Source organism: Martes martes (assembly GCF_963455335.1).
Source record: "Martes martes genome assembly, chromosome: 1".
In the NCBI taxonomy this organism is placed as follows: domain Eukaryota; kingdom Metazoa; phylum Chordata; class Mammalia; order Carnivora; family Mustelidae; genus Martes; species Martes martes.
In genome coordinates, this window is record NC_137888.1 from 6637439 (window position 1) to 6925796 (window position 288358).

Genomic DNA, 288358 nt, shown 5'->3' on the forward strand with positions numbered 1-288358 from the left:
CGACTGGATGGGTTAATGTTGGGTAGATGACCGTGACAGAACACCCGAGTGTCTTCTGGGTTTCGTCATTGGAATTAATTAAAAAAAATGAACCACTGTCTTCTTTGTGTAGACATTTAACAAGGAACCTGAGCCTTGGTACACACACACACAGAGCTTGACAGGTGTAGGTGTTGTGAGCTGTGTGTTATACAGATTGTTATAAAAACATAGCAAGTTACATGTTACTCATAGAACTTTTACATTAAATTTCAACTTCGATTTACTGTAAATGTTCAGAAATCTAGATGAACCAAAGGAGGAGAAGGGAGAACAAACAAGAAAAGGAAGCTTCTCTGCCGTTAGTCTATAGTATGGAGCCTCTTAGTATTTCTGTCTTGCCTTTTTCCTTTTAGAAAATGGGTCTGTGATACAATTCCCCTTTATCACTGGGTTCTTACCTTACCAGGCGTACTCTTATAACAATTTTCCATATCACTGAGTATAGATCTACATACTTTTCCTGCAATATTTTCAATGATAATGAGCATCTCAGTGAATGGATATTTAAGAAAGGGATCAATCATTCATGAGCAAACCTTCTTTTGCATCTCCAGTTAAAATTGGGGTTCGTTATGTCTTTGCTGCGCTCCTTTGAGAACGATATTGCCCTCATCCAAAGTGTCTCAACTCTTGGCCACCCTAGAGAAGGTAGTAACAGAACAAGGGTGAGAATTTGCAGACTCTTTAGAAAATGGGAAGACATGGTTTTAAGGCCCATAAATGACAAGGTTCCTTTTATCGTTACAGTAAATGTAGGGTTCATTTTATAGGATTTCCTTTTTTTCATTTAAACCAAGATAGGAATAGGTTTACAAAGGGTTTTCCTAAAGTTGTGGGTAATAGGTCCATGATAGGTAAGTAAAAAAGGAAACGCAGAGTTTAGTCATGGGCTCCGATGTCCACAGACCCTAGGGAGCCATACTGGTCCAGAGTGGTGTTTACTGCATTCCAGGGAGGGCGGAGAAGGACCCTGTTCTGTAAGCTTCTGATAGGATGGCCCCCAGGCAGTACCCCACTGCTAGACTGCCCTTCACATGGGTCTGCCTGGTTACCTGAAGGGTGGCCTCCTCCCAGGAGAGGGGTGTCTGGCCAGAAGGTCCCAGTCCTTAGGCTGGTGAGTGACCTGGTGCTGAGGCCAGTTGTAGATACAGACTTGGGGTAGGGGGTGAAGGGGAGGATAAACTGGTATTTTTATGTTTGGATGATTCCCCAGGATAATGCTTAGGAAATGGTTTCTGTACTACTCTATTCTAATGAATAAATACGCCTTATACTATGAATAGCCCGTTTAAAAAATAACTTTGCATTAAATATTCAGAGAATACTGGACTTGGATGCTATGCTGTCATTCTAGATATCAGAAATTACTATTTTTAAAGATGCTAAGAATCCGGGTGCCTGGGTGGCTCAGTGGGTTAAAGCCTCTGCCTTCGGCTCGGGTCATGATCCCAGGGTCCTGGGATCGAGCCCCGCATCGGGCTCTCTGCTCAGCAGGGAGCCTGCTTCCTCCTCTCTCTCTGCCTGCCTCTCTGCCTACTTGTGATCTCTGTCTGTCAAATAAATAAATAAAATCTTTAAAAAAAAAAAAAAAAAAAAAAAAAAAAAAAAAAGATGCTAAGAATCCATTGAACATCTTGTTAGAAAGGAGGAAGATGTGAATTTCTAAAAATTTGTGGCGGGAATTATAACTCCTGAATGATCTAATAAATATGACGTTCTAGATTTGTATGGATTTTTCAAAATTCGATGCAATGAAATTTACGAATAGAATCATCAGGAAATAGATCAAATAGCAGTGTCTGGTTTTCTGTTTCTAAGTATCCAAGCAAAGAAATCAGTCTCTGCTAAAACAATATCTTTATTAATTAAAGACTGAAGGGTATTTATGAGTATACACATATAGGCCTTATACATATAAATGTTAGAGAGAAAAAGAGAGAGGAAGCAAAGCCAATTATGTAAATTATCAGCAGTGGGAGTCACTGGGTGAAGGATACTGAGAGTCCTTTGTATTATCTTGTTTCTGTACGTTGGAAATTTATTTCTGCATAAAGAGTTAAGAGATTTCACTGTTTACAGAGCTGAAGTAAGCAGTAACCAAGGAATTAAAAGCTCCGTGAGGAATGAGATCTCTGAGGGTAGATGGGGCGGGAGGGGGGTGGGCCAGGACCCAGGAAACGAGGGGGAGGTAAGACCAGGCAGCATTTTGTCCCGGGCTCTTTTGTTAGCAAAGCGGTCGTCCTGGTTCAGGCTGTTCCTTGGGGAAGCCACAGGAGCAGGGCTCACTGGGCTCCTGCGGTGAACCTTGAAAGCTGGTGCTCCTGGTGACAGCAGACACAAGGAATCCCGGTGGGGCCAAGCGCGTTTTTCTCAGCACTCCTGAGTCCTTGTGGACGCTGCCCAGATGAAACAACTCAGTGCTTTGAAATGTTCAGGGAAACAAAATTTTAATCAGCCTGCCATCTCATTCATTGTTCAGAGATGAAAAGCGGGGAAGTCAACCCCCTCCAAGTGCAGATGCTGAGAACTTGAAGGTTCTGATTTTGACCCAGAACAGGATTTCTTTTATTTTCTCTTTCCCCTTGGTTGTCTTCCTTTGTTTCTTGGTTTGTCTCTGTCTCCCTCCTCCTCCTCCTCGTCCTCCTCCTCCTCCTCCTCCTCCTCCTTCTATCCTAACACACGGGGGTGAGTCAGGGGACCATGGAAGGTACGGGAACCCGGGCTCATTTGCAGGACCCGGGCTGACACGGGCCTGAAATCTGAGTGAAATCCGTTCTCCAGCCTGTCCAACCCCTGGACCCAAGTGTTGCTGAATGACTCAGGCTTTGGTCTCTCCTGTTCTGCGGGGTCTCCTCTGGAGACAACACCTCTTCCCCGGTCCCACTTTCGTGTAGCGAGATTCAAAGCAAAATGTTGTTTCTTCCAGAGAACAAGGAATTTCCTGAAAATGAGTAATTAAAGGCCTGAAGCCCTCTAAGGAATGTTCGGGCCTCCATGAGCCGTATTTCCTTGAGTGGAAAACAGACTTCTGGCCCTGAATTTGCAGCTCGGATTTTCAAACACTTAATGAGGTCTTCATGGGGCATCTGTGCAGAGCCAGGCCCTCTCTCGGGGTCTGTGGTCTGCGGCACTGACTTTTCTCAGAGTAGGACCAGTTCACTCACCTTATAAACAACCTTATGTAAGACCATTGGTCGTATAATTTTAGTTATTTGGGTTTTATTTATCTATTTATTTTTATTTATCTATTATTTATTTATCTATTATTTATCTATTTATAGTTCTTTTTTTATCTATTTATTTTTAGTTCTTTGGATTTTAAATCCATATTTAAACATGAGAATTTGGTGGGGCTCTATCTCCCTTCACTTGACTCGCTTACCTTGTCGGTTCTCAAGTCTTGGTGTTTTCAGCAGGTTTCTTGTGAAACAAATAAAAATCACGTGTGTGTGGAAAGAGAAAATGAAACTCCTCTGGAAGATTCGAGTGAGATGTTGAATAAAAGGAGGCCGTTAAAAGTCCGCAAGCGAATGTATTATTCCATTAATGAGAAACAAGTTCTACCCGCAGAGTTTTCTTTTGGGAGAAAGGGACAGGGAGTGTGTGGGGAGGAGGGGCTCAAGTCCCGTGTCCCAGTCCTGGGGCAGGTCCAAGGCGCTGGGGGCCCCGAAGGCCTGGCACCTGGCTGTAGAGAGCCCTCTGCGCCTCGTTCCGAGGTGCTCGCAGCCTGTGTGAAGCCATGCGGAGTCCCGCCACATCTGCATCCTGCCCGGGGCAGCGTGTCACACGGCGGCGGCGCACCAAGTCACACCTGCTGCGGCAGTCCTTGTCCCAGGCAATTGATGCCTTTTTTTTTTTAATTAAAAAAAAAAAAATCTCCTGGCTGCATATCATCAAGAAAAACAACATTGTTTTCAGGGTCCCTTATCTCTCCACTCCCAAATATCCTGTTTCTTCGGGCTGGGCCGCCAGGACCAATAGAAACCTCTTCCTGCCATTGGCTGACTTCATTTCCCAGACTTAGCACAATCTCATCCGCTCTAAACAACCTCATCAAAACTACTTTCTGGTCAGAGAGAAGCAATAATTATTATTAACATTTATTAACGATCAATAAACGTGATTGCATTATGGCCAGCACTATTAAGGTAAGGAAAGGGTTCCTTTTCGTTTGACAAAATCTTGTGCTTGTTACTCTTTTCTTTGGTTTCCTTTATCAAGGCAGATAAGTCAGGATTGGGCAACACCCCCACTACCACAATAGAGGACAACAAGATTTCCTCTGCACTGCCTAGTAAATTTCCTTTTTCCTACTCCAACCATCCGCAAGGCTTAAAAACTTCAAACTCAGAAAAAAATTGGGGTTTCTAAATTCACTGTTGAGGGCCGTGGATGACTTTTGCAAAGGCTTTTTGGAGCGCGTCTGAATTTTCGTATTCTTTAACTATCCCTAGCGGTGCGCGGATGTGTGATCTGCTGGAAGGCAATGGACTCGGAGAGGTTGGAGGGCAGGGTCGGAGAGAAAGATGGGCTTGTAAATGTTGAACTTCTGGATGCTCTTGAATGACTCCTTAGCCTCAGGGGTGCCAGCCAGCCCCGGTGGAAATGAAGAGATACCTGGCAAGTGGCGGCTGGTCATGGGACACGCCAGTGTTGACTTGGTTTTCGGATCCTTCATGCTGAGAGCGGAGCGGTCTCATAACCCAAATGGTGGTAACTCGGTGTGTTGGGTGACATGTTTATCTTTAATAAAATACTACTCCCCTGTGCGCTGTGAGTACACGTTCTTGCCCGTCTTGGTTGGTTTGTGGGAATAGAAGAGCGGTGGCTGACCGCTGTTCTGGGCTCCGGGGTGTGGTGTCTGATGTGTTTTTCTTGCAAATGTCTCTAGTAGATAGCATAGAGAAATTAATGGGCAGATGAATCCACATGCCTCGGAGCCTAAACGTGGCCTAATTCCTGTAAGTCAAGCCCGTCGGATGGTTCCGACAAGGCTGTGTGGCATGGCGTCTGGGAAGTGTGGGCTGTTGAAATATTTTCAAGGCCATCTTGCCTTGGTGACATTTGTAGAAATGAGAAAAATCAGCAGCGAACACATAACTGAGAGGAAGAGAAAGAAAGCCCTGGTAGTTGTGTGTCTTTCGTTTTGCTGCTTATGTGGGCGGGAGGCATTCGGTTGTATTTTCATCAAGGGTCTTGATTAATTTGAAAGCTCATGTATATGGAAGTTTGGGCCAGAATTGGGCCAAAGCATTTTCAAAAACCCTCCTTGGTTTGACATCTGAAATGTTTGTATTAGAGGGTATGATGAATGCCCACGACATGAACTGTGTCTTAGAAGTTTTGTTCAATTTTTACTTCTCAAGGTGGGTTTTATTTTTCGTGGAATGTTCAGTAATATACATGAAACAATCATGTATCAAAGACTAACCTTACAGAGGTTGCTTTTTCTGTGGCTTCAAGGATTGGAGTCTGCTGACATGTAACTATCACAGGAAAGAATTTTAAAATTGGGGTTTGACGTGCCTCTCCTTCAACTTGATGAGCAGAAATTACTTGTTTTTATAGTGCAAAATGCTACCCTTTTTATTCCTGTTTTCACTCCTAATTGCGTCCATATTTCATAACAATTAAATCAAATATTCTTTGTGAATTTTGAATAGCTTGAGTACAATTGTGTGTTTCCAAAAAAAAAAAAAAATCAGTGTATTGAAGGACACTGAAGTTAACAACCCGTCCTTTAGCCTGTGGGGTCTGGTTTGTGAAACATAGGAATGTGTAATGCTGTTTCATTTGAAGCATACGTTTCTGAAGATATGAAGTTATTTTAAAGCTAGAGTGTTTTGTGATTCTAGAATAAATTTGGGGTCATAGTTGATACTTGTCTAGGATACTATGCTTGCTTTAACATTTGATGGCACTGGTTATGTGTATTCTGTATGTATCTCAGGTGAACTTTAAAGTGACTTCAAGTGGATTCTTTTTAATCCTCTGGGCAAGTAAAATAGCCCCTCTTTATAGGTAACTTCCTTTAAGACATGCTCTGTCGGGCTTCCTGGGTAAAGTAATGAGATGATTTTACAGACTTGTTTATAGAGTGGAAAAAGAGGGCCCAAGTCTGTTGACTGCAGTTTTAATTATGTGAGTGCAAAGCTCAAATTAGCATAAGGAAAATTACAGCTGTCCGTTAGAATTAGGAAACAGTCTGTCATACAGGCAATTTCTAGTCTCAAATGCACTCTGTTGTTGTTTCAGTAAATAAATTAATTAGTCGATTAAGCATCAGAGGCACTGAATTTGGTACTCCCCATTGGATTGGGTTTTTTTTTTTTTTTTTGCATTAATATTTATAAAACCTCGTAAGGCACTATGGAAGTTGGGTGTTTTTATCCCGTCTTAGTGACTCTCGTCATCATTTTCTCTTAGTGTTTGGAACTGGGGACAGAAAGTTTCCATTGGAAGAAGTAAAGGAATTTGGCGGCCTTATCTGGGAGTGCCCATTAATCTCTTAAGAGTCCATGGATTTTAAGAATAGATTATAAGAGTTCTCATAAAAACACCTAAGCATCAAGGGTGATGTCGCCATAGGTAGTTCATGGATCAGATTTGTTATTTCCATCTGCTTTTTGCTTTTTCCATCATCTGACAATACTGAGGGGTGCTTAACACTCCGTCTCCCTCCTTCTGCACGGAACAGCATGGTGTTGCTTCCAGGCTCCAAGGAGCTGGTTATTAGTCTAGGGACTTTAGTTATGCTTCGGTTAGGACTTTCAATCCAATCTCCCAGACACTTCCCTGACCCTTTCATTATGCCCTGGATCACTTGGCAAGTCTAATGAAGCCTATGATCCCATCTCGGGATAAATGGTTTTAAATGCATATAATGTGATACTTATAATGATAAAGCAAGGGAATTCTGTCCAAGTACAATTCGACTCTTGGACTCCTCCAGGTGGCCCGTGAGTCCCATATTACAACTCCTGATCCTAGAGTTTCAAGATCCTTAGTCTTTAAAATGGGAATGTGGGGATTTTCCGTTATCAGGGAGATCTGACATTGAAGGAGAAGGAGAGAGAAGAACCAGGGGGAAGCATCTTAGGAAACAGACAGGATGTGGAAAGTTACAAGGCTGGATGAGGGAGCACAGGATTACTGTTTCAATTAGTTGTTTAAAGAAGCTACTTTGATGTAACAGAGGTTGGAAGGTTTGATGATGATTGAAACATGGTGTTAATTTAAAAATGTATTGCTTATTTTATATGTTTCATGCTTTGCACGTCGCAGGCGCTCTGAATATTTGCCATCATGTGTGAAGGGAAGGTTAGTAAAAAGCTCAGGGTTGTGTGAAAGAAAGGTCATCTCCTAGGGTTTTGGTGGGTGTGATTAATGAGTTGAATAGCTCTAGGCACGAGATTTTGATCAGCCCGTTTGCTTATGTGGAATGAGAATTGTTTCAACCCTTGTAACTTTGGCGGGGGGGGGGGGGGTAGGGGTGCTCAGTGGCAATGGAAGTCATGTCAGATATAAAATGCTACTGTCCTGCTATGTAAATGTCTGTCCCCAGAGCAGGCCCTAATCTCTGTCCTTGCCTGAGAATGGAAGTCCAGGCTATTACCTTAAAGGCTCACTGCTTGCTTTTGTGGGCGGTTCCCCGATACCGTTTGTCCCCCACGGGAGGCAACACATGTCTCCCTAGCTCCCTGAGTGTGTGTACACCTGTCCACTCAGGGCCCTGACTCAGTGACCACAGAAGGGAGAACAGGGAACAGTGAAATTTTTGGATTCTTTTCCCATTAAACACTCTTATGCAGGATTGTACTCCACTCAGAGAATATTCTGAAAGCCTGAATCATTTCTGAATTATCTACATTTTCTTTAAAGTGATTATCTCATTATTATTATCATTATTTTGAAAAATAGTCCTTTATTAAAAAAAAAACAAACCACACATACTTATGCTTATTTAGGTCTCTTGAAAAGCATACCTAAAAATAAAATAAACAACCATTGTCGACACCTTCAGGAAAATATTACTTCTGTGCTTAGAACTTCAGAATAAGATTCCCTCTAGAAGTGTTGACCCAAAGCAGAAAACTCCACCATGACATCCCAGTAACTTGGCAGATCTACTGATTTAATGGCTGATTCAGAAGAGACTTGCTGTACAGGAGGCCGTGGGAAAGCCCGGACTAGGAGTTTCTCTGAAGTCTAAGCTCTTCCGAGAGGAGTGACAGAGGCAGTCTCCAAGCCCTTCTTGTGTTTGGTGGCTTCTCTTTGGGGCTAGGAAACACCTCCGATGCCCCAGGACCCACCTCACTCCTTTTGTCCCAACAAGGCGGAGGACACCTAGTCTCTGCCCTGGGGATTCTGTAGCATGGCCGCTGAGTCGGCATTTCTCACATCTGGTGGCGGCTCCAGACATACCTGCATTTTGATCCTGGCTAGTCACGTGACCCTGTGGGGCTTCACCTGTCTGACCTCAGTTTCCTCCCCTGTGAAATGGGGTTCTAATGGCTATCCTCTTTTGTGTGGGTAGGAGGTGAAGTCTGTCGAGCCTCTGGTATGTTTTCCAGACATGGCAGATGCCATTGGACCATCCCAGGGGATTGAGCCTTTCTTTATCCTGCTTCGGTTTTGAAGCCCCGAGACACACGGTCTCTCTTCAAGGGCTTTTCAAAAAGAACAGGGTCACTTCTGCCTGTCAGTACCATGGTCTCCCACTGAGAGCGGGTCACACCTGTGTCTGGGAGGCACCAGGCTACAGGAGGAGGAGGAGTTTATGGGGGTCCTTGGGTTAGGGTACAGCAAGGCAGGTACCAAACACACAGACAAGTAAAGCATGCTGGGGGTGCGACGGGTAAGAAGATTGATTTAGCTCTGCTGGGAGGGCAGAGGCTGCTGCTTTGCTGAAGGCGGGCAGGCGGCCTGCGGTCTGTCTTGCTCCTGATTAGGGCAAGCATAGGAATCTTGGAATATCGCCACTGTTCTGTTTTCTCATTAATTTTGAAAAATACATCTTGTTGTTTTGCACACATTACAGTAATAAAACGTCCTCATCATAGAGAAAATGAAAAAAAGTCACTACAAAGTTGATATAAGTTGCTCCCGATCCCAAGCAGCCAGGGAAAATTATGAACATTTGGTGTGTGTCTTCCTACTGTATGTTTCTGTCTTTTTATCCACCTGACTATCCATCCAGGTTTTCTCAATTACCGTTGTTTTAGATGAATTTCCGCATGTCACTAGACATTTTCCATAAGCAGAATTTTTTTTAAAGACTTTATTTATTCACTTGACAGACAGAGATCACAAGTAGGCAGAGAGGCAGGCAGAGAGAGAGGGAGAAGCAGGCTCCCTGCTGAGCAGAGAGCTGGATGTGGGGCTTGATCCCAGAACCCTGGGATCATGACCTGAGCCGAAGGCAGAGGCTTTAACCCACTGAGCCACCCAGGTGCCCCATCATAAGCAGAATTTTTAGGCTTCATTATATTCCATCTAAAATAAGTATTATCATTTATGTAACCAATATCCTATTACAGCAAATAATATTGCTTTCAATTTTTCAGTATTTTGCATTGCAATATATTCTCTCTTTTTAAAATTCGTTTTGTTACTATTAGTGCTTATAAAAGACATTGTTTGGTCAATGGACATACTTTTTTTTTTAAAGATTTTATTTATTTATTTGACAGACAGAGATCACAAGTAGGCAGAGAGGCAGGGAGAGAGAGAGGGGGAAGCAGGCTTCCCCCTGAGCAGGGAGCCCAATGTGGGATTCGATCCCAGGATCCTGGGATCATGACCTGAGCCAAACGCAGAGGCTTTAACCCACTGAGCCACCCAGGCACCCCGGCATGCATATTTTTAAAGTCATATTTTTAACTGGCAAATTTAAGTATTTGCCAATTAAAAAAAATTGCCACTTGACTCTTCGGAAGGATTGTACCTGTTCCCACCTCAAGCCACAAAGGAGGTCAGTTGCGTGCACTCAAGACAACTGTGCACATTTTACCCTCTAAATCTTCGCCATTCTGACAAGCAATACTGGCATCTCACTTTTATTTGTGTTTCCTTATTTATAGTCTTTCATCCCCCCCCCTTTTTTTTTCATGAACCTATTTCAACCGGTGGCCACTGTGACCTCCGGATCTATTTCTTATTCATGCCTTCGTTCTGTTTGATCCAACTTATTTCCCACACATTCCTCTTATTGGACTTGGCTGAGGCATGTTTTCTAAGTCTAAGATCATTCTTCATTCTGTCCGTTCTCTCACGCCTCATTGTCTCTTGTCAGCACATACTCCCAGCTCTCCTTGTGTTTGCGAGTGTGGATACGCTGTGAATACTTCTCATATGCAGACCTATGCGAGCCTTGAACTCATTCTTACGGATCGTCTATCCACCTCTTCTGTGTCCTCAACAGCAATGGGCAAAGGATAGGGGTTCAATGGATATATGTTAAAATTTAAAATTTTTTGTTAATCTTTTTAAAATTAAAATTTTTTGAACACATAAAGAGAAAATTAAGCTGTCAGAGTGATTAATCATTATTGTAGATTTTAAATAGAAGTTGTATTTCTTTATAGAGGTACTTCTCCTAGTTAAATAAAAATCAATTATATGGAATTAAATGGATGTTTGAAAGAGTTTAGAGAAACATTTTTAAGAGGTAGCTGTTGTATCTTGAGTTCCGAATGCAGATTAACATCATCCTCGTAACTACATAACGGCCAAGCTCTGGGTTAGGCGCTCACACTATCTCGAGTGATACTCATGCCCCCTAGATACTGTTGCTTTTTGTGCACAGGAGGATAGAGGATTAGAGAGGCTGAGGAACTTGCTTAGGTAACATGAATACATTTGTCTCCCCTCAATTTATCATTGTATGATCTCTTTGTCCTGCTCTTTGCCCTTGCCTCAAATCTTAAATGGGCTGCATAGAAAAAATGATGTATCAAAAGGCATAGTGATGCATTAAGTAACTGAATAATGGCAATTATTATAACTGGCTAATTTTGTTGCTACTCTTGTGTGAAAAACTCCACAGGCAACCATTATTCTACTTTCGGTGACTAATCATGATAAAATGCCAGAAAATTCGAGAGCTAAAACTCCAGCACCCATCTGTATTTGCTCGGTGACACGAATTCTTTCCCATATTTGGCAATATCCAAGGGGCAGTGGTTCCAGATTCCAAATCAGCTGCTGATTTAAATTTCCTCAACCCAAGTATTCACTTCCTTGCTCTCGCCTTGGCTTCAGTCACGAAAACGCGGCCTCGTTTTCCATCAGGGCTTTCAAGTCTTTCAGCAGCACGCTCGTGGGGTTCAACGCTGGAGAGAACGGTAACCTTCTGTTGGGCACAGATATGTGTTGAGACACGTAGAAAAGAAACGCCAAGGGCAGGCAGAATTATTTATTTTTAAAGCCACATCATAATCCAGTCATAACATGGATGTCAGGGCTGCTACTTCCCATGCTTCTGTTCAAGACAATGCATGTCACGTCCTGGAGAACGTAGTCAAGCACGTTTATAACGTATCAGGCAAAGAAGCCGCACTCTTGCATTTCACAGAGCCACCTTTAAATCATCCCACCTTGGTGATTGAACAGCTGGTCTTCCCCTTGTAAAATTACACAAGAGCAGATTGATTTTTTGTTTTGTTTTTCTTCCCTGGACACAGAGTCTGTCCTGGAGAGAAAACTCCCCCCACCCTCACAGGCGTGTTCCTCCAGGGCTGGTAGCAAGTCGAGCATCCCACCCCCTTTGGGTCCCACTGGGCCTTGTACTGAGTGGTACTTTGCGACTTAACCGTAGGCATGGGATGCTCACCTTTAAGGAAGAGGAAACTGTTGAAACAACACTTCAGAATTTGTCAACACAATTAGTTTGTGTCTCAATTTGAGGCAGATTTCCCAAGATCTTGCTCCAAGTTAAAAAAGAAAAAAAAAAAAAGCGTGTGTGGTTTAATATTGCCACGTACTCCTTGGACCCGTGTTGAATGTGGGTATTCCTTGGTGTTCCAAAGAGCCACGGAAGCTGGAGGGGCCAGAGCGCAAGCACAGCCTGTGTTTATCTCACACCCAGGGGGACACTGATACCCTCCGTGTCTTCACAGCATCCTTAAAATAGCCTCTGTGGGGAAAGGATTGGTCTTATCTGGCTTGCAGGGGAAGGGAGGGGAGGGGGAAGGGGCTGGCCTGGGACAAGGTGGCAGGAGCTTGATGATATGGGAGCTGGCAGGTGAATTCGCCTCTGCAAGGTCTTAGCACCTCCTGGGGTTGGGGGGGGCGTGGAAAAGGTCTTCCTGCTTTTCACCCTTGACAGGTACTTAACCTCACAATATCTGGGTTTTTCCATCTGTGAAAGGGGAATAACAATAGTCCCTACCTCCCAGGGAGAGATCAACTGAGAGTTTCTGAGTGCATATGAAGTACTTCATAAGCGTTAGCTAATTCTACTACTCACTCGAGGCCAATAAATTTTTCTCCTAGGACTAGAATCAGAAAATCCACAAAAGCTTTCCCCCCCTCTCTTCTCAATTTCCGCAACAGTTTGTGAATTGAGGGTTTGTTTTTTTTTTTTTCCAACTAGCCAATTTTCCTCTAACATGTTCTTTTTCCTTTATTATGAAGTAAAAACTCTTACAAGACAGTGAGTTCTCTGTTACTCAGGGCTTTATTTGCCCTGAGGGTGACTGGCAGCCGAGTTCCGTGCATAGCTACTCCTGGAGAAGACCCTCGGTGCTTGGTCACTCCCTGCTCCGCTCTGCTTCTCACCTTGGTGTTCCTTCCCTCCTCTGTCTCCCTCTTTGCCATAGCTCACAATCCAGTGGAGGGCTCAAAACCATAAGGACAACAGCCACGGAGAGGAAGGACCCTTCTGACCCTCGCGGGTGCTCTAGGACCTGCCTCCTTTCACATCACACTGGGTCTCCCAGGTTCTCCACGACCTCTCTCCTCCCAGGGATCTGGGATGGGTCAGGCTCGCAGGCCTTCAGTCTGCGATAAAGACGTACTGGGAAGACTGGTCAGGAGGTTCCTCTTTGCCTGGTAAATGTTGTCAAAACCCCTAGCCGCACCTTGACGTTTGAGTTCTATCTTTTACTTCACTGTATGTGAACTGTTAGAATTAGAAGTGCACGTCGAGTCCCTTGTGAAGTAATATTGTCCAAGGTCAAATACGCATGACTCTATGAATTATCTGACTTGGGAATTATCCATCCCACCCATGAGAGTTCATACAGATAGTCTTGTTGACCTTACCTTTGAGCCAGAGATCATGAGCTCCAGTAAGCCTGTGTTAAGCTTAGAGGAGAAATAAAATTTACTTCCCTAGAGAAGCGTCCCTCTGAGGAAAACCACCTTTTGTACCTTCTGTCCTCCTTAAAAAGCCGTTCCCATTGACTCACTTCTATGGGAAGCACAATTGTACCGCAAAGAGTTTTGATAAGAGGCTGCTTATGAAATAAGCACACATATATTTTGGTGAAGGCTTGTTCTTTGGAGATGGAAAACATCTTTTTTTAGATCACATGTTTACTGCTTTGGTAAACAGTAAAATGCTGCTGCAGCAATTGCCTTGAGGATAAAGGGTTTGTAGACAGATACTTCCTGCGCTCACTTCCTACGCAGATAGCCAGGCCAGTCAGAGGCGCACCGCGGCAGGAAAGGCTCCCACTGGAAACGTCCCCCCGCATGTGTGGCCCGCCATTCACTATCTCCTCTCCAAGGGGAACAAACCTGTTGCGACAGATCTTCTGGCGGGATCCTCTATCTCCGGGCAGTGGAAAATCCAGCGTCTCTAAGGTCATGGCTTCGGTCCCTCGTTGCCATCCTTGGTCTTGTCTGCTTGCTGTTGTTGGCACAATGTAACCAGACAGTCGTGTCTGTGAGTAAGAGGGGTGTCCTGGACGCCCCTCAGTCTCCTGTGAATCACCGTGATTGATGCATGAGTCTTCCTTTGTCGTTGGTAGAAAATAAGCCTCTTGGAGATTCAAGTGCAGGTGCCCCCCTCGCTCCCCCCGGGGTTATTTAGAGTGAAGGTCATGTTAGCTTTTGCTTTCTCCAGGCAAGCAGAGATCTCTGGATTTGGGTACAAAAATCTCAGTACACAGATTGTTCTCTATGCTGATTTTACACCGGCTATTAAGTTCCAACGAATGCATTGTTTGGGTCCTTTGAACCAAAGCACATAAAACCACAACACACAAACACTGAACAATGGGGCATCATCAATTATCCATCTACAGGATGTGTCCTTACCGACTGGCCCTTTTGTAAGGGAAAATAATATACCAAGTCAACAAACAGTAACACTTCACAATAAACTAAACAAAATAAACAGCACCTGAAAACCACTCAAGTCAAGCACTGGCAGAACTCCAAAGACTCATGTTTACATACTCCAAACACGGAAACCTCCGCCTCCGCCCGCATCTCCTACGGGTCCTGAAAATAATCAGAAAACCAAGCTGCCTTTAGTTGCTGGGTCACATCATGGCAGAGCGTCTCCTTTGATGATCAGAAGGCGCCTGGGAGCCTTGCTTTGCAAAGTCAAGAGCACAGTGTCTGGTAGGGCTCCTTTTCCCGTACCTAGTCCACAGGTGTTGATGGCTGCCTGTGGGGAGGTGGATTGTACTTGACCCCGAGAAGCTGCCAGACATGGTTAGAGGTAGTTCTGTCTCTTGAAGAGGCTAATGCATGAGTATATCCTGATGATTTTATCTACAGTCACTCAGGACACAGCTTTAGGTTGCATTGACATGGAATTGCCCAAAGAGGTATTTTCATTTGTTGATGTACTTTTGCCCGTGTTTTTGGAAGACACTAAAATCTTAGAATCCCCCTGTTAGAGTGAAGACTGCTTTCCTCCCTTGGACCTTGATTTTGCATGTTTGTTAAGTTTTGCCCAAACTCCCAGAGGCGTCGCCCAACACGCCTCCTTCCAGAGGCTATCTTCTGCTACCTCTGTTTTGTTGCAAACTGACCTCTCTGATCTCCTGAGTCTACGTTGATTCGAGTGCCCTTGGAATCATGGTTCTGGGGTGTTGGTGCAAGGCTGTACAGCAGATAGACTTGACTTTGATGCAGGATAGAGAAACACCCCTAATGGCCTCCTCCCTGAAAATCCCCACCACTCAACTGGGCTTTGCGGTTGACTTTGTTTTGTCTTATTTTCTTCAGTCGGGAGTGGACACACTTTCAATATATCCATTGAATGGCATATTGTTCAAACAACAGCAGCAATAATAAAACCTTTGTTCTTTTTCCCCATTCCAGAAACAATTATTGTAGGATTTAGAAAATAAGCATTAAGAAAAGGAAATTAAAATAATTGATATCATACCATGAAGGGCCTAGGAAGACTTTTCACTTTTTGGATTTTTTTTTTTTTTTGGTCTTTTTTCCATGCACAGAGACATATTCTTTAGAAAGAATAATAACATTTGAGAAATTAAACCCATTTTAAGAGTTCTTTTCTACTCACTTCCCTTTTTCCAGGATGGAGAAGAAAAGAGGAGAAAGGGCTGAATTTCTTGTGATCCCCTTTGGAGATTAAGGCTCCATATTCTGTCCTGTGGAGCAGAACCAGCCTGCCTGGGGCAGGTCCTAGCTCCCCCACATCCTGGCAAGGTGACTTCACTTTCCCGTGCCTCGTCTGCTCATCTGTAGAGCGGATGAGGAATGAGAATAGGGCCTGCATCCTGGCCATTCACACATTGGCCCACATGCCTTCTTGTGCAGTGTTCGCTGTTGGGAACGCTTTGGTGACTCACCCTAGTCTTGTTCCTAGTATTTAATTTACTCTCTTACCTTCATTGCTTTTTCTGAAGTAATCCATCCTGGACTATGTTTATTTCAGTGTTTGACCTTTGAAAGGTATCCTCCAATGTTTTGGATATTTGTCTAAATGGACATTGATCTATTTCATCTAAAGAGATGACGATTATTCCCTATATACCATTTGTATCTTTTTCAGGCTCTTCCTTTGAGGATAGTAGACACACCATTATAGAGTCCCCGCTGGGGGTCCATTCAATGGTTCAAGCAACATGGGACTTACAATTTTAGCTGCTGAACTCAGCTGCATTTTCATGAGCCCAGAAAACCAACAATTTTGAGGATCCATTGAAAAACCAAGGTGGAGGACGGTGAGGTGTTCACTGTCACCTGCTTTGCCTTTTCTGTGAATGAATGAATGCATCCCTGTAATGGGGAGTGACCATTGGTCTCTGGAGGGACCCTAGAGTAGTCAAGTGCTGGTCTGAGCCAGCCACTACAGCTGGCACATTCTGTAGTGGAGAGGAGAGGAATCATCTATCGAATTCTCATATTGCCAAGTAATGGCCATGATTAAGGCTCTGTGGAATTTCCTTGAAGATCAGAAACTCTCCAAACACGATGGTTAGAAGTCAGGATTCTGTGTCTTACGTTACATGGCTGGCAGCATGTCATCTTTTGTTCCTGATGAACATGCCTAGTGAGCAGCAGACCTTCCTTAGATGTCTACTAAGACATCTGGGTGATAAATGTATGACCGAGAGCAGTAATTAGTGCAGTGGCACTTTGCTCACATGCTGTGCAGAATTCATTCATTTAATTCACTGAGCAATTATTGACTTCTTATTATCTGCACAGCCTTGTGTTAGATGCCCCCAGGGGTGATGAGGAAAGTTGTGCTTTTCAGTCAGAAGACAGAATTATTACTATGTCTTGGAACCAATGTCTTGAATGCCCCCATGTCACCTGTGAATGCCTAATGTTAGACATAACCATGTGTGTCCTAAAGAACCTGCCCATGTTAGGGAAGTGGGGATGATCATGGGCTGTCCAGGATCTGTGATTGGAACGTTTATGAGGGTGTACCCAACAAGTGCGTATCTCTCCGCCAGGCCATGTGGGAGATGCTGTCCACTGAAAACTGGAAGCAGAAATACAGCTCTGGGAGCCTATGTTCTGTTCCATGACACCTGTTGGGATGGGGCAAAACCAAGCAATGCTTTCACTTTTGCCAAGTGGCAATACCTACCAGTGTTCGTATGTCCAAGGTTTGCCTTGGGTCATGCCCGTGTTCAGCTGTTACAGTCCATGATGCAGAAATGCAGAGCTGTGTTTAATGCACTATGATGGGCACTGTTTGTTTCTCTTTTTTTGTGACTGTAGCCACTCCTTTGAAATTTCAGGGAAGCTGCAACTTAATTTCTTAAAACATATGCTGATATCCGATGTACTGGTTCACACCGAGGGCTTCCATTATCACTGGTGAATCAGGTGGCCCTTACTCTATGGTAATTAGTATGCAAATGAAATATGCATATGATAATTATTATGTAAATGGCATCTGCCATGGGTATGATGTAGTGGGACATCTTCATAAATAATTAAGTTCTTTGCATTCGATTGTAGGACAATCTGCTTTATAATAAAGATGAACTTTAATAGCAGTTAACAACCAGCTTATCTAAGCCAGATAATAAAACTGGATTTCCTACTGAAATTTTAAGTTTACCAAACATATGATTTAGCTTAGCGAGCTTTGCTGGTTACATATTCTATGTAAGCCAAAGAAAATGTGATCTTTCATAAAACCTAATGTATTCTGTTTTGTTGGTAAGATCTTTTTTTTCTCTGAACTGTTTTTCAATGTAATGATTTACAGAGTTGGTTCATTGCTTGTCCTGCGCCTAGCACAGTGCCTGGCATGTGAAGTGGTTCTCCGTAAATGTTTGCTGAATGAACGAACACATGAACACATGACCAAATCGGTATAGAAATCATTCCCTAAGTGGAACATGTCTTCATCAGCAATATGTGAATAAAAGAAATCTGCCTCGGTTCCTCTGCAATGTAGCTTTTAAGTTTTAAAACCGCAATGCAGTTTTAAACTGCAATCTAGTTTTTAAGGAGTCCAAGAAAAGACAAACAAACGAAAAACCAACCAAACAACAACAACAACAACAAAAACCACAACTTTTATTTGAGAGTCCAAAAGTTAGAGGAAATTTAGATTGACCATGGAGGGTCCAGTGTTTCTCAACCCAATTATACTTCAGATCTTTACATTCCTAATTGTTCTTAGGATAATTGAAAGGAATTCTTTTTTTTTTTTTTAAGATTTTATTCATTTATTTGACAGACAGAGATCACAAGTAAGCAGAGAGGCAGGCAGAGAGAGAGAGGAGGAAGCAGGCTTCCTGCTGAGCAGAGAGCCCGATGCGGGGCTCGATCAGAGGACCCTGAGGTCATGACCAGAGCCGAAGGCCGAGGCTTAACCCACTGAGCCACCCAGGTGCCCCGAAAGGAATTCATAAGAGAACTAAGATTTTGTTGGGGAGAGAATATACATGAAACAATCATAATTTGCCTAATGTGCCCACAAATGTTGGCTGGAAAAAATACTAAAAAAATTAAATTTTAATTTCTATTAGCCTTTTTTTTTAACTTCTAACATTATTTTCAGACACATAAAATTTTGAGACATTTAAAGATCTTTGTGAAGGCAACTTCCCACATGATAATGACTTTCATTAGAATGTGAACCAGACATTTATTCCTCCAGTGGTACAAGCAGGAAAGTTCCTAAACACAAGAACTGGGGCATTGTCAGACAAAGGAGTTAACATGGAAAGTTTGGCAAATTTAGCATTATTCTGAAAACTTCAGGCTTTCTGGTTGCTGCAACCAGAGATTTACCTAATTCTTGGCATAAACTCAAGCACTTTTGGAACGTGTGCTATTTCTCTTAGGCAAACAGTGGGCTCTATTATGCCCCCAAGTGGTAAATATTTTGTTAAAAACAGGGTCCACAGGTAGCAGATTAGATTCCTGGGGCCGTCGTACTAAATAACAGCGAACCGGCTGGCTTACCACAGCAGAAATGTATTCTCTTGCAGTTTAGGAAGCTGGAAGTCCAAAATCAAAGTGCCAGCTGCGTCATGTGCTTCTGCAGACTGTGAGGGAGAGCGGGTCCCACGCCTCTCCCAGCTTCAGATGGCTGCCTGCAGCCCTTGGCTTGTCACCACATCCCCTGAACCCCGCCTCTGTCCTCCCATCGCCCTCTCCACGTATCTGGATGTTCTGTCCTCTCTGGTCCCTGACAGGGGTGCTCTTGTTGGATGTAGAGTCTGCCCTCCTCTAGGATGATCGTCCCCCAGTCCTTGCCATAATTAGTTCTGTAGAGACCCTACTTCCAAATAAGCTCACATCCGGGTAGACATGGATGGTGTCTGTGTATGGGGGAGGGGGGTGCGCAATTCAGGCAGGATGGAGACAGGGCCTCAAGTCGGCAGCTTCTCTCGGGCTTTGGAAGATGATCCTCACAGCCACGTGGGGATGCCGGCAAGCCGGCATGATGCTCGCATGTAAGTACCGTTTGGGAATCTGAGAACGCGGTTGGTTTCCCAGGGAAGCACGTCCAGCTCGGCGGCACGCGTGTGAAATCCACGTGAGGATCAAAATCACAAATCACTGTAAGCAGGCGTTCCCCTGCCGCTGTCTCAGTTTCACAAGATACTGGGTGTGATGTTGTGGTTTTTCCTTATCTCATAGCTTTACTTGGTGGATGTCAAGAAGCACAGTGAGGTTGGGGCCCCCGCAGGGCTTGTCAGTGTCATGTGGGGGCCTGGCTTTGCCGGTAGCCAATCACCTTCCCCATCGACCCAGTGTAGACTCATGGGTGAGTGTGCTGTTTACGTCTTACTAAAAAAAAAAAAAAAAGCGATTCCTGTGACTTTTTTCATGAAAGTCCTCAGGCTAAACCTCCACGGCCCTCAGACTAAACTCATAAGATGGCATCGTGTCCTGTGTTATTGTCAGGCCCCATGGTTTCATTTCTGTCTTCTGGCTTTGATATCTGCCGGTGTCACATCTTGTGACATGGACCAGTCGCTCAACAAAGAGGTGAACTTCATCTCAGCCCTGACCGTGAAGGCTCCGCAAGGTTTTCTTGGGAGAGACATGCAAATTTAAATCGAGGACCGGTTGGGAGCTCTTGTTATGTTGTTTTGTGTGCCCTTGTCGACTTGGAGGGCACACAGTGGTCCCTCCTGGATGAAAGTTCGGCCAGCCCGTCTCCACCTTGCCTGCGGCTGAGACCCGGGAAAGCTCCCGGTGCGACTGTGAGAACCGGGCCCACGGAACGCTCCGTTTGCATCTCACGTGGCTGCAAGCCAGAGGTGGCGTAAAGCCCTGTAAGGCAGGGGTCAGTCCCTCGGGGTGTCCTTCATGACTCCTGCCCAAGAGTGGCAGGAAGGGCAGTGGAGCCCGCAGAGCACGGTCCCCTGGCCTTGTCCCTGGGAGTGTGTCCCCAGGGCAGTAATGCTGCCCACAGAGGGCTTGTGCTTCTCCCATGCTCCTGTCTCATTCTGTCCCTAGAGGCCCGCGTGAGTGAGACAGACAGTGGAAGCCCAGCCCCGCTGTGTACACACCCAGCCCCGAGGCCTCGAATGCCAAGACTTACCCACTGGAAAAAGAAACTGGGTTCAAGGGATAAGATGAAATCGAACGTTAGCCTGGAGTATTGTGAGAGCCATCTCTGGCCATCGTGAAGCCTGGTTTGAAACCTTGGGAGAGAGAAATTTTAGAACACACTAAGGGAATGTTCTCATTTCCCCCCTTTTATTATTTATTTTTTAGAATCTGATGGGAGGCCCATGAGCAGACAGGCTGGTTTTGTAGCATGACTGTCCTCCACATCACTTTGTACGCGTGCTCACGTGTTCGTGCTCACCCATTCCATGGGGTGTATTAGGTACCCGCTCCGGTTTGTGGTCCCGCTAAGGCACAGGGGCCTAGTCCTTTATCCGTCTGTTGTTAAGACCATGTCCACAAACAAGCCAGTGGCCCCATATGAAAGAATGCTCCAGAGGCCCCTGGGTGACCCAATCATTTGAGCATCCGACTCTTGGTTGCAGCTCCGGTCATGATCTCAAGGTCGTGAGATCGAGCCCTGCGTCAGGCTCCGTGCTCAGCAAGGAGTCTGCTTAAGACTCTGTCTGCCTCTCCCTCTGCTCCTCCCCCTGGTTCTCATGCTCTGTCTCTGTGTCAAGCAAATAAAGAAATAAATCTTTAAAGAGTGCTGCAGAAGGCTTTTGCCTGAGTGGTAAGTTAAGTGGTGTCAGAGGTTTCTTCTCAGTGTTGTGAAAGTTATTTTCACAGGAGGGTCCCCTAACCAGGCGGTGTTGTACGTGGCCTCCTTGGTTAGCCCAGTCGGTTACAGCATGTGCTGATAAAGGCAAGATCACAGGTTTGCTCTCCCTGAAAGCTAATAACTTCTCGGAGATTAAAAAAAAAAAAAATCTCCTTTCTGTGACCACAAGATGCATTTACTCCTGTGGTGGCCTGCATGGTTGGAAGAGAGGAACCCAATGCAAGTGAGGGGTCAGCTCTGTGCAGATATCCCTACTGTTGGACAAAAGAGAAAGAAGAGGGGGAAAAAACCCATCAAGCCGTGCTGCTGTCAGCAGACACGTGTTTGTGCCTGAAAGCAACTGAACCCAACTCCCCTAAAACTAGCGATTTTCTTTAAAACTGCCCTGAGTGACTTTTCACGCTAACGACCTCCAGGGACTCCTGCTGAGGTCCGGGTTACCTGAGTCCGGAGCAGAGCCGTGACCCACCTCTCCCCCGGCCTTTGTCATGGGCGCACATCTGCAGCGAGAGGTCGTTTACGTGGAATTCAAATCTGGTTGTTTAGTCTACAAGGAGGAGGGGAGGATTCTGTCTCTTTAATGTTTATAACGGTTGGACAGAGCTTGTCGGGTGAAGGTTAATTGCTCTCCGGTTTAAGCAGTTGTGTGCCCAGATGGGTTATCAGAGCCGAACACTCGTTACAAGATTAATCTCATTTCCGACAAGACTTCCCTTTCCTTCAACTGATTTTCGCCCAGCCATTGGAGCTGTCATCAGCCGTTAAAAGAAGGGCGGATTACTCTGGGATATGAATGTGGTATGCAGGGAAACAATGCCGAGCGCTGTCATATCTCAGGGAACATCTTTAGGAGGACACATCGCAGGGGTGTTATGGAGGCTCGGGCTCATAAACAGCCGGGACAATCGGACCACTTAAACCCACACTCCCGCGACAGAGCCCAAGGCAAAAGCAATTGCCTCCCTCTGGCCAGGACCCTGCTCTTGGAACAGAGACTCACCCCTTAGAGGGTTTGTTCCCTGTTGAAGATTTTTTAAAAATTGTCTTCTGAGCAGATCTTCTTTCTTAGGGCCCTCGACCTAAGCAGTGGGGAGTTTTGGTTGCTGTGTCCACACTGAGTTTCTGGGGCAGCAGGAACCTGCACGGAGGCTGCTTCGTTTAATTCCTGTGCCCATTTCAGGCTTCGGTTTAATTTCGGAGAGCTCGCCCCTTATTTTCCTAAAGATAGTAGAGAGATTTTTCTTTATTTGATGACAGGCGGCTTCGTGTCTATGGTTTGTCTCAAGAAATCCTTCCAGGAGCATGGCAGACGAGCAGTACCACGTTATGCCTCTGGGATTTGGCACGCGGGAATCAACTCATTCATTTATTTACTAATGACGTGTTGGACACCCACGGTGACCACTGGTGCAGGGGCATGTGAAGCAGGACAGATGGACTCAGGCAGTGCTCTTGATCCAGGGAGGTGAGGTGTGACAGGCAAATAGGACACAGTGGGACAGTGATGAGAGAATCTATCGGCAGTAAGAAGTGTGGGAGTTACACAGGGTAGGAGGGGGTACCGGGGCTCCAGTGTAGATAAGGTGACTGGGGAAGGCTGTCAGGCAAAGACAGAAAGGAAATGTGAGAACTGGGGTTGCATATCCCATGGGAGAAAGCCATGCACTGAGCGGAACAGCAAGGGCAAAGGCCCTGAGGCAGGGACAGGCTCGGGAGGCTGAGAACAGCAACTGTACTTGTGTGGTCTGTGGGGAGAGGTGCTGAATAGACAAGAGGCATTGTGGCCTCTTGTTACTTAATTCCTCAGAGGGAACAGTGTGAAGAACCTCCTAGCTAACAAAGAGTTCATCTGTGTCAGGTGGGGTCAGGTGCAACCTTCCATGAGGTGTGACAGGACTGGTGAATGCCTTGGCCATGCAGTACTGGTGAAAGGGAGAAGGATGCTCTTTTCAGGGGCCCAGAGTTAAAAGCATGGAGAAAAACGTCAATTCGTCAGGTGGCCGTCCCTTCTTCTTCCATCTCACGTGCTATATGTTGTCTCTGTCCACGGACGGGGCCAGTTTCCCGTATCCTCCAGTCTCCCATGTCTCAAAACCGCTCTGCAGCCACTTCAGTCCCAGGCCATTTGGTGCAGTGACAGTGGTTGGACACCCCGTTTGGAAGCAGGCAGCTGGGTTAGGATGCTGGGGCTTCCTAACAATATGCTCTAGGCAACTCAGTCAATTTGCGAAGGCTCGGTTTCCCCATCCCTACAATGGGTGTGATAGTATCTCCTCCTTTCTGAGGCCGGTGTGTGGGTCCCATGCATGAGTTCACACAGGCACTTAGGGAGCCTGCGATGCTATGATCATGTTGTTTACAACAGTTATTGTCACGAAGTCCTATGGTGTTCATAATGTTTCCTTTACCTAGACTCATCCATCTCTCTGAGGTTAAATTATCATTAAGCCTAGAGATAATTTTTTTTTTTTGGTTAGAGACTTATTACATGTTCTCCAGATAAAACTGAGGAAGCTAAGTTTTCCATTTCCCTGTTCTTCCGCTCCGTCCTGCTCAGCGTCATTCAGCTGCCCATGTGTCCCCACGCGGTTACAGTCTGGTTATCCCTATTCTCTCTGTTGCACCTCTCTCTGCATGACTTACCCCATAGCTGGAAGCCTGCACCTCCCACCCTGCTTCACCCATTCTGCCCATCCCCCACTCTTGCCCCTTTCACTCTGCTTCCTTACGTGGAAAAAAAGACAGTCACCACCTTCTACACAGACAGGACTCTCTTAGTTTTTCTGTGGCCTTGTAAGAACAGGTGTTTTATCTCATGACTTGATGAGATTTTTTTAAACACTCAAGATGCCCATGGTTTTCAGGGAAAAAAGCTGAAAAGGAGAAGAGAGGCAGGATGAGAGTTGGAATCAGTGGTGTAGAATCTGTCCTGGGCCTTGGATGGATGGTGGCATTGAGTGCAGAGCACAGTTCCCACCTGGGGACCCAGCAAGGCTCTGCGACCCTGGAGTACCCTGGACGAGAAGACCTTATAGCCCAAGACGCTAGACCAATGCGCAGACAATGGGATGTCTGAACACATGTCTGGGAAGATGGCGCCCAATGGCTTCTCCTTTCTTAGCTTTCCCCTTGAGACATTCACTGCTCCCCAGAGGTGTCCTTCTAAGGAATACACAAGGCATGTGTGCTTTGGGGACCATCGGGTTGAGAGAAGTGACAGGAAATTCTCAGGCATGACCATTTTTGTCAGTGGATTCCAGGACCAACAATGGGGCTTGCCTCTCGCAGTGACTCAGTTGGTGACTCACACATGGGCAAGAATTGCCCTCCCACATTTCCCTGCTTATGGGAAGGAAACACTCCTTGAATACAGATTTGCTCGTGAGTAGACGTCTAGCCATTCTTCTGCAGCCTACCCCCACTCTGATGCCATCCAAGGAAGAGTCATTGGGCTCCTTTACCCAACTTCCTTCTTTGAGGTTACATATCTATCTGTCTCTGCCTCATCTATCTGTTTTTAAAATTTATACCTGTGTAGTGCCAACCTCACCCACTTAACATAGGTAGAATTTAAGTGAACTTTAAAATATTGGTGATTTCATGCCTTTAAATACAGCTTCATTTCACAAAATGGCAGCATCCCCAAACTCCATCTTTCCCGTGACCCCCCACCTGGACTGTTTTCTCTGTGGCCCCAGAGTTGAAGGATATTTCCTCCTGGGTATTTGTAAGCTGTTTTTGATTTCTGACACTCCCAAATTTGAGTCAGTTTCTCATACGTCAAGCCAAGATTAAGTTTGAATCAATTCTATTTCATCACTCACTGGTATCTAAAATAAATGTTTCCTTGTTTAAAGCATTTTTCAAAAAAAGAGAGAGAGAGAATGGTTTTATAGAGAGAATTGAATGTAGGATCATGTTAATATAAAAAAGGAGGGGAGCTCAGCTTCCCAAACAATAATGTAAAGCTGAGCAAGTCAAATGAAGGAGTTTATACTAAAGATGAATGATTTCATCGAGCCTTCACCTGCCTGGACTGACTGTGGTTGACAGCAAAGTGGGTTTGGAGGGATTGGAAATCAAATTTAGGAAAATGTTCGCAGGGGCTCGGTTCAGTACAGAGTGTCTGTGCAGTGTCTATGCAATGTTCTCAGTTATGGGATCTGAGTCACAAATGTACTTTCAAGAGGTAATTAGCAGGTCCCTACTCAACTTGAGTAGCCCAGGGAGCACCAAAGGGAGAAGATTCAGCTTCCTGGCTGTCAGGCTTCAGGTTCAGAAATGCCTGCAGAAATGCAGTTAAAGCTTCTAGATCAGGATCTTGGTCCTGCTCCACTCAGAAAGTCCAGGCCCTTCTCTCCTGCTCCGGGCGAGAGAACCAGCTGTATTCTCCAGGCCACACGCCTGCTCCTGGAGCCAGCTCGTGCTCTTGGTTCATGAGCACGTTACCTCCCTTCTGTGGATTTACAACCTTGGTGTGCCGTTCCCCTGCAGGAAAACCTTTTCTGGGTCCCTATCACATGTAACAAATGTCTGACCGCTCAGCGTGCAGGTGGAGTCATCTGAGCCTCAGACCAGAGACACTCTGGGACCCTGGCACCCCACTGGGATTCCCCAGTATGGTGGGCACTTTCTGCTTTGCTCATGTGTGCCCACAAAGCCCTTCTCATCCTCTAAGCCTAGCAGCTGGGTCACTTCTATGTGAGGCTGCTTGCTGTCTACACTGAACTCCTGCCTAAGAATGTGCTTGGAGAAAGGGGTCTGTGACTGTAGGGTAGTTTTAATGGCACTGTTACAGAAGAATGGGCATGCAGAGATAGGAATTGCAGCCCTGGTCGTTCCACCCACTGGCTATGGCGGAGTGGTGCTCATCTTTCCTGGGAAGGGTCTGGAGTAGAAGGTGGGGAGTACATTTGGTTTTGCTACTCTTGTTCTTGAAAATGACACATGACCTAGGTTCTCGTGAGATCTGTCCAGCCATTTTTATGAGCAGAGGCACAGCGAGGCCACCACTGTCCAAAGGCACTCCTCTTAGCCCCCTTTGGGGACCCAGTCTGAGGCTGAGACTTCTTCATACTCAGGAAGCATGTCTTGCAATCTGTTCCCATGTTCGTCTCCTGTAATGAGCCTGATGCCACTCATTCTGTGCAGAGAACACAAAGAAAACATGTAATTGGCCATGATCGTGGGATGTGATCCATGCATAGGACCAAATCTTGAATACAGTTACTGGGGGAAGAAAGTTCAGAGAAGGGGTAACACAGACCACCCAAAAATGGCACACATCTCCCCCAATTATTTCTACTTCAAGACTTTTTTTTTTTTTTGAAATAACTTTAAGTTTACGGAGGAGTTGTAAAGATAGCGTAGAGAGTTCCCACATCCCTTTACCTAGTTTCCCCTTGTGTTATTGTCTTTCATAACAGGGTACCTTTGTCAAAGCTGAGAAATTGACGTTGATACAATTTACTGTCCAGGAGTCAGGAAGCGCGGCTCACGCACCAAATCCAGCTCAGAGCTCTTTCTTTGTATATAAGGTTTTATTGGAATTCAGCCACACCCACTGACTTATGAGTAGTTTTCTTCTTTTAAGATTTTATTTATTTATTTGATAGAGATCACAAGTAGGCAGAGAGGGAGGGGGGGAAGCAGGCTCCCCGCTGAGCAGAGAGCCCGATGTGGGGCTCGATCCCAGGACCCTGGGATCATGACCTGAGCTGAAGGCAGAGGCTTAACCCACTGAGCCACCCAGGCACCCCTTACATGCCGTCTTTTACCACTTTCGCACTGAGGTTTCAAAGGAGACAACATGGCCAACAAAGCCAAAAATATTTACCACTCGTTTTTTATAGAAAACAATGCTACCTCCTCCTTTTAAAGCAACTACACACTTGATCCAAATCCCCTCAGTTTTCCACTGATGTCCTTTTTCTGAAACAGGATGCCACATGGCATTAGCTTCCTCTGCTCTGGGACAGTGTCCTGTTCTTCCTTGTCTTTCATGACCCTGATGGCTGTGAAAAGCACTGCTCAGGCATGTTCTAGAATGTGCCTAACTTGGGGTTTGTCCCAGGTAGGCAGAGCTTGTAGGCACTTTGGAAAACACCTAGGAGTTGATGTGCCCATGTCACCGCGTCCAGTCATGTGGATACGTGATGTCAGTCTGCCTTCCTGCTGGTGATGTTGACCTGAATCACTGGCGGAGGTTGTGCCTGCTGGTTTTCTCCACCAGAACGTCACTGCTTTTCCTCTTGCTATACCTCATTCCTTGTCTGTTCGGTTAACTGAAATTGGTTACTAAGTGTAGCCCGTACTCACCAGGAGAGTAATTAAGCTCCATCTCCAGAAGGGGAAGTATCAAAGATTTTGGGGGCTGCGTATGTGTAGCAACATAACAACAGTGATCAATACGTATGTTGCAGGAGATTCTTGGACGGTGTTCAAATACCCTGTTTCTCCTTAAAGTGCTGGCTGCTAGTTGTCCCTACATCTCACCTCCAGCAGTTTGGACTGTGGGCTTCTGATGCTGATTTTCTTTATCCCTCATTCCCTCTATATTTATTACTTGGGAATTTCCCCTCGAGAAGAGTTGTGTCTTCTCCCCGTTTAGCTACTTGATTCCCTTATTTGCCCACATCAGGAGAGGTACTTGGATCTTTAGTTCGCACTGTGGGTTGTGAGCCAATACTCCTGTGGTTTATTTTGTGATGCAGCCTTTTCCAGCTCTGATGGCTGCATCGGGAACTCTCTCTCAGGTTGGTGTCTGCGTGCTTTTGATGAGTCTCTGCCTTTTTTTTTGTTTTTGTTTTTGTTTTCTTTTCCTCTCTCTCTCGCTCTCTTTTATATTTCTTTAAACACTTCCTCTGTTTGATTTTGAGGTACGTTTTTGGTAGACCATTCTGTATTCTGACAACACCCCATGCTTCAAAGACCCAGCTCAGAAGGAAGTTGACCTCCAGCAGGTCTGCAGGTCCTGGGAAGCCTGCCCTTGGTGGCTGCTGCCTGTCTCACGCCAGCTATGCAAGTTCAAGTGTGGAGATGGGGCTACAAAGCTCATTTCCTTTGGAACTTGCTGGGGCTCCTCAAAATGGGAAAACAGGAGAGGTGATCTCCATGGACACCTAGCCACGGCCGACAAGCTTAGCCTTGCAGGTCTGAGTATAGAGTTGGCCCACGTACGGCTACTTCCTCCTGAGATCGTGAGAGAGGGAAGCTGCATTGGTAGCTGTGACTTCTTTCCTCCCCCGGCATTGCAGTTTAGGACTGTCTTTTTCAAAAGGCTTGCTTTCTTTCCTTTCCCTCCTGACTCTCAGAGCTCCATTTCCCCATCCCGAGTCTCGGGCTCTCTGAGGAATACTGCACTGGGTGCTTAGCTCTGTGGGGGCAGCAGACTCGAACTCCTTATATGGAAGCCTCACCCCAGGTGTCTTAGAAGTTACAAGTAACAGACTCACAGTCAAGCTTTGGGAACACAACCCATATCTTTATAATCGACCATCATAAAATCCCTATTCTAGGTCTATATAGGGGTGTTAAAAGATCACATAAGGCAGTAATCGAAATGTGTTCATGAAACTGTCAAGTGCTCAGCTCACAGTCCAGTAAATGACTTTGCATAATGGCTAATCTAATACCATTTCAGGGAGCACCAGGACATCGTCTATTATATGAGGACTTAAGGGAGCCTGTCAGAGTGTGTCAGCTCAGCCACAGCCCTTACCGCACAGGACTAACATACACTCGTAAGACCGAACTGCGAGCTAGGGAAGGTCAAGTTGCCACGGTGCCATGGCAAACCTGTGGGAAGGGGTGCTGGGTTTCTCCATGCCCCGGGCCCTGTGCCACCTCGGCTCTCTGGTTTATTGATTTATTAGAGCTCATTTTGCCATTGTAGATGCCAGTGAGTGATGCATAAACACTAGAGACTTTTAAAAAATTATGTTAATTTGTAGGAAGACCACAATGAGATTATGGAGTTCAGTGATGAAACCAGGTCCATAGTTCTGTCGCTTGATTTAAATATTAAACTGAGGAAAAACAAGAAAGCTGGGAGGGTAATGACCACAGCGTGGTTCTCAAATAGGGGCAGCTGCCTCTCGCCTGCCACGTGGGAGGATGCTCGGGGAACATGTGGGCATTTGGGTTGCCATGATCCTGGAGGGGGGCTCTGGCCATCCACAGACCAAGCCAGGGGTGCCTTAAATGTGGGAAGGAGACCATCTTCCCAGAGTTCTACCAGTTCCCCCTGCTGAGAATGGCTACATCTGTAGAGCTCATGAGGGAGTGATGAATTGTTAGAATAACTAAAAAGACCGATGTCTCATTCTTCTGAACATATTCAGTGACACTGAACATTTGTGTTCTTCCCTAGCTCGCTTCGCCAAGGAAATCTGCCACACTTCCTAGTGAACATCAAACCTAATTAAAGATTCTAGGCAGATAATCAAATTACTCAGCGACCAAACTATAATTAGCTTTCTGCAAGTGATAAAAATGAGGTTAGCCTCCTTGCTTAATCGATTGAATCCCCCTCTTTCCTGAACTGAACAATAAGATCAAAAGTCCAAGAATTCGCCGGCCAAAAAAAGTGAACATTCTCAAAGCCCCATCTGTTGGTGTTAAATAAACCTGTTGCGGAAAATAAGGATCGGCCCTGGGAAAGGGAACCCCTTTAATATTTTTTCAGGGTCTCAAAAGCCCCTCAGAACTAACAGCCTCCTAACAGATCCTTCCTGGAAACCCAGCCCCTCCCATCTACTGTGGTGGCCTCTTGGGTGTCCTGAACGTGAGCTCACCCAATCCCGTGCTCAACTGATTCTTCTACTAATAGTATGGTAGTGTTAACAGACACTTAGAAACAGATATAAAGAGAATGTAATGGTGCCAATTTTGACCATACTTCTGATATTCCTCTTTCTGGAGCTGGATTATTTTCACTTGGCTCCTGGTACGGGGCTACGTTGATGAAACAGCATGACGGATGGAATTATAAGATGTAAAATGTTGAGGAGAAGAGATGTCACTGCACACGGAGGCCAGGGTTTCCTCCTTCTGTCTCCTCAACTCTGCAGTGTGTAAATGTCCAGTATGTATTTATTAAGGTAGAGGCCGTCATGGCGAGAAAAGATACACAGGAAACCCTTACAAGTAAATGATTTTAAAAATTATATTAATGGAAATAGTTTTGAAAACAAACAAACAAAAACCTATGACTTTGTTTAGTAGATTAGCTCATGCTGCAGACCAGGACACAGAATCCCCGACTTTCCTTCGTTTCTCCCACATCGCTCCGTACAAGTTAGCTTACTTTCACGAACTTCAGTTCAGCATAAATAACAAGGACAGGGGCACCCGGTGAAGCGTCTGCCTTTCGGCTCAGGTCGTGATCCTGGGGTCCTTGGGATCGAGCCCCACGTCAGGCTCTCCCCTCAGCAGGGAGCCTGCTTCTCCCTCTCACCTCTCTCTGCACTCTCTCTCTCGCTCTCTCTCAAATAAATAAGTAAATCTTATCTTTAAAAAAATAACAAGAGCAGCAGGACTAATGGTGAACACTAGAGTACTGACTCTATGCCCAACACTGTAGTAGTTTATAGAGCAGGTAAGACAGATGGGTGCCATTGCTGTCCCCATGCCACAGACACCCTCTCTGTAGCTCTGTGTTGTTAAGTCATGAAGCAAGGCTGCACTAAGTGAATGCGTTTAGTGACTGAAGACCCAGAGGTGAATCAGAGATGTCTCTGCCCTCCAGGAGCTCACAGTTTAATGGCCTGAGACAGGCAGAGAAACCAGGAGATGTAACAAAGTTGTACATATATTGTAAACATCTGTATGCAACATAAATGTTAGTCTTACAAAGACAAATTCCAAGGGAAATCATTGTAACACTGTGGCAGGTGTTAATACTTGTAGTGTGTAAAGATAATTATTATTAGGTCCAAGTGAGTTTGGGTTTGTAAACATACTCTATGAGCAGCACAACAGGGGGGAATATGAGGGGTTATAATTCCTACTCCAACATCACCTCATTAACGTTGACAATAAGCCCGTACATTTATTTCCTTTCTAAAGGAAAAGCAAGTCATGCTTTCGAGCTGCCTGGAAATTTAGTTTCATACGTCTCAGTTTGTTCAAACCTACGTATGAGAAGTCACTTATATCATAAAACGCATTTCTTACCAATTAATATTGCCTAAAAGAAAAGGAAATATTTCACAATATTTCCTAAAAGGGAAGAAAGAAAATTGCTCAAAGCGATAGATACAATGATTCTGGGGGAAAGCAGAATGCAGATAATTATATCCATATGTACTCAGTGACTTTTCTGAGAAGCCTGGATCTTCTTGAAGCCTTAGAGCCCAGCTCCCATGGATCACGTTCATGAGCTTTGGTGGCTGAATTTTTATGAAATGACATCCAGAGAGAGGGGAATGTTTTTACGATAATGACGTACAATTAGCAGATAGATGGAACACTGGGGTCTTCTTGTGAGAGGACCTGAAGTTGTGTCCCAGTGCATGGCCCAGAATCACGAGTCAATAAATGGTAAGTGAATTAATGAGTTCATAGATGGGGAGACTTAATATGAAATGTAAGTGTGGCCAGAGTCTGAAGATGAGGTTGAAGGTTGGCACAGGTTTCTTGGCTTCTGTGACGGAAACCGTTCTTCTTAGAAATGCGTCCGTGGTGGAAACTGGCAGGGGACCCCCCGCCCCCCACCAAGTGATCCCTTCAGTTCCCTGGGGACCTCGGGTTTGCGTTCTGGTTCCAGTCACATTTCCAGAGTGAGCACACTGCTTTTTTGGCGTGTGTTTATTTGGAGTGGCTTCAGGGGGTGTTGGGTGAACTGAAGGCTCCCCACCCCCCGCCCAAACTCCTCTTGGGTGGCAGTTGCCAAAAGGGAATTCAGAATGTTCCATTCTTGCCTTTATCATGACATTCCTTTTTAATGTCTTTAACTGTGCTCATGAGGGCATCTGGAGCTCCAAATTCACTCCAACAGTCCTTGTCGAGGAAAAGATCTTTAGGAACTGAGGCTGGCGCTAAAGGAATTTGGGAAATCTTTGTTTGTCTCAAGTGTGACTTTTGTTGTTAGAGAAGAATTGAGCTCCCAGGGTCTATCCCACATTTACCTCGGTTTCCCACCCCATATTCGAAAAAGCACACATTTTTCCCTTTGTGTCCAGCTTCACCAAAGCTCAGCAGGGCCCTATGGCAGCCCAGCGGGAGAGAGAAAGAAGCCAGGCAGCACCATGCCCGTCGGGAGATAAGAATTATTGATTGGCCGGGTCGTGAGGAAGGTGCAGATCTGCATGGAACACAGATCTCACTTCCCTGGCTCTCCACCGCAGGCCTTTTCCTGGAAGCACTGATAAGTCACCATGTGGACTGAGGGGAGTTTCATATTCCCCCCATTGGCTGACGGCCAGTGAATGCTTTAAGAAGGCAGGAAGCTGGAGGGAGCAAGACAAAGGCTTGAGTGACTCCTGGAGTGGGAAACAGGCCACAGCCTGAGTGACCCTAAGTTGGGTGTGCATGGAGCCCCTGTGCGTGGGTGACACGTGGGTGACAGGCCTGTACAGACACACTGCTACTGTGCTTGTGGATTTTGCTAATTTGGCTCACTTCTCCCTCCTATGCCAGAAAAGTATACATTTTGTTTTGGTGTGCAGCCTTTCCTTGGAATTAACCAACAAACTCTGTGCCTTGAGTCTGTCCTGCTTTTCTGTTGTTTGGGCACTGAGAAGTACGAACCCTTGGAAACCCCAAAGTCAAGGCGCAGATTAGCAGATCCCTCTCTGGCCTCAGATCCAGTACTTTGAAACTGGCAATCTGATGAAAACACATTGGCAATTTCAAGACCCTTTGCAGCAGGTCTGCGAGGTGTCCCACAGACGTCCTCGTGACCTCCCTCCTCGCCTCCTCTTCCATCCCCACCAACGCACCTGCCTCCACTGCTCCTAATATGCTAGCATCATGCACTTGTTGCTTGAAAATGTGTTTCTGATTTCAGATTTCAGTATCTGACTCCTTCTTGGGAAACCATATAATGTATAGAAGTCTTGGGGCCAGGTAGGAGGGAAGAGATTGGTTTAGGGGCAACAGGGCAGGACACCCGCTCATTCCCTCTTCTGAACATACATGGTCCCTTGGAAACATTGACAGCACAGGCTTTGACATTGATGTGCCTCTTGCTTATGGCCTTTGTGGGATGCTGGATCTCTCTCAGAAATTCGAGGAGCCGCATCATCCAGAGAAGGAGCAAGGTCCTTAGCTCAGTGACTAGAACCGCAAGAACCAGATCCTGATTTTCAGCAGCGTGCACACATGTTTCTTGAATTAGTAGAAGAGGAGGATCTTCCTGGAGAGTCAATTGGTGTCAGTCATCCCTTGCCAAGTTAACCTGCCTCTTCCGGTTGATCGGGAAGTACTTCCATTGCTCAGGTCACTGGCCAGGGAAAGCAAGAGTCGTCATTAAGATTAGGGGCTCAAGACCTGTCTTCGCAACAGGAGTTCAGGGTTTCTAGGGGCAGGACACACTGGGGACACATCTGGGGCCGTGGGGAGACACAGTGTGACTATCATTCCTGTAAAGGAGCCCTTGCTTTTCAGTGGACACATGACCTCATCCTTTGTTGTGAGTTGTCCCACCTTCAGAAGAGACCATAGTCTCAAACTAGTGAAATTGACTGTGAAGTTGGCTAATGCAAGTTGTGGCTCAGACATGAGTTGATTCTCCATAGGCCGTGTGCCTGGTTGGGTTGTCAGTGCCATTTTACCATATGGAGAATTGCCTGTCCTTACATGGAATTTGCCAAACTCGGCTTTCTTTAAATTGTTGACCTTTCTCTTTGCTTCCAGCACATATCCCCTCCCCTCAGGGGAGGGCATTCCAGGATTGTGAGTCCATGAGAGGCCACCTTAGGAAATTAAACAGTTCCTGCTAATGGAGAACAAATGAATTGCATTCTAAAATTAATCTAAATCATAACCAAGTCTGTACCTCACCTAGATAGGAGGGATATAATCTCAAACTAGATGAGGTGATAATATCATGGTTGGAAAGGCTCTGAGACAGTGGTGACCAGGATGGAAAGGTCACGGAAACATGGAAGTAAGAAGCCCATGTTTTGTGCAGAATGAAAGACAGACTCTGGATGGGGCATCCAGGGCCCTCTGAAATGAGGACCAGCCTGTGGATCCAATCTGAGCTTCCTGCTCACCCAGCATCTCCCTGGGCCCTCTCCAGCTCACAGACGGTGGTCCTACTTCCGTGCTTTTTGTCACAAGTTCCCCACCTGAAAATGGTCCTCGCCATCGCAACTAGTCCAATCCCTCCATTCTTCAGGGTCAGTGAACCCCAATTCCTTCCTCCCTTTCTCCCTCCCATCTTCCTCCACCATGAAAGCAGTCCATAGAGGAGCACTACACTTAGCGCCCACATACTGCGAATGTGCATGACAGACAATCCCCACAGGAGCTCCGTGTGTGGGCACTTGTCCAGGCACCGGTGAAAAAATCACCAAAAGAAGTAAACCCCTGCTATCACGGAGCCTGCAGTCCCCTGGTCCTGAAAATCTGCTCTTCTTGTCTCTTGGGTGTTTTATCCCCCTACTCAGGTAATTCCAGACTGTCTAGAACAACCAATTTTGAGAACAATCCAGCTTTCTGTCAGCACCACCCATGCCTGCCGGGTTGTTTTGGTGGTAGTGAATGTCCTACTAGTGGTTATTTGAATTAAATGCCATAGAGAACCTGTTTTTATTATTTTATTTTATTTTATTTTTTATTTTATCTTATCTTATTGAGAATCTGTTTTAAAATGAGACATGACATACAATCTTTAGCAAGGAAATAAACAGGGAGGATCTTCCAATGTCCAAGTACTTAAGAGAGGAGTTTAGAACTTAATATATCCTGGTCATTAATGGTCCTTAGCCCTAATTGGAGAGCGCCACTTCCCAATCCACCGATGCTCCAAGGGCACCAAGATGGACATGCTAGAGGACAGGCAGGGAATCTGTGCCTGGGTTCTCCAGGCCTGTGGCCCCGGGGTCACTTTCTCAAGTTGGCTCGGCCCCAGAACCACGGCCAGCTTGGCAGCGGGTAAGGTGGTTTGTAGCCTCTGCTCAGTTCCTGCTGGTCTGTGGTCCCTCAACAGACCTCCACCCATTTTGCCAAAAGACACAGTGCTTTCCAGAAGTCTCAGCTAGAAACAGATGTGGGTAGGTACTTTGCAACTAGGAGGGGAGGGGCAGCCTGTTTCTTAAGTACACTCTGTCCAGCGTTGGAGAGTCTGGGGCCCAGAGCTCCACAGTTGGGGTGCAGGAAAATGCCAGTCTCCCCAACTCTTGGTTTCTCAAGTGCATAAGTTCCAAATGTAACACACCACTAAGTGCTGTCTTCAGAGACTCAAGATTGGCTTCTTCTTTTTTTTTTTTTTTTTTTTAAATAAAAATAAGAACTCCCTTTTGTCAATGTATGGGAATGGCCAATAGGCTGCTTCTTCTTCTTCTTCCTCTTCTTCTTCTTCTTCTTCTTTTTTTTTTTTTTTTGCAGTATTTAGCCACTAAAAATATTTCCTTCATAAAGTGCATTATTGCCATTAAGACTGTGGGTTACTTCTGAGAAGATGGACTGTGTCCCAGCCCGCTCAGATCCCTGCAGCAGTGGTTCCCAAACTTGGGGCTTCAGTACTCCGTTACACCATTAAAAATGACTGACGTTGCTGAGAAGCCATTATTTATAAGGATTCTATCTACTGATATTTACTGAATTAGAAACAAAAACCGAGATGTTTCTGAGACATTTATTTATGAATTTACTTAAAAATCACAGCAACAGACTCATTATGTGTTAATGTAAAGAACACATTCCTGTGAAAAATAACTGTATTTCCCAAAAACGTACTTAGTGAGAAGAGTGGCATTGTTCCGTATTTTCGCAAATCTCTTTAATGTCTGGCTTAGTAGAAGACAGCTGGATGCTGTACCTGCTTGTGTGTTCAGTCTCCTCTGCTATCACAGGGTCCGTAGTCTCTGGAAAACGTCACTGCCCTCCTGTGAGAGGCTCAGCATGGAAACGGCAGATAACATCTTTGCGTATTACGAAAACAGCGTGGGGCAACAGATTCCCTGGAAGGGTGCTGGGACCCCAGGAGGTTCCTGGAACACACTTTGAGAACCACTGACCTATAGTGCTGAGTCTGGTACTTCACACTGTGCTAGGCAGGTGGGGACCACAACCAATCAAATGGACGTATTCTCTGCTCTCCGGGAACTTCTAGCCTGCTGCAGGCTGAACTGTACCCCCACATTCACATGCTAGAGTCCTAATCCCCAGACCTCAGAATGTGACCTCATTCCAACAGCTGGTCTTCACAGGGGCTATCAGGTAAAGATGAAGTCATCAGGTGGCCCCTATCCTATATGGCCACTGTCCTTATAAAGAAGGGAACGGGCAGGTGTCCCCTCCGTGAAGCCACAGGGAGGAGACAGTCATATACAAGCCAAGGGGAGAGGCCGGGAGCAGATCCCTCCCTCACAGCCCTGGGAAGGAACCAACCCTGTCGTTACTTTGATTTTGGACTTCTATTCTCCAGAGCTGTGAGGGAAGAAATTTCTGTTGTTTAAAGAAATCTGGGGTCCTTCGTTTTGAAGCCTTAGGACACGAGTACGCAGACAATGCACTGAATTTTGGCCTGGGACTCAGATTCCTTAGCAAGAGGGGCATCTCCCTTGATCAACGAGGAGGCACATTCCACTGATAAATCTCTGAGAATTCAGGGTTCTTGACAGGCTAGCACAGTAGAAACCATTCTTCTGAATGCCTCCGCCTTAAAGCAAGTTTATCCTTTTGTTTCAAGAGGAAATAGCTGTTCCTCCGAATCCCTTCTTTGGCGTGATGCTTTCGCAGGGGTGTGAGATGAGGAGAACGGAAGTGAGACCTGTGGCCTGCCACTCGCCCTCCAGAGCTGTTAACACCCGCACAGCACACACCGTCTGCCCCCGGGGTTAGCTCTGACTTGAGGACAGGGAAGCACTTTTGTGATGCTGTTCATTTTGACTATCCGTGGTTGGTTTCCCCAGGGGCTGCCTTTTATAGGAGGTGGCCAGAATGGAGGGAAGCCTCAATGAGGTATTTCCTATATGTGCAAAATTACACAAAAGTGGTCATGGCCACATACCGGCTATCTGAATGAAAAGCACACATTCTAAGTTCCCAGAGCTTCTGTACGTCATGATGCTTGAAGTTCCCATTGCATTGGGGGCAAAGGATGTCTATCATGTCTTATTAGTGTGGCTCTTGGTGTCCACACGGCATGTATGACACATGTATTATGACCACATTTAGTTTTAAAAATAATACAACTTAAAAGATAGAAAGAATTTTCTTTGCAGAACACTTACAAGGTGAAAAGTCTTAGTGCATCTCGGGAAAGAAGACATTTTCCTGGTTCCCCTCCACTCCCAGGACGCCAGCCTCAGCCTCCCTGGGACCCCCTCCTCCTCAGCCAGTAGTCACACTCTCCCTCCGCATGACAGCACTTCCTCCCTGGTTGCTCCTGATCCCCGTCCCACCTCAAACCCCGACGCCCTCCTCTGATTTTGGCTTTGCTGCCTCCGTGACCCAGGAGTCTCACTTCCTGGGAATCCACTGGGATCCCTCTCTCATTTCTTAAGTTTGCTCGGGCCTCATCTTCCCCACGAGAACCTCACTGACCACTCTCTATTAAAAACAGTGGTCTGTCCCCTCCTTCTGGCCCTCCTCATTCCGCTCTGTCTTTTTCTTCTTTTCAGACCCCTTGCCACATTTTAACCCAGTTCCCAGAACTTCTTGTGCATGCAGTTCACTTTAGTAATCTTGTCCATTGGGATCTGGGCTCCGTAGCTCAGGGGCAGGGCTTGGTTTCTGTATATTCAACAGGGTCCCAGGGGATGTTGATGTGCTGGTCCCAGCACTGGACTTTGAATAGCATGGTTCTAATTCACTCTACAAATATGTAATCGTTTATTTTGAATTTTATTTTATTTTAAAGATTTTATTTATTTGAGAGAGAGAGCAAGAGAGAGCTTAAGCAGGGAGGTGGGGCAGAGGTAGAGGGAGGAGCAGACTTCCTGGGGAGCAGACAGCCCAATGCAGGGCTTGAACCCAGGACCCTCAGGATCATGACCAGAGCCGAAGGCAGATGCTTAACCAGCTAAGCCACCCAAGCACCCCTTTATTTTGAATTTTAAGGTTTCTCTATTGCCTGCCCTTGAATGGGTAATGAAGGGAAAGCTGGACGTAGAGATTTGATGGCCCTACAGAGACCTCATTGCAGGGCAGCATCTGTCCTGACTGCAGGGTTGGAGGAGAATTCATTAAAGAGTTATCAAATACTTAAGTAGGGATGGTTGTATTTGGTCACCCCCATCTGCCGAGAGGCACATGGACACACATATACTCTTTTGCTTGGAAGCAAAATTGAAGGTTGGTGACATTAATAGGAGTGAAAATCCAGTGAGGTTTAGTTAGTGAGACACCCGTGCAAGGCTGAATTCTGTGGGAGTGCATGATGATTGTGGGGATCAGTGTCAGCTGCATTAAGAATAAGCCAGTCTCAGATGTCAGGGCCCATGGGAGCCTGCCTTGACCGGGACTTGAGAGGGATGCCATGCCAGTCTGCTTGCTTTTACGTCAGGAGCTCTGGGCTTAAGACTCAACAGGGGCAGAAGTGGCTTCGTAACTTCCAGCTACATGGTGCTGCATTTGTCATTTTAATTTTTAAATTAGTTTAAAGTGCCTGTGCTTACAGTAATGACCAGTTCAAGTCTACTGGGTTAGCAGACAGGGAAGGCAGATTTTTTCTAGGTAAGTCCCCCTTTTTAAGTAGAAGGAGCCACGTGTGATAGATGCATAGGCTCGTTCTGTAAAACACGTGGGTGAGTAACAGCAAACCCCACCCCTCTGACAGGAGCCAGCTCTGCACGGGCCACAGGGCGTAGCCCGCAGAGCCCACCCTTCACCCACCAGGCAGGTATCTTTGTGCAGCGTGGGCCTGTACATCTAGAAACGTCTTCTCTCATGTGGAAAAGATGGGTACACATGGCCATGTGTGGTTCTACTTTCTCTGTGAGTGTTCGGTGCAGTAAGTAAAGACGTCCCAAATAAGGAGGCAATCCAAAAGCCGATGTTTAGATCCTTCTGTAGGCCTCATTAAAATTTTTAGGCCACCTGCTGTTCTGCAGTGTTTTAAAGAGTGATTTTGACTTCCTAAGTAGACCAATTCACAGAGGGGCTCAAGCAAGGCTCTAAGAGAGCACTGTTAGTTTTGATATATGTATGTGTCGGTTGAAATTGTTGGATGAGTTTACAATGAAGAATTCAAATGTATCACGTTTTGAGATCAACGCTCTCAGAGTCATAAAAGTCAAGTCTTGTTGGCAACTAGCTTGTTGGTGCATGAAAAGTGTCCCAGTGACAGCGTACTCCCTGGTGCTCGATGCTACATCACGGGAGAAGAATGAGCTCAGCCCAGAGCACGGACAAAGGTTACGATACCCTCGCTACTTGGTCTCCTTCCTGGGCAGCAACATGGGCAGATTTATGTTCTGGAAAATCTTCTGCAAAACACAGGCTTCACCCCTCAGCCCCAGGGAGTACGGCGTCATCACTCACAGGGCCGAGGCAGGAGTTTGGCGGGGAAGGAACCCTCATAGTGGGTGAGCGCTTGGCTCCGTCCACAGCGGGAGTCGGTGTCTAAAAGAGAGAAAGTGTGCGTGTCCGACTCTGCTTTATATGGTATGCGGTCAGTGCCAATGATTATTCGGGGATGGGAATGGAAGGGAAAGCAAGGAGGTCTTTGTACCTTGTGAGTGTTGGGGGCTCCCACGTGTGCTCATACTTGTGTTCCCTCCCTCACCGGATCGTCCCGGCTTCTGCAGACTTTGGTCAGTGGAACCGCACTTTACTATTACTGCTGGGCTTTTTGTGCCATGCCGCCCTGGAGATTAGGTCCTAACCACACCTGAAGACAAGAAATGAGCTCTCAGGGTCTTGTCTACCTTCTCATGGTGAGCAAGGAAGAGGATATGCATAGAACACAGGAAATCACAATCCGGGACAGCATGGACAGAGCCTGGAGTTAACCTCTAAGATGAACTTGTAAAACATTTTGGGCACCCGCAGCACAGGGGGTTAGACTCCTGGCCCTGCCCAAGGCTCCCCCACAGCCACGTCTCCACCTCTGCTCAGAGACAGAGAACGGGGGCTTGCAGTTTGGACCTGGCAGGAAGAGTATGTCACTCATTAAGTAAAATGGATTTCATTTTGGTGCAAGAAAGGACCTTAGGAAACCTCAGGAGAGCAGAATCTGGAGATAAGGAGTTCCCGCGCGGAGGGAGCAGCTGCCTCTGGAACCAGCGACCCCGCGCTCTTGCTGGCGTTTTTACACCCTCCTGACCCGTGCTTGTCGAATCTGCCCTCACACACCCATCTGGGAGGAACTGCCTCCATTTTGTTTTTAAAGTAAAGGCTGCTGCGCTGCTCCCTTTCACAGGGAGTTTGGATTGGGAGTTTGAAAGCACGAGAGAGAAGCCTGATGAAAAGAGCGGAGCCAGCAGTGGTGTGGGCGGAGGCCGGGACATCTGCTGCTCCTAGCTTGCTCTTGCCAGGGTTTTCCATTGTGCCAGAACTTTCTCATGAATAAAATTCTTGGAATTTTATCGAAAACAATGAATCCATGTGTCAGAGATTCATGGATGAGACCAATTCCAGATGTCCAGGGCGCTGTATTTTTAGCAGATGCATGTGTGTTTTGAAAAGGCCAAGCCTAGAGCTGCCTGTTTTTCATGGAGCTCCTTCTGAAGATCAGATGTACGCCCTTTGTGTTCAGAAATGGACTGTTCCAACAGACGAAAAATGTGAAAGACTGTGGGCCTGGGGTGCTGTTCTGAGGATCCCCTGTGCCTCTTGAAACTTGAATCACCTGCATTCCAACCTGGTGAATAAGCTTCAAAAATGAGGACAGCATGGTCCCATGAGTTTCTTAGCCTAGCTGCTGTAGAAACATGTCCTTGTATACGTTTATTAAAAACCTTTGAGGTTTTAGGGAAAGTTAAAATAGAGAGCATCAGGGATCCCACATGTTGGAAGAGAAGACATTTTTGGGAGCTAAAGGAATATCAACTGTGTGCCATGGGCTAGTCCAGGGAAAAAAGAGGAATTATGTTCTAAGAACATGGTATCTCCATCCATCCATCTGTCCATCCATCCATCCATCCATCCATGATCTACCCATCAACCATCCATCTATCCATCCAGCTGTCCATCCATCATCCTTCAGCCATCCATTCATCTGTCCACCCATCCATCTGTCATCCATCCACCCATCCATCCATCCATCCATCCATCCATTTACTCATATAGAGAATACCAACAGCATCAACAGCATGCCAAGGGATGTACCAGTAGTTGAAGCTACAGTTTTGCCCAGAGGATCCAGATCCTTTCTCACATGAAACTTACATTTAATTGATATTGAACAAACTCGTGTAGAACTACAACCTAAACCCTTCAAGCACTGATCTGGAGCTACAATAAAAGCAGAGGTGCTCGTTTATTCTCTGGCCCATGTTAGATAAAGGTACTTGGCTTTTAAATGTAGTACGTACAAAGATAAGTGACTAACTGCACATAAGAGAGTCATACTTTCCTGGCATCTGGCTTCCTCTAACAACATGTCAAGAAATGGATAGTCCAAACCACTGCTTGAACCACGTGGAAAATTCAGGTCAGGTGCACCAACTTCTATCGTAATGTGATAATAACTGAAATACAACATTAAGGTTTAAAAAACCTTTTCATATGCTGGCTTATTTGATCCATTCAACATCCCTGGGTGGGAGCTGGGCAGCTGTTACCAACACTGTCTTTGTTGTTGAAGAAATTGAGACTCCCTCAAGGGTAAGGTAGCTCTCTTTGCACTTGAATAAGCAAGTATGAAGTATCTCCAGTGCACATGGAATGACCTTACAGGGCTGGGGACCAGAATCTGCATCTCCAGCAAGCTCCCAGCAAGCTCCTTTTGGGACCTGGAGCAGAAAGAGGTCCCCAAAGCTCCCGAGGTGGCACAGAGAGCAAGGGCAGAATCCGGCTTCAAACTCGGGCCTTCTGACCCCAGATCCAATGCCCCTATGCTGTACCATGTTGTTTCCTACTTTGTGGTCGCCTCTATGCTCATCCTAAATTTGGTTATAAAAAGTGAAAAGAGGGGCGCCTGGGTGACTCAGTTGGTTAAGTGTCCGACTTTTGATTTCAGCTCAGGTCATAATCTCATGGGTCTTAGGATAGAGCCTCACATCAGGCCTTCATGCTCAGCGGAGAGTCTGCTTCTCTCCTTCTCTCCCTCTGCCCCTCCTCTCTCTCTCTCTCTCTCTCTCTCTCTCAAATAAATAATCTTTAAAAACATATCTAAAAAGTGAAAAGAAAATCTGCTCATTTCAAATGAATGACTTAAAAATAAAAACTGGATAAAAAGAAGATGGAGGCTTCTGACCAATAATCTCCGCGTGTTCTCTGACGGCGGTGATTTGGAAAACAAAACCACACATGGAACACCAGCCAGTCACACATGAGGCCAAGGGCTCCCGAGGGTCTATGGGGGGCAGTAGTTGTATTGTTTGCCTTCCCTCCCACTTAAAACTTACAAACAGGATGCTTCCACACATGTTTTCACACTTTTTGTTTATCTCTAAAGAAGGAAAGAAGCCTGTAGGGGGAGAAAAAATACATTTCTTTGCAGGAGAACAAAGAAGCTATGAACATCACTTATGTGTATGTTTTTTTAGGTTTTTTTTTTTTTAACCTTTTTATTGAGGCCTGATTGAACACAAAGAGCGGTACGTATTGAATGCATACGACTTAATGAGTCTGAGGTGAATATCCACCCATGAAGCGACCACCGCAATCCAGGCCACAAACACATCCATCACCTCAACAAGTTTCCTTCCTCCCTCTTTATTTATCTATTGCTGTGTGCGTGATAAGAACGCTTAACATGGGATGCACCCTCGTAGCCAGTGTTCGAGTCAAGAGCGCGGTGTGCTTAACGCCAGCGCCCAGCTGCACGGTGGGTCTCTGGGACACACGCTCCTCTTGCACATCGGAAGCCGCGCACCCTTTCATTTCATTTGCTTGGAGAAATAGTCTCCTTCACTCTCCTTCCAAAGGCTAGAAAGGGCATCTGCGCCTCACCAAGCCAGTAAACAGAAGTCGTTTTAAAATTGTGTTTGCTAGCTTTCTCATTGCTCAAGGTGCATTGAAATCTCATTTTCATTGGGTGAGATAGAATTGCTCTTTCTTGGAAATGTTTCTGTAAGGCTCTAGGCTTCCACAGTATTTCCAGGATGACTTAATCCCCAATGAATGCTTCTTCCTTGGTTTAGAATTCTTATTTTCCAGGAAGCCTTATTTTATTTGTATGTTCCTCGCTACGTGGAGTCCCCAGTTTAGGCCTACACAGATTTAAGGTAAGACCCTGCTCTGGTCATGTGCTCCATGAGAGTGACTACGGACGTATTACTAGGGACACAGCCCATGAGTTCCTGGTCACTGGCTGCAAAACCCAATGATCTCCTAAGCATGGATCTTTTGTTGTGATGGGATAGACGTTTTTGGACCCCACTTATTGCATTATGTTGGGGCTGTAATAGGATTTCTTGACTTTAAGGGTTACTAGGAACATCCTCAAACATGTGGTGTTGAGAAGCTCTTTTGATGTTAGTAACATAGACACAAAGGATCCTGCCCTCAAAGTGTTTCTATTTTAATAAATCCAGGAGTTGGGGGAGAAGTAGGTGATCAAAGAGAATTCCAGGGGCCACCTCAGCCTGCCCAGAGCCAAGGAGACACCCAGTGAGTTCAGACCAGAGAAACTGGACAGGAAGTCATCAGGGAGTCCGTCTGCATCTTTGTTTTCCAAAGGGATATACTGAATGGAGGGAAAGGACCCTCTAGGATGAGAAAAGAAGACATGAGGAAAGACAGAAAGGAGGGAATTTGAGTTTTCTGCATGATACAGGCAACGTCTGTCCCAGTGAGTGTGCTAGAAGATGGGGAATATGTGAAGGTTCTCTCAAGGGCTCAATGGGTAAAGATGACGATGGTAGATGGATAGATGTGTTGTAGACGGAGAGGTGGGTATCTGTGTGTGTGTGTCAAGGTGTATCCGCACATCTGGATGTGTCTCCTGATCTCTGCTCCAGCCCCGTGTCTCGTTCTCCTAGCACAGAGCTGGCGTTGTGTGTTATCATCTTGTCTGAGACCGCAGCACTACCATATTGGAGAAATACGCTCTTTAAATGGACTTCATTTGCCTACGTGCATTTTTTCCTTTGAGGCTACTCCAAGATTTTTTATATTTTTTGAAGGACTGAAATAGCAACGTGTTAAATGAGAAAAACGTGACACAAAGCTAGATGCTGCATTTAATCTATGATTTTAATGTTTCCTGCATTGAGGAGTTAAAAAGAAAAGAATACCAAGAAAGGGCAACAGTGATTCACACCCAGCTGACAAATCCTGTGTGACTTAACCTTTTTTTTTTCTTTTTCTTTTCTTTTCTTTTTTCTTTCTTTTCTTTTTCTTTCTTTCTTTTTTTTTTTTGTGTGTGTGTTGTAATGAAAAGACACACTGGTCAGATGAAGTTTCTTATTACATGAGATGTTGGCTGTATCTGAATGCAAAAACACACACGTTTAGAATAAAAACTCCTGAGCAGTTGATATGTGGTTGTTGGATGAATGGTGGGGGGTGAGGGGGGTCTTCCCTAGGTTCATGTTCTGTTCTGTTTGTGTTGCTTTTTTCTCTCCCAAATGTGAGTTGGAGGTGACTTTCCAGAAGCATCCATTGCATGGGGTCTGGCTCGAAGACAGCCTATAAACAACTGAACTTCAGACAACCTAATAAATAGTTTCCCAATATTATTAGGTCTGCAGACATCCATTTACGGCCACCAGTGGCATGGGCTCTAACGTATATATAAGTGGTGTTCCCATTTGCCGTATTTTTCCCATGTATTATTCGTGGAGAGAAGTCAGGTGCCCACCCATGATGAACACATCCCCATACATGACCATCAGTTTGAGTCTGAATAATCTGATCTACCAAAGAAAAGAACAGCTTTGTTGCCTATGTAAGAAATACCGAAATGTATCTGGGGCCTAATTTCTGCATAGCTTTTAAGTTCATGGGTGAGTCTGTTGACCTTACAGGGTTCATTTCCATCTTCTGCTGATACATCAATTGCATCCTAAATCCTGAGATTCAGGGCATTTATTGCCTCACCCTTTCCCACCTCTTCCTTCTACAGCCTTTCTTTCTAGATGGTTCTGTCTCTTCTCTACGATAACAGCTCTGCTCTTCCATGGCCCTGAAAAGACCAAGTCAGGAAGCTCTCTGCACGTCACCTCCATTTGTCCATCCTCTCTTTCCTTCTCATAAGGTCCAAGCAGGGGTGAGGGTGAGGCCTTAGGGAGGGATGCCATGCAGAGCCCCAGGCCCAGCTTCTATCTGGTCCACACGATTGACATCACTCTTCTCTTTTCAGTCCCGCTTTCTCACCCAGCAGTGATTACTGACTCTCTTGGACTGTTGTCAGAACCGAATGACCATATTTTGTAGATTTAAGATGCCACTGGTTATAAAAAGAACCATGATTTCATCTGGCACCAACGAGGAAGCCCATAAACAATGGCACACCATCAACCATAAGATGCATTCAGATTTCAGAGCTGGGAAACTGTGAAAAATGGTGTATCATAAAGTCAGTGACATAGGCTTTCAAAAGATATGCATGCAACGTGCCTCATTAACAGGTCAACTTGAGTATTCTGTGAAGGACCAGCTGTTTCTGAGTCCAGAGAAAGTGGGTGAAAGACGTCTTACTCATGGAAGGGTGTGGGGTTATGTGATGCACCAAATTCCCCTTGGCTCTGCATGGAACGAGTTTAAGGAAGAGTTTTGTGTGGGACCATAATGGGCTTCTCAGCCCCGTGGAAGAGGCAGGCTCCTGGTTTCAGATGACACGGACTCGCTGGAGTGGACGCTGTGTCGTGACGACGAGGACTTCTTTAAGAATGTTTTCTAAAGCGTGACCCTCGTCTTACTCAGCGTGCTTGTTCCATTTAGTTTTTCCACTTGTTTTTCCTAACGATTGGAGGCACATGACACTTGAAGCTGGAAATGGATTTGGGAATCCAGTTCCGTGGACACTGAGTTCTGGCTGTCTTCTGAATTTTTGAAAACCGTGGAAGGACCGTGTCTCTCTATGGGCTTCACTTGGCTTCAGCTGGGAAAGAGAGCTGATCATTCTGAAACTCACTTCCACGTCAAGCCAGGATTTCAGGGAAATCTAAGCACGTTGGGTTTTCTGGATTAGCCATATAGTACTTTTAACCACAGGAGATCATGAATTAGAAGCAAATAGGAGCCCAGACCCTATTTCCTAATTCTTTTACTTGAAATATAGGAGGCTTTCACAAATATTCATCTGCTTCAGGAAGGAATTTATCTGCTTTGGGATCCCTGACATCTTTCGCCGAAAATATCAGTGCGCTTACAAAGTGCATTTGACTTTTTATTACTGTCTTTTTAAATCTCCGTGTTTGGATCCTTTGCTGTACCCACATCTAGTTCCTTGAAAATAAATTAAATTTTAGTCTAACACTATGAAATATCATCTAGTTGAGAACTCCCCCACTTTCTGGAACTATCCTTTGACGGTTGTCCCATGACCAAGATCCAAAGGAATGGTCCTTGTATGTTACTGGTGTTTTCAGTATTCATATGAAATAATAAACAAACTAGCACTAACATAGAAGCACCTTTAGTTTGGGGGCAATTTGCTTAGAATTTATGTGTGTCTCATAAATTCATAAAAAATGACCTTGGTAGGCTGCCACTTGCCACATCAGACTATCCCAACTTTCCAGGAGCTACAGAGAAAACACCCCTCACCCCCCCCCCGCCCCCGCCCGCACACACACACTAGCACACACCAATCTAAAGTTCAGGTCTTTTTATAGTAACATAGAGGCAAGCATATTAAATTATGATGCCATGTTTCTGCCAGGTTTTGACTTTTTTTTTTTTTTTTTTAGTTCTTTGCTATAAAGCAACCAAAGCCAGCTGCCCAGTCCTGCACCTGGCCGAAGGTTCTGAGAGCATAACCTATACATGTTAACTAAGGCATCTGCCGACACCTTGGCAGGTAGGCACGTAGGTAGGTGAGGTGGCCACGGACTAGCCAGACAGCAGGCAGGGAAGCAGGGACGGCTTCCGTCGAGGCCAGAGGTCCCCTTGCCGAGCTGGAGTTGAGGGAATTCATGTGTTCCTGGTTACCAGCCTGTGTTCAGAGCTCCGTTCTGGTTTTAATCCTACTGGGCGAGATCCTCTCCCTCTTTGAAGTCCCAGAGCTGCCGAGGCGGGAGAATCCTATGCAATAGCCTTTGTCATTCATATCGAACCAAAGGGATGATGAAGCCCGTGCCTCATAATGTGACTGAGTCTAACGGATGAAAAAAACAGATGCTGCCGGTCTATGGCGTCTGCTGCTTGTGTCCTTCTGACGAGCAGCAGTTAATTCTAGTGATTATCCTGTTGAAGTAGGTCTCAGAAAATGACCCTCGGGCCTCTTTTTACTCCCCGCATTATTAAAATGTGCCACATGGGCGTGTGTGTGTGTGTGTGTGTGTGTGAGAGAGAGAGAGAGAGAGAGAGACTGATTTTGAATGTTCCCTTTTCCTGACCTATACCTTAATTCTAGGTGTTCAGCATTCTTGATTGGTTATAATCACTCTGGAACATGCTTTTTTTTTTTTTTTTTAATTGCTTTATCTTTCCAGAATGTGGGTTTTATTTCACTCTTCTTGAGATGTTTATCCTGAAAATCCCTTGCTTTGTGATCTCTTTCTCCTCTACTGAACGAAAGCAACCTTGGACATTCTGGATCACATCAACTTTCTCATTTTTTTATGCAATGTTAACTTTGAGGAGAATTTTAAGCTGTGAAGAAAAGATGTGTATCTCCCTTATCTTTAGCTTTGCACGTTCCCCACCCCCAAATCGATCTCAATTAACTTTGATTTCTTTCTTTAGAAAACCATGTGCTGAAATAATGTTTTGCCAGATGTGAGAATGGGTTCCTCCCCCCGTCCAGACTCACACTGGAGCCTTGTCTGAGTTCTGCAACTTCGGTCCACTTTTTCAGCCTCATGCTCCATTAATTTGGTCATTGGAAAGGTTTGCAAGAGGACCCTGCTTTACCTAGGAAGTCTGCGAAATATTCTGACATGGTGACTCTTCCCATTGTGAAAATCTTTTTCTTCTTCACTTGTAATTTAAAACTGAGGCTATCCCTTACACCTCACCTGTTTCTGCCAAGTTCTGAGATAAATCGCACATTTATTCATGTTTCTCTTCACGGGCGAGCCGATGCTAACATGACATAGTGTGTTATTCCCCTTGGAGCCGGGCTGGGAGTCTGCGGGACCAGGCGGGAGCGTGCGTGGGGGTGGGGGGGTGGCTGCCAGCCTTGTCTGCCGTTCTGAGCGTGCGAAACCTTTCTGTGCCGCGCCGCTATGGAAAGGGAGATTGCGTTCTGCAAGCATTCTGTAAGAAGCTTTGGTTTATGTCTTTATGAGAGACACTTACCTACAGTAAGTCCCTGCAGTGATACTGATTTCCCTTCTACACCCACGTCTGGAAGATGAAATGCCTCAGATTCCTTCCCTCCCCTTGTGACCAGGGGGAGAGCCACGTCTTCCCGTTGCCCTGACGCCTCCCGTGCCCATTGCTACACACTGAGCCTTGGGCTGCTGCTTCTTATGGTTGTTGTCTGTGGTTTCTGTGTTTGGTTTTGCCCTGTATTCAAAGTTACCTTTTTTTTTTTTAATTTTTTTTTTTTCCTTCCTCGTGTCTGGTTCTGGCTGGCTGGTTGGCACAACCCGTCCTTCTGCATGTTTTGTGTTACTGTTTCAACAGCCAGCGTCCCAAGTGTTCCACACTGTGATTCGAGGGATTTTTAAGAAGTTGGGGGTGATGGGGTGTTACATACCCACAGGCACCTGGCCCCCACTCTGGGGGCCGGAGCAGGGTTTGTGCCTCGTGGTTCTTCTTACTCGCGGATTCCCAGCACAGTGCATCTGGCAATGAAGTTCATGCACTTGTGAAGTTAGTCCTTGGGTGGGTGGGGGACCGAATAGCAGAGGACACACTGGGTTCAGACAGGTGGTCTGTGAAGTGGCATGTGTTTCCTAAGGATCCTGCTATTTCTGGGTAAGGAGGGAGGTCTATATCTTAGAAAGGCCGTTTTGTAAGTCTCTGTGACCAACGGGGAGCGTCCTTATTTATTAAAATATCAACTTGAAGAAGGAGGGAGTGCTAATGTAATGATACCCCAAACCAAGAAACGTAAGAAGGGCATCTCATAGGCTGAGGGGGTGGATGATAAAACACCAGTTCGACGGGTCCCTCATTCCACAGCTCACTTCAAGGTGAGTTCTGGACCTTTCCGGATCTCACATTTCCTCATTTGGAGATGAAGTTCTCCATAGTCTCCCCCGGCATCAAAATTTCCATTTTAATTTTTTAAAGTATGACCTGAGTAGCGCTTGCTTCTTGCCAGTTCGTAGCTATACTGAGGATGCTAGAGGGCTAAAATAAAAATGATCTTTCACACGGAATTTTTTTTTCCTGTGATAGAGACCAAAATTGGGTCATCTTATAGTCCTTCAGCTACACTGGTGGATCATTCAAGTCACTGAAATTTCCGAATCTGATTTGCCTTTGCTGATTTGGTCATGGAATATGTACTTGTAGCCATGGGCTAGTCACTTGTGGGACTTCAAGCCCCAGAAGAATTCATGACCCAACAAGGAGGAATCTCTGTTTTCTTTTCACCCCATCATGCGAAGGACCAAAGATATGAACAGAAAATAAAGGAGAAGGAGAGCTAGTCAGGGATCCAGATATTTTAAACATCCTGGTATTTGGAGGCATCTGGATCATTCACAGCTTTCTTTTCTTTTCTTTCTTTTTTTTTTTTTTTTTTTTTTTTTCTGGTTCATTTACCATCCAGATGTTCGCCATCATGGAAGCACTGCTTGAAACTCTATTTCAGCTAATAACTTGGAAGTGGAAAAAGTCTTATCTTTGTATGTTTGTCCTCTGGGGCTCCACGTCCCCTTACTCTTTTCTGAGTGCGTCTTCTTTTAAAATCTCCTGGGCTTGTGGCAGTTTTGCCAGATGCTTAGGTGTTACCCGTCCCATTTCTTTTTTTTAATCTCCATGACCATTCTGTACCCTGTCTGCTTGAATTATAGATTGCATTTGTCAAATAATGACACATGCAACTGGATGTCTTCTAAGACCTTTGAAATTCAACTTCCTTGAGTTGAGATTAAAGTGGGTATTATCTACGCTGCTGCAGTCAAACTGGGGATGCTCTGAGACCCGCAGGAAAGTTTTCCCGGGCTGGCCGGTTCCAACAGTTAGAGTCTGGAGGGAAGAAAACCAGCTACTTTTTTTCTTCTCAGATGTAGACCTGGATACCATGAAATCTCCCTAAACTGTGGCCCCCGGTTAGAAATGACTCTAAAGTCAGCATCTCTTTGAACCATGACTGTCCTTCGGCGTGTCCTGAATGTGTGTTTCTTTGGGCATTCAGGAAGCGTTATCGGTTGTGAGCGAGGACCAGTCTTTGTTTGAGTGTGCCTACGGGACGCCACACCTGGCTAAGACGGACATGACTGCATCCTCCTCTGGCGACTATGGACAGACTTCCAAGATGAGCCCACGTGTCCCTCAGCAGGACTGGCTGTCTCAACCCCCGGCCAGGGTCACCATCAAGATGGAATGTAACCCTAACCAGGTGAACGGCTCAAGGTAAGGAGACCCCTGACTCCTGTTCTCCCAGACTTCAGTTTTCCCTATCCCTTGAGAAGGCCAAATGGAAATTAGTCACGCTCCTCCAAAGACAGTTTCAGAAAGTGAGGCCATGGAACGGTAACATGGGGCGATGCTGAGAAAATGTGTTCTCCAGTGGTTTGTGTTGCGGATAGAGGTTGTAAAACCGGTAGTATATTTACGGAGAACTCTCTTTGAAGATGTGGTGTTCAATTCTGTTTCCCAGGCACGAGGGCTCTGTGGGAGGGGGGCCGTGACCACATATGGCAGAATTCATCTCTGAGGTTTTTATTGCCTGGAAAATAACGCTGTCTTGTATTTTTATGGAGGGAGAGTGTCCGCTAGTGGCCAGGCAGTGCAGCCTAAGTCCAAGCCATATGACTTGGCTAATGGATCGACTTCATGTGGCTGCCATCCCCTCCATCCCTCCCTCCTCTGTCCCCTTCACTTAACGCACCACGCTGTTCCTTCTCATCTTTTTTTATGCTTAAAACCCTGCTCTGATGGCGTGCGTAAGTATTAACTTCCCTGCGTTTGTCAAGATACTGCCGCTGTCACCCGGAGTGTGTTATCAAATGTGGAATAGTCCTTGACACTCGAAAGCATTTCATCAGCTGTGGGTTTGAAAAGTAAAGTTGATTTCAATTACGATAAAATACCCCAGATATATTCAGAAAGAATATAAAATCTCAGGACAAAAAAAAAAAAAAGTCTGTCTTTTTTTTTTTTTTTTTAAGATGTATTTATTCGTTTTAGAGGGAGAGAGAAAGAAATCCTGAGCAGGAGGCGGGGGGGCGGGGAAGGGAAAGAGAGAATCTCAAGTTAACTCCCCGCTGAGGGCAGAGCCCAAGGTGGAGCTCAATCCCAGGACCCTGAGATCACGACCTGAGTCAAAATCAAGAGTCGGATGCATAATTGTCTGAGCCACCCGGGCACCTCAGGATAATGTCTTTTAGATGTTGCACAGTCTGATGTGGAGTCATAAGAAGAGCTCGCACTTGCTAGTGCCATATTAGGCACAAAGCCCTCTTATATCTAGTGAACTGTCAGTCTTGCAAGCAGCCCTGGGAGGAATGCTCCTCCCCATTTGATGGAAGAGGAAACTGAGGCTCAGGCATTTTCTGGCTAACTCGAGATCACAGCTTAAAGCCACTGGGTTCCAACCGGGGTGTTTGACTCCACCCCCCCAGTGCATTTTCCACTCTGTTTCAACTCTAATCGGTCCCTTTTGCGACATACATATCTAATGCTAAATGTGCTTTCTGTAACTGTCATGTTTTATAAGCGTTGGAAACCATTGCGTCAACTTGTAGTTGATGAAGGTGACAAGCCACAGTCTCTTAGCGGGACTGTTGAGGTGAGGCTGACGTGCCAAACAGGGAGACGGCAGATGTCAGGGCCTTCCCCGGCTCCGAGAAGCCCGTGCCCTCGGTGCATCTGACTGCTTCTGGAAAACGGCAGCGGTAACTCTGGTGTCGAATCTTGCTACGACGCCCGTCCTTTTAAGTGGAATTCAAGCCGAGGCAGGCCCAGAAAGGCAGTACTTCCCAGAGTCCTGAGAGGGTGGAAGGACCTCGGTGGAAAATGCTGTCCAAGGGTCCAGAATAGCCAAGTCCCGGCCAGTTGCTGGTTTCGTGTCTGTATTTCACAGGTAAACCTGTGCATCCCATAGAATGTTTCCACGGCGTGTTAACTGGTCATCACGCTGTGAGCACTGAGTACTTAGTACTTCTTCCAAGGCTAGCTGCAGGGAATACATCTGTGTGTGTGTGTGTGTGTGGGTGTGTGTGTGTGTGTGTGTGTGTTAGGGGGCACCTTGCGTGTAGGAGAGAGCAGGAGAGAACACTTGGGACAAAGGGCACTGAAGTGATTTCCAGTGGGCCAAGAGCAGAGTGAGCCAGGCCCCGGCCCTTGTTTCCAGAGACCCGCCTCCAACCAGCTCGAGGAACTGCTGGCCTGCACTTACCAGCCTCAGAGGGAGACAGAGCAAGGAGAGGAGGATGGTGTCACAGAAACAAAACCATGTAAATAGGAGAAGACTCCTGTCTTATAGGAGAAGTGGATACCATCTCCTTTGAGGTGGGTTTGCGCTTCCCCTCAGGACGGGAACGCTGAGCCTGGCCCACGGGCCGGGTCCCCAAGAAGGACAGGGCTCCCAGGAAGCTTCTCCCACATTCCTCAGCCCGACTGATGGGGACAGGCCCGTTGGTGGTTCCTCTCATGTGCAGAGGTGGGTCTCTCTCCTGGGAAATGTGATCGTTTTTGGAGGAACTGATGAGTTTTCTTGTGAGGGAATGATGGAAACTTTGCTGCTTTTCTCTCTTAGGCCCTCCCCAAATCCTAGGATTGTTCCAAATGTTCCCATCACAGGAGTTTTGTTTTTGTTTTTGATTTTTTTATTTTTAAAGATTTTATTTATTTATTTGACAGACAAGTAGGCAGAGAGGCAGGCAGAGAGGGAAAGAGGAGGAAGCAGTCTCTCTGCTGAGCAGAGAGCCCTATGCGGGGCTCGATCCCAGGTCCCTGGGATCATGACCTGAGCTGAAGGCAGAGGCTTTAACCCACTGAGCCACTCAGGCGCCCCCCATCACAGGAGCTTTAAAGGGAGTCCCAGCTTTTGAATAAAACAGTGATGTGTTTTGGTGGTGGACACTGAGGGAAGTCAGCCTCATAATCCTAGTCTTCCTCCCGGATCCGGGTGGTATGTTTGGCAGGTGCCGTCCATGAAGAGAGCAGGGCTGATTCCATCTACCTTTGATCAAGGGCCATATGTTTCCTTGATGGAAAATGGCAGATCTGGTGTGAAATGGGAAGGGAGGGGCTCCAGGAACTCCTGAGGCTTTGTAGAGTTTAGCTCTGATGCAGAGGTCAGCTGGTCACCAAGTGTCATCGTTACCCATCCCCAAGATACAGGAGGTGACATGCATGGGTCCTCTCTGTAGTAGAGACAAATATCCTGCCCAGCCTTGCCAGAGCTCCATGTGTCTGGTGGAGTTGTGTGGGCCTGGCCTGGTCCATTGAGTTCTCCAGGGAAATAATGGATAGGCTAGACACTTGTTTTAAGGAATTGGCTCTTTCAGTTGTATGGACTGTCACGTCTGAGATCTGCAAGGCAGGCTGGCAGGCTGAAAACTGAGGCAGAAATTGAGGCTACAGTCTTTCTCTTCCTTAGGGAGAGCTCAATGTTTGCTCTTTAGACCTTCAACGGATTAGATGAGGCCCACCCACATTATTAAGGATGATTGCCTTTATTTAATGTCAATGGGTGATAGACGTTAACAGCATCTGTGCAATATCCTCAAAGCAATGCCTCGGTTAGTGTTGGATTAGTCACTGGGTGTGATGTCCTGGCGAGGTGGACACAGGAAACTTGGCCATACCTGGTGCTCCCAGACATTGTGCGGGTCAGTGGTTGGTAGAGCCATTCCTTTCAGACCTCCAAACCAAGTTCCCCCTGGGTTGGTCATTTCCTTGTCACTAAGGGACTCAGCCTGGCTGGATGGGAAGTCGTAGAGGGGGTGGTACATCAGATCCATGGCTCACTGGGATCTAGCAGAATACTGAGATGTGGGTGGCCAGGCAGAGTCCGCTCTTCAGAGCACGGCGGGCTGCCTGAAGGGCATGGAGGAAGGGAATCCTCAAAACCCATCAGTGTAGCTAAGGCTTGTTCCATCTAGAGGCCCAACTAGCAGATAGAAGATGGCTGTGGCTCAGACCTGCAGGGTTTGCTCACTCACTGCGTGATACTTACACACATCAGTTTCAGCTCCAAACAAGAGGCCCCGGACTTGCATTTGCTCTGCTTTCATTCTGGAGACCTTGACTGGGCACCTGACTGCACCAGCCCTACCTGAATTGTCAGGGGGCAGAGGCAGAGTCATGGAGACAGTCCTGCCCTGCAGGCTTTGTGACAGAGACACTGTGGAGGAGGGCGTGAGCCCCAGGGACAAGGGTGTAACGCTCATCTCCCAGCATCTTTGCAGAGGCAGCTGCCACCTTCCCACCAGCTCTCCCGACCTGGAAGCCTCGGGCCAGGTGTACCAGGGAATTAGAGACAGAAGCAAGAAGAGAAGTCTACCTCCTGGCCCCCAGCTCAGCGGCCTCTTCTAACTGTCCTTGCTGAGAGCTTCCATGTGGTGGAATTTTATGCGGCACATACACCTCTTAGAGTCAAGTTCAAGGAGAATTCACCCAAGTAAAAAACTGGACTTTGGCTGCAATACGTGAGCTGTTCCCTTTGTGGCCCCTCATTGCTCTTCCTCACTGCAAAGATCCACCAGGACAGGAGCACTCTGTACCTTGGGTCTTGTCTGAACCTGACCCAGCTCCTTCTGCACAGAATACTATTCTTGGGAATGGTCCTCTCTGCCCCATCCATCCATTACCCGTAGGAGGAAAAGACCAAGTGCTTTGGGAGGAGGGAGGAACTTCATTCCTCTCTGAATGATGGAATTCTGCAAAACCTCAGCCCTTATGTGCTCACAAGCTCCTGAAATGAAATACAAGTGGTGAAATGAGATCTGTTGCCATTATAATAGTGCTCTATAAAAAATAATAAAAGGAAAACAAGAGAGAAAGGAACCACTGCTTTGTGAGCCAACAGGGAAGTAATTGTGGGTTTGGCTTGGCTGCCGCTGTACCAGAGCGCACAATTCTTGCAGACACTAATCTCATTGGATGCTGTGTAGACACAGGACATCATTTCCCAGCCTCAGTAGTCCAAGAACACCCCAACCTTCCCCCTTCCTTCACTCCAGCCTGACGTACGAGAAACCCCCACATGTTCACACAGCAGAGAAGCGTCCGTGCACAGTCAGAGGGCCCTGCGGGTGGGGGGAGGGGGGGTCGCTGCTCACCTGGTCTCTAAGTGAGTCCCCTGCTGACGGCCTTCATTTGCTGTGAGGTTGCTAAGCTGAAGCCACTGTAGAAAGGAAAGACAGGCTAAGAAATCACACACACACACACACACACACACACACACACACACACACACGCACACATGTCCGCAACAAAATTGCCTTTCATGAGGCAAGTAGCACTGTATGCAGAACAGCTGTTTTAGGGGATCTAAGTGTCTCTGACTCAGAGTCAGCCAGATCTCAGGCATGTTGCGTGGAATATCTCCCGCATCCTTCCACAGGCAATGAGAATCCCGTGCAGGCCCACCTGGAATTTCATCACAGCTGGAACATACAGAATTTGTGTGCCGTGCTGTGAATCTTGCCCCGGCCCCATCCCCAGACCATCTGGGGTCATTAACTTCTTGCTTGAGTCAGGTGTGGGTTCCCCGGTGTGGTGACTCTCCAAGTCAAGCCCCAGGATCAGCAGCATCAGCACCAGCTGGGAGCTGTTAGACGGGCAGATCCTTGGGCCTGCCCCGCACCTGCTGAATCAGACAAGACTCTGGGATGGAGCCCAGCACTCTGTGTTTTAATGAGCCCTCTGGGGATTCCCATGCTCACGGGGCTGAGAACCACTGCCCTGTTGCAGGATCCAGGGAGATGAAAACCGAGTGGCCTGCAGAGTGAAGGGTCTGGGAGAAAACAGCGTGTGGAGGATGCTCTGCTCCCTGGCCGAGGAGTGCCTCCCTCACCTCACACCGCAGTGGGGTTTTGCCTGGCTGACCCTGTGATGGGGAAGACTGGGTCTCGCTCCTCTATGTGGTCTGGGAAGAAGTTTTGTTGGATGGATAACTCCAGCCTAGCGTCAGATGGCAAGGGCTTTTGACATAGTATTTAATAAGCGTGCCACCTGTGGTTTAGTAACGATGACAGAAAAGGGAGTCACCTGATTGGTCCATCTTGGCTTCAGACCTGTTGGTTATGCATGCAGCCATTCATTCATCCAACAAGCATTTATTGAGCGCCTACTGTGTACAGTCACTGTTGTAGGTACTTGACACAGAGTCATAAAACTCACAAAAATTCTGCCCTGCTATATTCACTTTCTGGTGGGGAAGATGGCCACCGATTCAGATAACTAATTAAAATATAGCGCTGATTAGATCATGGTAAACATGAAGGAGAAAAATAAAGCCAGAAAGGGGGTAGCTGCTGTAGGCAGGATGGCCTGAGAGCATTACCTCTAAGAAAATGACATTTGAGTAAAGTACCAAAGGTTGTAAGGGAGAATGCCCCCTGGTTAAAAAGCAGAATATTCCAGGAAAAAGTAGTATTAAATGCAAAGGCCCTGAGGTCAGCTGAAGCATTATGGGACAACTGTGACTGACATTTAGTGACCCATGCCGCAAACAGGCAATGAGGTAAAGTGGCTGTGGGCTTCACTCTGAGTGAGAAGTGAACTGTCGGGTGGGGGGGCTGCAGGCGAAGCTGGGGTTTGATGTTATTCGGATTTAGCAGGGTCTCCCTGACTCCTGTGTTGAAGCTGAAACCCGAGAGGAGGCCTCTATAGGAATTAGGGTAAGGGATGCTGGGGCCTGGGTGAGCGTGGTAGGGCTGGCACGCGGGGGAGAGGTGATGGCATTCTGGATGTATTTTGAAGGTAGAACTGATGTGCTCTGCTGATGGGTCGGACTACGTAGTACAAAAGAGGGAAGTGGGGATGAACCCAGGTTTTGGGAGCATACCCCAAATGAGGTGTGGACAACCCACACTGCTAATCCTCCTGAGTTAGAGCCTGGGCCCCTCTAAGTAGCAGCCTACATGTTGGGGCCACGCACTGAGCACCCATAAACACCAGGCCAAAAGGGAGGGGCTCTTACCTCCTTGCCCGAGTTTAGTGGATCTTAATTCATGAAACCGGCAGTTGCCAACCACAGTGATTGGGCCTCAGGAGACATTTGGCAGTGTCTGCAGACATTACTGATTGTCACGACTGGAGGATATTCCTGGGATCTCACAGCTGGAGACCAGAGACACTGCTCAGCATCCTACAGTATACCAGAGAGGACACCCCTCCTTCTACCTCTAAAAGAATGGTCTGGCCCTGAATGTCAGTAGTGTCAAAACTGAGAAAACCTGCCTTAAATTAACATTTAACAGGTGTTTGCATCATACACTGTGTTAGCTGCTATGAAGACAGGTGAAGAGAAGCTCACGGGGGCACCTGCATGGCTAAGTGGGTTAAAGCCTCAAAAGCATCAAAAGCATCAAAGGTGAGGAAGCTCCTGCGGGATCGCATGACAAGTCCAGAACCGAGGGATGTTCAAGGCCCAGCCATAGCAGGCGTGAGGGTGTGGCCCAGTCCTCCTGGGCAGGAAAGAAAGGGTCCAAGATGAGCGACATTCATCAATATCTCCACAGCACACCATGATTTATTCGTAGATTTTTATATATATATATATATTTTTTTTTTATTTTACTTATTTGACAGAGAGAGATTACAAGTAGTCAGAGAGGCAGGCAGAGAGAGAGGAGGAAGCAGGCTCCCCGCTGAGCAGAGAGCTCGATGCGGGGCTCGATCCCAGGTCCCTGGGATCATGACCTGAGCTGAAGGCAGAGGCTTAACCCACTGAGCCACCCAGGTGCCCCTATTCGTAGATTTTAATACACAGTATCACTTCCAATTTCTTCACTAAATCTATGCAATGGCATTATATGATTCTACCCTTTTTTTCCTGATGAAAACCGTTGAGTTTCCAAACGTTTTCGTAACTTGCTCATATCCACCTGTCACAGGCCTTGGACACCAGGCCCGGGCTCCTCTCCACTCCCTCAGGCTGCTCCCTTTAGCCGCCTAGCACAGCTTCCTCCATGGGACAGACGAGCTAACCCTTCTTTGGCTTGTCTCAGAGGCATGACATCCAAACCCTGACCATTTCGATTTCTTACAGATAGTACACATTTAAAAACCATTTACTTGCCCCTCATTTGAATTTATTACAGCAGGTCAGCGTACCTGCACTCGCCTTCACGTTACCTTCAGCAGATGTCTCCAAACAAAACCACATGTTAAAAACTCAGCACGATGAAGAGACTTGCTGTCCAAGCATATCGGTGGCTCTCAGTAAATACGCGCTGGGGTGACATTAAGAATAAAAAAGTTCTCAGGGTTAGGATGGGGACGGTTCCTGGGCCCTGTGTGTCGTCTGTGTTGAGCTGTGCCCAGCAGCCCCCTACAGAATGGACTATCGGCTGAACATCTTTTAATGCCACGTTCCCTCGTTTTATGTGCAACACCCAATATTTCATACTTGAACGTGGTTTGCTTGGACTCTTCTCTCCCATGCCTTTCTACTTTGACTCTGGAGATTTGACTTAATGTGTATTTTCCTACAATTTCTATAAGGCTTCATGTATTATGTCAGGACAGTGAAATCCACAACGACAATCGCATTTGCTCCTTTCTGTCTCAGCGTTCTGAATCAGACTGGCATACAGGATGCTTCCCAATTAAGCTCGGCCATCTTCCAAGGTGTGGGCGGCACAGTGTTGGAACCTTGCAAGCTAGTGAATTTTCCAAACGGTGATAGTGAGGCCAGTTAGTAATAGCTTGTCCTACTTGTAAGGGACCTTGAGTCTTTACAGATGTCAGTTCATTGGGCTGCAAAAATGAGACACAGGCTGAGAGCCTCACTCAGGAAAGAGTCAGGAGGGAGACAGACTCTGCTCCTGCTTCTCTATCTGGGAGAGACCCCTCCTCAGCCCCTCTCCTCTGCAGCCACTCATCACTGTCTCTGCCATCTCTTGGGATGTCAAGTGGATGGGTGCCATTTTGTAAAGCAAGAGAGCCTGAGAGTCCTGATCCCCATTATGACACACAGGAATCCCATCGGCTCACTGTGGGTATTGGTGGAAGGACATGGGGCCTGCTTTGGCATTTTCTATCTTGAACGTGAAATCATTTTGGTCAACCAGAATTTACATAGCCTGTTATGAAAATAAAAAACTGAAGCACCTTGGTGGCTATTGGGGTTAATTCTTTCCTCTCTGAGAAGTGAAAGTGTTTTAAGGGGGAGGGGGGAGACAACTCCCGAGGTGGAAAATATGCCACATTTCATCCTGAGCATGTAACTAGAGATCTTACTCTATAGAATATTTTATTTCCAAATGATGAATCCCAAAAGGATGCAGTTCTCCCCAGATTTGAAGATCTCGCCGATACCCATTTTCAGCTGTAAAAAGAAATTAAAAACTTCAATAATGAAACTCAGGGAAACTTCAGACCTCTTTCAGGGACAAAGAACTAACTGTTGGTGTGTTGGTGGTGACTTTTTAATTAACCGAGTCCTCAGCTGCTCTGGAGAAGGGGAAGGGGACCGGACTGGAGGGAAGAGACTGGGATTCCAGGTGTAAGAGAACGTATTTAGTAAGGGTAAAAATAACACACAGCTGCGAAGACAAACATCTACAGTTTCAGTCTGAGCGGGGAGCCCTCCATGAATCACTGCCGAGCCCCACCCGCTGCTCAGGCCATGGGGTCTGAAGCAGCTTTTCCACTGCTTCTGATTCAGAAATAAAACAGACCCACAAATTACCCCGGCACTCTCCAGACAATCCCCTCCTTGTCTGGGGTCCTGAAAATACCTTTTGTGGTGACTTACCTCAATTCACGCTATGAAACTTGATTAGGAGTTTGTTCGGTCGATTAGGTCTAAGTATGTGCTTTTAGGGTTCTTAGGAAGAAAACCACCTGAGAAGGTGGTTTTTGGTTTGAGACAGGCTGGGAATGCGTGCCCGGGCCAGCCTCCCATGAAGGGCCTTCTCTCGGAACTGACCTCTTTGGGTCAGTTTTAGGGCAGAGCCGCCAGAGAAAACCTTCGTATTTCTCTTAAGGAGCTTCATCACCCAATAAACGAAAAAGAACATTCGGGAAGATGGTGACATTCTAGTAAAAAGTGATGAGCTGAAGACTGCCTGAGAGTAATGTCAGCTTGTTTATCCACATAACAGCTGGGGGGATGGAGAATGTGGTCTTCAAGGGCAAACGTAGGTCGACTCGGGGAGAGAGGCTTCCTTCACTCAAATGCAGACACCCGGGAGAACAGGGATGCCGGGGTATCCCTAGCACCTGGGGCAGGGCCTGCAGACCTGCACCATAAATACTGGTTAAAGGGGTGAATGAATCGAGAAGACCCATGGCCGGGGAGAATCTAGGGAGTGTGGGTTTATCCAAAGGAGCTATGGCCCAACAAAGGGCTTAGGTTGCACATAGCCAGTGAGGATTTGTATTTGGGGAAGATCAATCTGGAAGTAAAGCTTGTGGTGGAGAACAAGACAGTGACAGTCGTCTCCTAAGGGCAAAGGGAATTCAGGGACAAGAAGGAGGATGGGTCGTGGAAAAATACATAGATTCTATTTTATAGAATAGATAAAATAGGTAGATTGTGGGTGTGTCTCTATCCACTTCTAGAAGAAGTATACTGATGTTCCAGATTTGATTTTGACTTGCCTTGGACTTTTTCTAAGGCCCCAGTTAACAGTGAGTGGAGGCTAAGTGTTGTGAAGTAAGGGAGAATCACAGATTTAATGGGGCTAGTGAGCTCAGGGTTGTCGCCTGGGGCTGTGTTTGGTGACATTCTTGGATAAATGAGGTCCACTCACACAGCATAGATGACAGCGCAGGGTTGAGGCTCCATTCTGGTCAAGCTAATGCCCACGTCTGTGCCATTCAGTGTGGGCTCTTTCCATGATGGAATCTCGCCCTCTGTAAGTAGTCTCTGATGGGAGAAAACCAATGTCAGATGCCACGTTTATTTTGTTTTTCAAAAACAAAGACCAGACTTTAATTTCCCAGTACATTTTCACAGGTGCATTACCCTTTTTAAAAATAAGGTATTATGTATAGCAACAGCTAAATGAAGCTTTTGTCTCTGGCTGCATTCCACTTGACCTTAAAACCTTAGACCCACTCTTTTCCCGATGGTCCAGCTTCTGTGCTGGTTGGTCCTCAGTTCTTGGGCCCACATTCTGGATCAGATTCCTTCCTGCTATGCGTCTTAGCATGGGGACCTCTCATTGGATTTCCTGCCACGCTCACCAGTGTAAGCCCATCGTCTCTGCAGAGACCTCAAGGAAGTCTTGTGGGGGGAGCACTTGATATTCAACTGGAAATTGAGATGATCAACATTTTTTTAAAAAACTAGGCTAATCAAAATTCATACGTATGTCCACATCAACACACCATCTTTGGCTTCTCCCCGGAGACCTTGCCTTTGTCTGCATGTGGCCGCTTCTGTTCAGCTCACATCTGTGAATCTCCTCATAACTGCCTTCGGGGCCACTCCCAGGATATCCTTCTGAAAATACTCAACAGTAACGAAACAGAGTTTTCTGAGGGTCTGTTCAGTTATGTCTCCCATCCAGGAGAGTGACTGCTCACGGGGACTTATTATATGAGGTCCTAGAGTGTGGTGGGAAAGTACCCCAATAGCCTAGGTTCAAATCAAGTATGGTCCATAAATATTTGTTTGTCTGCAGTGCCTTAGGCATTCTCAGAGGTCAATATGAGTTTAAAACACAGAAATAGAAGATTGTGGAAACTGGTATCTATAGCCTTCCCTCTCTCAAGATCTTTCTCTTTCCATTATTCTTGATAACCCTTTCCCGATCTCCTGGGCTGGCCAATTCTTTGCAGAGTGTCAAGAAATGGCAAGTTTGGAGGACTAGTTGAGCATGTGTCGTCTCTTGATTTCTGTGGCCAAAGCAGCTGAGATCTGTGTGCTTGGAGCACTGTGTTTTGTCACCAGCCACCCTGCTGCTGTGTGGAATGCTCTGGATCTGTGATCAGATCCTGGGGAGGATATTGCTTGCTATATCACCCAGTTCTCCTCAGGAGAAGCCATGAGAGAAACCTCTGCTCCTGTGGAATAATGGAAACCATGTCAATTAATCCCCTGGATTTAACCATATTAGACACCTCCTGTGAAGTGGAGTATTTGTCTGAAGCATTTGTCCTTCGTGACTGGCTTATGTCACTCAGCGTAATGTCCTCAAGCTTTGTGCGCCCTTAGAGATTGAAGGATTTCCTTCTTTTAGAAGAGACTCGCATTCCACTGTTGTATACACCACATTTTCTTTGTCCATTCACCCACGGTGGACGGGGAAGTTGTTTCTGCACCTTGACCATTGTGAATAGTGCTGTAATGAACGTAGGAGGGCAAATGTCTCTTTGGGATTTGGATTTCCATTCTTTCGGATAAATACATGTCAATGAGATCACTGGGTCGTATGGTTGTCCTTCTAAAGACTTTCGAGGAACCTCCACTCTCTGTCCCATTGCAGTTGTGCCATTGTGCGGCCGCACCAACAGCGTGCAAGGGCTCCCGTTTCTCTACATCCTCGCCAACATTTATTATTTTTTGTTTTTTGTGCTAGCCATCCTGACAGGTGTGGGGTGATCTCTTATTATAATTTTGCCTTGCATAATAATTTCTGTATGCCCCCCAAAGAAAGAGTCATTGAGAGAAATAACTTGAGTGATGCTTATTTGCAAAAAAAGAAATTCACTGCCCCCCCCAAAATAAGATACATTTCGCATTCACCAAATTCATTGCCCATTTAGCAAGCATCTAATGAATGGCCTTAGAACTTTCTCAGAAACTGCTGGAAAACATACACAAGTACTAAGAATACAATATTTAAAGGGATGTACTTTGCTCTGTGCATTTCAAAAGCACTGCACTGAAGGCCCAAATCCTTATCACGGTGGGATACAGATCACATGACCCTCTCTTCCAGGCAGGGTTTGCTGCTGGTGGAATACCCACCAGACTGTTCCTGGGAAGCTTCTCCCTGCTGACTTGCACACCTCAGAATGCCCAGCGTCCGTGCAGCTGCAGGGCTGTAAGCCAGGAGGCGGATTTCCACAGCCTGGGGCTTTCCTTATCATACCTGGGCTATGAGCTGAACATCTTTTTATTGGGAGACTTTTAAATAGACACTTGTTTTCTGAATCATGTTAAGTTTTTTTTTTTTTTCTTAAATAAAGTGGTGTCTAAATAGATGCCTCAGGAAAAAAAAAAAATTTTTTTTCCTACTCCAGGAATTGTCTCTATCTCTTGCTTAGATTTTTTTTAGACATGTCCTGGTGTGTCCTATACCTGTTGTACCTGGTAATGAATGGGGGCTACAACAATGTCCTGGATTAGAAGTGGTGGGTGTGCCTGGGGGGCTCAATCGGTGAAGTGTCTACATTCGGCTTGCGTCATGATCTCAGGGTCCTGGGAAGGAGCCCCGCTTCAGGCTCCCTGTTCAGCAGGGAGTTGCTTCTCCTTCTCTCTGATGCTCCCTCTGTTTGTGCGCACTCTCTCTCTGCCAAACAACATCTTCAAAAAAAAAAAAAAAAAAAAAACAATCGTGCATGTGGGACAATGCATGCCTTAAGCCAGAGTAACACGTGGGCAGGGAAGTCTCGATGCCTTTCTGAAATTAAGCCCTATTTTACCTTGGAAGGACAGCATCTTCCCTTTCCTTGGTGGAGGGGTCTGCGCAGGAGCTAGAAGTGTGGACAAAAGGTGGGGCTGTCCAGCTTCAAGTCTTAGCTCTGACCCCTCCTGGCTCTGGGGTCTGAACAAGCCCCTTCTCTTTTGTGTACTTGGTTTATAGCTCCAAAAAATAGAGATGGTGCCCACTCTTGCTGTCCCAGGCTGTGAGAGGACCGATAATGGTTTGGCTCTCAGGACTGGTCCCACCCGAATATAGGCTCCTCACTGGGCTGTTAAAATTCCCAAGAGAATAAAAAGGGGGAAATGACTGAAAAGCGAGAACAGCACACCTGGGGGCCCTGGGCCTTGATTACTTGCTTGAGTCTAGCTTGTTGGAGGCCTGCGGGGTGACACTCTCCCTTCTCTGAGACTGGAGTTCCCTTAGAATTTTTACAAAAACGATTTGACATGATCAAGAACACAGTTGCATTCTATCTTCTTCCGAAGCTCTGAAGGAGCAGCTTTTTGAAAATTGGCTCTGGGGAGCTCATGTGGCTTTTTTTTTTTTTTTTTTAAACAATGAAAGCTGGATGGGAAGGCTTACGTGTCTTGCTGGAGAAGAGAGGATTTATGGTGCCTGGTATACAGTAGGCACTCAATTAAAGCGGTCTAAACGGATGAGCAGAGGAGGGAACCTGCAGTGCTCACCTCCACTTTTTCGTTATAGCTGGATTCATGTTCATCCGTTGAGCAGCATCTAAAGCATTTTCCTGAAGAACCAAATCTTTTAGACTCTGTCCTCTACTCCCTAGTAACTCCTCTCCTTGAGGCAAATAGAGCAAAACACACACCCTCCACTCAACTGATGGAATTTTCCAAAGGGACAGGAAACGAAGTCTCAAGTGAAGACATTCCAGTTGTGATATTAGGATGGCGCTTCTAGAGATAAGTGTTTGAAGCCAGGAAAAGTAGCATCAGCAGGAAATAATGCATGTGTAGGCCACAGTGGAAATATAGAGAATCCACACCATGGGAACTCAGACTGTTTTTGTTTTTAAATTTCCTTCATGTTAGCACAGCTGTGGGGATGCCATGAAGCAGGACCATGTATTTCCAGGCCTGTGGTAAGGCCCTAGTCCTCTGGCCCTGACCACGATCTTCACCCACAGACATACCTGCTGCTTCCTCAACCTTAGCCCTAAGCTCCCTCCATCAGCACCAGGCGCGTGTGCAAGCGATGCTGGGAAGAAACCTTGATTTTTCAGCGTTCTGAAGATTCTGAGTGAACCCTTCCCAGGGCACTGCCCCTCAGGCTGCCCTTTCTGTCCACGTCTTTGGCTCTTGAATGAACTTCTCCATCCCACCCCAGCCCCGTCCCACCCGAGAGTGCCCTTCTGCCTCCAATGGTTTTGACCTTCTCAAATTTGAAGGTCAGGTCCATGCCAGGCCCATAGTTCCATGATTCCACCAGTTGGCTGCAGAGCTCCAGCTAGTGAGGTGTGGCAAAGTTGAGGAAAAGCTCATTGGAATGGAGCCCACAACCTCAAGGCCTTAGACACTGGGAGGGAAATCCAACATCCAACAATAATTTGGAGATTCCCAAGAACATGAAAATCCTGTGTTGGGTAGAGCCTGAGAGGCAATTGCCAGAAATCCACCTTAGAAGATGTAACCCAACTGTCAAGGCCCCTCAGATACAATGATCTTGAGTTGACGATCTGTGGGTTCACCTTCTAAACAACATCGATGTATTTTCCTGTTTTCTGGTTAAGCTGGATTTTCCTTTTGGGGTTTCCCTATTAGATATTTCATCATATCTTATAACCTTCAAATCTCACTAACTAGATTTATTTCTGGAAAAAAAGGCAGGTTTGTCTTTATGCAGATGACTGTGACTCTCTTAGTAACAGCAGCTCTGTGAACGGTTCCCGGGTGCCATCCTGACCCCTTTCTGCATGCTCAGAGCTGGCTTCATACCACATCTCAGCCTCAGAGCTGCTGAGTCCTCTCTCCCACCTCCTCCCAGGGCACCAGGCCTGCTTCCTTCTCTGCTTTGCCTGCCCGCACCTCAACTGGGGACACGGCAAGCCTTCAAAGCTCCCAAGATTGGCTGTAGGGATTTGAAATTGGACACAAGGATTTCGTTCTGAGGTTTGCAAGAGGGATGTCAGTCTAGGATAAGCCTGGCAGAGTGTCTTCCGAGCTGGGGTCGCCTCCGAGCATCTGTGTACCCAGCCTGTTTTGAGTCGCAGAGAGAGGGCAATGGCGGTTCGCTCTTCCCTGCAAGTGTTTCCAAACAGCTGTCACCAGGGGAGTTTTGACATGACAGTTTCAGAAGGAGCTGGCTTAAGAAACAGAAGCCAGGTGTTAGCTCTACTTCCCCTGTGCCCGCCCTGTCTTTCCACCAAGCATGGGCACCATATTAGCACAGTTCCAGCTGCCGGAACAAAACAACGCAGCCCTGGGGTGGGGGGGGGCTTATCCAACAGGAATTAATTAATTTATTTCTCACAGGTCTGGAGGCTGGAAGTCCAAGACCAAGGTGCTGGCAGGATTGGGGTCTGGGGAGAGCTCTCTCCTGGGGCTGTGGACGGCCACCTTCACAGTATATACTCAGAGGCACAGACAGAGAGGGAGACTCCTCTGGTCTCTTGCTTCTTGTAAGGACACTAATCCCATCACAGGGGCCCTCATCATCATGACCTCAGGGGGACGCTCATTGCCTCCCAAAGGCCTTACCTTCCAATACCGTTTCATTGGGTGTCAGGGCTTGAAAAAAGGAGTTTTGGGGGGACACAGTCATTCAGCCCGGAGCAGACACCATATGTGCCCTCTGACACCTCTCTCCTCCTTCTTCATCAGCCTCTGCACCTTGTCCTTCCTTGGTTCTCTCTGCATATCACAAGAAGGCTGGGAGGCAGGCTTCTTGGTGGCAGCAATAATGGAAGGATTTATCTTCTTCCCCTTCAGGAACTCCCCGGATGAATGCAGCATGGCAAAAGGCGGGAAGATGGTGGGCAGCCCAGACACCGTGGGCATGAATTATGGCAGCTACATGGAGGAGAAACACATGCCGCCCCCAAACATGACTACAAACGAGCGCAGAGTCATCGTCCCAGCAGGTCAGAGGCTCATACTTTGCTCTGCTCAGTCTGTAAACTGCCTCTTTCCAGAGCCCCATTCCGCTTTCTCTTCCTGCCTCTGGCTTCCATCACCCTCACTGGTCTAAAGGAATTATTGTACATGGAAGCCAGCAGGAGTCTGGCCACCTCGGCTGAGCTGTCCACTGATGTGTGTGTGTGTGTGTGTGTGTGTGTGTGTGAGAGAGAGAGAGAGAGAGAGAGAGAGAGATTGAGAATGGAAATCCAGGAAAATTGCCCTTTCTCTGAGATTATTTGGTGTTAGGTATTTTTTTTTTAATGAAGTGTTATTCATACTAGATGGTAAGCTTTTGAAAAGAAAATCTTATCTGGCAAAATAAAAAGCTGGGAGAAGTGTATTGCTTGTTCTCAAAGTCAAAAATTCCAGCTATCCCTGGCCTACAATGCAGATTCCGAGAACGGGAGTAATTCTTTGCCACGGAGGTAATTCTAAACTCAAACCAAAGCAATAGCTCTGAATTTGAGGAAAATGCCAGGAACTTACTTGTTGAGCAAAAACTGAAGAGAAATAGGAGATATAGCTCCTCAGAGGAAACGCGCCACATAAACCCCAAAAACACCAGGACCCCAGTGACAACTTCATGAGTCCTTCGTCGGTGTCGGGATTTTGGTAAGCAGTTTGGAGACACCATCTCAGGAAATCTTGGGAAATGAGAATCCTTATTATGATTTCCCTGATAAAGAAAATGGAGCTCCCAGAGGTCAACTAACTTTTCCCAAGGCCTACAATAAATAAGAGATCCAGTTAGAGTTCAGAAAGGCCTTCCTGGTGACTTTGTTCTCTTCCTGGAGGTGCTGGATTCAGTCTCGACTCCTGATACAGCCCTTGTGGGCTTCTGGTCACCTTCTGGCTCTGCCTCAGAGGCCTGGACTTACCGTCCCTTCCGCCTGAAACCCCTGATTCCAGGTAGTTCCGTCCTTCCTCAGGGCTTGGTGCAAATGTCTCCTCAGAGAGGCCTTTCCTGAGGGCTTCCCCCCCTAGAGCCATTCCTGAAGCCACCCGTGGACCTCAGCCCCCTACCTTATTTGTCTTTACAGTGTTCTCTCTCATCTGTCATAATACTGCACATGCATGTAACCGTTTGCTTCCTCCCTCCATACAACCTCAGCCCCCCAAAGGCCCAACGTCCATGGCCAAGCACAGGGCATGACATGCAGGAGGTACTCAAAGAGCATTAACTGAGGGGGGATTGGATGAAAGGATACCTGTGTGTGCGTGAGGTTTGCACAAACTTGACTAAGCCTTGCTCCAGGGGTCACCTAAATTCATCTGTGTGAAGTGTGATGGCGAACGGGCTCCAATCCCCTCCATGGTGTGATTCCCATCCCACTGCGCCTTAGTCTGTGTAAAATCATGTTCGTGGACTTCTGTCGCCTTCCCCATAGACCACAGTGCACGGAGAATGTGGCTGAATATCTGGCTTGGGCTCATGGCCTGAGTGTTATTGCAGGATTGTCACAGGCAGGGTGGGGGTAGGTGGTGGTCTTCAGTAAACTGCATGGAGCTGATTCGGTGTGGTTGATATGAAGGGCATTGCTCTTGGGTTCTCTCATCTTGAGGCATCTTGTGAGACTTTTACTGAGGACAGCAAAGGTGAAGTCTCCTGTGCACCTGATGACAGGGACAAAACGGGTTTTGATGTTGCCTGAAAGGCAGTTGATTTTCACATGGAAGCCCTGTATTTGGTTTGCTCACCACAGCTGAGCTACTTACCAGAAACCCGTGACTCGCTCCTGGGTCGAAGAACAGAAGGTGGTTCCTGCTGATGGAGAAAAATACAGAGATGCAAGTGTCCGAGGCACGTGCCCTGGCTGTGTGGTACCTAAAAACAGGCTGAGGGAGCAGGGGTGTTCCTGGGGAGGAATGGAGGAGAGGGATGCTGTTACCTCAGACGCTGTATGGATATGAACAGGATGAGGTAGGAACCCAAAGGGTGCCCACCCATACCTGTCTCTCCCTTAACCTTGTTTCTTAAGAGTGTCGTTTCTGCAGTTCAGGCAAAACAATGTTTTTCATTCTTTAAGACAGGAGAACCAGTCTGAGGAGAGTCTTATCTCCGCTCCTCATAGAATCACAGACCCTGGAGGTAATGCGTGGTGACCCTCACCCTGTTTACTGCTGAGGTCGTATATCTCTCCTGTGGTCAACGTGCTTTGAAGTCATCAGTATCATTTCCAACAGGGACAGACTTGAGGCTTTCTACCTTAAGTAAAATGTTGAGAAAACAGGAGAGAGATTTATATCTCAGTTTAATCAAGTCAGAGCTTCCGCCATTCCTGATATTGTATAGTAGGTGCTCATTAAACATCAGTTGGGTGGGTGGAACGATGGTCATGCAGATTGGCTCACCCTTAAGGTTTTGTGTAAAGACTTGTTTCATCCCCTGAAGAAAGTCCTCTTTCAGCTGTTCCCTCCTTTGGTTGCTTCACGCCCATGCAGGCGGTTAGTCAGTTAGTAGTGTTTGTAAGAGAGTTGGCTGTGGCTGGTTTTGCAAGTTGTGAGTCTTTCAGTTATTGGCCAAGCTTCACATGTGTGTGCTCAGACAGAGACACACAGATGAACACACACCACACACCCACCCATCCACCCATACCCATCCACCCACCTGCCCCCCCCCCACACACACACACAGACATGCACACACACACACACACACACACACACACACACACACATGGCCACATTGCACAATCCAGATAATTCCCCAATGGGGCCATGAGATTGCAAGCTCTGGGGGCAGCTCTGTCAGCTGCTGGGTCTGTACCTTTAGCCCTAGCTCCGGGACCCAGGACTCAGATACCTCCTGCAGGCACATCTTGGCCAGAGAGTGCTCTGCACACACAGACGGCATTCTCCAAACCTGGTTCCACCTGGCCCATAGAGTTCCTACTAGTTAAACACATCGATGGACACTCAGAAGTGCTAATCATAAAGATCGTTGAAAAAATTATTTATGTCTAAGCATCTGCTTTTAAAATGCAGGCCTTTAAATCTTGCACAGTTGCAAAAGGTGGGTGTCCTTTGGTTCCGGGGTGTCAGCAGGCAATGAGAAGGGGATGCCTCGTTTCAGTACATGATTAAGAGTGCATAGGATCAAAAGGAAAGTAATATGGGAAAGATGGCCCATCTATTCATTCTGAGTCTGGATGAAAACGTATTCTTCGGTTTGTTGTAGGAGAGGAGCAGGGAAGTCATGAAAAAAATAATCAGTGAGACCAGCGGACATTCCAGAAAGCCCTGGCTTATGCCTATTGATCTGGAAAAATTGTAGAGTGTGCCTCCCCCTCACAAAGTTCACTGGTTGGACAATAAATCACATTTGTACTTTTTTATTTACCTGTCTATTTGGTATACATCTGTATGTCTAAGTCTACATCTCATGGGGTTGGGATTTTCCTGACATGGTTGTAGATCAGAATGTCATTAAGTGGAATCAGTCTTAAAAGGAGCTAAACACATGTGGCCTGGTGAAATGGCATTTTGTTGGTTGGCTCAACTGGATTTGGGCGTCAACTAAAAAATGTTTCTCCATATATGAACAGAACCACTTGCATCAGGGGGAACTTGTGATTTGAAAATGCACACTTCCAATCCATTCCTAATCTGGATGTGGGGAGGGTCGAGGATCCCACATTGTGGACACACTTTCCAGGTCAACCATGCATAATATGGCTTGAGACACTCTAATCTAAATAGAAGGCACCAAATAAATTTTACATGAATACACCTCATCCGTTTTTACTAAACGCAAGCTGGGTTACTTTTAGAAGTGGGAGTGGCCAGGAAGATAGGAAATAACCAACAATTTCACACTGATGTCCCAAATAATTTCAAAAATGAAGAGTCACCCATTTGGTGGGAAGCAATTTTGTCTTCCTAAAGCTTCTCCTTAAGGATGTATTTTTGGGACCTATCATTGGTAGCACACTAATGTAACATGGCATGACAAATATACTCAAATAAAAAAGAAAAATAAAATAAAATCAATAGAATAGAATAGAATAAGGTAAGATAAAATAAAATAAAATAAAATATGCAGAGACCATGCATCAAGGCATCCACAGGAAAACCCAGGACAGTTAAAGGCATAGAAGGCAGTGTGAGAGTGGCTCCCCAGGCTCCATTCTGACAGCCTGGACTAAGCAAAGTATGAGGCCTGTAGGCATTGGGCTGCATTCCTATCAACAGCCAAGATGACTTGGGCACGATGTAAGCATCTGACTTCCAGGTGTTCCCACATCTGCCTCGTCAAGTCTGTGAACACAGATCACTGTTGAGAAACAGATGGTCTCCACTGCACCATGGGGCTGGTATTCTGAAGCACCTTGGTTTCATGACATCTCATGAAGCATCTGCCATCAGGGATGCTGTCCCTCTAGGTATAGCTCTGGCAGTCCCTGTAGCTTTTTTCCATATTGACAATGCTCTTGGTGATGTGCTAACCAACAGGGCTAACAAAGAGGAAGGCATAGTCTTCAACCACTTTTTTAAAAAGTTGCAAAATGCTGGCCAAAATGCAATAGGACATCGGGTTTTAGCAGCTTACATCATTTTGAAAGATTTTTTTTTTCTTTGCTCTGTTTTTATTCCCTAAAATGGGTGCAAAAGTGTTGGACTTTTCAAACATTTCAACTTTTTGCCCTCTTTTTTAAAAATTTAAATTTAGTTAATTAACATGTAGTGTATTTTTAGTTTCAGAGGTAATTGAATGATTCTTCAGTCAAATATTTCTACTTTTATTTTCTAAATATCCATCTTGAGTATGAGGGGTCCTGGCAATCAGAAGTCTCAGAGATAAAGAGTTGCCACATTCGCTTGTTTGCTTCATTCATTCATTCACTCACTCACTTATTCATTCACTCACTCATTCATTCATTCATTTATTCACTGAGTGCTTACTGTATTTCAGTCACCAAGAATAAAAGCTCTTACATGATTTAAGACGCCCTATTCCTACTCCCACAACACCCATAGCTGGAACTCCTGGTATTGCGTCTTCTTCAGACCCTCCTCACAGGGTCCCTTCACAATTCATGGGCAATTCAGTGAAGACTTGCTACTCTTATGCCTGTCACAGAGGAATTGACCAGAGCCGGTCAGAAATAGATTAGACCCATCCACATGAAGTCAGTAGTTCCTAACAGAAGAGTGTGGGATTAAGAGCTCAAATGACTGATTCAGACAAATGTTTCAAAATATCAGAGGAAGTAGATGACAATAAACATGACAGGTCAAGAGATACTTCCTTGGTACCATTTATGATATGATTCCCAAATACCTTTGCACCTGTCACCATTTCTCTCTGCCACATCCTGCCCCCCACCAGCCCTCTTTTCTCTGCCCACAAATCCTTCTTCAGGGCAAACTCCCCTGTCTAGGAAGCCAACCTTGATCTTTTGGCAACATAATTGCTTCACATAAGACATCTTACCAATTCTTTTATCACCATGCTTTATTTCGTTTCACATTATATTCTAGAATACATTCCATTCTTACTTAAATACACATATACTATTTAGTCCCATGGAGGATTTGAGATGCCTTGTGAACTAGACTACTGATAAACATGCGAACCAAACTACTGATCAAAAAGAAATTAGGAATCAGTCCTGAGGAAATTAAAAATATTAATGGAAAACCAAAATCACATGAAAGAAGAATGCAGCCATTTTGACCACATTTGACCCTGAGCTTGGCCAAGATATTGTAGCCATGTTTCCAGTATGGCTGTGAGCTTCCTGGCAGCCAAAATAAAAAGTCATGTGGGACATAATCCTTGTTTTTGCAAAGAAGTTTCACAGGGAAGGTGATGTTTTCCTCAGTTCTGAACCCTACACGTAGGATCCCTGGACTTTACCTTGGGGTCCACCGAGGCTGTAGAGATGCCCATCATTCTGCTGTGATTATAGAGCTCCATTTCACCAGTGTGTTTCTTGTGGATATCCTTTATAAACAGAGTGAATTACATTAGAGAACGGCTTTATGCAGACAGAGGCCATATATCCAATGTGAGTCTTTGCTCGTCTGGCTTACTGTAAAGTCAAGATTTTGAGTTCTTGGAGTGGCACAAGGCTCATATGGCTTTCTCATGATTCTACCTAAATATCTCCAAGCTGGGCTTTGACAGCAGATGAATAACAAGTGATAGTAGAATATACTTACTGCCCAAGCTCAGATGGTAAACCTATTATGTTTGAATCTTTATTAGAGTTAGTTATTTATGAGCCTGTCTATTCTATTAGATTGCAAGTTGAAGAATATGTCTTTTGAATTCTTAATCACCAGTTGAGGCAGCAGAAAGCTTGTGGCCTGTGTGCAGAGGTCAGTCAATGTGCACTTATTGAGTTAATGGTAATCCTGATTTAGTTAGCAAGAATCGTGGAGTCACAGGAGTTGGAGGTACGAGACTCTTGATGATCTTAGTTCAACTCTGTATTAGTCAGGATTCTTCAGAGAAACAGAACCAATCTCTCTTTCTCTCTTTCCCCATTTATTTATATAATATGAGGAATTAGCCCACGTGATTACAGAGGCTGAGAATTCCCACAGCCCACAGTCTGCTGTCTACAAACTGGGAACCCAAGACAACCAATGGTGTAGATTTCAGTCTGAGTCTTAAAGCATGAAAGCCAGAGACCTGAATGCAGGAGATGGATGTCCCAGTTCAAAAGCCAGGCAAAGGGAGAAAATCCTTCCCTCCTTTCTCCACTTTTTTTTTTTTTTCCATTCAGGTCCCTGGTGGGTTAGTTGATGTCACCCACCCACACAGGGGAGGGCACACTGCTCTACTCAGTTGTCCAATTCAAATGCTGATTTCTTTTGGAAACACCCTTACAGACACACACAGAAATAATGTTTAACTAAATGTCTGGACGTCCTATGACCCAGTCAGGCTGACATAGTAAACCATCACAAACGTCTTCTTTTACACATGAGAACATGGAGCCCTGGAAGGAAGGGACGCACCTCTCCCAGGGGTGCTTGCACAGGTAGGTAAGACCAGAGCATGAGCTCATGTCTACCTAAGAACTTGTTGGTAAGACAACATGTCTTCATTTTACTTCATCACACCACTAAACGCTCCCAAGCATCTCTCCCACTATGTCTACATCATGGAGTGTGCTTCTGTAAGCTTCTGTTTAAATTGCTTCTCTGCACCAAATCAAGCAACCAGACAACAAACCAGCTAAAGCTGAAATCCTAAAGTCAAAATGAATTATATTCCTAAGCGATAAGCTGAATAGTGATTGAGGAAACTGCCCTGGGGTTTTATGTGTGACTGAAGCCAAAAACACAGAAAGATCGTAGAGTTTCCCTCTGTTGAGTGCACACTGTTGTCAGGTACTGGGCCATCCACTTTATAGAAAAGGTATTATCTCATTGAAATCCTACAAGCACCTTATGGTGTAGATATTATTTATTATTCTTACTTTACGGATAAAGAAACTAAAACTAGAGAAGCCAAGATCATGGCTCAGGATGTCCCAGCCAATAATTTGGGAAAGCCAGGATTCAAGCCCAGTTCTGTCTGACTCCGAGTTCTTATTCCTGTGCTACCCTATCAAAATTACCCAGGGAGGAATACAAGGACACAGAATGGTGGGAAGCGTTTGTTAAATTGTTCAGAGATTCTGAAATGGGCTTTTCAAAGGAGATGAGAGGAAGAAAGAAAGAAAGACAGACTAGAAGAGATGTTCAAAATAGGGTACTGTGTTGCTCAGCACGTAAGTGTTACATTTCTGGGATGACATTGAAAATAGCTTAGATTTAGCATGAGTGGTTAGATGGATGTTAATGAATATAGAAAAAAAATTTAGATAGATGAATTGGTTCAGTTTATTTCATGTTTAAGTTACCCATGGGACACCCACCCACAAGGCTGTCTGGGGGCCGTGTAGAACTTAGGGTTAAGAGTCATTTATCAGGGGTTACCACACCTGGATCCCAAACTCTGTCATTTTCTAGCTCTGGAATCTGGAAAGTCATTTAATTTTGGTGTTCTTTGGCCTGCAGCTGCACCAAAATAAGGAGGATGGTAATGCCTACTTTGTATGACACTGTACAGATTAAATAAGAAAATACATGTGAAGTGCATGAACAATGCCAAGGATATAGTAAGACCTTCAAAAATTGTAGCTTTTCTTTTCACATTCGGGTCAAGCATTTGGGAGAAATCCCTAGACTCAAAGAGGGAGATCTGCAGACATATGCATATGGTGTGGGTTGAATTGTGGCCCCACAAAAAGGTACATTGAAGCCTTAACTCCTAGTGCTTGAGGACATGACTTCATTTGGAAATAGAGTATTTTTAGAGTGCATCAAGTCAAGATGAGGTCATGAGGGTGCATCTAATAAAATGAGTGGCGTCCTTATAAAAAGGGAAACTTTGGACACAGACACAGACAAAGGGAGAAGGTCTTCTGATAATGGAGGCAGAGATTGAACTGGTGCAGTTGTACGCCAAGGAGTACCAAGGATGGCTGACGGCCACCAAAAGGGAGAGGAGGCAAGGGAAAGATTCTACCCACAGCCCCGGAAGGATCAGGGCTCCGCTGAAGCTTGCTCTCCGATTCCTGGCCTCCACAAGCCTCAGACAACCTATTTCTGTTGTTTTAAGTCATTTAGCTTGTGGTATGCAGTTACGGCCATGCTTGGAAACTAATATGGTATGCATGTTATAACTAGACATGAGTGTAGACAGGAAGTCCAGGGAGATCTATGGAGTGAGGACCATGGACAAAATTCTGAGGACACCAACATCTAAAGAGGTGCAAAGAGAAGCCAAGCAGGGAGAAACTTTAAAGTAGGACAGGTCATTGCATCTAAGACATCATGAGCATAAGCTGTGTTGTCATGGTATAACCAAGGAGATGCACGAGGGGGAAGAAATGAAGGAACACAAAATCCATAACCTAGATAATCCACTCTAGAAGAGTTGAGAATGACTCCATCTAGTGAAATAGTTTGGTATGTCAGAATGTCAAAAGTATGTTTAGAGCCCAGCAAAAATAATTTAATCATGTATTTTTTTTAATAAAATACTTAAAGAAATTGTTGAATCTCAAGCAGGCTGAAGACAGGCATATTTTCTTGCAGTGTCTGGCTCTTTTGTAGGGTATTTCATGACTAATATGTACAATTAATTTTTTGACAGTTGATTAAGTAATAAGTGCATGAAACAGAGCATCACATGAGCTTGGTTGACCACGTGCACTGGAAATGGGGAAGTTTTAAAGTAAATAGGTAAAAAATAAGCTGAGAAGACTCTTGGTCCTAGTAAAATGTTGAGCTTAAAAGGAATTTAAGGCATCCCTCTTGCAGAGCCTCTGGAAATGTAGCATGGAATCTGACACCGTTTCATATGTCTAGCTGTGGGAAGAAAGTGAGTTTCTTAATGACTCGAAACAAGAGAGGAGATGAGAACAGAGTAATTCCCCCTCCTGTTGTCACCTCCTTGTCACAGGTGGCATGGATGGGGGGGGTACCAGTGTCTATAATACACAGATTTGAGTTTTAAAGGGGAAATAGATGAGGTGTTGATCTTGCACAAACCATGGAGTTGGACCTGATCTCTTCCTATGCACACATGCACATAACTGTGTTTCTCACAGCAACGCCAGGCTGAGAAATTAAGCATCGCAAAGTGGTCGTGGGCTGAGGACAACCTCAGACACCTGGTAGAAGGACATAGTAGATCTTCCTGGATAGACTGGTCTTCAGTCTAAACTTTATAGAGTTCCTGCATATAAAGGTTCCCTGAAGATGACTCTGTAACTCCAAATTACAAAAACAGGAAGAAACAATCTACCTAGATCAAGATTCAGCAGAAACAACAGACAACATGATAAAGCCCTCGAGAGTGTTAGATAATTGAAGCATGGGATTGGGAATATAAGGTAAGTAGATTTAAACGTGGTTAAACACACAACAGAAGGAACCAGAAAGAGAGAAGCAAGACATTATGGAAAAGAACAGATAATTTTGAAGAAGAAGCAGGAGAACTCCTAGAACTACAGAAAAGGATTCAAAAGTATCAGAAACTCAATAGATGGGTTAAACAGTTGATTTGAAAAAGCTGAAGAGTGAATTAAGGAAAGTAGACTTGGAATTGTTTTCAGGGTGCAGGACAGTGACAGAGAGATGGAGTATGACTGAAGGTCAAGGATAAGGGCCACGCAGAGCTCATAGAAGTTCCAGAAAGGACTCAATCAGGAGGATGGGCAAGAAGAAACATTCAAAGAGATAAAATCCAACTTTTCAAAATTGATGAACAAGACCATTTTCCAAATACGGGAAGCACCAGACAGAGAAAGAAAAATAAGAATAAGTCCACAGTAATCACGTTCTGGCAAGACCACAGAACACTAAAGACAAAGTACTTAAGAACCAGCAAAGAAAAAAGACTATCTAGAAACAATGACAGTTATAGGGACAGCAAGGTTCTCAACGACAACATGGAACACTGAAGGCAAGAGAAGAAAATCTTCAGTGAGCTTGGAGAAACTGACACAATTCTAGCTCTCTTCTGGGCTCTTAACTTTTTTTTTTTTTCCTTGCCACAGACTCATTCAGTTGCTTGGTGAAACCAATGTGTCCTTTAAAATAAACTTCAGGGGGATATGATGAAAAACTTCATTATGAGTGCATTGTAACCCATTCTGTAAATTGTAGGGGAAGTAGATGCTTTCAAACAAACGGTCAGAGTTTGTTGCTAACAGACCCTCACTTCAGGAAACCATGAAAGATTTAATAAACAAAGAAAATGGATTCTAGAAGAAAGGAGTGAGGTAAGAAGGAAATGGGAGCAATGAAATTGGTTGATAATAAGAATAGATCTCAAGAGAAAAGGCTACAGTAAGAACCACAGCCTCCTAAGTAGGGAACATAACAATAGGGTAAAATTAAAACGTTGGGTAATATCATATAAGATGAAGGATGGGTGATGAGCACTCAAGACATCCAAATTCCTTGCCTTCTTTGGGAAAATGATATATTTGGTGATTAAATTTGGATTTTTTTAAATTTTTTTATTTATTTTCAGCGTAACAGTATTCATTGTTTTTTCACCACACCCAGTGCTCCATGCAATCTGTGCCCTCCCTAATACCCACCACCTGGTTCCCCCAACCTCCCACCCCCCGCCCCTTCAAAACCCTCAGGATTTTGTTTAAAGATTAACAAGTAAGGAAACAGATCTAGAATGTTAAATAGCTAAACGAGTAAAGAAAGGAAAAAAAAAGAAATGAAGAAAAATAGATCGATTTAGTAAGACACTTGAACATACAAAGTGAGGCAAATAAACACAACAAGGTGGCAGAAATCAGATAGATCAGTAACAATACATGTAAGTAGGCCAAAGTTGTGGTTAAAGAAAGAGCGGTAGACTAGATCTAAAAAAAAAAAAAAACAACAACAACAACTCGAAAGACAATTAAGCACTGCTCACAAAAACACTGTAAAGAATGACAGCAAGCAGATGGAATAAGATGTACTTGTCAAATTCTAATCAAAACAAACCTGACAACAGTGGAAAGAGGAATCAGGAGGCACTATTGGAGGTAACTGAGGGCTAATACACAATAAAAAAGGTTCCATTCATGAAAACTATATGACGGTGATGAATTTGTATGTACATAATAACATAGTTTCAAAATACATAAAGGATTGTAAGGCGAAAAAGGCAAATCCACTTCAGGTGAGAGATTTCAATTTCCCTTTCTCAGCAGTTGATAGATCAATGACCTAAAAATCAGGTATATGTCACCAATTTTGATCCAATGGTTATTTGTAGAAACCTGCACCTGACAGTTAGAGAATATGCACTCTTTTGAAACTCTCAAGGGGCATTTGCAGAAACTGACCATACAGTACGCCACCAAAAAAAGAACAACTAGAATAAAAGAAAATCAGTCTTGTGCGGACCTCATTCACTGACTAATTCATCAATTCCAAAAAATTAGAAATCAGTAACTGTCCAAATGATAACTGAACCTCATCTATAAATTAGGAATTAAAAGGTTCAGAAACAGCCTTGAGTATAGGCTTTTTGAGTTCAGATTTCAGTTTGTGGTCAAGGGAAGCCCAAAGTGAAGCCATTTCTCTCTGCTGAACCTGCTTTGTAAATGTAAAGTCTTTCCTTGCAAGGAGACAAAATGTTAAATCTTATTTTTGCAGGCTTTTGAGTGTCTTGGACAGCAGATTGGCAGACTTGCCCAGGGCCTGGTTTTATAAACAAAGACTTCATAGGGTTGTGATATGGCTTAGAGGTACATTTTCTACTGGTATTTTTTTCTTAAACAAGGGTGAATTTTCGATCTGGAAGACAATATTTTACGGGGATACTGTTCAAGAAAAGTGGCACTTGGGCTGATATTCTCACCGGTTTGACTCTTGCTTAACCTGACTTTAATTCATTACTCTGGGGTGGGGTGGGGGGGGGGGAAATCTCTGAAACAGGATGTTTGCCTGCATGAAGTATTCTGTTTCGTGAAGATTCCTTATGTCTTTGGCAATGCAATGACCTTTTGCCTGATTTAAATATCTACTTAATACTTTCCTGGCAGCAGTGGAATGCTACTAGGTCAGAAAACAGTTTCAGGGAAATGTAAAAATAATTCCAACCCTCCACCCACGCGCTCCTTGCCACCCCCACCCCCAATGGTAATTCCAACGGTGCAACTCTTGAACTCTCAGCTTTGCTTTTATTATTTTTCTTTTCATTTCAACTTTATTGAAATAACCTTCATAAAACTTGTGGCTATTAACCATGGAATCAAAGATACAAATAAGAGGCTTCGGAGACAGATGACTTCTTTTTCCCTTTTCCCTTGGACTTCGGGGGTTTACCATTTTGATGTCCATGAAATGTGGACTGATGACACAGCTGTTTTCCAAACAATTGGCCTGCAGGCTGAAAACAAAACAACTTATCTTCAGCGGTTTGTGATTCATCTGACAGAAGCACCTCCAAAAGCTTCTCAAAAATAAAGTGTAAATCAGACTTTTGTGTTTAGAGGAAGAGGCTGGCCCTGCGATAGGAGATTGTTTATTTCAACTCCACGGACTCTGCCGTGTGAGATCCACTGTGTGGACGCATTATTTCTTGGCGATGTTATGGTTGGCAGAGTGCTTTCACATACATTATCTCATTTACTTTTCTATTCCCCTAACATTTTACTTAATTACCCACAGAAAAAGAAAACAAGTTCCAGAAAGGTTAAGGTTTACATCTAGTAAATGGTTGAATCAGAACCCAAATATTGGTATTCTGGCTCCCAATAAAGCCTTTTATTTTACCACCAAGTTTGCTGGGCTTGATGTAATTGTAATTTGATTCCTCAGACATTTTCAGTGACTCTGAAATGCCTGGATCGTAAAGTCCAGGCTTCTTAGCAAGATATTTAAGGCTCCCCTTGATGGGACCCCAACTTTCGTCTCCGTCCGTCTACGTCTGTGTGTTCCCTCTCAAACCCTCTACTCCAGCCACACCTGATTTCTTCCTTCTCCCTCAGCACCACAAGGGTTTCACGCCTCAGCGGGTTGGAAGCTGGGCTCCCGTTGTTTGCCTAAACTAAAGGGCTTCTCCATGCTCCTTTCACCCGAATTCTGTCAAATACTTTTCCTTGATGCAGGCTCGAGCCGAGCCCTTCCGGTGAAAACTTTACCCTTTTTCTTGGCATATCTCTCTTTCCTGGCCACCTCTGAATCTCCCATAGTATTTGTGTATACAGTAAATTCTCAGCAATTCTTACTTGAGTCAAAGGAATCTTAGTCCTTCTCCTATGGGAGTCATTCCTTATGTCCTTGAAAGCAATCCATCATGAGATCTGGTGATGGGTCCTGAGTCGCACTGCTCTCTGGAGGCCAAAGGTGTGGGATGGCATGCCTTTAACATAGCCAAAGGTGATGCTTGGCTGGGATTCATTCTGTGGCCCCCTCTCCTTTCTCCTTCCCATGCATAGTTAGGGGTCGGGGAAGGAGGTGAGCTCTGTTGAATCTTGTGGGGCCTTGTGAGCCCCCTTCTGTGATGGCAGCATGGGGCAGAAGAAGAAAGCTTTGCTGACATACCATGGGCCATGGAGGAGACCGGAGAGACTCTACTGGTCTCTCTGTGGAGTTGAAGGGAGAGCTGGGACTCAGCTGGGACTCAACACTGACCTGAACTCCACAAAACACTACCTATGGCTGTGGCATCTGTGCTGGGCCCAGGTACTGGGGATTGTGGGGCTTACTCTGGGCCTGTCATTGGCGCGGCCCCAGAGGGTCATTAGAAGTGCTTAGCTCTCAAGAGCATTGAGGACAGATGCCCAAAGGAGGTGGTAAGCAAAAGTGAGGGGATAAGAAGGGGCTAATCCCACAAGGAACGGATGGTGTTTGGGCACAGTTATGGGGTGTTGGTTCAGGAGAGAGCAGGCAGTTGTGTGTGGCTGTAGGATGAGGGGATGGGGAGTGTTTGGGAATGACACCTAAGAAGACAGTGGAGTCTGGCAAACTTAGGGTCCTGTACTTCATGTGGGGGAGAATGGGCTTGTCTCTTGAAAAGTATTCTCTGTTATGACACCTCCAGGTCCAGAATAATGGCACCCCATGGACAGGTCAGAAAGGAACATCCTTCTTTACTCTATCATACCTTTTTTACTCTATCATATGGACATCGTTTGTTTTTCATATTCTTTGCTTATAGGGTGGGGATCCCTATAGAGTGGGGGATATAGAGATCCATTCCCAAAAGAGATAATAGGAGTAACACAACTTCAAGTAACTTTATTCTTTTCAAATGAAGCAATACCCATTGATAAACCATATAAGAAAGTGAGATTAAAATTTTGTACCCTTGAACATTTTATAAAAACAGTTTAACATATGTGTGTGTGTGTGTGTGTGTGTGTGTGTATAATTTAAATTTAATTAGCCAACATATAGTACATCATTAGTTTCAGAGGTAGTGTTCAATAATTTGTCAGTTGTGTATAACACCCAGGGCTCATCACACCATATACCCTCTTTATTTATGTGTGTGTGTATGTGTGTGTGTATTTAAACTCTTTGTAAGATCTTGTTTGGATTTTGAAATGGAGCAGAATACATTTTTATAGACAATTTTTAGCCTAAGTACTACATGTTATTGGAGAGAAAAACAGAAAATACAGTTTAGTGAAAAAGTTCAGTGATAAAGAAAAAAATCTAAAAATCTCCATCATCTTCTCTCCAGAGGCGACAGCTGACCTCTTACTGCCGGGCCCTCCAAAATTCTTTCCATGGATATATTTACATTTCTTAGCAAAGTTTAATTATGCTTCAATAATGTTTTCAAACTTTTCAATTTAATCCACTTTGAGCATTTTTTCCTATCAATATATTCAGTGGTATAATTTTAGTTTCCAAGTATCACAGGAACATCCCTAAATGTGCCACAACTTAACTAGTTCTCTTTGGTTGGACATTTAGGGTGTTTCCAATGTTATGCTACTATAAACACCACTACAAAGAACATCCTTGAAAATAAATCATTGCGCACATCCTCTATTATTTCCTTACAATAAATTTCTAGAAGTGGAATTTTTAGTTCAGAAACGATGCACACGTCTTTTTTGGAAAGACGTTTCAAATGTATTGCCGAATTGTTCATTGGAAAGGTGGTAGCAATTTATAGTTATGCCAGCATTACAGGAGAACGGCTGTTTCACCAACCCAAAGCAAGAATGTTTGTAATAAGAACAATGCAGGTTGAGGAATTGGTCCCTGGGGTCTCGCCCATGAGTCCCTAAAAGGAAAATTGAATGAGCCATGACAGCCCTGGGCTTAGCAAAGGAAACAAATTAGTAGCACACCAAGGGACCAAAGAGAGATTAGACTTCTTTTTTTGGCTGTCTTCCTAATATATCATTTTACCATTTCAACATGAAGCCCATGACTTTCGGGAAGATGTTTATATATCATTTTTAGAATATCTATTTAAACCATTAAGAGAAGAAAATGCATTCCCAGAATGAACTGATTTCTAGGAAGTAGATACCAGCTCCCTCTCCCCACCAAAAGAAGAGTTCTTCTACGTTGTTAAAGGCAAAAACAAAACAAAATCATGAAAGGTTTGGCTAATGGTGGTGGGATTTAAGAAAAATGAGCTGGGGAGCATGGCAAACAAGAGGATCTTCTGTCTGAGAGGCCATGACTGTCCTCCCACAGAACCAAGGGGCACGAAGGCTTGAATTGGGGATCATTAAATATGATCTGTGTCTGTATAATGAGGAATTATAACAGGCCATGAGAAAAAGAAGAGAGAAGATCTTCTATAAAAAACGGTCTGGAGTTTTGACCATTTTATCCCCCAAGGTCAAATCCTGACCCAATGGCAAATAGCCATCTGAACTCAATGGTGAACAAGTTAAACTTCCGTATACACACTCCATTTTCACAGACTAACAAAGCGTTCCCGTATGTTTGAATTACACAGGAATGCACACACCTTCCTGTCAACACTGCCATTTCAGGTTTTGCAGATGGCACAGAACCAGCACTCTCCTTGGTTTTCAGATTCTATGCACTGATTGCTTGTTGAGAGTGTGAGTGTCACAAAATTGGTGGACATCCCATCCTAACCAGAAAAATTGAACAGGTACATTCACTATACCCCAACAATTCCACATCTAGGTCCTCTCTTCAGGCCAGCACTGCCCCGTGCTTGCAGGTGGGTCATCTGAGGATCTGATGAAAATGTGGGTCTAGAGTGGCACCTGAGATTCTGCATTTCAAAGTAGGTCCCAGGTGATGTCAATGCTGCAAGATCCCAGGACCACCCTTTGAGCAGTGAGGCCTTGGGGGTGATGGTCTAAACTTGCCTGCACGTAAGAATTACCTGGGGAGTTTTTAATAGTTCCGATCTCCCAGGATGAAACCAGGCTCAGCTCTTCCCTCTCCCCGTGATCCCAGTATAGATAGACTCAGGGCTGTGGACCAATGCAGATGCCTTCACATGTGCATGGGGAGATGGACACTCAGATGTTCACTGGTCAGTAAATTGGGTCTATGCATGTGAGGGTGCCCAAGAGCTTCTTACCTGATTGAATAGTCCTACATGGATGAACTTGGACACATTTTGAAAACTCAGATATCATTCATGTTAAGTTTAAAAACACAGACAGTACACATAGTTGATATGGCAACAGTATTCAAATGTACATAGAGATGATGAGTGTATCAAGTTCAGAATGGTCGTTTCTTCTGAGTGTTCAGGAGGGGAAAGCAAGGGGGTGGACTCCATTGGATTTGAAGTTATTTCTTTCAATTAAAATAGATATGCAGCATTAGGGGAGACAGAAGGAGACGGAAGGAAAAAGGAAGAAAGGGAGGGAAGAGGTGAGAACTCTGGTGGTGCGACTCTCTGGCTGTTTTTCACTATTACTGTGATTTACTTTTGCAAACTTGAAATATCTTCCAATGGCATGCATGTCCCATTCTTGGGTAGCCTGAAATATCAGTAAGATGAGACAAGGTTCTAAAGCTATTAGCTATGAAGTGATTTGAAAGGATGACTTATCCCTACACCAAATTCTCACTCATTATGATCAGAGCATCTTGGCATGCCCGATCTCTAAGGGCCTGCCCAGAGAACTAAGGTCAAGGCTCTCCTTTTCCATGTAAAACAGATATAGAAAGGAGAAGCAGTCTCTGGAGGTTGCAGCAAGTTGAGAGACCCTGGGGTTTAAACTCTGGGCTCCTACTTCCTGCCTGGGTGTCTCCCATCTAACAGCATTTGGGGGCCTTAAATATCCCTCCACCCAGAGTGTACGTGTGGGACAACCCAGCTGTATTTCCATCAAGGATCACCTGCTCTGTCTCCTCAAGACTGTGCCCTCTGGGGGCACAGATACCCCCCAACACATAGCAGTGGAACGTGATGACATTGCCAGCATGTTGTGGGGTGTGAAAGTCCCCCAGCCTGTCCCCTCCCCCTGCAGGTGCCAGGTAGGTGCAAAACCAAATTCTCTGAGGGAAAATCAAGGAACTGACAGCTCTCTCTTAGAAATACTAGCTCATCGGAGGTGCTGGGGTTTTGGTTTACCTCCACTCTATTTCCAATTTTATGGCTATTTTTTTCCAGTATTTTGTACAAATACATTTTTTCGTGTGATAGTAAACATTTTCCTGATTTGTGTCTTGAACTTTTTATTTTCATATAAAGATGCCCATGGTTTAATAAGGAAAGAATGTTGCCATATTTTTTTTCATTTTTAAATCAGTAAATAAGAGTGAAAAAAAGTGGAAAAAAATAAATAATTAAACAAACAAACAAACAAACAAACCTGTCCCCACATTAAACTTTAGATTTTCTGAACAACCAGAAGGGCAATGGTGTGAATAATCCTAGAATTCCAGAACAATTCACTTTAAAGCCAATGATCACTATGTGTGAGTCAGTTGGCATTTTTTTTTTCCTTTCCCCCACATCACCTTCTTTTGACAGATCACTGAGCTGGGCTGGAGGCCTTTCTTCTGGGACAGTGGGAAAAAGGGCCGTTCTGGAAAGCTGCGGCTGCTGGGGATCCCGCCTGGGAGGTAGCTCTGCCCTAGAAATTTGTCTTCGGGAGTTGATCAGTTATGTTCCATCCCCTTCCAGACCCTACGCTGTGGAGTACGGACCATGTCCGGCAGTGGCTGGAGTGGGCAGTGAAAGAATACGGCCTTCCAGACGTCGACATCTTGCTGTTCCAGAACATTGATGGGAAGGAACTGTGCAAGATGACCAAGGACGACTTCCAGAGGCTCACCCCAAGCTACAACGCTGACATCCTTCTCTCGCACCTGCACTACCTCAGAGAGAGTAAGATGGCCCCCGCTTGGGGCCGAGATCACTGGCGTGCTGGTTCTGGCGAGCCTGAGCCGAGAGAGTTCACAACAGTCTGTGGACAGCTTCTTCCTGCCCTCACCCATTCTCATTTAGGGTCTGAGACAACCAACTGCTTACAAGGCGATGATGTAGGTGAACGTGGTGAGAAGCAGCCAGTGCTTTTCCCAGAAGCCAAAAATTCACGTTAGCCTTCTGCTCTCTCCACCACGGTCCCCTCCATTGAGCAGATCACATGGCAAAGGGAACCAAAGCTTTATCTGGTCACACATGGTTGAGCTTTCATGGTGCCCCACACTGAAACAGAAACGGAAAGGCTCCTACCGCGTAGGAATTATGGGGTTTATCCTCCCTAAAGCTAAACCAAGCCCCCTCCCGATCCCACCTGCACACAAAAGGAGGGAAGTTTCCATTTGGGATCATGAGATGTGGCTTCACCTGACAGAACGGGAATGGCATATTGGCGATTGAGGGCATGAATTCACCAAGTTTGCTGCATGCTTTAATTTGTCAGACGTCAAGCATGGTTAGCAGGAGACGGAGGTGGCGCGGTAGTGGGGTGGTGTGAACTCTGGTGTAAATGCTTTGCCTGGCATCCTGATCACTTACTCCCTGAATGGGATATGAACCCACCTAGGGTTTAACACGCTAACCAGCAGCAGGGCCATGGAGAGATTTCCAAACATCCCCGGATATGAGGGCGGGAGTGGGGAGGTGTTTTTCTTCCTTCTTTCTTATTTTTTTAAAGGAAGGTAATTCTCTCTCTCTCCCTCTCTCTCTCTCTCTTTTTTTTTTTTTTCATTTTGATGTTGCTTCTGTTTTGTTTTGTAGCTCCTCTTCCACATTTGACTTCAGATGATGTTGATAAAGCCTTACAAAACTCTCCACGGTTAATGCATGCTAGAAACACAGGTAATGCTGGCCCTGCCCCTTGCCAACAGGACGAACACAGGCTCTTGTCCACAGGCTGCATGCTTTCAAGGTGGCAGGTGGGATGGGCAGCTCATCAGGAAGGCAGAACCCAGAGGATAGTTGAAGGCAGGAGGCTCTTGCGGGAGGTACCAGAGCCTAGAGGCAGGGGGCGCCCTCTGGTTTCTGAGCACTGCCCATTCCCTAGGACGATCAAAGGACTTGAGATGTGCAGAATTAGCCTTTAGCCATAGCCTAAGCTCAAGTTTGCTGGATTATAATCTGCTGCTATTATTCCCCAAATACGTGCTGTGCTGACTATAGAGACTAAAAGCATGTTCGATATGAAGGGGCCCTTAGTACTCTTTTTTTTTTTTTCTTTTTCCTTTTTTTATTCTTCGAGGAATGTGTACTAGGACAAGCAGGAGTTTTATTTTTCCCGTTTAGGAAAAGTTTTAGGACATTTAACTTGTCTTGACTTTAGTCTTCTTGCACAGACTTTGGACATTTGCAAAAGGCAGTAGTAGAAAGGAATGCTCATGTGTTACTTTTGGTGAGCTTTTGTTGAAAGGGAAGCTATAATAATTTTGGAGAATATGAAATTAGTGGCTAACCCAATCCCTGCTATTCTATCTCTAACCACGGATTCTGCATTCTCTTTGCGTATTGCTTGAGCCTGGTAGACTTTAACAGGATGCTTTTTCCCTGCTAACCTTCCCCCCTCCCCACCTCCCCTTATAGTAGAAGCTGGCTTTCTGCAGATGAATGTGCTCCTGGCTGGCCTCCGTTGTCTCCCTCTTGATAGAGACCAGTGTAGAAGCATGGCCACAGGCTGCTCACCCCACTGTACCAGCCTGTGGGGACCCTCCGCCACCACCCAGGCTAGGGGGAAAACCTGCATGTTCTGGCAAGGCGTGGTCACCGGCTTGTAAGCCAAGAAGCCAGTTCATGGCCAGCCTCACGTGGAAGTACAGCCATGTTCCAACCATTTGCCAGTTTACTCTAAAATGTGTCTTGTGTGTGAGTCTAGGTCTGAGTGTTACAATGAAATTGCTGCTTAATCTTGGTCCTCAACATTCAGAACATTGTGCTTTTAATGTGAAATAAGAAAAAAAAAGTGCTTCGAGTCAGTCTTGTGCTTTTTCAGCGGAGGTTACACGCATCAGCCTATTAATGACCTTGTGGCCAGAAATAACAAATAACTTAGACAAAGTAATTTCCTTCTCTTAGGAAACACCTTTGAGCTATACACATTTTCTGATAATTTCGCAGTTGTTTGAAAAAATGCATAACACTGAGGGAAAGTTTCAAAAAGGCTCTGTTTTCCTTACTTTCGTGACTGTGAAACATTGAACAATCGAAGAAAAGGACAACCAAATCCAAATGGACCGGACTGCAGAAAGGACATTTTTTTTCTGCTAACGACAAGGGCATTGATTGAGAGAGAGGTGGGGAAACATGCATTTGAATAGAGATGGGGAATCCGTTTTAATAAGATCCATATAGTCTTTGACAACATATTTATAATCTTTTGGTATGACTTTCCAAGGGCTCTGTCAAATGTTTTGTGGATTTTTTATGCAATTTAAAAATGAAAATAAGCACCACAGAATATTTTTTTTTTTAATAAAATGAGATTGCTGGCGGGGGAGGGGGACACACACAGACAGGCTTCAGCAAGAAGCTTAAGACCAAAACAGGAGACACTTTATCACAAATGGGGCACAGGACAGCTTGCCACCCACTTCCGTAGTCAGAGTCAGTTTCTGCCCCTTGTGCCTGTCCCTTCCTCCCCAAAGTCTGGAACAGCAGGCTCGAGGGGGGCGCCTCCCTTTGGTGTCATAGGGCAAAGTCGATTTGGCACGGTTGCTGAGATCAACAACCACAACAACAGACCTTCACATGTTTTGTCTTTCCTTTTGTCTGCAGGGGGTGCAGCTTTTATATTCCCAAATACTTCAGTATATCCTGAAGCCACGCAAAGAATTACAACTAGGCCAGGTACGAAACCCCCCCTGTGTGATCTGTTCCTTGAGAGACATCCCAGGATGGCCCGTGAGATCCGTGACCTAAGTCACGTGAGTCAGAGGGAGCGGATCCTGGGTCTTGAAGAGAGTCCTGAGCAGTCTCATTCTTCCTCTGTGGATAAGGAGCCTAAATTCGGTCAGACCCTCTCATTCAAAGATCACACCAAAGGTCCTGGACTGCAGAATTCAGAGCAGATCAGCCCCTTCACAAGCTACTTTAAAAGACAGATGGGCAGAGATGGTCGCCGGATGCCAGGCAGCAAGGAATCCCTCTGCTTTCGGGGTCATGGAGTGACTTCCGTCCTTGGGGGAGCACACGAAGCAGGAGGCATCCCCTTAGCACTAGGCGTGGATCCCCTGGATGTCACAGGAGCCCGTCCTTCAGGGCACAAGCATGTAATAGATAAAATTTACATCAGACTCTTACTTTATGTCTTTCCTGAGGATTTCTGTAGATAATTGATTGACATATCGTTCATGAAAAAATAAGTATCATCCAAGGCTTCTTAGTGACAAGCAACCATTCCACGCCGGGAGTCAGGCTTCAGAAAGCATCCTGTCCTCAGAAAGCTGGGCTCTTTATTCCGCAGATGTCTGGGGAGCGCCTCCTGCGTGCCGGCCACAGAGGTAGAAAGGACCCAGCTCACAGGCTCACATACATGTTTTGCCCAAACTTCTCAATGTTTCAGTAGAGCCATCGAGAGCCAGAGATGGCCTCATACACATCACAGAGCCAGAGACAGACACGCACCCATGAGCTGCTTCTAACAGCAGAGACTGTAGGAGCAGCAAGGCTTGCAAATGTACCTCCCGTAGAAGGAAAAGGACGCTCTCCAGGGAAGGACCACATGCCAGTGGAGGACTAGATGTTTGCAGGTGGACAAGTAGAGGGAGCACGTGCATGGCATAGATCTCTGTCCCTTCACTGGGACTTACAACGATAACATGGTGATTCAGGACAGTGGGCTGGTTTTTCCATAGCAGTTCATGGATCTGAGACTCATGTCTTCCTAGACCCAAGCTGTCACCCTTTGACCTCTGGCTCACGTCCAGGCTGCACAGGACTCATTTGGAACTCATCCAGGGTGCTAAGCTTAGCACCACTGTTTCTTTCCAGTGAGAAAGACTGGGGACCAGTGAGCTAAGAAGCATGAGTAAAGAAGCTTCTTGGAGTCTCTCCCACCCCAGCACTGCCCTGGTACCACCTTAGTGCCATCAGGCTGCTGATTATCTTCTTCTCAAACCTCGGAGGAGGGGATTGTTGCTCTGCTCCTGGGGAACATGGTGGAAAGGCTTGGCCAGAGTGCTTGGTTATCTCTGTCCTGGTAGAGACTTCCCAGGCCATTTAAGTGGGGACGAGACCCAGGGTCTAGAGTGAACTAGACCCTGAAGAACCCCACCATGTACCTCTAATAAATGCATCCTTGGGAAAGTGGAAGTGTAGGGAAACAACAATGGTTTTGTGAGCATTTAAAAAACATTTCCATCCAAACTTTAAAAAGTAAAAGCTTTCTAAAATGGGGGTTCAGGGCTTGTTTGCTTGCTTCCTTGTTTGCTTGAAGCTGCCTCGTAGGTGCCCCTGACTGAGGTGTAAAATCCAGAGATTGTGAGCTAGTGTTGGAGATTTGTCAAAAGATCACAGCGTTGGCCAAATCCATTGGTACAGCCCAATGGTCAGACCAGCTAGCTGGTTGCTCATTGCTACAAAGGACAGTGTATCCTTTTTCATATTTTAGGATATAGTAGATTTGGAAGATATGGCCTCCTAGGTATATGGAGAGGGGGAGGCTGGGAGGTGATGGCTGGGACATCCCTCTGTGCTTTGTCACGGGGAGGACAGGCAGCAAAGTCAGATGCACCTTGCATAGCTCTGATAAGCCTCTGCCTTGGGGCCGTGATCTGTGACCTGGAAGAGATCACAGCTCCATATCTCCGTACCAGTGAAGTATGTTTCTGAGACTCAGTTTCTATCAAAAATGTCTGTCTTGATGACTGCTACTGTGAATGTCAGGGAAGATACACACATATTGGGATATGACTATAAAGAGTTTGAATCAGACCCAACGAGCCAGCACTATTTGCTGAAAGGCAGATTCAGGCGTTAAACCTTGGAGAAGAGAGTGACTTCTCTACTAGGTGGAGGCAGGGCTCGACCTTGAATGAATGCACACATGGACGTTTCACTGCTTTGTTCATGCCTCTCCCTTCTCTTCCCGGGCTTGCTCCTATTTGCTTTGTCCAAAGGTTCCTGATTCAAAATGCACCTCCTTCATGATCCCGCTGCTCAGTTAACATGTAGAGCCTTCTCTCCCCTACTCTCATAAAGTGTTAGCACATAGGTGTATCATTTTACGTTCTAGTTTTCATGGTCATGATTTCATGGTGTTTCATGTTTCCTGAGTTGTGTCAGTTACAACTACCAGAAGCCCTTTCTACACCTCTCTTGAAAGCACCCTCCTTCCTTGCTGAACACATGCCTCTTGGAGCCATGGCCCCTTGGGGTCTCAAGTGACATAAACGAGACAGGTCCGACTCATCAAACATTGCATCCTGGTTTTTGACCTCGCGATGTGTCACCCCACCTGGCGTCTTATGGGCAGTTTATAGGAAAGCTCTGGTGTATGCCAACAGGGACATTCTGAAATCCTGTCTCTCCTCTTCCATCAGCACACAGTCCACATATCATGACACGCATCTAGAATGTGCTCAAAAGGGACTGCAGGGCTGAATCAGCAAATGCAGCCTTGACTTCGACTTTTCAGCTGGTGATCTTCAGGGGTTTCTCAGGATGTTAAATGATTCCACGGTTGGAGTTCACAACTTGGTGACGTTTGGTGTCACCAATTGAGTGGAAAAACAATGCAGCTAATGTACATTTTCCTACATCAGGTGCTATGCAAAGCCTATATCCCAGCTCATGGCTAAAAATGTACTCTGCATTCTCCTGGCTAGACCTACCAGAGCAACCTACACAGCTAGGAGGCTAAGGAATACAAGATGTTCCCAGATCTCCATGTCTTTGATAGAGGATTTTAGAAGCCTGGAGGATGGTCTGGAGGAAAACAAGGGAGAGTGACTTAATCACATTAGGGTTGACTCTAAAACTTCCTGCCATTGAATAGGGGTTTATCAGCTGGTCTTGGGCAATAGCTGGCTGTCTTTCTGTCTTCTCATTAGCATCTAGATTCATTGAAAGCAGGCAGATCTCATCCTTCCCTCCCTCCCCCAGCCCAGCTAGGGCCCTTCAGCTCTGCTTTGCAAACATGGCATGGATCCTGCAGAATGCAGACGAGCTCTCCTGTGGTCCAAGTTCTGGCCCATTAAATATAAAGTGGGAGGGTGGATGTCCTGAGGGCTAGAGGATGTTCATCTTTAAGCTTGATGAAAACAGAATACAAAACTTGGTGGACCTAACCCTGCAGGAAGGGGAATAGAATATACATGTTTTCTTGATTCAGTGATGCCCAGGGAAGGGAGTGGGTGCAGAGGAGCAGAAACTGATCCCAGCTCCCAAGAGATAAATCAAGGTGCTGGTATGGAAGGACCCAAAGCCAGTCAAACTCTATATTTTCAGTTTCGTGCTTTTTGATCTGGATCATGGCATAAAACACACTTCTATGGTAACCCTAAGCTGCTCCCAAACACTTTTTATAAATTTTGGTTTCTAAATACACAGCCTGTTACAGAAAAGATAACAGACCCAATGCCAGAAAGCAGCCCTTCTCTGACACGGGCCCTTCTGCCAAGTGTATGAGTTAATTACCTCAAAGATCACACAGTTCAAGAGAGATGGAGAACGTGTTGAACCGAATACCAAAAATTAAATGTAAAATCTGTTTTTAGTAGAAGGTCTGTGTCCTACTGTTAGTAAGGGACACATGGCAAATGCTCGTGGAGTCATAATTTCTCAAGCAGCCCAAGAGGAGAGCAGCCCAGAGGCAGCCATGCTGCAGGGTGGTGTGGCTGGAGGGGTCCCCACTGTGGCCTCCTGTCCCAGTGTGGCTTCATTCAGTCCTGCCCAGTGTCCCCTCCCACAGGAGGGAGGCTCAGTGCCCACAGCGTGTGAGCGGTAGCTGATAAGGAAGCACAGGACCAGAATTTCATGAACGAAAACAAAAGCCTACTTATCTTCCATGGCAATATGTTTATGAACATGTTAATCATCGTTCATATAAACATCACAAATTCTTGGCTAAAAATCAGACTTGGTGTTATTTAGGTCCTGACTTATTTTCAAGGGAGGATGGAACATGGCTATATATCCTAAGAAGGATTTATGAAAAAAGGGTTTCAAAATATTTTTCTCTTAGTAGTTGGGTGTTTAATTTTTTCCAGTCACAATTTTATGAGCAACGCTTTTATGTTCCGAGTGGGAGTGGACCAGCCTGCTGACATTTGCTGTTCATTCTGTTAGCATTCTCTCCAGTAAAAAAGACCCAAAGTAGAGCTCTTTGCCACTTCTATTCACTCGTACTGACACACTCAGATAGTAGTTCTGAGATCCCTATCTGTAGGAACACAGATTCCCGCCTAGAAACAAGTACTGGAAATTGGCTAGAACATGGTTGCTCAAATACGTTCAGTGTGTTCCCAGGTCACCTGGGGTCTTGTCAAAATGCAGATTCTGATTCAGTAGCTCTGGACTGAGATCCTGCCTTTCTCCCAAGCTCCCAGATGTTGCCAACATTGCTGGCTTGCAGACCACACTTTGAGATCTAGGATCTAGAACATGTTTCAGTATTGTCTTGCTTTTTCATTTGGTCAACAGAAGCCCCTTGTCAAGATGTGCCTGTCACCTCCTGAGTTCACCTCGATGCAGTTATAGTAGGCTTGACTATACATAGTAGACTATATATAGACTTGTCTATAGTAGACAAGTAGACTGGTCTCCTTCTGAGACGTTCTGACACTGAAACCCTGGCTGACCAGGTTTTTTTAGACAAAATGCGACTGGATGAGGGTCTGTGTGCAAAGGGCTCCCAGGGACTTAAGTTGAAATTCAGTTGTAAATTGATAGCAGCTGCAGATTTAATTCCCATGTGCAACCCCAGCACCAGAAAAGTGAGACTCTGAGGAGCTGAGTGGGAAAAGGTTCTGGTCCAAACTGCAAAAATGCCAGCAGAGAAGGAGGGGTGAGCAATAGCAGTTTAAAAAGAAAAAAATCATCTTACTCAACCAGCGCCACAGAGGGTAGGGTTTCAGAGACCACACTGGTCGAGGTGCTTGTAGCCAGACAGACCAAATAAATTAAGGCAACTCTGGGTTGAATTTCACGTTGCATTTCAGTGGTATTCTCTTTGGGATCTGAAAATAAGGAGAGACGCATCTTTAGCAACGCAGTCAAACTTTTTGAAGATGGACCCACCAGATTACCAATCTAAAATAGGGTCAACTCATCTGTTTAAAGAGAGGCTTTAAACTCATTGACTTGCCCTGCCCTCCGAGTGAGATTTTGTAGCAATATCCAGGTGTGCTGAAGTATCTGGCTGTGGCTTTCAGTTGGCTCAGAATGACACATGACATTGAACTGAGTCCCCATCAATCCAAGAAGGCATAGTTTTGAAGTGGATCTGTAATGGGATTTTGTGTAGAAATCACTTTTTGTATGCACAGTAAGAATATACATGGTAAGGTTCTGGAGTATATTTTCGAAAGAACCTTGAAATGACTTAAAATCTTCATAATCGTTAATAGAACTTGTGCTGAGGTTGCAGACGTATAGTTAAATTTGCATTGCGAAGTGCAATGATGATTTACGAGACAAATGATAATGCATTAGAAATACAAAGAAATTACTGGCTTATGCTTCAGCTTGTTTTTTTTTTTTTTTTTTTTAAACATTTAGTTATTTAGTTGAAAGTGCGTGAGCGGAGTTCGGGGCAGACAGAGAAGCGGACTCTCCACTGAGCAGGGAGCCCAATGCAGGGCTCCATCCCAGGATCCTGGGATCATGACCTGAGCCAATGATAGGCACTCAACTGACTGAGCCACGCAGACGCCCCTAGGCTTCAGCTCCTATGCTCATTGTTAACATGCAATATTATTTGTCCTGTGATTGATTTCATGCAGTTCTTTTAGAGAAATTCTAATTTCATTTCGAGTAAGAGAAAAAGTAGATATTTACATAGAAAAAGAACAGGGCGCTTAAGACTGATTTAATATAACTGGGTGAGATTATTAAAGAGAAAATGAGGGGTCACTGAGAGAGGCAGCTGGCCAACAAGAGGATAAGTGGGCATGCTCGTTTCCAGGGAAGAAGAAGAGAAAGGAACATGAGTGTGGTTTGCTGGACTTAGGGGCAGGCCTCGAGCAAGAACTGGTGCACTCACAAATCTGTGAACACTGGTCTGGATGAGTCATGAAGATAACAAAGGGGTGAATTTAAGTCAGTCGTAGGTAGAAGCAGGTCCAAGTAGATTGTGAGAAACGCAACATGGTCTTGACCTATGGTGATTGTAGGAAGTTTCCTTGGTAGACTCAGCAAACTGCAAGAATCTGTCAAGAGTTGTCAGATCAGTGGGTGAAAATGTTAGATCAATAGAGTAAACAAAATGATAATTTCTAAGTAAAATCCAAACCTAATGGAATACAGGTTTGGGATTTCTATGGATTACTGGATTTCCATCCACCATATTTATTCTAATAAACACAAAAATTATGATAATCACAAAAAACACAGAATATATCCATTATAAATTACATTATTGATCTTTTAGTTGATTTATTTGTCTTTGCAGATTTACCTTATGACCCACCCAGGAGATCAGCCTGGACTAGTCACGGCCACCCCACCCCCCAGTCGAAAGGTACAGTCTTGGCCCAGCTGCTTGAGTCTGCATGTCACAAGGCAGTAGATAACCATTGATGGAACACATAACAATTTCTGCAACAAATCTGTGCTTTTTCAATGCATAGAGTGTTTGTTCCATTGGCAACAAAGTGCAACTGATCTTTAAATGCAATGATTCTTTCTCTACTGGGGTTATGCCTACTTCCATACTTCCGTAACAAAAAGAAACAAATGATGTAATGTATTTCAACAAGGACAAAGGCAAGTCTCATGAGATGTCTGGGCACAGATTAAATACTGGGTGATTTCCTAATCTTGGCCATGTTTGAAAGTATCTGTAACTTTATTTTCCTGGTGATTTCCCCTTTTCTGTTTCGTTTAGACTATGATTCATTTTAAACTGTTTCTCAAATTCTTTTTTTTTTCTAGTTTTGGAAACAGTGTTGTATAAATAATTTTTAAAAAATAATTTAAAGTGCCTTCTCTCTCTCTCTCTCTCTCTTTTTTTGCTACAATTTCTATATTTGGTTTCATTAGAAAGGAAATTTCTTGCCATTAAATGCGACTTAGTATAAGAGTAAGATGACATGTTAATAACTAAAATAATTGTTGGAATGGTGCTATAACACCATCAAAGACTAATGGTTCAAACAGAAGTTACAGCTACTCTGTCCTTTGTTTTTGGATTTTCAGCTGCTCAGCCGTCTCCCTCCGCAGTGCCCAAAACTGAAGACCAGCGTCCTCAGCTAGGTATGTTTTCAGGGAACGTCTTGCTGGCCATCAAAAAAGTAGATTTAGAGCGCGTACTTCTAAAATGTGTCACTTCCTAAACGAAATTAATGAGATTTTATCTTCTTTATCATGGTTCCGTTTCTAAAATGTGGACCAAATCATTGGTCTATTCAATGGGGATAGCTTGAGATTTTGCTAAAACATTTCCGAAGTCTATGCAGTGAATACGGAGAAAACATTCTGTTGCACACAGGCTGTTTCTTTGTGACGGATGAGTTCTCATTTCACCTTCAGGTCACGTGCTGCATGCCAGCATTTTGCCAGGTCCAATGTGGAGGGCACTGGAGGGTGGATATTGCCAGTATGCCAAGCAATATGGCCAGCATGGCGCCGGGGCCAAGTGGGGACATATCTCGTTTGCCCAATTTCTGTCCAGGGACTTAGAGAGAGCTGGATGTTGGGAACCCTGAGCCAAACCTGCACTTGGCGGCCAGCTAACAGGCCTTTAGCAAGAAATTTCTCTCAGGTTCCATGTGACATTTTACTCAATATAGGAAGTGGTTCTAGGTGCCTTGGTGTATGTGGGGGATGGGGCGGGTACATTCAACTCTGAAATCTGGAAACACAAGTGGGTTAGCATTACGCCTGCAGTGACATGATACCGAGTCATGATGCGGTCTTTGGTCTTGGGGATTTGACTACTACTTCTTCTTTTTTTTTTGTTTTTGTTTTGTTTTGTTTTTTTCTGTAGATCCTTATCAGATTCTTGGACCAACAAGTAGCCGCCTTGCAAACCCAGGTGAGATCATGCTGGTGGTTTTGCTACTAACAAAGTTATCCTTTTTGGCTGTGGCTGTTTTGTAAGATTAACTTGTATTGGTGAGAAATTCCTTCACCCGAACAAAGTTGAGTTTAGATCTCGTTGGATTATTTGCCTAAGTGGGAAAAAATGGATCATATTAGGAATTAAGACATTAGCTTCAGCAAAGAGCAGTATCAGCTAATGTAAGCCGTATCACTTCCCTTGGGTCTCTGACAACAGACATTTATTGCCTCACAGGCTGAAGGCCAGACGTCCAAAGTCCAAATGTCAAGTGTCAAGTGAGGGCCGTGAAGAATGATCTGTTCCAGACCTCTCTCCTGGGCTTGTAGATAGCTGTCTTCTCTGTGTATCTCTTTACCTGTCTTCTCTGAGGGTGTGGGTCTGTCTGTGTCCAAATTTCCCTTTATGAGGACCCCAGTCATATTGGATTAGAACCTACCTTGACGTTACTTCCACTTGGTCACCTCCATAAAGACCCTATTGCCAAATAAGGTCACATTCTGAGATCCTGGAGGTTAGGATTCCAACATAGGCATCTTGGGGGGACACAACTGAACCCATCCCACAAACCAATTAAGTAATATCTTGAAAAGGAGAACCTTATTTCCACTGTAAGTCTTCAGATCTAGGATCATCGTCAATGAACTGATTTTTTAGAGGCTAGAAGAAAGTGCGCATTCTTAACTGGCCCCCTTGTGACCCGTACTTTGCCAAGGATTGTCACCTGTCATCACATTTCAATGCCCACCAAACTGTTTTATTTGTTTGTACTCAGATTAAAGCCAGCTGTGCTGGCCTCAGCTTCAGAAATTCACGGCATATGCTTAGTATTCCCAACAGCACATTCAGATGCCAAGATGACACAGGCATATTGCAAGGACAAGCTGGAATGTATATTTCCTAAACACTGAGGCCAAAATCGGATTGGGAATGGAAAAGTCCAGATTCAATCAGCATGCATCCCCGCAAGGGAATCTATATTTTGAGAACATGAAATATCATCATTATTGAGTGTCTGAAGCTTTGACATTCGGTTTTAGGTAACGTTCACTAGTTCAGCAAATACGTTTAGGCATTTGAACTAAGGGACTGTTTCATTTCCTACTCCACCCTGGGAACTGGACCAGGCACTTGATAATTATTTGTTGAGTAAATGAATGTGGGGAATAAGGAGACACTGTCCTTGACCCTCACGGACCTGACATTCTGGTGGAGAAATGAACACAGGTGGTTACAACCTCTGTCCACAGAGCCATGGGCTCTGTTCCCTTCAGCGAGCATCCAACTGGTGGCCAAGGCTCCTGGGTCTCTGGTCCCCCCTCGTCCCTGTGATCACGTATGACAGCTCCATAACTGTTCAACTAAAAATGATTACCATGTTTTGAGATGACTGTTATCAGTCATGCTTCAGGAAGACTGATCTGGCCGCGGTGTTCAGGATAGATTAGAACGAGGAAAGGAACGGAAGCAGAAGCACTCTGGGGACGTTAATAGAATCGTGTGAAATAACAAATACCCCCCAACCCTGCGTAATGCCCGGGCAGGCTCTCATGTTGGTGGGGCCGCCAAGTGACAGCCCAGACAGGTTATTGTGTACCTTCTGCAGGAGAGGACTCAAAGATCCAGCAACATTAGGTAACTTTCCCAGAGTCACATGGCCAATAAGAAGGGAGGTGAAATTTGAGCCCTGACTGTCACCCAAGTCTGGTTTTATTTTCTCGTCCTACGCCGCCCCTGAGTAAGCACGAGGGAGGAAGAAGGGCTTGGAGAATGGAGGCCAAGAGAATAGAAAGGAAGGATTTCCATTTAGTTCTACGACTGTTCAGACACTGGGGAAACGTCTCGGTGCCTGGCAGGTGGGCAGGTCGGCAAGTCTGCCCTGGGGGCGAAGACCGCGCTCTGTGTCACAAAACCATCCTCCCTGGGCCTGGGGAAGGCACCAACATCCCCACTCAGGGCTGGAGGATAAAGATTTCTTTTACCCCGTTTATAATGAATTAGGGCTTCTCTCCGTCTCTCCTTGGGCCGCACGTCAGCTGTGTTCATGTGGCCTTCTGACCCCAAACCCGGAATGTCTTTTATCTTCCTGTGAATGAGAATGCCTCTTCCTGTTTGATTCTATTTTCCCATTCTCTGGTAAATAAATCCTTCATCACTTAAAATTGCTGCCTTTGCTCTTTGTACAGTGCAGACTCTTCTTAATCATTTTAAATGGAAAGGTGACATCATCGTGCATACGTGGGCAGGATAATGAGAGCATCCCAGTGTCTCTGTCCCAGATACTCATCTGATGTGCATTTGATGGGCTGTATTTCTCCTGCTGAGAGGTGTGTCCCTGCAGAATTATGTGATGGGTCACGGATAAGCCACGCAGCAGCTTTATGTCCCGTTAGAACGGCTGCACATTTAAGATGGCTTCTCTACTGAACTGAAGTTGACTTTTCTGTGAACGTGCTTTCTCGGGTGGCTCCCTTGATGCTAACGGGATACTCTTCAGTGGTGGGCATGAAGCGTATCCAGTGTCACGTGCACCTGGACACTGGTGTTAGGGATGTCTTTGCCATCTGTTTGGAGATGGGAGTGTCCGGTCTTCCACTGGGGACTTCCCAAGCTGTGGGCCCAGGGAAGGGACAACCGGGAGAGGGGTAAGGAGTGTGGAGATGCATGCAGAAAGCGGGGCCCGAAAGCAAGGATTTGTGCCGTGATTTGGCATGTAGGCTTGGAGTCTGGGTTCCAACCCCTGCTGACCTTGGGCGGGATAAGTCACTCTACCTCTCTAGGCTCTAATGTCCTCAGCGCCACAATGGGATCTCACACGATTTTATATAAATATAAAATGTTCAGAACGGTGCCTGGTGCATAGTAGGCTTTCAGTGACCATCAGCCAGCCCTGAAAATACTGTTTGCTGTTCTTCGTGGCCAAAGGGGGCCAGGAGCAGGGGGCGGTGTGCAGGGAAATGTGTGCACAGGTTGGGTGGGGGCACTTGGCTTCCTTTTGTCATCTTATAGCTCTAGGCAAGGTGTGTGCCTCTCTTTAAACTCTTGATTTTCATCTCAAACATTCAGGTACTGAATATATCCTTATTGTGACCCAGCGAGATAGTACCGTTACCATCACCCCCATTTTACAGAGGAGGGCACTGAGGCATGGAGAGCTGGGTGACTTGCCCAAGGTCCTGTATGTGCCAGTGCCAGGAGTCCTCAGAGGCAGTGATGATTCCAAAGTGGTGCTTGCAGCCACCGTACTGCCCTGTCCTCTACCAAGTCCTGCCGGAGCCACACAGAGCCTGGGGCAAAGTTTTCCCCCTGGGACGCACCTGCTGCCTGGAGCCTAACATGGTGGAGGGGCCAGGCTGTGCACAGGGATTTCTTTGCAGCATGGCCTGCTGCGGTAGAAAGTGGCCCCAATGGGCTGCCACCCTGTGCTCATTGGGCCCCCCTCTGCTCTGCCCCTCCATCAGGTGCTGGACATGGTGCCCCGCTCTGGGGACACCTCTCCTACCGGACCCACAGCTGCTGAGTCATTCCCAGGTCTGCTTTTCTCTGTGCTTTGCAAGCCTTTTAGATGTTTTGCCCTTTTCTGCTCAGTCAACCCTCTTTGCTACTGTTATTTTTCTTCTCTCCTTTAATTGCATTAAGAGACCACTTTCCTTCTAGAAATTAAAGGGTTGCCTTTCATTCATTCTATTTCAGTCTGTGCCCCTCCCCCTCTCATCCCACTGGGCTCTCCTGTGGGGGGACAGCTGAGAGGTCTTTGTTTTTCCCACCAGTCCTGGCTATTTGGTTAATTACCCTAGACAAAATCAAGGCTGTTACCAAGACAGGGCAGGAAAACAGATGTGAAGCATTTTCCAGAAGGAAGGTGATGGACCAGGAGAGAGGTGGCAGGGCTTCTGGGGGGCAGATCCCAAATGTAAGAGCTTCTCTTTCACTTTCTGTCTTGGCCAGTGAGCAACCCAGACCCCTCTAAAGCTTCCTAAACCTTAGCTATCCCCGTTTTGGATTCCCTGTTGCATATTCTAAAATGCACCTTTATTGTGCATCAAATGTTACTGTTGCAATTGCTCTGAAATTTGTGGCCACAAGGATCTCAGTTAATCTACCACTGGCTGAGTTCTCAGCAGCCACGTGCATCCTTGACAGTTCTTTCACAGTGAGAAAACCTGCCCTATACTGGGAATACAGCGGATTTTGTTATGAATATTAAATTTAAAAACGAATGAGCTTGACGTTGTGTTGCATTTTGTAACATTTACTTAAACAGGAATTGGTTTTCCATTTTTGCTTTTATGCTCAGGTTTGGAAGCTGATGAATTTTGTTTATAGATCTCTGATTGCCATAGGCCCTTGAAATGCTCAGAGGCCTGAGCCCTGTGTCTTCAAGGCTGCTGGGTAAAATGGTTTAGTAAGAGGTTGCTCATCTTTGAATTTCCAGCCATGAATTTAGGTCCCTGACTTTCTAGTTCTTCAGGAGCAGGAGAGATAGGAAACCACTTTTGTCCACGGGTTCTCTCCTATACACGTTTACAAAGGAAATGGGCAAGGGACAGATTCTTAACAGCAATGCCAAGGTTTGAATAAATACCAAGTATTTTTCTGGCTATTTAGGAAGTTCTGTGTATTTATGCAAGATCCGTGGAATTAATCTCTCTGTGGGAGGAGGCTGACAGTGAATATTTATTTTCAGACAACTCTATGTGTTTATGTTGAAGCATAAGTTGGAATGTTAAATAAAAAAACAAAACAAAAAAAATCCATGTTTTTCCCTATTCCCAGGTCCGATATGGAATTTTTTTCAAGTAGTAATCCTTTGGTTACAATATATATACTAAAACCATATGGTTTTCTCATACCATTCTTGGTATTTTTTTAAAAAATGCATATTAATGAGATGTTGGGGGCAACAGAACTTGATTGGGAACAGTTTGAATATGTGGTTCGGAAAAAGCATAGGCTTCCATTGAGATGAACGACAAGCTGTTAATATATTTCAAATGTGTTGCAAGACTGAAAATGATAATTTTCCAGAACACATTCAGAAAAGGCTGACCTTTCTCACGATGCTATTGTATGGATGAATTCACAAACATATCCATTTCCATGTAGTCAATGTGGAAACAAGGATTTACGAGTTGGACAGCTTATATAGGGAGCTAAGGGGGGGGAGAATTAGGAAAAAGCAAATTTATAATTGATTTTTGCACAACGTCAGTTCCCTGAAGAGTTGCCAGTTAAAGTTACTTTAATCATTTTATCACATATATTGATATTTACTGAACGTGTAATAAAGAGTAATCTTTTTGGTATAAGCCCAAGGCAGTGCTGTAGCTGGAGTTTGGGAGGAAAAGACGTGCCTCTTATTTGCTTGCAAAGCTTCTCAAATCTGTTCAGCATATCTTAGCTTCTCCCCGTGCTCAATACTGCTGTTGATATTTACATGCTTTTCTCCTGTGGGGAACTGTGAATCATCTTATAGTGGTATAACATGGTGACTAGAACGATGTGCCTGGATGTCTCTCGGAATTTATTAAAACCTAAAAGCCACATCCACACGTCTCCAATGAGATAAAAAAAAATTCTGGCCATGCCCCCAAACTACATGAGATCTCAGGTAAAGCTGGAGTCTCATTTGGCCCCTAAAAGGCTCGCAGCCACGCACCCTTCTTCTTCGGGAAACTCTCCTGAACACAACTGGTATCGCAGAGCGGGGGCAACCCGTGGATTTCCATTACGATGCAGTTGCCCAAGTACTGGAAATAGGTGATCTGGTTTGAAAAAGAGCCAACCTTTTTCTAAACTTCCTCATTCTGAGTGGGTTAATTCTGTTCTAGGAAAAGTTTTGACAGAATTGCTTTCTGGGTGCCAGCAAAATGTTATGTTAGAAATAACGGTGTTTACTTCCATTCTCTAGGTTTTTCCATAAACTTTTAGAAGTTCATTTCCTAAATCTGACTTTTATTATTTCGCTTGACCTTGCCAATATAAATGGTATTAAGTCATTATTGCCATCGACATAATGGCACTTTCTGCTTCACAAAATAGGAAAAATAAACCCTTTCACCCCTGAAATGCAAAGTGGACTTGGCTGGTCTTCTAAGGAAGTCAGAAATGGATGGGACCAACCTAAACTTGGCCCCATAGGAATTCTTTGCATTCCAGAAAGGACTTGGATCTGCGGATCCGCCTGATAGTCACCAAGGATCCTGGCCTTGGGTCGGGTTCCCTAGACGCAGGGCTTGGGATAAGGATATACTTATGGAAGTGATCAGTAAAGTGTGTGTTTCTGGGAGAGAAGTGATGATGAAGTGGAGAGGGCAGGGGTCAGGCTGTGGGGGCTAATGGCCTTACCCAGAACCTTGCCATGGTCTGATCCCATGGGGAGATCTGGAATATGAGCAGCTCACACAGTTGGCCTCTCCCTGGGGCAAGGAGATAAGCCTCTCGTCCATGGTGTCAGCCCCTCCGTCCATGGGCTCCCTGGAGTGGGTGAAACAACTCCTGTTCAGCCAAGGGTCGTTTTCTGGAGAAGAGAGAGGAAGGCTGTGGGATGAGAGCTGGGGCCACCGCCAGCAATGGAGGGACGGGTGCCTGGGCGGGTTAAGGGATTTGCGCGGAACACCACTAGCACCCACTTCTGTCACTGAAGAAACAATGCCTTCTGCTCAGAGCCTGTCCTCACGGGTGTCCCGTTTCCTTTTCCCACCTCGCTAGGGAGCGGGCAGATCCAGCTCTGGCAGTTTCTCCTGGAGCTCCTGTCAGACAGCTCAAACTCCAACTGCATCACCTGGGAAGGCACCAATGGGGAATTCAAGATGACCGATCCTGATGAGGTTGCCCGGCGCTGGGGAGAACGGAAAAGCAAACCCAATATGAACTACGATAAACTCAGCCGTGCCCTCCGCTACTACTATGACAAAAATATCATGACCAAAGTCCACGGGAAGCGCTATGCCTACAAGTTTGACTTCCACGGGATCGCCCAGGCCCTACAGCCCCACCCTCCAGAATCATCTCTGTACAAGTACCCCTCGGACCTCCCTTACATGGGCTCCTATCACGCCCACCCTCAGAAGATGAACTTTGTGGCCCCCCACCCTCCGGCCCTCCCTGTGACGTCGTCCAGTTTCTTCGCCACCCCAAACCCTTACTGGAATTCGCCAACTGGAGGTATATACCCCAACACGAGGCTTCCGGCCGGCCATATGCCCTCACATCTGGGCACTTACTACTAGAGCCGGGAGGGAGGCCTTTCCCAACAGCATACGATCACCAAGAAACTGCCACAAACTCTATTGGAGAACGTGAATCAAAAGTGCCTCAAGAGGAGTGAAGTAGCTTGAGTGGCGCTGGGGAAGGAAGCCAGGGAAGAGATCCAAAGACTCTTGGTGGGAGGGAATTACTAAAGTATTTCTACAGGAAGAAAGAGGATGCTACAAATGTAATGTATACAGACATATCATGTGTGGACCAAACCTGTAAAAGACATTGTAAGTAGAAGTATGACGTCACAAGGACAAAGTGCCAAAGAAAGTGTTCTTGAGAAGTGTACAAACTTCTGAGGAGAGTTTGGGGTCTTGCTGGTGCCAAGGGGGGATGAGAGTAAAAGGATAGAGGTAACGCAGCCTTGACCTAACACACCAATGGAATGTCATTGTAAGGAAAACTACCTGTATTTAAAAATAGAAACATATCAAAAATAAAAAAGAGAAAGAAAAGAGACTGTGGTCCATGGACCAACGACCACATGGAACTCAGCAACACGTGCTGTTTTGGTGGGAAATCGGATTCTTTCCATTGGGTAGAGAGCCACCAGCTCTCGCCAACCCCTGAAGACGACCCAAGGCTGCCAGCTTTATCCCGGACAGTATTGTGGGGACTGTGAGCCCGGCGGGGCAGCGGGGCTGAGAACGTGTGTGCGGACAGTGAGCGTGCGGGTGTAGATGGAGGGCTGGAGGAGGTGGAAGAGGAGGGAGCGGAGGAGGAGGAGGCCACGGGGCTGGGAGAGACACTTGTCGGGCAGTAGAGACTGGACTTAGGACAGTACAGAGACTTGGAGAAGCGAGTGGAGGAGACTTGTGGGTTAATCGGTCAGTGTTCTACCAAACGCAGTGTTAAGAGTCCCGCACAGCGGAGGAAGGGGGAGCCGTAGGATTCCCGAAACAAAAATATGCATCTCTCTCTCTCTTTTTTGTTTGTTTGTTTGTTTGTCAAAAGAAAATTTTAACTGGAATTGTCTGATATTTAAAAGAAACATTCGGGACCTCATCGCAAGGTGGGGTTTCCTGTCCCCACAGGGTCAGGTAAGAGGTGGCCTCCTTGGATGTTGCCATCCGAAACCACCGAGGCATTTGGGTTAAGCAGAGGCTCCGGTTTCCCTGTCGAGTCGCGAACGCTGTGCGTTTGTCAGAATGAAGTATACAAGTCAATGTTTTTTTTTTTTCCTTTTTATATAATAATTATATAACTTATGCATTTATACACTACGAGTTGATCTCGGCCAGCCAAAGATACACGACAAAAGAGACAATCAACGATAGAATGTGGCCTTGACTTTTAACTCTGTATGCTTAATGTTTACAATATGAAGTTATTAGTTCTTAGGATGCAGAATGTATGTAATAAAACAAGCTTGGCCTAGCATGGCAAATCAGATTTACACAGGAGTCTGCATTTGCACTTTTTTTTTTTTTTTAAGTGACTAAAGTTGCCTAATAGAGACGTGTGCTGAACTTTTGGGTTTTGCGTTAGAATTTTGTTTTGTCCAGGAACTCATGCAAGTGAGAGCCACGCAAACAGGGCGTTAGGCGCCCAGATGGAGCCGGCCTCTCCAGGCTCTTCGTGCCGACCTTCTCTTATCCCAGCCTCTCCTGGATCAGAAGGACCGAAGGTTTCACATTGGAACCTCCGTATTTGTGCCCAGAACGGAAAGAGGCCTCTGAAGCCGGGGCTCTGACAAATTCCATATAAATGTCTGGTCAGAAAATCTCCCTTAATTCGTTCTGTGATCCTAATACATTTGTTGAAAGGCAAACAAGCCACGGCTCTCAGTACAAACTGTATTCTTGTTGGTAAATAAAGAGTCACAGAGAGCCACAATTTCTTGCTCTAAAGAAAGGAGGGATAGCATCTAAATTTGCCATGTGGTCTCCCTTGCAGAGGACCTTGCCAGGTGTTCCCGCACCGGGAGGACCTGAGAGTCGCCGCTGGGAATTCACGGGCCCTGAGCCTGACATGTCACCAGACACGGTGTCTATGATCTCGTGTCGATTTCCCTTGACATCTTTTCTCTTCTGTGTGTCACAGATGCCTCCAACCTTGGCCAAGGTGAAGGCAGTTTGAGCAGAGGATACGAAGCAAGTGAGAGACAGCAACACTGAACAACTTCTTAGCCTGAGTCAGTTTCTGAATTGGCCCATTTCATAGCTGTTTTGGGGCTTGTTTTGCACTTTGTAATCCTTTTGCTATGATTAAATCGAGTTGCCAAACCTCTGTGCTATGGATATTTTGGCAGTGGTCCTTCAAGTCAGTAGGATCCGATTACCAAAGTTTCAGACACTCCGCATTACTTGGATTAAAAGAAGGCCAACCATCAATCACTTTGCAGCAGCTGGGAAGGGTCCATAAAGTGCCTGTATCTCCTTAGGGAGAGAAAAAAAAAAAGCATAAAAGCTGGCAGCTGGGGTGACCCAAACCTTTCTAATGGAAAAGATCAGTCATCTTTATTTTGGAATGCAAAGTCAAGGACACCTACAGTCTGCATATAAATACCAGTTTACAGGGATAATCACTCAATTCCACTCCTCCAAGATTATATCATGAGCAAAATAATAAAAAGAAGACCTGATTATCATATTCAATCTTAGCAGATGTTTTCAGTTAGGTTCTCCAACACACCCCTCCCCAACCCAGATTATTAGCAAGCTTTATGGCAAGTGTAAGCCACAGGGATAATTTTGGATAACATGATAATGCTGTGTTCCCCCAAATAAATAATACTTACACTACATCTCAAAATAACACTAGCTCTGCTCCTGTCTTAGTCCGACTCCAGAGCACTCTTTAGTTCATATTTGTAAGTGAATATGAAACTTTTCTCCCTCTGCTTCTCCCGTCTCTGGGTTTGCCTTCATGGACGGTCCCTGTCCCTGTGCAGTATCACTTCTCCTGGCTCCTGGCGAGAGATTTGTCCACTCTTGTCTTCTGTGGTCTCTGGGGCTTTGTCATTGGTGGGATCCCTGCAATAGCCTTTTGGGCACCTGGAGGCCTCTCTGCTCTTCCCATATCTCAGGCAAGACTTCAGTTTTGCTCCCACTCGAATGCCTTTGCCAAGTCTCACGAGGTTGATGGTGAAGAAGCCCGTCAGGACTAATGCATTCAGAGGAGTCATTGCCCATCCCAAGCACCTGTCTGTGTCACTGCAGCACCTGTCCCCTGGGAACAAGGGCCCAGAGGGGCCTTGCCTTGGATGGGGGCGTGGCAGAGACCCCTGATGCTCTGGAGCTGGGAGGCAATGGCAAAGAGGGAAAACACCGATGTCCCGTAGGCCCCCGAATGGGCCTTTAACTGTGGACACAACACGGCATTTTAAAAAGCCTTGTTTTATTGGTCTCTCATCACTACACCTGATTACGAGTTCTGGGATGGCTACTCCGAGAAGAAAAAACACTTCGGACGACTCAAAGTTACAGCGATTTCTGTTCCTTCTCTTTATCTTAACCTTGGTTTTAAGAATGTGTTAAAATGTTTTTATATCCAATGAGGAAAAAGTTGGATATAGAAGTCAAATATTAAAGGGAAGTAGGACCTCTTTCTTTATCAGAGAGCTGTGGTTCTCAAAGTGGGGTCCCAGGGCCAGTAGCATCAACTTCACTTGGGAATGTAATAGACATGCAGATTCCCAGGCCCCAGCTCAGACCTCCTGAACCAGAAACTCTGTGGGTAGAGACCTGCCACGCATTCTGACAAGCCCTTTGGGTGATTCTGATGCATGCCGAGGTCAGAAAACCATTGCAGCAGAGGGAAAGAGAATCTATGTCTCCATGTGCAATGTTCAGTGGGAAATATCAGTCCTGTACAGGTTTTCTTGTGGCCACATGAAAACCCACCATCAGGGAAGCCAGTTGACTCTGGACGTGTCCTCCTGAGTTATAGGTCCTCTGAACAGCTCTCCTCCCTACTGTTAATTCGTCCCCATGTGTATTAATTATCTACCACCCAGGAACACATGACCATGAATTCAGCAGTTGGAAGCAATGCACATCTATCATCTCACACTTTCTGTGGGTCAAGGGTCCAGACACAAGGTAACTGGGTCCTTTGCTCAGGGTCTCACCAGGCTGAAATCAAGGAGTCAGACAGGACAGTGATCTCATCTGAGGCTGGGGTCCTTTTCCCAGCTCACTGGATGTGGCAGATCTCAGGTCTTGCACTTATAGGACTGAGGTCTCATTTCCTTACTGGCTGTCACTCTCAACTCTTCGAGGCCACTTAAAGTCCTCGCTGCATGACCCTTTCCACAGCAAGGCAGTTGCTTCTTCAAGGCCAGCAGGAGACTCTCTTTCATCTTGAATCTCTTGGACGTTTTTTAAAAAGCTCCCCCGATTAGACCAGGCCCACCCAGAATAACCTCTTTCTCAAAATTAACACAAAATTATCCATCATATTCACAGGTCCTGCTCACACTTCAGTAGAGAGGTTTGGAAAGGGCATGTACACCGGGGGATGGGAATCTTGGGGACCAAATTAGAATTCTGCTTACACACCATGGATATATGGCCTGTCTTCTAACTTGTTTTAAGTACCTCTGGTCAATCAAAACTCCTTAAAATTGCCCAGTAGACCAGCCACACCTCAGTAGCCTTGTATCTCTGAGACCATGTGCTCCGTGGCTCCCTCTCTCACTGGTAACGTGGGCCTCCTTCAGCTTGTCTGATGGTCTTATTCTGACCAATCTGAAAAACTTTATGTTGAAACCGTAAGGGCTAATGCTAATTGCTCAGCAATATTTACATACTTTTTTAATTCTATCTAAAAAGCAACCCAACTTATTTCTGTATAGAAGGAAACATGCATATTTTCCTAACTTATCCTTTTTATTTTAAACTAATTTTAGAAAGCAGAACAGCTTCATTCATTTTCTCATAAAAGTTTTTCACAAAATATTATTCTGTTGAGGCAAGCCATAATACTATTTGATTCTGATTTGTGCCAGGACATGCTGAATTACAGACTTACGTAGGAAGCAAGTTAAATGAAAGAAGTTTATGAAAAAAAGAAATAGAGGAGTTTTTCATGTTCCATAGACACACAACATTTTTTTCAAAATGGTAGTCAAATTTCAACCTGGGAGGACTTCATAAAATGATTTTGAGATTTTACAAGGTCATGACTGGCTGAATAAGCATGGCCAAAGAATACTCACTAAAAGGTAACACTCACCTGGAAGGAAGTTTCCACAGACAGACTCCAGGTCTCTGCCCTTGACCTTAGTTATCCACACCTTCCCAGGATGAGGACTTCGAAGGTACACTGAAGACAAGCCTGATGGGTTATTTGATGAATCGGTTACACGAGGACATTAGGTTATATGACGAATGCAGGATTCCAAATAGCAGGCTGAAGGAACAGGGCAAATTTAACAAACTTGGTAGAACTCAACGATGTTAGGACCTGCACTATGTCAAAAATACCTGGGATCAGAAGCACAAGTGAAAAGAAATGCATGGTTTTGTGGGTATGTAGAATAACCAGCATTTAATGAGCTAAGGGCTGGACACCATACAAAGCACTTCAAATGCATTATTTCCTGACTCCTTCTAATTGCCCTGGTGATACGAATTAAAAGTAAAGCTGCTGACATCCAGATTTGACAATTTGCTTTGTTTACCCAAGATAAGTGGATGAACTGATACTTGTTCCTGTACTATCTGACTCCTAAACCTCTACCCTTAATCTGTTTTTCCTCATGACTGCCTAAACCTAGGTTGCATTTTTCTAAAATGGAATGTAAAAGAGGAGTTATTTATTCCATTTTTGAACTGATTCCAATATCATTTCTGGACATAACACTTGCCAAGGGACACAGGCCAGTTAGAGCAAGTCCAGTGGAGAGAGACGAGGGGAATGAAGGAATGCACGACCATGCCATGGAGGAATGACGGAGGCACGGTTCGGTGGCTCTCATGGGAGCGGGGCTGTATTTACGGTCCATCAATCCAGGACCCAGCATGGTGCATGGCAACATTAGGCTGTCAGTAAATGTCTTCAGCTGTGCGCCTGAGTGAACATCCAGAAAGGTAATGTGTGGACCAAAAGTGGACTCAGTGGGGTGCCCACTGGCCAGACTCAAGGAAGAAGTCTTTAACCGAGAAGCTGCATCTGGAATGGCCAACCCTGGCCCGGGAGTTCCTGGATGCGGGTGTGCTCGCTAGGGGCCACGTGACTATTTACCGGATGTTTAGCAACACTGGGTAAGTGGACCACTTAGCTGTTTAGGACCTTTTCACTCCTATGCAATTCGGGTTCTGCCAAATGATTAAATGTCATATATGCATGTACAGAGATGCAGGACAGACAGCTCGGCAGCCTCCCTCTTGCACATCCTCCCTTCTAAGGGACGAGTACGTTTGGGAGTTAGATGTCCTGTAGGAGCTAGAATCCCCCCATCCCCTCGCGACGTGGCTCTGTGTCTTCGGGTCGACTGGAGACCACCCTGCTCGGAGGTGAACACGCGTCCTCTCCGTCGGGGACGCAGGGCTGGGTGCAGGGGCGGAGGCGGCCCGCTGGCGGCCCCGCTGAGCTCCCCCCTCCCCGTGTCCTCGCCGGGAAAGAAGACCAGCCTCCCGCAGCACTTTTTCATGAAGTCACGCACCGTGGTGGGGTGTGTTGGTCACAGCCTGCTCAGCATTAGACATGGCACAGCTATAAGCACGTCAGGCTGTCCCCGGAGCCTCAGCCCAGCCGCGGACGAACGCTTTCGCCTCTCAGCAGGCACTGGAGGCCGGCAGCCACGGCTGGTTGCCTCTTAAGAGCCTAAGGAGGGGTAGGGGCAGAAGTTAGACTGTAAGAAAGAATTCGGGGTAGAAGCTATGAAGCTATAAAGTCTCCCGACTAGAAGGTAAGGATCTTCCAATAAGTTGGTGGAAAGTAGCGATGGGAGGAAATGAACGGCTTTCTTTAGAGAAGACAGGCCAAGCAAGAAACACCCACTTCCGGTCAGGGCAGGTCCCGCCTCTTCCTGTGGGAGCCAGCGGAAGAGGCGGGGCAGAGCAAGAGTACCGAGGGTCTCCACTCCCTTGCTCCACCACCAGACTCACGTTTGGTGGAGAGTAATTGTTCCCCGTTAACAGTGGAACCAGTCTCAGCTTGGTCAGTAGGACGGTTTTCCTTAGAAGAAATCCCTGCTCTCCTTTTTCTTTTTTTTTTTAAGGAGACGCCAGGCCCCCAACAAGGGGTTTGAACTCAGAACCCTGAGATCAGGATCTGAGGTGAAATTAAGACTTGGGAAGCTTAACCCACTGAGTCGCCCCCGCCCCCCACCAGGCGCCCCTCCTTCTATTTCGTGACACGACATTGGGTGCGTGTCTGCTAATCCTTTGTGCTCCTCTGGCCATGCGCATCTGGAAGTGGGATTATGCAGCAGTCACTGGTTTTTTTGTTTGTTTGTTTTGTTTTGTTTTATTTTAAGATTTTATTTATTTATTTGACGAGGAGAGAGAGACCACAAGCAGACAGAGAGGCAGGCAGAGAAACAGGGGAGGTCGGCTCCCCGCTGAGCTGAGAGGCCGATCTGGGGCTCGACCCCAGGACCCCGAGAGCACGACCTGAGCCGAAGGCAGAGGCTTTAACCCACTGAGCCACCCAGGCACCCCAGTCACTGGGTTTTAAACCAACGCTCTCTGGTCCATAATTACAGCTAATTGCTTTATTCCAATTAAGTAGAAAACACCGATGCGTTCTATAGCATTCACTCAATTAAAGCTGAGCCCTTAAGATATTTTATTCAATTTCAAATAGCTGTAAAGCAGGAGAAAGGGGACTTGAATGAGAATCTCTGACTCCAGAGCATAGGTGCTGCAGTGTTCTACCTCTCAGAGAAAGCGGAATGAAGGGGAAACCTCATAGGATGGACAGGCATACAAATGTTGGTTCACAGGATGGTAGGAAGGCAGGTGAAGGAGGGAAAAGCTATTAGGAGAGGAAGACAGGTGGAAGGAGGCTGAGCTGTGAATGTGTGACCTTCAGATGTGTGTGTGTTGTCCGGGATGACTCTAGCCAGCAAGAGACTGACCTGGGATTATCAATGGAGGCTTCATGACAAACCCGCATGAAAGGACCCTGTTCTTCCTACGGAATGTCACACAAATCACATCAGTAGGTGATGCAAAATCAAGCCAAATGAGTCCAAGCAACAGAATATTCAGCTTCAGTAGACTGAATATCTTTCCAAGGATTCTTGGAAACTACGTCTTCTGTTAATTGCCTTGAGAAGTCCCTCTCAGGGTGCTCTATCTGTTTACAACTTGGGAGCCCACCAGAATTTTGCCTTTTCTTTGTCTAGTTCTTCAACCCAGTTGCTTCCAACAGTGGACCAGACTTTTTAGGAGTGGTGTGTGGAAAGAACGTTACCATGATTATTAGAGTTCAACATAAACCAATAAAGAGCAAGAATGTCTGCTTTCATTTACTCAACAAGCATGTAACGGTGTCTTTGGTGGCACAGCACTGTGAAAGATACAGAAAGGTATTAGAGTTCTTGGCCCTGGAGAGATTATAATCTAGAAGGAAAGGAAAAGGTACATGTAAGCCTCTAGTATGAAACTAGGCAGTATATGACTGCACATGAACATTTCAAAGAGGGAGAGGTCGTGTTAAGTGGGCTGATCAGGGAAGGCTTCTTAAAGGAGGTGGTATTTCAGGAGGGGGAGGTTTTTCATGGATATGCTGTGTTCTAGGCAAGGAGATTTTCTTTTCTTGAGCAAAGAGCAGGATTAAAAGAAAATTAACCTCCGTGAAAGAAACATGCCAGCCATAGAGAAAATGAAACAGAGAAATCAAGGACATTTTGATTTATAAAATAATGAGATGTCAAATAGGATGTTCATTCTTGTGCATAATGATGACATCTGAGGTGTGAGATGGGACATCTCTTGAATCTGTGAGGACCACATCTGAAGAGACGTGATGCTTATGGGTCTGGCCTACTATGGTCTATTGTATGAAGGAGGGTTGAGGCACTAGAGAATAAAAAATGGACTCTGCACACATCTTAAAATATAAGTATTCAAATGAAAGGCAGTTTGGGAAAACATTTCTAGGACTTTTTTTTTTTTTTTCAAGAGACCTCTATCTTTTCCTTGGGCTGAGTTTATATTAACAATTTCTGAAAAATACACAAATATTGAGAGCTTATCTTAAGACTTGAGGTTGGAATAAGTGAAAAGATATTTGAAGATATCTCAAATTGTTGTGAGATATGAAAGAAATGTGATAATAGCAATGCAGTTTCCTGGAAGGACCCTCTCTACCTTGGAGATAGAAATTCATTAACTCATTCATTTAAAACAAAGGTCTGACCTACAAGAGCAGATATGAACTTACTTCCAGCAGACTCAAAAGTAAGTGGAACACAAGCCCTAGACTTGTGTTCATAGACTTCAGAGTCTTATGGAATTCATGTCCTCATTTGAAGATGAAAGAGACTCTAAGAAACTAATACACTTCTTAATGGAAGGGGTAGGGTGCCTGGGTGGCTCCATTGGTTAGGCATCTGATTTCAGCTGAGGTCTTGATCTCAGGTTCATGATCTCAGGTTCCCAAATCGAGCTCCACGGGGCTCCCCCCTCATCAGGGAGTATGCTTCTCTTTCCCTGTGCCCCTTGCCCCGAGCTCATGTTTGCTCTCTCTGTCGAATAAATTTTTAAAAAAAAATCTTAAAAACAAAAAACAAAAACAAAAAAACATGGGGCAAGAAACAAGTAGAGCCTGACTGAGCTCAGCATTGTGATGCTTGCCAGGTGCACTTTCAACCACTCACTGCTGCAAGAACTCAACTCAGAAACATTATGAAGCCGGGTAGCTGTTTGTTAGTATATTTACACAGGTGCTGACCTTTGGTGGAATGATGCATACCTATTATTATTATTTGCTTAGTACAAGTACCTGATCTTAACTCTCAGCACCTCGTGCTTCCAACACTAGGTCCAGGATGGAGTCGCTGGAGTTGAATTTACGAAGATTCTTGAGGGAAGAACTACTGAGAACAACATGTAAGAGATAGGAGTGCTAAGATGGGAGGGAGGTTGGGAGGAGTTACCCAAAAATGGGAGATTATGCTCTGTGGGATTCACAAACAATGGGGACCTGCACCATCATGAATGTTTAGGCCCTGGAAAGTGATAGGAATTCAGAGATGTGGCTGAATGGAGCCCCTAGAGAGCTAGCTGGAGCCCAGGCCTGGGGATTCCAGCTCCATCATGGACCTTGCTTGCCACTGAACAAGACTCTCTACAGTTTAGGGCAATGAGTGTGCACTGAACACAAGAAAACTTTCAATTCCAGGACCTAGAAATGGAGGTGCCCATGGTGATGATGACACTCAAGGATTCAGAGTTCTCACCAACTCTTGGTGGAGTCAATTTTGTTTTGATTTTAAAAGAATATATATAAGTATATATCAATATATCAATATACTTATTTCAGTTATTGATAACACATGTGGAAAAAGCAAGAAGATTTAAGATCAACATACTTGCTCTAATTAAGTAAAGGAATTGTTCCCAACAACTGAAGAATAGAATTTGTTTTCAAACACATGTGGATCATTTATAAAAATCACCATTTGTAGGCTTATTAAGCAAATCTCAGCACATATAAAGGATTAAAATCATAAAGTACCTTCTCTGACTCAAATATTTTTAAAAAATGAGTCATTAAAACATTTAAGTAGAGAAATTATACTCAAGAAATATAGTAGTATTTTCAAAAAAGATAAAATGGAAGCTGGAAAATATTTATGACATAATAAAATGAAAATATATACCAAAAATTTGTGGAATGTAGTTAAAGCAGCATATAGAAGTTTATAGTCTTTAATATTTACCTTGAAATAGAAAAATGGATAAAAATGTCAACCAGATATCCATTTTTAAAAGTTAGTACAAGAACAGGGGCTCCTGGGTGACTCAGTGGGTTAAAGCCTCTGCCTTTGGCTCAGGTCATGATCCCAGGGTCCTGGGATCGAGTACCACATCAGGCTCTCTGCTCAGCAGAAAGCCTGCTTCCCTTCCTCTCTCTCTGCCTGCCTCTCTGCCTACTTGTGATCTCTGTTAAATAAATAAATAAAATATTTAAAAAAATAAATCAAAGTTAGTACAAGAACAGCAATACAAAAAAACAAAACCAAAAAAAAGTAGAAAGTGGGATATTATAAACATGAGGGCATAGAGTGAAGATCAGAGTTAAAATATAGAGAATTAACAACAAAAGTTGTTTTTGGAGAGGATTAATAAAATTGAAAAGTGTGTGGTAAAATTGCTTAAGGAAGAGAGAAAATGCAAATTTAGTAATAATTTAAAATGACTAAGGGAGGGGTGCCTGGGTGGTTCAGTGGGTTAAGCGTCTGCCTTCAGCTCAGATCATGATGCTAGGGTTCTGGGATACAGCCTCACACTGGGTTCCCTGCTCTGGCGGGGAGTCTGCTTCTCCCTCTTCCTCTGCTCCTCCTCTCAGCTCCTGTTCTCTCCTGCTCTCTCCTGCTCCCTTGTGCTCTTGCTCTCTCTCAAATAAATAAATAAAATCTTTTTAAAAAATGACTAAGGGAATAAAACTAAGGTTGTTATGGACTTTTAAAATATGAGAGGGTATTGCAAACCAATTTATGCCTTTTTATTGGAAAATTAGATGGAGTTGACAAATTCTAATAAACAATAAAATAGACCACACATGGCACAAGAAGAAATAGAAAGCCTGAATAGTCTAACAGCCATTAAAAAAATCTAATTAGTAGTCAAATTCTTCCCACAAAAGAACCTACAAGCCAATGGCTTCATCAGTGAGATCAACCACATATTCAAGGTGCAAACAGTTCAAAAATCACTCCCCAAATTATAAGGAATAAAAAAAGAAGAAACAATCCTCAATATAATTTTTGATGCACAACCTTGGTACCAAAATCAACAGACAGCACGAAAAAGCCAATCACGCTTTTGAATGTAAGGTGCAAAAATATTGAACAAAATATTAGCAACAGAATTCAGCCACATATAACAAATCAATACATTATAACCAAGTTGGGCTTACCAAGTAATGCAAAGTCAAGTGATCATTGGAAAAATCAATTAGTGTAATCCCCACATGAGCACACCATAGGGGCAAAATATTATCATCTGATGGATACAGAAAATTATTTCATATAATAAAACTTATAAAAAAATATAATAAAAGTGCTGGGGCACCTGGGTGGCTTAGTGGGTTAAAGCCTCTACCTTTGGCTCAGGTCATGATCCCAGGGTCCTGGGATCGAGCCCTGCATCGGGCTCTCTGCTCAGGAGGGAACCTGCTTCCCGCCGCCCCCCACCCACCGCCTGCCTCTCTGCCTACTTGTGATCTCTGTCTTTCAAATAAATAAATTAATTAAAAAAATATATAATAAAACTTCCATAAATTATTAACTATTAACAAACTGAGAATACAATGTGACTTCTTTAACCTGATAAAGGGTATCTATAGAAAACATCCAACAGATGTAAAACTTAAAGGTTTGAAATTGAAAACATTTTCTTTGATTTCAAGAACAAGCCAAAGATGCCTACTATTACCATTTCTATTCAAAATAGTTTCAGTGCTTCTCACTGGAATACTAAGGCAAGAAGAGGAAAAATTTAAGTATTAGAAAGAAAGTGATGACTATTTCATTATTCACAGAAAATATGGCTGTGCATATAGAAAATCCAAATTAATCCTTAGGTTAATTTTTTTGAATTTATAAGAGTTTTAGAAAAGCTGTTGGAATAAAAATTCAATTGAGTTTCTACATGCTAACACATACACTAGAAAATTAAGCTTAAAATGTATTATTTAAAATAGCATAAAGTATGTAATGTCTAAGAATAAATAAAGGTATGCAAGATCTTTATGAAAAAATAATAAAACTTCTTTGAGAGACGTCAAAGAAGATTTAAAGAAAAAAAAGGGAAGGATCATGTTCATAGATTTGATGATTCAGTGTTACAAAGATGTCTATTTGCAAAATCACCTAGAAATTCACTGCAATTCCTGTCAAAAACTCCCCAAAGTTCACTGTCTTTAATGATATCTTTGAATGAAAAAAAGTTCATAATTTTAATATAGAGAATTTTATTTTCAATATTATATTTCTTTCATACTTTTAATATATTTCTTTTATACTTTGTAGTTTTTGTCATGAAATTATTTTGCACCTCAAGGTCATGAGCATGTTTTCCTATAATTTCTTTGAAAACCTTTATATTTTGCATTTTAAATTTTAGTTCTTAACCACATGTTATTGATCTTTATGTGTGGTATTACATGGTGCTTCAATCTATTTTTCCCCTGATATATGGTTTCCAATTGTTCTAGCCCCATTTATTTAAAAGCTCGTTCTTTGTGCACTGATCTTCACTAGCATTTCTGATTATATCAGGTATTCATGCATGTTGAATTTTTTATGGATTTTTCATCTATTCTATTGGTGGCAGTGAAGACAAACTACACACTGGGAGAAGATATTTGTGACCCATATAACCTGTGAAGTACTAGTATCCAGAATGTACAGCCATTATAAATCAATAAGAAAAAAAAAAAAGTAGATATGTAAAAGAATTGAAAAGCTTACTTTTCAAGAGTCGAAACATTATGGACAATAAATGTATGGATGGTGTTCAAGCTCATGGTAATCCGGGATATGTAAATTAAAACCAAAATGGTGTCCCTTTACACCCACCATATTGGCAAACATTAAAAAGTCCAATCAAAAGCAATAACGGTGTTGATGGAAAACAAAGGGAGTGCTCATGCACTGCTAGTAGGAGTGGAGACTGATACAATGTCCTTGGAAAACACTTGGCATTTTTTGGCATTCAATATAGAACAGATGAAGTGTATACCCAAAATTCTGCTAGAGAAATTCCATAGAAAACCAGGAATCTCCCACAAGCCCACTAAGATACATGAACCACAATGTCAATTATAAGCAGGCTTGTAATAATCAAAACTGGTTACAACCCAAGAGTCCATCCACATTAGATTAGATAAGACTATTGTGGTATATTTATATAATGGGAATACACATAATGACAAAAACTCACAAACTTAATATTGAGCCAAAGAAGCAAATAACAGGAAAACCTACACAATATGGTTCCATTTATTTAGAGTTCAAAAGCAAGCAAAGACAAACAACATATTATTAAGAGATCATGTAATGGCATTTTAAACATATGAATAAAAGCAAGAGACTGAACATTTCAAAGTCAAGACAGTGATTACCTGTGAGCAGGAAGAAAGGAGATGGGGTTTTTTAAAGACCTGACAGTGTTTCATTTCCCATTGTGGTGATGTTTTCTTTATTTGCTATGTGTAGTTATTTTAAACACTTATCTGAAAAAAAAAATCCATTCATCTGTACCTATGATTATCTTCCAGTATAAATGTCGTTCAAATGCTATGGCAAAAAGAGGATAAACACAGACTCAGTTCAATTTCACACCCATTAAGAGCTGGCTCCTGTCAGAGCAACGTTTAGCAGCCTTGGGGAACATGCCGCATTCTGATTGTTCTCCCAGAGGATGCTGCATTTCCTCTGCGCAGTGGCTCAGAGTTTGCTTTTGCACAATGGGTTTTGGTATTCCCCGGAAGGCTTATTTCCTCTGCCAAATGCTGTCTGTTGGTTAGTTACTGTTGAATGTCTGTGCGGCATTCTGTCTGTCCCTACTATAAGTCCCCTATGATTGTCCTCCCTTCAAGAGACAGAGCTTACTTAATCCCCCACCCTTTGAGTGTAGGACGGACTCACTAGCCTGCTCCTACTAAACAGAGTGTGGCAGAGGTGCCAGGGTGTGACTTCTGAAATGAGGTGATAAAAGGCATTGTGACCTTCTCCTTGCCTTGTCTCTTAGATAACTCATTCTGGGGAAAAGCTGGCTGCCATGCCATGGGGACACCCAAGCACCACTATGAAGAGGTCCCAGGGGTGAGGAGTTCCTGCCAATTGCTAATCCTCCAGTCCCAACAAAGTCTTTAGATGAGCTTGTTCTTGGCCAACACTTTGCCTGAAATCTCTCAAGTAAACATGAACCAGAACCACCCACTAAGCTGCTTCTGAATTCCTGACCCACAGAAGCTGTGAGGTAATAAATGTTCTTTGCCTTACCCCACTATGTGTTGGGGAACTACGTTACACAGCAGTAGATAACTGTTCTCAGGATGGCTTTGGTCCCAGCCTGGTAGTATATTGCTTTGGACTTGAAGAATTGCTTAGGTGCTACAGCCTGGGTTGACCTCAGATCTACAAGGTGATCCCTCTGCTTCTGAAATATCTTTAGCTGACTCTTAACTCATTCCACTGACAAAGTATTGTTGGCTCTCAGGTGTTCTGAGACTAAATAATATTATGTAAAAGAAATATTTTCTCCCTCACCCTCCGACCCAATGATAAAGGGACACTATAACAACCTAGGACTTTGAAATTCTGGGTTTTGCACATTGTAGTTGAAATAGTGTGGGCTTTCAAAACCCACAGGCAAGCACTGAGTTCTACCCTTTGCTGGCTGTTTGACTTTAGGTATAGCATTATACCCTTGGAAGTTCTCCTTCCTCATCTGTTGGTCAAATAATAATCACTCAGTAAATATATGTCACGTAGGATTCAGTTTGGCTATGAATGAAGAAAAACAATGGCTTACTCCAGGTAGAATTTTGCGTCTTCTCCATGTCAAAATCCAGAGGTAGGTGGTTTAGCACTGGTATGACATCCATGATATCAGGATCCCAGGATATTTTTGTCTGTTGTTCCACCAGGTGTAGTTATTCTGGTCAAGGACAGATGCGCTGACTCCAAAATATTCATTGAAAAAACAAAAGTTGAACTTGGCCTAAATATCGGTTAGGGTTCTACCAGAGAAACAGACCAATAGCATATAAATGTGTGTGTGTGTGCGTGTGTGTATTTCAAGGAATCGGTTTCTGTAATTGTGGAATCCAGTTGGGCAGGTCCGAGGTCTGCTGGGCTGACCAGCTGGCTGGAAACTCTTGGGAAGAATTTCTTCAGTTTTGCTCCTAAGATCCTTCAATTGATTAGATGAGACCCACCCAGATATTAAGGATAATCCTCTTTTCCTTAAAGTGACCTGATTATAGATGCTAACCACACCTACAAAATACCTTCAGAGTGACACTTGGATTGGTGTTTGCATAGCTGCCAAGAGTGACAGTTGCAGGCTTCAAGTCTAGTTAAGATGTATTTCCAACTAGCTGGTCTCCTGCAAAGCTCCATGACAAACAGCCACCGCTGAGTGCTCAAGGGGGCAAATCAGGTCCCCTCTGCCGTATCACAGAAACTACCTCTGCAAGGCCTGCACCAGGAGCCCTGGTTCACCAGAGGAGGGGCCAGAGCGCCCCAAGCATGAATCTGAGCTGCCGGGACAGGACCAGAGATGAAGTCCTGCCACCCTCACCGCTGTTGCACCCTAGCTCCTAGTCTTGTTGGGAGAGGCAAGTTTAAAACCCCTCAAGGGTCGGGGTCCCCCTCCTGCAGCCTGATGCCAGGCCCTGATTGTCCTTCAGGTCCTGCCACAGAACAAGTTCCAACAGGTGACCCATGCACCTGCTTCTGCTTCTGATTCTGTGAATTTTCTCCAATTCTTGCTTTCCAAGAGGCCCAGTGTGTGTGATCAGGCCTCTCATCCTCGGTTAACTAGCATCTGCTGTCCAGACAGTGCTATAATGATGAAGGGATAAAGAGGACGAGGGATACCCAGCACATGATGAATGTGCTTGCTTCCCACTGATGGACCTTGCAGCAGGGGCTCTGAGGAATGCAGTCGTCGCTCTATTAATACCGAGAAAGAGCAAGAGAAGAGATCGGCTTTTGCCAGCAGAGCCTCTACCAACACAAAGGGCTCCTTTGTGCAAACTAGAAGGCACTTGCCCGGGGCAGACAACCTCCCTGGGCCAACAATGCACAATAACGTGGCTCTCCTCCCTAGGACATCCCTGGGCCAGAGTGCAAGGCTGGGAGGTGGGAGCACAGGCTCTGAGGTTCCACTTGCCCGTGGGGGTGTGCCTTTCTGCTCTACCCAGGCAGCCCAGTCCTGTGGGACCCTGCCGTCGCCACAGAGCCAGCTGCCCTCCCTGCCGGCCTAAGTGACAATTGCTGAACATAAACACACCATGGTCCTTTCAGAAACTGGGACAGACATGGGAGTACGTGCTGGAAATCCTCTGTCGTGGGTGTATGTCCTGTGCCCCAGCCCAGGGATAGAGCACCGGATGAAGATCCGGCATCTTGCCCGTTTGCAGGCCAGGAATGCTCTCTCCCATCCAGCAGCATGAATGGCAATCCTGGAGGGGTTCTGGACTTGAACTTCATGAAGATATGCAAAGGATTTGATGGCATGATTGCAACCACGCTTTTTAAGGAAAGCCGGATACAGGGCACTGTGTACTTTACATTTTTGTATGGAATGGGCTGTATGGGATATAGATGGAAGACGTTCACTTTTCAGTTCCTTCTCACAAGTGAGCTGTATGGGACTTTTCATCCTGGAAGCTTCTTATCAGGCCAAGAGTAGAACTCACACTTCCCACCGGGTCTGCAAGGCCTTACGTGATTCGCCCTATCTCCTGCCCCAGCTTCGTGGCTCCCCTGCCCCTCCATGCCCTTCTTCCTCCTCCTCATACCCAGGGCCTCTTCCACGACTAGGCTGCCACACCAGCACGCCCCTCTCCTTCCCCTGGGCACTTGTTTCCCAGGTCTTCACAAAGCAGGCTCCCTTGTCCTGTTGCTTTCAGGGAGGCCTCCCAGCACAGGCCCCCAGCCTCAGGGCTGGTTCTCTGGGCCCTTATCACTGGTGGTGTCTCTTACACACTGGTTTTCCATCATCATCATCATCATCATCCCTGTGCAACCTCCGCAAAGGAGAGTCCTGGCACTGGGCAGGTGGACTGATTAAGGATGTGTGTACTTGTAGATGATGCAGATTTGAAAGGTTCAGGCAGAGACTCTACGCCGAGGTCTTTGTGTCTCGGGTCTTTCTGACTTGGTCCTGCCCCATCTCTCCACGGTGGTCGTTCTCTGCCACGGGCAGGCTCATTTTATGTCAGAGCAAGGTAGTTGCCAAAACAAAACTCCAGGCTTCCAGAAGATCCCTCATCTCCAGTACCGTTGATGTATTGGGCCAAAATATCCTTTGTTGTGGGGCCTGTCCTGTGCATTGTAGGATGGTCAGCAACACCCTTGACCTCTACCCACTAGATGCCAGTAGCGCCCTCCTTGGCATGACAGCCAGCACGGTCTCCGGACATATTCCCAAGGAGCCACGAGAAACAGAGTCTACCCCTGGCTGAGACTCCCTGGCTTACATCATGACCTTGTAACCACTCCAAAAGAAAAGGCACTTCTTTTTTTCCAATAGTTACACAAGGAGCAGCCAGAATCGAGGCCCAGTCCCTGACTTTGGTCACATGCCCACCCCTGACCCTGTCACTCCCTGACTTAGGTCACGTGGCCACCCCTGACCCTGTCATCGCAGCTGAACACTGGCGATGCACAGACCAGCTAGTCTGAGTCTGTGCCCTAGAATTAGGGTCAGCTTGGTCACACTCAAACCTTTGATGGGTAGGGAGGGGATGTTACCCAAAGGGGAGTGAGAGAACCGCAACCACCAGGGAAGAGTTATTGCGGGGTCTGGAGGAAGTCTCTTCCAGAGTGCACATCGCTGTTCCCACACACGCAGTGGTCTACACTGGGTTTGCTTCATGCCCAGTGATGGGGGCCATCAGGCTCTAGCAAAGTGCAGATGACTTCAGTACTTCAATCCATAGAGGCCAGATCCTTAGCTGGGGCTGGGTACTTGCCACATTGCGTAGCAAAATCCCTTGCTTTTATTTTTCCTGGTGAGATGATCCCTTTCTTCCATCGAATGCCCAAATATATACCCTCACTCTGAGACATTAAAGGCAATTGTTCTAGAAACCGAACTCCTGGTTTCAAGCCTTTCTTTTTAAAAAGATTATTTTTTCCAAAGTCCTCAAAGTGCTTATTCTAATTTTCCCTGTTTAATCAGATGAGAAAATTAACAGAAATCACCTATATATTTTTGAATAGCTTTATTGATATGAATATTCCAAATGGAAAATTTATTTATTTTTAAAAAATTTTGGTTTCACTTATTTGTGGAGCATAACAAATAATATGGAGGACACGGGTAGATGGAGAGGAGAAGGGAGTTGAGGGAAATTGGAAGGGGAGGTGAACCATGAGAAACTATGGACTCTGAGAAACAACCTGAGGGTTTCGAAGGGGCGGGGGTGGGAGGGTGGGGGAACCAGGTGGTGGGTATTAGGGAGGGCACAGATCGCATGGAGCACTGGGTATGGTGAAAAAACAATGAATACTGTTACACTGAAAAGAAATAAAAAATTAAAAAAAAAAGAAAAGAAGGTGAAAAAAAATTTTGGAACTGAAAGACAGTTAACATGCAGTGTTATGTGAGTTTCAGGCATATGATATACTGATTCTACATTTTATATATACTGATTCTGCATTTCACGGCACTCGTCAAGATGAGTTTCACACCTTCTAATAGCAAACCGAGTATAGACCTAGGAAGAGTCAGTGCGCTTTACCAAATAGTGCTCGAAACAAATACCTGAAATCTGTTGGTTTGGGCCCATAGTTCACTCATGGGAAACTGACTATGATAACAGTTAGTAGAAAATAGAAAGATTAGTTTACATAAACCCAAGTGTTCTCTGTGAGGGAGGTAAGGAGCACCTGCCAGCCTGCCTTCCTGAAAGGCTACAAAAATCCAGGTGATGAGTGGTTCTAGTAGTAGCAGGCACTAAATCAACAGAATTGTTTGTTTGTTTGATGGATTCATACATTTATGTATTTATTTTAAATTTTTTTTTTTTTTTGTATAGAGAAACAGCCCTGTAGCAACTTACATGAAATAGAAGTCATGATGGGGTCAGATGCAAACGTGCCACCTGTTTGCATTATGATGCTGAGCTCATGTGGCCCCTTGGTCCTGCTCGGTGATGTCTTTGGCTCCTCTTGGTGAGTGTTTTACACATGGACACCGTTGACTTCACGGGGTACGAGGGAGACAGTGTGAGTGGACGGGCATAAAGCCAACGTCTGCCCTTTATGCAGGTAGGACCTGTTCTGTGCCTCCTCCTCTGAGGAATGGCTCTGGCTATCTCTTTGCTGGGAAGAGCAGCTTTGCTGTGATTTTCACCATAATCCCTGTGTATACTCAAGGACTTACACTAAAGAGAGTATAAGTAGTTTTCTCAAGACCTCTGTGACTTTGGTAATTTTGTCCCTGGATCACACAGTTCATACGGTTTTGTTCCTTCTTTCTTAGCCTCCCAACATAGCCCCTTGTCCCTTCTCTTTTCTCTTCAATCCCCCACTGCGTCCATTTCCTGGCTCCTCTCCCATCCCCCCACAATTTGCCGGGAAACAGGAGATACGTGGGTATATAGAATTCCTCTCCTACCCAATAATGGCAAGAACAACCAGACATACTTTTCCTAATATTTCTAGAGTGTTCCAGACACCCTAAGAGTGATGGGGCGTCAAGGAACTTGAGGTCTCAGTGAGGTTGAAAGCAGCTCCGAGGGAGTTAATGGATGGAAATGCAGAAGGGCTGCATGCGAGCGGCAACTCTTGTGTCTTAGCAGGATTTCTCTGACTTGGGGGGAGAAGGATCTGGGTTAGGGGAGAAGTGGGCGGAGAGACCGGAGCAGCACAGGGTCCACAGGCTGATCAACTCCCTGGAGTGCTGGACACAAGTGGAGAGAATAGCCCTTGGACCAGGACGTGCAGATGGATGCTCTTGCCAGAACATTGGCAGGTAATGATGACCTTGAAGACAGGGAAGGTTGACACAGCGGGGGAGCAGTCTTGGGCAAATCTCATGCCTTTCACAATCAGGTGGAAACTCCAGGGACAAAAAGCAGTCTCCCTCCTGGAGAAGCAGGGGTGAGGCTAGGCCACACTGATCAAACTGAGGGTGGACAAGACGAACCCTCATAAGAGGGTCATAAGAGGGGAAGTGATAAAGCCTGTGTTTGAATCAAGATGGGGAAAGGCTGCCAGTCACTGTGGGGAGAGACTTAAGTCTTGGGGTGCATGAGAACTAGCCCACCAAGAGTGAACCCATCGAGATGCTTCCAAGCAGCGCAGAGTGACGAAGAAATAAGTGATGGGAGGGTCAGCTTTCTGGAGAGTGAAGGGCCAGAATGAAGGGACGAACCCTTCCACCACCCACCTCGCTGTCTCTTCCAGCTGATCTTTGTGCGCATGCACATCCCGAATGCCCCGCCCATACAGCCACCTGCTCAGGGCTCCTCCCTCGCTCCAGGACCCTCTCAGACCTCTCTGTCTTACATGTTTTAGAGCGCCCAGGTCGAAGCTTCAGAACGCTTCTCTTCCTACCCCGGTCTGGTTGAGCTCGTGTAATCTCATGGCTTGAGGTACTATCTGAGTCTGCTGAGGGTGTAAATTCAAATACATGGCTCCCAAGGGGTACCTCCAGTTGACCCCTTCCGTGGGCTCCACTCTCTGCTTGGGTGCGCAAGGACCACCTCACACTTAGCATGCCCCCAACCAAGCAAAACCAGGCTCCCTATTCTGCCATGCATCAAAGTCAAGTCCGATGGGTTCTATCTTCAGAACGTGTGGAGAATCAGTTCAGGTCACATGGCCTTCAGCAACACCTCCGTAGTGCGAGGCCTCAACAGGCCGAGCCCCGGACAGCTCTGCTGGCGGACAAACACACCCAAACCGGACAGGCTTTTGACAGCCCCTATTTCTCTCTCACACTTCGTGTCAGCAGCGGTGTTCGGCGCCTGGCCTGGCCCCTGTGCTTGCTGGTTCTAGATCCTGGATTGAAGAAGGGCGGCTCTCCCCCAGTTTGGGACTTCCATTCTTGTAGAAGAAAAAAGAACCAATCAGGCAATGGCCTTTAAGACACTTGTTGAGATGTGGCTTCTGCTCATGTCCCTGGAGCCAAAGCAGCTCACATGGTTAAGCGCATCGTCAGCAGGGTTACGTTAATTATTGAATAACATGTTCTCATGATTCAAGCACTGGGAAATAAAAAAAAAATAAATAACTGGCAATATAAAATAGCATACAGTGAAAAGCTTCCTTCTCACCCTGTCCTCCACCCTCCCAGACCACCCTCACATTTAATGACTATTCTTCAATTCTTATGTATTTTTATATAGTTTTTAAAATGAATATACAAAAAAATGAATTTAAACCTCTATGTTCCTTCACCTTTTTCTGTGAAATTTAGCAGACTATGTCCCCTGTATTCTGTTGTATGTTTTGCTGTTTCCACTTACAAATGTACCCCAGAGACATTGTACAATACTTCCATGGACGTTGCCTGGTTTGTTTTCATAGCTGCATGATATTCCAGTGCTTGGACATGCGATATTTTGTTTGACTTCTCTCCTATTAAAGGAATTTCTGATTGTTTCCAGCTTCTTCATTATACAAACAACACTGTGATGACTGGTCTTGGATACGTGGAAGAGAATGAGCAGAAGCCAGAGTGGTAAATGGACTCATGTTTCAAAGGGGTACTTTAAAAATATTTAGAGTAATGATTTCAACCCTGGAGGCATATGACATCACCTCGGAGCATCTAAAAACTAGTGATGCCCTGACCCAGCTTCCAGAAATTCCAATTTCACCCGTCAGAGGTGGGACCCAAGGGTTGGTCCTTTTAGGAGTTTTTTTAGGTGCATTGAATGGACAGCCAAGGCTGAGAACCATGAGTGTGAGGAAGATGGAGAATGCGTGGAAAGGAAAGCATTTGTGGGGGGAACACTGGAGAGGAAGGAGGGGTTGAGGACAACCGCCTGCTGTGTAAACTTCAGCAAGAAACATGGCTAAAGGGTTTTTACAATGTTTAGGTCATACATTTAGTTGAATTGTGTATTTCGTAGTTCTACCTCCCCCCACGCTGCCCCCCCCCCATTCAAGTGACAAGAAAGGCCCACATTCCTTGTCAAGGGCTGTGGATTCCACTCCTGATCTGTTCCACATGTTGCTAAGGAAAGCCTGCCCTCTCCTCAGGTAAACACACAGCTGGCTCATCCGGTCACCATTAGGAGGCAGACCCTATCAAAATCCTCATTTTGTGGACAAAGAAGCTGAGACTCAGAGAGGTTAAGAGGCACATCCAAGGTCGCACAGCTCAGAAGTGCGAGAGATTCACATCCAGGCCTGGGGGCTGAGGTTTCCTGTCAGATGGGACCAATTTCCTCCCCTGCAGCTGTCAGGATGTCTGTTTTCCTTTATCATTTCTAAATCCTGTCCTTCCTTGGCCTCTCGCAACTTAGTAACTTCCTTCACCTCAGCTCCCTGCAGGGTCCGCCCGTCTCTGAAGGGTGGGCTGTCATCGCTCGCCTGCAAAGGGACTTACCAGCCCCCTATCTCACCGGCTTCAGCAGGAAACACGGCAGCTTGGGGGGCCAGCAGCCTCCCGATAGGAATGTGGGGATTGACTTGCCCCGGGACCTCCTGCCATGACCTGGGTAAGGGCCCGGCAGGCAGAGAACGTGAATGCAAACCATCAGCCACCCTCCCTGGCTCAGAGCTGGAGAAGCCCAGGCTGTTCCATCACTCCCCCCCCCCCCAGGACTGACCACCCTCCTCCGTAACTGAGGTTGGCAGAGGAGGAGACTCAGTTTTAAACCAGGGAAAGATCATGATCGGGCAGCTTGGCCATTAGGGCTCCTCAGTGTAATGTTTCTCCCCCACTCTAGAATAGAGCAAGATCTTGGGGGTTGGGGTGGGGAGTGGGCTGTGGCGATTTGGGATTCAGCCTGTGGGCACACACTTTTCTCTTTTTGAATGTCTGTGTGTGTGCGTGTGTGCGTTTTGTTTCTGTGTCTTCATTTGTCCCTGTGTGCGTGTCTGTGTGTTAGTGTGTGTGTCTGTGTTTCTGTGTGTATCCCTGTGTAGGTATGTGTGTGTGTCTGTGTGTGTGTCCCCGTGTCTCTGTGCGTGTCCGCATGTATCTGCGTGCATCCCTACGCCTGTGTGTCTGTGTCCGTGTGTGTTTTGAGGGCTACAGTGTCAGAGTTCTAATTCCTTGGAAACATGTTTTCAGTTCACATCGATGGGGAGAATTTGGAATCGTTCCCCCTCTTTCCTGGAGAAGGCCCCAGGGTAGACCCCGCTAGAGGTATTTAAGCGCAGGGAGGGCACCTGCCCGAGGGGCGCTCAGCCGCGGGGCTCCCGAGGGCCGGACCAACCTCGTCCTGCCACCAGGGGGCGCTGGAGCCGCGTGCACCGCGGCTTCTGTCGGGGACCCAAGACCGGAGTCTTGCCTGGTTTGCCTTCCTAGCCTGGAACGCTTTATTTTTACGGCATCGCTCATCTTCCTGGAATATAGAGGCCACCTGTTAGGTCATCTTCCGGCACTCCCAAGGCACCCAAACTCCGTTTTATGGCCCTTTAAACAGAGGCCCAGCGGCACCGTGTCTGGGGACAGCAGGAGCCTCAGTTCACTGCTTCAGATTATAAATGTAAATCGAATTTTGATCGCCTTGATGAAAGCACATTCTGCAGGGTTTTAGAAAAAAATTGTAATATTGGCCCTGATTTCCAAAGGTTGGATATTATGTGCCACTGGAGATGGCGGGTGCAAGGTGGGGGGGGGGTACCTGTGCACCTGTCGTGTGGCGGGGGTAGACAGGAATTAGAGCTTTAAGTGGGCGCCAGTCACGCAAACCCGTCTTAAAGCAGAGCCACGGGAGTGTGACTGGGCACTCACATTACTGCCGCCATTCCCTTCCCCCAAGGCCTCCCTCTTGCAGGACCTGAGACCCATATCTGGGCAGAACCACTGCCTTGCTCTAGCTGTCCCCCTGGTCCAGCCCCCAGGACAGGTGCAGCTCCCACAGCGCGCGGCCCAGCTCTGCAGGCGGAGTCAGTGCTGGCCTGGTTCAGGCACCCTTCTCAGCAGCCTACATTGCAGGACCCAGCCCAATGGACACTTTCTCCACCTAAGCCCTCCTTGACGGCCTTCTGCCTCAAACAATCCCCATCCTTTCCCTGGCCTCCAGTATACAGCAGCTCCACTCACCGGGCATGGCCCACGTTCATTGTCAGGGTGCCTGTACCTGCCTGCTCACAGCTTCCTTGCCCAGAGGGAGACACCTGAGAACCCTTGAATTCTCTCTTGTCCCCAGTGGTCCTGTGACAAACCCTGGGCTTCACAAGGATGTAGGAAATATTTATAAAAGAATTCATATCCAAGCTCTTCCCTTGTTTACAGAGACTGTCTCTCTCCTTCTCCCCTCCCCACACCCTCTCTGTGTTCATCCATCCTTAGGTGAGGCTGGCAAAAGAGGAGGGCAGAACCGTGATCAGGGAGCTTGACCATCAGGGCTCAGGGGTGTGCTGTTTGGAATATGCAAAATCTGGAGGGGCCATGTGCTGAGTGCAGCCCCCCACTATGAACCTGGGAAGGCCTGGAGAGAGACTTGGGATTAAGCCTATGGGCACACACTTCTCTTTTTGAATGTCCCTGTGTGTGTGTGTGTGTGTGTGTGTGTGTGCTGTGTCTGTGTGTGCCCAGGTATGTGTTGTGAGTCTTCGTGGGTCTATTGTGAGTCTTTGTGTGTTTATTGTGTGTTGTGAGTCTCTGTGTGTGCCTATGTGTGTTGAGAGTCTCTGTGTGTGCCTATGTGTGTTGAGAGTCTCTGTGTGGCTGTGTGTGTGTGTTGTGAGTCTGTGTAGGTGTGTGTGTAGTGAGTCTCTATGTGTGTGTTGTGAGTCTGTGTGTGCCTGTGTGTGGTGCAGAGTCTCTGTGTGTGTCCACATGTGTGTGTGTGTGCGTGTATGTGTGTGTCTGTGTGTGTTGTGGGCTGCAGTCCCAGAGCTCTGACGCCCTGGAACTATCCTCTCAGTTCAGATTGATGGGGAGAATTTGGAGCAGGTCCCGCCGAGAAGAGCCAGCGCGGGGAGCTTTGGGTCAGCCGGCTCCCGATGGCCCCTGGGGTTTGGGAATATCAGGCATGGGAACCAGGAGCCTCCCGGGGACGTTGCTCTGGCTGTGACTTCAGGACACAGGCGTGGTCCCTTGTGGGTCTGCGCGTGGGCTCTGTGTTCTCCTGCATCACGGGGTGGAGGTGTTCGCTGCCAAGAAGAGCCCTGGGTTATCGGCTGAGGGCTGCAGTCATGCTCACGTTTCCCAAGAAAGAACAGAGAAGGGTCTTCCGAAGTGGGTCTTGGGTGAGAGCAGGCAGGTGTGGTCCCCTGCTGTAACTGCCCCAGCCGCCCCTTAGGCGTGCATTAGGAGTCTGGCACCGGCACGCTCTGTGAAGGGTAGTTTTCTTCCCCTGTTCCTCGGTCAGACGGCCTTCAGTTTAAAGAACAAGTCCACGTGTGGTGGTTGATGCAACAGGGAGACATTCCTTTGTTGTAAAACATCATGACCTTCCGAGCCAGAATCCCCGTCACCCCTGCCAATAACCCGTCCATAGATTCGTGTTGTGAAAGACCCATTTATTATTTCATCTCCTTTTCAGACAGAGCTCGTGAAAACGGCTCAGCTCTAACAGGGAAAATGTATGCACACGTGTTCTTAATGGAGTAAAAAGGAGCGGGGAGTGCGCAGTTGCCCCGCTGCCCTGAAATGTCCTGTTATTTTAACATAATGGCCAGTCCATCTGGCATTTGTTCATTCAGAAACCGTTTCTTTAAGGAGATGGAGGAGGAAACCAACGTGAACCAAGCACTTCCTTCCAGGGGACCTGGTGCTCTCTCTGTGCAGGTGTTGGGGGGCTGGAACGATAGGGCAGCCCCTGCCCCAGGGGGCTTCCAGGGGGAACAGCCATTCTGCAAATGAGGCTGTGGACCTCCGGTATCGAAATCACCATGTGTTAACAATGTCCGTGTGTTAGCAATAAAATTCCCGAGTGTGGCCCTAATCTAATGTTATGGCATGCTCCACAGAAACACTGGGCTGGTGGGTGACCCAATAAATCGAGTGAAATCATGTCCCCGCGTGCCAAGTGCTGCATGAGAGGACAGCCACTGAAAACCGTTGATGGTGTGTACACGCAGCTCTCCATCCACCACGGACCTCCTCTAAGTGGTTTACATATTTAACTCCCCTAATGCTACAACAAGCTTTTGAGGGGCTTTCTGCCAGCAGCTTGTTTTCCAGGTCAGGAAACAGAGGCACAGAGAGGTTAAGTAACTTGCCCAAGGTCACACAGCAGGAGAGGGACCATGACGTAGGCAGCCCGGCCACCAAGTCCAGGATCTTAACTGCTATGCTCCGTGCCCCTGCTAAGATGCATGAAGGAGAACGCTTTGGGTTATAACTGTAATCCTCTTAGAGAGCTAGTCTATGAAACTTTGGACTGAGTTACAACTTTAGAAATCAGGACGGAAACTTGGAGATACTGATTGAAGACCCAGTGAACCTAGAGGGAAGGAAAAGTCTGGCTGGAAGGGAGGGGAACAAAGGTATCTGAGACCCTTGTATAGTTAAGAATGTTTCTCTGGGAAGGAGCCCTGGGGTTCTCGGGGGTAAGCACAGGTGAGAGGCTCAGAGAAAGCAGCCGAACTAAGTCAGTGCGACTCTCCTCCAAGAGATGGCGCTGTGTTTCCTAAAAGGGAGGTGCCCGAGGGCTGCCTGGCTTCCAGGCCCCCTGAAGTGCTTAGTCTCCTGTTTACTGTGTGTTGTTGCTTTAGAACAGGAAAACCTTTCCTGGGATTCCCCTCAGCCCCCCAGAGGGAAACACCCTCCTGCAGGTGTCAGCTGGACGGGGGCGGGGGGAGGGCCATCACCAAAACTCTCTTAGCAGAGCCAAGGTCTCAGGCCTTGGGGCCAGCCCAGGGTGCCCTTCACCTCCTGCAAAGACAGTGATGTGGGAAACAAAGGCAAAAGAAAAATTAAATTTCCCTACTCCCTATAGCCCACTGACAAGTCCTTGGAACAGGCAGAGTGACCTTCGTCTAGGAACTCTGCTGCCTTGGCGTTAATACATTGCTAAGGGCAAAAGGCAGTCTTAGCCCGACTCCCAGGATCCTGTAAGTCTACTTTAACATATAAAAATTCCTTTGGAGGGGCACCTGCATGGCTCAGTCAGTTAAGTGCCTCCTTCGGCTGGGGTTATGATACCAGGGTCCTGGAATGGAGGCCCCCCACCCCCAGGTCAGTCTCCTTGCTCAGCGGGGAGTCTGATTCTCCTTCTCCCCCCACCCCCTCCACCCCCCCACCACTTGTGCTCGCTCTCTCTCTCTCTTTCTCAAATAAATAAATAAAATCTTTAAGAAAATATAATTTGTTGAAACAAAACAAAACAAAAGAAATCCTTTGGAAACATTCTTTGTCTCTACCCTCCAAGATTCACGTTGGCAATCATCCTCCAAGCATATGACCCACTGATATACATCTGAAGGTTCCCATAGCTCAGGTTTTCTTAGACAGCAGTAAATGACCTTTTCCCAGCAACAGCCAACCCTCAGGATCCTGGAAACCTTGCTTCCAAACTTCCTTAGACACTCACGCTCTCCTGGCCCCCTCTCAACTTGAAAGTATATCATCAGTCACTCCTCATGACCCCAGTGCCGCTCTTTCTGCCCACGGGTCCTGTCCCGGTGCTTTATGAAAACCACCCACGTGCACCAAAGACATCTCAAGAATTCTTTCTTGGCCATGGGCTCTGAACCCTGACATCTTCGCTACCTCAACGAGCGTACTCAGGAGTTGAGAAGGGTGCTCATTCCCATGGAGTGTCTACCAGGTAGCAGCCCCATAAAGCCTTCATCTCCCCAACAATGGCTCTACTGAATAGGTTATTATGTTTTTAATCCCCAGTGCATGGGCCAAGAAATCAAGACTGGGAGGTAAGCAGCTGCCAAGCTGACAGGGCCCGTGTGTGGCCGCTCAGGATGGAAACCCGGACCCTGATGCCAAGTCCCTTCCCACCACCCCACCCTGCCTCAGAGCACTGGGGCGTAGATGTCTGTGCCCCTGCGCCCAACCCCCAGGGCACTCTGCATGTTACAAAAAGAGGATAAATCCCAGGTGCTAATTTGTTTTCTCAGTGTTTGCTTTTCCCTGAAAGGTGGACGCCAATCCGATTAATTGAGGGTTTCAGTTAGCTGCGTGCAGACTCACTCTAGGGCCTGATGTACTTCCTGCTCCGAATGGCTGGGTGACGAGTCACCCTAATCCCCACAGCTTCATATCTCTTACAGGAACGGTGAATAAGGCCTTCCTTTTTAGGAAGTGGAAGGCAAACAGAAGAGGTCACTTGCTTCAAATTTCTTTAAATTCCCCACCCTCTGGTCCTAGTTTGCATCATCAAAGCTTATGTGGGGAAAAAAGAGAAAGAAGAAGAAACGGTGTGTCATGCGATTTGCACATAAGCCAGTAGGTCTGGACATTGGCATCCCTCTCTCTCCTCCCTGCTTCCATTCCCCCCCCCCCCAGCCTACCAACTTCCTCCCTCACTTCCTTCCTCTTTCCTTCTCTTCCCTCCCCCACCCTTCCCTTCCTCCTTTACCCCGGGATAGGGGAGGGGTGGGAGAGCGCCATCTACAGCCAGCCTAGGAGGCAGAGACCAGAGCTGCTCAAGTTTTAATGTGCTCTTAAATAAATCCCTTCAGGTCCTTGTTCAAGTCTGGGGTGAGCCTGAGGTTCTCATCTCCAGCAAGCCCCTAGCCCCTGCTGCTGCTGTGTGACGTTTTGGGCAAAAAGGCAGGAGGAGGCATCAGGGATCAAGTGATGCACATGGCCAGCCATCTTGCTCTGGTGAGGGCCTGGCAGGGGCTGCTGAGTGACTCTGGTGAGGCCTGGCCAGCTAGGGCTGCTGGTGGCACCAGGACAGCCGGCTCTGTGCCCCTCAGACCAGCTACTCTGAAAGCTACAGCTTTGCATCTTGGCTCTTGGGGATCTTTTGAGCTCAACAGGCTCTCATCAGGTTCTGGAAGAAGGGCTGAGACAAGTGGAAAGGGGGCCAAGGAAGCTGATGTCCATCCTGCTGGGAGACCCTCATTAGATGGCGGGTGTGGGAAGGCGGGAGGTGCCCCTCTCAGGCCGGACACCAACTCAGACCTGCCGGGCTTCAAACTCCTCAGATCTGAGGAGGATGAACAACACTCAGGATGGGCGATGAGGGTTCCACCAAGTGTGGTGCAGGGAGAAAGGAAGCCCCAGGCTGCACCTGAACCTCCAGGGGTGGGTCCCGGCTGCCCCTTCCCTTGTCATTCTGCCCAGGTGATTCGGACCTATGCCTGCCTCTGAGAGCCTCCTTCACTGAGGTCATGTCCAGCTCTGCAAGTGTCTCTTTCCAAACTAGTCAAGCTGTCTTCTGTACGGTGTCTCAGGAAGCTTGCCGAAGGAGCTGCTGCTCCTCCCCTGACTTCCCATGGTGCTATAGATCCTGCCCTGTGGCTGGAAAGCTCTCTGAATCCAGGGCAGGGGTCGGACACACCTTGCCAGGCCCAAAGCCTAGCCCAGCACCAGGCGTCCTGCAAGCACAGAACGCACGTGAGAGGCTGGCGAACGACCGTGTTATTGAGCAAGTACGGTGTCGTGAGTGACCCATCCTGACCACTGGAGCTTCAAGACCTCCAGGGATTTAGGATTTTCCTCTGATTAGGGAGGAGAGGTAAAACTTTTGAGGTTTTAACCCAAAATATAAAAGCAAATGTACCATGCCGTCTGTTTTTCTTTCTCCAAATTGATAGAGGGTTAGAGACACAGGACATCACACAAGTAACCACAACAATCCACCAGAGGGAGGAAAAAAAAAAAAACAAAACAAAAAGCTAATTCTAATGGTCAAACAATTAACATTATCCACATGTCCCAGTCATTTTGATTACTCTGTGGGTTGATCCAGGGCGACAGAAACTGTTCATGCCTTTATGCTACACACTGTAGCTACCTAGAACCATCTTCAAGTCTAACAGTCTGGTTGACGTGTGATAGGTTGACCGTATTAAAAGAGCAGGAAGTTAGGTCCTCTGAGGTTCATGGTGGGTAGACATCAGAGACCTGAGCTACGTTCTTCTCTAGGGAGTGCGGGCAACGAGTCAGAAGACGTCGACTCTCTCCTTTCATTTCAAAGTCTAGCCAGGCTCCAGAATCCAGAACCTTCCCACCTCCCACTGAAGAGTAACTAACCACATGCTCCGGCTGCGGAATTACCCTGATCTCTGACACAGAACGCTGTTTCCTTGGCTCTGGTCTTCTCACTCGGTTGTTCCCCTGCCCGCGTTCCCCAGGTAATTTGAAAACACTGTTCCACGTTGCTTCCTGTAACTCTAGCCAGAGACATGCGGGGCAGTGAAGAGAGTCATTATTTCCATAACTGTCCATGAGCAATTTTCTTACTTAAACCACATCTCCGACCCTCCCCTCAGAAAACAACCCAAACGGAGAATATGTTTTCTTAGCAAACCTCAGTCAAATAGCTTGGCCGGTTTGCCGTTCTCTTTTAGCAGATTCCAGGAAACAGGGACGCAGGGGTGCCTTGTGAAGCCCTAGCTTGCGAGGTTCCAGACGTGAACGTCCCGTGCTGAGGAAGGGCAGCGAGGGGCCGGGCGCGCGGTTGCTGTTGTCGCTTCCCTGCTTTTCCTCTAGTGTGCAGAAAAGTCTAAGTTCAGTCTCCCTGCCCCTTCTCTCTTGAGAAAAATGTTGTTTAAAAAAAAAAAAAGAAAGAAAACTATGAAAAACTGCACTCCCATGAGTTCTTACTCCCTTTTTGGTGCAGATGGTGAGAATTACTGGAAAACTTAGCTACTTACTTCTAATGCAAACAGTGGTAGAATCTTGAGGCATCTCAACGGACGAGACAGGCTTCCCTGTGAGCTGCTGGTGCCGTGGACTGCAGGGAAGGGGAGGGCCTGCCTGTCTTCCCTTCCCTATGAATCCTTGTCCCCAAATCATGCATGGTTGCGCTCCCCATGGTTTCCTAAGCAGGGACATTTGCTCTCCCAGGATCTGGGGTATCTAGGAATCCCTCTTTCATTCAGACCATTGGACTGTGAAACCAGGGTCTAAGGGACTGAGCTGTTTCATTTCCTATCCTACCATCCAAGTGAGAGATCTCCTGTGTCCTGGGTGACAAGAAAATGGGTGACTCACTTGCCTGTTTTGTCCTCACCCCCCATGAGGGGCCACCGTCCATGGGACCCACCACCTTCTCAGAGCAGATGTATTTTGGGGACCTCAGCAAAGGAAACTCTGAACAGAAACAAGACAGCACTGCTGCCTCTTTCCCAAGGAAAGACTCATCCTGGGTCACAGACAGTACGGCCATCTTCCCCTGGGAGCCTGCTGTGAGGAAAGAGGGAGTCCCTACACAGGGGATTGCTCTACGCATAATTCACGTCAGTTTTGGGGATGCTCTTCAAGTAAATTCCGTCCCCCTCTGCCCTAAACTCTCACTGAGCAAATGTCATAGGTGGAGCTTGTGTTCATGCAAGGCAGCAAATGCCACACAGGGCTGTGCCTAAAAAGGGACAAACCATCTTTGCGGTGATGAGCAGTCCTGGCAGGGAAGGTACCTCAGGACTGTCCTCACAGCACATGATCACTATTTTTGCAAGTCAGACCACAGGATTAAAAGAATAAGGACAAGAGGTCATTGAAGGGGATTGCTGTGGTCCAGGGATCTAAGCTCTGAAACGCAGAACAATCAGAGAGTGACATCCACTAGAGAAAATAATTTCTATCAGTGATTGACTGCTGCCTGTCAGGCTCTGGGCTACCTATGTCTTATGTGTATTATCTCAATGTATCTTCTCAGTAGCTACATTGATAGATAGAAAAAACTGAGATTTAGAAAGATAAATACATTGTACAAGGATGCAATTTCACAAGTCATAAGTGAGGGGCTTAGAATCTGTTATGGACTGAACTGTGTCCCTTCCCCCAAATTTATATGTTGAAGTCCAAACCCCCATTGTGATCATACCCAGACACAGAGACTTAAAGGAGGTAATTAAAGTTAAATGAAGCCATAGGGTGGGAATTATCCTAATCCAATAGGACTGGTATCCTTTTTTACTTAAGAATTTATTTAATTATTTGAGAGAGAGAGAACGTGCGAGTGCACTAGTGAGTGGGAGGGCAGAGAGACAAGCAGGCTCCCCACTGAGCTGAGCAGGGAATCTCCATCCCAGGACCCCCCCCCCCCAGGACCCCGAGATCATGACCTGTCCAAAGGCAAATACTTAGCTAACTAAGCCGTCCAGGCACCCAAGCACTGGTATCCTTTGATGAGGAAGAGACACCAGGGGACCTTCTCTCTTCCAAACACATGGGGGGAGTTTGTGTGAGGACATATTTTGAAGGCGGCCATCTACAAGCCCCAAAGAGACAGTTACCAGAAATAAACCATGAAGACACCTTGGTCTTGGACTTCCAGCCTTCAGAGAAAACAAAATGAGAAAACAAAGCCCTCATGTTTAAGCCATCCTGTCTGTGGTATTTGTTACGGCAGCCTGAGCTGACTAACACAGAGCCTGACTCTCTACTCTTAACCATTCCTGTGTTCAGCTGCCCCCTCATCGCATCGTAGGGACTTTTGTGCTTGATGGGATAACTTAGCTCTGATATCCGATGCCTACAGGAGTTCTCTTGCCCCAAGAATGAAACTTGAAGGCTGATGGTGGCCTCTTCCCCTGTGACCACACTAGTTATATTATATTAACAAATGAACATGCCAGGTCAAATGGATCATAAGCCAGCAGAAAGGGCTGGAATCTTGGGAGAGGACAGGACCATGTCACCTTTGAGAATTCAGTTCTATCAGATATGTCCCTAAGGCACCTCAGTGCTCTGCAGGTCCAAGGGGACTCTTGCTGTCCCCTACCTCCTTCCCCTGTGCCAAAACAGCACAACCCTGGTTCTCTACCTATGCTCCACATCTCAGTGAGTGGCACCATCCAATTCCACCCTAGCCCTAACCTTGAGACCATCTCCTTCACATCTCTCTGACCCATCTGTAACTGAATTTTGATCTCTTTCTTTTTTCTCTCTCTTCTTTAAAGTTTTTGTTAAAGTATAATTAACAGACAGTGTTATATTCATTTCAGGTGTATAATATAGTGATTTGACAATTCTTATTTTTTAAAATATTTTATTTATTTATTTGACAGAGAAAGAGAGCGAGCACAAGCAGGCAGAGCAGCAGGCAGAGGGAGAGGGAGACGCAGGCTCCCCTCTGAGCAGGGAGCCTGATGTGGGACTTGATCCCAGGACTCTGGGATCATCACCTGAGCTGAAGGCAGGCACTTAACTGACTGAGCCACCCAGGCATTCCTTTTTTTTTTTTTTTTAATTTAAAAAAAATGTATTTATTTATTCATGAGAGAGAGAGAGAGAGGCAGAGGGAGAAGCAAGCTCCCAGCTGAGCAGGGAGCAGGGAGCAGGGAGCCTGATGCAGGACTTGATCCCAGGACACTGGAATCATGACCTGAGCTGACGGCTGAAGCCACCCAGGCACCCCTGATTTGATAATTCTATACATTGCTCTGTGCTCATCACAAGTATACTCAAGTATACTCTTAATCCCTCTGTTTTTTTTTCTTTTAATGTCCTACGTATCTTCAGAAAATATCTACTTCTCCCCAGCTCCAATGCTCCACCCAGTGTAGATGACTGAAAGCCATCCATCTGGTCTACCCATAGCATAGTGCTATGTAGATATTAAGTGTGTGACTTTGCAGCCAGATAACCTGGATGGAATACTGGCTATTTATTCTCTGTGTTTTAATTTCTTCACAGCTAAAATAAGGATAATAATAGTATCTGCTTCATCAGGCACCTCATTTAAACACTTATGAGTGTGCCAGATGCAAACTAAATCAACTAGTACTAGTTGTCATTAATACTACCCACTCTGGCCTCTCATCTGTCCTTCCCTGTGTACCCAGAATACTTACTCGAATGCTCTATGTAAATCCATTGCATGGCTTCTCCTTGCACTTAGGATACAGATAAAAGTCTTCAACCCACCTACCAGGGGTTGCTCCATGTGGTTCTCACCTACCTCTCGGGTCCTGCCCCACAACTCACTCCCTTACTTCTTCTCCAGGCTTCACCTTCCTGCTTCCAGATCTTGGGCTCACTGCTCTCTTGGTCATGGAAATTTCTTTGCACTTGCATTTTCTCAGATTGGGAATCACCTTCCCTCCCTTCTTTATCAGTGCAACTCCTGCCCATCATTTTTTTTTCTTAGTTCAAGTGCCACTTCTTCAGGGAGGTCTTCTGTGACTTCTGGTACTTGGCTCATTTCCATGCGGGAGGTTTTTATTTGTGTGTTAGATTCTTAATGTCCATGACCACCCATATGCAGAGTATGAGGGACTGGCCTGATGCCTGGTGGGTAGCAGGGACTCAAGCTTACCTTATTGCATGAGAGTTTAATGAGACAACAATGCCCCCCACTTCCCATCACTTCCAGCCTCCAAGTGTTCCTTGTAATCACCTTGCCAGCTTAGGAATTGAAGGGCAGAGTAAAAACACTTCCTTTTAGGTGATTGTTTTCAAGTTCCTACTGAATTTCCAAGCTTTGTTTGGAGGGGAGAGAAATGATCACTAGTCGGTGGAACGTGGTGGTTCCCTTTACTCATTCTCATCATTACCCTGCCAGACCAGGCAAAGACTCAACTGGCAGGTGGGATCATGAGTGTCCCAACTTGCCAGTGGGTAAACAGAGGCCCCAAGAGGTTGATCTGTCCAGGATTATACAGCTAGTGAGTGACAGAGCTAGGGTGATATAGACACCCTAGGAGCCCAGACAAGGACTGGTGACAACGGTACAACGGAAGGAGGTCTGCCCCTTGTCCTCCTCATTCTCCTCTTTGTCTTGGAGAAGTCTATCCTTTTTATTTCCTAGTTGTCACAAGTTGGGTTATCTGGGAGCACACTCTGAGATGGCGTTTAGGGTAGAAGATGTTTAAAAAGCTTGAACTTGGGATGGACACCTGAGGAAGGGAAAGGAAGAAAATCATGGGTGGGCTGGAGGAGAAGCTGAGTGGTGGTGCAGGACAGGCAGCTCCAGCTGACCCTGTGGAGAGCTTGGGAGCTAAAACAGCCAAATGCTGGGCCTTTATACCCCCTCCTCCATCTGTCATTGGTTGTGGACCATCGCTCTATGATTGAGGCCATGCAGGGAGGGCTTGTAACCATCCTGGCAGCTGGGGCACTATATCTTCCATTAAAGAGGAACCTGGGCAGGACATCATCATGTCTGCTCAGCTAGCCCCTACCTCCTGTTTTGTTTTTGTTTTTTTTTTCTGCCTGATTTATGGTTGTGCCTGTTCTCCTACTCTTTCCCTGCGTTCAGCCAGTCATCAGTCTTGGAGGAATTTTCCTGCATGAGTCTTTAGTGATACGAGCCTACGATCCTGGGGTGGCTATGTGTCTGAGTGTGTGGGATTTTTGATCTATGGTACCTGACACTAGAATTATTGCTGAGCTTAAGGAATTAAAACCAAAGAAAGAACAAAAGCAAAAGGAACTTACTTGTCCTTTTCCATTTGAGGCTTTATATTCCAGCCATAATTCATACTCTTACGAGGGTAATTTCCACAAAGCTGAATAATTCTATAACGCGTATCCTTGCAAAAAGCCCAGCTGTGAGAGGACCCAGGCCCCTTGACCTTGCTACTCTTTAGTCTCTTGCCCTTCTCAGAGGGCTTCCGTGTGTGCTTGATTTCTCATATCAAGGCAAGCGCAGGAAATATCAAACCCTCCCTGAACCTGAGAGGACATACAGAAGCCGGTACCATGCTCAGGACCATGGCGCCAACTCACAACAGAGACAGGAGGAAAACAGTGGGTTTCTCAACACTGAGAGCTTTTCGCTCTTCTGCTTTTTAGGGAGAGCGAGGTCAGTCACAGGGGGAATATCCTTTTGTTGATAGTTTACTTTTTGTGCAAATATCTAGATTTCTTTTATTGTCCAATTAGATTACTCAGGCTTTAAATTTCCAAGAATTTTTTTTTTTTTCTTTTGGTGTTCAGAAGGGCCCAGGTTTTGCCACATTGCACCAGTGAATCTCAAGGAAGCCAGAAAGTGTAGACACCAACAGAAGTGAGCAAACAGCTCAGTGGATGTTTATTAATGTATGATCATTAAATCATTATAATAATAACAATAATTATAGTAACACTAGTAATCATGATTTTTTTTTCTTTTTGCCTTTCTGGAAAGACGGGCTCTAGTTTCCACTGAGTGAAGCGTTAAGTTGGCTCTCATTTCCTTATTTTGTCTCACTTACTCTCTACTCTTCTACACTCGCAATCTGAAAAGATATGTATAAATCCATTCCCTGGTCTATGTTTTCAGACAGTCTGAAGATTACTTCAGCCGGACTAAAGACTGATTTTAATTTTCCACAAGTACATACAAGCTCACGACAGCTTAGCAAGCTGGCAACTCCTGTGCCTTGGGACTGCTCTTTTTGTCCCTCCCTGTTCTTTTCTGCCAGCAGGCTCCTAATCTCTCTTGGCATTAGGACTCGGTCTCTGGCTAGGGGACCTGCACCCGTGGACACTCAGCTGGAGTGACCCTGAGACAGACTCAGCATAAACACAGCCCCTCATGAGACAAGTTTCTGGGGTAAGTGAACAAACACAGGCTGGAAACCCGGAACCGGGCATTGTTTAAGGACTATCACCTGCTCCGTGGCTCTCTTTGTACCCTGGGGCTGGCTGGGTTGTGGAGTGCATGCGTCGTCCAGAACCACACAAAGGCCAACATTTTATCAACACTCAACAGCCAAGTAAACACTTGATTCACTTACTTTTTCCTGGCTTTGCTCTACTTGATAACAGAGGAAGTGTCCTGGGGAGAGAGAGTGATGGCAGCGTCAGCAGAAATATCTGTTCTGGGCTCACTTATGGCAGGCATAGGGCTCACCAGAGCTTACATGCACTGTGGGGCCATTTTCACAGGTGGGAAAGGGCATTTCTCACCCTGGTCAACTGTGGCCTCTTTCACTGTATACAGCTGCTGCGTTTGAATTCATTGAGGTTGAGGAAGGAACTATTTGATTAGTATGAAGGGGGAAAGACTGAACAGGAGGATTGTTTCACAGTCTAAGTTACCAAGACTGTCCGATTAAAGGGGCTGATTCTTGAATCTTCATACAATTCCCACCATTCTTGAAAAACCTTCTTAACTCTAGTCTGCTATAATGGTTTGGGGGGATTTATGAGGTCAGCATCTCTCCAGAAAATGCAAGGCCAGTACTCTATAGTTAGTATGACTATAAATATGCTGATGACAATGTATTATGGTAGACGGCCTGGTGCTTCACAGAGACCTTTTAATCCTAAATTCTATTTCATGATCATTTTGGGGAAATGAGGATTCTGAGGTGGGAGAATGAAAATGAACTTGAGAAGATGGATGTGGAGGGACTGCTCCCTCCCTGACAGCTCAGGAACTCCTGAGATGAACCTCTTTATATATTCCTGATGGCATTTGGAGACCAACTGGGTGAGCGAGGTAATGGAAGAGTTTTAACCCATGTCACACCAGTGGGTAAGAGTTAATGAGGTGGTCGTTGAGTAGCATATTTGGAGACACAACCCTGGTAATAAGGACCTGAAATTTTCTCCCAGGTCCAAGGGCTAATATCTACTTTGAGAGAAGTTCTGAGGCTGGCCTTTCAGAAAGCGGAGAGCAAATCAGGGTGAAAAACAGGGTGAATACTATTTCATACTTTCATGATCCTATAGAAACAAGCTCACCTAAAGAATCTGGAATCTTTTTTTTCTTTTAAAGACTTTATTTATTTATTTATTTGTCAGAGAGGGAGACACACAGAGAGAGGGAGAGAGGGAACACAGCAGGGGGAGTGGGAGCGGGAGAAGCAGGCTTCCTGCCGAGCAGGGAGCCCGATGCGGACCTCCTTCCCAGGACCCTGGGATCCTGACCCCAGCTGAAGGCAGATGCTTAACAACTGAGCCACTCAGGCACCCAAGAATCTGGAAATTTCTGATCCTTCTGGTCTACCTGGTTCTGATTAGAAGAGGGTCTTTTGAAGATGCACTGACGAGCCCGGGTGCTCAGGATCAAAGGTAACGTAGGTGAGTGATCCCTGTATCTTGTTGGGGGTAGTGATCAAGATTTGCCAAGAAATCTTTGCAAACTCTGAAGCAATAATCAATGGTATCCTGCGTTTGTTGGGGTTAAGAGCTTGAAAAATGCCTTTTCAAATCACAGTGGTTGTTCGTTCTGTCAATATTTGTTTAGCACTTATTGGTGCCGGGCATGATCTAGGTACTAGGGATAAAACAGTGATGAGAGGGATGTCCATGCCCTACCAGGCTTCAAACCTTTTGGTGGAGAATGTAAGAGATCTGAGTGTAAGACTTCTCATGCTTAACTACTTGTACAACACCAAGTGTCAAGATGCAACAATAGAGACTCAACATCAGCTGTGTCCATTTAAGCCTACTGACCTCTCCAAGGCTAAGATTCTTGACTCAAGGGAACAGGAACTCTTGGTCACTCCAGGGACTCCTTAGGCACTACCATGGTTGTGTTTGGAGCAGCAGTGACTGTTGGTGACTTCATGTCTCTGTTCTTGGCTGGGGCTTGTTGCCTTTGGCCCTTAGTCTAGGCTCTGCCCACATGCATCCTCTGGCTAAAGTTCTGATGATCACATGAGGCACCTTTCCTCAGAGGCAAAAACAGAGATGTTGGTTAGTTAGCAGAGTGGACTGGTGGACCACTAGCAAAGATGCTGGCTGTGACTTAAAACACCAGGAGTGGGCAAGGAAAACCCTCCCTTACGAAAACCGATGAGGATCCTTGGGGAAAAAGAACGGAGACATATGGTAAGGAATCTGCAGCTCCGGGCAAAGGTATACCTGGAAGCAAAACATGGGCTTAGCTGCCAGCAACCAGGTCTGCTGGGAACTGCCGGAGAAAGGGCCAGCCAGGAGCACCTGGTCAGGAAGCCAAGGACAGGAAGCCTCTGTGTGTCAAGGTTCTGTAAGCTGGAAAGGAAGGAGCATGGCTCCTATGAGGACTGTATGTTCCATACCCCTTTCCCAAAAAGGACAATTTATCCGACTGCTCTAGATGCTCTTCTAAGGGTAATTGATCAAAAGAGTAGAATTGGGGTGCCTGGGTGGCTCAGTGGGTTAAGCCACTGCCTTTGGCTCAGGTCATGATCTCGGGGTCCTGGGATCGAGCCCCGCATCGGGCTTTCTGCTCAGCAGGGAACCTGCTTCCCCACCCTCTCTCTGCCTGCCTCTCTGTCTACTTGTGGTTTCTCTCTCTCTGTCAAATAAATAAATAAAACCTTTAAAAAAAAAGAGTAGAATTTGGGGTCTGCCCAGAAAATCTAAGACGTGGCTGTCATGTTGTGGGTGAGGTGGTGCTTCTTCCCCACACCATGTGGAAGGATGTCTGTTATGTACTTTGGCCCCTCGTTTGTCTTCCTCTCTTTTCTTATTTACCAATTGTTTGAAAACATGGCAGGTATGAATGGTATTATTTTTCCTATTTGTAGTTATACTTCATATTATTCACATACAACTTAAAAGAAAGATGAAAAATCTATCCACTCCTGTGTATATTTGTAAGTTAGAACCTAAATGTTTTTATCATAAGTTTGAAAAAATCTATTTCTTGGCAATAAATAAGACAAATACACAATATTCTATAAGGTGAAATAAGGTGATGATCGATTATGATTAGAATATATGTTATGTGACTTGATGAAATAAGCTTTCAGCTATTTTACTGAAGAAAGTCCACTAACTATAAGAGAAATCTCATAGATTTTTTTCTCTGCCCAGTTTATATGATGTATCTTGAAGAATTTCCTCATTCCATAAAGTATTCTGCTTACATACAAGAACAAATGACAATGACCTGAATTGCTTTGGCTGTTCTACATTCAGAGTATCACAACACAGGTCAATATGCCATTTCTAATACCAAGCTTTACCATTAACAGAAATATCTATCTATTAGACAGGGAAAGACTGGAGGCCCTAAAGCTCAATGGTCTAATGTTTAATCATCAAAATAGTCTTTTTGTATGAGCCATAGCTGTATTGCAGCCAAGGGAAATGAACCACAGTAATATTTGAAGGGGGTGAGGGACACCAATTTTTATAGTGGAAAAGGACTATCTTGAATGAAGGTTCACTCTCAGACGGATACATCTTAGGTAAGGGTACCATCTTAGCATAGGTCCTCTGAGAACAGACGCAGAGAGCTGGATGGGGAAGTTTACTGGGGAGTGTTCTGAGGAGATCTACATCTGGACACGAGAGTGAACAGCAGGAGGGGCTGATACTCAACAGCTACAATTGAACTGATGCTTATTGTCCTTCTTATCCACTTCCCAGTCTTGATTCCCTCCTGCTCAGCTATACCTCTGCTGCTGTAGACAGATCACCTGGTAAGATGATCCAGACTCTCTGATGAACCTAAGTCCCTGGGAACCATACCCATTTGGTCCGTGGCTGCTGTAATTTTAGCTTTGAAACTGAACATAAGAGCATCAAGAGAAGTCCTAGTTTGTTACCTAAGTGCCCAACACATTTTTTTTTTCCTGTGCCCACTGTGTAGCAGCAGCACTGTCATCTCCTGAAGACCAGGACTTACCACTGTCAGTGCGGCACCTCCCTTCTTCACCTGCTGTCCCCTTGGCATAAGGAAGTCCCTGGATGGCAGCCGTAGCCTAAGTTTCAGTGAGGTTCTTCATATCTCCTGGAGGAAGCATTTCAGTGGTTGGAAATAGGTCCTCTAGACACAGAAATCCTCAAACTGTAGGGACATCAAAGCACAAATTCCTTACATTGGTCATTAGTAGTGATGGTGAGAGCAGGTCCGTTCTACTCCCAACCTCTGGGTCCCAGACTCGGATACTGGACCTGTTCTGGACAGAGGACAATGTGATGGTCATTAGTTAGGGTGTACCATATCCTGCATGATGGCACCCTAGCTCTGAAGCATATCTTCTGTAAGTCTGTGCCTCAACCTCAGGAGACCATTCCATTGTCTTTCAGGCCGGTAGCTTCTGGGTGGGTGCTGTATAGGATAGATAGCACTATCTTTGTTTGAAATCCCTGCTCTATGGATCAAGCATTCTATAAATCCTCAGATAGTGGGGCTGCTGGGGCTGTGTGGGCAAGAAAGGTGAACCCATACTTACAACATATGTGTATGCCTGAAAATGAAATGATTGCTTATGTGCAAATATCTCCTGAAAAAATTTGCCCTCAAGTTGGTTTTACCTTCTGTACACCTTGTTTAAGTTCATGCCTCTGGCTGCCTGGGGTTTTCCTAAGCATGTGCCAGAGAAGGTTCTGGAATAATCAGTGAGTTAATGTCTTATATTAACTTGCTTTCAAACTGGGGCATTTTTACTCCCAGGGCACATAGGCCTCAGTGAAACAGCATGAAACCACAGGGCACAGCTTCATGGAGCATCAATTTTTGGGGGGTTTTTGGCAATCACTAATATTATATTTAATATAGAACAGACATTAGTATATGGAGTGGGACATAAAATTTTCAATGATTATTAAGGTAAATATAAGACTTCAGTGACATCCCATGCTCATTATGGGAAACTCCAAGCTATCCTTCCAGACCCTGGGTGTCTATCCACCTCCTTTACAGTGGGAGGTACTCAGTAGACAATTCTAAGAAATGCTGTCCCATATACACCAAAGCCCTTGCATAACTTGGCCTACTATCAGTGATCCCTTGTTTACCTAAGTCACAGGAAGCTAAACTTACGATAAAGCAGGCACTTGGGGTACTGTGGAGATTCAGTTCAAAGTGGGCTGCAGAGTCATAGATTCCAGAAGTCCTGGGGCTTCCTGGGGGGACTTGGTCTCCAGAACCGTCTATGTTATGTGGGAGAGCACCCCAGTCAAGCTCCTGGTTGGAATTGCCTCTGAGGGTGATCTGGGGGATGAGCCTCCTGTCTGCCTGGCATCTGCCTGCGGCCATCCACATAGTATGGGCACATGAGTTGGGCCTTCACTTTGGGCACTTGTTATTCTAGCCAAGTCCTGAGCTCAAGCATTTTCTACGCTAAACACATCACCTAAAATACATTCTCAATTGCAAACCTAAAATACAGGCGTAGGAGAATACACCGCATGAGATTTACATATGTAGATATCTTGAAGTATTAGAAAGTGCTCCCTGACTGACTGAGTGTTCCCTGGTAGGGGTATTTGAGATCCTGGGCCCATGGAAGGCTGGCATTGGCTCATGGATCCTGCAGTGCAAACCCACAGTTTGACAGAGGGAAGGGAGAGGGAGACTGAGCTCAGACATTTCAGTAATCCACTCTCTTTTAATCAGGAACCCTCACTTTCACACAACCTGTCTGCCAGTGAAATTGAGGAGGCAGCAAAGAATCACGTTTGGGCTGGCATTTCCTGGAGCTCTCTTTCTGGGCTGCTGGCTTCACAGTTTCCTGGCTGTGCGATCTTGGGCAATATTCCCACATTCCCTTCACCCACCCTGAGACTTCTTTCCTGCATCTGTAAGGTGGGAAATCATGCGTGCAAATAGTAATAATAGCTCCACCAGAATTAATAAAATGGGTGCATGTAAATCCTTAGCAGCATGCTCAGCACTTTGAAGTGATCAATAAATCTGAGATTTCACTTTTTACTTGATCACATCACAGCTTCTGGCCGCCAGGATCGGAAGGTTGGCCGAAACAAAGAGACGAGTAAGAACAAGTATATCACTTAGGTGTGTGCCTGTGCCTGCTGGCCTCTGAGGTCCTTTGGGTGCCTGGAGAGGCTGTTGGACAGGGTGGGGCCCCAGAAAAGGTTGGGTGGGAGCAAGGATTCAAAGATGAACAGGGTTCCTGCCCTCAAGGAGCTCAAGTACTGAGAAGAGAGAAACATGTTCTAAAGGAGGAAAGACTGTGGCACTGGGCATATTCTAGATTGGAGGCTTGTAGAAGGCATTAAGAGAGGCAGGGGGGTGGGAAAGAGGCAGGGAGAGGAATTCACTGCACAGCCTGGGAGGCGGAAGGTGAACTTGAGTGCGAGGAGGAGAGCAAAAGCTCAGGTTTGAGGAGCAGGTTGGGAGAAGGGCAGGGAAGGGAGGAGGGGAGGAGAGTCGCAAGAGGTACCTGAAAGGTGAGGCTGATATTTCAAGGGAATAGAGCTCTCAGCAGGCACAAGCCTTCTCCATGGGTGGGAGGGATGGGATTGGAGTGGCTGGCCCAGGCAGGAGACAGATGTGCAGGCAGCCTAGTGAGCTGGGTCAGGCGGGCTTTGAACGGGTGACAGGGCTCGGGCACAGTGCTGGATTGAGTCTGCCTGAGGGGTTGACATAACATAACAGAGGTGATCCTAGGACCAAGGTCCTTCTAAAAGGTCCCCAGTGGCTCCAGAAATCCTGGAGTGCATGAACCCCGGTACCCTACTTTGAACTAATCTCCATAGAGTCCACATTGCCTTCAAATACTTCTCTTTTTGTAAGTCAAGCTCCCTGGGACTTGACTAAAGCATGAAAGATTGAAGGCGATATTGTGATTGATAATGATAATTCCTGGACCTGGAGAAGCAGAGTATAAGGCATGGGCTTGGTGCAGGAGTTGAGGTTTGGTGGTAATGCTGCTGGGATGTCAGGACAGTCTGACTCCTGAAATGATAACTCGTGAGTACAATGATGTCTGGGCATGACATTAGAGCAGATCCACCAGCTAGAAGGCTTAACAAGCAGGCAACAGACCAAGGGGGCCTTAGAGCCTCACTCCCCAAAGTGTAGTCTGAGCACCAGTAGTATGGGCATGCCCTGGGAGTTTCCAGAGATGCGGTCTCAGGCCAAGTTGCTGCGTAGCATCTCTGAGATTCTCCTCATGGTTGAAAGACACCTTCTCTGGCTTCAAGCATCATGTCTGTTACAGAAACCAGGGAATAGGGGCTGGGGTATAGAGCTGCCATGACAAAGTACCACAGACTGGGGGGCTTCAGCAAAAGAAACTTATTGACTCACAGCTCTGGAGGCTGGAGGTTCGAAGTCAAGGGATCAGCAGGCAGGGTTGGTTTCTGCTGAGGCTTCTCTCCTTGGCTCATAGATGTTCCCTTTTCCATGTGTCCTCATGTCATCTTCTCTCTGTGTGTATCTGTGACCTAATCTCCTCTTATTAGGATAGCAGCCCTATTAGACTAGGGCCACTCTAATGACCTCATTTTAACTTAATTACCTCTTTAAAGACTGTGCCTCCAGATGCTGTCACATTCCAAATACTAGGGGTTAGGATTTCAGCATCAGAATTTGGGGGTGGCAGAGTTCAGTCCCAGACAGGTGGCCAGGGAACAAAGAGTTCTCTTTGCTTGGCTTTTTTCTTCTATCAGGGAGGAAAAGTCTCTCCCAGATTCTCTCCAGCAGATTTCTTCATGGCATGTCTGGAACTGGGTCATGTGGTCACTTGAACTGTGAAGGCCTGTGAAAAAGAGGGCAACTACCTCCTTTGACCTTTCTGGTGAGAGGGCTCCCTGAGGGAGTGAGTTGGTGAAAGGTCTAAGAATGGGGCTTAAGCAGGTTCTGCCCTAATTAGCTTTGTGACCTTGAGGATATGACTTCAGCTTAGTTTTGTTTGTTTGTTTGTTTTGTTCTGTTTTTGTGGTAAAATGAAGGGATTGGATTGGATGAGATTTAAGATTTCTTTTAGTGCAGAGGAATTTATTCTAGAAACCCAAACCCATTGGCCTGCCCAGCATGCCTGTGCAGAAGGGCAACTAATTCAGGGCGGCCCCTAGCTTGGGAGTTTGAAGTACTTGGGAGCTGGTTGGTCTGCTTGGGTGATTTCTCTTCCCTGGGACTGTGTAATCAGAGCTGTGTCTGGAGCAGTTGGGCTTATAGGCATTTCAGGGGCCACTGATTAAAGGACCAGTTGGACATGCGAAGTAGAGCCTGGCTGTTAATGGTCATTGGAGCTGTGTTATTAACCCAGCTGCCTTTGGGAAGGTGGTGTGGGACTGAAAAAGTCAAACGGTGGTGAGCAGAGGAAGAGGCTGTGTTTAAATGGAGGTTCATAGGTCCTGGGGGAAGAGGGTGTGTGGTGTATTTGCTGATCTCCTTCCTTTCTTTCTCTTCCCCTGTCTCAGTCCACTTCTAGGGTGACTGTTACTACCATTCTAGGGTGAACCCTGGAAGCAATGGTTTATGTGGCCAGGCTCCAGTGTTAACAATCAGATTTGAGTATCACCTCAGCCACTTACCAGCCGGCCAAAGTCGGACAGTTTGCTAAGCACCAGATTTAAGCTTCAGATCCCACATCTGTAAAACGGTGCAATGATATTTCATAGGAGTGTTCGTTGATGAAGTTACTTGATGTGTGTGTGTGTGTGTGTGTGTGTGTGTGTGTGTGTGTGTGTGTGTGACATCAGGCCTAAAACTGAGGCTTAGTATTATGTACTGACTTAAATCTGTTCAAATCAGGGGACCCTCAAATGACCTAACCTCTAGTCCCTCCCATTCTGTTCCCGCAGTTAAGGTCCTCCTGAGAAGCAACACTTCTTATCAAGTGGACCAGGTGCACTTCTTGCCTCTCCCTGAGTAGCGGGTTTCATCCAGTTCTCTGCCCCTCACAGGATTCTCTGCCCCAAGCAGTCACGTCCTGATGCCTATCCACCGGTGTCAGTGGGGTATTAAAGTCCCCCACTATTACTGGATTGCTGTCAATTCCTTCCTTTAGGTCTGTTAATACTTGCTTACATGTAAGCCTCATGGTAACCACAAAGCCAAAATCTATAGTAAATATAAAAAGATAGAGAAAAAGGAACATAATTATACCACAAATGTATGTCATCAAACCACGAAGGAAGAGAGCAAGAGAAGAAAGGAACAGAGAGGAACTATTAAAAAAAGATCAGAATCTTCTTTTTTGTCTCTTTAGTTTCTATTTAATTTTTTTTCTGCTTTTATCTTTGTTCTTTATTTCCTTCTACTAAACTTGAGCTTCATTTGTTCTTTTTCTAGTTCCTTGAGGTATAAAACTAGGTTACTTGGGGCGCCCGGGTGGCTCAGTGGGTTAAAGCCTCTGCCTTCGGCTCAGGTCATGATCTCAGGGTCCTGGGATCGAGCCCCGCATCGGGCTCTCTGCTCGGCAAGGAGCCTGCTTCTGCCCCTCCCCCGCCTGCCTCTCTGCCTACTTGTGATCTCTGTCTGCCAAATAAATAAATAAAATCTTAAAAAAAAAGTTCTCCTGGGATCATCAGTGAGTTCCATGAGAGTGAAGTCAATGGAAACTTTCTGGTCTTCATTTTCTTGGCTTTTCAGTGGCATTTGAGACTGTTAACAGTGACCTTGGCTTCTGTGACATCATGCTCTGTTTTTTTCTTCTCTTGATATTCAAACAAACAAACAAAGTCCTTTTAAAGCTAAAATAAAACTGTAACTCAAACTATGACGTTTTAGTTCATCAGTCTGTTGTCTCAAACTTTAGCAGTGAGGACTGCATATGCCCAGATGAGAAGGATGCCCATTTTTTCCCTGGCCTCTTATCTGTCTGTTTCTAGACAGAGGAGATCAAACTCAGCTATGCTCCCTTGAGGCTGGAGGACTTCCCAACCTGGCTATTGATGACTCAGAATGAGGGCTGCTGTACTGTTGATACGTCCCCAGAGTTTGATGTTGATGCCGCATCTGGTGTGGGGGCAGAGGAGGCAGATCTAAAGCAATATCCCCTTTTCATGACCACCAGTAGTTCCTAGGGCCTGGCAGGCTAGTGGAACATAGCCAGCTTGACCACACTCAACAGCTGTCTCCAGGGGCTGCTTTCCATGGGTGCTGGGGCAAAGTATGGTACCTGGCTTGCAGAGACCCCACCAGCGTGAGAACGTGTGGCTTGACTGAACTTTCATCTCTGGCTTCTGCCCTGCCTTTCAGAGCAGATCCCAGAGTGAGCTTAGCCCAGGATGAGCCATCACAGAATTAGATTAAATCCCAGTGTAATTCCTATATAGGCATACACACAACAATTTCCCCCATCACCAATATGTCCAGGGTGATGACGTTTCTGACATCAACAACCTGACATAGAACTTGAATCTCACTACTTTCTCCATGAGGAATGCTGTCTTTCAATGAATTAAAAAAAAATCAACAAAGTGCTTATTATGTAGGGTATACTGTCATAGACACCACGGATATAGGAGGAAAAAAGGAAAATCCCAATCCTATGGAGCTAGTATATCCAGTGTTAGTGCTGTTTCCTGCCATTGAGCTGAAGTCAAGACCAGCTTCATCTGCCTGCCATGTTTTGTACAAAAGGAAGCATTTCTTTCTATCTATCCTATCCTATTCTATTCTATTTTATCCTATCCTCCTATGCAAACTTCCAGAATTTGTACCAGTAAGCAGCATGTTATATCACACTGGGGAAACTGGGAATTTGGGACGTTGTGGTTATGTCAGCGAGAAACTGCATCGCCACTTGACTACACAACCAGGGTCCCTGTTTCATGAGAATCCATTTCCTCCACATCATGTCAAAGGTAGCTTGTTTCACAGGGGTAAATGACCAGCAAGCCTTCTATGCTCACCATGGCATCTTGGTATGCAGCTTCATGTTAGGGGTTCAGTCTATCTAGTCTCAGTAGAATGGCTTGAACTTCTTTCTTAGCTCATGAGACCAGGGAATGTAGTAAGAAAGGAGTAGTCATGTAATTAAACTCCATTAGCCTGATCTATGGTGGATCACTGAACACCCCCCTCCCCCGCAACCTTAGGTACAGCCCGTTGTTCCATTCTCCTCAGCTAACCTGTTCTGAAGTGATGGGATGTGTGTTGTCTAAAATATGGCCACAAATTCTTTGACACTTTCTTGAAAAGGTGGAGCCTATTCTCCTCTTGAGCGTGGGCTGGACTTAGTGGCTCACTGCTAGTAAACAGGGAAAGAAAGCACAAGTGACAGAGGACAACATCAGGGGCAGGGCAGTTGAAGGCACGGTGTCTTTGTATTTGCTTTCTCTCTTGGATCACTCTCCCTGGAAGATGTTAGCTTTCATGTCATGGGAATCACTGTGCAGAGGCCCATCTGGTGAAGTAGTGAGAACTCTAGCCAATAGCCAGTGAAAACTTGAGTTCTCCCATCAATGACATCTTCTTCAACCCTCAGATGACTGTAGCTCCTGCCTAAAAACTCACGAGGTACTTGGAGTCAGAACCATCTAAGTCACTCCTACATTCTTGACCATCAAAAACATTGAGGTAACAAATGCTTGTTGCTATAAAGCACCGCCTTTCAAAGTAATTTGCTATCTAACACAAGGCCCCGTTGCATTTTCAAAAACTTTGAAGAATCTAGCATAAAATCATTAGTTTTATTAATGTCAGGGCATCATAATGATGTCTTACATCAGAAACTCAAAGTTTACAGCTTGTGTTAGTTAGGCTAGTTGTTACCAGCTACTATAACAAACAAGCATCCCCTACCCACAAATCCCAGTGACTTACCAGAATAAAGGCTTCGTTCTCCTTTGCAAGAAGTCCAACATAGCTAAACCATCTGCACGACCATCTGCAGTCCTAGATCACAGAGTGAAGGGGGAAAGCAATGGAAGAATTAACTGCCTTGGTCAGAAAAAAACACACATCATTCATACTGGTACTCTGTTGGCTAGAACCAATCACATGTCCTCAACCCAGCTACAAAGAAGACTATGAAATGTTGGGAAGTCTAAGAATATTGATGGCTGCTATTGCCACTGCCACATGGCCCCGTTAGGGTCTTCTAATTTCAAAGCTGGAGTAAACATGGTTTTAAAGAGGTATGTAATCTGAGGTATGTTCTTTCTACACAGCCTGAGGATTAAAATGGGGGATATATTAACCATAATACACCTTGTTATCTTATCCTTTGGATTTTGTCAGTAAATTTTATTGTTTCCTGCATAAAGTCCCCACCACAAATTGTTTTTCTGAGACTCCCTGGGCACTTGAGACAAATTTTATCAGATAACCAAGGAGTCTGCCATTTCTTTCCTTTCTCCTGCTGGGCAGCATCCAGCACTCCATGATCTGCCCATGCCACTTTGAACATAAATAGATCCATTAGGGCTTAGTGAGTATTGTGTTTCCAACAGAAGGGAAACAGACTACTCCATGAAAGGGGAGACAACTGCCTCTCTCCCCTTTGTGTCTTACTTGGTCTCTTGGTACCTCAAGTTGAGCTTTAGATGAAAACAGCTCTTTAGGACTAGTGAGTCTTTGGTTGGAGCCACATCTCTGAAACAAAGATGTTGCTGGCATTCCCCCCACCTCCTCCCCCTCTACACCCACCACCTATAACACATTTCTCCCACCATCTCTGGTCATGCATCCACTCCTAAGCAGCCCATAAGCAACTCTTTATTACATGTCATAAAACAAAGAGATTCCCAGAGAATGGTGGAGATCCATGCTGGTGGGTGATGTTAAGAAGCCATAGTTCTGCTCCATCCAATTATGGCTGCTCGGGATACACAGCCTGGCAGATAGAGATGAGGGAACCTGGAGTGATCTGACACCACACTTTCCAGTCTCTTTCAAGCTTGTCCTTATCAAACTTACCCGTGTTTCCCTGCACTTTCCAAGAGGTTTTTGAATATTTTCCTTTAGCACATTATGACTGTGCACCTAATGGGTATGTAGTTCTGGGTCCCAGAACTACTCGAAAGTGTGAACTTTAACCCCAACCCACACTTTCTGGTATACAATTTTCCCCAAACTTCTCCCATTATTTCCTTTTCCTAAGCTGGGTGTTTGAAAAAAAGAAGTTATAAAGTATTTCTCAGACTTCCAAGAAATTTTATTAAACATCTTGATAAGTAGAGTATAAAGAAGTTGAAATATGCAGATCAAATTCTCTTTAAAATACGTGAAGGCTCATATAAATGAAGAGATACATGCTTTACAGATCCGTGGTGTTGGTTTTTCTGAACCAAAAGCACTTGAACAAAATAGTTTGAGACATTCAATAATTCCACACTGTGGCTGGGCTCACCCCTCCCTAATTTTAAGGGAAATTAAATCCATGTGTTTCTCATTCATTTACACTCAACTCACCAAAATACTGTTCTGTAAGAGCAACGGGACTACCAGGAAGCTGCCCAGGCTGTTTTCAAGCCATGTCCTCAGCTGGGAAGTAGACCTGGCCAACGTCCCCTTGGATCAGCTTCTCTGTCGGCTGATATTCCGCTTTGTGGAACCCACAAAGTCCTAACAGACTCAAAACTCTCCGAGGTAGACTCATAGAAATGTGAGGGCTTGGAGAGGTCAAGAGACCAGGCCCCTGCCTCGGGAAAGATCTACGGTTAGAGCCCTCGTTACTCCAGTTCGGTTCTGTCTTCCTTGCTGATGCATTCTTACCAGCAACAACCTGGCCCTTCAGGAAATTCCTCCTTCCAGCTGCCCTGAGAGGTCCCTGTGCTGAACTGGACACTGTCAGTGCTTCCCTCAGATGTCCCTGGACACCGTTCCCAGTTCCCAACTTCTGTAAGCTTTGCTGCTAGAGGCTCACCCAGGGAACTTGGAGCTCTCTTACCCTCAGTCCAGGCAGGAGAAGAACCATGTATTCTAACGAATAACTATATTACTTAAAATGGGTTTCTTTGGTGACTGTTCTGGGGGGACGCAGAATCACACAGCAGAGAGGCACATGAAAGTAAAAAGGATTGATTATACTTGCAGGTCCTGGAGGAGAGGGGCATGGCATGGCACAGCTTACAGGGGCCACATGGGAAAACACCCAGGGAGTGAGCTCAACCAGGCAGGTGGGGACCCCAGAGGGAATGACGCCTGTGGACAAGTGCCTTTAGTGCCGTCAGGTGGGGCACCCCAGCAAAAGCTGTGAGGGGGTTTTACTGCTGCATCTGAATGTCACGGGGTCACAGTCAGGGAGGCAAAGAAGGGAACTTGGGGCAGAGGCCAGCGTTATCACCCTGGTGCACCTGGTTTCTTGGGTGCGGTTCTCATAGCCTATTTGTGGCCATATTGAGACAATAGGAAAAGAGGAAATTTTAATAATTTGTAATCAGGAGACTTCTTGTAGGATGGGTGATGAGCCCAGGGTGTGAGCTCTGCCCCTGGATACTGTCTGGATGGAAATGTTTGATGGGCCTTTAGGAAGAAACGCCAGAGTTTTCCCTGACTTCTCTCAGGAGACCCAGCAGTCTCCTCCTGATATCTGATCCACAAACACTCCGTTCCGTGGATAGCAGGGATCAAAAGGGCAGCCCGAGTTCCCAGAAGCTCATATCATGGCTCTCCCACAGCCTGGGCTCTGGTCTGAGGAGACACTAGGGAAAAGCGTGCTGCTGATTCTGCTCTGACACAGCACCAAAACTAGGAGAATGGGAAAGGGGCGAGGAATGCCGGTGGGAATTCTCAGCAACTGCTCAAAAAGCAAACTGCCAATGGATGCCATACTTTCAGGGGACCACGCCAGGACCACCACCATCTTGCGCCTAAAGCCTGACACACGGTAAGTGCTCAAGAAATATTTGATGTTTATATAGCAAACTCTCCATAAAGAATGGCGAAGTGGGAAGACTCTTGGCACAAATCAGCAGCTCTGACTTTGAGGCCAGAACCTGCCGCACTTGGAAGATGATAATTCTTTTGAGGAGAAGGCATAAAACACAATGATTATGTGAGCAGTGCCGGGGGCTGAGTCTGCCTCCTCTGGGTATGAGCTGGGTGATCTTGAACAAGTACTTTAAACTCTGTGTGCTTTGGTCTTGACATTGGTTGTTACGGGATAATAATAGCACCTGCCTTTGCACTGAGGATTAAATGAGTAAATTCCTGTGCAGCTGTGAGAACAGTATCTAACACTTAGTATGTGCTTAGTTAATGCCAGATATGATTGTTATTTCTATTAGAGTCTCACAGATTGATTCGACTCTATAGGAGAAGTTGTGGGACATGTCACAGCTCTATAAGAACGGAACAGGTGATGCTAATCGCATGGGGAAAGGATTTATAAAATAATCCTTGGTGGTATCTTATGTAGGTTTAGTCATGTAGTCTCAGGGTCCCTTAAGTGTAGAATTGGGCTACCAGTGTCCGTATCACTGGGAGGCTTGTTACAAATGAAAAATCTCAGGACCCATCCCAAGTCCGGTGAATCAGAATCTTCATTTCAACTAGCTCGCTAGTGGTTAACATGCACACTAATTCTTTAATCCTATTTATTGTGGAAAATTAAGATATAATAACTTCATTCATTTAAATTGTCCTGGTTGGGGTATGTGTGTGTGTCTATGTGTGTGTATTTAGTTTACTGAGGTATAACTGACATACAAAACAGCACACATTTAATGCATCATCTTCATGAGTTTGGACATGTGCACACACATTATACCATCACCAGAGCCCAAGTTCTAACGAATCCATTATTTCAAAAAATTTCCTTATGTCCTATTTTATAGAGATTTTTTGTAAGACCACTTAACATGAGATCTATCCTCTTAACATATTATAAATTTCAGAGTAGTGTATTGTTAATTACAGGTACTATGTCATAGCAGACCTCCAAGACTTAGTTTTGAGGTAAAGACTATGAACCATCATCACAACAAAAATCCTTTTTTTTTTTTAAAGATTTTAATATTTATTTATTTGTCAGAGGGAGAGAGCACAAGCAGGGGGAGCCGCAGGAAGAAAAGGCAGAGCAGGCGAGGGAGAAGCAGGAACCTGACATGGGATTTGAGCCCAGGACCCCGGGATCACGACCTGAGCCGAAGGCAGACACTGAACTGACTGAGCCACCCAGGAGTCCCATACAACAAAAATTCTGAATATTTCCATTGCCCCCAAGAGTTTTCTCATGCCCTTTTGCTTTATGTCTCTTTCTCCACTTTTGACCCCAGGCAGCATCTGATTATCTTTCTGTTTCTATATTATTTGGGATATTTTAGAATTTTATTGGAACAAAACAGTATGTATTCTCTTTATCTGGCTTCTTTTGCTCATCATAACGACTTTGAGATCCATCTGCATTGTTGTCTTCATCAGTAGAGCACTAATTTTTTATTGTATTCTGTTGTACAGGTGGATCACATTTTGTTAACACACTCACCTATTGATGAACATTTAAGCTGTTCACAGATTTTGTGGCTATGATAAATGAAGATTCTATGAACAATGATGTATACATCTTCGAGTGGATGTAGGTTTTCATTTCACTTGGGTAATGCCTAAAAATGGAATGACTGGGTCTCTGCTTGCCTCTACAGTAGGCATTTAACATTACCCCACAGGTCCCTGGGCTCTGTTACTTTTTAAAAAGTCTGTTGTCTCTCTTTTCTTTAGTTTGGATAATTGTGAAATATTCAAGTTTACCTATCCTTTTCGTTTTCACTTCCATTCTGCTATTCAGGTCATTATAAATCTGTTATTTCAGATATTTTATTTTTCTAGTTCCAAAATTTCAGCTTGGTTCTTATTTATATATTCTATGTCACTAGTGAGGTTCCTTATTTTTTCATTCATCACCATTGTATTTTCTCTACCTCATTGAGCAGTTTTAACATTTTGAGTCATCTCAGGGTTAACCTCTGTTAATTATCTTTTCTCTTGAGTCCAGGTCACATTTTTCTGGTTCTTCATATGTCATTTAATTTTGGACTGTATCCTGAACATTGTCAAGGACATGTAGTAAAGACTCTGATTTCTGTTCTTATAAAGTGTGCTGATGCTCTTCTTTTAACAGGCAACAACTTGTCTAAGATTACACTTCAAACTTGATCTCACCTGTAGTTATGCGGTGCCTATGTTCTCTGTCTGGACTTTGCTGTCTGCCCCATGTGTGAATGGTTCAGTGGTCTCCCACAGACTTTTCTAGATTTTATGCACACAGTTAAGGATTCCCATTCCATGCTCCCTCCTTTCTTAGATTTTTGCCACCCTCCAGTAACCCTGGTTCCCCTGGGCAACTTCTCTTTTCTCCTGAGCCAGAATAATGGTTACTTTTTGTAGAAATTTTAGTTGACCTATGACACACCACAACTGCAATTGCCTTAGGGCAATGCAGAAAAGATGGGAACTTCCCCCATGTTTGTTGCTTCCTGTGAATTTCAACTCTCTTCAAGGGTTCACGTGCTTCCGTTCACTCTGTAGACTCCTTGGATAATTGATTTTATGTATTTTTTTCCCAGCACATATAGCTGTTATCTGTGGGAGGTTGAATTTGTTACCTCAAATAGAACTATTGTTTGTGTATTTTTTTATTTCATTGATTTCTGTCTTGTTTTTGATATTTCCTTCCTTCCATTTATTTTGGGTTCAATTTACTATTCTTTTTCTAACTTCTTGAGGCTAGAGTTTAAATAATTGATTTTAGGTCTTTCTTCTCTAAAATAAAGACCTAAAGCTACAGAATTTTCTTTGAGCACTCTTATTGATGCTATCTTTATTTAAATTTTTGATAGTTTGTCCATCATAGATTTTTTGCATTAATTTTAATTTTGAAAAACATTGCTTCAAAATATTTGTCTGGATTACTTAGCTTTTCAGCACCCCTTACATTTAGCACGCAAGGCAAATGTCTCATTATCTTACCTCACCCCACCCGAGTTTTATCAGAAGAACCCATGTTGAGTCACTTATCTAGTGACCCAAGGACTGGGAACAGCCCAGTTGCAAGGCCTGGCTCTGGAGATATAGCTGGGCAGTTGTGGACTATTATCTAGAGCATGGTAAGTTCAGTCACTTGTCACGGAAGACTTCTGAGAGGTAGGAGCTATGCATTATGGGGAGTCAGTAGAGTGGCCTGGAGCCCTTATCAATATCATAGACATTGTCAAGAAAGTTGTTCATGCAAGGCAGTGAGCCGACCTAGCAGGACTTGGCCAAGGACTTCCCAAACAGAGGGAGAAGCATAACCAAAAGCCTAGAGGCTGGAAAGAGGAGGAAGCATTCAGGGAACTGAGCATGGTTCAGGAAGTTTGAAGACAGAGTGCAAAGCAAAGGAATGACAATGGGGGAGGTTATGAAGAGCCAGACCTCAGAAAGCCATCAATCCCATTTTAGGACACATGACCTTTATTTTGAAGAGTCAGGTTTGGTGTAGCGATGTAATATGATCAGAGTTTACTGCCATCCATTCTAGAACAACCACCCTGAGTACTGCTGCTGGGTGGATTATAGAAAGGAAAAAGGCTAGAGACAGTACAGCCACTGCAAAACTTTTCAGAAAAATCAGATGAGAGAAGATGGTGGCCTGAGTGAAGGGTGGAATGATAGAATGAGAGCCATGTCAGGGGTGCCGTGGGCAGAGACTGGCAATGGATTAGATGCTGGTGGAGAGAGATGGGAGAAGCAAGGTGGGTCTCAGGTTTCCAGCACTGGAGGAGGAGATGGTTTGGGAATGAAAACATGTGTAAGATCATCATTCTCAGAACATGTGATGTCACTTGATTCAGCAAAATGATGCCAAGTGCAAGAACCTATCAGATGTCCTTTAGCTTCTATACTGTTGGTCCCTGTAGAGCTGCCTCCATGAAGTATGCCTTAATTGAAAGGAGGGTTTTTCCTAACCTTTGTAGTAGGATACACAAAATGCCAAAAAATTGCAGACACAGAATTTTGAAATGCATCTAAAAATCAAGTACTTTCAAGTCTTGGGAAACCAGCAAGCTCTTTGTGATAGTGCTTGGTGTGGTGGAGAGCCCAGTGTATGAGGAACTGGTAGAGGCTATAGCTAGTCTCTGACTATTTGAAAACCAGTGTCAAAAAGTCTTCCTGTGTATGAAGCAGTGGAAAGGATTCCCGGGAGGAAGACTTCTTGTTGTCGACACTGAGAGCCAGAAACCCTCCTGGAAGGAGAGTCTTAAGAGTGTCTCCTGCCATAGCTTGCACACAGCTATGATCAAATCACCACAGAACATCTGCTAGAGGTCTGCTTGGTCTGTCTGTTACGCAGCACCATGAGAGTCAGGACAGTCAGTATAACTGAGGGGAGCCTTTATCTCATCCAAAGAGGAGAATAAGAGGAAGGTTGAGTATAGACAAGCTGGTGATGAAATCGATAGGAAAGAAGAATGTTATAGGTTGAATTTTCCCTTCAAAACGATATGTGGAAATGACAGTCTAAATTAACCCAAGGCTTACATTCCAGGATGCATGATTCCCATGAGCTTTCTCCAAATAAGTAAAGTACTTTTGAAAAAAAAAAAAAGATATGTGGAAGTCTTAATTCCTGGTACCTCAGAATGTGACCTTATTTGGAAATAAGGTCTTTACAAACGTAATCAAATCAAAATGAGTTCACTAAGTGGTCCCTAATTCAATATAACTTGTGCCATTAAAGAAAAGGGAAAGACACACATTGAGAAGATATGAAGACACAGGGAGGGGCCATGTGAAGACAGGACAGAGGTTGGAGAGGTGCAAACACAAACCAAGGAATTTCTGGGGTTTCCCGAAGCTGGAAGAGGTCGGGAAGAAAACTGTCCTACAGGTTACAGAGTGAGCACAGCTCTGACGACTGATTTCAGACTCATGCCTCCAGAACCAAGACAACAAATTTCTGTTGCTCTAAACCACCAAATCTGTGGCAGTTTGTTGCTGCAGCCCTAGGAAAAGAATATGAAAAGCGTGGCTCTTTCAGCTATCTGCTTTTAACTCCTTAGTGCAAGGAATGTTGTCAAATCAATACTAATGTGGAGGTCATAACACTCCAAGGACGTGGCTTTGTTATCAGGTGATTATTAAAGTGTTTGGCTTGGCTGAGCAAATATTTAGTGAAGCAAGGAACCACTTTTTCTATCAGTAAATTACACAGCGTATCTGGAATGGTGTGGCTTGCCTCCCGGCCTCCCAGCGTTGCCTTAGGGAGCTCTGAAGCATGAACTCTGGTTTCCAGCTCTGACTTTTACTCAGGGGAAGTGAAGATATGATGGGCTATTGGGTCCTCACCAAGTCTACCTTGACCCAGGTTCTGCTCGCTTTGAACCCTTCTTTCTAGGGAGGAAGCCACAATATTTTACCAGCTTCATTCCCAGCTCGGGCATACTCTTTGTTCTGGAGTTCCAGCCTCAGTTTTTTTGTTCCAGAAATAAGATTTGTCTTGCTTTTCTTCTTCATTGCCTCCTTGCTAGGACAGGGTTCTGCTCCTGATTTGGAGACCCTGGGACTGGGGGCCTGCTTCTAAAACCTCACTCCCTTGATCTCATCCTCTGTTGTGGATTCATACCACCCTTTACCCCCATTTGCCCATGAAATGGGGAGATTTGTCCACCTGTCTTCCCTGGTGTCAGGACCCATCCATCGGAACTTCTTCCACAGTCCACTCCTAGGGACTCCCCTGTGATCTTGTGTTTCTAACTTTTCTTGGTGTCTGGGTCTGGCTCACTCCCACCCCAACCCTGGTCATTTTTACAGTGGTGATGGCGTGTGCTGGGGCCGCTCACTTGTCCCCGACAAGCCCCATTTACTCAGTATCAGGTTCCAGAGTGTTCCGCTGATTCTGTAGTATTTGCTGATACCTACAAAGCTGTCTTTGTCTCTTGCTCCATCAGCCAAGATCTTGAAGTGATTATACACCTTAGAGTTTCAGGGGCATATGAAGTTACTGAAGACCCCAGTATCAATTCTTACACCTCAGGTCTTTAGAACTCAGCAAAAAACCCGGTTGGCTATTTACCGCCCCACCCACGGTAGTCAACTCTTGAGAAAAACCCCTGATGATTTGAGTTGCTGTTCTTCAGCATCAATTTGGCACTCATAGGCCAGGGCTGTGGTGACACAGCAGCTCAACCATGCGTTTGATTTCACTTGGCAAGAACACTAGAGGGCCAAGCAAATGCTGCTTTGCTCCAAAAACATCAACGACTAAATCCCCCAGGCTCCTTCAGATGTCTAGTGAAAGGACCCACCCAGGATGCAGGATAGGGCCTGGGGAAGAAGACAGGCTTTCACTTTGGTCAGTTCTGGATTTTATTCCTGGTTCTATCACTTACTAGCTATGTAACTTTGGGCAAGTTACTTCATTTCTCAGAACCTCAGTTTTATCTTCTGTAAAATGGAGATCCTAACAATGCTTACCTATGTTAAGGAGAGATGATGAAATTATTCATTATGACAATGAATATAAAGAACTTTGAATCAAACGAGGTACATTTGCTTGGTCACCATGACCTTCCTTCAGGATTTTTTAATCCTGGCCACCCCCACAACGATTCTTCAGCTGTTTGTCCCTACTTGGATGAGCAGCAGGACTGTGGCTTCTGTTTCAGTCTTGGTGAGTGGCACTCATACCCCTCTGTCCCTTCCTTCCAGCATGATTGCGGGATGTCCTTTCTGTCTTCCAGATCCTTATCCTGTGTGCTCAGCTCCTGAATAATAGGCCCCTTGCAGCATGCTAGGAGTTCAACCAGAGTTCAACCAGACTCCCAGCCTTATGCTTCCCCTGAGTGATCCATTCTGCCCAATTTTGACCTACGCCATATGAAAACCAGCTCCATAATGACACTCTATGTTGTAAATTTAGGTGAATGTACATGAGAGCGGGAAGCAAAGCTATAGATAGCTGAACTGACTTCCTAGGTCACACTGGGTGAGCCGTGGGGTCCTTCTCCGGTAAATCAGAGGTGACCAGACATATCCTTCACTGGGTATATAGTGGACTAGTCAATGTTCAACGTTGTTGAAGTGTTCAGAACCCTACAAGCATAGTATGGTTTATCCTCTGCAAATTCAAGGAGTGGCCAGAAGTCATGAAGCGTGTGTGTGTGTGTGTGCGCGCGCGCGCACGCCATGTGTGTATTGTGTGAGCCAAAGAAACATACTGACGATAGAACATGCTACAACATGCTTCACATGTAGCAGGTCAGCCAGATGCACTGGGTGGAGGGTAAGGAAAAGCCCACAGTGTTCTGTGTTGGTGTAAAATTTGAGTCTGTTGTTTGTAGCAGACTTGTGGTAGATCTTTAAATCACATGTCAAGGGAGTTTATAGGAATGTGTGCTGTCAGGAGCAAGAGTTTCTGACAGACTCAGAAAGGCCAACTAAGAAATACAGAAAGTGGTCTTCAGGTGAAAATAACATTTGGGACACTTAGATATACTACAGGCTAAGCACTATAAGGAATATGTTAAATTCAAGTAAAGATAGAGAAAACATGGCAAAACAACTCAAAAGAATAAGAATTTCCAGGAAGAATATGGACTTTTACATGAAACACTAAACCGTTAAATTTGTTTGTCTGACATTTTTGAAGGCAGGTTACCATAACCCAGGATTTCTGAGAAGAGAAATGAGAGCTGCCAGGATGCCTTGTTTCCAGCCCAGAAGCAAAGTTTCCCATGTTGCTGTGACAAATGCCTGTATTCACTGCCCCAGGGATATGGTGTGGTAAAGGCAAAGCTATCTTATGCCTTGGACAAGGAGAGCTCAATTCTTTGACCCCACAAGGGCAAGAAGATTCTTGAGATAATGGGATAGAAAAAATATGGGTCTGAGAAATTCAGCGCAAATTGAAATTAATAAAACATTTCCTGCTTCTGAATCTCATTACTGTGTTCCAAATTACTGTGCACTTTCTGGAAAACATTTGGTTTTCTTGCCCAGACAGCACCCTCAAATTTGACTTCTTACTATTATACACCAGTCTTCTTTATTTCCAACCATCATGTTCTTGCCCAAAGAACAGTCTTGCCACCACTGAGAACACTGAAGTGGATGGGCCAAGATTCCAAAAGAGAAAGTTCCCAAGAGACACCTGTTGCGGGTTTGGAGCCATGGATGCTACTCTGCTGTTTGCGCGTCTATGTTTTCCCCGCAAGGTGCTTCCAGGACAATAGCTGTCCCCAGTGCCTATCTGTGCTGTGTGGCTTTTAAATCGTTGTGTTGTTCCACAGTTACACCCAGACTGATGTCTCTAGTTACATAACCATGCGTTTTCTTTCTTTTAATCCATCAAAATAAAAGAGCAATGGGACATGAGGGACTTTGTTAAGGGATGAGGTGCTGAAAGGATGTTGTTCAATAGTTACTTGATCTTTAATCAGTGACAAAAGTGAAATGATTACTAGAGCATTTAGGCAAAAGAAAGAAAGGAGACAGGGTTAGAATTAGGATTATTTCCTTTTCTTTAAAAAGGAAGGATAATGCATCCTTTCAGGCCCTGACAGATAACCCCATCTTCACAAGGTTTTAGGACCTACTCAGTCCCAAAGTATTGTAGTTGCTGTCATTGGAAACAGTCTCTGAGCTGTCCAGGGAAACACTAGGTCTCTCCCCACCAGAATGCGACTGTGACACCATTACCATTCCAATGAAAGGAAAAGAAACTCCAGACTGTAAAATGAGCTTTGTTGACCTTGCTATTGTTTCACAGACTAGTGAGATTCCATACGTAAACAGGAAAGGGAGGAGATACCTATGAAAATAAGAAATGCCTTGACGAATAGAGGTGTGGGTTCGGAGAATATGAAAGTGCATATTTCAGGCTGATGGGTCGTTCTCCGATTGGGCTTGGTGGTGACATAGCGTACATATCCGTTCGTGTGAGATTTCCAACATCCACCCGCAGTAACCCAATCCTGAGAAATGTAAGTCATGATTCTGCTTAAGCAAATCCGAGTGTAAGACTGGTTCAAAAGTCAGAGGGAAGCAAGGACACTCATCCTGTGGCATGGTATAGTAATCAGACGTTATGCTGTATGTAGCAAAAGACTGAGGCGTGACCAAGATTTTGCGATGCACATACTGCCAGGGTTTATAAGTGGTGGGACTGTTTGCTTGTAAAATCTGCGTGTCGTTTGGAATTTTGACCTCCATAACATTCTCGTGAATTTAATTGAGTGGTATTTTGGAGTGGGTCCTTTTGGAATGGAGATGTCTGTTTACCAAAGCATACTTTTTGTAACTTACAATTCCATGACACCCTACAGAAATAATTCTTCCAAAATAGATCCAAGTTGGCTGTTATCCTGCCTTCCTGTCCTGCCTGCTATTTAATACTCTGTCAGCACACAAACACAGCTTCCTCTGGTGATCTGGAAGTTTGTTTTTGTAAAAAGTCCCTGATATAGTCATGCTTCCTGTAATGATTTGATTTAATACAACATCCTTAATCTTAAGATTTGATTGCAGATGAAAGTATAGAGTTTAATTATGGTGAACGAAAAAGAAATCACTCTTTTGAATTCCCCTCCAATCACCTTCTTGGAAGCTTTTTACTTTTTCCATAATATTAAGGACATTTGTAATAATAGTAATATAATTTGCAATAATAGTAATGATAAGCTAAGAGGTCATATTTCTTAGCTCAGAGTCAACAACTTCTGTTATTTTATTATTATTATTATTATTGTTATTGTTATTATTATTTTAGGGAAACGTACTCTATAATCAATTGTGGTAGCTCCCTTGGAGTCTAATTTTGAGTGGATTCTACCTTTACTTGAATATTTTTGAAATATATATTTTTGAAATATATTTGAAACTGGGCATCTTCTGGGGGTAGGAAGGCCTGGATTCTAGATATGGTTTGGCCTTGAATGAAGCAGAGCCCTTGTGAAGTGAAGTGAACCATCATGAAGCGGGAGCTGCTAAGTAAACCTTGGAGATGGACTTTTCAGCTGACTTCCCCAATTTTGGCTTTGCCTACCCAGCGGTCATTGGGAATCCACCCTAACCATCGGCCTGGTTCTCCAGCGGGGGTTGGGAGCCAGGACTCCTGTACACCCTGTGGCCGAGGACTTTGAACCCATCATCGAGGCCCTTCTTTGATAGATGGCCTTGAAGCACATTCTGTTTCACACCGCACAGAATGTATCGGGGCCCTCCGTGTTCTGCTGAAATTTACCTTTATGAAGGGGGCAAACCAGGAGAGTATCTTTCTAGAATACTCCCCTTCTTTATTGCCACTTGTGTGAAAACTGTTGCTTCCAAAGGACGGGGCATCTGTTTGTTGCTCTTCTAGAGATGGGCATAGCTTGGGACTATGTAGTACTCTTGTGCAGGGCTGTCAGATTTAGCAAATAAAAATACAAGACATTTGGTTAAATTTAAAGTATTTTACTAATCGGCTGTGCAATTTTGTCATTTTGGGGGGGGGGATGAATACAGAACATTTACGGCTTCTTAATAAAGTCCATACAGGATGCAGGACAAAAATCATTAAATACAAGACATATCCTGTAGACACAGCATGCCTGGCGTTCTTCACTCTGGTATTATCATCACTATGCAGAGTTACATGGCTTTCCCTACACACACGACGTCTTTGGCTTTTGTACTCCTCTATCAGTCTGTCCTTTGACTTCCACAATCAATTATTGCAATTTAATCAGGAATTAACTGTCAACTGCAATTACTAGCTGTTTCTTGGTTTTCTATTTCTTCTACACCAGCAACATACCCACTGAAACATAAAAACCCTGTCCCCAAATTTTGGCTATCTGAATGTTCCCAAATGACTAATTTGACTTAATTCTTTTTAACCCACAAGATAATTTGACTTGATAGGGCAGATAACAAAGACGAAGAAAAACCAGGGAAGCACACGTTAAATGGAAAGGAAATTGAGCTCGGCAGAACCAACAGAGGATGAAGGTGAAGTGAACTGGCTGAAGCCTTGTTTCTGACTCCAGTTTCTTCCTCAGTAGGTATTCAGAGGAAAACTTTGGGGGAAAAAATTGGACTTAAGCCATCAGTGTTTCTTAAAGGCTAAGAAAATTGCTGTCCAGAAGCCCAAGGCGAGGTGGGCAGCCCATTCTGATTAAAGATGAACTGAAATTCACAGAGGGTTAAATGTAGGCAGTTAATCAGTTACAAGTGAAATGTTAAACTTTAGACTTTCAAGTATATCTTCCCGGAGGAAGAAAACTAGGTGCATCTTGGATTTATCCAGAGTCAAATGCTGGGATTCAAGTGCCCACCACAGAACATGGAAATCAGGACTTGAAATGCTAACATTTCATTTTAAAAAATACCATCCCAGAAAGCTTTGATAAAATAGCCTACATTCAAAGGGACTCGCTTCAAACGTTTATCAGGTAAAGAGATGTCAAGAAAGATTGAAAAACCAAGATTGAGAGATTAGCAGTCTTCATGAAGCCCACGGTCAAATGCCTGACCCTTTGACTGTAGTGACAAAATACAGAATCAAGCCCGAAAGGTAGGATGATAGTTTACTGAGGTCCCAGTGCAGAGGCCTCGTGCCTTCCTTGCTTTTTGCGTTTCTTTCCTTCTTTCTCCAGATGATACGAGTGCTGAGGATCCAAGGAAGAGAGAGAGCATCATACAGGAGTAGAAGTGTCACTTCTTCAGATCTTAATGTACTTTTAATGGTATCAAAATCACCATCAATTTAAAAAGAAAATTCAATTTAAAGAAAAATCTAATGAATCGTTGTTTAAAGTCATCTCAAAATCTGGTCCACTTGTTCAAGGCATTTTTCATTTTTAACCAGTTATTTTACATTTCTGGAGTCTTGTCTGGTACTGTAATTCCCCCCTGCGTGAGAAAGAGAACCAATATATGACTCCACCCAGACTCCAAAGGTGGCTTCTTGCGAGGATCAGTGAGTGAATCTTGACTATGCTGTCTGGGACCATTGACTACCAGGTACCATGCACGTATAATACATTTTCTTATTGAAATAAGACACAGCTTGCAGATTACACTGATGTGCTGCTATTTACTTTGTGGTTTTTCGAATGGAACATGACATTTTTGAATGGTCTCCCTGAGAAGGCCTGATGCATTGGAGATGTTTCAAAATGCAAAAGCCTTTTTGGGTCAACAATATTCCATTAGTTTGATTATTTCTTAGTTAGGTGTTGAGCAAGCATCTGTTTCAGTCAAAAGACTTCCAGATATAATCAAATGTTTGCCATCCAATATCTTTTGTTAGTACGTTAACACAAGAGTACTGTGTATAAAGAAATAATAAGTAAGGAAATGTTAAGTTTCAAACCAGATGTAAGTTTAGGACTATTTACAGAATATTATATTACAATATGATTTATAGACTTGTACAAGTATTGGCTTTTAAGATACTGCATATTTGTTTTGTGTATAGTGCAAAAGATCAAATGATCAAGTCCTCCAGATTTGGCTGAAGTAGATATGCTAAATGAGTAAACAAAAGCTTTCTCCATCTCACACTACATCCGTGTGCCAAATACAATGTAAGTATGCAAGATTCCTAATCTTGATCACATTCAAATTAGCACTGATGTAAATCCTGTGTAAGGAATTTCATAGCGCAACAGAAGGCCTGTAAACATGCCTGTGGCATTATTTTCCCGTCGATTATAGCACAAGAAACAATAAAAAGCCACATATGATAACTAAAAGAGCTAATGTCTAACTAAACTAACATAATTTTTTTTAAGAAATTAAAACAATCTGCCATTAAATTATCAACAGAAAGAGAGAAAAAATTCCTGAATAATAAACGAAAAAGCTTCTCGTGCTTTGAAATTGCCCCTTAAGCCCCTAGAACTAGTTCTACCCCTGTTGTTCTGACATTTGTGTTGGACATTCGGCTCCAGGTCAGAGGTTTCAGCCACACCTTCTCTTCCAAGGAAGGACGTTTGAAACTGTGGTAGCCTAAAGATAGGACCACGTTAGCTATAATCCATAGTATCCTTTCACTGAGAACCTGCAGTCAAATGCTCTACCACTGAGCTAAACCCTCTTTCACTGATAACCTGAACCCAGATTAATTTCCCCTTTTTCTCAGAGCCCCAGCATCCCCATTTTTATAGAATAAAACATATGTGAGTATATTTGTTGAGGACTTGCTCTCTTAATTGCAAACATCTTTCAACTTCCACAATTATGCTTGAAAAGCCAGGATGTGCCTGCATGTGTGTGTGCGTGCCTGTGTGTACATGTATGTGGGCTCCCGAGTACGCCTATGCAGTGCCTACCCACCTACAGACACATTCTTCGTGAGTGAATACACAAGTCTGTCCTGGTCTGAATGAAATGAGAATTCGCCCTTTACACATTCAGCCAATCCCCACCCATGCATATTCTTTGCCCTAAGAAATGTGGCTCCTGGCCCCTAAGTTCTGCCAAGAGCAAAATGTTACCCTGTTCCAATCGGTTGCATGAGATTTATTTAGATACTGAGGGCGTTCTTTATATATCATCAGATTACCAAACTTCGTTCATGCTTCAAGGAGTCATCAGTATATGAATTCCTCAGCTCTTCTTGGCCCTTATGGCCCTGTTCAACCTTGTGGATTTCAACATCTGAGCAAATTTCCAATTGTAATGCAGCTTCATTTTTCTTTTGTGCTCACTATAGTCCACAAACATGTGCTTAGCATGAGTGAGACTACCATGACTCTCAAGCAATTGTTTTCAATCTTGGGGTACCAGGGGCAGTTCTTTGGCAAACAAGGTATTTTAACAGACAAAGAATGAGGTGGCTGACAACAATATTGGCCCATAATAATAAGCTGAAGAAAGAAGGACAGGTCTGGAGGCCATGTGGGTTTGGGACCCAGAGCGTGCTGTGGCTTCAGAAAGTTCCCTTGAAAACCTTCCAGAGTGGACACTTTCCAGACTTTCATTTGTGTACAAATGATGGAGGTCTCGTGAAGAGGCAGACTCTGGTTCTCTAAGTCTGGGTGGGGCCTGAGAGTCGATACTGCTAATTAGCTCCCGGATGGTGCTGATGCTGCTGGGTTGTACACTACGTTTTGAAAAGAAAACAGAAAATTACTGTGAACAAAAAAGTCCACTCCATTCGTATATATTTTCAGAACTATTAACTCCTGATTTGTCCAATTTCACTCTGTACAATTAAATCTGATGAAAAACAGGTAAGAATGGACATTTTTTTGTGTGAGTACAGAGTCCTCTTGACTCTGTTACCAGATAGCCTCCATTAAAGATAGCATTTCCCTGCTTGAAAAGAGGGTGTTGTAAAGAAACGGCATAAAAGGATATGAACTTTCAACATTTCAGATTTCACAACATTTCAACTTTCAGCCATAACGTCTTTGATAATTGTTTTGAATAAATACCTTAAGTTATAGCTGATACACTGCATAGAAATGCATATCCTTTCAACACAAGCATGGCTAAATGTCTGTCCACTGGACACGACATGATTTTAATTGCCCTACACCAAGTTTTTGAAAATATGGCCCCATTTTAGAAAGTAGCAATTTTGAGAGTTTGCTTCAGACAAAGCATTTTAAAAAGGAACCTTCTCAAACATGGAAATGCTTGCTTAAGTGCCAGATCAAAGGGAAAAAAAATGGATTTTGTGTGTCTGTATGATTTTTTAGAAAGGATCCACACATTCTCATTTGCACAGTGACATTTGCCTTCAAAGGGAGCTCCGACATGGAAAGAGCTCAGAGAGTTAAAGCCGGGGCGACCACTACCATCAGACATTGCTCTGTTGTAACAGAAGAGTTCTTAGTTCCCTTTCCCTCTGATCCTCCTGCCTGTACTTCTCCTCGAGTTTCTGCTTCTCAGAATCCGCACAGTAGAAGGTGCAATCTGGGCTCTTTCGGATCTGTTCAAACTGACTGAAATCAGCCACATACTTTCCATTTTTTGAGAGAGAAACCACAGGCACAAACTCAAAGCCCCAGTAGATCTCCTCTGGAATGTAAGATGTGCGGCTCTGGCAGACCGCGCTGGTGGATTCCACAGTGGCATTGAGGAGGACCACGAGTTCAAACTCCTTCTCCTTTAGGTTTTGGGGTGTGAGATCTCTCAGGGGGCTTGTCTCATCCAGTACGTGGTAGAATGTCATGGGCAAAATGAGGAAGGGGCTCTCTGAAGAGGAGTCCACGTGAAATTTGACAGTGGCTTGGTTGAGAAGAATCCGTTCCCCCTCCTTAGTGACATGGGTCTGGAGGAGCTTGCCGGAGAGCTGGCACTGAATCAGGAGGCTCTTCCTCATGTTGGCCACCTGAATCACCAAGCAGAGCTTCCCATTCTGCTTGGTGATGACTGCACAGTGGCTGAACTTGATGGTCTCTGCCCGCTTTTTGGGTCTGGCAATCTTGGCCAGAAAGGTGCCCGTGATGAAGATCTCAATCAAGGTTGTGATGACCAGCTGAGCAACCAACAGGAAAATGGCATGAGGGCATTCCTCCGTGATGGAACGGACTCCATAGCCAATGGTTGTCTGGGATTCCAGGGAGAAAAGAAACGCTCCGGTGAGAGAGTCCACTTTCATGATGCAGGGAGTATGATTTGAAACATCCTCCCTTGGTTCTAAATCGCCATGAATAAATGCAATGGCATAGTAGATCACTCCAAAAAGGAACCAGGTCATCACAAACGTGGCGGCAAACAGGGTGAGCTTGTATCTCCACTTCATGTCAATGACGGTTGTCCACAAGTCTTGAAGATAGAGTAAGTATATGCCATCCACTTTGTCAATTCTCACGTTGCTGTGCCCACTCTTGGACATGACTCGGGGTCTGTTGGTCTTGAGTCCAGCTCCTGCCGTGTGCTTCACCAGGGGAGCACTGGACATACTGATGTGAATGGCGTCCATTGTCAGGCTATTGGGACCACCTAAGGAAATGGCAAAGAAAGATGTTCCTTACTGTCACATGTAGTAGAACATCCAGAAAACAGAAATAGGATAATCACGTGAAATATGTAGGAAAGTATATAGACATATATAAGATAGGAGAATTTGGAAGGCAAGACTAGTCTACTAGTACATGAGGAAGACAGTAGGAGTTAGGAGCACAGACTCCAATTTATTTGCTGTGTGCCCTGGGGAAGCTATTTAACTTCTCTGGATCTCAGGCCCCTAATCTGTAAAATGGGAATACAACATACTCCTCAGGTTTCTGTGATGGTTGAACGAGATAATAGCTAGAAAGTGCCAAAACAAAGCGTTATGATCAAAAAATGATGCCAATCTTCTCGTTGCAAGATCACACTCACACGCATCTACCCCAGTGAGGATTATGAATATTTATGTATAGCTGGATAGCACAGATTTCCAATTTCAGAAAATTTAAAAATAAGTTGACTGAGCATAGGGTCGGTACTGTTATAACTAAAATGTACCATCTATAAGACAGTTTTGATATCGCAGTAGAGAATATTAATACATATTTCTAGAAGATTTTATTTATTTATTTGACAGAGAGAGAGAGATCACAAGTAGGCAGAACAGCAGGCAGAGGGGGAGGGAGAAGCAGGCTCCCCTCCGAGTAGAGAGCCTGATGTGGGCCTCGATCCCAGGACCCTGAGATCATGACCTGAGCTGAAGGCAGTTGCTCAACCAATTGAGCCACCCAGGTGCCCTGAATATTAATACATATTTTTAAAACTTTGGTAATATTATAAAATTTTTTAAAACTTACCCTTTTGTGTGGCATTCTCTGTAACAGAAATTCATTTCCTCCCCAATCCCATGAATAATTTAGAATCCATGACCTCCCTTAGTTCTTGATGACATTGGAAAAGACTAAGTTATCAACCAACCAATACAACAAACACATAGTAAATAATTACACATTATTAATACCTTGGCTGATACGTTGGCTATCAAAATGTCATATTAGGTATGACATTTAGGTGTGTCACAAAGTTTCTGCCTCACTGCTTTAGAACTGACTAGAACCAACATAGGAATCTCTTGTAAAAAGCTAAAGAACAGGCACCCGACATTGTGGCAGAACAGACCCACCTAGAAGCTGGGCTTGCAGGCTGAGTCCCAGGGAATGTTCCCTCCTGCATCAACAGACAAGAACAAGCTGGGTGTGAGGCTGTACATCCCCTTATACGACCTGCCTGGTGACTGAAATCAGTCACCCTACATTCTTTGAAAAGGATAATGTGAGTGATTACAGGGTAACTCTACCTGGTTGGCATTTTTTTTGTCTCTTTGGTATTTTAAGGATAAAGGAAAAATCCCCCATTTAAAAAGGAACTGGATACAGTGGTCTGTGATTCATGCAATAATCTTTGCTGTTAGAGCAGCATTACCTCAATAGGAGTTTTGGAAGTAATCTTCTGGGCAAACCCTTTCAAGGAAACTGAAACCATCCATCAGAGGCTAACACTTCTTGGGGATGCAGGAGTTGTTGCACTTTTTAATTTTCCTGTTATATTAAGAGTGTGTCATTTACTGGATGGCCCTCGAAATGTTTTTTTTTTTTTTTCTTGGAAAGGAAAGTTACTTTCTCGTTTTCATTGCAAAGAAGGACCTTAAGCTCTTCACAATTTGTTTTTCTTGTTGAAGCCTAACCACTTATTTGGAGGTCAATTTAGAAGAACAGTCCAGGATCTACCTGATGAGCTCAGGCTTCATCAGCCCCTCAGCAGCGATTCTCAGTGACTCAGAGGAAAGCACCCACCACGAAAGCTTGGGAACAAAACGCCATGCCGTCGTGCCCCAACGCCAGGTCAAGCACAGAACGGGAGCAACGCCAAAAACAAATGCAGCTTATGTACAAGTAAACACATGCACTTTACAAAGAGAGAGAGAAACTGCTAGGGGAAAGCGCATGCCATTCAATCCATGGAAATAAAAACAGAGGCTTAACTTTTCAAGTGTGAGTGACACACGAGTGTCCTGCGGGCATGAGAGCAAAGCTCCAAGCTCAGCTGTCTGCCAGATTCTGGAAAACTTGGCCCTGTTTACATGAAAGCAATGCCATGAAGCTTCTGTTCTAACCTCTCTTTAAAAGGGACAATGTGCCAGGCTTGGGATGAGCTGGATCTTTTCCCTCTTTCTGCTGAAAGCTCTTTTGTTGCATTTCTGCATGTCTGGTGTTAGAGGTAAGGACACCAGTAGCTACCCAAGATTGGTGGTCTTAAAGGGGGAACAAGACCTAGAGCCTCTGGAGCGGAGGTCTCGGTTTTAGTATCCGTCTGCGGAAAAGAGTGGCTGGTGGACCACTTTAAAGGGTAAACACCTCTTCCCTCCCTCTCAACACCCTGTGCCCTCGGACTCTTTACTACCTTGTCACTCCCTCAGCAGGTCCGAAGGCGTCTTCTTCAAGGCAGGTGAGATGTCCTTGCTCCCCTTCACCCACCTGGCTACCATGGGATTCTGCTTCTGCCTGAAAGAAAGAGGGACGCGTGGAGTTCACAGGTGTTTACAAAGAGACCGACCCAGTGAAACTGACCCTTAACCGTCCCCCCGCACCCCCAGTGCTAGGGCCCTAGCATTCACCTTCCAATCCCTGATCATCTGGCATGGTGCCCAGAATAGACTAAAGGCTCAAGAATTGTTTTAAGAATTAAATTGAAGTCCCAGCCAGAGCCCTCCCTACAGAATTCCCACCCTCTGGAGGGAGCTCGATAGTAAAACACCCTGGAAAGTGTGGGTTAACTCACCCCCATTGAGGCCCACTATCAACTGACCGGCAAACAGGGAGGCAGGAAGGGGAAGTGCAGAGGAAGTAAACAGTGAGCATTGGAAGGGAAGAGTCTAGAATATTTTTACCGCCTGTGGAAATGCATTATTACTGTTGAGTCACAGAACATCAGAGCTGAAAAGATTGTCAAACCCGAGGCATCTGACACACAGTTTTCAAACAAAGAGGTAGACCTGGAGGTTGGAGTGACTGGTCCGCATCACAGAGATGGCTCAAGGCAGGGAGAACAGGGTCCGGTCCTTAAAAGCTAGACCAGCGTGGGGCACCTGGGTGGCTCAGTGGGTTAAAGCCTCTGCCTTCAGCTCAGGTCATGATCCCAGGGTCCTGGGATCGAGCCCCGCATCGGGCTCCCTGCTCAGCACGGAGCCTGCTTCCCTTCCTCTCTCTCTCTGCCTGCCTCTCTGCCTACTTGTGATCTCTGTCTGTCAAATAAGTAAATAAAATCTTAAAAAAAAAAAAAAAAAAGCTAGACCAGCGCACCAGAGTGCGCTCATCAGTACACCACCAGGGCCTCTTCAGCCTCCAGGGTTTAATGTAATCTGGTCTAAATTCAAAAGGTTCTTTCGGCTCCTGCTTTTCTGGAGTACTTCTTCCTAAGACAGATATCTGCAGATCTCCGCACATTTTTGTCTGTCTTACACCCGGGGGTATACATACCTTCCACACTTCCTTTCGGATCCACCAGGTATTGTATAGTTTACAATAAGTGCTCTCTGATCGTGCCAAGAGTGCCTGTTACCAACCTGGGTAGCCTCTCACACCCTCGATTCCCATAGTGTGTTCACGGCGTTTGGCCCATGATCTCTTACGCATTTGCATCTGCACCTATTATCACGGTAACCACCATCTGTGAAGACCCAGCATGGCCTTCTCTGTACCCATCAATCTTACCTGTGTGTGTTATCATTTACATTTCATCATACGCTCTGAAGGTACAGTACTGTGTTCTGCAGCAGACTTCATGAAGTCTATTTCATTGTTCACACCCACACTCATTTCATATAATTTTATGTCGCTGCCTTGGATTGTTTTCCTTAGTGATTCTGCAATCTACCTGGGTTCACTTCTAACATGTTAAGAAATAAGAGCAGCTTTCAAAAGTGAAGAATGGAAAGAACACTGAAAGATGCGCTCCTCTAAATTCCCCTGTCCCACCAATAAACACTATTCCATACAAGCCAGTGTACTTTTCTTTAGCCTCTGAGACTGTATTTATTTCTCCAGTTTTCACTGTATTGTTCCAACCTGTGGGTGGAATTGTGATCTTAGAATGGTGATATCTATATTATAGTGAAGTCCTTGAAACTGCTGAATGGAGAGGTCAACATTCCTCTCCTATGTCAAGCCAATAACACACACACACACACACACACGGAATGAAGTCATTTATTGCCTGTGCTGTGGAACATTTGTTTTCTGGAGATAAAGGAAAAAAAAAAACATAGTTTTGAAACAGATCTAAAGAGTAGGTACATTGAAAAGGGTATTTAGCTATATGAAGAACTACACTTCCAGTCTTGGGGACAAAAAAGTGAGAATAGAAAAATGAAAGGGAGTTCCCATCATTTCCTCAGAGAGGAAAAATTCAATCAAAGAAAGAGGGTCCTATGAGAATGGATGATCAAAGAAATCAGCCACACTGACCTGGGACATTCTGTCCTATCAGGCAGAAATCAATCTACAAATGACCCAGAAAGCCACTGACCAGTTAGAAGAAATATGCATTCAAGTAATAAGCATCAATACAGTCAGAATAGAGTTGAAAGTGGCCCAATGGGGGAAAGATGCTGATGAATAATAACAATGACAATAACAAAATAAAGATTGAGATATTATAATTATCATCCTCATCATCAATAGATAACCCTACAACACTGTGTGCGGCCATTGTACACAGTGCCCTCCACGCATGGACTTAATTAACCCTCATGCCAACTCCAAGAGGCAAATGCCATCACTAAGCCCATGAGGAAAACACAGGCACCAAGAGGTTAAGTGACTCACTCAGGCTCTTAACAGCTGGCATGGGGTAGCAGTGCCCCTGTGAAGCTCCCATGCCTGAAATCTCTGCCCCCTTGAGAAAGTGTTGAAGCTTCAGCTGCATCAGAATCACTGGGAAGGGTCAGTTTCTGATTTCAGTAGGTTTGGGACGGATCCCAAGAACCTGCACATCTAACAGCTTGCAAGTGATGCTGCTGCTCCAGGAACACACACATTGAAAACTACCACACTGTGATATACAATTCAAATAATATCAAGAGATTTTCCCCTCTTGAGAAGAACCCTTGTCCCCTCTTTGTCCCTAAGTATTCTAAAATAACACTGTTGCACATAGGTACTGAAAACATCTGGTTGTTCATTTTCAGAAATGTCCTGTCTCTACCATCCTCATAGGTGAATGCCAACTACCTAGTGGGCCAGTGGTAAGTATTGATTTTTTAAAGCTTTAAAGAACGATTCCCCCCCTCCCCCAGTTAGTACAACCCACTGATTCCTTCTAAAAACTTAGTGCTCTGTTGAGTCAAATTTTGGGAGTTTTTAATTTGCCCATCATGATAAAAAAAATCATTCTGTGTTCCCTGGTAGTCAGAAAAATAACTAACTTCCATCTACAGAAAAATTGCTAATAACAAAATAGGGAGGCAGCGGAGCTTGTCAGCGAAAGCTCAAGTGACTTTATCTCACCTCCCTGCAAAGGGGTAGGGAGGCATGAAGTAATGAAATCCAAATCAAACTGTAACTTTGGATTTCCAGAATTGCAATTTGAGGGGATCTGACTTTAAAGCTCTATCAAAACAGCTTCTTGTTTGTAAGAAAAGTTGCTTCAAAAGTTTTCTTGGACATCAAGTATTTCTAACAAAACAGTTTTTGCATGATCTGTCTCTTGGCTATGAATCTAAAATACCTGGATTAAATTTCACTTTAAGGAACCATGGGTTTAACTAGTAAGTAGAAAAAAGAAATGCTCGACAAGAATGTACTTGGGGTTCACTGAACTCAAAAGGTTTAAAAATAATTGAAAATAAAATCCATGAGGCTTGGCTCTCCTTTCTTTGGATCCTGTGACTGTGACCACACAAATACATGTGCTGGGACCTTTGGCTCTGGCCTCATGCCATCCTCTTCCCTGCCCTTCAAAGCAGTCGACAACTCTCTTTAGTGGCTGGTCTGACTGTTCTTAAAGCAGTCATCAACTCCATCCTTGTCAGCTGAGGACACAGTTGACTTTGCCCAGGTGGCCTCAGAAATGGGCATGTCTACCGAAAAACAAGAATGTGGACAAAGTTGGCTCTCAGCAGATTCCGAAGGGTGGCTCTTTGGTTCTTCTCTGTTGAGGAAATGACTCTTTTCTTCTGCAAACCCATTTTTCCCACCAGGCCATTGAGGACTGAGATGGCTGAGAGGAATGACAGCTTCTGGGAAGCTGTGGAATTGGTCCTTCTTGTCCACAAGAATCTTAATGATCTGAAGGGAAACACCAGCTGAGATGATGGGAGATTTGCTACTGAGTTTCTTCTGTCTCACTCTGTGTTTTGAGGCTAAGAACATGGATCCTAACTGACAAAGCTAGGGTCATTGTCGGTTGTTGTAGCTGATTGTGGCTTCCAGGTGTTTGCGCTTTTCTCTGCTGGGTCCATCTACAAGGAACCCTTCCCTGGGCCTGTTCCTGGGGGTCAAGGGGTGGAGAATCTGTTTTCATCCTTTTTTGTCAGATGTAGTCATGTGACTGTGTTGGCTAATAGGGTGTAAGCTGAAGTGGCTGACGCCATGCCTGAACAGAGGTGTCAGACTTGTGGCAGGGTCTCAGGTGGTTTCAGAAGGGCTGTTCCTTTTTCTGGGGAATGGGGAGAGGGAGGCACCTGCAGGTGAGCTGTAGCTGAGCCAAAGCTGACTTGCAACACAAATGACAAAAAAACTGGTTGTCACTGGATTCTTGGAAGTGATTGTTACTGAGGAAAAATCTATTGAAAACCTGACCACAGGGACACCCTTACTACATGTTTTTGTGTCTTAGGGTTATATGCCTGATCTAAAAGTTACTGTATTTTAAAGGAACTATGGAAAATCTTGAAATACCCTAATGTAAACTTTGAATATTGGCCTATGGCTAAGCATTAAATAGAAAAAGAAACCCAAATCTAACAAGATTCAACTAGGGAGAAAGATCTGCCTGACCTCTAAGACAACACAGGAAAGGCAAATAAATTATCCTTAAATTGCTTCTAAATCAACATTTGTGTTTATATTGACAAGACAACTTTTCAGGGCGAGATAGAAGGGCCTTAGATGTCATCACTCTAATATTCTGTTGAACAAGAGGCCTTTAGTTAAGGTGATGAGAGACACACATTATATGAGTGACAGCTTTCATTCGGGAAGGGGATACTTAAAAGGAACTTCCCAAAGCAACTACAGACAATATGGTATTTCGTTCTTTCTGCCTTGTGAAGAAAGTATTTTCTCAATTTTCTAAATGAGGAAATGAAGCCTAGAGAGATGAGATAATTTACACATGTTCATAGAGTTAGTGCATGAAAGACCTTGTTGGCAAGACAGATCTGTCTGTCTCTATAGCTGTGTTCCTGTCTAGCCACTGTGCCCCTCGGTCATCAAATTCAACTAACAAAAAGCATCTCTACTCATGATGAACTTTGATGCAGGATGAGGTAAATTCCTGCTCACTCCATGTGAGTACCCATTACAGAATAAATAGTTATATTTGCTTTATTGTTGATACTATGCCAGACCTTATAGAGGTATCATACATTAATTCTCACATCGATTCTGAAAGAGATACTGTTAATTTTTGAGTATTCCAGGTTAGGAAACTATGATACAGCACAAGGACTGTTTGAGCCTGTACCCCATGTCTCTAATCTCTAAACCATGACTTCTCTAACTTCAAAGGGCATCAGAATCTCCCAGAGGTCTTGGACATGAGTGGGCCCCACCCAGAGTTTCTGATTCGGTAGGTCTGGAGTGGAGTCCGAGAATCTGCATTTCTAATGCGTTTCCAAGGGATGCTGACCCTGCTGCTCTCGGGAACACTCTTTGAGAGCATGATCTATCTGTACTATGCACCACTTAATGAATTATAAAAATACATAGAAATTCACAAGCACATAAATTGGGTTGTCTCCAAGTTCAGTCTCATTTCTTTCAAAGAAATGGGCCCTTTGGTGTAAGTAAAAAAAGAGAAAGTCAATGGGGTTAAATATACAAGTAGGATAGATGCCTGGTAGGGTTTTTGATGGCCAGAAGTGTCCTAGGGGATAGAAGTTCAGGCACATTATGAGAAAATGAGAAATTTGGGGGAAAAGGGAAAGTGTCTTCCCTGGATGGTGGGTATCCTCCTAGAGTGGATTTTAGGGTTCACTGGCCAAGAACGTCAGAGGCCTAAGGAGTGAACCTGGACTCTCTCGCCGAGGGAGCTGGAGCTGGAGGGTCTTAGCTCTCCTTCTCCTTTATTAAGTCTCCACCCAGCTGTGTGGTACAGGCATTCCACAAATAACGGGATTTGTACTCTGGTGATTTGGGGACACTTTTCCTATGAAACATCCTAACAGCTCACAGTCCGCACCCGCTGGAGATGGAGGCCTCCTGGTTGTATATTGCAGGGTCTGAGAAGTCCTGCACAGCTATAGCTGGCACTTACATAACATTGGAGAACACTCTGGGGAGTGCTGATCCAGTCTAAACTCTGCACTTTGTACCTGGAAGACAAGAGGACCAAAAAGTTGTGTGACTTGTTCAAGGTCACTGTAATAGTGGCAGGATTGGGGGAGGAAGCAAGTCTCTGTGCTTCTCAGTCCGTTTGACAGGCAGGTATCTGTGGTTGTTGTCATGAAATATCTTGAGATGAGCTCTCCATCTCACTGGATACTAATGACACGGTATCATAGAGAGGGTGAATCTTTCCCCCCAACAACTGCAACATGGGCATCACTTAGAAGCTCATTTAAAATGCCAATTCTTAAGTTTCACACTTCAGCTACTGAATTAGAAGCTTTGCAGATGCTGCCCAAAACCTGTCTTAAAAAGAACCCAACTGCCCAAAGGATTATGTGGCCAGAGTTTGTCCGTGATGCCTTGGTGGCGAGGTCTTCCTTTTGGAAACCAAGGAGTATTCCTTTAAAGACAAATCCCACATTTTGCATTGCATGTGAGTGTCTGATGATCCAATTTGCCTCTGCGGTCAAATATTTAGCCTTTTCTCTATGTTTCCATTCCATTATTATTGTTTCAAATTCCATAAGTACTTAAAAAAATCCGTTTCCATCTCTAAATGTGGTTTTCATCGTTATACCCTTTCTTCCTCAATGCAGATTCTTTTTTTAATTTTTTTTTTTTAAAATTCTGTAGAACATCAACCTTTCTCTACTCGGCAAAAACAAGTTTAAACAGACACAGGGTTCAACAGGAGACTCATTTTCCATTTTCCATGGCAAAGAATCTGAGCCCTGGAATAAGGCAGAGGTATCATTTGCAGAATATTTTTGTAAAGACAGTTTAATTTCAAGCCCTTTATTTGTGAAAGAGCTGGCTAACCTAAATGAAACATTGTACATCTGTCTGTTGTTACAAGTGACCAACTTCAGCTGAACGTTATTACTTAATAACAGCTAACTTTCCTATAGAGTAAGAATGTGCAGCAGCTAAACAGCAAATGGAAATTTCCTTTGGTTTACCACCCTTGATCTCTCCGTGCTCCAACATGTGAAGAACTTGGGTAATAAGCATACTCTCCCCTCTAATCACAGCATGGCTTGGACATGCATTGTTGTGGAATGACTGGTAAAACAGGAAAATTTATGTCTGAGGGGGAAAAAAAAAAAAACCCAAAGCGAATTGTGTTGCATTAGCTTCTCTAACAACATTACCCCCGATTTTCTCATCAGGGAAGACATTTCTTTAACTAGCTCATGGACACTCACTATTCTTGTCTGGATTAGTTCAAATGTAACACAGAGAAGGTGACTCAACATTGTCCCCTTCAGATTTTAGATAAGAAGAAGAAAAGGCAGAGCATTTGGGTTTGTTTGAACGTAACCTGGAATGAATCAGAACGGAAGGCATCTGTTTTTGCAGACAGTGCTTGTAGAGAAACAAGTATTTTGTTTGGTGTATTCTGTTTAATAAAACTCAAATTGAGCATAGTTGGAGCATTAAAAGAGGAAGAGAAAAACGGGAAGCAAGCCAGGATGTTCGTTTTCCCGAACCTTCATCTCCCTGCTTGAAAAGTCGCTTGAGACTAGAGCACTGTGCTGTTAAATGTATCATTATGTAATTTGCAAAATTTCAAGTTGATCTTCCCCTTAATAAGTCTCTCAGTCACCAAGATATTGGATCGACCACCTTTAACCTCTCACGTCTTGCTTTGCCTCGCATTTATATTTTTACTCTAATAAAGGCATAGAAATATAGAAAGAGTATCACATTATAAATATACATACCGATTTCAGGCTGGCTTGTCTTTCCGGCTGTAAGCTGACTACTTTTTCTTCTGCTTAGAATTAATTTGGAATTGTTGGTCTCTATCAATCGATGATTAATGGCCTTTGTTGTGATTCACCTGGACACAAGAGTGGAATTCTTGTCCTTGGTGATTTCCATGCTTATTATTATCATGATTGGAACCTCGTCTCAGAAAAAGGAAATTTGGACTTTTGCTTGATTTGGAACCAGGTTATTTAACAGTGGGACGAGTGTCAAAAGGTTTTGAAATTCAGTTTCACTGTCGATCTAAACTTGGACCACATTCTCTGATAGAGAAACTGGATATTGCAGTATCGCAAGGGGACACAGTTTATACCCAGATTCTTGGATTTGTGGTCAGTTACTTAAAGAGCTGGTCATATTTCTGAGTTGTCTGCTGGCCCCAAAGTTGAAAACATAGTTGCTTATCATCACTGAATGATAATAAGAAAATCTCAAGCTTCAAAATCCAGCCCAATTTTCCTATTTTTAGGGTTGCTAGGTAAAATACGAGATGCCCAGTCAAAACTGAATTTCATATGGACAACCAGTAATTTTCTGGCATAACTATGCCCCATGCAATATTTGATATATACTTATACTAAAAATTATTCATTTTTGTCTGAAGTTCATTTATATGTACTATATAGATATAGTATAAAGGAGACCTACATATTTTTAAAGAGTTTATTTATTTATTTATCCATTAGAGAGAGAGAAAGAGAGAGAGAGAGAGAACCAGTGCAGAAGTAGGGGGAGCAGTAGGCAGAGTGAGAAGCAGGCTCCCTGCAGAGTAGGGAACCTGATGCGAAACTTGATCCCAGGACTCTGGGATAGAGACCTGAGCCAAAGGCAGACACTTACCCCACTGAGCCACCCAGGGGTCCCAAGGAGAATCATGTTTTTATTTACTGAATCTGGCATCCCTAGGGAGGAGCAAATGATGCTCTCAAGAGGAGCTCAGGAGGTCAAAAAATTTAAGGACAATGTTTCATATACTGATAATGTTCTCAGTCGAACAACCACCCAGACTCTCCCAGTACCAGGAACACTGAAGACAAACGTAATCATTGTGGGATGAGAGTATGGCCATTTCATGCATGGTTCTCCAGAGCAGTCAGAAAGTCTAGCTAACTAGTCTCATTTTTAATCTTTCAGCTCTGAGGTCCTTGACCGTTTTTGTGTTGTGGTCCTTTGGGTCAGACTGCCTTCTCCAAATGGGTTTAAATACATAAAAATAAGCTAAAGAGGATTACAGAAGACACCAGGAATGTTAAAACACACTCATTAAAACATTAAAAAAAACTGAACTTCTTTTTTAAGCATTAATTAATAAGCACTGACATTTTGAAGGTGTACTGAAGTGAAACCTTATTTCAACATATGTGAAACAAATGCATTGTGAAGTGGAAAACCATGATTCCTGCTCTGACCAGGTCACAATTGGGACTGGTAGGATTACAGTGTGTTCCCCATTCATATACACACACACACACACACACACACACACACACATATATATATATATACACACACATACACATATATATATGTGTGTGTGTATATATATATATATATAAAATTTTATTTGTAGGTGATTGACAACAAACTGCTCCTCCCCCTGCCCCAGCCTAGGTCATGGATACCCATGAATTCTGCCCCTAACCTCTCCAGGCTCCATGCACCTGGGTTTAAACCCTGCTGTGAATGAGGTTCTGAAAAACAGTGCTTTTGATTCTGTCACAGAACTAAGGCCAACATCTTGAATCCCTCTTGCCTGATTTCCCCATAGATACTCTTAACATTTTTAGCAATCCTTGTCTCTTTTAGAAGAATAGTTGGGATCCCTAGCAAGTAGAACCACAGTTCCTTCTTTTCCAGCATGCTGTCACTGCACAGTTAGTGTTGGCAGTGACCATGCATGGGTGCACGGGGACTGGAACGACAGTACCCCTGGGGAGACATCCCAACACCCCCTACTTGGAAGCGATGGTACAGTTTCTTCTTACACTGGAAACAAAGGAGGAAAAGACAGCTCAGATGCACACACAGCCCTCTGTCTTCAGAGCCTGACACATTGCACTTCTCAGAATTGTGAAGCTGGATTTTGACAACGAGTATGCTGTTCAGACGCACCCGGCTTTATCTTACCGTGATTTCCTCCTCATTCTTACCAGGAAGAAAGAAAACTACTCATCTACGGAGTAGTCACCCCGTGAACACTCCCCTTTGTACATCCGCCAGCAACCCTCACTGCTGACAGGACGAGTCCTGCACACCTCTGCAAAGCTAAGGGCTCGATTAAGCCTGGGCTTTTATTCCCTCTTTATCTTTGTTCCCTTCAGGACGTCGTCTGGGTGCGTACTTGCCTATTCCCTGTGTGCTTAATGCCCTCTGAGCTCCTTGTCTTGGACAAGCCATTCCTTCCTAAAGGTTCTCCTTCCCCCTTCTCCATTAACTCCCACCTCTACTTTAAAAGTGAGGTTGAATATTACTTCCTCTGTACTTGGGGGAAAAAAAAAAAAAAAGCCTTTCTTCAGAAGCACCATAAAGTCTAAGAGAACAGAGTCCTGCTCCTGTTAGTGGTAGCCGTGGGACATTCGACAACTTACTTAACCCTGCGGCGCCTCAGTTTCTCACCTGCAGAAACTGACAAGAACTCTTACTCATGAAAGGGTAGTGTGAGTTATAATACATACAGCATCACAGTGCTCTGCCTGCTCACACTAATTATTGTATAAAAGCTATTATCATTATGTGTTTGCAGGGAACAAAACATAAAGAGAACATACTGTTTCATAGAACACTGGATCTAACTCTGGAAAGTAAAAATCATTATGTCTTCAGATCCCCAAGCTGTTCCAACACTTTGATATTATATGTGTGTGGAGCTCACTCTGGCACAGAATCTCAAGAAAGAAGGAAGATCCAGAAGCTCCAGGGGTGAGGTCTGAGGGAGAGCTCTGGGGGAAGCAAAGGGCAGGTCTAAGCAGAGATAAGACCTGGGGTCTGGGCTGATGTTCAAAAGATAGGGCTGGGCAGGAGGGCTGCCTTTATTTGAAGGTGGCAAATGAAATTTGAAACATGTACGTGGGTGAGATTCACCCAGAGAAGGTTTGTGGGAGAAGCAGTCCCATCCTGAGCCTTGGGCAGCCCTGGTGCCTGGCAAAATAGGCCACCAGGGAGCCACGGGTCCAAGAAACACAGCTTTTCACTGGTCAGGTCATCAAGGATTTTTAAAGATGTGTCAAGGGTCTATACTGACAAACATGCAGAGATGAATGGCTTCATATGCAGCTTCTGAGGCAGTCATTTGCCAGAGAGTCTTCTGGTGCCAAGTGACAAAATGTTCAAAGTTTAAAACTATTTCTTTAGGCTGTTTGACCCAGCGACTTTACTTCTAAGAGTTAATAAGAAGCATGCATTGGGATTATGTACAAGCACGCCTTCCATACTAGTTGTAATATTGAAACATTCAAATCAACCTGCATCGCCAATAAGATAGAAATGATTTTAAATTTATAAAATATTTAAAAGCCAGAATATTGCACAGTCTTTAAAAACCCTGTCAAAATGCTTAATGTGTTCCGTTAAAAACAGGTATTTGATAAAGCTGGACACACAGTGTTCTTACTCCATGTTTCCCTCTCCAGGGAAGAGTAAGATGAAACGCCTTTAAAATGTTAATAGCAGTTATCTCTTGAAGGGGAAACAAAATTAGGAAGGTTTTTCAACCACACTTTCCATTTTTATGGAGTTAATCTGAAAATTCAATTTCCCTAGTACAGACCATTCCCAAACATTCCAGATTTTACTGTAATGGAGAAGTGCTTACTGTGCCCTACTGAGAAACTTTCCACACACTGCTGGGGCCAAACCGTATGAAATAATTTACTTTCAGAGACATTTAGAATGTACCACTCCAAGAACCTAGTGTTCATGAAGTGTTCAGGGTTATTATCTCACGTCAACTTAAGGCTTCCTTTAATTGAGTGGATTAGAAGGGTTTGCATTTCACTCAAAAGGTGTGTTGATAAAGCAGGTTTCCTCCCCAGTGCCTTTGTTCAGGCAGGTCCCTTTACCCCAAATTCCTTTGTTTGTGCCCTGTGCCTGGCAACCTCGTATTCATCCCTCAAGGCCCAGCTCAAACATCACCTCCTTTAGCTTCCAGGCAGAGTTTCTCTTGCTCCAGAAGAAACTGCTTTTTGCCATTGTTCCTACCTCACGATAACATTTAAGTGTTGCTATAGTGATGTGTTTGTGACCTCTGTTTCTCCTTAAACCAGGCTCAGTGTTAACTCATCTCATATATATATATACACACACACACACACACACACACACACACACATATGTGTGTATATATATATATACACATATATATGTATATAGGTTTGAGAGAGAGTGAGAGCTAGAGAGAGAGAGCACACACAGAGGGAGAGGGAGAGAGATAAGCAGGCTCCCCACTAAGCAAGGAACCCGATGTGGGATTCGATCCCAGCCCCCGGGATCATGACCTGAGCCAAAGGCAGACACCTAACCAGCTGAGCCACCCAGGCATCCTGTTAACTCATCTTTTAACCCTAATGCCAACACAAGTTTTGCCACACGGTTAGGGACTTCATGTCTGAGGGGAGAATGGGACGGACAAAGATGTCAAGCAATGAACTCCCAGCTGTCCAGGTTTAGTACCTGATGACTCATTTAGAGATACGTGAACCGACTTTGTAGGTCGGAGGGGAGGCCAGTCCAAAGTGAGATGCCCCAGAAAGGGGACGGGCACAAATACGCCTCTGACTTGAATCACAACTAGAAATGAAGGTTGAGGCTTTCTATTTTGAGTCCTAGCTCAAAGACTATCCTACACGATCCCGCCTTGAAGAGAAAATGCATTTTATGTTTCTGCCGTGGATGAAATTGACAAGCATGAGAGGCATCAATATATTTGATTAAGCCTAACGAATTACTGTCCATGGTTCCATGTTCCATGATGTTCCAAGCACACTGGCTTTCACACACAGAAGACTCTAAGTTCCCTTTCAGCAATAGCTCCCTGTTTGCTTCCTTAGAATGGGAGTCTCTGGTGTTTTGCGTCTCAGGAAATCAAGGGCAAGGAAGAAACAGAAGGATTCAAATTGAGTTTCCACTTTGGCTTTTCAGTGGTTATATGTTGTGTGTATTTTTAAATGTACGTTATATATTACTACAGGACAAAAAGTGCATATATCATGCCTGTAGGTCCCAAAATGTCCGTGTGTGTGTGTGTGTGTGTGTGTGTGTGTGTGTGTGTGTGTGTGGAGGGGCACTGTACATTTTTCAATCCTTTGCTTTAGGCCAGTGCTTATTAAACCTTGATGTGCAGACAGGTTCCCTGGGGCTCCTGTTAAAATGCGGATTCTGATTTAGAAGTTCTGGGTGGAAGTCCGAGCATTTGCATTTCTAACAAACTCCCCAGGCACGAGGCAGCTGCTGCACTTGGGGTTGCAATCAGCATTTTGCAACCACAGTTCCTCGTCTGAATGACACAACACAGAACACAGAAAATGATTTCAGGGACTCTGTTCTCTCTCATGGATGGCCATCACCAGCTGTGGGGGCCCGGAAGGCTGATTTCTCTCACACAACTGTGTTGCGAAAGGAGCTTTACCTACGGGAAAGTTCAAGGTCACTAGCTGACTCCGTTTTTAAAAAAGAGAACATTAAAAAGCATCGTAAGCCAGTCTTGTAGTCAGCAATTCTTTTCCCGTGTTGACTTATAACTGGGAACCTCCTTTACAAGAAGCATAGCTAGAAACCAACATCTTGACCACTTCTAACATCAAAGATACAGTGGTGCTAACGGTCAGCCAAAGAAAGCTAAGTCATATACCTGCACCCTGATGAGACCCTTGTGTTGAGAGTCAGTGGGTTACAAATACTATCTGTCCAGAAGAAGAGAAGAAAAATACGTAGAGTGCTCAAAGGATATTTGTGAGTGAAAACACATAGACTCGTTATTGACAAACAAAATGATTTTCCTAATTCACAGAATGTACCTGGCCATTCTCGTTGGTGAGTCCCAGTACAACTTTCAAAAGACTACTTTGTCCTAATTTGAACCACATGATTTAGCTTAATTTCTGAGCCCCCTTGTCCTCTGCAGGAGCAGTTGTGAACCCATTTTCAAATATCTGCATCTTCTATACTGTGCAGTTGGTGTCAGGGAAAAGTGGCATGTCATTGAGTTAGGATGATGCTTCCTCTGAACCTATGCCCACATCCCACAAACATAATGTAGCCCGATAGGACTCAGATTCGATCTCCCTCATGCCTGGGAGCACATGTTTCAGATTAATAAAGACTGTGGAAAGGATGAAAGAGGACGTTCTAAGAGGCAATGACATTGGCCACTTGACATGAGTTGACCGCTGAATTACACCTAGTTGGCCAGTTCTTTATGTTCTACCTTGGACACGCCTTCAGCCCGCTTTCCAAGAGAGATCCTATTCTCAGAAGGTGGAACTGGGAATGGGACTCTGGTTGCAAAGCCCGGGCAATGCGTCCTTGTGTTCTCTGTGCGCCATCTCTTGTTTCCTCGTGATCACTGGTAAACGACCCTCATGGAAGGAGAAGGGCCAAAGTGCTGTCTTTGGGTTGTGGGAGGGACAAAAAGTTCAGCTAGGGAGAATGACTTGTATCATGCAGCCAAGCTTGGAATACCCTAGTTTGTCTCAGTGTCCTTAAAGCTGCCCCTCTCCCTTCTCACCACCACCACCTTGGTTTGGAGGCACATTCTTTCTTTGGTGACCACAGCAGGCTCATAATCAGGTCCCTGTCTCCAGCGGCCATCCCTCTAAGGCATTCCCCGTGGTGCAGCCTTGGTGAGCTCCCAAAAGCGCTCCTCCACTGCCCAGCTCAGGGCCCTGTGTTATCTACAAACCAAGGCCTGAGCTCCTGACCTTCTGCATGTGGCATGCCTGCCCAGCTGGGCCACTGACCTCCTGCCTTGACACCAGCTGCTCTGCAGCCTGCTCAAGCAGGCTGAATGACTCACAGTTGCCCCAGTGGGTTGGTCCTCTATTGACTGATTTGATGCTCCCAAACATGCCAGGCCATCTGCTAGAAAGATCTCTCCCCGCTTTCTCTTATCTACCTTTGAGAAACTGTTCATTCTAGGCAGGTGCTTGCCCTGTTCACAGTTTGGTGATTTCCCTACATGTTCCCCAGTCAGTCCCTGTGCTTCTGTCTCTAGGAATATTTACCTCAGTGTGGGGGATCCGTGTGCTTCCTTATGTATACCTCATTGCAGTAACACTTATCAAATTACCAGTAACCATGAGCTAAGAACATACAGGTGACCAGCACTGTGTTGGTAGTTTGTGTGTATGTGTGTGTGTGTGTGTGTGTGTGTGTGTGTGTGTGTATTGGTAGTTCTTATTCCTTAACTCTAAATGGTGGAGTAACTCTGGAAGAACTCTAGTAAAAATAAGGGGCTCCACTGGGGAGGGTATGTGCTGTGGTGAGTGCTGTGAATTGTATAAGACTAATGATTCACAGACCCATACCCCTGAAGCAAATAATACATTATATGTTAATAAAATTAAAAAAAAAAAAAAGGGAGGGAACTCACACTCCAGAAAACAGTATGGAAGTTCCTCAAAAAGTTGAAAATTGAGCTACCCTAAGACCCAGCAATTGGACTATTGGGTATTTACCCCAAAGATACAAACAGTACTGACCGGAAGGGGCACATGCACCCCAATACCAGCGATGTCCACAATAGCCAACTATGGAAAGAACCCAGATGCCCATTGACAGACGGATGGATAAAGAAGATCTACAATGGAATATTATGCAGCCATCAAAAAATGAAATCCTGCCATTTGCAGCAACGTGTACAGAACTAGAGGGTATTATGCTAAGTGAAATAAGTCAATCAGCGAAAGACAATTATGATATGATCTCCCTGATATGCAGAACTTGAGAAACAAGGCAGAGGATCATAGGGGAAGGGAGGAAAAAATGAAACAAGATGAAACCAGAGAGGGAGACGAACCATAAGAGACTCTTAACTCTAGGAAACAAACTGAGGGTTGCTGGAGTGGAGGGACGTGGGAGGGATAGGGTGGCTGGGTGATGGACACTGAGGAGGGTATGTGCTATGGTGAGTGCTGTGAATTGCGTAAAACTGATGAATCACAGACCTGTACACCTGAAACAAATAATGCATTACATGTTAATAAAAAATAAATAAATTTTTAAAAAATGGTCAAAAAAATTAGGGGCTCAGGTGAGTTAGAAAGTTCACCTAAGTTCACATGACTAGTGAGTATTGGTGACAGTATTTAAATCCTGGTCTATTTGACTCAAAATCTGGCTCATTATGCATCAGACTTCATCGTCCCTCATTGGAATATAAGCCGTGGTACCTTATATGGCTTGTTCTTATGCCAAGGTTCCAGCAGGGGCTTAACGTTGATGGATGGATGGATGGATGGATGGATGGATGGATGGATGATCGAAGCAAAGGCAGCTTAGAGTCTGGCAGTGCTAGAAAAAGCAGCCATGGGTCTCAAAATGAAGGCTCTTATGTATTGGTGTATTGATGAATTGAGTGGAGAAGTTACTTTGCCTCAGTCCGCTGTAACACATACCCCTGCTTACTGGCGGAAGACTCAGGAGGGATCCTGCGTATGAAGTCAGCCTTCCCTGGAAGGGCACCGTTCTGAGGGCAGCACCCCTACTTGGAAGCTGCTGCTGCCCCTGTGTCTTTTCTGTGAGTGGCTCCACAGTCCCCGACGCCTGATGCCAGTCTGCCTCCCTTCCTCCATTCCTCTGTAACCACAACCCAATTGTCTTCAGCTCTACCTCCAGAATAATCCGTTTCCATCCCTGGCTCCTCTGCCCTTTCAAGCCTTCACCGTCCTCACTGCGTCCCTGCCTCTTTTTGGCCCCCCTTCACTCTGGCTCCCTCTTAGAGCAGATCTCCCTTTCAAAGATGAGAACATGTCTGTATCACTTTCCTGTGTTGGCTTTCAAACTGTTTTTCATTTCTTACATGATAAAGTCTAAGCTTTTTACCCAATGTCTGAGTTTTCCAAGTGAGAATGCCTGGCTACCATTTTGGTGACATCTCTGGATGTTCTCGCCTTTGTCCGTGCTTCAGGGATGATGAACTGCTGTCACTTCTCTGCATGCTGCATGCTGTCCCAGGCCTTTCTACCTGCCTTGTCTTCCCAGTGTCTCAGCTGCCTGAGAAGCCCAACCTAGTGAGAGATTCCTCAGCTGAACCCCCATGGTTCACCCGACTAACTCCTTCCACTGAGGGTTCATTTAAGACCCTGCCTCTCCTTCACCCCTGTAACACGTGCTAGCAGTACCTCACCCCAGCATCATGACTTTCTCTTAATGTGTCCATCTCCCCTTCTGGATGGTGAGTTCTCCCAGAGCAGGGATTGAGCCATGTTCATCTTTGTACCCACGGTAACACAGTCCCTGACATATAGGAGAAGCTCAAAAAAATTGTTTTTGATGACTTATACTCATGACTCTATAAATGTCAACAAATGAATAAAAAATGGATTAATAACCAACCTATAAATTAAAGAATGAACAAAGGCCAAATATATGACCCAAAACACGTGAGCAGTTTCAACCCATTTATCAGTACATGTGATGTTTTCTGAATTCCTTCTTTGAAGTGACTTGTAGTTACATATTGTTCCCCTTCTGTGGGAAGTGAGTTCCCACCATGCTACAATTCCCTGGGTTAAGAAACACTTCCTTTTGTCTGTCCTGACTCAGATGCTCCCGGAAGCTGGTCTGACCATTTCAGCTTCCTCCGCCAATGACCCTTATGCTGTGATTCACGGGTGTCCTCAAAGAGTACCTGATATGCCTTTTCTCCCCAAGGATGTCCTCTTTTTAGGGAATGATTAATCATTCCTGTAGTTACTCAAGGGACGAGAGGTTTCCACTAAAAAAATGTCACTATTTCCACATGTGCTTTGGTTCCTCCCTTATTTACCCTGCCCACCCCTACACACATGCACACACATGCACACCACATACACACACATTCATACATACACACACATACACACACATATACAACGTTAGCCTGGAAATTGCTGCAGAACCCTTTTTGTCTTCATTAACTTGGCGGCCATCGTAGCAGATTTCTCAGCCATATCTTTAAGAGGCTTAACTTGAAGACTATCGTAAGGACAGAAGGAAAGGAAGGAACGCTCATGGATCCACGGGGTAGGCAGCTGTTTCTTCTAATCTCCTCCAGTTCTTCCCTTTATCCATCAAACCATCACATCTGATCTCTAGGATTTACTTATTAAAACCAAAGGAGCTAAGTATTATTTTGGGCAGACCATTACCCCCTCCTCAGTCATGAGAAATGGGACCTAGTTTCTAATGTAATTCTTTTTTTTTTTTTAATAATTTGTAAACACCCGATATTTAGTACTCAGATTTGCCAAACACCTTGTCAGATGAAAACCAGAATACTTCGCGAGGCTGCGAAAGCCACCTGCCACACCCCTCCTCTTCTCTATTTTTTTTTTAAGATTTTATTTATTTACCTGACAGAGATCACAAGTAGGCAGAGAGGCAGGCAGAGAGAGGAGGAAGCAGGCTCCCCGCCGAGCAGAGAGCCCGATGTGGGGCTCGATCCCAGAACCCCAGGATCATGACCTGAGCCGAAGGCAGAGGCTTTAACCCACTGAGCCACCCAGGCGCCCCTCTAATGTAATTCTTATCACTATTTCGAATAAACCATGGAAGGCATGATTGAGGAAAACTATAAAACTCAAACATAGCCTAGGATTAAAAATGATGACAAGGGTTTTAAACTCTAGTGAGACAACCCCTCCATCCCAGCTACTATTTCCTGGAAGCTGTTGGGCTTAATCACCAGCATGTCATTCACTCACTCACTCACGTACTCACTCACTCACTCAGTCACCCAGTCACTTATTCAGCAAACATTTAACACTATTATAAGAAAATGCAGTCTTACGTCTTGTCCTTGTTCTCAAATCATACCATCTAATGGAGGAGATGACGTAAACATGAATTATTATAACACCAAGCAGAATAGAATCCTTTGTGGCTAAATGCTATCTTGTGGACATTATAGACTTCCATCATAAAACTTACGTTACTTGCTGGCTCACGTGTTTCTCCTATCCTACAAGACTGTGAGTTGCATGAAGACAGGGACTTTGTCTTACTCCAATACTGTATGTTGTCCTTATCTAACTCAGTCTCTTCCCAGTTGACATGAATGAATGTAACATGTAGAAACATACAAAAACATCCAGGAAAGGATTGATTCTTTCCAACTGAAAGAATCACAGAAGCGTTCATGCATTTTCTATAGGAAGAGGAAATAAAAGAAAGAGAATTGTCTTTGAGGGAAATTGCCCAGTCAAAAGCATTATGTGGTGGCAAAGTACTTTACTGAGTACATTCATTTGATTGGATCATTGGTTATATCAATAATTCTCAACCATGGCTGCATCTAAGAAACTTCTGGGGAAACCTTTAAGTGCCCTGATACCTTGGCTTCCCCACATACCAGTTGAATCAGACTCTCTTACTAGGAGGAGGGAAAGGAGGAACATATTACTTGGAGCCTGAGTTTTGGTACTTTTTCCAAAATTCTCCCTTTGCTTCTAATGGGTATTGATGGTTGAGAATCACTGTGGTACCTCAAGAAAGTTAGTATGAGGATAGATTAAAAGCTATCCTGGCAGTAGATTTTAAAAGGCCTTGAAGATCAAACTGAAGAGTTGCAACAAGTAAAAAGAAGCCAGGTTCATGTAGCAAGACATGGGGAGATGGGGAAAGTAACTGTAGATAGATTATTTAGGATGCTGTTAAATCCACCAAGCAATGCATGAACTCAAGGGCATCGCCACTTTGGCTTACTAACAGGTGAAACCAACATAACTATTAGATGTGGAGTGGTGGCAGGGAACTGGAGCGGGTGGGTCTCTGGGGTTTGGTCTCTGGAGGAAGAGGAAGACTTACATGAAAAGCAGAGAGCATTGAAAACAACATCGTGAGGTTGGTTCTCATCATGTTTGCACTGAGGTGCTCCTCTCTAGGAAATAAATTTGGGGCTGGTGATGAAGACTTGGAAATCACTGCACAAGGAGCAGAAGTTAACCACATGGGTCAATGAGATCTATATAAAAGAAAAATACCAAGAGCAGAAGGCAGATGGGGACAGAATCTTGGAGACTGACTGCATTGAGGAGAAGGAGAGGGGACTTCCCAGCAAAGCAGCTGGAGAAAGGGCAGCCAGATGGTTGGACAGACATGTATGTTCTTCAGAATGGACAACTAAGAAAACAAGATTTCAGGAAAGAGAACATGACTAGAGGTCAAGGATTGGAGGGTGGACAGGAGACACTGACCCTCCGAGAGGCTAAGTCCTAGAAAGGAGGGGAACGCCTGTTTCCCAAAGACAGGAGAGAAAGAGGAAATGTCATACCCACTACACATGTATTTACTGAGCACCTACTATTTTCCAAACTACTCCAGACACAAGGGATACCGGTGTACCGACAAAATGCTTATTCTCATGAAGCTTCTGTTCCAGTTGAGGGGAAGGGGAAGAGAAATAGGAAAAGCTGTAGGAAAATATTAAGCAATAGAGGATGAAACTTGATGAACTCTGCTCTTAGTTCAGGGAATGATTGTACGGTCCTTTGGAGTAAGATGGGCAGGGACGAAGATGTGGAAGGATCTGGGCTGCTTCGCGAGAAGCCAGGAGAAGAGAGAAGAGATGAAGAAGGATGTTCAACCAGCCGCAGGGTCCAGGAACCCCTCATGCAGGACCCGGTCTCTCAGCTGCACCTGCTGTGACTTTGCAGACGCTGTGCAGCCTGGGAGCCCTGGCTGAGTATGGAAGAGGGGAGGTGCCCAGAACAGGGAACTGGCAAGGCCTCCATGGTAAAAGGTTACCGGGCCTTGGGATTACAAATACCACGTTAGAAACATAAACATCTGAAAACCACAGAATGTAAATGCTCAAGGTCAGAGCACACTCATCAGCTCTTGGGATCCATACGGTAATTGAGCACATTAAGAAGCCTACTAGCTCTGCTATTGAGTTTTAGAAGGGCTATAATTTAGTATCGCCAGCTATCAATTAGGCCTGTTTTCCTCATCTGTAAAATGAGAGGGTTGGATGAAATGGCCTCCAAGCTCTCTTCAGCATGGGCAGCGGTGAGTATCAGAGCACATGCGAAATTCTGAAACTCACTTACTTCTTTAGCATGTACACTGGACGTGTGACTGTTGGTGCTCAACAGTGCAACTGCAGGGCTAACCCAGACATGGGCTAACTGAGCCCTTGGTCTTACGGGCCATCCTGGTTTTACAAACAAATTGCCCCATGAAAATACACAACCTAAATTCTGGTGGGAGAGATCTCATGTATTATGGGTAATTGACAGGCTATTGATAGGACATTGGAACAGACTGACAAGAAAACTATTAGAGATGAATAGGTTCTCATATTTGCAAGCTGGGAAAATCATTTTGTTAATGTTGGGGGAAAGGGGAGACACTGTTTAAAGGATACCAAGAAAGAAAGGAAGAGAGGAGGGAAGAAAGAAAGGAGAGGGATGAAGGGAGGTGGAAGGAAGGAAGAAAGGAAAAGAAAGAAAAGAAAAGGTGCTTTTCAAGTATTAGAATGAATAGCTAAGGATATTAAATAAAGTTATACACATGTGAGAACATGTGTTATCTCAGAGATAAGATGAATTTATAGTAATGTATGTTGGCTCTTTCTCATTTCCAAAAATTGTGAATAAGAGCTATTCAGGCCTTAAGTAGGTCCTAAAAACCCAACGTAAAATGTAATCACCTGTACAATCAGTAAGACTAACTAGGCCACTAGCTAGCCACTGTCATTTAATATTTTGAATATCTTATCACTTTTCACATGCAATGCAGTTGGTGGATAATATGATACCTGATATTGAAAGAAATAAACCTAAGGGTGTATGCCTGTTCACACAGTTGCATTCTTCGTATACTGTGTTACTGAGATCAAGAACTTTAGGGCTCAAAACCCAGCACTGATTCTGCAAATTATTTATTTGTGACTTTAATCTGAATTAAGAGCTAATTGTTATTTTTAGTAGCATGCTTGATGCATTACTAACAGTTTTAAACCCAAAGCTTTTGTTTAAGCAAATACATTGGGATTTCAGTCTTTACAGTATAGGGTACAAGTATTATTCACTCTTTTTCCTAACAAATTAAATGCTGTATTTTATATGCAATGTCATAGAGTCGTGCTAATATATAGTCAAGCACCAGACATTTCAAAAGTGGAAGTTTTCTTCAAATCAGTAAGATTCAGGGGCGCCTGGGTGGCTCAGTGGGTTAAGGCCGCTGCCTTCGGCTCAGGTCATGATCCCAGCGTCCTGGGATCGAGCCCCGCGTCAGGCTCTCTGCTCAGCAGGGAGCCTGCTTCCTCCCTTCTCTCTCTGCCTGCCTCTCTTCCTACTTGTGATCTGTCTGTCAAATAAATAAATAAAATCTTTAAAAAAAAAAAAAAAAAAAAATCAGTAAGATTCATACTAGTGGAAATGAAATAGAATAGAGAGTCGGGAAAAAGTCATGCCTGAGATCAAGCTGAATCATTTTGGTTGGACCTTCCAGAAATTCCCTGGTCTTTTGAGGTTTGGGTGTTTTATTTTTCCCTTCCTCTGTACCACCCTGGGTGAGCAGCAGGAAGCACTCTGGGGGTCTTACCTCGAGTCCAGGTGCTGGAGCCCAGCTCAGCTGAAGGTCCCAGGAATCCAGGGTGGTCATGACGGGACCTGGCTCTGCAGGAAATAATGCTGGGCTTCCGGGAGAGTGTGTACAGTCCAAACTTGGGCTCCATGTTCATGTGATAGCTGAGAGAATGAATGGGTGGGAACCTGCCCTCTACCCCAGGGGGCAGGAGTTGGGCGTTCGAGCAGTTCTCACCCACTTCCATGGTGGATGACCAGCAGGGCTCTTGGGCCACCAGGACTCCCAGCACAGGACTTTGGTTCTTATGACTAAATGACAGTCCCTTTGTCAAAAAAGGTATCTGTGTCTGATTTTTTTTTAAGTTATTTGGCAACAGAACTGCCAAATAGAACTGCGATGTGGAAGGTAGTATGGCATTTTCTCATTCTTCATCGATGCTGGGCCAGGGGACACTAGAAATCCCTTCTCTCTCTTGAATTCTCTTCAGAGTGCTATGGAACCTTGGAAAATCATCTGATCAAGTGTCACACTTTAGGGGACACCTGGGTGGCTCAGTCATTTAAGGGTCTGCCTTTGGCCAGGTCATGATCTCAGGGTCCTGGATCAAGCACCATGTCGGGCTCTCTGCTCATCCGGGAGACTGCTTCCCCCCGCCTGCCCCTACTCCCCCCACTTATGCTCTCTCTCTCTCTCTTTCTCTCAAAAAATAAATACAATTTAAAACAAAACAAAAAAAGAATCATATTTTAGTGGCTCTCATAGCTGTCATGGGCCTCACACTCTGTCAGGAGCCTGATCCTGGGGCTCGGTCACAGGTTTTGTGGCTTGTTTTTAAAACACCAGGCTAAGACTTTTCTCCAAAATATGTTTTTGTTTATCTTATTATAAATGGTATTGCTTTTTCAATTTTGATTTCTGATTGTTGCTGGAATATAGAAATAAAATGATTTTTAAAAAATATTTTATTTATTTGAGAGAGAAAGAGTATGTGCAGACTCCCCACTGAGAGGGGAGCCTGATGCAGGGGCTCGATCCCAGGATCCTGGGATCATCACCTGAGCCAGAGGCAAACACTTAACGGACTGTGCCACTCAGGTGCCCCTAAAAGTGATTTTTTCTATGTCCATCTTATATCCACAACCTTGCCAAACTCACTTATTAATTTTAATAGCTTTTCTTGTTCCATAGGATTTCCTACATAAATGATTGACATTTCTGAATAAAGATTTTTTTTCCAGTAAAAAACAAAGACAAACAAACAAAAAGAACAGCAGGCTAGCACGCGGACCCTTGTGGTGGATAATTATGATAAGCAAATGGTAACACACTCCCCGACATTGGATGGACCTCATGCGCCTTCGTTTTCCATGACCCCCACATGCGTTTCCATTCAGGTTTCTTCCCTGCCAATCTGCTCCCATAGTGACCTCCGGACAGGATATGGACTGTCTTCACGGAATAATAACGACCAGGCCTGCAGCCAGGGTGTGGATGACTATATAGTGGGAGAAGCGCAGCACACGGGCTCCCTGCTTTCTGACTAGAATGCTGCGAGGGTGTTCGGCTCAGTCCTCAGGGGTTTTCCTTATAGGACCACCCTTAGGAATGACAGTTCAGGGAAGGGGCTGCTGACAGACATCAACAGTTGAGGGACAGTAGGAATGGTTCACCTGTGTTAAACCTGTCCTCTCTCTCTGTACACACACATACACACACACTCACACACATACACACACGCTCTGGTCCAATTTATAGATTTTTGTCATATTCCCTTGATTTTGACAAAACTGGATGAATCACCACGTATTCATTGAATGTCCGTCCATCTTCAGCTTTGTCATGAGCACTTTGGTGATAGGGAACAACGTGATTTCGTGGAAAGGCACAGGGTTGGAGCCAGACAGACTTGGGTTCACATCTCAGGTCTTCCGGCATGACAGTGGGGGGCAAGTCCGTAAACTCTGAAAGCTTGTGCTGAGGCCACCCGCCGGGTGCATCCTGAGGACAAGGGACAATGCTCTGTGGAAGGTACTTGGGCTGGTGACTTCGGACAAGGATCCAGTCTCCCTGATTCCCAGCATCCTTCTTTCAGAAAAAGGAGATGAAAAAGCTGGCCTGTAATAGACTAGGCTCACCCAAACGCAAGGTGCAAAGCAGGACGCTGAGGAGGGTAGCTGGTTGTCACTTGGTCAAATGTGACAGCCGCCCTGCGTAAGGGGCTTGCCATCTGATTGGGGTGAGGGGTGACACCTGCACTAAACCAATACACACTCAGGGACCCAATTTGTGAAGAGGTCTTGGTGGCACAGACATATTCTAGGTCTGGTTCTGCCCAGGGTAAAGGAAATTCGGAGAGTCTGGGTGTGGGGACCCTCCGTGGAAGGAAAAGCCGAGCTGAATGGGCCTTGAAGGAAGGGTGTCGGAGGTGGATAACAAGACTGGGAGAATAAGGAAAGATGAGCACCTTTGAGGAAAGAGACCACGCAGGCAAAGGCAATAAGGTGAGGACAAACCCAGAGCAACTGGACAGGGGAACTTGGTGAGGAGAGGGGAGAGGAGTGTGCGAACCTGAGCTCAGTGACAGAGAATGCTGGCTCACAGGTACCCGTTCAACGATTATGACAGTCAGGTTCCACCGGACTGCAAGCAAGACTGCTCCTAGCTGCAAATGTCCCCGACTCTCAGGGACACCTGGTGTTTTGGTGCCAAACTTCCCCTCTGTCTCCTTTTCCCTGATTTTAGAGAGCACTGTGGTTTCTTTCCATACCAGCCTGTGCAGTATGTACTCAATTTATAGTTTACAGGGATTTCTCACACACCCATGTATGTTTTCCACTGAAGTCTGTACTTTTTCCTAGACCCACCCAAATTCCAGAGCATGGTTCATTTGTATGCCAAGTTTATAGTATTTCTCTTTGTCACTCTCCTCTCCTCCTAAAACCTAGCAGAAAGTTACCTTTTTAATGTTTCTATGTGTTTTTGATATAAAAAAAGAAGGATGTCAAAAAATAATTACAAGGATAATTTCTGATTGAATTTGCATTGAGAACATCCCAGTAAATCAGCTTCTGCCAAGTCTAAATCTTGTTCATCCAAGTTTGAGTAGCTATAGGGGTACAATCCCTTTTATAAGTAAAAGAATAATAAAAAACTCTGTTTGAAGATTTTGTAAGGGTGGTGACCTAGACTCTGAATTCTGAGTCTGGAATCCAGTCTTCTGGATTCTGAGTTCCTTTATAAAGTCAGTTTTTAAAAAAAAAAACAGGACTGTATAAACAGGGAAGTAAGTCCCTGGGGAGGAAGGTAAGCTTGTTCTGGTCATTTGGAGAATGCTTGTTATCTATTGATTCATAGAAGACAGAAGAGGCTTCCCAACATTTTCACAAAAAGCATCTCATTTAACTCCCCCAAGAATTGCCCCAAGTCTACAGATGAGAGATTGAGAAGTTAGATAACTGGTGGAGGATCACGCAGCTCTCCAATCTAGGACTTCTGCCTCCAAATCTACACTTTTCCTCTCTAGCCACCTTAAGGAAAAGCCTGTGTTCACCTTAGGCTGGGGCGGGGGGTGGTAGGGATGCTAAGGGGTCCACATGGGGGATGGGAACCTTGAATGGAAGCAGAAGGAAACAGCATGCTTGATTGATGTCTTCCCATGTGCCCCCAACTGTGAAAAGACACGAAGGCTCCGAACATCAGTGTGCCTTACCCAAGGGCTCCGTGGCTGGGAGTCTGCATGCCCAGAATTCACATCTAGGAATGTCGGCTTCCAAAGTCCAAAGTCTCTTGTCATGAGATCAGCCTGCCTCTCTTAACAACTACCTGCCAGGGGCTTGTTCTCACTCTTCTTCTGTTTCTGTTAGGGCTTTCAGAATTCTTGTTGCATATGTATGTTCTCCTATCCAGAAGTTTCCGAAGCATTACCCACCTGACTTTTGCTAAGAAAACGAAAGCTTCCATTCTTTTAATTCTCCTATATATTCTTTTTAAATGACTCTCATAAGCTCTTTATGTTTTGCTGAACTTTTGTTTAATCACAGCACAGCACCAAGAAACCAGAAGGTAGTCCCAGCAAAACAAACTTTAAGCTACAGGTCCAATGCCAACAGCAGCTAATTGTTCTGAGGGAACTGGCATTGCTTACTCATTCTTTTTCCCTCGTTAGGACTGTCTTTGTCAGATCCTGCTTGTATTCAAAAGGTCACTGATCTTATGAAAGAACAAACTTGAAAAGTCTTGCTTTAATCACTGCAGTAATTAGCAAATTTGGACACTGCATTATCTTTCCCTTTTTACTGGAAACACAGTCAAGAATGGGCTTGTCATTTATCCAGAGTGTCTCAGGGGAACTGAAGCTTGTAACTTGCAAAAAGCAGGTATCCATCCAGGTGTGAAAGGGCCTGAGTTTCTAGAATCTTCCTTCAGGAGCACATGTAAGCTCCTTCTGCACTGAATCTATACTTTTAAAATCGCGATAGAGGTGAATCTATTGACTCATTTGGTTGAGTTTCGGAGGAAAGGGAATGCGCTAGTCACCCTTAGAATGGGGCATGGAGGGAAAGAAACTCACTATCAATGGGCTCGGAAGGAGCCATCATTCAGGCCTCGGAGGACTCTGATTTGCCAGACAAATGAAATCTCTCGGTCCTCTAATTTTTTATCTGTGGTGTGCTTTGGGAAGAAGCCATCAAGCCCTCTCCACCATCTTTTCTTTTTGGCACCATCAGACCACTGGCAGCTTCCTTCCCTCAACTTCCAAACCTGCTTCTCACCTGCTATGATAAATGAATCAAGAGGGTGTCAGCAAGAGCGTCTCCAGAATGTTCCTGCTGTCCGTCGCTCCTTCAGTCCTCCATATGCTTCTCTGATGATTCATTCTCTTTGTGCACGGTAGACTTTCCCTCTTCTCTACCCCAGGCCCCCACCAGTTTTGTTCCCCAAGGTCCTATGCTCATCCACCTTTATTTCTCTTTATACTGTCTCTTGTGTCCTCCACCTAGTCCTCTGGACCATGCCTGGTTCCATCACGTTAACTGTTGCTGACCAACAGCATTTCTTCTGAGATACACTCTGTGTTTCCAACATCCCCTGGGATACCTTTCCTAGAGAACTGCCCAGAGCTGACTTGTCCCAGACAGAAATCATATTTTTCATTCTCCTTGAATTAGGTTACTTCTCCTGATTTTTGGTTCCAAACAATGCCATCCTCATTCCACCACCTGTCTGTAAAATCCTTCTCTCCTGCCTAATCTTGTGCAAGCCTAGAGATTCTGCCTTCTAATGTAACTTACAAGCACCTTCCTTTCCCTTTCTGCTGTCGCTCTGGGCTCCAGGGCTTCATGTCTTTTACTGGCCTCTCAAAACCCCTTCCTGACAAGTCACGTGGCCTTCACTGCCAGACTGGTGTTCCTAAAGTGTAGCTCAGAGCCCTAAAACCAAAGCTTTCATTGACTCCTCACTTCTTACCAAACTGAGCCCCAAACAGTCCTTGGCAGCCAGCCTGCCCTTGAGTCTCATCTCCGGAGGCTCAGCCTTGAAGAGCATGGTCTCTTGAGGCCAATGACCTTGCTTCAAAGATGGCTTCACCTCTTCTGAAGCAAGTTACATAACCTCTGAGCCCTGCTTTCCTCTTGAAAACAATGTTCATAATAAAGTCTACTGGATAGGATGGACAGTTGTTGTTAAAATTAAAGCAGTTCTATAATAAAGTAGCCTTCCGTGAGCACTCAGCATCATCACCTTGACTACTGCCAACACTGAGCCTCCTTCTCTCCCTGGTGCACCTGCCATTCTCTGACTGATGGCTTCTCCTCCCATCCTGATTCTCAAAGTCCTGTTCATTCTCCAGTGTTCTCTGGAATGTCCCAGGGCTTTCCTGACTGTCCCAAACTATCTGGTCTTATCTCTTGACTATCTCCAGCTGTTTGGAATGGCTCCTCCCGCAGTTCTCGTGTTCTGCCTGGTACCGCAGATGTTCTGCTCTTAGAGTGGTTTTTATTATTCCTCCACCTCTTTCCCACCCACACATCCTCACAGAAGCAGACTGGGGCTCCTTGAGACCAAGGGCTGAGTCTTCTCCCTTGGCCATCCAGCCTCCTGCTGAGCAAGCTGCCCGCACACACAGGGTGGGTGAAGGAGACTGGGGCTAGAGCCTAACTATGCAAAATCCTGGTCAGATTTGATTAAAAAGTCATTAAATATGCATTTCCACCCACTTTAGGGCTAGTATGTCACAGACCGTTTCTTTAGCTATTGAAAACTAAATGAAATGTTCTATAAAAAGCGTAGTTTATAGATCATCCCCGGGAGACTGGACTAGACAAGCTAATATATCCATCGTTAAAAAATTTATTTTTGGATATAGATATACTCACACAGCCTTCGACTCTGAAACACTGTGTGTTGGCGTAGACTGCTCCCAGTCAGAGTGAGATGCATTTGATGATGATCCCAGAAAGGTGGTTCTTGTAAATTTTAGTCCTAGAATATTTCATCCTTAAAATGGGAAATCTTAGGAAACTCTCTTCAGCTTAAATTTAAAACACATTCGGAGCCAAATACCTGTACTGCCCTAGGTAGGCTAACACAGGCCCCAGATCAAAACAGCCTTTGAGGGCAACTTGAGTGATGTGACGTTAGGGCCTGGTCCTCTGGATTGGCCAAACTGGGGATAAAAATCACCCTCTTCTTCCCCCCCAAATTCCTTCTCTTCTTTCTTTCCCTTGTTTTCATCCTTCAGATCAGACTTTCAGTCCTCACTCCCATGCCAAAACTATGGAGTTTTATTTCAATTTCCTCCTTTCCTAAATATTTTGCATGGCGCCTATTTTCCATGTGTGGGTTTACTCGACTACTTTGTTGTAGGCTCAGTTTGCCCTGTAGAAACTCCTAAATATATGTCTCCCTTCCATAATATCCTCACTTAAGCAAACTCTAGCAGTCAATCTATCACTGTGTAATGTTCACCACGGGAAAAAAAAAAAAAAATGTACCAGTTCGTAGTTTTCAGATATATGTATCTTTAAAACACTTGGGATAAAAAGTTCTCTGTTGGCATAAATGCAGGTCACGGTTCAACTGAAGATGTAATTATAGCGAAACCCCATCTGCATGTCAATGCGCGTTGATTCAACAACGTCACCTGAGGGACTGTTTGGGCCAAGCTCTGGGAGTGCCGTGGAAGAATCACCTCGCCGTGGACTCCCACTTCAGTCGGCGAAAGAGACAAATTGATGGGCTCTTGTAATGTGGGGCCAAGTGGGATGAACCAGCTAGTGCGGGGAGAGGAGGGACACCTACACAGGGCTCCTAGCCCAGGTGTGGAGGGTCATAGATGGCTTCCTGGTGCTCGCGCCGGACCTGCGTCTAAGCCAGTGGAGGACATTCTTCCCCTTGTTTACAGACAATTAATTTATAGACATAGTGAGGAAAACAAAATTCCAAGAGGGAGAATAGACATGATCTTTCAAAGGAATTATAAAATGTGGTGCATGATAAGACTAGACAGAGCAAGGGCCTCACTGATTCCCAGGTTCAAAGAGGAAGTGTATTTACAACTCACGTTGAATTCTGAGTCACAAACAAGATTCTGCGGCTGTGGGCTGCACACATGTAGTTTTTTGTTTTTTGTTTTTTGTTTTTTTTTGTTTGTTTGCTTGTTTTAATACATCAAACCCATAAAAAGCAAGCAGATGATTTAATCAAATTACCTCTTCGAGGCTTACCTGTATTTTTCATTCTCATCTACTTTTACGTCACTTTGTATTTGTGTGAGAGTATGTGGATGTGCCTTTGAAAAGCCATGTAAATCCCAAGGGAGTCAGATGGAGGTAGAGAAACAAAGAAGAGAAGAGTGAGTTCATTCTTAGGGGCTGACTACCTGTGGTCATGTTGCAGTCCCGAGAGCAGGCCAGTCATCCGTGGGGACAGCTCAGGTCCCAAAGGTACAACTCGTAGCCAAGGAGCACGTGAACATCACACATGTTCTTTCTTAGACCACATGACACCTTGCCACCCCATACCAATCATAGCCCGGGAAGGTGTCCCCCATGGGGGTCCACGAGATATTAGTCAGAGGAGTGAATAGTGGTGGTAAGGAAGTAGGAGGCGGTGGGAGGAGTTCTATAGCCCAACATGGTTGTATGACTTGGGACTCAAAGTTAAAGGATGCCTCTGCCGCGACTTTGGCAGAGTTTTCACATACTGATGAGGACCGCAAAGGCCAAGTGGGAGCTACAGACTATGACAGATCCCTATCTAAGTGCAAGCTGCTGTGTTTGGGGCAGGGCGGGAGGGACACGGAGCCCCTTTCAGGTCTCTTTGCTTGCCGGTGGAACCTCCCAGGGTAGACGATGCTTCAGGAGACCTCCTCCGGCTTTTCGGGTAGGGAACCACTCCTGCCCCCAGACCCCTGAGCCAGGAGAAGAGGACCAGCACCTAACAGGTCTCTCCCAGTTCCCAGAGATGGAATCATGGTGGTGCTGGAGTGGCGTCCTCACCTCCCCTTACCTCCCAAGGCAGCTTTGGCCGCCTTTGAGAAGCCACTTATTCTGCTCATACAGGCCAGGTGGGTTGTGGTGTCAGAAACTGGACCCTGAGTATTTCTTGATCGGATTATCCCAGTGTTCTCATTGACAAAATCGAGCCACATGATGTAATACCCAGCTCCTTTCCTAAGGAATGTTGTTAAGAGTCCATAGTCTCTCATGGAATGTTGTTAAGACCAACATCATGGGCACCTGGGTGGCTCAGTCAGTTAAGCCTCTGTCTTCCACTCGGGTTCATGATCCCGGGGTCCTGGCACCCCGTGTCAGACTCTCTGCTCAGTGGGGAGCCTACATCTCCCATTGCCTCCCCTCCTGCCACTTGTGTTCTCTCTCTCTCAAATGAACAGATAAAATTAAAAAAACAAACAAACAAACAAAACATATGACCATGACAGCATTTTTTTTTTTGGACACTGTTTAGATAGCAAAGTGGGGTAAGTTTCATCTTTAATATGGACCTCAGGTGGAAATTACGGATTTGAAATTCATTAAAAAAGACAATATGTTGGAAATAAGGCACCACAGTATTGTGATGTTGTGAACACTGGTCTATACACAAATAGTCTCATGATCAGTGTCGGGGCTAAAGGCACAGCCTTGCTGCATTTGTCACTTGCATATATTTTTCTGTCTGTGGTGTGGCTCACTATCTGTTTATGTATAAATTCTTTCCGTGGACTGTTGCAAACATAAAGACAGGGCGGGGTCCCATTCCTTAGTATTTGAAGAATTCTAGACAAAGGAACCAAGTGCTCTAGGGTCACATATTTCTCTTCAGTCTGTAGCAGGTATGTGGGGCTGGAGTTTTTAGGAAGAGTACAGATGACATCAAATTTTGTGATGTTTCAAAGCAAAGGATAAACTTCTCCAATGTGTTCTCAAAAGGCAAGAGGAAAGGGTAACTCAGGAAGTAAGAAAGCCAGACTCGGGGAGCTGACCTTGTGTTCTTTGACAGAGTGGCATTGCATAGAGCAAGATATTCATCCTACCATATTTGAAGACATAAACATCGCTAAGTGAGAGCGATATCTGGCCTGGTGGGCATGGATTTTGCAAACATTCATATGAAGAAATGGTGCAGTTACCCTGCTGCCTGACCTGGAAACACCGTTAACAGAAATGGAGGAAAGAGGCTGTCCCTTGCCAGACACATGGATGTTTCACGGACATTTGATGGGGGCAAACCCTCCCGTCTCTTAGAAGAGAAGCACATTCTCGATGCCTTTAATATCATGCTCGGTTCCAGGCTCACGACTAGCAGGAGGTTCTCCTGGCTTTAACTTGAGTTGGGGCTTTTCAAATGGAAAATGTGCACCATTAATTCCCATGCCCACATAGTCCGCCGAAGGAAAAACAGAACTTTGATAGCATCTTGCCCTTGGGCCCAATTATGGCCTAAAGGTTTGGCCACAGCACAAGGATCTACATTTCACGGCAACCTTCCAGTGAAATGAGAAACATTCTACATATCGCCCAGATCAGTTTTCCATATATCACCGATCATTAGATATGTATAAGCACGATGGTATTTCGCTTATCACTTTCCAGTTACTCGGAGGGCAGCCAGCAGTTAAAATTTGCATAAGTGAATACAACCATTCCTTCAAAAGGCAAGGACTGGGCCTTTATTATGTATGACACAGAGTGGATTTATCATGAAGGCAATGAAACCAAGCTTCAGGGAGCCCTCTCATACCAGCCCTCTCCAAAACCTTGTACCTAATTTTCTAGTCATGATTTTGCATTCATTTTCCTTAAAGAGCCCCTCCCCCCAGCTGTATATTTTTCAAGCCCCATATGATCTTGATCAGACTTTGGTGAGGTCCTGGAGAAAACACAAGAATCTCAGTTATCAGCCTGAGACTAGGGCAACTCCAATCGAAATAGGATGTAGATTAAAACCCAAACCTGACTACCGGGTCCTCAAATCAGCTGAGAATCTGATCCATGCCGCTGGCGTCACTTTGGAGTCCCTGGTGTATTCTCACGGCCCCACAATGATCTGTAACCCAGGGACGTGGTCAGGGGGAGAAGCCGGAAACGCGGATGGGAGCATGAGTGGCCAATGGAGCCTGGTGGCTCTTAACCAGCCGATTCCCCAGTGAGCAGCGAGCCCGATGCGGGGCCCCATCCCAAGACCCTGGGATCGTGACCTGAGCCGAAGGCAGCGGCTTCACCAACTGAGCCCCCCGAGCGCCCTGAGGACTTGCTTATTTTCCCCCTTTCATCTCAACCAAGTGACACTTACAAAATTAAACTTTTAGATTTTACGTTATTTTCTCTCATTCTGTGCCCTCATTTCTCCCTTTAAAGGAAGGGAAGGAGGCTACCCTTTTTTCCTTTGGTTGAGGGAAGGTTTGGCATTCCTAGGGCTGGTCGTTTCTGGCCACACAGTTCCCTTTCCCCATCTGTGAAACGAGCACAGGGAAGCTGCCGGAATGACAGCAAGGAGCCAGGGGGCTGGGTCAGACCTGTCCCCTGCCCGGCACTGCATCCTTGAGGGGCGCAGAGCAAGGCCAAGTCTGGTTTGCTCTGCTCCTCTGCTACGCACTTCCCAGCTCTGCCACACTCCATTCTCCAGCTGGACCCACAACCCCACAGCCCAGGGCTCTATGAGACAGAAGTAAAGGACAGGGGAGAGGGAAGGATGGATGATAACCGCTACCTGATGCGTCTCCTGCATTTTCCCACTAATATGCAACAACCTTTTATCTGCAAGCCTATAAGCTAACATTAACTCTGGCCAGAGCTCCTGGACTAGTTTTGGAATAAAGTTACTCTGACTTGAAAGATGAATTAAAACACATTTGGAGACACCCCCATTTCCTCCAGCGTGAGGTGCTTAAATTGTTGCTGGCGGAGAGACGGTCGCTGAAGTACTTATTTATTAATGACTGCGGGAAATGATTAGGGAGGTTGATATGTCCTGAGCAGGGGCTCGCCATCTGTGCCCGTCACGCTTACGGCTCCTTCTGTGGACTGCTGTGTTGGCTGTAAGATTCCGATGTGGCCAACGGGCAAAAAGAGTCCACAAACGACTCTGGACTCTGATGTGGGGCATGCGAGGAAGTCAAGAGGATTGCTCAGTCTCTAAGGCAGGAAAGGGTATTTCAAGTGCTTGACATTCACCGATTATGTCTGAAAATATTCGCCTCTACACAGTCAGTACCACACATCGGTGTTTTTTCTTGTACCGACCAGGTTGCTGTCTTTCAGGTATATAATTACACACACGCACACACACACACCTCAAAAAAAGAAAGCACAGCCCTTCCCAGATTTCCTCCACACAAGGGCAGAGCAGGAGTGCACTGAGCCCTGTGTCAAGGAGCCAACAGACCTGCTTTTGTTGGCTCTCACGACGGCTGGCGTGGGAAGCCTAGGGTCTCTCTCTCTTTCCCCCCCAAAAAACAAGCTGTCTGCACTGGGTTTAAGCGTGAGGAGAGGAAATTGGGGAAATAGCGTTTTCCGTAAAATGACCACAACTGTTGGTGGAGGAAGGAGTGGTAAGAGGGTGGGAGGGCTTTTTAAAAATGTGTTTTCCTTAAGCGACCAGAATCACAACATTCAACCACATCTATTCTTAACAAACCCCCAAAGTACGTAGGCGTCTCCTTAGCTCAGTGAAGATGTGTCAGCTCCGTTATTTGATTAGCGTTTCTGAGATGTGATTACCTGATCTGGTTAAACTCTTCTACTTTCTAGCCTTTTCTGAAGACTTTTCATGTGACCTCTGGGTGGCTCCCCGCATGGTCATTGATTCTATTCTCAGCTAGAAAAGTAGGAAAACCGCTAAAAAATCAAAACCAAACCAAACAAAAAAATAACAATCCCCTAAAACCCAGGGAAGGAACAGTGGAGGGAGCGGAGCCCGAGGTGAAGTGCTCACTCCGTTCCCCTGCGAGCCTCCCGACCCGGTCCACAGAGGGATGGCGTTTCAACTCGCGGTGGTGGATGCAGTTGACTCTTTTCTTGGGATTCTTGGGACAACTTTAAATTGAGAGAATTTTTCACCTAAGGCTGTTGTTGATCATTACATGGTTGTTTAAACATTTACGAGAGAGGACAAAATGGGGTAAGATCTGGGATAACAGTCGATTGTGCATGTGTGCGTGTGTGTGTTTGTGTGTGTGTGTGTGTGTGAGATTTGGAGGTTTCAGAGAAAGGACTTTACAAATCAGTTGTCATTTTTGTTTTCAAAATTATTCCTTCAGGTAAAAAAAAAAAAGAATGAAAATATTTTCCATTCAGAAGACATAAACCTACATGTGTGAATGGAGTGGGACGAATCATTTTGCTCTTTAATTTTCCTGGGTGGAACATTGCATTTGTTGTCAGTGTCCTAACCTGTGACTGTCAGAAGTTGGGAGATCAAGAAACACCTCATTGAAAGACAAATTCTTGTTTCCTTCAGGCGACTAAATGCGGAAGTGCAGACAGGAGATTAAAAAAAAAAAAAAAAAAAAGCTAGCTTCACAGAGGCAGCGTGGAAATTCCACCCAGAGGAACACTTCTTAGCTGAGAGCAGTCTAAACTCACAGGAAATCATACACAGGTTCCAAGACACATTATCCACAGGTTGTGAACAAAGGTTCACAATGTTGCCAAAGTCAGAATTGTTTACCTTGCTTCCACCTACCGTGGAAAACTTACGTAACTTTTTTTTTTTTTTTTCTCCTAAGGATAGGTAACAGATTTTAAAATATTCCGGTGAGGTTTCATCTTAAGGCAACCCACACTGACTTCTCCCCGGACAAAGGAAACTGACTGCCAGAAAAAGACCCCAGAACTCTATAATCACTGAAAATCAGTAACAAACTTGCTCTGACAGACACTGTGAGAGAAAAACACTTGCAAGGAGAAGTCGGAGTCATTCCTTCCCTCCACCTAGATCACTTACACCCACAGCAAACAAGACAACATCTGGATATTGTTTCACAGGCAAGAATAAAGCACTTTCCCCCCCATCATTAAGTAAAAAACCCGTTTTCCACATGCAAACAGCACTTGTAAATTTCCCCCAGATAAGCTTGGACGTTTTGAATGATTTAAGTGAGTTTTAAGAGAATCACCACTCGCTCATTGCCTGGGAGTAAAGTTTTTCAGAAATCTCTCCAGCCGGCTGAGTGCTACGGTGTTGACCGAGGCGCATACCTCCTACCTGCAGGGACAGATGCACTGGACTCCTGCCTCGATGGGAAGCTATGACCCGGCGAGGAAATGATCGGTCGATGCAGGTTGTCTTGGGGAAGATAGGTGCTCAGGTTCTCTCAAAGTGAAGAAAAGTCTCTCGCTGCTCGCTGTCAGTCAAAAACAAGTTGGTACAAGTTTGAGTAGGATTTACCTGAAGGAACTGAAGAGAGGAGGAAAGAGATTGGAAGAGATTGAGCAGAGGGAGGAGGGACAAGGAGGGAAGAGGGAGGGGGAGAAGCAGAGGGAGAAAGGGAGAGGGAGAGAGGGTTCCATGATGTCAGCAGTGTGCCTTAAGGAAATCTACAGACCAGCAGAAAGTTCTAGTGGACACCCAGTCCCGAGCCCTCTGAACACCTGTAGGAAAGAAAACTAATGTCCTTTTAAAGAAAAGAGCCAGTTAATCTTTGAAGAAACTTTGGCCACTCTTATCAAGCCCTTTTTAAAGGCCCTTTTGCCTAAACACACCGTAAATAAATAACCAGATGATCTCTTCTAACCAGCTCTCTTATACCCCATGTTCCCTCCTCCTCTTCCCTCTCCCCACTGCAAATGAATGTTGACAAAAATCCCTGCTTCTTGAGAATAGCGAAGCGAACTCATACAGATGACACACATATGAAATATATAGGAGCAAAATGTCACAGAGAAAAACTCTGTGTTTTTAGCTCAATCTCCCTATAACCTCTGTTTTCCCTGACCAAAAAAGCATAAAGAAGTTGGATAGATATGGGTAAAATTGGGTTCTTTTGAATCGTGGAAGTTGGGATTGAAGCCAGTTTCCAGCATTTGCACCCAGTGTCCACGCTTTTATGAGAAATGGTCGGATTTTCATCCTTGAAGCAGAAGTCTAAGGGGAGGTCTCCGTCTCTGGAAATGGAGGCAGAGTTTCTTTCTGGAATACAGCTGTATGTCCTCCCTACACCAAGCCATTGCTTGTGGCCATCACGCCAAGGCCCAGGTAGGTTGCCAGCCTTCCTGTGGCCAGATTGCACGCGGACCCTGGCAAGCCCCCGAAGGAAGGACGGCTCTCCCACAGGCACCTTCTGCAGTGAGATCCCCTGCACTGGTCCAAAGGCAGCACCAGGGGAAACCAAGGGTCTCTGTCACAAGGATGATGACACATTCATGTGTCCCCTGCACAGGCTCCCAGGCAGGGTCAGGGCTCTGCAGCCACTTTAGGCTGGAGAGGACAGGGGGTCACTCAATCTGTTTGTTGGAAGCAAATGATAGTTCCCCTCCCCTGAGTGCTGGGTTCTACACTCCTATGCATTCTCTCCACTTCACCCCTGGGCACAGCTGTTGCTTTCCAGGGGCTTGAACTAAATGGGTACAGGGAGGGGTGAAGGGTTATTATTTTTTTTTTTAAGGGGAAAGTGTGAAATTGCCTACTTTATCCTACCCCCTCCTTTGACTCCAAGTCCTGGCATGAATCATGCCCTTTTTTCTGATTCCCAGTGGGAACAGTGTGAACGGTGCATCAGCCTTTGTCCTTCTCTTTCCCAGGGAGCAGGGGCCTCCTCTTCATCCTGTGAGAGTGGGGCAACCCCTCGGAGAAGACGTGGGGCTCCCTGGGGACTCAGGGCCGGAGAGAAGGAAGAAGACGTGTGGGGTCCAGAGGTCTTCAAGCTGGAGCTCTTACTCCAGATCATGGAATCGGATGTACATCAGAGGAGGACGTGATGAAAGCCCCATATAAAACAGGGAAACACAGGGGTCCAAAATAACAGGAAGGGGAAAACCCAGCTTCAAGGCCTGACCATATCCTAGCCCAGGTGGTTTGCACAGGCTGTCGCATCGCCTGGAACATTCTCCCTCAGATCTTCACTCCCCCAGAAAATCCCAGTCAGGACTTTGCTCAGTGGCCCCTCTTCAGGGGGTCCAAGTGCCCATCTCATATGGCCCCAACCCAACTGGTTACCTGGTTCCCCCTCTTACTCCGTATGCCACTTAGCACTGTATAAATTATCGTGACCCTTTATCGTTTGCTGTCGGTTTCATTTAGCATGTGACTGCAACTGTCCTTTCACTACGTGTCCCTTGAGGGACACAGGGCACATCACAGTTCCTAAAACAGTTAATTTTCAAATAGATTGATAAAAGATTACTAAAGGACAGTATGACTTGTTCTAATTGAAATTTAATTCTTATTTTCTTACTTTTAATGAGTACTTCCCATCTCAGCTGTAATTAGCCAACTAACATTTGAATACTTTTTCTCAATTTATAAAGTTTGTTCAGAAATGTTATTCATCTGATGCTCAGACCAAAAAGGCACGATTAGTTTAAGGGCGAGGAAGTGGAAGCCAGAGAGGTTAAGTGATGTGCTCAGAGTCGCAGAGCTGGAAGGGGGTGAGGGGTGAGACTCAAAACAGTTCTCCTCTCTCTCAGTCCATGCATTTTTCATTAGGCTACATTTTTCTCAAATTAGTCTATTGTGGGCATACATATGCATGTGTCAGTTCCTTTGAATATCAAGCCACACACTACATGAATGATAATCACAGGCTAATACTTTGGCGAGGTTTAGTTCCTACAGGACCGTACACAGCAGAGCTCACAATCCTCCATAAAACACTCTTAAAAATGATGAAGGAAGAAAATGAGTTCAAAATCGTGTGGATGTGGGAAAATCATTTATAGGTTAAGACACTATGCTTCATGTTGTTGATGTTTACCTGTTTTCATTTTTCGTCTGGGGCTACATCAACAATCAGACGTTGAGATTGTAGATATGACAGAATTCATGAAAGGAGGCGAGGCATTATATATGCATGAGAAAGTGTTGAGTCGTGAGCGAGAAAGCTCTAGAAAAATATCTATGAGATTTTTTTGTCACAGGGGACAGATTTTCCTTGGCATGTTTTAATAACTGAATGATTTAAGTATTTCCAATGCTACATGAGAGAGGGAAACAGGACAAGTTATTAATGTTGACGAAAATCACTTTGTGTCACTGAATCTCCCTCCTATCCAGTGAGTGAAACCTACTTTACAACCCACTTCTGAGGAGAAGGGTCCAGAATCTACAATCAGGTTACTTAAAAAAACAACTAATCATCTTATAACTGAAGATGATCAATGTTATTGATCTCTTAGCCTAAAATAAAAAATAAGGATGAATGAATATACGGTAAATATTCCTTCCTTCTCTACCCCCCCCTTCCTTCCTTCCTGTGTCAAATTTTAAGCATACAACTAAAGTCTGAATTTTTATCCAAAGTTCTGAAGTGATGTCTGAAAACTGGACAGAAAAGATCACAAGAACTAGCTCTTTCAAGAGAGCCATTTCCCAAGAATAATTTCCAAAAAAGAAAAAAAAAAATGCTGCAGTGCCTCCAATTCTCATCTTGGCTTAAATGGAGACATAAGCAAATAATACATTGTATGTTAATAAAAATAAAAAAAAAGAAAAAAGTTGAGACATAAAAAATAAGAGGAAAATTGTTCATTTTTACTTTTTTTAAAAAAGATTTTATTTATTTATTTGACAGAGAGAGAGATCGAGATCGAGATCACAAGTAGGCAGAGAGGCAGACAGCGAGAGAGGGGGAAGAAGGCTCCCTGCTGAGCAGAAGGCCCAATTCGGGTCTCGATTCCAGGACCCTGAGATCATGACCTGAGCCAAAGGCAGAGGCTTAACCCACTGAGCCACCCAGGCACCCCACATTTTTACCTTTGACTAGATTTATTTAAGTTGCATTAGATGTGGGACTACTTACAGAGGATTCTGCCAGTTTTTAAAACTTCTTAGAAGCTGTGAATGGCCCCACTGGCTTCAAGTGTCCCCCACGGGCCAGGCAGGACATGGTTGGGGTGGGGGGTGGGGGGTGGTCGTGCCTTATTTGCTCCCATAGCCCCTGGCCCAGAGATACTTAAAATATCCTATTAGAATGCAGATGAGCCTTGGAGAATGAAGAATGACCATCTCGGTCATTTCAAGACTCTGCAGACCAGAGCTAGAGGCCTGCTTGCCTTTGACCTTGCCAGTGGGAGGCTTGTCTCAGGAAGCCCCAAAGTTGAAGTCTTGTCTTGGAGTGGCTCTCTAGAAGCAGTTAACCCAACAAGGATGCATGTGCAATTTATTAAAGTGCTCCTGGGAAAAATCTGAGGAGAGGATGGAGGCCAGCCGGGGAGGGGGGAAGCTAAGTAAGGGGGCAGTTTTGGGCTCAGGCCATTTCCCTGCCTAAATCTGGTGAGGGTTTTGGAGTGAAAGGGGCACCTTTGATGAGGGAGCTGGACTTCTCTGCTCTTGCCCAGCCAGCTTTGCTAGGAGGAGAAGGGCTAACGGGGTATCCCCCTGCCTCTGGCTTTCTGTCTCTGCAAGGAAGTGGGACTGGTCGCCCAAGGACAGCCTTACGAAGAGGGTTGGGGGGCAGCTGCAGGCCATCAGCAGCAGTACGCATGGAAGCCTGCGAGTGTGCACCCAGAAGCAGGGGAGGAGGTCCGAGGGGCTCCGGGCAGACCCCCAGCAGCACAGGCTCTTCCTGTGAATGCGGCAAGTGCTCCCTCCCTCTAGTGTAGGTCCTCCCTCCTCTGTGAACTCTCACTCCCTCAGCAACCCCTACTCTCCTCCTCCACTACGTCAGTTTCCTGCTCAAAATGGAATTGGGTAGGGGCGACAGGGTGGCACAGTCAGGTCAGTGTCAGACTCTTGGTTTCAGCTCATGTCATGATCTTGTTTCGGTTCATTTTCATCTGTTTCACCCCCATTGGGCTCCACACTCAGCATGGCGTCTGCTTGCCATTTTCTCCCTCTCTCTCTCTTTCTCCTCCCCAACTCATGTGCCTGTGCATGCACACACACTGTCTCCCAAATAAATAAATAAATCTGTAAAAAGATAAAAAATTTAAAAATAGTAAAATTGGGGATCTCAGCACTAAAATTTAGACTTTGACTTGAGATGCCTACGGTCTTTTTATGCACATGGGCAGTTCCTCAGAGTGCCAGGACGATCCCAGCAGGGTGTTCCAGCACCAACAGAGGACTCTGCTCTTGGTATCACGTCAATCTAATTGGATTCATAACTAAACTGGGTGTCTCCTCTTGGCTGGGTTATTAAGACCCCACAGTCACAAGACTGGAGTGAAGGGCAGTTCAGCGGAAAGATTGGGAAAGAGCGGACCATAAACAGTGTGATAAGTGCTCTGTGATGGAAATATTCTAGAAGCCCACAGGAAGGGCAGTAGACTCGGCCCTGGAGTTGGAAGGTAAGCTTCCAGAGGAGGGAACAATGGAGTTCAGCTAACAAGGTTTTCATAGGCAGGGACAAAGATAGGCTGTAGGCATTACAGAAAGAAGGAACAGAACAAATAATGCTGCAGATGAAACAAGCCATGTGAGCTCGCCCCGGGGCCACTCAGCAATGTAGCTCTAACCTTAGCCTCACAGAATTTTGTCCAGACAGCAAGAACCACAAAAACAATAATGGATTCCGTTATTGAGTCATTAGGGTGTTTCATTGAGTGTGAAAGTATATAGGTCAAGTTGGCCTTAGTATGACCTCATGAGCCTGAAATATACCCTTCTTTTAATAACATCGATAGAATAAAGGCCACATTTTTATTTATTATTAATATTTGGTTAATATTAATTTTTTTTTAGCTTAAGTGATCTGAGCTCACATTTGTCCTCTACCATTTCTACTTTCCATTCAGACATTTCAGTCACCAAGCAAAAATGAGCTTGCCCAGAGCTAACCCCATAAATCCCATTTTATCTGGGCAACTTACCAGCTCTCCAAGCCATCCTGTACTTAAATACCTCCTCTCCCCACTTTGTAGTCCTGCCTCTCTCACTGAACATCTCCTCACGGTGTGGCTTTAAGGGAGAGGGAAGATTTTATTAGCAGTTATGTTCTAAAAAGCAAGTAAGCAGAAGAATCAGAGAGAGGCTTAATTATAGCTCGAAGGAACTTATAGGCCATCCCAACCAGTCTTTTAATATTTCAAGTTTGACTCAGAAGACCAGAGAGTGACCTTCACAGGGTCCACAGATCCTGAAACCCAGGATCTACACCAACATCTCATTGAAGTTTCTCATACACTGTGCTATACTATATTGGTCCCTACTTCAACACATGTTTGTACACATATAATTTATTCAAGTGGCAGAAACCCACATCAAAGATTGTATTGGTGTAAAAAGAGAGCAGGTATCGGTTTGACGCGGTCAGGATGTGAGAACGTGCCCTTTGACTCATTCCCTCCCCGGATTTCACTGATGGGCTCGGAGGCTCAAGCTGATTGAATGTTAGTAGAACAGTAAGAATAATTACTCTGAAGTTGCGGGCATGAGAAGCTCTACACCAGGTCAGGCTAGAAACAAAATAGTGTCCCCAGGCATTTAGTGCAAAATGGAAGCAGGTGGCAGCCCTTATCCCAAAGCTCGCCCTTTGCTTTTGGTGCTTCAGTGGCTGATGACTGATGACACATACAACATCTCTGAAGAATACAAAGATTCAGAATAGTTTTGTTTTCCTTTCAAGGATCGTTCCCAGTTCTAGCATTCTCTCTCTTTGTTCCTTCTTCCCATAATAGCCATATGGCCCAGACAAGGTCCCTGTGGCATTAACTTCCTGCTTCCTGCTTGCTTCAATCTAGAACTCAGAGTCACTCCTTTTTTTTTTTTTTTTTCTCTTAGTTGAGGCTGAGACAGATAGGGAAGTAGATAAACACACGTTTGACCCTCTTCTGTTGAATGCAATCATGACCAAACATGCCAAGTGTTAGGGCATCATTTAGAGATTTTGAAATTATCAACAATAACAACAAATTCTGAAAAGGAGCTTAACAAGCCAACTACTCAAGTCGTAGGGGCTTCCAACCGAAAGAGTAAAACAAAGAAACTGTCTTTCTGTAAACTTAATGGAAAAGCTCACCTCATAGGTACGCTGGCTTTTAAAGTTTTCCCAGAGCCCGTGACAAGGCCACTTACCCCTGTCTGATGGAAGAAAGACCTCTTGCATAGAACAGGTGAATTGCCCTTGCCAAATTACTTATAAGGTCATATGTTTTTGAACTTGATATCATGTACTGGTTTTTAAATGAGGTTCCATAGGACACAGCCCCTCCAACTAATACATCATTTGCCCTATTCACTCTTCTAGCAGATTTCCAAAGTCACCTGTCTCTCTTTGTCCTTCAGGTTCCTAGTGGAGAAGCAGAAGGGACTGAGAACAACATCCGGTGACCAAGAAGGTCTCTCCATCTTCCCACCACCATTCTCAACAAAAAAGAATTCCTCTTCAGGAAAACACAGAGACTTTCTCACATGCTTCTTTAATGGGACAGCACAAAAAGTGTCCCAAAACGCAAAAGTTACTTAACAAAAATATAATCTCCATGTTATTCCTCTGGAGGGTGAGCAAACACCCTGCTTTTCCCATGATTCACTGAGTTTTAGGTTTGAAAGTCTCATACCCTGGAAAATCCCTCAGTCCCAGAAAAACTGCTGTGGCTGGTTACCCTATTCCCATGTGTGTCCTTAGCTCTTTTGTAGTTAAATTTTTAAAACTTGATTTGAAAATGAAAGTGTTATATAGGCATGATCCTAATTTATTAGCACCAATCTGACCGTTGCTGGGGCATGTATAAAATCCAATTTTGTCAAACAGGAATATGTGTACATAAAAAGTCAGACACAAGAAATGCTCACCATTCTGTATAGAGGCTGAACACTTTCCTTTAAACCTCCACCGGAGTGAGCTGGTGATTTAGGACCCCACCTGTCTCATGGCTTGAGAGTTGGCAAGTTACAGAGCACCGCTGGCATGAACCCAACCGTGACCCAGTTTCCCCCTGCCTCATTCAAGTTGGGCGCCGTGGCTTTTGCTGTTGCTGATGCAGACATATACCTCATTTTAGATATGCACAATTTGTTTCTGGTTCGCCTCAGACCCACTTTTACTAAATGAACCCTGACAATTCCCATCAGTGAAAGGTATATTGTAGGGTCTGGTTTTCAGTGTTGACAGTATGGGCAGGTAAACAGAAATGCAACATCTAGAGGGTAGATTCACCCTTCCAGGTCATTGCAACTGATATGATGCCACCTTCCTTTCAAAGCCTAACCGTATCACTGATCTGGCAATGTGTTACACGTATTATTTCACTTCTTCTGTTGCTCTCTTATTGTTGCTTAATCCCAAACCAACTATACAGGTAATCTGCTACGCCAGACAGTGAGACATGCGTGGCCATGGACCCTTTCTCCATCAGATGGCCAAAGACAGTATTTTACACATCGTAGGTTGAATCTGTGTCGGAGACCCCCTGAGCTACATTTAGAATATTTAAAATAGAATGATACAGAAAATGTTAGTATCATCCTGAATAATTTTAACAATCAAGTGGGGAAGGCAAAAGCAGTGAATTATTCTACTTTACCCGTTTTCATATTTCAGTGATTGCTCCTAGGTTAGTGCTGAACTATATACTTCAGCTTTAAAAAAAAAAAAAAATCACCAGGTTGATTGATGGTGCCTCTTTCTTTGGGGGATGGAGACATCAAAGGACAAGCAAGGTGTGCAACTTCGTCTGCTGCCGTGGATGCTACCCTTCCTCACCACACTGCACGAGACTATCCCCTCTCTACAGGCTTCATTGTACTGACACTTCTTGCCCTGAGTTTTGGGTTCCTGAACACACACAGAGCTTTTTCCACTTCTCCCACGTTCAGTCCCTGGCTTCTGGCTCAGCCCATGGGTGCTCGTTGCATGTTCTCCCGCCCTTTATTTGGGTTAGCAGCTAGTGATGTCATTATGCTATAACTGTTCGATTTATAACGCCTGGAATCACTTCCCTATGAGCCCGTATAACTCCTATCTCTTATAACAACACAAAAGAATGTCATAAAATGTTCTGTTTCTGCCTCAATACCTCTATTTCTACATGACATAAATGCAGGAGGGCCTAGGAGAATTCTCAGGACTCATTTTAGGTTTTTACTCTTAGCAGAGCTGGGTAAACAACTCAGGTTTTTACTTTGGGATCTTTCCCATTGTAGAATTATACCTTTTGACAAATATTCTAGTTTTGGTGGAAAAAGTGAGTGATGTAAATTGGCTAAATTATACAATGTGCCAGATCCCAGCTGAGTTGTCACAAACTCCTAAGGACTTCACACCAGAGATGTAATACGAGTGTAGCAAGAGGGCATTGGGCACTCAGAATACCAGCTGTACAGCCCATCTGTTCCCTGTCAACCTCAAGAGGGGGTCCATGCTGCTCCGGGAAACGCTGCCTAGAGAAGGCGCAGCTCTACTCCAAGCATACACATGTGTTAGACAAAAAAATGGACTCAAAGGGCAGGCTGTCCATGGTCACTCGTGTCCTTGCACGGCACCTCATCTTATCCAGCGCCTTTGTAGACACAGCTGAGTCACCAGCAGAACAAAGAGATGATAAAGAAGGCCAATAAAGGAAGCTTTTTTTTTTTTTCCACCTTCTGTTCTCCTCCTTGATGGTCCAGCTTGAATCAGAGAGTCTGGAGAATTCTGAGGCAAGCCTGGGCTCCTGGAGACCACGTTGTGCCACCATCAACTTCCTTGGCGGCTGCTAGCACCTATCCAGGCTGGAAATGACATGACTAGATTTGCTTTATCCCCCCATTAAGAAATATTCCTTGGGTTATTTGTCCTTCATACATTTATTTTTGGCCACGGGATGGCTGGAGGATATTTCTGTCTCCGTTATCTGTTCTGTCCCACGAGCTTGGGTTCATCACTGCGGTCCCCCTGGTCCAAAGTCAGCGTTGACTGATAACTCACTCCTCATCACACTATTCCTGTGGTTGACTTCCTGCTAATCGCTGAAAACTTGCCTGAGCTCACTTCCCTCCTGAAATCTGTGTGTGCTTACGAGGCAGCGGTGATGCCAAAGGCACAGCGTTCTGGTGTATCAGTCAGTAAAGAGCACGTATCGCTCAGCGAAGCCTGCACACCAGTGGGAGTGCTTGGATTATCAGCTCAGACTCACGCTGATCTCTTGGACAAACACCGTCATGTATTGTTTTTCAAATTGCCTAATGGTATATCTTATCGGACTCGTCAGCTCTCACTCTACAGTGAAAGATTTAACAGAAGAATTGAAGGCAAAATGTCATCCTTGCCTTAGAATGCTGACGTGTTTCATTATTTCTTTCCAGCGAGCAGCACAACAATATAATAGGGGAAAGTGTAGATTTAGTCTCAGACAGGTGTGGGTTTGATTCTAGAACAGCTACGTACTGACAGCATGACCAGGGGTAAGTTAACTCACTTCTCTGAGCTGGTTTTTCACTAGGGAACAGAGGGAAGCAAATTTACCTCCTGGGCTCCTGTGCATTTAGGTGGGAGAGGGGTCGGTAAGGGTCTGACTCCATGAGCACTCTGTCAGGGGACACTGGGAAGGCGGCTGGTATCAAGACACTCTTCCTGCCCCTTGCACTTGGCCACTATGACAGGATACTCGTTTGTTTTGCCGGAACTCACACCCACTAATGGTCCTGTGCATATTCCTGTTCTAATACCTAGATTATCCTTTCTTCTTCTGTGTCTGAACTGTGGGACAGTTAAACGGGATACTCCAATTCCTTTAGAATCTCCTGTGTTTTCACCAGTCCTTCTGCAGAGACCCTGAGCTGGCTTAAAATCCCTTCCATGATTTGCATTCCCTCAAGTCCTGCTGCTTCTTCCAAGGGCAGCAGTGTAGGTCTGAGAGTTTTCTGAGTATTAGCTTTATTTTTCTTTTATCGAAAACCACTTGAGTAGTCAAATAGTTAGATTACTTGAATAAATAGAACTTAATTAGCTCATTCCTAGGAACCTTGTGTCTTATCAACTAATTTTCCTGATGTGACTTGCATTGTAATGATAAGCTATAAGGTTTATGCTACTTAGTTAAACATTGGTTTTTGACTTTTATGGGACATCAGTGTTCCCAGGAATCAAGCCCGGGAATCTATCTCCTATCTTGGTTACAGAACCTAGGATAATATTTGATGTTGCCCAAACACCCCTTCTGTTCCTTGTTTGCTGCTGAAGCGCTTACTCCACCTGATGCTGAATCAAATAGGCCTAACTTGCTGATGCGTGTAAGCAAGGAGGGGCGGAGGTTAAGAGGTGGGGGGTGTATGGATGGTGTTCTTTCTTATGATGCAAGGTGCTCTTACCAGCAATGTACACGGGGGAAAGTTGGATTGTAGAAATCGCGTGGGCAGGGTCAGCCGAGGCCACATTTGGGAACAGTGATGCTTGTCAGTTCACTGAGTCCTGCAGATGGAATTTCGGCTAAGAGGGAAGCCCGCATGGGCAAGGTCCTCTCCGGTGTTTGTTAGGTGTTGGGTTCCCTCTTCAGAGCGCAGGGAGAGGGTGGCAGGCAATGGAAAGCTTCTTTTATGGTTGTGCATGCAAAACCATGTGTGTGTGCTCCTGATGCACCTGGGGAAACAGCACAGGGTAGGACAATAATGACAGCAGTGACGTTGTCCTTCCACTGAGAGGCTACGTGTACCGGCGGCCTTAAGAGCGTGGTGTACACAGTAACAGGGATTTCTTTTAACTCCAATGCTTATTAAGTCTATCATCTGTCTATCTATCCAGCCAACCATCCACCCAGCTGTCTGGCGTTCTCAGGTTTTATGATGGAATTTTCTCTTTTTCTTTAAACTGAAGCTCGGGATAACGTCCCACCTTAAATGTCTCCTGTCAAAAGGACTAAGTTCAAGTTTGGTTCTCAAACATGCATTTACACTCTTGTGAATAGCAAATCCCAGATGTGAGATCTGTGGAGTGGGACTGGTTCTACTAGTCTAGTAGAGAAGTAGGTAAATACGTGCCCCTTCCACACACACACACACACACGCACCATACTGGCCAGGTAGTAAGTGTTGTGGTCATAAGGTAGGGCTACATGAAACACAATTTTTTTTCTAAAGATTACGTTGGAACTCTACTTGCTTTGTAATATATTTCTGCTTTATTTTTTTTAATAATTGAAAACACAGGGTTCATACTTTGCCTTAAGTGAGTAACACTTATTTTAACCAAGATTTTAGAAACATGCCATTCTGGTTACTGTCACTCATCTCTTAACCCCTAGCAGATAGTAGGGAATATGGAAATATCCTCATCTTTCATATGAGTTTCTGTGAATTCAAAGAAAATCAAAAGGCAGCCCTGGAGTTTTTATTTTTGGCTAGCATTCTGCAGAAAGATCCCTCCAAATGTTTGTCTTCATTGTATGGCGTCAGTAACCAATACTCCTGGATCTGATTGAAGTTGGCAGCACAAGAAAACTCCAGTGAGCTCACTGCTCAAGAAAAATCAAGACTTTATTCCTGGGCATGATTCTGATTCTGGAGCCATTACCCCATATGACAAGAAATTGTGTGTCTGGTCCAGACACACAATTCATATTAGTTTTAATCGTAAGAACTACCATTTGTGGAACTCTTACCATGAATTAGGAATTCAATTTAGGTGTCTTACAGCCACTCTCTTGTTTAATGATTATTAACTATTAAGTTATTTATCCTATAGTACATCTATTACCATATTTAGCAAATCAGTGTCTGTAAGATAAAGATTATTCTTTCTACTTTATAGATGAGAAAACTAAGCCTTAGATTAAGTCACTTGCCCAAGACCAAATAGCTAGTAATGTGAGGCACAGAGATTCAGATCTTGGCCTCACTTCAAAGCTCATTCTCTGAATCACTGTATTTTACAGTCACCCATGAATTCACAACCCATGTGGGTCATAACAGGGTTGACTGAGCTCAGTAATGGGTCATACCATGAAAAAGTCAGAAATGCCTAAAAATGAACACATGACATCAGGCACAAGTCCTGTTTGATTTCTAGCTATATACATCCTTCATCTTTTTAAAAGAGTATATAAGTGGACTCATTCACAGTTTAGTTTCAGAAGAGAGGGTTCTCAAGCGAAGCGACCATGGGGCAAATTGTAGCCTTTGGTAACTTCCTTCCAGTACTGTTTTTAGCATCGTGATGGTCATGAACTAGAACAGTGGTCCCCAATCCCAACTACACATTAGAATCACCAAATGAGACTTTGTAAATGGCCAAAGGATTCTGATTTAATTGGCCTGGGGTGAGGCTTCAATATTGTGCTTATGATTCTGGGATGAGGAGAATAAAACCAGGGTTGAGAAACAGGGAGGCAAACGGAGAAAAGATGCTGAACACAGACCCAGCATAAGGTAAATTCAGATTTCCAGTCCAGGTTTTCAGGCTTCTCTCTCTTCCCACTGAGCTTCCCTCTGCGACTTCCTTCTGTTTTCAGACCTTCCTTGTGATCGTGTTGCCTGTAGAGCCTTCCATGGCCACTGAGAGGCTTTCCCTGAACCTTTCCATGTACCGTTCCCAACCTTGAAAAGAGCATCTTAGACCCACAATGCCCATGGGGTCATCTGCCTCCAGATGTGTCCAAGTCCCTTAGTTGGCCCGTTGGTCTGCTCCCAGTCCACTACTCTGGTGACTTTGATGACCTCTTCTTAAGAATGGAGGTTGTTTTTAGTCTGGAGTCCCTACTGGTTCCCATTAGTTCTGCAGAATAATTACCTTAAAAGTTACAAGACAGGGGCACCTGGGTGGCTCAGTTGGTTGAGTGTCCAAGGTTTGGTTTCAGCTCAGGTCATGATCTCAGGGTTATGAGAGTGAGTCCTGCCTCTGGCTCCATCCACAGCAGTCTGCTTAAAGATTATCTCCCTCTGCCCCTCCCCCATCTCTAAAAATAAATAAATCTTAAAAAAAAAAAAAAAGCTACAAGACAAATGACCACTGTCTCATTAGCTACCTGTGCCATTGTCCCTAAGGCCTGGATGAGACATAGCTTTTCCAGGGGTCAAAGGAAAATAAATGTTCCTCTTTCCCCACTTCCCTAAGTCATTTTGAACTCTGAGTTGTGCAGCAATGGGTGGAGACAAAGGTGAAGACCTTATTGGTTGGTCTTAGATCCATTTACAGGAGGCAGTTGGAGACCAGGGAGCTCTGGGTTTCCCCCACCCAGGGGAATCAGAAGTTCTACAGACAAACTCCAAGCCACTCCAGGTGGAACAGATGCGGCGTTTGGACGAAGTGGAAGACGCAGCTATGCAGAGGGTGGTCTGGTAACCACCAGATGAGAAAGGTCCGTGGCCTATGGCCAGGTCCTAAGACTCAGTTTAGGTTGAGTTTCTGTGCCACGCCCAGAAAGTGGGTTCTTCTCTGCTTTCCTGGTATTTTTAGGGTCTCAACTAAGGGACCAAAGTCCATCCATTTGTCCTTGCTTGTGTACAAGGTGCATATGAGAACTAGTTGTTGCTAGGCTCAGGGAGAATTAGGAGGTGCAGTCTGGTTTATATTACATATCGATCCCTCCTCAGAATACATCTAATCTGGTACAGTCCTTTCTTTCTCCCTCCCAGACTCTGATGGGTGAGAAACCAGTTTAACCACAAAGAGCTTAGCGAGCCAGCGCCAGGAGCTTTGTCTCAGGTTCGGTTTGTGTAAACAAGGTAGTCACAGAGATGGGGTATTATTTAAGAGAAAAAGGAGGAAAAAAGAAAAGGCATTGCCTTGGTGCATTTCTTAAGTGGGTCAAACTCCATACCATCTAAAAATGAAATAAATAAGGATTCAGGCTTGGGAGTCACTGAGCAAGTCTTCATTCAAGTAACAAATGGGCAACAATAGGAATGCAACGGAAATGACCTCACGTAGTTTAAGTCCAATTCAACACAGTAGCTCCAAACAGTCTGCTTTACTAATGGTTATTTTATGGTAAGAATCGTCTAGCACAGGGACTAGCAAGCCACCACCCGGAGGTCAAACAGGGCCCACCACCTGTTTTTATAAATAAAGATGTAGAGCAGTGCAGCCATGCCCATTTGCCGACAGATTGTTTATGGCTGCTTTCATGCTGAAGTGGCAGTGTCACAGAATTGTGACCAGGAAGTGTGGCCCACAGAACAGAAGATATTTACTATCTGGTCTTTTTGGAAAAAAAAAAATTGCCAACCCTTGATCTGGCAGATCAAACAGTATAAAATGAATCATTGGAAACAAGCTTCCTGGTCACAGTATGTACAGAAAGTCTCCAGAAAAAAAAAGGGGGGGGTTCTTTCCAGTAAGTAATTATTGAGCACCAAGAGCATGGTCTGTGATGGGAATATAAGAGAATAAAAAGATGCTCACTTTATAACCCTGCCCTGCAGCCCCGTAGAAAATGTCTGAAAGAAGATAAATGGTCCTAAAATGTTGTAGTATGAAAAACACCCCAAATGGTAACTTTCTAAAAATTCAGCCCAAATCTCGCAAATGGTGCAGACCAGGGCAAGAGACTTTCAATGTTTCTGAATTACACTTAATTTACGTCGGATGGTTTTAGCTGCATTTCCATTGCTGGCCGTTCATTCCTTGAATGAAGACTTGCTAAGTGACTCTGAAGCTTGAGTCCTTCTGTATTTCATTTTTAGGCTGTGTTGAGGTCACAGAGCCAGGGGGAGAGGCAGGGAATCGAATCTCAACTATTTGTTTCCTCCTCATACGCTGCACCATTTGGCTTCACGATTTGGTTTGTTCAACATTCACCAAGTTTAATGAAGCCTGGTATGGACCAGGCTCTCTCCTACCAGCTATGAAGACAGCAATAAATAGAACAGACCCTTCGAGCAGTTGAATTTTCTTTCCTCTTTCCCTGGAGCTTCTAAGTGAGCACACAGATGCCTCATTCGTCAGGAGGGAAAGAAGGCAAAGGAAGGTCATGGGGATCGATGAGGTGGCTGGGAGGTTGGGAACGGGACCCTGAAGAGGCTGGGTTTAGACGGAGGGCTGCGGGGATGTAGGAGTCGGCCAAACAGATAGAGAGAGTGCTAGAGGGGGAGGCAGGGGAAGGGGAGGTTTGGGTGTGTGCAGGGGAGCAAGGCTGCCAGTGTGGTAGGAGAGACGTGGGGGTGAGGGCCGAGCAAGAAACCTTGTAGGGGCTCCAGGCATGGTAAGAATTTGAAACGAAGCTGCTTGGGCGCTCAAAACGGTAACAAATGTTGGATGGGGCCCTTTCTCTTTAAACTCCTTGCCCTGGGTGTTTGTTTTGGACTCAAGGGGTGCATGTTTGCATGTGTGTGCCTGTGTGTGTGGGGGGGAGGGGTCCTTGTCCACACACAGCCTCATGTATCCCCAGGTCGCTGCCCATGTGGCAGAAACAAGCACCAGACGGGCAGCAGTGGGACAACATGTATTTTGGAGCAACTATGGGTGGATCTGGGAGCACGTGAGCACGAAAGTGCTGGCGCCCTGATTACGTTTTCTGTTTGGGTAAAGAACCAAGAAAGAGCATAGAAAATGAACCGTTTGGGTGTTGCCTGAACAAAGCAAAATGGCCCGTGCACATGGGGGGAGGGTGGAGGCGACCACAGGTCCAGGTACGTGTGTGCCTATTGAGGATGATCCCTCCCCGGACAGTAGAAAGTGGTTTACACCCAACTCTAGGACCAAGGAAGAAAAGAGAGTAAATTTTTCTTGAAAAGTTTAGACTAAAAAGATGGGATAATCCATGGAAGTTGAAAGTCCCATATTGCTCTGCCCAAATTTATCCAGGCAGTTGCCTCCACTGTACACATTGTCACAAATTTGTTGTTTGTAACAGAGAGTCTGGATCTGGAGAGCGAGTTCATTTGTACAAGATGAAAATTCCATTGGGCTACTCCTGTCCTCGCCATCCAGAGAGACGGGAGGTATCCAGCAGGCCCCATTGCAAAGGGCGCAGGCTCATGCTGCCCACTGGGGAGCTGTGCTCCAACACTGGCCTTTGATGAGACACCGGGAACTAAAGCCATGCCCCACTGCATAGGAAGGTGACCTGGCCGCCTTGCATTTGGGGAAATTGCAAACCTGAAAATTTTCAGCAAGAAAAACATGTCTTCCCAAAGCGCAAACCAGACACTTGGCACTCACTCTCTGTGACGCAGGGCTCCCCGGCTGGCAGGAAAACCACAGTAAAGAACTGATTAGGCTGCTAGAACACATTCCATGGGCTGTCCAAGGCTATTTTTATTTTACAATAAGGTACAATATGTTCCATGATGCTGTCTATCCTGGACTTTTCTTTTCATTGCATTTGCCATACTCATCAATCCCGGCAAATCATAGAGAATCTGCCAATCATTTGAACAAATTAACTAGTTTGGGTGTGTTTGTTTAATTCAATAGCAACAATAATACACACGTGTAACCTTTGCTGTGAGCAATACACAGATGGCTGGTACCACCTGCTGACCATGGAAATCTTTGTGGGAGATGGGCCTTTATAGAAACTGAGCCCCGGGAAAACTCTTTTGAGTTTACAGACCAAATGCTTGCATTTTTAATTTTTTTTTTTCTTTCTTCTTTTAAGAGAAGTCAATTGTGAAAGCAATGTTTGGTCAAGTGTTATTTGGTCAAGAAATGTACTAACTCCTTGTAATGGAGCATTCCAAGAACTTTACCCATAAGAAAACAAATGTGCCTGTTTTCACTTAGACTCCATAAAAATTACAGTTGTTTTGGAAGAAGGAATAGCTCCCCTGTAACATAATGGATATTCAACAACTCAGATGCATTTGGGGAATGACTTCCCACCCACCTCTGAAAGGAAAACAGACAACCGGTGTAAGATTACTGGTAAAGCCCAGACCATGCATTAAGACTCATGCTCAAGAAAAACTTCCTTGCTAATGCTTAACTTGTTATTGTAACCACTTCTGATTTTTCAGAACTTCCTAGCTACTTTTTAACAATTTTCAATCAGGAACACTGGACAGACTGCATCCAATCCAGTCCTCAGGCCCTCTGAAGGAGGTCTAGCTTCTATGACCTTTGAGAAATCCCCATTATTTTAACTTTTTGTGACCTTGAAAAATCCAGAGGTCACGAGTTTAGCCATCTGCCATGCCATGGTGGGAGTCTACATTTCTTAATGGCTGTTTATAAAGAGTGTGAGACACAACAATCCCTGTGATAAAACACATTTTAAGACAGTAGTCCTTGGAGATACAAGAGTGAGGGGAAGTGAAATGACTAGAGAGTTTATTCATAACAGGGAGAAAAAATAGGGAATATACCCCAGAACTAGAAGCTCTGCAAGGGGCTGCAGTAAAAATAATGTTCCTATGAGCAAATTTACACCTCATAAGGAAACATACATAAACCAAGAATCTTATTCTAATGTCTTAGCATCAGTTTTGCTGACAAGATCAGAACACAGAAGCCAAACATCTGCATGGAATGATAAAGTCACAGCAAAAATGTCCTTTTTCCATTCTCAGGCCATCACAGTGAAGCAGACACACAGAATGTTTGCTGCTTTCACCTCAAGTTGAGAGGAGAGCCCAAGGGAAGCTCCTGTGCTATGAGCACTGGTGCTGGTGCTTCCTTTGTAGCTCTAATTTGTATTTTGAGATAAGGTTGGAGGAGCGGACTTCTTTTGTGCCCTTGGTTTGCTCATTAGTCTGCAAAGATCTTGCACATCTATGCAGTACCTTGTGCATTGTTTAACTATTATTTTTATTTGGCTTTTATAGGGTACCAAAAATGTGGTTGGAGTTAGTACCTTTTCTGCTTTTCCAGCTACAGTGGAAATTATTTTTGTGTGAAGCTCTTAAAATTAAAAAAAAAAAGTGGCAGGAGGGAGGAAAAACATAAAAATAAATCAGGACCCAGAAGAGGTTTTTCAGAACTCATATGTTCATATTCCCTGCCAAGGGAGTCCTGTGGGTTGCCCATGGGTTCGCTGGGAAAGTGGGATGTCTTCACTGAGTGCCCTAGGTGGTTATTACATTTGGTGTACTTTCTAGCTTGGTGGCTTTGTGACCTTTGGTTGGTCAGATAGCAATCTCATGGGAGCTGAGCAATGGCTACAAATATCAAAGTTGTAAAGTAAATGTCAAATCAAAGATATGTCTAGTTGAATGCTTAGTAGTAAGTGTGAACATACCTCCAGGAACATCTGGCTCCCTGAAATATTGAAAACAAAAACAAAAAGAAAACTAGTTCTGAATTCTTCTCCATCCATGCCATGTGGAAAGGTCTTTTCTTCCTCCTGTAACATCAAGCCAGGAACCGCAGCTTCTATGGTTCAGTGGGAAGTGGCTCATTACCTTCATTCAGCAACACTCTAGATGTTCATGGTCACAGTCGTGAACCTACTGTTAAGGTCTGAACTTACAGAACTTCCCAAGGGACTTGTTTTCCAGTTTCAGGGTTGTCTTTAACCAGCGTGTGACCTCTGAGTACAAAAATGCTTTGTAAGGGAAAGACAGGTAAAGAGATTTAGAAAGCCAAAGGGAGAAATGTTTTTCTCCTACACTCTTGTTTTTCCATACCAAACCCCAGACAATATAGTATTGGAAAACACTTTGAACTAATTATGCTATTACTTTCCTCTTTTCTTTCCACTGGGGAAACTGTTTTCCTTCTACGAATAATCTTTCAGAGGATTTCTTCCTCGGGTTTAAAGCATTACAACCTTCAACCCAGAAATTATAATTAGGCTGGTTTTTAAATAACATGTGTTGATTTTGTCTTTGCAATTAGAAAAATGAGGTATCTCTGTGATCAAGCCTTAAGATGCCTGTATTCATATGCTTGTATTTGTAACAGAGCACACAGTGTGGGTCTGGCTATGGCCCGAAGGGTAGCTATCAGCCCCCTTCTCAGAGTTGCCCTGTTGCTCCTCTGAGCCTTGGGAAAGCCCAAATTGCTATAGTTCACTGGACCTGGTCATCTACCAAAAATGGTGTTCAAGCACACCGTTGATATTGATGGACAACCAAGATCACTTTTCATGTCCAAATGAAGAACAGCAGGAAGAACCATTTCAATAGTTGTTGAACGAAGACCATAGGCAGGAAGAGACTGCTGCTTGCCTAGGTTACCAGCATCTTCAAATCTTTATGTGAAGAATCAGGCTTCCATTATAGAAGCTAAAATACTACACTTCTCAGTAACCTATGAGAAACAAGCAGAAGGTTCCTAGGTGGTAGAATAAAGAGTCTGACTCCATTTCTGATATCTGACTGCTTTCGAGTCTCACCTCCCTTCCTCTTCTGCCTCACATCTAGGAAGTTGATAAGAAAGCCTGGGTGCTCCCTCCTGTGATGTGGTGGAAAGTTTCAATCCCACAACCTCCTACCCACACGCAGGAACTTCACTCTGGCTTCATCTCCTACCCTAAATAAAAGGTAAGGCAGTCTCCTTTCTCTGTTGTCTTAAGCTGTTTGGGATCACCTTGGGAGCCTGCTTTGCTCAGCCCATAAAGCCTCATTATGTTAGTAGTAGACATTTCCGTCCCCTCCTGGTGGACACGTGTATGGTTTCATCTGTTCCAACACCTGAGTCAAATTTCAGGTACGGTGTCCATTCACCTCTGGAAGACCTCTTTACAAGAATTTACTTAACTGGGTATATCACTTTTACCTTTTGTCCTTTCCCTATTCCTGCTGGTGATATAACAGCCAGCTCCCTTTCAATGTGGAGAAGCAGACCTGTGCTAAGTATAGCTGAGTGGAAAGAAAGAGGGAACCTAGATCCCTGGTGACATTATGAGTTACTCTCCTATCCCTACACTGCTTGCTTCTGAGTCTCTCAAGTCATGAAAGCAAGACAAATTTGTTCAGCTGCTTGTAGCTGAAGACAGTTACAAGTATAGGACTATGACTGAGTTGTGTCTTGACCTCATAAGCGGAAATTAGTACTTTTGCCAGGATGTGAGCATGTGAATATCAAGATACTTGAAACGGCTAGGACTAAGTCATTCTCAGTGGAGCGTCCCTGTAAACAATGACATTCACTGGATATTTTCTGGGCTGGATTTCTTTGGAGAGAAACAAGCCTATCTAGGCTTACAGAGAGAAACTATTTTCATAGCTGGGAAATGGTCTGGAAATTGGTCTACAGTAGAATTTGGAGAGAAGTTAAAAACCAAACATTTTGATTGGGAGGCCACCCATATCTCCAACTCTTACTGTGAATGTAGCTAAGAGAACCAAAGTGTCAGGAAGAAAAAGGACTGCTTATTGAGTGTCAATTCTTTCTCTGGTAATGTGTTAGATGTGCAAAGAGAAGAGAATGTAGGCTTCCTATAGAGGAAGTTAGTGCAAGCATGCTAAAAGGTCATGAAGGGAATGACAACAGTCTTCTTCAAATATAATCAGAATGTGATTTGGATAAATTGACATAAGAGGCCGGTGCAAGTGATGATGAAGAAAACCACGTGAGCCAGATACAGGAAACTGACAAAAGCTAGATCCCCATCACCACCCTCAGTAAGCTATACAGTAGGTCCCATCCTGTCCTGGAAGGTAATGCAGAAAGGGAGAGAGCTGGAAGCATGCCTCCTGATGGTGTGGCTTTTCCATATAAGCACTGTGATGAAACAACACAGCATTTATTTTTTGAGGAAATGAGTAAATACTAAGTTTATAGGCAAAAGGAAGTAACAACAGAATTGCAAAATAGAAATGTTAACAGAGTCTAAATCACTTATCTTTACAAAAATGACATAGTTATTCTAGAGATAATCATCTCTGACTGGAGCTCATCAAAGTTCCAAGTATTTTATCTTCACATTTCTCTTTGTTGTTGGTCAAAGATAATAGACAACTTCCAGAATGCATCACAGACCAATAGCTGCTGACGTGAAGCACTTTTTAAAAATAGATTTAAGTACTCACTGTCTCAGTGTGTTTGATAGTCCATATGTCGAAGACAAAATGCTAAACATTCGTGTTGTTGCTAGAGTGAACACACAATCAAAGAAAACAAGAAGGAAAAATTCCCCTTGCAAAGCTCCCATCACAGCCCTGCTTGGGGTAGCAGTGGGAGTGTCTATACCTTCTTTTCCAGGACTAACAAATAAGCTCAAATTCCAGCTCAACTCTTTGGGCAAAAGAAGAGAGAGTTTAGTCAAAACTTGAAGCAGTTTGTTGACAGATTTTCTAACAAACAAAGGCAAAAGGAAAAGGGAGGAAACTTCCTGAACTACTTCAAGAAAGGCCCCAAACTAGAGTCTCTGGGTCCAAAAACCTGTTAAATCTACTGAAACCACTTGCTGACCATAATGTTTCTTTCTGGAAAGTAAAGTTCTCAGTTAAACCCCCAGCATTTCTTGATTTTAGCAGGAAACTACCTCACGTGGGTGTCTGGACATCACCCTCTGCTGAAGCATGGAGAAAGTGATCTAGCAACACACCCAACCTGCCTGACAGGTACTGCCTCTACCTGGATGGCTTATTCATGAGTCAGAAAACACCTCTGTTGCCAGTCTTGTATTTCATTTCATTCTTAAACCTGTCAGACTTGGGATGCTGAACAAATTTAAAAATCCAGAAATATGAAATATGAACCATTGTAAAAACCAGTCACTCAGTCCTCAGCTTTCCAAAATAGCAGATGTCTTTATGCATAAACCCCTATTTATTGATTATTTGCCTATTTATATAGGCAAGAAGGAACTCTATGATGATACTAATGACAGCACTCAAGCTGGGTCTCTATAACCACAGGGATATCAGACATTGAAGCATCGGTTGTGATGATTTCAGGCCATTGTTCACCCGTTCGAGAAAAGTTCCCAGCTGTGAAGCACTCTTCCATGAATTGGAGATCTTTAGACCCAAACTTAGTCTGTCCTTCAAAGAGATCACAAAGTCACGAAGTTCCTTAATGGCCATCCCTATATCTTGCTGGAAAGAAGTTCCATTTTGGTGTTTCTTTTTTGTCTACATGGATCCCAGGACAGCAGTAACTAATCACTTTGCCATATTGTGTAGAACTTTTATTCAAAATATGATTCAGGATTTATTACCTATATTAATGTAATATATCTGACTATGACAGCATAAAGGAAATAGAAAGGAGCAAAGCTGTGTTGCAGTGAGGAGATGACACAGATGGTAACTTGAGTCTACAGGAACAAATGAAAGGAATGAGAAAGGAAAAATACAAGGATCGATATAACAGTCTTTAGATACATATTTTCCCTTCTTATCTTAGCTTCCTTAAAAGATATAAAATTATATAAAGTAATAATTACAGCAATTTATTGTTGGGCTTTTAACATATAGAGATATAATATGTATAACCGTAATATTACCAAAAAAGGGGGGAAGAAGAATTGTGTAAGAGAAAAGTTTCTATGTCTCACTAGTATTAAGTTAGCACAAGTCTAAAGTCAATATCATAAGTTAAGACATAAACCATAAACCCTAGAAAATAACTTACTCTAAGTCACTAAGAAAATAACTAAAAAAAATTAGTTGAAAAGTCACTGGGGGAATTAAAACATTACACTAAAATATGCATTTAATACAAAAGAGAGTATTAAAGGAAGAATAGAGAACAAAATGTGACAAGAGCCTTAACAGAAAGCAAAAAGTAAAATCGAAGATGCAAATCCAACCCTATGAATAATGACATTAAATGGTAATGGATTAAACAGTCTAATCAAAGGCAGAAATTGTTAGATTGGGTAAGAAAACCTGATTCAACTATATGCTATATTCAACTATATTCAACTATATTCAACTATATGCTATCCACAAGATGCAAACCTTAGATTCAATAATACAAGTAGGTTGAAAATAAAAAGGATGGAACAATATATACTATGCAAACAGCAACCATGGAAGAACTAATAATACCAGAGAAAGCAGATTTGAAGACCAAAAAATATATACAGATTACTAGAGATAAATAGGATATTTTATAATGATGAAAGTGTCAATTGATCAGAAAAATAAAATAATTGAAAACATACATGCAACTAGCAATAGTGCCTCAAAACACATGAAGCAAAAAGTGACAGAATCAAAGAATAAATAGACAATTCAACAATAATCGTTGATGGCTCCTCTACCCGACTTTCAATAATGTATAGTACAACTAGGAAGTGGGTCTAAAGGATATGGACTTGAATGGCACCAAAACCAAACAAGAATTAACAAACATTTATAGACCATTTTACTTGACAATATAATATATATTTTTCTCAAGTGCACAGGGAAGATTTTCCCAGATAGACCATATGTTAGGTTCAGTAAATTTCAAAGGTTGGAAATCATGTAAATATGTTCTCTGAACCACAGTGGAGTGAGACGAGAAATCTACAATAAAAAGTAGTTTGAGAAAATAACACTTGTAGAAATCAAGTGCACACCCCTAAATAACCAATCAAAGAATAAATTACAAAGGAAATTAGGAAATACTTTGAGACGAATAAAAACTAAACACAACATATCAAAACTTATAGGATGCACACAAAGCAATGCTTATAAAGAAATGTATTGCCATAAACATCTACATTAAAAATGAAGAAACATGTCAAGTCAGTAACCCAAACTTCACCTTAAGACACTGGAAAAATAAGATAAAACTGAAGCTGAGTAAACATAGGGAATACATAGTAAAAATTAGAGTGGAAATTAGTGAAATAGAGATTAGAAAAAAACATGTAAAAAATAATTAAGCCAAAAGTTGGTTCCCTGAAAAGACCAACAAAATTACTTTGACTATACTGACTAAGAAAAAGAATTAAAAACTCAAATATTAAAATCAAGAATGAGAAAGCAGACTTGTTATCATTACCAATCTTATAGAAATAAAAATGATTTTAAGGGACTAATATGAACTTCTCTGTGCCATGGACATACATATATGATATGGATAAGTTCTTAGAAAGACACAAACTACTGCAATGGACTCAAAAAGAAAGAAAATCAAAATACATATATAACAAGTAAAAAGATTAAATTTCTAACTTAAAATCTTCTTGCAAAGAAATACCCGGGCCCAGATGACTTAACCAGTTCATTTTACCAAACATTTAAACAAAAATTAAAAATTAATAATAAAAAAAAAAGCAGCTATTCAAGGGGCACCTAGGTGGCTCAGTTGGTTAAGCGTCCGGACTCTTGATCTCAGCTCAGGTCATGTTCTGAAGGTCATGTGATCAGCCTTACGTCATCATGCTCTGCACTCGGTGTGGGGCCTGCTTAAGTTTCTCTCTCTCCCTCTACCCCTCCAACTCATCCAAATAAAAAAGAATAAATAGCAACTATTCAAAAATTTGAGCAAATAGAAGAGGAGGAAATAATTTTCAACTCATTCTATGAGACCAAGTATTACACAGATACAAACATCAAACAAATACATCATAAGAAAACTCTTAAAGCTACAGGCCAATGTCTTTTATGAATACAGACCAAAAAAATCCTCAGCAAAATACTAGGAAACTGAATCCAGCAATATATAAAAAGGATTACCCGCTACAACCGAGTGGAATAGATCTCCAAAATGTAAGACTGGTTTAACATCCAACAATCAATCAATGTAATACACCGTATCAATAAAATAAAGGACAAAAGCACATGATCATTTCAAAAGAATAGAAAAAGCATTTGACAAAATGTAACACCCATTCGTGATGAAAAAAAAAAAAAAAACACTCAAAAGACTAGGAAGAGAACAAACTCTTCAACACAATAAAAAACATCTACAGAAAATGCACAGATATCATTACACTTAATGATGAAAGATTGAATACTTCTTCCCCAAAACTGAGAATAATATCAACATGTCCATTCTCATCACGTGTATTTGACAGTATAGTAGAGGGTCTAGCTTGGGAAATTACGCAAACAAAAGGAAGAAAACCCCCCTAGATTGTAAAGGAGGAAGGAAAATTATCTCTATTTGCATATGGCATCATCTTGTATGTATAAAATTCCAAGGAATCCAGTAAAAAGTCATGAGCTCAGCAAGATTGCAGGACACAAGAACAATTTACATACATCAGTTGTATTGCTATATGTTAGCAATGAACAATCTGAAAATGACATTAAGAAAACAATTCCATTTTAATAGTGTCAAAAAATATTTAGGAATAAACTTAACAAAATAGTATAAGATTTATACAGTAAAAACTACAAAAAATTGTTGAAAGTAATTAAAGAAAAGCAAATAAATGAGAAAGTATTTCATGTTCATGGACTGGAAGATTTCATATTGTTAAAATGGCCGCAGTTTTCCTCAAACCAATCTACGGATTCAAGGTAATGCATATCAAAATCACAGCTGGATTTGTTTCAGAAATTGACAATTTACATGAAAATTCAAAGGACACAGAATAGCTAAAATGATACTGAAAAAGACCAAAGTTGTAAATGGCAAGATGTCATTCTTTTGATGGCTGAGTCAGTCAGAGAAAGACAAATAACATATGATTTCACTCATATGTGGAATTTCAGGAACAAAACAGATGAACGTAGGGAAAGGAAGAGAAGGAAAAATAAAATAAGATAAAAACAGAGAGGGAGGCAAACCATAAGAGACTCTGGACTACAGAGAACAAACTGAGGCTTACTGGAGGAAAGGTGGGTGAGGGGATGGGATAACTGGGTGATGGGCATTAAGGAGGGCATTTGTGATGAGCACTAGTATAATATGTAAGTGATAAATCACTAAATTCTACTCTTGAAACTAATACTACAATATACATTAACAAACTTGAATTTAAATGAAATCTTCAAAGAAAGAAAAGTTAAAAAAAAAAACAAACAAAACACCAAAGTTGAGGAATTCATACTTCCTGACTTCAAAACTTGTTGCAAAATTACAATATGACAATCTAGGCAAAAGGACAGACAGGTCAACAAATAGAATAGAGGTTCCAAATAAAGTCTCACATTTTGGAGCAATTAGTTTCAATAAGGGGTCAATATAGTTCATTGCGGCCAAGAAAGTCTTTTTGACAAATGGCGCTGACAGTCCCGGAGGCCCGCTTCCAAAAGAACGAAGTTGGATGCCCTCGTTACATTACACACAAAGAAGTGAACTCAAAATAAACTATAGTGTTAACTGCAAAAGCTAACATTATATGATTCTTGAGAGGAAACATGAAAGTAAGCCCCTAAATATGATGTTAAAAACCCATAAGTAACAAAAGGAAAAAGTAGATAAATTGGAATTTAGCAAAATGGGAAGCTTGTATGATGCAAATCACACCAAAAAAAGTGAAAAGACAACCTACAGAGTGAAAGAAAATATTTGCAAACCACATATCTGATAAGGGACTTGTGTCTATATCTTTAGCCACTCAATAATAAAAAACAAATAACGGAATTAAAAAATGGGTGATTGATCTGAACCACATTTCTTCAGAGAAGATAAGCAGCTGGTCATTAAGCACATGAAAAACGTTCAGCATCATTAGTTATTAGGGAAATGCACATCAAAACCACAGTGAGATACCACTTGGCACCCACTAGGATAATGATCATGAAAAAGACATGGAATGTGAAGAAATTGGAACCTCCTATGTTCCTGGTGGGGATGCAGAGTGGCTGCACTAGTTTGTAGAACAGTTTGGCGTTGCTCAAAATGGGAAACATGGACTTCTGTGATCTAGTAATTCTATTCCTGGGTACAGGCCCAAGAGAAATGAAAACACATATTCACCCAAGAACTTTTGCATCAATGTTCTAGTAGCAGTATTCAAAATCACCGAAGAGTAGAAATAACCCAAACGCCATCAATGGATGAGGCATAATTAAGATATAGTTTATTTATATACCATGTTATTCATCAGTAAAAAGGGATAAATTACTGTCAACTGCCATCATACGGATGAACCTTGAAAACACGATGCTAAGTGAAAGAAAGCAGACACAAAAGGTCACATATTGATGTGTGAATATACATTGATATGAAATATACAGAGTAGGCAAATTGTAGAGCTAGCAAGCAGATGGGTAGCTGTTGAGGGCTTGGGGAGGGGGGGATGGCACATGACATAACATGATGTGACATGATGACAAAAGTGGATGAAAATGTAACTTTTGAGCCGTGATCAAAATGTGAAATTGATTATAGTGATTGCATAAGTCTGTGAGCAAACTGAACAACATTGAATGACATACTTCGAATGCCTGCATTTTGGGGTATGTGAATGATTTCTCAATAAAGGTGTTATAAGCTCTAATCCTTATAGATCAGTCATGTAGTATGAGTTTTGGTTTCTTTAGAAAAATCATTATGGGAGCAGTTTTCAATGTATTGTCACTGTTGACATTTTGGGCTAAATCATTATTTGTTATTGGGGAGCATCCCTTTGGTCTGTGCATTGTAGGATGCTTGGCTGTATCCTTGGCCTCACCCGCTGGGAGCCAGCAGCCCCCATCCCCCAGGTATGGCAACCAAAACTGTCTGTGACATTGACAAATGTCCCTGGGGTGGGGGGATGGTGCAATGATTGTGTGGCATGCTTAACAGCAGTAATTGTACAAAATCCACATGTCAGCTCTTACTAATGCTTTCGGCTGCTAGAAACTTAAACATTTGCACCTTATTTCTCACAACAAAACTAAAGAATAGATTGTTTTCATTACTTTCAGCTTTGGTCCTGGAGTTCAAGGGGAAGGCAGTGAGGAAAATTGTCCAGGTGCGATTGCAACTTTCCACAGATTGATGCCTGCGCCGTCTCTCTGTTTAACTGCTGTACTCAGAGTTGTAATTTAGCCTGTGCCTAATGAAATGTTAAATTTGCTTGCCACACGTTTAGTAGACGGTCCTTCTAAATACGAAACTATTTAAAGAAGTAAAAATGCATTTATCTTTTATTCTATTATTGGTTATAGAGTAAATATCATGAATATCTATGCAAAGTAAGAAAGAAAATAAGCAGGATTCCATGGAGATTTAAATAAAAATGTTTCACTTGAATTTAATTGTTTTTGGCAACTTAGCCAAGTGAACTTCTCAGTCTGTATTCAAGGAGTCCCACAAAAACTGCAGTGATTGGAAAACACGACAGTTGATTTCCAAGCAAAGCAAGAAGGCATGTGATTGATTCTACCACTGCTTAACACAAAGCTGAAAAGGAACGAATGAGAAAGATTAATCATCTTGAAACCCCGGGAGAGGCCAGAATCAGAACTGTGAGTCCCAGGGAGGAAAAAAAAAATGGGAAAAATGTGACAAATGTGACAAGAGGGTGTTGAATCAGTCACTGATAAAAAGGAACGGGTGGCTCCCTCACCGAGTTGCAGCAGTAGGAACAAACAAGGAGAGCCAAGGCCGATGCAATGGGAAAACATGTCGGGTTTATGCACACGTCCTCACAAACACATTACTCACCACGGAGCAGTAATGCTCATCATCATGTACTCATTTCATGCTATGAACATTGGATGTCTCACATTGACTGACTTTTCCCCCATAGCAAAACCAGGCAGTCCTCGCATTACTGACCTCCCTGCGATACCCCACCGTGTCCTCCTGGACATCTAGAAAAGACATCAGGACGGCGATGGATGGGTGGGAAGTGGTCTGACGCATGCACTCTGGCTTTCCACATTGCCCCGGGTCGGCCAGGGATCAAAGCCAGTGTTTTACAGCTCATTTGTGTTAGCGATTTCTTGCCTTACCCTGCACTTACTTCTTTTTCCAGTCTATCTGATCCAAAGAAAAGGATAGCATCAAAGTCATGCTCCCATCCTGCCTTTTACACTCGCACCCCGAACTGAATACCTGGCATCACCTTGTTTCTTCTTCTTGGGACTAAATCTTATCTTGGGCTTTTTCATCTTAAAGTTCTGCCCACTCCCTCGTGCTGAGCTTCTAGTTCCAAAAGCCTGAATGACTGTGGCTACAAGCTAGGAGAACGGGGGGGGGGGGGGGGGGGGGCTCTAGCCATCGAGCTCTCTGTTGTGCAAAGTCATTTTGCACCCCTCTTGGCTTTAACACTTACCACTCGGACTGGTCCTGTCTTGTTCCTCTGGAAAGTTCCGGACTCCAGTGTTGAGAGCAGGAGAGGACGAGGAAGCCCTCCGCGTAGAGTGTGTGCTAACGCTGGGTGTGTGCGCCCTCACCTGCGTGTGTCTCTCTGTGGCTCCGTGCAGAGTGCGAGGTAGAATGAGAACTTGAAGTCCTCTAAAGGAAGGCATCAGGGCCGTGATTGTTACAGCTCTTCTCCGCAGACTTTCTAGTCTCACAAGGAATTTCTTCCACGTCTTGGAGTTGACAGGAATTGGACAAGCTTTGGTCTTACCACAACCCAGCGCATTGGGCAATCTAAGGGCGGGACTCTCCCTCAACGTTGGGGTTGCCAGTTCAGTAGGGCCTGAAGTTCCTTTTCAGAAAAGGAAAGTCCATGCTGTGGCAAAATCGACTAAACTTGGTTTTTTGTTTGTTTGTTTTGTATTTGTGTGTGTGTGAGGGAGAGTTCCACTTTTAATCAACCCGAGTAAGCCGAAAATAAATAAATGAATAAATAAAAAAATAAATAAATAAAAATAAAGTTGTGTTACCATCAAAGGAAGAATCACCTGGTGAAAATGTTCCATTAAATTCAGACTTTCTCCCACTTTGGCTATTTTCCGCTCCTTGTCCTCCTGCTCTGCTGTTGGGACAACCACTTTTTTTTTTTTTCTTGAGAAAGTTGAACAAAATTTAGAGTTGCGCTGGCAGAAGTTATTTTCCTATGTTGTTTGGGAGAGATTAAAATACATCAACTTCCCCAACTGCCTCAAGCTTCCTGCAACTCCAGCCCTTCACCAAAACTCTCCTTTTCATGATAAATGGTGCTCTTAGGATTCTGAACCTCCTGGAGGCCTTTCCCTAGAAGCTGGTTATATTTATGCCATCTACTGGGTGTGGGTGGAACTGCATCTGTTGCTGCAAGCCACAATATCCTTATTCTGTGCCCAAGGCTTTCAAGAAAATTGAGGTCTCAGAAATGATAAAAAAAATTTGGGAAACACAAGTATATATCACTTAGAACATAAATAGGGACACCTGAGATGTTAATTTTATTTTTATAAGTATTTTTTTTTTCAGAGGAGGCTATTTTAACCCTTCAGTTCTTTGTGTTGAATCTAAGGAAACATCCCTGAGATCGGGTTGGAGAATAATGTAGGTCAGGTTGTAAGCCTTGTGCTCCAAATATTTAAAAATACTACATAGTATTTTTTTAAAAAGCTCAAAAGAGGTGCCTGAATGGATCTTGGGTTGGGAAATGCAGGAGCCAAAATCTTCAATACCCATGCAGGGACAAAAGTTGAGGTCTTAGAATCAGACAATCAAGAGCAGGAATTGAGATTACCCCATTAGGACTGGACTGTGACAGCTGGACTGGAAAATCAGCTACTGTTAGCACGGGGTTACAACAAGGATGACTACCTCTTTCTGTCTGGATTTAGGTGCAAAGATTTTTAAGGATATTCCTACCTTTGCACCTAAATCCAGACAGAAAGAGATAGTCGTCCTTGTTGTAAGTGTGTTTAAAATGATTGAAGATAAAAGTTTAAAAACATGCTAGTAAAAAGGAATAAACAGATTATGAAAAACCAAGCTATATCTTTGTGAAATAAAGCATAGTTGCTGAAATTAAAATCTCAATTGGCAGGCTAAGTTAACAGAAGAGATATGGCTGGAGAGACTATTAGTGAACTGGAAGACAGATATGAGAAAATTACTAACAATGCAGCAGAAAGAGAGAAAGAAATGAGAAATATGAGAGGATAAATAACTCTAACATATGTTTTATAGATGTTCCAGAAAGAAAATGGAAAAAGTAAGGAAGATGCAAAATTCAAGGAAATAATTGCTGAGAATTTTCTAAAGCAGACAGAGGAAGACAAAGACCATATGATTTAACTTATACGTGGTATCCAAGAAACCAACCAACCAACCACACAAGCGCAAATTCAAAGATAAACAGAGTGCTGGTTACCAGAGGGGAGGTCAGTGGGGGGGGGGGGGGTGGGCAAAATGGGTAAAGAGAAGTAAGAGGTACACAGTTTCAGTTACAAAATATGGAGATGAAAAGTACAGTATTGGAAATAAAGTCAATAATATTGTAATAAAGTATGGTGACAGACATCAGGGCAAGCACTGAATAATGTACAGAATCGTCAGATTACTATGTTGTACACGAACTAATACTACATTGCATGTCAATTATACCTCAGTAACTTAAAATACCAGTTAAAGTCTTTTAAAAAAGAAAAATGAGAGAGGACAGTCAGACTCAAGAAACACACTGAGTTTGGAGCAGGAAGATATGAATTTAAATCCACCCCAGGACACATTGTAACAAAGATCAAATATTAAAAAGTACCAGAGAGAAAAGCAGACCAACTACAAGGGAACAAAACTAGTGTAGTGTGAATCAGAGTTCTCCAAAGCAGTAAGAGAGATCAGAAGATAGTGACGTAATAGAGTTAAGAGATAAGCAGAGAATTTTATATACAACTAAGCTATTCTTGAGGAGTAAGGATGGAATAACATTTCCATTTATTTATTTTTTAAGATTTTATTTATTTATTTATTTATTGGAGAGAGAGCAAAAACATGAGTAGGGGGAGGGGCAGAGACAAGAATAGAATCTCAAGCAGACTATGTGCTCAGGGTGGAGCCCCATGCGAGGCTGGATCTCGAGACCCTGAGACCATGACCTGAGCTGAAGTCAAGAGTCAGGGCACTCAACTGACTGAGCCACCCAGGTGCCCCAATAATATTTTTATTTTTAACTTTTTTATTTATATAAATATATACATATAATATATATATTTTTATTTGTATAAAACCTGAGTAGGAACCACAAACATAATTGAATATGCAAATAACTATAAGTGATTTAGAGACCATTAAAAGATTTGCAGCTAAACACAAGCATAATGAAGAGGCTCAACTACACCAGGCGACAAACACAGCATACAATGTGGGAGGGGGAGCTCTGGACTGAGGTTGAATCCCTGTGGTTCTACAGTTCATGAGAACAGCTGAGACAATCATTAACATTAGAACCCAGTTAAGCATGCATACTGAACATTTAAGTGTTACCAGTGAAAGTCCAGAAGTACAATATATAACTTTTAAGACTAGACAAGAGGGAATTTTAGAAAAAATAAAACAGAACTTAATTTTTAAAAGAAAGGGAAGCAGGACAAGAGAAGCAAAAAATCATGGCATGTATAAAACTTAAAAGGGCATGGTAAAAATTAATTTTTTAAATGACTAAAATGGTCTGGGTTTATGAATTAAAAGATACGGGTTTTCGGTTTTGATTTAAAAAATCCAACTATGCTGTTTAAACTAAACAAAAAGTAAAGATATAAAGAAGATGGAAGAAAACTAATGTAGCTATTCATGGCAGACAAAATAGGCTTTAAGGTAAAACACACACACACACACACACACAAGAAACATGATTTGAAATCAAGAGGGTTACCGCATCATGAAAAAGGAATAATTCAAGAAAAAATATGTAAAAATTCTGATATTATGTTTATTACACTAGGTAGCCTGAAAATAAAATGTTAAGGTGAGGAAATTATCAGGTTAAAACTGAAACATCAGCAAGAAGAACGGAAAATTTTAACGCATCCATCTCAGAAAAATAAGTGAGATAAAATAAATTATTAGGTATAAAAAGAGTTTTTAAGTGAGCGAATTAACAACTTACGTAGTTAGCATCCATGGAACCCCTATATCATAATGAGAGAACATAATGCTTTTATGCATCTGTGAACACGTGAAAGTTGACCTCATAATAAATCACAAAGCAGATCTTTAAAATACCAAAGAACTTCTATAATGGAACCATGGTCTTTAGGCACAATATTTCTTAAAATAGGAAATAATTATTGGTATTAACTTAAAACATATGTTTTAAACATTTGGAAGTTTAAAAACACACTTCTAAATAAACCTGGCTCATAGAACGTGTCAAAGTGGATGACGGTTAAAAATGCACGAACCGGGTGTCATACTGACCTAATGAATCATTGAACATCATATCAGAAACTACTGATGTACTGTACCTTGGCTAATCAAATTTAAATTAAAAAATTAAATTAAATTACAAAAAATAAATGCATGAAAATACAACCGTACACCCCCAAAACGGAGCAGTATTTTGAAGGAAATATATTGACTTCAGTAGGAATATGTATCACAGTCATTACAGAAAAAAGGAGCAAATCTTAAAATTAACGAGCTATGTGGTCAGTGTGAGAAGTTAGAAAGAGGACAGATGTAACCATAAGGGAAATAGCTCAAGAAAACAAAATTAAAAGCCCCAAGTAATGCAATGACAGATGAAGCAAAATAGGTAACATCAACTATGTTAAAAGAATATTTTTAACACCAAAAAATATATATTTTTAACACCAGAAAGTACCTCTCATAGAGACAAAGAGGACATGAAGTCGGAATAAAAGATAAGTTACATAAATTGAAGAAATGTCTTTATGAAAAATGATTACATTTTTCTTACCTCTTACAATTTGCCCTCGACCCTTGAACATTTCTTTATAGACTGGTCTGAAGTTTTGAGCTGCTTTTTGGAAATGATTGCATCACACCCTGAAGTTTCCTATTTTGATAGCATATGCTCAATATACTTCTACAAGCCAAGAGATTTTTATATAAAATAACATTTTTAGGACATGCACATAAACAAGTTAGAAGTTGTGTTTCATTTATCTTTGAAATATCCATGAGTTTAAAAATTAACAGGAGAAACTGCTTAGCTCAACACACCGAGTGTTTGGAATTCTCTGATGTGTTTAGTGACCGCTCACGTGGGGCCCATCGAGAACTAAATCCTCCTTTCTCTTCTCTGACCACCTTCTGACATATGCTCCCAGCGGCATGTTAAAGAACTGCTCTTACTCTACGATTTTTGTGGCACAGTTGAGGTGACCACAATAGGCAAACTGAAGTTTATTCTTACACCAACAAGGCACTTTCATGGTCAATCTTTTCTCTTGCTACTGGTCCAGATTCCCTTTGCAATATTATCAATAGTTTCATTTGAAAGTAAACTCACAAACCCTAGTATGGCCAGAAAAGCATTTATGACACCACATATTTTGAGTTAGTAAATGAAAGGCATGGACAAACTCCTCAACTCAAATTATGCTCATGTGGAATCTTCTGGACACACATAGTTGGAAGAGATGTCAAAATGACCTGTGTTCATAGTTCTATTTCTTACCAGTTAATGAGTTACTCTACAAGTCAGTTTTCTCATCTGTGAAAGCAAAATAATAATGATATTTCCCCTGAGGATTGCTGTGGGTGAAATTATGGGACGCAATATTCTTAGTTCGCTGTTGGTGCTTTTTACATATTATATGCACTCCCTTACTTCCATGAGGATTGCTGTGGGTGAAATTATGGGACATAATATTCTTAGTTCGCTGTTGGTGCTTTTTACATATTATATGCACTCCCTTACTTCCATGAGGATTGCTGTGGGTGAAATTATGGGACACAATATTCTTAGTTCACTGTTGGTGCTTTTTACATATTATATGCACTCCCTTACTTCCATAGATGTTGTAGCAGCATCGGTAAAAGTAACAAAGATTTATAATAAAATAACAAATATTGTTATCAAAAGTTATTAGAAGTTAAAAATAGAAATAATAATAGAAACAATAGTAGTCATTATTATATTTATGGAATATTATGTGGCAGGCACTTTGCTCAACAGTGCTTATGTATTAACTCAGCCTTCAAACAGCTCTTTGGGGTAGATACTGTTGTCATCATGCCCATTTTACAGATGAAGAAACCGGGGACTCCAGAGGTTAAGTCAAAGTTGGGTGAACCGCAGCCTGCAGGCAGATCAGGCCACACCCATTTGCTTATGTTTGGTGGCTTTTGTGCTATGCTGGCAGAGCTGAGTACTTGCCACAGGGGTGCACATGGCTCACAAAGCCTAAATAACCTACTTTCTGGTTGATCCTTTACAGAAAAATCATGTGGGCTCCTGAGTTAGATAATTGTCCAAGTTCACACTATGATGCCAGTCTTTAGAGCTAAATAGTACCTTCAGATTGTGAGGCTTTTTCCTGGCCATGGTTTTATGACATAACAAGTGTATTGCCTTTCTCCGTTTACTAACTGTTACATTCCCACTACTGACAGCCTCTGTCACAAGTGAACTTCGGAATCTTGTGACTTACAGTGACTGAAGTGTATCTCACAGATAGTCCTCAGATGGTCAGTAGGGGGTAGCTGGCTGGGGATGGGAAGGGCGGACTCTACTCCTTGCAGTCATTCTAGGGTTGCAAGGCCCCCTTGAAGATCGACATCCAAGGCAAAGAGAGAGTGGGGGGTTGCGTGGGAGGTGTTTTGGAGCCAGACCCAGCAGCTGCGTGCATCACTTCCCTCCCCATCTCCTTGGCTATAATTCAGAAATATGGCCTTATTTAGGCAAAGGATGTTAAGAAATACAGCCTCTCAGGAAGGGAAAATGGGATTAGCATATGATGGGCCAGGTCCTGCTAAAGGATGATTTTACAACTTCTTTTTTCACTGACTGTGTATTACACCTTCCACATTTTATCCATGCTGACGGGTGTAGATGGAGTTTGCTCATTTTCCCTTCTATGTAATATTCTGTTGTGTGGCTTTCCTACAATTTATGGGTGCATTCTACGGTCGACAGGCCTCTGGATGGCTTCCAGTTTGGGGTTATTGCTAAGAATGCTGCAAAGAACGCATCTGAACTGGTCTCCTTGGACATATAGAAAGGTCCCCTATTGTATACACAAACAAGGAGAATGGCTGGGCCCATGGTCCATTGACTTAGAGGTTTACCAGATATCACAAAACTACTCTGCAATGTAGTGAAACACTTTACACGCCCAGTAGGAATCAGGACTAGTTTCTCACTTATTCTCATGTGTTTTAAATCTTGTCCACTGGATGGGTATAAATAGCTCATTATTATTTCAATTTTTTCAAGAAACTTTGAATAGGTTGACTTGTATCCAGCCTTTATAAAGAATTTTTCCAATTCAACACTGAAAAGATAAATAATTCGATTGAGAAATGGAGAAAGGATGTCAATAGACATTTCTCCCAAGAAGGCATGGAAATGGCCCAAAAGCACATGGAGATAGGCACATCTTTCTTAGTTACTGGGGAAATCAAGAGAAACCTTGACAAAATGTCACTTGTCCTCTAGGATACTTCATTGTCCAAAGGCAGGCAATGACCTAGGCTGGTGGGGTTTTGGAGAAGTTGGACCCCTCATGCATTGCTGGTGTGATTGCAAAACAGTGAAGCTGCTTTGGGAAATACTCTGGCGGTTTTTGAAGTTATTAACGTGGACTTACCATATGACCCAGCAATTCGAGTTCTAGGTAGACACCCTTGAGAAACAAGAATACATGTTCACCCAAAAATGTGTACATGAATGTTCACAGCAGCATTATTCATAAGAGTCAAAAAGTAGAAACAACCCCAATGTCTATCAACAGATACATGGGTCCATAAAACAGGGTCTATCCATGCAATGGAATATTATTCAGGCTTAGAAATGAATGAAGTACCAATAACATGGCACGGCATGGGTGAAATTTGAAAACACGACCCTAAATGGGAGAAGCCAGTCACAAAAAGCTCTGTACCGTATGATTCCAGTTACTTGAAATGTCCAGAATAGGCAAATCCATAGGGACAGAAAGCAGGTTCATATTTTTTTAGGGGGTGAGGGCAGGGAGGAAGAGGGGGTGACTGCTAGTGGGGACAGAGTTTTGGGGGGGAGAGATGAAAATATCCTAAAATTATAAAATCTTTTTTTTTTATTTTTAAAGATTTTTATTTATTTACTTGAGAGAGGAGAGAGAGAGTGAGAGAGCATGAGAGGGGAAAGGGTCAGAGGGAGAAGCAGACTCCCTGCCGAGCAGGGAGCCCGATGCGGGACTTGATCCCAGGACTCCAGGATCATGACCTGAGCGAAAGGCAGTCGCTTAACCAACTGAGCCACCCAGGTGCCCCGAAAATATCCTAAAATTAAATAGTGCAACAGATGAATGTAACAAAATCCACTGAACTGTATGCTTTAAAAGGGTGGATTTGATGCTCTGTGAATAAATTTCAATAAAGTTATCATTTTAAATAACCTAGAAAGGTAGACAGTGTTTCCTGTGTCACTCGGCCTTTCCAGCTGCTCACCTGTGATTCACCTACAAGTACCGGCCAGGTTTTATCAGCTATGTGTCCACTTTTACTTGATTTTAGGTGTTTACTTAACATCTGGTGGCGTGAATATCAACTTCCCTTCTTTTTTGACCTCCTTCCTTTTCGAAACTGTCTTGATAATTCCCAAACTCACCCACAGAAACACAGAGATCGGCTTGTCATTTTCCACAAAAAAACTACTGGTTGGATTTTGTCTGAAATTAGATTAAATTCAGAGATCAACAGGGAATTCTCAGCTTTGAGAAATGAAGTTTTCTCATTAGTGAACGTGGCATGTTTCTCCGCCTTGAATTCCTCAATTCCTGGTTGGTTTTTGTTTTGTTTTTACTTTTTCCACAAGCACCTCTGTGTTCCAGTGTCTTCTATTACACATAGTTATTATTTCTGTGTATATTATAAATATGATGTGTGTATACATATGTGTGTGTGTATACACATAATTGATCCTCATTGTTCACAGATTCCATATTTGTAAATTTGCCAACCTTCTAAACTGTATCTCTAACTCCCAGATCTAGACTCATGTTGCCCTCCCTGTCATTTACAGACATGCATGCACAAGTCAGTGACAATTCAGAGATGTCTAGTTTTGATCTTCTCAGCAGAAGTTAAGTGAGGCAACGCCCTGCCTTTCGGCTTCAGACTTGTCCTGTAAGCAAGTGTCCTTCTTGAAGTCTATTTAGTGTGACATTTTTGTGCGTTCTGTGAGGGATTTCACTGTTTAAAATGCCTCCCACCCCCAGCATGGTGCTGAAATGGCTGGCTGGTTGGCGTTCCTACGTGCAAGCAGGCTATAAGGTGCCTTATAGAGAGAATGTGTGAATTAGATAAACTTCACTCAGATAAGAGTTACAGAGCCATTGGTCATGAGCTCAAAATTTTTTGTTGTTTTTTGTTTGTTTTGTTTTGTTTGTTTGTTTTAAGATTTATTTATTTGAGAGAGAGAGCATGAGTGGGTAGAGGGGCAGAGAGAAAGTATGTCCAAGCAGACTCCTGCAGTGTGGAGTCCAGTGTGAAGCTAGATCCCATGACCTACAAGATCAGGACCTGAGCCGAAACCAAGAGTCAGACGCTTTACCGACTGAGCCATCCAGGTGCCCCCCATGAGTTCAATGTTAATGAAATATCTATTAAATACGTATCAAATTATGTATTTTTAAACAGAAACACACACAAAATAAATTTACGCATCTATCTATTGATAAGGACATTGTGACCAGAGGCTTGAGGGGACCTAACTTGTATTATAGGAGCAATGGCTCAGGACAGACTAATTCAGTGTTCATGGTGACTTCATAGAATGCAAGTACCGTGAATAACCAACGTGAACTGTGTGTGAAAATATGTTTAAATACATATATGTGTATAATTCTAAATGTATGTAATAAAACATTTATGGAATCTTATAGTTTTGTAAAAGGAATATTTTGATAAAATTAAATGAAATATTTTAAATATTTCATATGATGTTGGTTTCCTATGTAAAGGAATACAATTTACTTTTTTGTACTATTCTTCTCCCTGGCAAGGTTGCTAAAATGTGTTTTCTCTAAAATCGTCCATACAATATTGAACAGAAAAGAGTGGGCACTCTTTCTGGTTTTATAGGAAATGTTTATAAACCGAAACCAAGAGTCAGACACAACCGATTGAGCCATCCAGGTGTCCCCCATGAGTTCAATGTTAATGAAATCATATCCAGTAAATATCATATTTGCTTATGATCAATATCAGATTTCTGTTAAAGACATTCTATCATTTTAAATTCATTAATAGATTTTTTTTAGTAATGAATCCTAGATTGTTTGTTGAATTAATTTTCTACGTATATTAAGATGACCGTGTTTACCTCCCTTAAATCTGATAATATGGTGAATCAGAAAATAGATTATTGAAGTTAAACCATTAATAAACTCCTGTGATAAATCCCATTCCATTATAATGTATTTATATATAAGTTCTATTTGATTTGCTGTTATCTTTTTTTCTGATTTTTTTTCCAATTTTTTCTTCTTTTTTTCCCCACTTGATTTTATTTTATTTCTTTTCAGTGTACCAGAATTCATTGTTTATGCACCACACCCAGAGCTCCATGCAATACGTGTCCTCCTTAATACCTACCGCCAGGCTCACCCAACTCTCTACCCAACTCCTCTCCAAAACCCTCAGTTTGTTTCTCAGAGTCCACAGTCTCTCATGGTTCATCTCCCCCTCTGATTTCCCCTGCTAATACCTTTTTAAAAGATTTTATTTATCTGACAGAGAAAGACACAGTGAGAGAGGGAACACAAGCAGGGGGAGTGGGAGAGGGAGAAGCAGACTCCCCACTGAGCAGAGAGCCGGATGCTAGCTCAATCCTAGGACCCTGAGATCATGACCTGAGCCCAAGTTAAGCCCAGATGCTTAACAACTGAGCCATCCAGGCACCCTGGTTTGCTAATATCTTATTTAGATTTTCATACGTAATGCTGTTTGTTTCTATTAGTGATATGGGTCTTATAATTTCCTTCCATGTATTATGCGTGTCTGGCTTTGTTATCCAGGTGTTCTGTTTTGTTTTTGGTGTCATACAGTATGTTGTCAAACTTCCTCTGTCCATTACTCGTCCGAAAATGTGATGTGGAATAAGAATATCTATTTCCTGAAAAGTTGATTCAGGTTGAACCACGTGATAATGCCTTTTTTGTGTGGAGACAATCTCACTATTGATTTTATTTCTTTGATTGTTCTAGATCTACTGACATTTTCTTTTCAGTCAGTTTTGGTAATTTATTTACAAAACTATTACCATGTGACTTCCTTATGATCGATCATAAAAAAACACCATTGTGGCTTCCCTCTTACTTACCCTTGGGTCCCTCGTTCTGGGTGAAGCCACCTTGAGTATCATGAGGACACGCAAGCAAACTTATGTCTGAAGAGGTCTACATGGTGAACTGAGACCTCCTGCCAACCGCCGATCCAGGGAGCCTCCAGCCCCCGTCAAGCCTCAGCTCCCTGCCACGCACCCTGACGGCAGCGCTGCGGAGATCCAATCTAGAACCCAACAGCCAAGCTGCTCTGGAATTTCTGACCCACAGACCTTGTGAAATAATAAATGTTTCTTGTTCTATGTCCTGATGTTTGGGGGTAATTTGTTATGAAACAATAGATAACTAGTATAATCATATAATTTTTAAAGGCCGGGGTACTTATATTGCACATGACAAACACAGTTATAATATCATCGAGAGCTTATATAAACACTAAGAAAAGCCCTAAAACGTGAATAGAAAAATAAGAACCGTACATGAAAAAATAATTTAGGAAAAAATGTGTCAATGACCAAAATGCATATCCATTCAACTTTCCTAAAAACTCAAAAAAGTATAAATAAGAAAAACTATGTTACAATTTTTACCTATCAAATTAGCAAAGATTTAAATAATGTATTTAATGAGTAGGAAATATGATGAGACTTGAACTCTCCCTCAGTGATCATAGGTTTATGAATCGGCACAATATTTCTAAAGAGAAAGTGGACTATAGCCCAAAGACTTAAAATCACTCTTTAATATCTACAGGAAACCCTCTTAGTATATTATTAAATCACTCAATCAATCGATTAATTTATTAACAATAAATTAAATACACATTGAAAGGAAATACATCTCAACATAAATAGTGATTTTCACAAGCTGATTTGGGGGATGTTTCTTTAGAAATTTCTGTATTTTCCCACAGTTTTTCTCTAATATTATTTTATAAACAGAAAAATAAGCAAGTATTGATTTTCAGACAAACAGAAAATTGTCTGTATATTAGTATGAAATATGAAGTTGTTGGGGTGTTACGAAGTCAAGAAACAGTCAAGACACGCACAAATGCAGTGTCCCTTCTCAAAGGGACATCTTTCTAGGTCACCTCAAGTCTCCACAAATAAAAGTTAAATTCACTAAAGGGAAGATGAATTATGTGCTTCACATGTGCCAGCCACACACTTCCAATGGGGGAGTTTTCACTTTCCCAAGTTTCAGATTAGGAAACAGTCATGTGATTATCTCACGATCAGGTAGACTGAGAGCAGCAGAGCTGGGGCTGACATTGGAATCACTAAATACAAGGGTAGAGCACTTTCCAAGACCCACAGACCCACCCAGGCCCTACATCCTGCAGGAATGACCTCCATTCACAACCACTGGGGGCCATGGGCTAGACATTTTGCTGCAGGACAAGGGGAAAGCTTGAACTAACCAGGCATGAGGCCTGTTCTTGGCAACTGCCAGGTGCCTCCTGCTTTACCATTGCTCAACTTCATGTTCCAACATCATGGGCTTCTAATTCTGTTTAGTGCAGATTCCCATTCCTGACCCCAGACTTGTTGCCCAGATTTGTGGAACATATATATAATTTTTTGTTTAAATTCAACTTAAATTCAATTTTATTTAAATTCAGTTTAAATTCATATACTGTATTATTAGTTCCAGAGGTAGAATTCAGTGACTCATCAGTTGTACATAACACCCAGAGCTCATTCCATCATGTGCCCTCCTTTATGCCCATCCCCCAGTTACTCCACACCCCCTCCACCTCCCTTCCAGCAACCTTTGGTTTTTCTCCTAGAGTTAAGAGTCTCTTATGGTTTGCCTCCTTCTCTGTTTCCGTCCTATTTTATTTTCCCTTCCCTTCCCCTATGCTCATCTGTTTTGTTTCTTAAACCCCACATATGACTAAAATCATATGGTATTTTTCATTCTCTGATTGACTTATTTCGCTTAGCCTAATACCCTCTAGTTTCATCCATGTTGTTGCAAATGGCAGGATCTCATTCTTTTGGATGGCTGAGTAAGACATGAACCGACATTTCTCCAAAGAAGACATAGAAATGGCCAACAGACACATGAAAAAATCCTGAACATGTATTTTTTAATTTAAAATTTTTTTTTTTTGAGAGAGAGAGAGAGAGAGAGAGCATGCACAGGTGGAAAGGGATAAGAGGAGAGGGCAAGCAAGTCTCAAGCAGACTCCACAGTGAGTGCAGATACAGGGCTCAATCCCACAACCCTGAGATCATGACCTGAGCCCAAATCAAGAGTTGAAAGCTTAACTAATTGAGCTACCCGGGTGCCGCTAGAACGTATTTTGCCTCCCTGTCTTGATTCTGAGCATGTCATTGGGCAGAGCCAGCACACACAGTGACTCTTCACACCCTGGTCCCTTTGGGCTGCCTGCCCAGCTCAGGTCCCTCTCCCTGAGCCATCACACAAGGGGGCTCAGGGCTTACTTTCTAATTTTCCCTAAGGTTTGGATTGTTTCCAAAACTTGGGTGGTCTGGAGGAATAATAACTAAGCTTTGTCTCCAGATATATTCTGGTTGTATGCAGGGCTGTCTCCTCCCATCAGTGTACCTGCATATCCTCACACGTGCACACACGCACACGCACGCGCACACGCGCGTACACACAGCCTGGATAAGAAGCCTCACGTTACTGGGCAAGTGAAATAAGTGGATGTGACTTCTTGGAAGTGAGTCTTTCCAGTAAACTGAGGGTTTCAGGTGAAGAGAGCTCACCTAGAGTGGAGACCATCACGTTTCAGTTTGTGCCCTGGAGAACCTATCGAATGCCTCTGATTCTGAGCCATGTTTTCTAATGTTCAGGCAATAGTAAGCACATGTCCCATATTAGAATCCTAAGCCTAAGTCCTTTTGCTTTAATGCCTTGCTGCCAAATCTGTTCCAGCACTGCCCAGCAGTGAGAACACCCACCCTTCCTCACGCTACCAGGAGTTGAGCTGTGGCCGTGCAGTGCCAGAGGAGGTCTGTCACGGCGCCAGTGCTGACCTGATGCTGAAGGAGCTGACTTCAAAGGAAGGATGCTCAGTATTCCTGGACATGAAGAGTATTACTCACGAGAGGTAGAGCAAATACCTTATGATAAGTGGGAAATTTCACCTCCCAGTGAGGGCTGAGAATCATATTCCTTTTGATTTCCTCTGAGGCGATGAATGGATAATTCTTTTTTTTTTTCTGGTGTAAACAAAATTTTTAAAAATTAAATCATGGCCTCTTAAGGATGATTGCTGCTGTCACTATTATCATCTTAGGTAAAGATGGTTCTATGGGGAAAGTGAATTTTGCTGCTGTCACTATTATCATCTTAGGTAAAGATGGTTCTATGGGGAAAGTGAATTCTTCTATCCCTGGGCATTTGAATTTTAACCTTTTATTGAGCAAGACCTGGAGGCAAGATCTAAATATCCCTCCAGAGCTAGGAGTATAATTTGTTTCTAAGATCAGACATAATAATAATAATAGTAATAGTTATTATTATTATTATTATTATTAAATAAAAGTCACATTAAGGAGAAATCTAGTGAAATTAGAATCTGAAAGACCATTTGGGGCTTACTTGGCAATTTCCTAGCTTGTTGCAAACATCGAGGTTGAGCTCTAATTTTTTTGTGTCCCTGCTGCAATTAGCTGCCTTTACTGGATCCCCATAAGTCACTGAGGAGTTACCGGGATCCTTCGCGGGGCTGTGGGAGTACTGGCGAGAGGTGTTTGCTCAGCTGCTCAGAACAAAGTAGAGAACCAGGTGCAGGACCAGCTGTTATTGGCAGCCAGCAAGGACACAGAGAAGCATGGCTGAGACAGACCCAGGGAAGAAAAGGATTATAGGCTGAATTGTGCCCCCAAAAGATGCTGAAGTTCCCAGTACCTGTGAACATGACCTGATTTGGATGTAGAGTCATTTGGTCACAGTTGATCAAGTTAAGATGAGGTCATTAGGGTGTCCCTAATCCAACAGGACTGATGTCCTTATAAAAAGGGGAAATTTGGACACAGAGAGAGGGACACACAGAGGGAAGGTAGTGTGAAGACGCCAGGAGAAGGCGAAGCTGGCCATCAAGCCGAGGAATGCCCAAGGCGACCAGACGCTGGGGAGAGGCCCGGAACAATCACTCCTCAGGGCCTTCAGAAGCAACCGACCCCACTGGCCCCCTTCATCACTGACTAACTTCCAGAACTTGTTGATCAGGCCAACCAGTTTGTGGGTATTTTGTTATGGCAGCACCACAAAATTAACACAGGAGACAAGTAGCTCCTCCATCATGGGTCTCTGAAGATGGAAGTCCAGGGCGGGCGGGAAGGCTTAACTTGTGCCATGTAAACCCCTTCCTAGGTGAACGGATGGGGACACAAAGCCCCAAATGTTGGTTTTTGTCTTTCACAGTGCTTTTATTCAAAGTACACAATCATTATACCCTCTCTGAGAAAGCATTTAATAGATGACCACTCCAGGAAAAATCGGGCTTGTTCAGTGCCCTGTCCAGACTCCTCTTTGTCCCTTAGTGGTGATCACTGAATCAGCCCCAGAGATCAATACTCTGAAAAAGGATTCATATTGCAGTCATAATTATCGGTCCTCAAATGCTAATGCTTATAGAAATCTGGGGGCTAGAGTTCAGATTCCAAGCATCCTCCACAGAGCTACAGAATCACAATCTCTGGAGGTGGGCTTAGAAATCTCTAATTAACCATGCTCCCTTCCCCCACTCCCGTCCCCTAGGTTGCTGGTACAGGCAATTTGATCATCCCTCCTTGAGAAACACTGTGGCAAATGACTGATATATGTATGTGGCTTTCACTCTGTGACATCTGCATTTTTGTAAGTAACAACCCCAGCGGTCTAACGGCAAAGGTATGAAGATCTAACTGTGGAATGTCAGGCTTGGGTGAGTTGGATGGTGGGGAAATCTCCTCCAATAGCTTCTCAGCTGGGCTGGGCTCATTTGTAAATCACTGGATAGGGAGTTGTTTCTCCATACATTTTTTTTTGTCCCCCAAATAAATGGGTGGTCCCTACAATGGTGACTATCAGTCTAGATCAGGTGACACAATGGGGAGTTATGACCTTCTGTGAAATGAGTCATGAAACATTGACACGTTTAATTCCATCTTTGAAGCGCCATGGCTGTGTCTGTTGAGGATGTGACTTTATCATGTGCAATATAGTGTAACAGCCTGAGGAACATGAGGATAGCAGGCAAGCTTCATATAAGGACATGTCAAGCACGAGTGACACGCTCATGGCTTATCTTTTGCCATATGGTGACTCATTTCTTTGTAGGCCAGCAGGTAACCAAAGAAGCCCATAATGCATAACATTTAGTGGAGAAAATTGTTAAGTAAAAAGTTGTGACCCATTGGTTTCAGTTTTTTTTTTTTTTCTGTAAATCGATACATTTATGTGTAGTGAAGGGACACCTCAGACCAACTTAAGAGTTGGGTTAGAGATTCATTTTTCTTGAGGAAATCCACTTCTGCCAAGCCTTGAAGTTATAGGCAAGGAGTCCTTAAGTGGATATCAGGTCTCCCATGTGTATATGTTGGCAGGGTGGGCAGAGTTACGTATAAAAATTACCAATGGGTTTTTTCCAGGGACCAATGGGTATTTTAAAGATGCTATCTAAAATTAAGCAAAAAAAAAATTCTTAGGTGTGTGGTAAGTATAAGTGTTTGTTTGCTTATTAACTTATTATTTTAGTGTTAAAATGGCATAACTGAAATGTCAAAGAGGACAGGGAAATAGCAGCTTTCATTTACATAGAGAGAACAATATTTTATTTTTATATTTTTTATATATTATATATTTTACAAAATATTTTATGTTGTATTATGTATATTGTGTTTTTATTTCCCTATTAATAAATTTTACATTTCATATTTATATACTGCATACTTTATATTAAAACAAATACAGGTAAGTTTTAGAGTAGACTATAAAGTTCAAGTAAGTGTTTTAGAAAAAACTCTAAAACGCTAGATTTCAAAGAGATATTACATTTGCAAAGGGCATCCTAGGGATTCAGCCTCTCAGATACCAACACATAAAAATATAATTAAGTGAAAAGGCACAAGACAGATATGTATAGTGCATGAACACAATGTTGTAGAAAAAGGGAAAAAAAGTGTGTATCTCAGAAAATGGTTATCTTTCATGGTAGAATTTGGTAATTTGGGTGATTTTTATTTTCTTCTATATGCCATATTTTTGTTTTGCATATTTTCCACTAAGAACATGTATACTACTTACATAATCAGAAAAATACATAATTCCCTGCCAAATTTCCCATGCAGTTTTGTATTTCCTTAATCATATTTGTAGGTTTCTTTTCTACCTGGTGTTGCAAGCTCCCAGTAAAACATGAGGCAAGTTCTTCAACAACACTTCACAGCAACACTGCCTCCTAGGGAGCACCACTACCCACCTTCAGAACTGCTATTATGCTCCCACTTATGATCTGGCTCTCAAGTTCTGTTTCCACGATTCTCAGCAAACACTCCTCTAGCTAAAAGAACATTCACGCACGCATGGCTTTTTCATCATATAGTAAGTAATTGATGTTAATTCCAAGGAACCTTCTGAGGCAGTCTTGGAAATATTTGCTCTAGCGTTTCAAAATGACAGGGTTGGATCTCTTTTAAGCTTTCCACTCTGTGGGATAGACTGCAGAGTTCAAGGGTATGTCTCTCTTTGGCAAGGTGTAAAATGTGAGCTCACTCAAAGAGTGAAGAAAAGTGAGTTAGTTTGAACCCCCAAAATTCTGGTACCTGTTCGTCATGCCAGCTGCCATGTCCTGATTCTCTGCACTGAGGGAATTTGTTAGAAGTAGTGGCAGTGGCCATATTTGACTGAAGCATTACAAAGGAAAGTAATACCACAGACAGTCTCCTGTTTTGGAAAAGATGGTTAAAACTGGCTGGAAAAGCAAATTCCTTTTTACCTCCTGTTAAGACATTCATTAAGAGTGTTTATTCTTGCATGATGGAGATTAAGGGAAAATGTATTTCAGATGTTGGTGTGGGACTCGATGCAGATATGCTGGCTTTCAGCTTGTGACAAAATTATATAATGCACACACTTGTAAGAGCTGTTTAATCCCTCCTAGTTAGGGGACTTGCTAACTAAAAACAGACTTCCTTATTGATATTTACGACTAATGTTTTAGTAGTCACTACTTAACTTTTTTTTGTTTTGATTTTTTTTTAAGCACTACTGTTTTCAACAATTCTTTACAGTGGTATGATGAGAGAGATGATTTCCTTCCATTTAGAAGGCATGAATCCAAGCACAAAAAGAGGGGGCAGTTTCTGGGAGGCAGGGCATGGTCAGGCTTGACAGCTTAGAGAACAGCCCACCCGATCTCTCCCCAGGCACTCATTTGTACTGCTGCACACCTACCCCGCCCCAGCACAGCCGAGCAGAGTGCGTGTACACTGGCCTGAAGTTTACTATAATCTCACCAGAGCTGGTGCCAACCCTGTTTCCAGATCAGAGCCTCCCAAGAGGGGAGAGAAAACCTGCTAGCTCTGCGGACATCTGTTCTGTGAGAAGCTTCAAGCCTGCTGCATGATGTGCATCATTTCTTCAATCCCCACCTCGACTTTGAGGTTGACATTACAGGTGAGTAAACTGAGGCTCAAGAAGCTAAGGGAAGAGCCTGACATCCTGTTTATAGATGACAGAAGTGGATTCAAAGAGGTTTTTTTCTGGAGCCTGAGATACTCTTTACATATCATGCTTGTTGTTGTTTTTAATTTGCCTTTAAATAGAAATAAAAGGAAAACAGAAAAGGACCAAGGCAAGAGAGGAGTTAACTGGGCAAGACAGTTGGTTTTCTTTCACAGAAAGATTAAATTCTGAGGATTCTTCTTTGTCCTTTGGAGAGCCTTAAAGCAAGGGTATGAGCAAATTGTTCACACCTGTGCCCAGATTATGCATATATAGGACCTGTGCAAGAAACAAAGGAGCAGGGCTGTTTCCTCATCTGTACACAAAGCTGGACCCTCCATATCTCATGGTGCAAAGTTTCCCCGAGACCAAGTCCGGAACAGATTTTTGATTACCAAGCACCAGAGTTACTACCGTCACTATTGTTTTGACAGACTCTGGCCTTTGCAGAGGTACAACGAGAAAGGCAGCCGGAATTTCTTCTACACAACTTGAACGTGATAACCATTAATTTGGTTCCTCTGGGCAAATAGTTCTCATTCATCAAGACTCAAAATAAATAGTCTGGAATTTTTTTTTCAGTTAATCTAATATGCAAGTAATTAATGTTTCTTTAACGTAGAGCCGAAACAGCTAGAAAGAGGTTAAACAGAAAAATGCAGTGATTCTGAATAACTCAGCAAGCCCTAGTCCTCTGTGAGGAACAGAGGTCTGGGAACGAGCACCCCGACATGCCACCATGGCCATATTGTCACCTCCACAAACAGGGCCACACAAATCTTTCATTTTACAGGATCCTGTGTAGAAGCAACACATGTAACATATGTTATGTTTAATAGGCCCAGGCTGCAGGAGCCAGTGTGGGGTAGGGGAGGGGAGGGGCATATCTGTCACTGGGAGTTGTGGGATATGGAAAGGAGAAGCTGAAAGAGGAATGGGGAGTTTCCTGGGGTAGGGGAGACTCTGAGAGGTAGGCGGAGGGAAGGAGCCCTATGCTTGCTTCTTGAGCAAGGCCGATATTGCTCTATACTCCCCTCTTTGGACTGTCTTTGCTGTGTCCCAGAGGTGTTGGGCTGTCATGTTTTCATTTTCATTTGTTTCCATGTATTTTTTTAATCCTTCTTGAATTTCCTGGCTGACCCATTCCTCCCTTAGCAGGATGCTCTTTAACGTCCGTGTGTGCGGTCTTTCCAAATCTTTTCTTGTGAATCACTTCAAGTTTCATCGCATTGTGGTCTGAAGCTATGAATGGTATGCTCTCAGTCTGTATTGGTTGAGGCCTGATTTGTGGTCAAAGTGGCAGCTGCACTCCAATGTTTATAGCAGCAATGTCCATGATAGGCAAACTGCGGAAAGAGCCCAGATGTCCATGGACTGATGAATGGATAAAGAAGACGCCATATGTGTGTGTGTGTGTGTGTGTACACATATATACACATATGCACGTGCATGTATGTATATGTACATATATGTATGTGTATGTACATATATGTATATGTATGTATACATGTATATATGCGTGTATGTATATATGCATGTATATATACATGTATACGTACATATACATATATACATGCATATATATACACAAACACACTACAATATTATATACTATATACTGGAATATAATATATACTGGAATGTTACTCAGCCATCAAAAACCTTGCCATTTGCAATAACATGGATGGAACCAGAAGGTATAATTGTACATGAAGTAAGTCCGACAAAGACAAATACCATATGATTTTAGTCATAGGTGGAATTTAAGAAACAAAACATATAAACATAGAGGAAGGGAAGGAAAAATAAAATAAGACAAAAAAAAAAGAGATGAAGACAGACCACAAGAGAATTCAACTCTAGGAAACAAGCTGAGGGTGACTGGAGGGGAGGTGGGTGGGGGGATGGGGTAACTGGGGGATGGACATTAAGGAGGGCACGTGATGTGATGACCACTGGGTGTTATAAGCAAGTGATGAATCACTAAATTCGATTCCTGAAACTAATAATAAAATATATGTTAACTAACTTGAATCAAAATAAACTAAAATAAATAAATAAATAAATAAATAAATAAATAAATAAAAAGAAAGAAAGGCAGGCAGCACTCTACAAGGAGGTGAGGGACGCTGTGAGTTTCTGAGCAAGGGAGACCCAAGAGGACATAGAGCCTGTATGCCGAGTGCTGCGAGCAGAGGTTTGAGGTGAGGGAAGGGCTGCTTCTGTCTGGGGTCCCAGAGAGCTGTTCACATGCAATGGACAATGGGGATAGACTGCAGGGGACACTGTATGATCAGGATGATCAAACCCACACCCCGAAATGTGTAAACTGTGAAGAGGTTAGAGATTATACACTTCTATACGTAGAAAATAAAACTTTAGTAAATACATTTTAAAAACCACACACACAAAAAAGAAAGGAAACAATAGGACAGAACACCAGGAAAGGAGACAGGACAGGAGGGAGACAGGACAGGAGAGGCACAGAACACAACACGGAGGGGAGAAGAGAGGAGAGAAAGGTTCCTCCTAGCTTCCTAAAATTCCACTTCACAGAAGGCTATTGGGGAAGCAGTCCTGGTCCAGAATATTCTCTGAGTCCTCTCTCTCTATATTTTCATGCACCTGGTTACGTAAGTCCAGAAAATCCCCTGGACTTCCTCATGGATCAAAAGTTTAACGTTATTTCAGCTTTCCAGGGCTGCTACTTAGAAGATTACTGTCATTTTTTAACCCATTTCCATTCTTTTTAAAAGACCAACCACTTCTGGTTACAGATGTGGCTCCTACGGCACTGAAAGGGACTTCAGTGAGAGGTATCACTTCCCCCGAACTACGACCACGGACCTACTTCGGTGCTGACACCTACAGGACCCTCCCACTAGACTGCTATGACCAATGCATTCTTCCGCCTCCACTATTGGTGTCACAGAGAACTTCAATACCTCGGTCCCAGGAGATGGTCCAAAGGCTAAGAGAGAAAAGCTGAACACAGACACTCACATAGACACCCGCACCTCAACGAGATAGAAGGTGGCAAGCTACGCTTAAAAACAACAGTCCACGACCGGGAGGCAGACAAATGAGGATGACTGAGAGGACTGGGAACGATCCTGCAGGAAAAGTTGGGAGAAACAGGCAATAAATGGGGGGCCTCACAGGAAAAACAGCCTGGTTCACCGGGAGACCCTGGGGCAGAGTCAGCCCCTGCCAGGCACGCCTGGATTGAACGAGGACAGGCTGGCTCCCCAGAGCCCAGGAAACTCCGAGACCACGCCCGTTCCTGCTGATTTCTCCCCAGCTATGAGCACGGCAATCCTGGTTTCATAGTTCACACCTTGGAGCACACGACGGGCCTCAGACCCACAGTCACCGGCCCGCCCACAGTGACCACGCACACAAGGAAGGGAGCCTCCGAAGAAGGGACAACCTGGCACCTTTGCAGACAGGACCCGAGTCCCTAGAGCAGAGGCAAGTTTCCGATCAGGAGAACGGGCCTCGGCCCGGGACGAGGCCTTCCCACTCTGTCTGCCCTGACTTGTGGGGTGGGCACGAGCCAAGGGACCCCGCCCTGCCTCGCGCCCCTAGGTTGGCTGGAGGGCCAGGTGGGCCTGGAGGGGCTGAGCTCGAGGAGGCCAGGAGCCCTTGCCACCTCCCCTGGGCTCGGGTGATTGACACAACTTGGTCCTGGACAGCCAAGTCAGGAGGAACTCCTTCCTAGAACCTGGCTGGCCTCCCCTCCCCCATGCCAACCGCTCTGCCCCGGTTGCCACGCACGGCTTGACCTGAGACACGGAACTCGCCACCGGGCTCGGAGTGCTCGGTTGCGGCCCCAGGACGCTGGCCCTCGCAGACGTAGCTGTGGAGCCCGACGCAGCCATGGAGGGCCCTCCTTCGGCCAGCGGAGCCACTTGCCAAGCGGTCCTGGAGCACATGCGGGATGCGCTGCTGCTGATGTCCAGGAGCTGGACACGTCTCCCTGGGTGGGCCTGGGCGGTGCTGCTCGGGACCGCGCTGCTCCTTTGCCTGCTGAGGAGACGCCTCCCTCCAAGAAGCGCGAAGGCGCTGGGACAAAGGTGCTCTGCCCGCCCCCAAGTCTGCGCCGGAGCGGGCCGCCAGGCGACGGCGGGCGCCACCACACAAGCCCCGGACGCCCGCGGGCCACCCGGGGTGCTGGCCAGTCCTCCCTCCTTACAGACCTTGGGCTTGGCAGCCATCAATCAACAGCTGAGCAGGCTGGTCCTTGGGGACCCTGCTGACGGCCTGAAGCAAGACCAAAGGAGCCAGCCCCCCGACGTCCCCAGGTCCCTGGAGAAGCTGCCGGTGTCGTTTGAGGGCTTATTTGAAGACCTGGTTAGCCCCAGGAACATTCTTCCAAACCCTGGATATAGGGGTGGGCCAGGCCGGATTGAGACATCCAATCAGTGGGGCCCACATATATTTACTGTGGTGAGTTGAATCTCATTGGCCTCCTGTGTGTGGGCGGTATTCAACCACCTTTATAAATGTTAATCAGTGAGGCAGGGGTTTGGGGGGTGCGGAGTAGTAGGAGGAGTTAGAATAGCCGTTGGAATAGCCGTTAAAATAGCTGTTGGGAAAGTCGTTAGGGTAGTTGTCCGGAGCTTCGAAGTGTCATGGTCTTCAGGGTCGTTGGGAGCATCATAGTCCTCGGCAGCAGTACCATGGTGAACCGGGTCCCCGGCAGCAACCTTCCCACCCCAAGTCATGGAGCAGCTGCAAGCGACCTCGCTGGAGAAACCTCGCCAGAGCAGCGTCATTCCAGGGAGCGGCCCTGTCCGGGGAGCAGCCTCATCCGGACTGCCCTTCTTGGGAGCGGCCTTGTCGTCCTCGTGTCCTCATAAGAGACGGCTCCTACCAGTCGGTTTGATTTTCGATGCTTGGCGCGAAATAAAACTTTGCTTGACTTTCGCTTTGCATCTGTCTTGTTCCTTTGATCATGGACCTTAACAGTAGGAGCAGCGGGAGAGGATGGAGAACCACCTGGGAGGACCAGAGCGCCGGATGGCAGTGACCACACTCCTTCTCTGCAGCCACCGGGACCGCTCGGCGGACAGGGTTCCAGAGGGAGGCCGAGAGGGCGGGAAGAGGACGGGGAAGAAAGGCCGGAGCCGTCGAGGGCACGCACGGAGCCGCACGCGAAACATCGGACCCGCCGCTCACCGTCCAGGGCAGGCCCCGGGCTGCAGGCTGGCCCCCCGCCTGACCTCCCCGCAGGGGACGCCAGTGCCAGGACCCGCGGAGTCCCGCCAAAGAGCGGAACCAGGACCGGCGACCACCCCGCCCGTCGGGCGGCCCTTGAGCCGCAGGCTGTCACCGAGGACGCTGGCTTCCCCGGGTCCCCTCCAAGGCCCGAAGCCGACGCGCAAGCCAGAGCCACACGCCTGCGGCAGGAGAGGCGAGAGATGGCCGAGCTGGCCGGACATATCCACCGTCTGCACACCCGGGAGGCAGCTCTGCAGCGGGGCAATGCCCAGCTGGACCGGGACATCCAGCAGCTGAGGCGGAGCCTGCAGGAGCCCCTGGACGAGCAGGACGCACACGCCCTGCGACTGCACGGAAGCCTCCTTCGGGGGGCAGCTCGGCGCGAGGCCCTGCAGAAGCAACTGGCCGGTCTGCGTGGAGCCCTGGAGCTCACGGGCCACTTGCGCAACCTCCACCAGGACAGGGCCCGAGACGTGCGCCGAGAGCCGCAGAGACACAGCGCCCACTGCCGCGAGCTGGTCCTCTTCCAGCACAGCCGAGCCGCGAGAGGCTGGGAGGCCGCTGTGTCCCGCCAGAGGCACTTCTGGGAGCTGAGGAGAGAACAGGACCGCCTGAGGCAGACGCTGGCCGGCCGGGAGTCCCACCGCCTGCCTTTCCCGAGGGACCCCCTTGTACCCGCGGCTCCGCCCGCAGCCCGCACAGCTGGGGAAGTGTCAGGGGGTCCCTGGGGTCACCGGGCCCCCGGGGAGTGGGGAGGTCCCCCTGTGAGGGCCCCGGGACCTGCGGTCGCCTGCGGGCGGGACCGGCCTCAGGGCCGCTGGGCGCTCAGCAGCCACAGCCCGGCTCAGCCTCTGCGTGGGAGGGTGGGGGGGTGGGCCGGGAAGGACGTCTGCCGGCTCTCTCTCTAGGCAAGCGCCCGCGTCTCCGCTGGGGCCCCAGGCACGCTCCGCCCTGTAGCCCGTTCACCCGGCCGCCGCACATCCAGACAGACCTCCGTGCATGTTGTCCTCGGGACGGACTTTCCCCATTGGACCCTCTACGACTGTGTACGGTAGCACTGTGTTTGCATTGAAATTCCTGTCACGAGGATGGAAGACATCCTCTCTTGTGGTCTTGGACAAAGACTCCAAACACGACCATTTCTGTGGGCCAAGACTAGCCTTAGGTTTGTGTAGAAGGAACTCCGTATTTATGGGAATAACGTGGAATTGCTTGAAAGAAAAAGAGAAGAAAATTTCAACTAGACAACATCCCACACAACTGTAAAAAGTCGTTAGTGTACTTTTAGGTTCAATTGTATTCTGAACTCATTGTTTAGTCCTAAATCCAAATTTTAGTCCTTAATTCAAACCTTTGTCCTCCACTCGAATGTGCGTCCTCCATTCCTGGGTTAGTCCTAAATTCATAGTAGTAGTGTAGTCTTCCATTAATTGCTAGGAAATCTTAAGAATTGGCAGCCATGTCCTCCCTGTTGTGTAATACATTCCCTTCATCCTTGTTAGTTTGTTTCAGATCCTGTTTGGTGTTTACCACGGATGAATTTTCAGCGGTCCAAATAGCACGTGTTCCCTGGATGACAGACACACCGGCCCATGCACGAGGGCGAGGGTACTCGCTCTCATCCCATGACACCGAATCCAGATGATGGTCGTCGTGTTGTGCGGACCTGAGAACTGTAAAACTAGAGTTGGAAATTTTAAAATAGACTCATTTTAAATTTTAAATAAGTACAGAAAGGTATCTATAGATCAATAAAAGACTGAGAAGAAGCTACGTGTGTGTGCTGTGTGTATGGAGAGGAAGGCCTCCATGGTCGTCTTCCCAGAGAGCAGAGTGCCCCGAGGGAGCAGGGAAGGTGGCAGCAGGGAGCACTGTCCCTCAGGGTCCCCAAGAGGAGAACAGAGGACAGTCCCCAGCTGCAGCAGAGAGGAGGGCAGGACCCAGGAGGGGGCTCCCAGGCTCCAGCCACAGGAGGGAGGTCGGCTGTCCCATCCCGGGGCCTGGAGGGAGGACAGGGAAGGGGTATCTGCTGAGTCCAGTGGGGGGCTGTCCCAGCAATGGGGCCAAGGGCCCCCCTCGGCCATCCGGGCCTCCGAGGACTGCTGGTGCAGGGCAGCCCCCCAGAGGGCCTGGGAGTGCGAGCAGGGGAGGCGGCCTCGGGCCCAGAGCCGGCAGGAAAGGGTCCAGAAGGAGTCTGGGGGAGGACCCAACCCCGTGAGTCTCTTTGACCCCAAGTGGGCCTGGCGGGGACTACCTGCCTTCGTACCCACACATGGAGTATCTCTGCAGCTTCCCAACGTCTTGGGCGCTGTTCGGGCGCGTGCGGGACAGTGATGGAGAAAACAGGCCCGTGAGGCCCGCGGACCCCCAGTGCTTCTGTCCTAGGGAGGGGCAAAGCCAGGGAATCGAGCCAAATGGGGCAGGGAGTAGCAGTCACTGCTCTGCAGAGAATTCCAAGAGTGGGACAGCAATGGGCTCAGGGGCCACCACCACAGGGAACATTCAGGCTGAGACAAGGGGAAGAGAAGGTAGGCTGGGAGGACAGCAGGGAGACTCTTCCAGGCAGAGAGTACAGGAGGACACACGCTGAAGGCTGTGCTCCTAAGGGAGCTGGGGAACCAGAGCAAAGGTGACAGGTCAGGGGGCAGGGAGCAGGGAGTAGGGCCACTGCACCACCTTTCCCTAGTGCAGGGTAGAGGCACCAGCAGAGGGTGCAGACCTGGAGACACAGGGCGCTGGTGGGCACGGGAATGATGTGGGTTCTGCACAGATCTGCGTCATGGTGGGGGCAGGAGAACGAGGGTGGGGGAGACGGGGATGGATTCTTGTGGGGGGGCTCACAGGGTCAGCATGGAACACTGGGACGTGGCCCTGGGGTGGTCATCGCAGAGTTGGAGGAGGAGGACAGACTGGGGCTGAGTTTGAGCAGTTGTGGGGTCGGAGGAGAGGCGGCAGGGAAGACTGGCACCTTTGGTAAGAAGGCTGTGTGTTGTCTGGGGTCCTCAAGGAACCCTCAGAAAATCTCTGCGTGGCACCGTGAGGAAGGTCAGCGAGGCGTGGACCCATTACACCCAGCGGGCAGCTGCTGTCTGAGGAGTGGGGCGTGGAGGAGGCCTGTGCGTTGGGGCTGCCACCAGGTTTCCGCTATCCCTGAAGGCCCTGGTGAGCAGGTGGTCTCACCTCCCAGCTGCTCCCACCACAGAGACCTCAAGAACACCTTCGGGAACGAATGGAGTACTGGGTGAGGATTCCCAAGGGGACTCACATCCTCCCTGATCAAGTCGACACCACTACCCATGGGAACCAGAGCAGAACCGGGGGGCTCCCTGCAGGAGGCGGCCTCGGAGCTGAATCCTGACGGATGAGCAGCAGGGACCAGTGGTTTCACACTCATAAGCACAGGGGAGTCTCATTGGACACCTTTTCTCAAAAAATTGGGATCCCTCAGTTCGTGGAGCTGAGACCCTGCGCAGCCCACATGTGCTGTGTCTGCCGGGACCAGAGGAGGAGGAACACGGATCCTTAGATGAGGATGGGATGGGAGCGGGGGCAGCTGGAGGGGCAAAGGCAGTTCTGGCAGAAAGCACCACACAGGCAAAACCACGGGACACCAAACAGCCTAGACAGCTGAGCAAGGCACGCTGGTGCAGGTAGCTCTCTGGAGGCCAGCAGCTCAGCGCTGGGAGGGTGGGAGCAGGAGGCAGAGTGGACGCATACCCCGTGCACAGCTACTCTTCCCTGTGACCCTGTGCAGGGCTCCTGTCCTCATGGGCAATCTGATCTCCCTCAGGAACCTGTCTCTTGGAATCTCAAGCACCTAGAATCCTCCCATCCTGGAGTCCCAGGGGTTTTGTCCTCCAGTGGCTTTGTAAATCCTTTGAGAACTAACCTATCACACAGAAAGCAGTTGAGCCAAAAGACAACAAGACACCAATTTCTGATCCCTGAACCCAGGGATCTGGCTCTTGCAGAAGCCTCTGTCCTGGTCTCAGAAAGGACCTCACCCGAGTCCCCTTGGAGGCTGAAGCAGGTGGAGATGAGTTTCGACCACCTGCACGTGGAAGAGACTTATTGGTTCCCTTGGATCCCAGGTCTGCTGGTGAGGCATCAGTGTGCTCCGGAGAAGACTCTGTCCACAGTCCCAGAGCCCGTCCAAACGGACGAGAAGAGACAGCTCTCAGGGTCGGGTGGCCACACTCGGCCTCCTGCCTTCCAAGTATAAGGACAGTGACAAGCTTCCCTGTGACTGAGACGGCCGGGCATCTCCCTCTGGGGTCCATCACTGCCCATGACAGTTGTCCTCTTCCTGGGAGGGCCTGGGGACATTGTTGTGCTCTGCTCCCAGGCGTGGTTCTCAAAGCCAAACCCCATCCTCGGGTTCATGACGTCAGAGGGAGGACGCGAGATCCCCAGGCTCTGCTGTTCCCTCCCATCCAACCCCACCGGAGCTCTTGCCAAACTAGCAGTGACAAACCTGGGAACCTGTGTGAGGGACTGTGTCCCGAGTTAGGCTTCGGAGGGTCCTCCATCCATTGCTAGGGTGACAAACCGAGGGTGCTCCCTCACCCAGGACTCCCAGGCCGCGCACCCTCCTGGAAGGGCAGGCCTTCCCACCCCTCCCAGAGCGACCAGCCTGCTCCTGGGCTCCGTGATGGACCCCAGACTATCAGATGAAGGGGAAAGCCTGCTGGCCACCCACAGGCCCATTTTGTAGGACGCATTGACAGTGAATAACCCAGACCCATGGAGGGAGGGACAGGACCCCGTGGGAGCTGGGGGACCCTGATGGCAACGTGTACCCTAGCCCTGGCCTCTTACCTTTGCTACTTCCAGACCCCTGTCCTTCCTGATATGTGTGCTAAGGCTCTCCAGGATGGAGTCGCAGGAGGTGTTTCTGCGACTCGCAGAGGTAGGTGACAGACACACCCATTTTGTGCTTCGGGCCCTGAGGGGCTTGAATCTGGGCTTCCCCCCAGATTCGTGTCTGCCTGGAACCTCAGAAGGGGAGCTTCTTTGGAAATGGGGTCTCTGCCAATGTAATTGGTTGAGACGGGGTCACACCGGGCTACGGCGCAGCCCCAATCCCACCTGCCTGGTGTCCTTACAGGCGGAGAGAGCAGACTCCGACGGGCGGCGGGGAATCGGGGTAACCCGGGGCAGGGACTTCCGTGACGCAGCTTCTGGCCCAGGAACGCCACATGTGACAGCAGCGCCGGAAGCTGGGAGAGAAGGACGGAAAGGATCTCCCTCCGGGCCTCCAGAAGGGACTGACTCTATGGACCCTGATTTCAGACTGGTGGTCTCCAGATCCGCGAGAGAATACGGTTCTGAGGGTTTAAGCCTCCCGGCTTGCGGTGTCCTGTTTCAGCAGCCAGAGCAATCTCTTGCCCTGCCCCAGAGCCCTTCCAAATGCAGGCCCTGCAAACCCTCAGAGCCAGAAGCCACAAGCCCAGTGCAGGGACGGGATAGACGTCCATCTGTCGGCTGGGCAGCCTCGTGCTTCTGTGGGATAGACGTCACCCGACACAGCACAGAACCATGTAGTCCCTCCTCTCAGATACTGATTGTAAAAGTCACCTCCTAGGGAACATTCTGGGCCTGAGGGAGCCCATGATGAACTGGTCCCATGACCCTGAGTGCACAGTGAGCCTCCGGGAGTGACCCCGGAGCGGCAGGAGTGACACTCTCGTGGTGTGCTCTGCTGGCTGAGCAAGGGGGAGGGGCCAGAAGGGATGCGGGAATGCAGACTTGCAACCCTACCTCTGTCTTATTCTTTCAGAGGTTTCTTTGAAGCAGCTTCCCATGCAGTGATGGGGAGGGGCAGGAACATTCCTGATGGGACCCCAGCCCTCCAGGACCACATGAACCATAATCCTGGCACGTGTGAGATCATCAGACCGTAACTGAGTGTTGCGGGGACAGAAAGTGGCCGACAACCTGAATCCTCTGCTAGGAATCTCTCGGGGCGCTTTCACTGTCCTTCCTTCACATGAGGTCCCAAATCCACCAGCACCCTGTGCATCACAGGGTAGCAGTCCATTTCTGTCTGGGGCATGTCGGGGTTCCTGGTATTTGCTCTGCACGGTCAGGCTTGGGTTTAGCCAGAAAGGCCTTGTTCCTGTGTCTTTGTCTGCCTGGATGCTCCCAGAATAAGCTGACTCAATGGAGACATGTCCCCTGCCACATCCACCTTCTAATGAACAGGAAAGACTCATAGTCCCATTATGTGACCCTACCACAATCAGTTTCATTTCCTCTGCAGTTGGTGACCCCTTGGGTTGCTTTATGTTTGGGGCTATTAGAAGCAAAGATGCTATGACCATTGGCATGCATGTCTCCTGGTGGCCAGAGCCCTCACTTCCCCTGGCTACACACCCAGGGATGTTGGCCGTGGACATCTGCACGCTCAGCTGTACTAGACACGGCCACGCTGTTTCCCAGTGTTGTGCCACTTCCCCCATCGGCTGTCAGCATACAGGAACTGCAGCCATCCCCTGTCATTGTGACACTTGGTGCCAATATTTTTTTCATTTGAGCCACTCTGATGGGTGTGCAAGCGTATCTTACTATAGGCTTAATTGGCATTTTCCTGTTGGCTGATAATGTTGGCACCTTTCTCTATGCTTATTGGCATCTCAGTTCCCTCTGTTACAGGGGCCTGCATGTTTTTCTGTAGGAGTCTGAGAGTAAACATCTTTGGCTTACAGGTCAGACGGTCTCCGCTCTAGCTACCCAGCCTTGCTGTTATATGCAAAAGCAGCTATTGACGATATATGAATGAATGGGCATGTCTGTGTTCCAATAAAACTTTATTTATAAAATAGCTTGAGGGATAAGATTTGGCCTCCGGAGCCTTCATTTCTCCACCCCTGCTCTAGGGTAAAGCATCTGCTCAGGACGCTTGCCCATTGCTAAATGGCTTTTTTTTTTTTTTTAAGATTTTATTTATTTATCTGACACAGAGAGAGAGATCAGAGGCAGGCAGAGAGAGGGGGAAGCAGGCTCCCCGCCTAGCAGAGAGCCCAACGTAGGGCTTGATCCCAGGACTCTGTGACCACGACCGGAGCCGAAGGCAGAGGCTCAACCCACTGAGCCACCCAGGTGCCCTGATAAATGGCTTTGTTTGAGTTCTCTTATTGATCTGTACAAGGTAAGTTCTGGATCCCAGTCTTGTGCTACGAATCATTTATCATGTTCTGGAAATGAGAAGAAATCATGGTATTATATCAGACCATTTCTATAGCTTCGTCCTCAACGTTTCCACCACGAGGGCCCTAGGGTAGGAGATGACGGTTGTCGCAGGGTGGTTTCTTCCTGACACGGGGACCCAGGAGACCTGTCCACTGCCCTATCATCCGAGTGGCAACACAGCAGCCCAGAGCCCTGTGTCCCTCTGCACCTCTTACCACAGATCACCGTGCCATGATGAGCTACAGTAAAAATGGCCTTGACTTGTTAAAAGGCACACATTTCCCAGAAGGAACAGAAACTTAGTGTGGATCATGAATGTATGTGCCACGGGACTTTTTTTGTCTGAAGGAAATTTTCCAGTCTTTCAGATCAAAGACGGTCCAAGTCAGGGAGCTGGTAGGGACCCTCTTTCCATTGCTACCCAGAACTTTACAGGCTGGGCGTTGGCTGACAGAGGGCTGGAGGGGAAATGGGTCCCATTCAAAGATGGGGCTGGAAGGGCTGCTCCTGGAAATCTGGTCAGGTTCTGCATACCAGGATGAGGTCCTGAGATCTTGTTGGGGGGAGAGGGTTTGGTCAGAGGACTCATCACTCAGGCCCCAACAAGCCAGCTGCACAGCTGGGATAAGAGCCCAGATTTCCCAAGTCCAAAGTCTTCCTCACACCTTCCCTTTATCTAAGTAACTGACTTTTCCAGATGAACCATAATGTGAGCTGCATAAAAAATACCACATATTTTGTCTTTTTCTCTACCACACCCATATCATCAAACAGCTGAGAAGCCCTATTTGCAGAACAAACAGATCATAAGGAAATGAGTAGTAACTGGTTTGATTGCATCTTGCAGAGATGTTTTGGTGCTCATCCCTCCATCCTTCCCTCTCAAGATGGACAGGGTGGCTCGATGCCTGGCATCAGTCAGGACCCAAGGCGAAGAAGAGACTCGTGGTATCCGACCTCTTTCCCTTGTACATTACTAACGTCGTGGAGGCACCACACTTTGTGTCCTTCACGGGTGTCCTAATCACAAAGAGATACATCACAATTTGGGAACTTGTCTCATCCAACCTGGCCTCAGACGGCCAACTACTCTTACTTTCAGTTTTTCCTGATTCCAAATGCACAGCACCTTAACAGCATAGAAAAGCAGTTCCCAGCCCCTAAATGTGGGATTTAACAGTCATGCTTTGTTTATTCTTGCACAATTAGGGACATCATTTCTGGAAAAGGAGTTTCAGGACTGAACAAGTCTCCGTCATTTTCCTAGCAGCAATTCTGCTTCTTTGGACATGCCCTCCTTTCATACCAAAGTGGGGTTATGGGAAGTTTGGGTCAACAAAGCTCTTATGAGAAATTAGTATCCAGTTAGAGCAAGGTTTCTTGTCTGTGGGAGTCAAGGCCTCTTTCTCCAACCTCTGGGAAGTAGTAAGTAGGTCAGGCCTCTGTTTACAAAGCAAGGCTCATGCTGACTGCCCTGCCACTTTACTAGTTGCTGTTAGTGGCTGGACATCTACAGAAAGCTACTCGGTATTTTTGTTGCCCTTATTGCCAGTGGAAGGTCAAGACTGACCCCCAGTGACCTAGGTCCTTCCTCTCTGTGTCCATCTTGTGGGAGGTTCCAGCATCACCAAGAAGCTTCATCCTGACCCAGAGAGAAGGTCATGACTGGCTCTCTGTGTGAAAGACTTTGTTCTTCCCATCATCAGCCTGTTTCAAATAATGAACCTGGAATGAGCCTCTCTATTGACAGGAGTTTGTGCCCGGTTTATCTTTGCCAACTTTGTATTATGCAAATGTTCAAATATACAGAAAAAGCAAAAGAAGAACACACTAAATATTGGTATAACTGCTCTTAAATTCACCAATTGTCCAAATTTTGCTGCACCATTAGAAAGTGAGTTACACTTTAAATGTTTCTGCATGAACTCCTAAGAATGAGTACATTCTTTAATACAACTAAAGTAATATTATCACAAAGAATTTATCTATTTCTTCTAAGTTATTGAATTAATTAGAGTAAATTGCTCATAATGTTTCCTTCTTATCCTTTTAAAGTCTATTGGATCTGTAGCGATGCTTCTATTTCATTCCTGAGGTGGAATTCTCTTTGTGTTTCTGAGTAAGTCTAGTTAGATCAATCAATTTCGTTAGATTTTTTTTTTCTCAAAGAAACTGCAGTGGGATTATTTTTTTCTTTTTAAAATTTTGCATTTCATTGATTTATCATTTTGTGTTTATTATTCCATCTCTTTTGGGAGGCTTAGTGGTTTTTTTCTTTTTTTTCTTTTTCTTTTTTTTGGTCTATTCTAACATCCTAAGGTAGAAGTTCAGATTTTTTAAGACTGTATCATAATTTCATTTTTTAACTTAGTTATAAATATTCTTATTCCCCTTGTGATTTCTTCTCTGACCCAGGGTTCTCTAGAAGTATGCTGTTTAACTAAAATATTCAGAAGTTTTTGAACTATTTCACCTTATCCTTGTTCAGCACTTGCCATTGTCTGTCTTTCCTCCTTTTGTGTTAGCCATTCTAGCACAGGAGAAGGAGAAGTGCTACGCTGTGATGGTTTTGATTTGCATCTCCTGAAAGACTAATGAGGTTTAGCATGTTTTCATGTGCTTATTCCCTATTTGTGTATCTTTTTATAGAAAAGTCTACTCATTGGGGTGCCTGGGTGGCTCAGTCAGTTGAGTGTCTGCTTTCAGCTCAGGTCGTGATCTCAGGGTCTTGGCATCAAGACCCGAGTTGGGCTTTCTGCTCAGAGGGGATTCTGTTTCTCCCTTTCACTCTCCCTCTGTGCTCTCTCTCTCAAATAAATAAATGTTTATTCATATCTCTTTTTTTAATTGACGTATGTGTTGCACTACTGTTGATTTGCAAGTGTTCTTTGTATATTCCGGATGTAAGTCTTTCATCAGATATATGTCATGAAAATATTTCCTTCCATTCTGTGGGTTCCTTCCACTTTCTTAATTTTGTTCTTTGAAGCACAAATTTTTTTAATTAAATTTTTTATTTCTTTTCAGCGTAACAGTATTCATTGTTTTTTCACCACACCCAGTGCTCCATACAATCCGTGCCCTCCCTAATACCCACCACCTGGTTCCCCCAACCTCCCACCCCCTGCCCCTTCAAAACCCTCAGGTTGTTTTTCAGAGTCCATAGTCTCTCATGGTTCACCTCCCCTTCCAATTTCCCTCAACTCCCTTCTCTCCATCTACCCTTGTCCTCTATATTATTTGTTATGCTCCACAAATAAGTGAAACCATATGATACTTGACTCTCTCTGCTTGACTTATTTCACTCAGCATAATCTCTTCCAGTCCCGTCCATGTTGCTACAAAAGTTGGGTATCCGTCCTTTCTGATGGAGGCATAATACTCCATAGTGTATATGGACCACATCTTCCTTATCCATTTTTTGGTTTTAATGAAGTCTACTTTATCTTATTCTTTTGTCCCTTGTGTTTTTTGGTATTCTATCTAAAAAACTATTGTCTAATTCAAAGTTACAAAACTGTTTTATGTTTCTTTCTAAGAGTTTTGTAATTTTAACTTACATTTAGTTCTAATTTTGAGCTAGTTTTGGTGTGTAATATAACAAAGAAGTCTACCTTTATTATTTCGCAAGTTGTGCCTTGATCATTCATCATTATGCCAAGAAAGAAATTTCTTCTAATATATAAATGAAAAAATTTCTAATTTTTTAAAGTCATAGCACATTACTTCTAGAATTCCGCTTACAGGCACTCAGTCCAAATGCCTTCAGACAAGTCAACTGATTTATCCAAGGCCATCCATGCACCAATTCTGGTCTCAGCTTATGTACCCAGGATTTGCATCAGCCCTGATCCTCACTGTGGTGGTATTTGGAGATGGGATCTTTGGGAGGCAATAAGGTGGAGAGATTAGAACCCTTGTGGTGGAATTAATGCTCTTGTAAGAAAAAGCAGGAAGCAGGAGAGATCTTGCTTCCTCTCTCTCTCTCTACTATGTGAGTACCCACCAAGGAGGCCACCATCTATAAATCAGGAAGAGAGTTATCCCCCAGAACCCTACTATCCTGGCACCCTGCCTGATCTCAGACTTTCAACCTCCAGAATAATGACACATAAATGTCTGTTGTTTGCACCACCAATTCTATGGTCATTTGTTAGGGCACCTTAAACTAAGAGCTGGCTACATAAAAATGTCTTTGCTTGTCTTGAAGCCTTTTTCCTTATCTTTAAAATGGAGTAACCACATTTACCCAAGGCTTGGGGAAGATTAATCGAAATGAAATATATCTAGCCCTGAGTACACTGATATGCTTGGTCAATGGAGCATAACCCTGGCATGACCTAAAGGTGAGAGGTGCTGCTCGTGAGCTGGATGACAGACCGTCACTGACTACTTAGCTCAAGGGGGCCTCCTTCTTGAAGCATCCCTCTCCCCCAGGAGCTCTCTAAAATTGGCAAGATCCCAGTCTTAGCTGATAAAGCCTGAAGCTTCCTAAGTCACACTCCCTGCCTCCTGGGGACACAGGCAAATAACCCTGAGACCTGTCATTTGAACCTTTCTTATGCTCTTCCTGCTGGAGGGGCAGCTCCGTCAGTCCTGTTAGGAGCCATCATTCACTCTGTGTAAGCTCCGTTCTGCTGCTCCACTTGGGCCACCAACCAGCTCTGCAAGTACTCTCTCTCCTGTCCAGACTCCCTTACTTGCCTGGCTGAGACCAGGTCCAAATCATCATCCACTCGGCCTATTGCAGTCACCTCTTAGCTGGTGGTCTCACCCCCACGTCCTCCCCAGTTTCTAAACCCGTGTTACACTGCCACTTGAGCGATCTTCCAAAAGTCTGTGCAAGGTGTGATCCTGGTAGCTTCTGCTCTCAGATGATACAATTCTCCGTTTCTACCATTGGAAGTCATTATGGGGTCATTATTCTGAGAGAGAACACTTGACAAGTTTTCGAGGGGCTCCCTTTTCCTTTCAGCCCCAAATCTAAGCTTTGTGGTATGTCTTTCGGCCCTTGGTCCCCTGCCCTTGCTGATGTTCCAGCCCCACCCCTTGTCACCCCTCCAGGAATTTCAAGCTTTTCCCGAACTATGTTAAATGGTTCCTCCTCACGCACTTAGCTATGTCCTGCCTCTTGGCCTTCCCTCGTCACTTTCCCTGCACCTAGTTTATCCTTGTGTCTCATCCTCACCCACATAACACATATGCTATTGTCTCAACTCAGGGTCTCCTGCTTTCAGAAGGTGCTTCTTGGGGCCCCAACATGCTTAAGTGCCCCTTTCATGGTCCCACATTCTAAGCCCCTGACAGGTCCTTACTAGCTGGCCAACTGCCTTATCAGAGGGCAAACTTCTTGTCCATTGTTGCTCACTGCAGTCCTAGACTTGGCATCCCACCGTCAGTGAGTGCAACTCTTCTTAAGTGTATGTCAGTAGGTGGGGGAACCTTGGTTGGGGAAGCTGGGTAGAATGAAGACATGCTCTCCTTGTCAGAAGAACTGTTGAGTGGGTGGGAAGGCAGCCGGGAGGACAGATCAAAGAGTCTCCTGGGAGAAAACTCAAACTGTGGGAAAGTTTCCAGCTACAAGCTGTTTCATGCTATTATTTGTTGAACTGGTCACCTTCACTTTCCAGAAATCTCAGATGAGAGGCTGGGGGATGGTGGTGGTGGAGGATAGCACTGGAAGGAAAGCCATGGGATGGAAAAAAATAGCATGGCTCCCAAGTTCTCTGAGAATAAAGGTTTTCCTGCTGGGTCATTGTGGTCCACACCACACACACTGCATGCCCACACACACAAGCACACACCTTTGGTTCCAGCACATTCGTAGCCAAGTTGCACAACATCTCCAAGATCCATTTTCTTGACTAGCATGGAGTGATCAGCATAGAGCCTGGAACATAGTAAGGCCTCATTAAACAGCATTACTGTTCTTTTTATTACTAGTATCTTACTTTGAGGAGCCAGAGGCATTCATGCTCACATGATGAGACTCATAATTTGTTATGCAACAGTGGAAGCAGGTGGTTAATGTATGTGCACAGATATGCCCGGACACTTGGTGTAACTGTGGAGAAAGGAGTGCCAAGACCACACCAAGGAAATATCCTTTGCAGTCATCTGCAGCAGTGATAGCAAGATGTTTTCTCTTTCCAGGAAGCTGGTACTGTGATAAAGTGTCCTTCCATCCAGGTCAGTACAAAATCCAGTCTCCATTGATCTCTTCATGACAGCCCTTGGGGGAAGGCAGTGGGTGCTGCTGTTTCTGCTGTCAGAAGACACAACTCTCCATCTCTACTATTTAGGGATTATACAAGGAGGTATCAGTCTGAGAATGAACACTTAGTAAGCTCTGAGAACAAGAAACAGTGCCAGAGAAATGACAAAAATGGCATTTCCACTTCCGCATCAACACTCCTGCCATTGTATTAGTCAATTAAAAGCCAAATCCTGGCTTAAAATGTGATTCTTGTCATTGTTTTTCAAATTTTAATCTATTTCACAGAAAGTCTTCCTTAAAGTAACTTGAGGAATTTCATTATAAGAAAATTCTTAAATAAAGTTATACTGTAGAGGGAGAAATAACACTATATACCCTCCAGAAAATGGAAAGAAAATTATTACCCACATTTTCATTTTCTAATGGCACTTTGCTTTACTATTTCATTGTTGTTTGAAAGCAGGAAAAAAAAAATTGTCTTTAATTAAAACTTAAAATAACTTCTTCTATACAGAAATCCAGGGTCAGATTCAAAACAATTTAGATAGTTTCCTAATGGTTTGCCTGATTCAGCCATCTGTCAAAGGAGATTATAATTTTTAATTACGGGGCCACGCAGTCCTTGTGTTAAAGTTTAAGTTTGGTCATAACTGATCATTTTATTTGGTCATATTAACTTAATAAATATAAATATTGATTAGTATTTCCTGGTTTATATAATAATTACATCATAAATGGTTACTTTTTAGGGTGCCTAGGTGACTCAGTGGGTTAAAGCCTCTGCCTTCGGCTCAGGTCATGAGATCAGGGTCCTGGGATCGAGCCCCACATCGGGCTCTCTGCTCAGCTGGGAGCCTGCTTCCTCCTCTCTCTCTGCCTGCCTCTCTGCTTACTTGTGATCTCTGTCTGTCAAATAAATAAATAAATAAAATCTTTTTTAAAAACAGTCACTTTTTAAAAAGAAAACATAACATTATTTGAATGAATTCCTGCCATTAATCTGTAAATTCTAATTGGATGAAAACACAGAAGTCCTTGCCAGATTATGTCATGTGAGGGTAATAACAGTGTTAGTAGTTAATATTTATGAGCATCTCTCATACTTTGATACAATGCTATATACTTTGTATTTATTTGTTTGCTTTTTATTTATTCCACATAGTAACCCTATTAGAGGGTGGTATACTTGTTAGCATCTTATAGATAAGAGAAGTGAGAGGTAAAACATTTAAAAAACTTAACAAAACTTACAGATAAAATGGCTCTAGCGATTTCTATTTCTACGCAATTTCTTGAAGCAGAGCCGTTGGCATGCTTCTCCACTCTAGGGTGAGGAGAGATTTCTTTCCAATGTAACTGAGGCATCAACTGCTTTCTGGCACTGTCCCTTACTCTGGTCATTAACTTTGTTAGTAAGTTTATGATCTGGGTTTGTAAATTGCACTTGTTTGTTGCATCGATGTTAACACGTAGTGATTTTTGGTTTGGTTGTAAAAATATTAACCCTGGGCAGAAATTAGCATAGAAGTTTTTTTTTTTTTTCCAAACTACTTCCAGGTTTTAAAACTTGTAATAAAACTGAAACTCATTGGTTTTTCTATGCCTTTTTGAACTCCTGTAATTGAGCTTTGATCACATTTTATATCCAAGTGGCCAATACATGGTTTAAAAAAAAAACTTACAGGTAAAATAAATGAAGTGTACTGAGTGTATGGACTATAATGTAATAAGTGTACTGACTATATAATGTGCTAGTCATTGTGTTGGGCATTTAAACTTCCTCCTGCCTCCCTCGCGCCATGCTTTCCTACCTCATACCTTGTACTTCCTTCCTTCTCACAAATATGTATTGTGTAACTGTTACGTACTGGGCATGTTTTCATGCACTCAGTGTTACAGTGATGCACAATACAGACAAGGCTCTTGCTCTCATGGCATTTATTCACTTTATAGATGGCGTCAGATGCATATTTAATTAAATTAATATGAACAAAGAAGACAGTAACAAATGCTGTAAATCAAGCAATATACCATTCATTAGTGGCTACTTTATGCTAATTCGTCAAGGTTAGGCTTTCTAAAATAGTGACAGTTGAAAGATAGAAAGAAACCACTGCAAGACAGGCAGGAGGCAAAAGAATTTCAGACAGGGAAAGCCATCTTTAAACTCTTTAGTAACCTTATGAGATAAGAATTATTATTTCCACCAAAAAGAAAAATGGATACTCAAATATATTAAGATATCCAAAATTAACTCTTGAACATTCTTTACCTTGCATATATTTAAGTGTTTGACTGACTATTAGAGAAAATATCATGCATAGATAAAGCAAAAGATGCCAACGTGACTGGCACTATTAATAAAAGGAAGAGGACTTGTACAGGAACAAGTTAGCAATAAAAGAATTTATCTATAGGGATACCTGGGTAGCTCAGTTGGTAAAGTGTCTGCCTTTAGCTCAGGTCATGATTTCCAGGTCCTGGGTTTGAGCCCCACATCAGGCTTCCTGCTCAGCAGTGAGTCTGCTTCTGTCTCTCTCCCTCTGCTCATTCTCTCTCTCAAATAAATAAACAAAATCTTAAAAAATGAAAAGAAAGTAATTTATTTACAAATACCTATCTTGACCTTCTTTATAACTCTTTTATATTACCAGCAAAAAAGAGTATAGTGCTCAATCATTTGCTGGAATATTTGTTTCTAGAGAGGAAATGGCTAAATCATTAGTGAGAGAAGGAAGATTTCACTTTTCTTTGAGAAAAACAAAGCAACAGACCAAGGGTATGTTCCTGCAGTTCAGGAATGTAAGGAAGGTTGGTCTGAAAGTATATGGTATAAAATTAAGCAATCAAGAGCACGGTGCATGTCCATTCCAGGACTCAATCATTGCAAAGGCTTTGACAAACATTGTACGAAGCAAAACTTATTTCTGGTTTTTCACAAGTGGATATTGGCTGCCTGCAACGACCAGGCGTTTGACATGGAACTCTGCCCATTGTTCTATTTGGTCTGGAAAAATCTTCCCCACCCTTCTATTCTTCTCTCAGCTTATACTGAACATCTGTAAGAAGGGAAAAAGCCAAGGTGTGCTGGTTGTTCTTTGTGAAGGATGTTTTAGTTCTCTATTTTTTTTTTTTTTTTCAAAATCCAGTCTGGCTCAAGATATACCATCTGGGGCAACTAGGGGGCTCAGTCGGGTAAGTGTCTGCCTTAGGCTCAAGTCATGATCCCAGTGTCTCAGGATCGAGCCCCATATGGGCTCCCTGCTCAGCGGGGAGTTTGCTTCTCCCTCCTCCCCCTCTGCCCCCCACCCCAGTCATTCTCTCGCTCTGCCTCTCTCTCTCACTCAAATGAGTAAAATCTTTAAAATAAAAGATACATCATCTTCATTTACCATTTATACTTCTAAAGTTTAGGGGGAATCAGAGTAGTGCATATTTAAAAGAAATTACAGCCAAATGACCCTACCAGTTTGTTGTTCCTATTGCTATTTTTATTTATTTATTTATTTACTTACTTACTTACTTACTTATGTTAGACACCACAAATAAAAAATTATTTATTTATTTATTCATTTATTTATGATGTAGACAGTACATCATTAGATTTTGACGCAGTGTTCTATGGTTCATTGTTTGCATATAACACCCACTGCTCCGTGCAGTCCATGCTCTCCTTAATACCCACCACCAGGCTCACCCATCCCCACATCCACCCTGCAAAACCCTCAGTTTGTTTCCCAGAGTCCACAGTCTCTCATGGTTTGTCTCCCCCTCTGATTTCTCCCCCTTCATTTTTCCCTTCCTTCTCCTAATGTCCTCTATCTTATACTTAAGTTCCAGAAATAAGTGAAACCACATGATACCTGGCTTTCTCTGCTTGACTTATTTCACTCAGCATAATCTCCTCCAGTTCCAACCGTGTTGATGCAGAAGTTGCGTAACCATCCTTTCTGATGGCTGAGTGATATTCCATTGTATATATGGACCATATCCTCTTTAGCCCCTCATTCTTTGATGGACATCTCAGCTCTTTTCACAGTTTGGCTATTGTGGCCATTGCTGCTATGAACATTGGGGTACATATGGCCCTTCATTACATCTGTATCTTTGGGGTAAATACCCAGTAGTACAATTGCTGGGTCATAGAGCAGCTCTATATTTAACTTTTTGAGGAATCTCCACACTGTTTTCCGAAGTGGCTGTACCACCTTGTACTCTCACCAACAGTGTGAGATGATTCCCCTTTCTCCACAGCCTCTCTAACATTTGTTGTTTCTTGCCTTTTCAATTTTTGTCATTCTAACTGCTGTAAGGTGGTATCTCAATGTGGTTTTGATTTTAATTTCCCCGATGGCTAATGATGGTGAACACTTTTTCATGTGTCTGTTAGCCTTTTGTATGTCTTCTTTGGAGAAGTGTCTGTTCATGTCTTCTCATTTTTTGACCTGATTATTTGTTTTTTCGGTGTTGAGAAGTTCTTTACAGATCCCGGATACCAGCCCTTTGTCTGTAGTGTTATTTGCAAATATCTTCTCCCTTCCATGTGTTGCCCCTTTGTTTTGTTGACTGTTTTCATTGCCATGCAGAAGCTTTTTAATCGTGAAGTCCCAAAAGTTCTTTTTCTCTTTGTTTCCCTTGCCTTTTGAGAAGTGTCTTGAAAGAAGATGCTGTGGCCGATGTCGAAATGGTTATTGCCTATGTTCTTCTCTAGGATTTTGATGGATTCCTGTCTCATATTGAGGTCTTTCCTCCATTTTGAGTTTGTCTTTTTGTATGGTATAAGAAAATGGTCCAGTTTCATTCTTCTGTATATTGCTGTCCAATTTTCCCAGCACAACTTATTGAAGAGCCTGTCTTTTTTCCATTGGATAATTTTTCCTGCTTTGTCAAAGATTATTTGACCATAGATTTGAGGGTCTGTATCTGGGTTCTCTATTCTGTTCCATTGTGCCAGTACCATACTGTCTTGGTGACCACAGCTTTGTAATGTAGCTTGAAATCAGGCAACGTAATGCCCCCAGTTTTGTTTTTCTTTTTCAACATTTCCTTGGCAATTTGGGGTCTTTTCACACAAATTTTAGAACTGTTTATTCCAGCACTTTAAAAAATGCTGTTGGTATTTTGAATGGGATGGGCAGCATAGACATTTTAACAATGTTTATTCTTCTGATCCATGAGACTGGAATGTTTTTCAATCTTTTTGTGTCTACTTCAATTTCCTTTATAAGTGTTCTGTAGTTTCCAGAGTATAGATCCTTTACCTCTTTGGTTAGGTTTATTCCAAGGTATCTTAAGAGCTATGGTACTATTGTAAATGGAATTGATTCCCTAGTTTCTCTTTCTACAGTTACATGGTTAATGTATAGGAAAGCAACCGATTTTTGTGCATTGATTTTGTATCCTGCCACATTACTGAATTGCTGTATGAGTTCTAGTAATTTGGGGGTGGAGTCTTTTGGGTTCCACATAAAGCATCATGTCATCTGCAAAGAGAGAGAGTTGACTTCTTCTTTGTCAATTTGAATACATTTTATTTCTCTTTATTGTCTGATTGTTGTTGCTAGGACTTCTAGTACTATGTTGAACAAGAGTGGTGAGAGTGGGCATCCTTGTCATGTTCCTGATATTACGGGAAAGGCTCTTAGCTTTTTTTCATTGAGAATGATATTCACTGTGGGTTTTTCATAGATGGATTTTATGAAATTGAGAAATGTTCCCTGTATCCCTGTACTCCAAAGAGTTTTAATCAGGAAAGGATGCTGTATTTTGTCAAATGCTTTTTCTTCATCAATTGAGAGGACCATATGGTTCTCTTTTGTCCTCTTATTAATGTGTTCTATCGCATTGATTGATTTGAGAAAGTTGAACCATACTTGCATCCCAGGGATAAATCCCACCTGGTCGTGGTGGATAATCCTTTTAATGTACTGTTGGATCCTATTAGCTAGGATCTTGTTGAGAATCTTGGCATCCATATTAATCAGGAATATTGGTCTGAAATTCTGCTTTTTGGTGGGGTCTTTGCCTGGTTTGGGGATCAAGGTAATGCTGGCCTCATAGAACGAGTCTGGAAACTTTCCTTCTCTTTCTATTTTTTGAAACAGCTTCAGGAGAATAGGAATTATTTCTTCTTTGAATGGTAGAATTCCCCAGGGAATACATCAAGTCCTGGACTCTAGTTTTTTGGGAGGATTTTGATCACTGCTTCAATCTCATTACTAGTTATTTGTCTATTCAGGTTATCAATTTCTTCCTGTTTCACTCTTGGTAGTTTATAGGTTTCCAGGAAGGCATCCATTTCTTCCAGGTCACTTAATTTATTAGTATATAATTGTTGGTAACAATTTCTGATAATTGTTTCTATTTCCTTGGTGTTAGTCATGATCTCTTCCCTCTCATTCATAATTAAATTAATTTGGGTCCTCCTCCTCCTCCTCCTCCTCCTCCTCCTCCTCCTCCTCCTCCTTCTTCCTCTTCTTCTTCTTCTTCTTCTTCTTCTTCTTCTTCTTCTTCTTCTTCTTCTTCTTTGGATAAGTCTGGCCAGTGGTCTATCGATCTTATTAATTCTTTCAAAGACTCAGCTTCTAGTTTCATTGGTGTGTTCTACTATATTTTGGGTTTCCAATTCATTGATCTTTGCTCTAATCTTAACTATTTCCCTTCTTGTGTGTGGGTTAGACTTAATTTGTTGTTGATTCTCCAGTTAAAGTGTAAAGAAAATTTGTGTATTAGGATTTTTCCATTTCTTTTTTTGAGTGAGGCTTGGATGGCTATGTATTTCCCCCTTAGGACCGCCTTTGCTGTATCCCATAGGTTTTGGACTGATGTGTTTTCATTCTCATTGGTTTCCATGAATTTTTTAAGGTCCTCTTTGATTTCCTGGTTGACCCAAACATTCGTGAGCAGGATGGTCTTTAACTTCCAAGTGTTTGAATTTCTCCCAAACTTTTTTTGTGATTGAGCTCCAATTTCAAAGTATTGTGGTCTGAGAATATGCAGGGAATAATCTTAATCTTTTGGTGACACTTGGGACCTATTTGTGATCCAGTATGTGGTCTATTCTGAGAAAGTTCCAAGTGCACTTGAGAAGAATGAGTATTCTGTTGTTTTAGGGTGGAATGCTCCGTGTACATCTATGAGGTCCATCTGGACCAGTGTGTCATTCAAAGTTCTTTTTCTTTGTTGATTTTCTGCTTAGATGATCTGTCTATTGCTGAGAGTGGAGTGTTGAAGTCTCCTACTATTAATGTATGATTATCAATATGTCTATTTTGGTTAACAGGTGGCTTATGTCATTGGCTGCTCCCATGTTGGGGTCATATGTATTCACAATTGTTATTCTTGTTGGATAGACTCTTTAAGAATGATACAGTGTCCTTATGCATCTTTGACTACAGTCTTTAGCTTAAAATCTAATTTGTTTGGTAAGAGAATTGCTACCCCAGTTTTCTTTTGCAGTCTGTTGGCATGAAAGATGCTTGTCCATCCCTTCACTTTCAGTCTGGATGTATCTCTAGGTCCAAAATAAGTCTCTTGTAGACAGTATATGGATGGGTCCTGTCTTTACCCAATCAGCAACCTGTGTCATTTTATGGGAGCAATTGGGGCATTCACATTGAGAGTGATTATTGAGAGATATGATTTTATTGTCATCATGTTGCCTGGGAAGTCCTTGTTTTTATAGATTGTCTCTGTAAATTTCTGTTCTATGTCACTCTTGGGGTTTTTCTCTTTTTATAGAACTCCTCTTAATATTTCTTGCAAAGCCAGCTTAGTGGTCCCATATTCTTTCAGGTTCTGCCGGTCCTGGAAGCTCCTTACCTCTCCATCCATTCTAAATGAAAGCCCTTCTGGATAAAGTATTCTTGGTTGTATGTGCTTCTCATTTAGTACCGTGAATATGTCTTGTCAGCCCTTTCTGGCTTGTCAGGTCTCTGTGGACAGGTCTGACATTATTCTTATGTTCCTCCCTCTGTACATAAGGGATCTTTTCCCCTGACCTGCTCTTAAGATAGTTTCCTTGGTTCTAAGATTTGCGAGTTTTACTATCACATGCCAGGAAATTGGTCTGTTCTTCTTGATCTTGGGAGGTGTCTTCTCTACCTCTAGGACATGAATGCTTGTTTCATTCCCCAGATTAGGGAAGTTCTCAACTGTGATTTACTCAAATATGTCTTCGAGTCCTCTATTTCTCTCTCCACCCCGTCAGGGATCCCAATAATTCTGACATTGGAATGTTTCATGGCATCATTTATTTTTCTAATTCCTTTTCATGGAATTTAAGCTGTTTGTTCCAGGCCTCCTCCTGTTCCTTCTTTTCTTTCAGTTTGTCTTCTAAATCACTAATTCATTCTTCTCCCTCGTTTACCCTAGCTGTTAGAGTATCTAGATTAGATTCGATCTCACTAATAGCATTTTTAAGTTCTGCCATATCAGCTCTCATTTCTGCCCTTAGAGAATCTATGTTGCCCTTAATGGCTTTCTCCAACCTAGCTATTGTCTGCATAACTGTTACCCCAAAGTTTATTTCTGACATCTTGCTTATATCCATATCCATTAGTTCTATGGCAGAGGTCACAGTCTCTGAATCTTTCCTGTGTTGGGGGTTCCTTTTCTTAGTCATTCTGTTGAGTGGTGGTTGAAGAAATGTACAGAGTCCAGATTATTGACCACAGCCCAAGCAAGATGCACCTGTTTTATAAGGACCTTAGAGTTGATGGCTTCTTGTTCTTCCATCTTGTCTTCTGGGGGAGGGTCCTGCTGTGCTGTTACTCAGGCAACCCTGTTTGGGCACAGTTGTCCTGCACCCCTCTGGTGGGGGGGATGGGCATAGTGATAACCTTGTTTTGGGGGCTTTTGTTTTCTGACAGCTTTCCCTGGTGGCTTTCTGCATCTCTTCTGAGAGTCAGAGTA

At 44.6% G+C, this 288358-nt stretch overlaps 2 protein-coding genes across 4 annotated transcripts; one reads left to right on the top strand and one right to left on the bottom strand.

Moving 5' to 3' along the window:
- The first annotated feature begins 4069 nt into the window (after window positions 1-4069).
- ERG (ETS transcription factor ERG) lies at window positions 4070-106399 on the top strand. Of its 2 annotated transcripts, XM_080802487.1 has the most exons (10): window positions 4070-4190; window positions 50898-51115; window positions 67431-67582; window positions 86239-86442; window positions 87298-87378; window positions 89305-89376; window positions 96140-96208; window positions 96886-96942; window positions 97676-97723; window positions 104459-106399. In XM_080802487.1, the coding sequence occupies exons 1-10, from the start codon at window positions 4173-4175 to the stop codon at window positions 104977-104979; spliced, it is 1440 nt and encodes a 479-aa protein (XP_080658613.1). In that variant the 5' UTR covers window positions 4070-4172; the 3' UTR covers window positions 104980-106399. The 2 variants fall into 2 exon arrangements, with proteins under 2 accessions (XP_080658613.1, XP_080658614.1); XM_080802488.1 differs by lacking the exon at window positions 89305-89376.
- Window positions 106400-172361: 65962 nt separating this feature from the next.
- KCNJ15 (potassium inwardly rectifying channel subfamily J member 15) lies at window positions 172362-176003 on the bottom strand (the record flags this gene model as incomplete). 2 transcript variants are annotated; one of them, XM_080811042.1, is made up of 2 exons in its annotated part: window positions 172362-173496; window positions 175927-176003. In XM_080811042.1, the coding sequence occupies 2 exons, from the start codon at window positions 176001-176003 to the stop codon at window positions 172362-172364; spliced, it is 1212 nt and encodes a 403-aa protein (XP_080667168.1). The 2 variants fall into 2 exon arrangements, with proteins under 2 accessions (XP_080667168.1, XP_080667167.1); XM_080811041.1 differs by having other exon boundaries at window positions 172362-173509; window positions 175919-176003.
- Between the last annotated feature and the right edge of the window lie 112355 nt (window positions 176004-288358).

What these genes read in the sequence shown, in the direction of transcription:
- ERG (XM_080802487.1), top strand. An exon ending in AATGCATGCTAGAAACACAG is followed by an intron (nt 87,379 to 89,304) that starts GTAATGCTGGCC and finishes TTTTGTCTGCAG; the next exon opens with GGGGTGCAGCTTTTATATTC. An exon ending in CCCCACCCCCCAGTCGAAAG is followed by an intron (nt 96,209 to 96,885) that starts GTACAGTCTTGG and finishes TTGGATTTTCAG; the next exon opens with CTGCTCAGCCGTCTCCCTCC.